Below are 248,195 nucleotides of genomic sequence, written 5' to 3'. Positions count from 1 at the left end.
AGTCCTAATGAGATTATCATTAGTCACTAGTGATAGTTAATGGTATTTTCCTTTGTTGGTAAGTAACAGTGATGACTGGAGCCAGAGGACATGAACTCGAGGGCAGTAGGTCTGAAGACAGTGTATCTTTGTTTTCTAGGAGCCTACAATTAAATTGTACAATGAGCTCTAATAGGAAGACAAAGATATACAAATATGAAAGTATATTTGTCATTCAGTAGAGAAGCAGCTGTCCACTATGTTGGGCAGCCTAATAAAGCAGCTTTAAAAAGGATGTAAACACAGTAAGGTGACTGTGTTCAGACCAATGAAAAGAGAGGTTCAGCCCATTCATGTCACTTCTCTGTACTGTACATGCTCAGAATCTAATGTTTGTGTACAGCACAGAGCAACCAATGCCAAGAAGAGCTGCTAAAACCTTAAGCTGGTTTAATGCAATTTAGATAAAGGTTACTCACTTAAGTAGTGGAAGATTAGACAGTGCTTAATGAATTCTCTGTATTCTAAATGGAAAGTTAAGCTTGGCCATTTAATTGACCTGTATGGCAGGTCATAGTATATGCAATGTAGTATGTCCTCTTCCAATAATTTCCTAATGTTTTAAACCCCTATAGCCAGTATTCATACATAGCAGTCATAATGTATCATGTGTAATGGGTATTAAGTTGGGCATTCCTAGGGCAGCACAGGTTTCTGGTCTAACACATAGTAGTTGTGATTATTTGGGTTATAAAATGGGTTAAATGTTCTGTGTCACATCCCCCTTTAGAGAATCAACATCCCCATGTATCCCCAATGACCATTTATTGGGCTGTATAAGTGACTGAGTGTGCATGATAGAGAGAGAGTAGGTGAGGAGGAGAGAGTGCTAGAAAGAGAGAGGGAGGGTGAGTGAGACAGAGCGAGGAAGAGGAAGTATTTGCATAAGCTGAGTGTTACCTGGCACTACAGACCCCACAGACAGACACAGCAGGTTGTCTCAGAGCCAAAGGAGTCTTTCATGCTGGAGAGGGTGGATATTGAATCACTTCCAAAGTCTGATAAGGGTGTTTTCCTTGGAGTAAGCCACTTGCCTGCCTTTTTGATTTGCTGCTAAGGTTGGCTGACACGCATTGGCAGATGGAGCAATAGATAGGTATGTATATGTGTGATCGATCTTTGAAAATTTCAAAATGTTTGTCCAGATTTACTCATTGTTAATCATTTCTAACATAGGTACGAATAAACATGATCTGGTATCCATAATATGGTATGAGCTTCTGCACAATGTATTTATTATTAACTGATTTTATCGGTTGTTGTGTCTTTGACACTATTTTGAATGGAGAAGATGTTTGGAGACTGTTTCAGTCAGAGAGCTGAGAACCATGTTGGAATCTGTCAGCAAGTAAAGAAAACTGTGTGAGTGTGTTTGAATTATCAGCTCAACCAGTTCTTTACTATGACATGCTCCCAGAGAGGGCTGCCAACTTAGTTGGACTTGGACTGTTTCCTGCTAATTGATATTATGGAAATACTTACCCTTAATTTACAATGTAGGCTACTGTATCTAAGTATTTTTTCTTCAGAGTGTGTGTTCCATATTCTTGGCCATTTTCCCATACATCTCCTTCATTGGTGTCTCTTTTTTGTGTGCAGACAAGGATGACATTTTGAGAACAGGTGTGGTTAACTTCCAGCTAATATTGTCTTTATTTGTATTTATTATGGATCCCCATTAGCTGCTGCTTACTCTTCCTAGGGTACAGCAGAATTAAGGCAGTTGATACAATTTTAAAAACATTACAATACATTTACATATTTCACATTTACAGATGTTTTTTGTGTGTGTGTGTGTGCATGTGCCTGTGCCAATGTGTGTGTTGCTTCACAGTCCCCGCTGTTCCATAAGGTGTTTTTTTAATCTGTTTCTTTTAATCAAATTTACTGCTTGTGTCAGTTACTTGATGTGGAATAGAGTTCCATGTAGTCATGGCTCTATATAGTACTGTGTGCCTCCCATAGTCTGTCCTGGACTTGTGGACTGTGAAGAGACCTCGTGGCATGTCTTGTGGGGTATGCATGGGTGTCCGAGCTGTGTACCAGTAGTTTAGACAGACAGCTCGGTGCATTCAACCTCTCATAAATAAAAGTAGTGATGAAGTCACTCTCCTCCACTTTCAGCTAGAAGAGATTGACATGCATATTATTAATATTAGCTCTCTGTTTACATCCAAGGGCCAGCCGTGCTGCCCTGTTCTGAGCCAATTGAAAAAGCCAAGTCCTTTTTTGTGACAACTGAAAAGTAGTCAAGGTGCGACAAAACTACGGCCTGTAGGACCTGCCTTGTTGATGGTGTTGTTAAGAAGGCAGAGCACCCCTTTATTATAGACAGACTTCTCCCCATCTTAGCTACTACTGCATCAATATGTTTTGACCATGACAGTTTACAGTCTAGAGTCATCTCAACTTGCTCAGTTTACACATAATTTATTACAAGATTTAGTTGAGGTTTAGTGAGTGTTTTGTTCCAAATACAATGCTTTAGTTTTAGAAATATTTAGGGCTAAGTTATTCCTTGCCACACACTCTGAAACTAACTGCAGCTCTTTGTTGCGTGCTGCAGTCATTTCAGTCACTGTAGTAGCTGACGTGTATAGTGTTGAGTCATCTGCATACATAGACACTCTGGCTTTACTCAAAGTCAGTGGCATGTCGTTAGTAAAAATTGAAAAAAGCAAGGGGCCTAAAACAGCTACCCTGGGGAATTCCTGATTCTAACTGGATTATATTTGAGAGGCTTCCATTAAAGAACACCCTTTGTGTTCTGTTAGACAAGTAACTCTTTATCCACATTATAGCAGGGGCTGTAAAGCCATAACACATTTTTTTCCAGCAGCAGACTATGATCGATAATGTCAAAAGCTGCACTGAAGTCTAACAAGACAGCCCCCACAATAATTTTATCACCAATTTCTCTCAGCCAATCATCAGTCATTTGTGTAAGTGCTGTGCTTGTTGAGTGTCCTTCCCTATAAGCATGCTGAAATTTTGTTGTCAATTTGTTTACTGTGAAATAGCATTGCATCTGGTTAAACACAATTTTTTCCAGAAGTTTACTAAGGGTTGGTAAAAGGCTGATTGGTCGGCTATTTGAGCCAGGTAAGGAGGCTTTACTAATCTTGGGTAGCGGAATGACTGTAGCTTCCCTCCAGGCCTGAGGGCACACACTCTCTAGTAGGCTTAAATTGAAGATGTGGCAAAAAGGAGTCGCAATATTGTCTGCTATTATCCTCAGTAATTTTCCATCCAGATTGTCAGACCCCGGTGGCTTGTCATTGTTGATTGGCTTGTCATTGTCATTGTTGAGACAATCATTTTTTCATCTCTTCCACACTGACTTTATGGAAATCAAAAGTACAATTCTTGTCTTTTATAATTTGGTCCGATATACTTGGATGTGTAGTGTCAACATTTGTTTCTGGCATGTCATCCCTAAGTTTGCTTATCTTGCCAATGAAAAAGTAATTAAAGTGCTTTGCAATATCAGTGGGCTTTGTGATGAATGAGCCATCTGATTCAATAAATGAAGGAGCCGAGTTGGCTTTTTTTTCTCAAAATTTCATTTAAGGTGCCCCAAAGCATTTTACTATCATTCTTTATATAATTTATCTTTGTTTCATAGTATAGTTTATTTTTCTTTCTATTTAGTTCAGTCACATGATTTCTTAATTTGCATATTAGTTAGGCCAATCCGTTGGGTTACCGGGCTTAATTGCCATACCTTTTGCCTCATCCCTCTCAACCATACCATTTTTCTATTCCTCATCAATCCAAGAAGATTTAACAGTTTTTATGAGAATGGAGGGATCAAACCATTGGATCTCTCATGCCCAGAGGGGTTAGAGAGGTCAAGGCAGCCACGGCACTGTGATGACAAACAAACAGCCAGGAAGTAAAGTAAGGGAGGACATACCTACCCCACGGACTGACAGCTCCAAGCACAGGTTTAACCCAATGATTTATATATGATAGGGGGCACTGTGTTGAAGCCCCCGTGCCTCCATCTTGGTATCATTTTTTCTAGATGACTAATGTTACTGTCCCCACTACAAAAAAAAATACTTAAATACATGTTATTTTGTCCTTTAAACATTTAATTGAAATACTGTGCAATTCCATCCGTTCCTATAGAGGACGACGCCTACTGGGGAGTGCCAATATGGCCGACCGGGGGCTTCAAAGTCTCTTAGTGGCCAATACATAGCATCAGCAATCCAGGGTTTATATACATAATTGACCCAAGACCCCAGTCCAAATAAACCACCACTGCTCTGTGAGGGAAGGAACATAAACAGCAGCCAGCATGTAAGGTCTTGTCCAAGTAGACTAGCTCCTGAGTGGCACAATGGTCTAAGGCACTGCATCTCAGTGCTGGAGGCATTACAACAGACCCTGGTTCAATTCCAGGGTGTATCACAACTGGCTGTGATTAAGAGTCCCATAGGGCAGTGCACAAATGGCCCAGCTTTGTTCAGGTTAGGGTTTGGCCCGGGGTAGGCAGTCATTGTAAATAAGAATTTGTTCTTAGCCGACTTGCCTAGTTAGTTAAAGGTAAACACAATACACAGTGTCTCAGAGCTGGATTCTGTCATTCAACAACCACAATTTGTTTTGTGGTATATGTGGCTCAAAACCTGTAATGGGCTAATGGGCTCTCAAGGATATGTGACATGGATTTGTCTCAGTGTAAACACGCTACACAACAGTGAAGGACTTTCATCAGTGGTCATCAAGGGGGGTAGTCCCGGAGGGCTACTGTTTTCTCTCTCTATTGCCTCAGGCTCGATACTGCCACCTCCCCATAGTATTGCATCAACTCTGCCCCATACAAACCCCATCTCTCACCAAGGGATTTATGCCATGCAGAGAGAGGGATCAGTTCTCTCTCATCTGTCCTCCATTCAACCCATAGGGAGGGCATCACCCTAAAGAGATTCTAACAATCCATTATGAGACTCCCAAAGCTTCTTTCACTATAGAAACACCATGCATGGGGAAGAAGCATAATCCAAAGGGGATTTGTTGCTTTTTGTGTTCACAGGAGGTTTTCAGCAAAATGAGTTAATTGCAGGTTATATGCGCTGGTGATTCTCTATGGACTTTTGTCTCATAATGTGGACAGTAATCTGGCCCGCTGGCACACACCCAAAGACAGTACACATTTAATGTAGTAGAATACATGAGTAGTCTGTCCTCTACCTTGCAGTAAAGGTGAGCACCTAGCCTGATGTATGTAACTGTTTAGTGTATCAGCATTCACTAACAGCATTACCGGTCATGCGTCCTTGGGAAGAATGCCTCCCAAATGAATTAAATGGATTTGTAAAGCCAAAGTCCTCAATTGGATTATTCTAATGATGTAACCCATAACATGCATCATTTGTGTTTTTTAGACTGTGTAGTCATTGGAACTAGTCTGTCCTGTGAAACACACCTTGACCTAGATTCAATCAGATCAAGCATTAACCGACAATAGCCGACACCTGCATAGCTAATGTTTTAGCGGTGTCGTGACTCAGGAGGTGTAACTGTGTTGGAGCTGTCAAATCGGTGAGCAGCTGCTCTTGATCATTGTCGCAAAGCCAAAACAAGTTACAAGTTCAGAACGAGAAAGTGTAGACTATATAGAAATAATGACACTCAAATTGAAAATCATTAAACAAAATCATGAGGATTTCTAATCAGCCTAAGTATAATGCCTGTCGTGCTCTAGATGGCACGGTAGAATGAACTTGACAATGGAGACTGAAGTATTGTTACTTTTAGCTTTATATCCGAAGCATGGTAACGATTAACACTGTTCACGCAGGTAAACTTCAAACTGCAAGACAGCTAATTTACATATCTCCTTGACCTTCAACCTCAAGTGATACTGATTGTCTGTTAAATACAAGGGAGTTATGGACTATCATTAAAGATGATGGGGTGGCAGGTAGCCTAGTGGTTAGAGCATGGGGCCAGTATCTGAAAGGTTGCCAGATCAAATCCCCGAGCTGACAGGGTAAAAATCTGTTGTTCTGCCCCTGAACAAGGCAGTTAACCCAATGTTCCTAGGCTGTCATTGTAAATAAGAATTTGTTCTTAACTGACTTACCTAGTTAAATGAAGGTTAAAAAATATTACCCCCCCCCCCCCCTTAGCTAGAGCTTGCAAGTAAACATAACTTTTTAAGAAGAATATAGTATTTTTAATACTGCGTCAAAGGTGGTGGTCTAGTTTCACTTACAATACCAGGTTTTACCCCTGACTCACTCAAGGACATAGTCCTGTAGCCTCACTGATAATTTAGTGCACCTGCCTACTCTGGTGCATTGACTGGTGTGATTCTCTATGAGAGGGTTCTGGTGTTCTGTCATTTGTCATGTTCTGTCTGTGTTCATTTGTGTCTTTGTGTTTCCTCTTCGACCTCCTGGTCTGAGTCAGTGATTGTGACTTCTTTGTTAGCCCTATACCTGGCTGTTCTGTCAGGTCTAAGGAGCTTTCTGTTTCAGCTGTAGCGAGCTCCTGCAGGTGTGATGATATCTTATGATCACGGTTCATCTCTGATTCTGACCGCTGTTTCTGGCTGCCATCCTTTTGTACCTCTCCATGCACGCTCTCTCTCCCTCCCGAAACGAAGGAAGTGGTGACGCTGTTTTGTCATAGATTGTCTTCTGCTGCAGCTATCTGCGTTTCAAGCCATGCTGGACATTTATGGCTGAAGGGCTGCTTTACTTGTAGGTTGGTCGGAGCGTAGGACATGTCCCATGAGTAGCTGAGCAGAAGAGTACTGCAGACCCGTGACAGGTGTGTTTCTCAGGTTCAGTAGAGCTGTGTGAGGGTCAACACCTGTCTGTGCTGTCGACGTGAGCATGTTTTTCACTGACTTAATGGTCCTCTCAGCCATTCCCTTTGACTGGGGAAACCCTGGACTAGAATGAATGATTTTGAAACCCCACTCTTTTGCAAACATGATCCATCTCAGCACTTGAAAAGGGTACATGATCTGCAATCAGTTCAGCTGCAATACCATGTCTAGCAAACACAGCTTTAAACTTTGCTATGACAGTACCTGATGTCTTGTCCGACAGCACGTCTGGATATTTGGAGTAGTAGTCCACTATCAGAAGGAATGAGCGCCCTTGGAACTCAAAGATATCAACAGCGATTTTTTGCCATGGAATGTCAGCCACTGTGTGTGGTAGGAGTGGTTCCTTTCGGTTGCTGGGCGTTTTTTTTTTGCCAGGAAGTGCACGATTCAACCGTCATTCGGACATCTTCAGTGAGGCCTGGCCAATACATGAGAGCTCTGGCATGCGCTAAGAAGCGTTGACTGCCCTGATGTGCAATGTGGAGCCTCTTAAGTACCTCAGTTCTAAAAAGTCTTTGGGAATGATAATACCTTTGTTTACCATGAGCAGTACATCTTCAATGTAAAGAGAGTCTCTGATGTGCCAACAGGTTTCCACTTTCAGTGGTGCACTTTTCTTCTTGTGTGGCCATCCATCTCTGTGTAGGTTCCTCAGCAGCTACATCTCACTGTCTGCATCTGTGACTGCTCTCAGCTGTTGCATAACAGCACCCTCCAGTGGCTGATGTGTGGAGACTGCATAAATTACTTTCTCGTCACTGAGGTCACACTTCATGTGTGGCAGTCTGGGGTACATCCCTGGATAGCGTGTCTGCTATTAACATGTCTTTTACCTGGGGTGTAGACGATGTGAATGTCATATTTCTGTATTTGAAGGAGCATCCTTTGAAGACAGGCAGGCGCCTTTCCAATAAGCCTGGTGGTTATAGCCTCAAGCGGTTAGCGGTCAGATTGAACTGACCGGGACACTATAGACATACTGGTGAAACCTCTTCAGTGCGAACACGATTGCCAGGAGTTCTTTTTTTATCTGGGCATAATTTTGTTTTGCCCCAGACAGAGCTCTGGATGCAAAGGCTATAGGCTGTTAACTTTGCATCAGAACAGCTCCAACTCCATCTTTGGATGCATCCGCTTGTATTTCGATCTCTTCCTGTGAATTGGAAGAATTTCAGCAGCGCCATAGTGGAGATGGCTTTTTTCAGTCTCTCCAGTGCTGCTTCTAGTTCTGGGTGCCACTGCCATGCCATGTCCTTCCTGAGGAGCATTCTGAGTGGTGCAATGAGCGTGGCTTCATCTTGGTTAAACTGGGTTAGGAAACGTGTCATTTTCAGTAACCTCTGTAGATATTTTCTGTCTTCTGGTAGGGGAATCTGTGTGATTGCTGTCACCTTGGAGATGTCTGCTTTAACCCTGTCTGCACTGATGATGTACTTCACTTACCATGTAATATATCTTCTCAGCATTTAACTTCACATTCAGACGGATAGCTCTGTCCATCACCTGCTGTAGAATGTGGCCATGCTCTTCTTTGGTGGCTGCTGCAATTATTATGTCATCTGCAATTACATAGACACCATGAATGTCACCATAACTAAGTTAATCTGCTGAAATGCCTTTTTATGCAAAAAAGGTAAGCGATGAAACCGGTATGGTATTGAATGTGCAGAGATCAGCTGATTCCTCATTCAGCTTTATTTGCCATTACCCCTCCTTCTCATCTATGATAGTGAAGATCTTCTTGCATTTGCACATCCTCTGAGGTGGGAATGGAGAAGTGTTGGTGCTGTATGGCCTTGTTCCAGACACACCCTAAGAGAGACATTTTAATTTTCTGTTAGGAATAGGCTGCTACCCCACGCTGATGGTTTGGTTACTTTGCTGACCACACCCCTCTGCTCTTGAATGTCCAATGTCTCTTTCAGCCTGTCAAGCACAGCATATGTGATTTTCCTACATCCATGAACAACAGGAGGGACTTTTGGATCAATGTAAATGTGGTGTTGGCCTGAAAACTCACAAAGTCCTTTAAACACAGATGCAAGGTGGAGCATAGCATGCAACTCTTGCAACTTTTCATATATGGTCAAGCTGCACACATGCCTCTCTGCCTAGCAGTGGTGTGTCAGATGCATCTGTAACATAGAACTGTAGATGGGCTTGTTTGTGCCGCGTGTGCACTTGCAATGTCATGATGCCCTTTGGTTTGATGCGGGTGCCTCCATAGGCTACGAGTACAGTCTCAGTCTCTTTCACTTTGAATTGCTTGGACAATTTTTCTACTATTGCTTGTGCGAACACATTAGCTTCAGCTTCTATGTCTAACTTAAAGTTGACCGTCTGTCCCCCTATACGCAGTTTGTGTGCCAGCCAGCATCTCGTGTGCTTGTGTCACTGCACCTATGAACAACATGTCCACTTCCCTAACCTCTGTTTCAACAAGAGCAACATCTGTCCCTGACCTACACACAGCTGCAAAGTGATTTCTCTTTCCACACCTTTTACACTCAACACTAAATGCAGGGCACCTCTTTGGTTTGTGTGTTTTTCCACAAGTCTTTGTCTGCTGCTGGTTGAGCGAGCGGCCTGTCTTTGTTCTGACTGTGCTCGTGATTGCTTAACATGGAGGCCCTTTTTTTCCATAGCATGCACAAACTGTTCTATGCTATTGCTAGCTGACATAGCTTTAGCCTGAGCTGATGCAACTTATTTTGCATTGGCCCGATGTCTAGTTTAACGGCGATGTGCAAAACCGATGTCAAAGCTACCGTGCATACCTATATAACGTAGGTACATGACGTAATGACGCCACAAAGAATATAGCGTGCAACACAGTGCAACACAGCATTCCTAACCTAGCCCACAATGTCTGCTGTGTGGATCGAGCAGTCATTTGAAAGAGTAAGAACATTTCAGAGAGACAACTCAAAGGTGAAATCCATTAATGCCAAGATAATGGAATTCATGGCCCTTGACAATCAACCGTTCTCCGTCGTGGATGATGTTGGCTTTCGCCGACTGATCGAGCACCGGTACTCACGACCAAGTAGGCGCTATTTTTCAGATGTTGCCCTACCGGAGTTACACAGCATTGTTGAAACTCACATCCATGAGCTACTTGCTATGGGAGTCACTGCTATTAGCTTCACCACGGACAATTGGACCAGCGATATCAGCCCCATGAGCATTATGAGTATGACAGCACAGTGGGTCAATGAGGATTTCGTACTGAGGAAAGCCATATTTCATGCTGAAGAATGTGCTGGTTCTCATATCGCTGCTGCCATTTCAATGGCATTTGAGAACATGTTTGAAACTTGGAAACATGAACACCCTCCTAGCTCCATTCGAACAACTGACTTGAGAAATAAGCTCAACTGCATCTGCATCAGACGTGATACCCTGTCATGAAACGCCTGCTCAACATACAGTGGGGCAAAAAAGTATTTTGTCAGTCACAAATTGTGCAAGTTCTCCCACTTAAAAAGATGAGAGGCCTATCATTTTCATCATAGGTACACTTCAACTATGACAGACAAAATGAGGAAAAAAAATCCAGAAAATCACATTGTAGGATTTTTAATGAATTTATTTGCAAATTATGGTGGAAAATAAGTATTTGGTCACCTACAAACAAGCAAGATTTCTGGCTCTCACAGACCTGTAACTTCTTCTTTAAGAGGCTCCTCTGTCCTTCACTCGTTACCTGTATTAATGGCACCTTTTTGAACTTGTTATCAGTATAAAAGACACCGGTCACAACCTCAAACAGTCACACTCCAAACTCCACTATGGCCAAGACCAAAGAGCTGTCAAAGGACACCAGAGACAAAATTGTAGACCTGCATTGTAGACTGAATCTGCAATAGGTAAGCAGCTTGGTTTGAAGAAATCAACTGTGGGAGCAATTATTAGGAAATGGAAGACATACAAGACCACTGATAATCTCCCTCGATCTGGGGCTCCACGCAAGATCTCACCCCGTGGGGTCAAAATGATCCCAAGAACGATGAGCAAAAATCCCAGAACCACACGGGGGGACCTAGTGAATGACCTGCAGAGAGCTGGGACCAAAGTAACAAAGCCTACCATCAGCAAGGGCATTGAAGATGAAACGTGGCTGGGTCTTTCAGTATGACAATGATCCCAAACACACCTCCCGGGCAATGAAGGAGTGGCTTCGTAAGAAGCATTTCAAGGTCCTGGAGTGGCCTAGCCAGTCTCCAGATCTCAAAGTATTGTGTCTGTCAGTGTAGTGTCCAGAGCATGGAGGCACTACCAGGAGACAGGCCAGTACATCAGGAGACGTGGAGGAGGCCGTAGGAGGGCAACAACCCAGCAGCAGGACCACTACCTCCGCCTTTGTGCAAGGAGGAGCAGGAGGAGCAATGCCAGAGCCCTGCAAAATGACCTCCAGCAGGCCACAAATGTGCATGTGCCTGCTCAAACAATCAGAAACAGACTCCATGAGGGTGGTATGAGGGCCCGACGTCCACAGGTGGGGGTTGTGCTTACAGCCCAACACCGTGCAGGACGTTTGGCATTTGCCAGAGAACACCAAGATTGGCAAGTTCGCCACTGGCGCCCTGTGCTCGTCACAGATGAAAGCAGGTTCACACTGAGCCCATGTGACAGACGTGACAGTCTGGAGACGCCGTGGAGAACGTTCTGCTGCCTGCAACATCCTCCAGCATGACCGGTTTGGCGGTGGGTCAGTCATGGTGTGGGGTGGCATTTCTTTGGGGGGCCGCACAGCCCTCCATGTGCTCGCCAGAGATAGCCTGACTGCCATTAGGTACCGAGATGAGATCCTCAGACCCCTTGTGAGACCATATGCTGGTGCGGTTGGCCCCGGGTTCCTCCTAATGCAAGACAATGCACAATAATTTTGAGTGTAACTCCAAATCCAGACCATGGGTTGATAAATTTGATTTCCATTGATAATTTTTGTGTGATTTTGTTGTCAGCACATTCAACTATGTAAAGAAAAAAGTATTTAATAAGAATATTTCATTCATTCAGATCTAGGATGTGTTATTTTAGTGTTCCCTTTATTTTTTGAGCAGTGTATATATATATATAAACTCAGCAAAAAAAGAAACTTCCTTTTTTCAGGAGCCTGTCTTTCAAAGATAATTTGTAAAAATCCAAATAACTTCACAGATCTTCATTGTAAAGGGTTTAAACACTGTTTCCCATGCATGTTCAATGCACCATGAATAATTAATGAACATGCACCCGTGGAACGGTCATAAAAACACTAACTGCTTACAGACAGAGGCAATTAAGGTCATAGTTATGAAAATGTAGGACTCAAAAGAGGCCTTTCTACTGACTCTGAAAAACACCAAAGGAAAGATGCCCAGGGTCTCTGCTCATCTGTGTGAACCTGCCTTAGGCATGCTGCAAGGAGGAATGAGGACTGCAGATGTGGCCAGGGCAATAAATTGCAATGTCTGTACTGTGAGACGTCTAAGACAGCGCTAGAGGGAGACTGGATGAACAATTGATCATCCTCGCAGTGGCAGACTACGTGTAACAACACCTGCACAGGATCGGTACATCCGAACACCACACCTGCGGGACAGGTACAGGATGGCAACAACAACTGCCTGAGTTACACCAGGAATGCACAATCCCTCCATCAGTGCTCAGACTGTCCACAATAGGCTGAGAACGGCTGGACTGAGGGCTTGTAGGCCTGTTGTAAGTCAGGTCTTCACCAGACATCACCGTCAACAACGTCGCCTACGGGCACAAACCCACCGTCGCTGGACCAGAAAGAACTGTCAAAAAGTGCTCTTCACTGACGAGTCGCGTTTTTTTCTCACCAGGAGTGATGGCCGGATTTGTGTTAATCATCTAAGGAATGAGCGTTACACCGAGGCCTGTACTCTGGAGCGGGATCGATTTGCAGGTGGAGGGTCCGTCATGGTCTGGGGCAGTGTGTCACAGCATCATCGGTATGAGCTTGTTGTCATTGCTGGCCATCTCAAAGCTGCGCGTTACAGGGAAGACTTCCTCCTCCCTCATGTGGTCCCCTTCCTGCAGGCTCATCCTGACACAACCCTCCAGCATGACAATGCCAGCAGCCATACTGCTCATTCTGTGCGTGATTTGCTGCATTACAGGAATGTCAGTGTTCTGCCATGGCCAGCGAAGAGCCCGGATCTCAATCCCATTGAACACGTCTGGGACCTGTTGAATCGGAGGGTGAGGACTAGGGCCATTCCCCCCAGAAATGTCCGGGAACTTGCAGGTGCCTTGGTGGAAGAGTGGGAAAACATCTCACTGCAAGAACTGGCAAATCTGGTGCAGTCCATGAGGAGGAGATGCACTGCAGTGCTTAATGCAGCTGGTGGCCACACCATATACTGACTGTTACTTTTGATCTCCTCTTTGTTCAGGGACACATTATTCAATTTCTGTTAGTCACATGTCTGTGGAACTTGTTCGGTTTATGTCTCAGTTGTTTGCTGAAAATAAACGCAGTTGACAGTGAGAGGACGTTTCTTTTTTTGTTGAGTTTATATATTAGTATTGTCATAACGTTGGCCTGGGGGTAGGTTTATGACCGTCATAAATACCTCTCCCCCCTTTTCCTCTCTCTACCCTACTGATGTGACATTTGAAAATCCTTTGGTTAACAGAGATTCTGGGAACATCAGAAGGTGGGGGGAAATTAACTATATTCTGGTAATCTGACCAATTGAACATATGCGGTGGTACTTAATGAATATGATGTCAGTTCAGTTGTCATCTGAGATATTCTCATCAATAATAGGATGACATAAACTCTACAGTGGAAAGTCTGCACATAGTAGTTATCGGATTCACATGGAATTGTTGTTCAATTTAAATGTTGGAATATAAAATTATTGGTGAAGAGATTAAATGTAATTTTAGCTTCCAAATGAGAGATTTGGGTTTTCATAAGGTTAGGGCTCGGCTCAATCAGTGGCCCGCCCCTGTGAAGAGACACGGGTTATAAAACGTTTCAAACACACCCTTCTCGCACCACTGTATAAAGCCTTGACGAAAATGTAATCTGCTGTTCCGAGGATGTGAGGACGACGGTCCATACGTTAAAAGGACTAACATGTCAACTACAGAACTAAGCCAACCTCAGAATGAGCTTTGGTTGCGAATGGTATGAACTTTGAACTCTTATTCACTACAGAAGTGATACCTCCTAGCCGTTGAGTTAGCAACAGCAGCTACAAACGTGGGCTAGGAAAGAACAGAGAGTATCCCGTCTACCTAACAACGACGTTACTACAACGTATCCAATTTACCACCAGAGACATTCTTCAAAGACAAAGGACTTGGTTGGGCAACACGGCCTTCCATCTCCCACCAACCTACCGAATCACAGCTCAGAGTAAATATGTATTGCATTTTCCTTTTCCAAATGGGCTGTAATTTAGAATGCATAAGATACTGTATTTACGATAGAGACATCGCTTCTCCCTTTGTTCCTCAGTCTTCCCACGCTTTCACTAAAACCCAGCCCCTTTTCTTTGTGTAACTAGCTGTCATATCTGTTCCCTCCGCTAGGGACGTTTTCCTTCATGATATAATTTGTAATCAAGGTATGATTCATTCTGTGTATATGTAATTATGTGTGATTAGTTAGGTATTTAGTAAAGAAATAATTAAACCCAATTTTGTATTGCTGATTCAACTTGTTAGCCAGGGTTCGTGAAGATAACCAAGAATTTACAACTTTCAGATGAGACTGAAATAAGGTGACAATTAATATTGACTGCTATTGATGTAAAATATTACCAGGTCTTTAGGGGGGCGCATTGGGCCATGCAATGAAAAGTTGACAGGCAAGTCTTATTTTTTTAACCGGAAGGCTAGCCAACTAGTCAACTATCTAGTAAACACTTCAGATACGAGGTTGATGTCTCTTTTTTGAACAAAATTAAACAGATATATATCTTGTAATTGAACAAAATAGTAAGGTGGCCAGTAACTGGGGACCGTATGCAGATAATATTTCCACTGAAATGTCAAACATGCTAATTGCTAACTCGTTAGCTAATATTTTTACAACACCAATAATCACAAAATATTGATGGCTTGATCACAAGATAACACTGTTGAAGGTAATATATTTATTAAACGCTGTTGAATATGCCGATAATACTAGGGCTACTAACTTCAAAGAGGGAACTTTAGCTAGTAGCATGAAACCCACATGGAAAACTGAGATTCGGCAAATAACATATAAAGAGTGGCTTATTTGACGCCAAACCAAGAACAATAGTTACTAATAACATAATTGCTAATGTCCGATGCAAAAGGTGGATTTCATACATTTATATCCTGGGACCACTACATTTTCAACTCGCCCACATCAATTCTACATAAATCTGCTGGGGATTACCCAGAATCCCATACTTATATCACTGATCGTATTAGACAATGTAAACACACTAATCTACCAGGAGGTGGCATAATACCCATTTTATGCAATACCCATTTGAACATTTAATTACACTGTTACATAGGCACACTTCAAACTGCAAGACAGGTCATTTACATATCCCCTTGACCTTCAACCTCGAGTGATACTGATTGGCTGTTAAACACAAGGGAGTTATCAGGGACTATCATTAAAAGTGTAGAGCTCCATATATTACATTTTTTTAAAAATACCTTTATTTAACTAGGCATGCCAGTTCAGAACACATTCTTATTTACAAAGACGATATAGGAACAGTGGGTTAAATGCCTTGTTCAGGGGCAGTAGGACATATTTTTATCTTGTCAGCTCTGGGATTTGATCGAGCAACCTTTCCGTTACTGGACCAACTCTCTAACCACTCGGCTACCTCCCACCTGAAAGCAGTCCTCCCTCCTGGTCGGGAAATTGAACCCGTCTCCCGCGTGACAAGCGGGGATACTCACCACTATGCTAATGAGGAGCAGGCGTCACTGGTATATTTGACAGCGCATAATTCTACCTCCGATACAACCAAAACAACTGCTATGCGGATGTCGGTTCAAGCGGATGTGATTGAATAGAGACCCTGGTTTTCAAGCTGTCATCAAGTTCTCTTTGGATGATTTGATATGTTACTATGGAGCTATATATCAAATCAAAGTTTATTGGTCGAGTACACAGATTTGCAGGTGCAGCAAAATGCTTATGTTTCTGCATTGTTGCTAGAAACAAGCTTTTCGCTGCACCTACAATAACATCTGCAAATCTGTGTACACGACCAATAAACTTTGATTTGATATATAGCTCCATAGTAAAACTTTGCACTTGTGCTAGTATCAGGCATGTTGGCTATGTAACTGTTGGGATTTCCTAAATGACTGGGGCTTTTCCTAGAGGGAGGTGGCACATTGTGTAAGTGTAAATGTCACAATGTCTGACATCATTGGGAAGAGATTATCAATTACAATTACAATGTCATGAGTCTGTTTATTTGTCTACACTCTTAGAAAATAAATGGTGCTATCTAGAACCTAAAAGGGTTCTTCAGCTGTCGCCATAGGAGAATCCGTTGAAGAACCCTTTCCACAGAGGGTTCTAAATGAAACCTAAATGGTTCTACCATGAACCAAAACAGTTTAAAATGTATAAGGACTGCCAAAGAAACCTTTTGGAACCCTTTATTATAAGAGTGTATAAATAAACCTATTACACTTCTGCTCCTACCCCACTGCTCTCAGTGAGCGCTTTGCCATCTGCTGCCCAGCAACCGGCGGGTAGTTCCTACTCAGGTACATCTTCACCTGCTTAACTGCTATTCTCCTTATAGAGCCTTTTGATGTGGTCATGTTTACATATATAAGGTAATATCTTCAGACACAATATAGCAGAAATTATTACAGTTACATGGAATGTGTTTGTTATGTCTGCTCTTCCTCTTCAGAGCCCTGTGTGCTGCATCAAGAGGTGAGTTCAGGCTTCTGGCAGGCCGCCCTCAACCTGTCCACGGAGGTCCACCAACACCAGCACACCTCTACCCTCTTCCAACATCAGCCCCCTGGCATACTACCCACACCTGTTCCACCAATGCTGGCGACACCAGACAGAAATGTATGGAGAAGTACTACTGTTTTATCACTGTTTTATATCAATTATATCGATTATGCCTGTTTAAGCCAAGATACAAATTTAATGAACACATTTGTTTTTTACTCTATAGCTGCCCCATCCCCATGTGATGCTGAGGTTGGCCCCTATGGCAGCCACCGTTGTCCCCCTCCTAGGACCCTTCGGCTCCCTCCATGGGGCCTTCCAGCCAAAGACATGCCCTCCCCAGGTACCAGGGGAAAAGGGAGTGATGGGACTAGGAAGTTGGGGCTGAGGAAAAATACATAGTATTTATGTATCATCACATTATGGTATAATCAGTGGTGGCTGGTGCTATTTAAGATGAGGGATGACACTTTGTTTTACCAGCATGGCCTTATTTATATTACAGCATATTGGATGACTGTCATTCATATTCCATTCACCTGGCTCAATGTAACGTCGATAGGTTTAGGCAACTACATGATGATCGAATTTGCCCTATACCCATCATGAGGTTGCTACAACCTAGCCTAAGAATGAAAGTTTACAGCCAGGGTTGGGTAGGTTACTTTCTAATTTGAATCCATTATAGTTACCTGTCCAAAATTGTAATCAGTAACATACATTTTGGATTATCCAAACTCCGTAACGTAATCTGATTACATTCAGTTACTTTGAAATTACTTTCCCCTAGAAGAAGAAGACACAAATGTATGTTACCAATTGAACCATGTCTATTGCAGGATAAATCAATGTTACATTTTACATAGCTGGCCATATATGGATGTTAAATGTTCTTTATGGGTTGGTTATGTAGGCTTCTTCTTGCCCATTGCTTTCTACTACGTATAATAATATGATTACAGAAGAAACAGGAGACAAAGAGCTGTGAGACAGGTTAAATCCCAGACACATGAAAAGTGGGATGTACACGGAGCGTGTGGGGCAGCAGAAGACGAACAGCAGAGGGGCTAAGGATTTTTTAGATGGGGAAAGGGACGATGAAACAGGAGAAAGTTTACGGGACTCCACCCGGAGGGGCAGGTCCTGAGTGGAAAGCCGGACGAACATCTGGAAGAGGGTATGTTGACTTCTTGCTCAGGGAAGAGCGCAGACTGATATCCCAAGGAACACTCGAAGGGCTAGAGACCAGTGGCAGAGCAGGGAAAGGTGAAATGGGTGAATAACAGGGCCTGACGAGCCTGCCTAGAGTTGAGGCGCTTGGCGGTGCAGAGATATTCCAGGTTCTTATGGTCAGTCCACACAAAGAGTGGGTGTTCCACCTCCTCCAACCAGTGCCTTCACTCCTCCAATGCCATCTTTGATGGCGAGGAGTTCTCAATTTCCCACATCATAGTTCCTCTCAGCAGGGGTAAGACGATGGGAGAGAAAGGCTCAGGGGTGACGCTTTTTGTCCTGGGCAGAACGCTGGGACAGGGCAGCCCCCACTCTGACATCCGAGGCTCCACCACAAACTGACGGGACGGGTCGGATGGATTAAGATGGGGGCTGTAGTGAATCAATGTTTGAGATCCGAGAACACCTGGTCAGCTGCTGGAGACCACATGAATGGAACCTTGTTAGAGGTGAGTGCTGAGAGGGGGAAGCCAGGGTGCTGTAACCCCGGATGAAGCAGCGGTAGAAGCTAGCAAAGTTAACCAGGGCCTGGAACACAGCGGGAGCATTAGTCAGTCCAAATGGCATAACCAAGTACTCATGGTGCCCGCTAGCCGAGTTAAAGGCTGCCTTCCACTCGTCTCCTTCCCGTATCCGAAGCAGATGGTAGGCGTTCCGAAGGTCCAACTTTGAGAAGATGAAGAAAAAAAAGCCCCCGATGTGGTGTAGTGCCCAGGAGACGGTCAATGGCACAGTCGTAGGGTCGATGCAGAGGGAGAGATGCCAGGGGGCTGATGTTGGAAGAGGGTAGAGGTGTGCTGGTGTTGGTGGACCTCCGTGGACAGGTAGAGGGCGGCCTGCCAGAAGCCTGAACTCACCTCTTGATGCAGCACACAGGGCTCTGAAGAGGAAGAGCAGACATAACAAACACATTCCATGTAACTGTAATAATTTCTGCTATATTGTGTCTGAAGATATTACCTTATGCAAACAGGACCACATCAAAAGGCTCTATAAGGAGAATAGCAGTTAAGCAGGTGAAGATGTACCTGAGTAGGAACTACCCGCCTGTTTCTGGGCAGCAGATGGCAAAGCGCTCACTGAGAGCAGTGGGGTAGGAGCAGAAGTGTAATAGGTTTATTTATACACTCTTATAATAAAGGGTTCCAAAAGGTTTCTTTGGCAGTCCTTATACATTTTAAACTGTTTTGGTTCATGGTAGAACCATTTAGGTTTCATTTAGAACCCTCTGTGGAAAGGGTTCTTCAACGGATTCTCCTATGGCGACAGCTGAAGAACCCTTTTAGGTTCTAGATAGCACCATTTATTTTCTAAGAGTGTAGACAAATAAACAGACTCATGACATTGTAATTGTAATTGATAATCTCTTCCCAATGATGTCAGACATTGTGACATTTACACTTACACAATGTGCCACCTCCCTCTAGGAAAAGCCCCAGTCATTTAGGAAATCCCAACAGTTACATAGCCAACTTGCCTGATACTAGCACAAGTGCAAAGTTTTACTATGGAGCTATATATCAAATCAAAGTTTATTGGTCGTGTACACAGATTTGCAGATGTTATTGTAGGTGCAGCGAAAAGCTTGTTTCTAGCAACAGGCCTTATTGACGACCTCGTCAAGGTCCGTGTACTCCGCGGGAATGGCGGGGAGATCTGAGGCTTCTCCCAAGCCTGCAGGAAGACGTCCAGGGTCAGGCTGTGCCGACTTAAGACAATGCACATGGAAAAACGGGATCCAACCCAAGATAGAACCAGTAGCCCAGTTGATCAGGGGATTGTGCTTCTGGAGCCATGAATACCCCAAAAACACGGGTACATGGGGAGATTCTATGAGCAGGAACTGCATACACTCACTGTGATTTCCTTGATAGGAACCGTATTGCGGGTGACTCGACCAATAGAGCACCCATCCAGCGCTCTGACGTCCATGGGAAGGGAGAAGGGTTGACTGGAGATAACGAGCTCCGTCGGCCCCATAGTCAATCAGCACTCGGAGAGATTTGCCCTGGTCACCCCACAACAGGTTGACATGAAGAGGGGTACGAGTAATGAAAGATTGGAAAATCCCGTACGGCTCAGAGTCCTCGTACCTACTGATGAGCCTGGTCTTTTTATTGGACAGGTAGAAATATAATGTCCTGTAGTCCTGAAATACAGACAGACAATCTGCATGTTCATCCGGAGGCAATCTAGCACTTCCTAGTAGCTTGGGCTCTGGAGGAGGTGAGTCGACCGCCCTTGGTGATTCTCGTGGGAACTCGGGTGACATTGGAAGTGGGCAAATGTGACCGGGAACAGACCTCTCCCTCCTATGTTCCCATAGCCGCCCATCGATCCGTAAGGTCAAGGCGATGAGGGAGTCAAGGTCCATGGGAAGCTCCTGGGCTGCAAGCTCATCTTTAACCTCCTACAATAATTAGTGAATGAACGTGTCGAAAAGAGATTCCGGGTTCCAGACACTCTCAGCGGCCAATGTACGAAAATATACCACACTACGGGAGTTGACACAGTTGGAGTAGCTTCAGAGCAGCCGCTCTCCCGGACAGAGAGTCAAACACCTTCCTACCCTCTGCCACAACCTCCTCCATACTGAGGCTAATGGTGGATTGTTGCTCACACACTGCTGTCGCACAGGCGAGAACCCTCCCGGTCTTCAGCGTTATAAGATACTCTATCTTTGAGCAATCTGAGGCAAATGAAGAGGGCTGCAGCTCGAAGATGAAGGAGCACTGGGAGAGAAACGCTCTGCAGTTTCCTGGATCTCCAGCATATCGCTCCAGAGGAGGTAAAGCAGGGTTCTCGTAAAGCTTGGATAGGCCGGGGAGAAGCGTCGCTGGTAGGGGGGTTACTGAAAGTCTGGGGGTTACCGTAGAGGCTTGCTGCCGAGTAGAATATCTGCGGAATTTCTCCAGCAATGCATTGAAAGCGCGGTCGTGGTTTTCTGCCAACTTCTGGAGTGGAGTCCTTCCATGAGGTTTTGAAGTAACTCCTTGTGTCTTCCAATGGTGGCTCCTTGGGAGGAGACAGCGTTGCGGAGCTGGTCCGAGTCTGCTGCGTCAGTCAGGGCCAGTTCATACTATCAAGGCTCAGGCTAAGACCCAGATGAAGACAAAGGACGTGGATAGTACGAGTCTCAGAGTTTATTCAAGTACAAGGGACAGGCAAAAGGTAAGTCAAAGCAGGCAAAGAGTCGTAATCCAAATCTGAGTCAGGCAGGTACAGGATGGCAGGCAATTGGTAGGTCGAGGACAGGCAGAGGTTCGTAACCAGGCCAGAGTCAGAAAGGTACAGGACGGCAGGCAGCTTGGGGTCAGGGCAGGCCGAATGGTATGGCAGGCGGGCTCAGGGTCAGGGCAGGCAGAAAAGGTCAGAACCGGGAGGACTAGAAAACAGGGACTAGAGAAAACAGGAGTACGGAAAAACACGCTGGTAGGCTTGATGAGACGAACTGGCAACAGACAAACAGAAAATGTAACCACTCTCAGATTAATATACATCTATGGATGCAAGGACTGACCATCCATGATATCAAAATGATTGTTTTAACCATCGTATGAGGCTATACAGTGTTTGTTTACAAACATGGATAAAAACAAGCTCATATTTTGGGTTCTCATGGAGTTTGACAGTTGAACTAAGCTCATGAGGCATTTATATATTCTTCAAGAATCAATGGATATATATATATATATATATATATATATATATATATATATATATATATATATATATATACACACACACACACTACCGTTCAAAAGTTTGGGGTCACTTAGAAATTTCCTTGTTTTTGAAAGAAAATCCAAATGTTCGTCCATTAAAATAACATCAAATTGATCAGAAATACAGTGTAAACATGGTTAATGTTGTAAATGACTATTGTAGCTGGAAACGGCTGATTTTTAATGGAATATTTACATATGACACCAAAGGCCCATTATCAGCAACCATCACTCCTATGTTCCAATGGCACGTTGTGTTAGCTAATCCAAGTTTATAATTTTAAAAGGATAATTGATCATTAGAAAACCCTTTTGCAATTATGTTAGCACTGCTGAAAACTGTAGTTCTGATTAAAGAAGCAATTAAACTGGCCTTCTTTAGACTAGTTGAGTATCTGGAGCATTAGCATTTGTGGGTTCAATTTCAGGCTCAAAATGGTCAGAAACAAATACCTTTCTTCTGAAACTAGTTTCAGTCTATTCTTGTTCTGAGAAATGAAGGCTATTCCATGCTAGAAATTGCCAAGAAACTGAAGATCTCGTACAACGCTGTGTACTACTCCCTTCACAGAACAGTGCAAACTGGCACTAACCAAAACAAAAAGATGAGTGGGAGGCCTCAGTGCAGAACTGAGCAAGAGGACAAGTACATGTCTAGTTTGAGAAACAGACGCCTCACACATCCTCAACTGGCAGCTTCATAAAATAGCACCTGCAAAACACCAGTCTCAACGTCAACAGTGAAGAGGCAACTCCGGGATGCTGGCCTTCTAGGCAGAGTTGCAAAGAAAAAGCCATATCTCAGACTGGCCAATAAAAATAAAAGATTAAGATGGGCAAAAGAACACAGACACTGGACAGAGGAACTCTGCCTAGAAGGCCAGCATCCTGCAGTCGCCTCTTCAATGTTGACGATGAGACTGGTATTGTGTAATATACAGTTGAAGTCGGAAGTTTATATACACTTAGGTTGGAGTCATTAAAACTCGTTTTTCAACCACTCCACACATTTCTTGTTAACAAACTATAGTTTTGGCAAGTCGTTTAGGACATTTTCTTTGTGCATGACACAAGTAATTTTTCCAACAATTGTTTACAGGCAGATTATTTCACTTATAATTCACTGTTTCACAATCCCAGTGGATCAGAAGTTTACATACACTAAGTTGACTGTGCCTTTAAACAGCTTGGAAAAGTCCAGAAAATGATGTCATGACTTTAGAAGCTTCTGATAGGCTAATTGACATAATTTGAGTCAATTGCAGGTGTACCTGTGGATGTATTTCAAGGAGTACCTTCAAACTCAGTGCCTCTTTGCTTGACATCATGGGAAAATCAAAAGAAATCAGCCAAGACCGCAGAAAAAAATTGTAGACTTCCACAAGTCTGGTTCATCCTTGGGAGCAATTTCCAAAACCCCTGAAGGTACCACATTCATCTGTACAAACAATAGTACGCAAGTATAAACACCATGGGACCACACAGCCATTATACCGCTCAGGAAGGAGACCCGTTCTGTCTCCTAGAGATGAACGTACTTTCATGCGAAAAGTGCAAATCAATCCCAGAACAACAGCAAAGGACCTTGTGAAGATGCTGGAGGAAACAGGTACAAAATTATCTATATCCACAGTAAAATTAGTTCTATATCGACATAACCTGAAAGGCCGCTCAGCAAGGAATAAGCCACTGCTCCAAAACCGCCATAAAATAGCCAGACTACGGTTTGCAACTGCACATGGGGACGAAGATTGTACTTTTTGGAGAAATGTCTTTTGGTCTGATGAAACAAAAATAGTTTGGCCATAATGACCATCATTATGTTTGCTGGAAAAAAGGGGAGGCTTGCAAGCCGAAGAACACCATCCCAACCGTGAAGCACGGGGTTGGCAGCATCATGTTGTGGGGGTGCTTTGCTGCAGGAGTGACTGGTGCACAAAATAGATGGCATCATGGGGGATGAGAATTATGCGTATATATTGAAGCAACATTTCAGTCAAGAAGTTAAAGCTTGGTCACAAATGGCTCTTCCAAATGGACAATGACCCCAAGCATACTTCCAAAGTTGTGGCAAAATGGCTTAAACACAACAAAGCCAAGGTTTTGGAGTGGCCATCACAAAGCCCTGACCTCAATCCCATTGAAAATGTGTGGGCAGAACTGAAAAAGCGTGTGCGAGCAAGGAGGGCTACAAACCTGACTCAGTTACACCAGCTGTGTCAGGAGAAATGGGCCAAAAGTCACCCAACTTATTGTGGGAAGCTTGTGGGAGGCTACCCGAAATTTTCGACCCAAGTTAAACAATTTAAAGGCAATGCTACCAAATACTAATTGAGTGTATGTAAACTTCTGACCCACTGGGAATGTGATGAAAGAAATAAAAGCTGAGATATGTCGTAGCTGAATCATAATTAGTTATGTAACATTGATAAATAAGATGTTTTATTTACTTTCATAATATGCTTATGTGAGATAGTCACTTGGGGCCCAGAGAGGGGAGAGGTCAGGATTGTCTTCATATTTGAATGTGTCTGTAACTGTTCCTAAACCATGTGAAGGGCTCCACCGTCTCTGTATTCCAGTCAATCCCTCCTTTTCCCATTGGGGGGAGGAGTATGGCAGTGTCTGGAACCATTGTATTACCCCTCTGATGTTGCATGAATCTTGACCTAGTATATGACCTAGAGGCTCACTTCCCTCCGTGAGCTTGTCCAGGAGGGGGTGTATTTGAGATGGTAGTATCTAGAATTGATATATGCCATTGGATGAGGTAATGTTTTGGTACTATGAAGTACCAAGAACGAGAAGTAGAACCTCGTCTAAGAAACCAAACTGAACGATAATTTATAGCTAATGCTATCTGGCTATGGGATACTCCTCTCTCAAGTAAAAGGCCCTTTGTGATGTTCCTAAGATCTTTGGTTCATCATGTGAGTAGTTGAAGAGGGGTGTATCTTGGCTATAAAATATACTAAGTATTATTTTGTAAGGACTCTGAGAGAATCCATTTATAGACAGAATTGATCTGAGAGTCACAGGGCTATGGTGAAGCTCATGTTATTAAAATATGAAGTTTAAGTATAACTCTGATTGGTGTGTGGTTTGCAACTCTGATCATTTAGTAATACAGGAAATTACCATGACAGATAATCATTCTATCTACTATTAATCTGACATTTCAAGTAAAGTGGTGATCCTAAGTGACCTAAAACAGGGAATTTTTACTTGGATTAAATGTCAGGAATTGTGAAATTCTGAGTTTAAATGTACTTGGCTAAGGTGTATGTAAACTTCAGACTTCACTGTATATACAGTGGGGCAAAAAAGTATTTAGTCAACCACCAATTGTGCAAGTTCTTCCACTTAAAAAGGTGAGAGAGGCCTGTAATTTTCATCATAGGTACACTTCAACTATGACAGACAAAATGATTTTAAAAAATCCAGAAAATCACATTGTAGGATTTTTAATGAATTTATTTACAAATTATGGTGGAAAATAAGTATTTGGTCAATAACAAAAGGTTATCTCAATACTTTGTTATATATCCTTTGTTGGCAATGACAGAGGTCAAACGTTTTCTGTAAGTCTTCCCAACGTTTTCACACACTGTTGCTGGTATTTTGGCCCATTCCTCCATGCAGATCTCCTCTGGAGCAGTGATGTTTTGGGGCTGTTGCTGGGCAACACGGACTTTCAACTCCCTCCAAAGATTTTCAAGGGGGTCGAGATCTGGAGACTGGCTAGGCCACTCCAGGACCTTGAAATGCTTCTTACGAAGCCACTCCTTCATTGCCCGGGCGGTGTGTTTGGGATCATTGTCATGCTGAAAGACCCAGCCACGTTTCATCTTCAATGCCCTTGCTGATGGAAGGAGGTTTTCACTCAAAATCTCACGATACATGGCCTCATTCATTCTTTCCTTTACACGGATCAGTTGTCCTGGTCCCTTTGCAGAAAAACAGCCCCAAAGCATGATGTTTCCACCCCCATGCTTCACAGTAGGTATGGTGTTCTTTGGATGCAACTCAGCATTCTTTGTCCTCCAAACACGACTAGTTGAGTTTTTACCAAAAAGTTCTATTTTGGTTTCATCTGACCATATGACATTCTCCCAATCTTCTTCTGGATCATCCAAATGCTCTCTAGCAAACTTCAGACGGGCCTGGACATGTACTGGCTTAAGCAGGGGGACACGTCTGGCACTGCAGGATTTGAGTCCCTGGCGGCGTAGTGTGTTACTAATGGTAGGCTTTGTTACTTTGGTCCCAGCTCTCTACAGGTCATTCACTAGGTCCCCCCGTGTGGTTCTGGGATTTTTGCTCACCGTTCTTGTGATCATTTTGACCCCACGGGGTGAGATCTTGCGTGGAGCCCCAGATCGAGGGAGATTATCAGTGGTCTTGTATGTCTTCCATTTCCTAATAATTGCTCCCACAGTTGATTTCTTCAAACCAAGCTGCTTACCTATTGCAGATTCAGTCTTCCCAGCCTGGTGCAGGTCTACAATTTTGTCTCTGGTGTCCTTTGACAGCTCTTTGGTCTTGGCCATAGTGGAGTTTGGAGTGTGACTGTTTGAGGTTGTGGACAGGTGTCTTTTATACTGATAACAAGTTCAAACAGGTGCCATTAATACAGGTAACAAGTGGAGGACAGAGGAGCCTCTTAAAGAAGAAGTTACAGGTCTGTGAGAGCCAGAAATCTTGCTTGTTTGTAGGTGACCAAATACTTATTTTCCACCATAATTTGCAAATAAATTCATTAAAAATCCTACAATGGGATTTTCTGGATTTTTTTCTTCTCATTTTGTCTGTCATAGTTGAAGTGTACCTATGATGAAAATTACAGGCCTCTCTCCTCTTTTTAACTGGGAGAACTTGCACAATTGGTGGCTGACTAAATACTTTTTTGCCCCACTGTATATAATTAATAAGTCCAAAAATGGATGTAGCAACTACATGTTGCGCCTTTAAGTCTATCAAAAGTTTGTGAGTTTAAGCATGTGTCCATTAGGCCTATGGATTTTTTAAATAATTTTTCATCAGCATGAATTAGATTGAGTAATAAAAGCCCCACTTTTATTCCATAGGCTGGGATCCGCACTATGCAGCTGTTGCAAGAGCACATTTTCCACTGGCTGTCCACTGGTTTCAAAAACAATTATTGATAGGCAGTTTAAACTTCTTAAATTCAACCATTATTGGGTTCAAATACACATTTAGATTTGTGAAAAGCCATCTACAACAATTACAATCCGTATGGCGCAAATAGCTAAATGAGAGAGCAGTAGTGGGATTCACATTTTTTATTTATTTTTTATTTCACCTTTATTTAACCAGGAAGGCTAGTTGAGAACAAGTACTCATTTACAACTGCGACCTGGCCAAGATAAAGCAAAGCAGTGTGACACAGACAACAACACAGAGTTAACATGGAAAAAACTATAAACAAGCCAATAACACAATAAACAAGTCAATGACACAGCAGAAAAAAAGGAGTCTATATACAGTGTGTGCAAAAGGCATGGGTAGGTAGCCAATAAATAGGCCATAAAAGCGAAGAATTACAATTTAGCAGATTAACACTGGAGTGATAAATGATGATGTGCAAGTAGAGATACTGGTGTGCAAAAGAGCAGAAAAGTAAATAAAAACAGTATGGGGATGAGGTAGGTAGATTGGATGGGCTATTTAAAAAAAATATATATATTTATTTTTATTTCACCTTTATTTAACCAGGTAGGCTAGTTGAGAACAAGTTCTCATTTGCAACTACGACCTGGCCAAGATAAAGCATAGCAGTGTGAACAGACAACACAGAGTTACACATGGAGTAAACAATTAACAAGTCCAATAACACAGTAGAAAAAAAGGAGAGTCTATATACATTGTGTGCAAAAGGCATGAGGAGGTAGGCGAATATTTACAATTTTGCAGATTAACACTGGAGTGATGAATGATCAGATGGTCATGTACAGGTAGAGATATTGGTGTGCAAAAGAGCAGAAAAGTAAATAAATAAAAACAGTATGGGGATGAGGTAGGTAAAAATGGGTGGGCTATTTACCGATAGACTATGTACAGCTGCAGCGATCGGTTAGCTGCTCAGATAGCAGATGTTTGAAAATGGTGAGGGAGATAAAAGTCTCCAACTTCAGCGATTTTTGCAATTCGTTCCAGTCACAGGCAGCAGCAGAGAACTGGAACGAAAGGCGGCCAAATGAGGTGTTGGCTTTAGGGATGATCAGTGAGATACACCTGCTGGAGCGCGTGTTACGGGTGGGTGTGACCAGTGAACTGAGATAAGGCGGAGCTTTACCTAGCATGGACCTATAGATGACCTGGAGCCAGTGGGTCTGGCAACGAATATGTAGCGAGGGCCAGCCGGAGATGTTTGATATGAGTCTGGAAGGAGAGTTTACAGTCTAGCCAGACACCTAGGTACTTATAGATGTCCACATATTCTAGGTTAGAACCGTCCAGGGTGGTGATGCTAGTCGGGCGGGCGGGTGCGGGCAGCGAACGGTTGAAAAGCATGCATTTGGTTTTACTAGCGTTTAAGAGCAGTTGGAGGCCACGGAAGGAGTGTTGTATGGCATTGAAGCTTGTTTAGAGGTTAGTTAGCACAGTGTCCGAAGAAGGGCCAGAAGTATACAGAATGGTGTCATCTGCGTAGAGGTGGATCAGGGAATCGCCCGCAGCAAGAGCAACATCATTGATATATACAGAGAAAAGAGTCGGCCCGAGAATTGAACCCTGTGGCACCCCCATAGAGACTGCCAGAGGTTCGGACAACAGGCCCTCTGATTTCACACACTGAACTCTGTCTGCAAAGTAGTTGGTGAACCAGGCGAGGCAGTCATTAGAGAAACCAAGGCTATGGAGTCTGCCGATAAGAATACGGTGATTGTCGAAAGCCTTGGCCAGGTCGATGAAGACGGCTGCGCAGTACTGTTTTTATCGATGGCGGTTATGATATCATTTAGTACCATGAGAGTGGCTGAGGTGCACCCGTGACCTGCTCGGAAACTGGATTGCACAGCGGAGAAGGTACGGTGGGATTCGAAATGGTCAGTGATCTGTTTATTAACTTGGCTTTCAAAGACTAGAGAGGCAGGACAGGATAGATATATGTCTACAGCAGTTTGGGTCTAGAGTGTCACCCCCTTTGAAGAGGGGGATGACCACGTCAGCATTCCAATCTTTAGGGATCTCGGACGATACGAAAGAGAGGTTGAACAGGCTGGTAATAGGGGTTGCAACAATGGCAGTGGATAGTTTTAGAAAGAGAGGGTCCAGATGGTCTAACCCAGCTGATTTGTACGGTTCCAGGTTTTGCAGCTCTTTCAGAACATCTGCTATCTGGATTTGGGTGAAGGAGAAGCCGGGGAGCCTCGAGTGAGTAGCTGCGGGGGGGTTGGAGTAGCCAGGAGGAAGGCATGGCCAGCCGTAGAGGAATGCTTATTGAAATGTTTGATTATCATGGATTTATCGGTGGTGACCGTGTTATCTAGCCACAGTGCAGTGGGCAGCTGGGAGGAGGTGCTCTTGTTCTCCATGGACTTTACAGTGTCCCAAAACTTTTTGGAGTTAGAGCTACAGGATGCAAATTTCTGTTTGAAAAAGCTAGCCTTTGCTTTCCTGACTGACTGCGTGTATTGGTTCCTGACTTCCCTGAACAGTTGCATATCGCGGGGACTATTCGATGCTATTGCAGTCCGCCACAGGATGTTTTTGTGCTGGTCAAGGGCAGTCAGGTCTGGAGTGAACCAAGGGCTATATCTGTTCTTAGTTCTGCATTTTTTGAAAGGGGCATGCTTTAAAGAACAACCAGGCATCCTAGACTTATGGGATGAGGTCAATATCCTTCCAGGATACCCAGGCCAGGCTGATTAGAAAGGCCTGCTCGCAGAAGTGTTTTAGGGAGTGTAATGACAGTGATGAGGCGTGGTCGTTTGACCGCGGACCCATAGCGGATACAGGTAATGAGATAATGATCGCTGAGATCCTGATTGAAAACAGCAGAGGTGTATTTGGAGGGCAAGTTAGTCAGGATAATGTCTATGAGGGTGCCCATGTTTACGGATTTAGGGTTGTACCTGGTGGGTTCCTTGATGATTTGTGTGAGATTGAGGGCATCTAGCTTAAATTGTAGGACTGCCGGGGTGTTAAGCATATCCCAGTTTAGGTCACCTAACAGAACGATCTCTGAAGCTAGATGGGGGGCGATCAATTCACGTAGTGCACAGCTGGGATCGGAGGGGGGTCGATAACAGGCGGCAACAGTGAGAGACTTATTTCTGGAGAGATTCATTTTAAAATTAGGTCGGGTGATTGTGGAGGCCAGGTCATCTGATGCAGCACTCCATCACTCTCCTTCTTGGTCAAATATCCCTTACACAGCTTGTGTTTTAGGTAATTTTCCTGTTGAAAAACATGAGTACCAGTAAGCGCAAACCAGATGGGATGGTGTATCGCTGCAGAATGCTGTGGTAGACATGCTGGTTAAGTGTGCCTTGAATTCTAAATAAATCACTGACAGTGTCACCAGCAAAGCACCATCACACCACCTCAATGCTAAACGCTGGGAACCACACATGTGGAGATCATCTGTTCACCTACTCTGTGTCTCACAAAGACACGGCGTTTGGAACGAAAAATCTAAAAATTTGGACAGATCAGACCAAAGGACAGATTTCCACCTGTCTAATGTCCATTGTTCGTGTTTCTTGGCCCAAGCAAGTCTCTTCTCATTGGTGTCCTTCAGTAGTGGTTTCTTTGCAGCAATTTGACCATGAAGGCCTGATACACGCAGTCTCCTCTGAACAGTTGATGTTGAGATTTGTCTGTTACTTGAACTCTGGCACTGCAATCTGAGGTGCAGTTAATTGTCGATTTCTGAGGCTGGTCACAAATGAACTTATCTTCCTCAGCAGAGGTAACTCTGGGTCTTCCTTTCCTGTGGCGGTCCTCATGAGAGCCAGTTTCATCATAGTGCTTGATTGTTTTTGCAACTGCACTTGAAGACACTTTCAAAGTTCTTGACATTTTCCACATTGACTGACCTTCATGTCTTAAAGTAATGATGGACTGTCATTTCTCTTTGCTTATCTGAGTCTTTCTTTCCCTAATATGGATTTGGTATTTTACCAAATAGGGCTATCTTCTGTATACAAACCCTACCTTGTCACAACATAACTGATTGGCTCAAATGCGTTAAGAAGAAAATAAACACCTGTTAATTGAAATGCATTCCAGCCTTCCAGCCTCATGCACCTCATGAAGCTGGTTGAGAGAATGTCAAAGCTGTCATCAAGGCAAAGGGTAATTACTTTGACGAATCTCAAATATAAAATATATTTTGATTTGTTTCACACTTTTTGGGGGGTACTACATGATTCCATATGTGTTATTTCATAGTTTTGACATTTTCACTATAATTCTACAATGTAGAAAATAGTAAAAATAAAGAAAAACCCTTGAATAAGCAGGTGTGCCCAAACTTTTGACTGGTACTGTATATATACTTCAAAATGTTTACTTAACAAAAATATAAACGCAACATGTAAAGTGTTGGTTTCATGAGCTGAAATAAAAGACCCCAGAAATGTTCTACACTCATAAAAAGCTTATTTCACAAAAATTGTGTGCACAAATTTGTTTCATCCATGTTAGTGAGCATTTCTCCTTTGCCAAGATAATCCATCAACCTGACAGGTGAGGCATATGAAGAAGCTGATTAAACAGCATGACCATTACACAGGTGCAACTTGTGCTGGGGACAGTTAAAGGCCACTCTAAAATGTGCAATTGGCATGATGACTGCCACCAGATAATTTAATGTTAATTTCTCTACCATAAGCCACCATCAATGTCATTTTAGAGGAATTGAACAAAACCTTCAACTGGTCTCCCAACCACAGACCACATGTAACCACGCCAGCCCAGGACCTCCACATCCAGCTACTTCACCTACAGGATTGTTTGAGACCAGACACCCTGACAGCTGATGAAAATGATGAGTATTTATGTCTGTAATAAGCCCTTTAGTGGGGAAAAACAAATTCTGGATTGGCTGGGCTTTGCTCCCCAGTGGGTAGGCATGGCTCCTAAGTGGGTGGGCCAAATAAATCAAACACATGGTTTGCAGGTGTTTGATGCCATTCCATTTGCTCCATTCCAGCCATTGTTACGAGCCGTTCTCCCCTCAGCAGCCTCCTGTGGTGTAAGTGTGTGGAAGGTGTGAGAACCATGAGACTCCTAGGTTTGGTATTGTAGTCAATATACCCAGAGGAAGACAGAAGCTAGCTGTCCTCCGGCTACACCACTACAAAGTGCTGCTGAGGCTACTGTAGACCTTCATTGCAAATCAGTGTGTTTTAATCAATTATTTGGTGACTTGAATATATTTTGTAAATCTAAAGGGGATAACTTTTTTCATGTTTCACTTTTTATTTTATTTTAATTCTGAAATTCACTGAGGATTATCCTCCCCTTCCTCCTCTGAGGAGCCTCCACTGTGTGTCATGAGTTACTAGTGTGTAATCAACAGTCTATATTTCCTTGTCTTTGTCAGACATCAAACATTCTAGACATGGCACCTAGACCTAGGACTGGGTCACACAAGCTGCTCCAGAAGGATCCAAGAGTGAGTATCCTTTTGATTATTTGCAATTTAATATCTACATATATTGCCAAAATGTTCTCATTTGGAAAGTGTTTTGAGTTCTGTTTCTATTCTGACCTATTGAATTTGTTGTTCTCTCAGAGACCAGGAAGGTGGAATACAATGCATGTCCGCATTGCATGGCAGATCCACCACCATAAGCTGAGAGTTAAGGTATGAAAACATGTTGAACATCCACTAAAATGTGTATGAAACCCTATAAATATTATTTGTATCCAAACCAAACATTATAACTGAAGCTATTTTTCTGTCTGTCCGTCCTTCCATTTCTCAGCAGAAGATGCAAGTGGACGCAAATGCAATCAACTTCGGTGTCAAACCGGAATTTCTGACTCAGCCTCCTGGTTCTGACCTGATTCAAGCCATCCCCCATCAGCGGGACCTTATTCAGTACTCCACCCCACTCTCTAACCCAGGTGAGGAAAGGGACCAAAGACTAAGCCTTAAAAATATGACTTGTCTTACTATAGTACTGTCTAACATAGAGAAATTACTCAACATAGCATTTTTCCATTATTCTCCTGCTCCAGAGTCACACAGTAGACATCCTTTATTTGGAGGTTTGGGATCACTGAGGGTCACAACCTTTGGTGGACTGCCAAACCTAGCACTAAGTGAGTAGCACCTTCAGTCTCCCTTCAGTGTTGGTTCAGTATTATGTTAAAGACAATATAATCATAAATGTGGGGATTGCGTTTTCAAGCTCACACATTTCTTTGACTTGCTTATTCTTCCTCCTCTTAAAAACAGACTATCCCATGATCTATCACAAAGACAATCTAAATGTACCAAGTGGAGAAGAAGGAGGAACTCCTGAGTGGTGGAGCAGGAAGCAGAAGACACCCCCATCTTCTGTATGTCAACCTGAACGCTCTACAGAACCTGAACAACCAGGAAGAGATTCGATCAGGGAACCTCAGGACAGAGAATGGGGACAGCAGCTACACCTAACCAGAGAGAAGATGGAGGAGAAACAGTACATAGTGGAGAAACACCAAGGCCACAATGCTGCAGGGACTCATGACAGTTCACCTGCTGAAGACAAGTCTGTTCCTCAGACAATAACCTTGGAACATGGTCAGCGGTCCAATGGCAGCTGGAGCTGGGAGTCAGGTGACAGGAAGAGAAGGCTTGAGTGTAAGAACTACATAAAGGTCAAGAAGATTAAGCGGCAAAGAGAGGATGAACAGGAGGATTTCAATGAAGGTCCTCAACCCACAGAGAAACCATCCCTGGTCCCACTCACGCCAACACTCACGCCATCCTCCATGTCGATGCAGCACATGACCATAGGGAACATTATTCCAAGGCTCTACCCAGTAAATAGTGTATGTAATCTGGCCCGGACTCAGGTTGGCACTCCTAATATGGGGCTCATCCCCTACCATGCACTTCCCTGGGACACCCCAAGAGACGCACTGTGGGATGTATACAGGGGTATGGACCTCCCTGTTTCCTCCTGTCAAGAGCTGGTCATGAGGGCTGATCCTCTGCATGGTGTGGTGGGCGCCAGGCTGTTGGAGGCAGCAGACTGTTCATATAGAGACCCTCATCACAGCTTTCCACACCCACCCCATCACTCCCCACTGGTCCTGAAGCAGCAGGAGAGGGCTTACCTCATGGAAAGAGAGCGTCTGCACCTGCGCAGAGAGGAATACTGCGAGCACAGCCTCTATTCTGCCACCATGGGCGACCATCTCCCCCATCCCAGCCTCCTGACCTCCACCTATTCCAGGTCACATATCTCCAGGGTGGGTCTCACCCAGAGTAGCCTCCCGAACAGAACTCTTACCCCTGGGTTCTTAAGCACACTGCCGCCTTTGGTCCCCTTCTCTCTCCCCTTGTCTGGTGCTCCCCACAGAACTACCTCGTAATGACAGAAATCAGAAGACCCTACTCTGTGTGCTTGCTTGCTTGCCTTAGAACTATAACTCAGTACTGCTTCAAGACAAATTCTGCCTGTATGACACAGAGAAAAGACAAACTACTATGTTGAATTACATCCCTTAAAAACACCTGTAAATTGATGAACAATGACATTGCTCAACAACAAAGTGCGATCCAACAAATGTGTTCATAAAATGGACAGACAAAAAATACAAATAACTGACAAAACTTAACAAATGTAAAAATAAAAAAACAAAAACTAGGTCAAATAAAAAGCTATAGCATTAATTAAATCAGAATAAAGGAAAATCTAAGATCTATGACTTCATGGAAAAGAGTTTCAAAAACATCAGAAATATGACCTGACACCACAAAAGTTATTTCAAAACTGCTGTCAGTGGGGTCACATTCTGAGGCTGAACTAAAAGTGCAGACTGTATTAAAGCGCATTCTGTAAAACACTAACAAACAAAAACACACTTTATGAAAATAATACAATCTTGTCACATCTCAACCGGAGATACTAACGTTTAGTAAACTTTAATAAACAGTCCATCCCAGGTTAAGCCCAGCCATCATACATTCAGCACAGCTGTAACACAGAGATTCAGTACTGCCACATTAGTCTCCAACACTGGTACTGAGAAGATGCTGGATCTGATTTTGTTTTTTTTAAAGCTAAGCGCTCATTTCATAAATTAATGACATGGTGCGTTAAATATTAACGGCTGCATTGATCGGCTGAAATATTCCTATTCATTAAGATACAATTCAAGTTGGTATCATTACTTTAGTCAAGGTTGGAGACAACAATGGTGGCAGCGTTAAGAATGAACTTGGACTACTAGAATATTGAGGGTCAGTGTGTGTGATTACACCACATCCATCCCTGGCCACCTCAGTCAGGGCCCTCACAGCACCTGAGGGCCCGCAGGAGTCAGAGCCGTCCCGGGTGGCGTCAGGGTTATCCCCCATATCAGACACATTACTCAGGACGCAGTACACAGGTGAGTCACTGCCCCTGGGGCTGGGCTGGCATCTCCTCCCCTGCAGAGAGCTCTGAGGAAGAGGTGGAGGAGGAAGGGGGAGACCCGTGACTCCTGGCTGCCCTGTTGGCAGCTCTCTTGGCTCGGCTGCTGGACCCGGGGCCCTGATGGAGCGTCCTCTTCTGAGCCATGTTCTTCATGATCTCCTGAGTCACCTCTACCGTCTCGTAACGCACCATGTTCAGCCTCAGGTAGCCATCTACAACCACCTCCTTAAGGTAAAACTGAATAACTCATGTTAACTCATCACATAAGGGAAAGATAAAGTGTTGTTCATACCTGAAGCGAGAGTGTCCAGAGGGCCATTTCAGGTGGTGTTTCTTGCGCAGGTGAAGAGTGAGTGTGTAAAGTTGTCACAGAGATGACACTTGTATTTCGTGACCATTCCACCCTACAGAGGAGAATTATGCAAGTGTCAAGTAGAGCACACTTGATCAAAATTCCAAAAACATTTTTGCAAATTAAAAAGTCTAGCTTTGACACGGATATTGATTCTGTAGTTCTATTGAGCACGGAGTGACTGTTTGGCGCCCCCTGCAGCCAGTCTGAAGTACCTAGTGTACTCTCTTGTAGTGCTGGTTCATGGAGTGTGCCATGTGGTAGTAGTAGCCATAGCCCTCTACAGAGCAGTGGTAGACCGCCCCCTCATTATGGGTCTCCATGTGCTTCCACAGGTCGTGCTGGTTCTTAAAGCTGGGAGACATACATTATAAACAACAGAGTGTAAGCAAAATAATATTTGCGCAATATGTACAGTCCATAAGGGTCAGCAAGTTGTGGGGACTCTGATGAGTCTGTGGGACAACAACCTGCTCTCACAGAAGTTACAGGGAAAGGGTCGCTCGTCACAGTGGCGGAACTTGATGTGGATCTTCAGAGTGGCGAGAGAGGTGCAGGTCATGTCACATAGGGGACACTTGATATGGTTCACTGAAAGGCAGGATAGATCACTCATAAGGTTTACAGTGAAAGAAACTGGACACAGACAACAGCCATCATCAGCTAATCAAAATATCTTATTGATAGCAATACAACTAAAATAAATCTGCTTGACTAATAGAGGTACATGTCGAAGCCAGACTAGAAAAATGAGCTAAATATGAGCTAAATCAAGACAAAAGGAGATGATTGTGGACTACAGGAAAAAGAGGACAGAGCACGCCCCCATTCTCATCGATGGGGCTGCAGTGGAGCAGGTTGAGAGCGTCAAGTTCCTTGGTGTCCACATCACCAACAAACTAACATGGTCCAAGCACACCAAGACAGTCGTGAAGAGGGCACGACAAAACCTGTTCCCCCTGAAGATTTGGCATGGGTCCTCAGATCCTCAAAAGGTTCTACAGCTGCAGCATCGAGAGCATGGTTGCATCACTGCCTGGTATTGCAACTGCTCGGCCTCTGACCGCAAGGCACTACAGAGGATAGTGCGAACGGCCCAGTACATCACTAGGGCCAAGCTTCCTGCCATCCAGGACCTCTATACAAGGCGGTGTCAGAGGAAGGCCCTAAAAATTGTCAAAGACTCCAGCCACCCTAGTCATAGACTGTTCTCTCTGCTACCACACGGCAAGCGGTACCGGAGCGCAGAGTCTAGGTCCAAAAGGCTTCTAAACAGCTTCTACCCCCAAGCCATAAGACTCCTGAACACCTAGTCAAATGGCTACCCAGACTATTCGCATTGCCCCCCCCCCCCGCTCCACTCACCACTGCCACTCTCTGTTGTCATCTATGCAGTCACTTTAATTAACTCTACCTACAGTGCCTTGCGAAAGTATTCGGCCCCCTTGAACTTTGCGACCTTTTGCCACATTTCAGGCTTCAAACATAAAGATATAAAACTGTATTTTTTTGTGAAGAATCAACAACAAGTGGGACACAATCATGAAGTGGAACGACATTTATTGGATATTTCAAACTTTTTTAACAAATCAAAAACTGAAAAATTGGGCGTGCAAAATTATTCAGCCCCCTTAAGTTAATACTTTGTAGCGCCACCTTTTGCTGCGATTACAGCTGTAAGTCACTTGGGGTATGTCTCTATCAGTTTTGCACATCAAGAGACTGAAATTTTTTCCCATTCCTCCTTGCAAAACAGCTCGAGCTCAGTGAGGTTGGATGGAGAGCATTTGTGAACAGCAGTTTTCAGTTCTTTCCACAGATTCTCGATTGGATTCAGGTCTGGACTTTGACTTGGCCATTCTAACACCTGGATATGTTTATTTTTGAACCATTCCATTGTAGATTTTGCTTTATGTTTTGGATCATTGTCTTGTTGGAAGACAAATCTCCGTCCCAGTCTCAGGTCTTTTGCAGACTCCATCAGGTTTTCTTCCAGAATGGTCCTGTATTTGGCTCCATCCATCTTCCCATCAATTTTAACCATCTTCCCTGTCCCTGCTGAAGAAAAGCAGGCCCAAACCATGATGCTGCCACCACCATGTTTGACAGTGGGGATGGTGTGTTCAGCTGTGTTGCTTTTACGCCAAACATAACGTTTTGCATTGTTGCCAAAAAGTTCAATTTTGGTTTCATCTGACCAGAGCAGCTTCTTCCACATGTTTGGTGTGTCTCCCAGGTGGCTTGTGGCAAACTTTAAAATACACTTTTTATGGATATCTTTAAGAAATGGCTTTCTTCTTGCCACTCTTCCATAAAGGCCAGATTTGTGCAATATACTGACTGATTGTTGTCCTATGGACAGAGTCTCCCACCTCAGCTGTAGATTTCTGCAGTTCATCCAGAGTGATCATGGGCCTCTTGGCTGCATCTCTGATCAGTCTTCTCCTTGTATGAGCTGAAAGTTTAGAGGGACAGCCAGGTCTTGGTAGATTTGCAGTGGTCTGATACTCCTTCCATTTCAATATTATCGCTTGCACAGTGCTCCTTGGGATGTTTAAAGCTTGGGAAATATTTTTGTATCCAAATCCGGCTTTAAACTTCTTCACAACAGTATCTCGGACCTGCCTGGTGTGTTCCTTGTTCTTCATGATGCTCTCTGCGCTTTTAACGGACCTCTGAGACTATCACAGTGCAGGTGCATTTATACGGAGACTTGATTACACACAGGTGGATTGTATTTATCATCATTAGTCATTTAGGTCAACATTGGATCATTCAGAGATCCTCACTGAACTTCTGGAGAGAGTTTGCTGCACTGAAAGTAAAGGGGCTGAATAATTTTGCACGCCCAATTTTTCAGTTTTTGATTTGTTAAAAAAGTTTGAAATATCCAATAAATGTCGTTCCACTTCATGATTGTGTCCCACTTGTTGTTGATTCTTCACAAAAAAATACAGTTTTATATCTTTATGTTTGAAGCCTGAAATGTGGAAAAAGGTCACAAAGTTCAAGGGGGCCGAATACTTTCGCAAGGCACTGTACATGTACACACTACCTCAACTAACCGGTGTCCCCGCACATTGACTCTGTACTGGCACCCCCCTGTATATATATTGCTATTTTTTACTGCTGCTCTTTAATAATGACTTCTTGCTTTTATCTCTTATTCTCATCTGTATTTTTTGAAACTGTAAGGTCTCCTCAAACTGTTGTATTCAGCGCATGTGACTAATAAAATTTGATTTGATAATTTGATTTGAATAATACTGAACAGAGAAGTGGTGGAAAACAGCACACTCACCATGCTGTCGTACTTGGTCTCTCAACAGTCTCTCATTGGCAAATCCTTTGTCACAATGCTCACACACCAGGGATTCTGTAAGAATCAGAGGGCATTCAATCAAAATAAAATGTGCATGTCTAAACCAATAACATATCTGCCTGTGCTGTAAAACAGTGACTTCTGGCCAGGCAGAGCTGAGCCCATTCACCCTCTGGCTCGGCCTGTCTGTGGATGTGGTCTAAGAACTTGGTGTTGCTGGAGAACATGCAGCCGCAGGTGGGGCAGGCCACCAGGCGCTCCTGAGTGTGGCTGCGCACATGCTCCCGCAGACGGTACTTGATCTTAAAAAATGCATCACAACCTGAGGAAACATAAAGAGGGTATCAGCTGAAGCAGACCAACAAACATCAGTATATTCAATACAGCACTACAGCAGGAAAGGCTGTGCTGATACAGTGTCATCGGAAAGTATTCAGACCCCTTGACTTTTTCCAAATGTTGTCACATTCGCCTTATTTGAAAATGGATTGAATTGTTTTTTTATCCCTCTCATCAATCTACACACAATTCCCCATAATGACAAAGCATAAACAGGTTTTTAGAAATTGTTGCTAATTGAAGTATCATAGTTACATACTGTTAGGTTCTAGTTTGAAATACTTACTAGACTAGAAGTTAATAGTTACATGTATGAGGAATGTATATGGTGGGGTCAATGGAGGACACAAGAGACAATCGTACAAGAAACAACGCTTCTATTGCGTTTATATTCTATTTCTATAGCTTCTTCAAGGTTTCCAAAATGGCGTAGCCAGACGTCCTTTGTCCTCGTCTTGTCCTGGGTACATATGTTTTGTATCTTTTTGTCTTTTTCTTCGCACATCGTTTTATTTATTTTTTCTAAAAACTCAACCTCAAAACACTCTCCTGCAACCCACCTCACCAAATGTGATAAGGATCTGTTTTTTTCCCAAAAGTATTATTCACCTCGTATCCGAAATCCACAACAGAAGCTAGCCAGAAGTTAGCCAGCTCACTAGCTAACGTTAGTATTCAGCTAACCACGGCTAATGGTCATCAGCTATCCTTTAGCTCGGAAAGCTATCGCCAGTTTTGTACAACGCGACTCAGACCAGAGCATACCGGACCCATTTTCTCTCCATATTCCCGGATTTCTACCGCAAGTTCTGGACATTTACAACTGGATCTTGCAGCTAACTAGCTACTATCCGAGTGACTAGTGGCTAACGTCGATTCCGTAGCAAACACCAATTATCCCGGAGCTAGCCAGCTGAAGAGTTCCATCAGCCACTCCTGGGCTACAATCACCTATCCGGACCCGTTTTACTGCCGATGCGGAGCCCTACTGGGCCTTCATGACTGGAATACCGATGTTATCTGCCCGAGGGAGTTATTCAACTGGAACCTCCATCGGACGTAACCTGAACGCCCATCTGCGAACTGCATCCCGCTAATCGTTAGCAGTCTTGAGCATATCGGCTGCTATCTGAACAGGTCTATTGAACAATCTTCTTGGGCCACTATAACTATAACTATTTTGACAATTGGATTGGTCCCCTCTACCACACGGAACCCACTAATCTACCGACGGAAATGCACAGGGTAGCTAAAAACAGACCTCCATCCTCTGCCAGCTTGCTACCCATGGTTCGGCTAGCTATCTGAATTGCCGTGACCCCAACTAACCTCACTACTCACTGGACCCTTATGATGACTCGGCTAAGCATGCCTCTCCTTAATGTCAATATGCCTTGTCCTTTGCTGTTCTGGTTAGTGTTTATTGGCTTATTTCACTGTAGAGCCGCTAGCCTTGCTCATTATACCTTAGCCAACCCTTCAGTTCCACCACCCACACATGCGATGACATCACCTGGTTTCAATTATGTTTCTAGAGACAATATCTCTTTCATCATCACTCAATGCCTAGGTTTACCTCCACTGTATTCACATCCTACCATTCCTTTGTCTGTACACTATACCTTGAATCTATTTTATCGCCCCCAGAAACCTGCTCCTTTTACTCTTTGTTCCGGACGTCATAGACGTCCAATTCTCATAGCTTTTAGCAGTACCCTTATTCCACTCCTCTGTTCCTCTGGCGATGTAGAGGTGAATCCAGGCCCTGAAGTGCCTAGCTCCACTCCTATTCCCCAGGCGCTCTCTTTTGATGACTTCTGTAACCGGTTTCATGCATGTTAACATTAGAAAACTCTTCCCTAAGTTTGTTGTATTTCCTGGCTTAGGAAGGCCACCAAAAACCCTGAAATTACCATCCCTAACTATAACATTTTCCAACAAGATAGAACTGCCAAAGGGGGCAGAGTTGTAACCTACTGCAGAGATAGCCTGCAGAGTTCTGTCTTACTATCCAGGTCTGTGCCCAAACAATTTGAGCTTCTACTTTTAAAAATCCACCTTTCCAGGAACAAGTCTCACCGTTGCCGCTTGCTATAGACCACCCTCTTCCCCCAGCTGGCCCCCCCCCATCTAACTTCAGAGCTCGTGCTGTTTGGTGACCTAAACTGTGACATGCTTAACACCCCAGCCATCCTACAATCTAAGCTTGATGCCCTCAATCTCACATAAATTATCAATGAACCCACCAGGTACAACCCCAAATCCGTAAACACGGGCACCCTCATAGATATTATCCGAACCAACCTGTCCTCCAAATACACTTCTGCTGTCTTCAACCAGGATCTCAGCGATCACTGCCTCATTGCCTGCGTTCGTAATGGGTCTGTGGTCAAACGACCACCCCCATCACTGTCAAACGCTCCTTAAATCACTTCAGCGAGCAGGCCTTTCGAACTCGACCTGGCCCGGGTGTCCTGGAAGGATATTGACATTCCGTCAGTAGAGGATGCCTGGGTATTCTTTAAAAAGTACATTCCTCACCATCTTAAATAAGCATGGCCCATTCAAAAAAATTAGAACCAGGAACAGATATAGACTTTGGTTCACTCCAGACCTGACTGCCCTTGACCAGCACAAAAACATCATCTGGTGAACTGCATTAGCATCGAATAGCCCCCGTGATATGCAATTTTTCAGAAAAGTTGGGAACCAATATACACAGGCGGTTAGAATGCAAAGGCTAGCTTTTTCAAACAGAAATGTGCATCCTGTAGCACAAACTCCAAAAAGTTCTAGGACACTGTAAAGTCCATGGAGAATAAGAGCACCTCCTCCCAGCTGCCCACTGAACTGAGGCTAGGAAACACTGTCACCACCGATAAATCAAAGATAATTGAGAATTTCAAAAAGCATTTTTCTACCACGGCTGGCCATGCTTTCCACCTGGCTACCCCTACCCTAGTCAACAGCCCTGCACCCCCCACAGCAACTTGCCCAAGCCTCCCCCATTTCTCCTTCACCCAAATCCAGATAGCTGATGTTCTAAAAGAGCTCCAAAATCTGGACCCCTACAAATCAGCCGGGCTAGACCATCTGGACCTTCTCTTTCTAAAATTATCTGCGGGGCTTGTTGCAACCCCTATTACTAGCCTGTTCAACCTCTCTTTCGTGTCGTCTGAGATTCCCAAAGATTGGAAATCTACTGCGGTTATCCCCCTCTTCAAAGGAGAGACACCCTAGACCCAAACTGCTTCAGACCTATATCTATCCTACCCTGCCTTTCTAAGGTCTTCGAAAGACAAGTTAACAAACAGATCACCGACCATTTTGAATCCCACCGTACCTTCTCCGCTATGCAATCTGGTTTCCGAGCTGGTCATGGGTGCACCTCAGCCACACTCAAGGTCCAAAACGATATCATAACCACCATCGATAAGAGGCAATACTGTGCGGCTGTATTCATTGACGTGGCCAAGGCTTTCGACTCTGTCAATCACCACATTCTTATCGGCAGACTCAACAGCCTTGGATTTTAAATGACTGCCTCGCCTGCTTCACCAACTACTTCTCAGATAGAGTTCAGTGTGTCAAATTGGAGGTCCTGTTGTCCAGACCTCTGGCAGTCTTTACGGGGGTGCCACAGGGTTCAATTCTCAGGCGGACTCTTTTCTCTGTATACATCAATGATGTCGCTCTTGCTGCTGGTAATTCTCTGATCCACCGCTATGCAGATGACACCATTCTGTATACCTCTGGCCCTTCTTTGGACACTGAGTCAACTAACCTCCAGAAAAGCTTCAATGCCATACAACTCTCCTTCCCTGGCCTCCAACTGCTCTTAAATGCAAGTAAAACTAAATGCATGCTCTTCAACCGATCGCTGCCCGCACCTGCACGCCACTCCAGCATCCCGACTCTGGACGGTTCTGACTTAGAATATGTGGACAACTACAAATACCTAGGTGCCTGGTAAGACTGTAAACTCTCCCTCCAGACTCAAATAAAGCATCTCCAATCCAAAATTAAATCTAGAATTGGCTTCCAATTTCTCAACAAAGCATCCTTCACTCATGCTGCCAAACATGCCCTCGTAAAACGGACTATCCTGCCGATCCTTGACTTCGGCCATGTCATTTACAAAATAGGCTCCAACATTCTACTCAGCAAATTGGATGCAGTCTATCACAGTGCCATCTATTTTGTCACCAAAACCCCATTTACAACCCACCACTGCGACCTGTATGCTCTCGTTGGATGGCCCTCGCTTCATATTCGTCGCCAGACCCACTGGCTCCAGGTCATCTATAAGTCTTTGCTAGGTAAAGCCCTGCCTTATCTCAGCTCACTGGTCACCATAGCAGCACTCATCTATAGCACGCGTTACAGCAGGTATATTTCACTGGTCACCCCCAAAGCCAATTCCTACTTTGGCCGCCTTTCCTTCCAGTTCTCTGATCACTGGAACGAATGACTGGAACGAATTTCAAAAATTACTGAAGCTGGAGACCCATATCTCCCTCGCTAACTTTAAGCACCAGCTGTCAGAGCAGCTTACAGATCATTGCACCTGTACATAGCCCATCTGTAAATAGCCCATCCAAATACCTCATCCCCATACTGTTATTATTTTTTTGCTTCTTTGCACCCCAGTAGCTCTACTTGCACATTCATCTAATTGCACATCTATCACTTGTGTTTAATTGCTAAATTGTAATTAATTTGCCATTATGGCCTATTTATCTTACATCATTTGCACACACTGTATATAGACTTTTTCCTAGTGTGTTATAGACAACTCTGTTGTTGTTTGTGCCGTACTGCTTTGCTTTATCTTGGCGAGGTCGCAGTTGTAAATGAGAACTTGTTCTCAACTTGCCTACTTGGTTAAATAAAGGTGAAATAAAAAAATAAATTGACATCATTTGAGTGAATTGGAGGTGTACCTGTGGATGCATTTCAAGGCCTACCATCAAACTCAGTGCCTGTTTGCGTGCCATCATAGGAAAATCCAAAGAAATCAGCCAAGACCTCAGAAAACAAATTGGAGAAAAAATTGGAAATTGGTTCATCCTTGGGAGCAATTTCTAAACGCCTGAAGGTACCACGTTTATCTGTACAAACAATAGTACGCAAGTATAAACACCATGGAACCACTCAACCGCCATACCGCTCAGGAAGGAGGCGCGTTCTGTCTCCTAGAGATGAATGTACTTTGGTGTTTAAAGTGCAAATCAGTCCCAGAACAACAGCAAAGGACATTGTGAAAATGCTGGAGGAAACAGGTACAAAATTATCTATATGCACAGTGAAACGAGACCTATATCGACATAACCTGAAAGGCCGCTCAGCAAGGAAGAAGCCACTGCTCCAAACTGCCATAAAAAAGCCAGACTACGGTTTGCAACTGCACATGGGGACAAAGTTCGTACTTTTTGGAGAAATGTCTTTTGGTCTGATGAAACAAAAATAGAACTGTTTGGCCATAATGACCATCGTTATGTTTGGAGGAAAAAGGGGGAGGCTTGCAAGCCGAAGAACACCATTCCAACAATGAAGCACGGGACTGGCAGCATCATGTTATGGGGGTGCTTTGCTGCAGGAGGGACTAGTGCACTTCATGAAATAGATAGCATCATGAGACAGGAAAATTCTGTGGATATATTGAAGCAACATCTCAAGACATCAATCAGGAAGTTAAATCTTGGTCGTAAATGAGTTTTCCAAATAGACAATGACCCCAAGCATACTTCCAAAGTAGTGGCAAAATGGCTTAAGGTCAACAAAGTCAAGGTATTGGAGTGGCCATCACAAAGCTCTGACCTCAATCCTATAGCAAATGTGTGGGCAGAACTGAAAAAGTGTGTGTGAACAAGGAGGCCTACAAACCTGACTCAGTTACACCAGCTGTGTCAGGAGGAAAGGGACAAAATTCACCCAACTTATTGTGAGAAGCTTGTGGAAGGCTACTTGAAACATTTGACCCAAGTTAAACAATTTAAAGGCAATGCTACCAAATACTAATTGAGTGTATGTAAACTTCTGACCAACTGGGAATGTGATGAAAGAAATAAAAGCTGAAATAAATAATAATTATCTTTACTATTATTCTGCCATTTCACATTCTTAAAGTGGTGATCCTAACTTACCTAAGACATGACATTTTTACTCTGATTAAATGTCAGGAATTGTGAAAAACTGAGTTTAAATGTATTTAGCTAAGGGGTTTGTAAACTTCCGACTTCAACTGTAGTTACAGTGTGCCTGTGCCACCTAGCATGGCCGTACAAAGCTAACTAGCTGGCCATTTTTTATAACGTTAGCTAGCTAGCTGGAATTTCCAACCTTGGAAAGAGACGTAAACATTAGCTAGCGAGTAACGTTAACATTAAGTTACTGTAGTTAGTAAATGCTAGCCCTTTATCGTTGTACAAATACTGATACAATTGGAATGCTCTCTAAACATTACTGTAATAAACATTGTTAACTAATTTTCACATTTGAACTATGTTGTCATTTTCCCTCCAATGTTTTGATCCACTTCCGTCTTTGTCTTCTTCTTGAAGATTAGGTTGGTGGATCGCATCCAACATTTAAGATGCATACACAGCCACCTACTGTACTAGAGTGTGATGCCAGTCACTCCGGATATTTTGGAGGCATTTCTGAACATGGCGTCAATGTAAACCGAGATTTGTGGATATAAATATGCATATTATCGAACAAAACATAAATGTATGAGTGTCATCTGATGAAGATTATCAAAGGTTAGTGATTAATTGTATCTCTAATTCTGCTTTTATGACTATCTTTGGCTGGGAAAAATTGCTGTGTGTTTTTGGGGATTTGGTGGTGATCTAACATAAATATATGTTGTGTTTTCTCTGACACAATGGGTAGATTAACAAGATGTTTATCTTTCATTTGCTGTATTGGACTTGTTAATGTGTGAAAGTTAAATATTTCTAAAAAATATTTTTGAATTTCCCATGCTGCCTTTTCAGCGGAATGTTGGGGGAGGGTTCCGTTAGCGGAACGTGTGTCCTAGACAGGTTTTAACCTGTCTGGGATATGTGCTAGCGTCCCACCTGGCCAAAAGCCAGGGAAAATGCAGAGAGCCAAATTCAAATAAATTACTATAAATATCAAAACTTTCATTAAATCACACATGCAAGATAGCAAATTAAAGCTATACTTGTTGTGAATCCAGCCAACATGTCAGATTTCAAAAAGGCTTTTCGGCGAAAGCAAACAATGCTATTATCTGAGGATAGCACCTCCGTAAACAAAGAGAGAAACCATATTTAACCCCGCAGGCGCGACACAAAATGCAGAAATAAAAATATAATTCATGCCTTACCTTTGACGAGCTTCTTTTGTTGGCACTCCAATATGTCCCATAAACATCACAAATGGTCCTTTTGTTTGATTAATTCCATCGATATATCCAAAATGTCCATTCATTTGGCGCGTTTGATCCAGAAAAACACCGGTTCCAACTTGCGCAACGTGACTACAAAATATCTCAAAAGTTACCTGTAAACTTTGCCAAAACATTTCAAACTACTTTTGTAATACAACTTTAGGTATTTTTTAACGTAAATAATCGATAAAATTGAAGAAGGGATGATCTGTGTTCAATACAGGAAGAAAACAGACAGTAGCTGGCTTTCTGGTCATGAGCTTCTATCTAACAGTACACTTCAAGTGACCCTCGTTCAAGATGGCCGTACTTCTTCATTACACAAAGGAATAACCTCAACCAATTTCTAAAGACTTTTGACATCCAGTGGAAGCGATAGGAACTGCAAGAAGGTCCCTTAGAAATCTGGATTCCCAATGAAAAATTATTGAAAATAGAGTGACCTCAAAAGAAATATCTGAATGGTTTGTCCTCGGGGTTTCGCCTGCTAAATAAGTTCTGTTATACTCACAGACATGATTCAAACAGTTTAAGAAACGTCAGAGTGTTTTCTATCCAAATATACTAATAATATGCATATCTTATCTTCTGGGGATGAGTAGCAGGCAGTTGAATTTTGGCATGCATTTCATCCGGATGTGAAAATACTGCCCCTGGTCACCAAGAAGTTAAGTATTGAGTGAATGAGAGCTGTCAGGGGACTAGCTTACATGTGAAAGAGGTGAATGAATGCCACAACCAGTTCTGTGTAAGCTGATCTGTAATGTTATCTAGGGGTCTGTCCAACACCGCTGTTGGTAGAGGATAACAGGTATCAGAAATCTCATACATAACATGTCTTGTTAGTAACGAGGATTAAATGTCTGAGGTTAAGATGACTAGATTATATGAGGATAACATGTCTCATCAGGGAAATTTGATGGTATTACATTATGGAGAGCTATTTCTTAATATTCTGTTAAATAGAGCTAGTGTAAATATTTTCACCCCTATATGAATAGAACACTAGTCTAAAGGAGGAATTTGTAATGTAACAAATGTATAATGGGTTACTACAGTTAAACTAACATAATATTGAGTATAATGAGTTAATATGATGATCTGATGAAGTATGAATAGAAAAATATACAATTTGCACACCCACACTGTTACGGATACAGGTATCCTGTGTGTGTGTGTGTGTATCCTATGTGTATTTCTTTTCTCTCCTTCTCCTCTCACAGGTGGCAATCATCATTCCCCAATCAGTCATCATTCAGAAGACACCTGCTCCTTTTCCATTACCCTATCACATCCCATTTCCCTTGGTTTAAAAACCCATTCAGTTGTTTCCTCTGGAGCTCGATCTCTTTGTGTTTCATTCTCTCTGTGTCTCTCTCTTAATCTCTCTCAATATCTCGCTCTATATCTCTCTCTCTTTGGATTGAGCTCTTTTGTTTTTGCAACTATATGTCACTTTGTCCCCACCTGTGAGTATTGTTTTGGTTATGGTGTTTGACTGTTTGTTTGATGGTGGGAAAAGGAGGTACCAAGACAAGTTGCCCATGGGCATACATTACCTGTAGGAATACTTTGTCTAAATACCCTAGTTAGAACTGGGCGGACCACCCGCTGTATTTTTGGTTAGTTAGTTAGCTGTATAGTAGTAGGCTAGTCTAGCTTAGGGGTGTTTTTGGATATTTGTTTCTTTCCTTGGGTCCAGCTCAGCCCCTTTTCCTGCCCCCCCCCCCCTCCCCTTTACCGTGTGTTTAGAAATAAACCATGAGAGTTTGACAGTAAATTAGTTGTCTGTGGTTTTTGTTCTCACTGTTACTTTTTCACTGTTATATTTTGCATTATGTTACGGGTCTCGATACCATCCCCCCTAGACTGCCGGGTTAGTACAGAATAGTACTAGTACAGAATAGTATGTCAATGCAACAGGTCTAAAAGATTACAAGTGAATTGTTTACTTTAGGTATCCAATTCAGCGTCACAGGACACTGTATCATCTGATTTGTTTGAAGTATAATTCTGTATACGTATGGGTTTATTAAGACTTCCTGCCCAAGATGCTGTAAACTCGATTAATGATTAAGAATTTTTATGACTGATTAAAATGAAGGATAGTGAAAACTAAGTACATGTTTATTTTCTTTCTTCCAGGACTGATGGAATGTCACCCACCATGTTTCTCTTCATGTTTATCAATGACTATCTCTCCCTTTGAAAGGCTTCCTGAGGCAGGTGACTTGGGAGAGTCGTCAACAGCTGGAACAGTATCAGGCTCCGCCTCCGAGGGAAACAGGGGGGGGGGGGGGTGTTGGTAACCAAGTACGCACTGAAATGAAGTAAGGCGGAGGGATGAATGCATGAGTGAGTTCTGGGTGTATTCGGCCCAGGCCATATACTGACTCCAGTTATGTGGCGAGGCAGAATATTGTGGAGGCGGAGGTACTTCCCCCATTTCTTGGTTCAGGCATTCTGTCTGTCCGTTGGTCTGGCGATGGTACCAGGAGGAGAGGCTGAGGGCGACACCCAGTTGGTCACAGAAGGCTCGCCACACCCGGGAGACAAACTGGGGCCCACGGTCAGAGACCACATCCTCCGGAATCCCATACAGCCAGAACACCTGCTGGAACATACACAGCCAATTCCATGGCGTTAGGTAAATGAGGAAGCAGAACCAGACACATTTTTGAAAAATGGTCTACTATGGCAAGGATGGTGGTGTTACCAGAGGATTCAGGAAGGTCTGTGACAAAATCAACAGCTATGTGGGCCCAGGGTCTGTGAGGGACTGGCAAAGGTTGAAGCTTACTGGAAGGGAGATGACGAGGTCTTTTGGTTTGGGTGCAGACTGGACAGGAGAGTAAGTAATCCCTTACGTCGGATGCCAGTGAGGACCACCAGAATTTACGGGCTAGAAGTTCTGTGGTTTGTGTAATGCCCGGATGTCCTGACCCCAAGGACGTGTGACACCATTGCATCAGTTAGGGGTCTAACAGCTGCTGGTATGCAACTCCTCCCAGCTGGTGTCTCAGGAGGAGCCAGGTCTGAGGTTAAGGATTCTTGTATGGCAGAGTGAACTTCCCCCTGTACTGGTCCCCTAATGCAAGAGGAAGGAAGAATGGGTGTAGGGTCTGAGTTACTGGTCGGAAGGTCAAACAGGCAGGAGAGAGCATCAGCTTTTACGTTTTCCTTTCCAGGGATGTAAGGAACATGAAAATGGAAGTGTATGAAGAGCCCAGTGGGCTTGTCTGGAGTTTAACCTCTTGGCCCCTCTGATATTCCAGATTACGATGATCTATTTGGATGAGAAAGGGTTGTTGGGCGCCCTCCAACCAGTGGCGCCACTCAGAGGTCCAGCTTGATGTTGAGGAGTTCTGTTCCCCACATCGTAATTCCTCTCAGCAGAGGATAACTTCCTGGAAAAGAAGGCACAGGGGTGTGACTTTGGAGGTGTTCCCACCAGCTGAGAGAGTATGGCGCCTACTCTTACTTTGGAGGCATCCACCTCCAGGGTAAAAGGAAGGGTTGGATCAGGTTGGAGAAGGACAGGAGCTGTGGCAAAGAGGCGTTTCAAGTTCTTGAAAGCAGTCAGGGCGGTATCAGTCCATTGAAGGGTCCGGGTCTTTTGGTTGGTAAGGGCAGTGAGGGGAGCGGCAGTAGAACTGAAGTTCTGAATGAACCGCCGATAGTAGTTGGAGAACCCAATGAAACGTTTTTTTGAAACGCTCTCAACCATGTCCGTAATTGATTTAGGCTTATCCAAACATTTTTATTTGGGGTAACAGGTAGATTGTGGAAGTCTGCACACTGCAAAATGTATAGTAATTTAGACTAATGCATTGAAATACCAATCTGTCATTACCACAGATTAGGTGAAGTTAATGCTAGAAAAATAAATTCAGTGCCACTCTGGCTGATAAGAGTTCAGCAGCTATGTTTTCTGCTACTCCAGAGGATGGTGACACTAATGAGCTGCCTACTCTGGATGAACTCCCATTTCCACCTGTAGATACGGATAATGGTCATCGAAACCCTTAACCTGTTTACATTATGTGGAACACTGAGCTGATGAGCAAGCACCAACCTGTTCTAATAACCAATTTCTCTGTTCATGCAAGTGGCTGACTGAACAAATCCTCGTGATCAGTAGCTGCAATTTGGTAGTACGCCCAGACCTTGTCCTGAGAACGAAAAATATCTCAGTTTCAAGGTCTCAGCTTATAAGTAGCCTTTTGAGGTACATGTTATGAACCAGTATTGGTCGGTCACATTAATGAAAAAAAACAGTAATGATTCATTAATTATGCAAAATCATGCAAATATGACTTGTCTGTGTACAGTCGTATATAAGACAACTGCTGGGACTGCCCCAAGCAGAGCTCCCCGATTGACTTGTGTACTATAGTGTGTAATGGCGTCTTACATGGCTCTTTGACATAGGACAGTGTTGTTCTCTTTCATGATTTATTCTGTGAATACATACAACACTGTGTAAACTTCAGCACAACTGCTAACCCACCATGCAATCTCCATCAAAGTTTAACAACTCTTTGGCTGGCGGATCTGTAATAATTTCAGAAAAGTTAAATGTATATTTACACTATACATTTTGTACATTATTACATTTATAACATGACTACAGAGGAGCTCTCAACTTATAATGACTCTGTCTGATGGCCTAACAAATCACCACAGCACATGGGCTACACGTGTAAAGTAACATATCATAATTCCAAGTCATTTGGGAGCACATACCTGTGAATACATACACAACACTGTGTAAACTTCAGCACAACTGCAAACCCACCATGCAATCTGAGTGACATGAAACATAAAATAAAAATACATTTACAGTTCGAGGTGACTAGCCTCATTAGCAAAGAAAGTACAAGGCGAATGTTAGTTAGCCTTTAGCATAACGCAACGTGCAAGTTTGATAAATGTCCATAAAATGTTAAATACATGACAGCTCTAACACTATCATGTGTCAACATCGATATCGATTATAAAACAATATGGTTTTCAGCCTAACATGCATTAGATATCATTTTTAAAGTGTGAATACTGAGTGCAGCATGGATCATGATACATACCTCCATCAAAGTTGAACAACTCTTTGGCTGGATGCTGTGTGATCATGCCTACTACATACATTTGTTTTCCCAGAGCTAAGAAACCACTGATCTGGTGGTTCTCCAGCCACACCTTGATTGACCTGGCTGTGTGGCATGGAACATTGTCCTGCTGGAAAAAACTATCCTCAGAATTGGTGAACATTGTCAGAGCAGAAGGAAGCAAGTTTTCTTCCAGGATAACCTTGTACGTGGCTTGATTCAAGCGTCTTTCACAAAGACAAATCTGCCCGATTCCAGCCTTGCTGACGCACCCCCAGATCATCACCGATCCTCCACCAAATTTCACAGTGGGTGCGAGACACTGTGGCTTGTAGGCCTCTCCATGTCTCGCACCCACTGTGAAATTTGGTGGAAGATCGGTGATGATCTGTGGATGCTTCAGCCAGCCCAATCTCCAGACCTGAACCCGATTGAAAACCTCTGGAATGTGATCAAGAGGAAGATGGATGGTCACAAGCCATTAAACAAAGCAGATCTGCTTGAATTTTTGTGCCAGGAGTGGCATAAAGTCAGCCAACATCAATGTGAAAGACTGGTGGAGAGCATGCCAAGACGCATGAAAGCTGTGATTGAACATTTCTGTTCCTAAGTTAAAAGATTAGTATTCGGTTTATAAATGTATATTAACTTATTTTCTTTGCATTATTTGAGATTATTTTCTGACAACACTGCATATTTTTTGTTATTTTAACCCGTTTTAATTTTCTGCAAATAAATGCTCTTAAATTACAAATATTTTTATTTCGGAGAAATGTTGTCAGAAGTTTATAGTATTAAACAAAATGTTTAGTTTTACCCAAACACATACCTATAAATAGTAAAACCAGAGAAACTGATCATTTTGCAGTGTTCTCCTATTTCTTTCCAGTGCTGTATATAGATACTCACGGGAATGCAGTTACTCAAATAATACAGCAGGTGGCTTCACAACTATACATACGTAACCCGACTGCTTAATTGTCTATTTCAACCTTGTCACAGGTGCATTGAGTTGGTTGGAACCTCTCTAGCACGCTGACAAAAACAATTATTCATATTAAGATTGACTTTGAGTGTCTCTGTGTAAGAATTTCCACAACACCACATTGACAATTCTGACAACACCCTGTATGACCCGATCAAACAGGAAGTTCATAATCCAGTTATTCAGACGTCCCCTAATTTCTTCCTTTTCTTTTTGTTAATCGTTCTTCTCGCCATTGCTCTCTTTCTTTGATACTCCGTTTCTGTCAATCCATTCTTAAGTGCCCGTGGAGCTATATCCCTTTCCTGCACCACCTTTGAGCACTCATCTGTCCACCATGGCACCACCCACCATCTTCTTCCCCCTGCACCCACTGGAACAATCACATCTGCAGCTGTTATAATTACAGACGTTACTGCCTCAGCGCACTCATTCACAGACTCCTCCATTGATAACTTTTGTCCCGCCCATCTTCCAGTTAGCTTTCTCAAAGCGCCACCTCATGTTATTGTCTCTATTCTGCATGCACATATCCGTATTGAACTTACATCGAACCGGAAAATGATCACTTAGCTATCTTGGCTATCTGACTGAATGATGGAGATGAGTGTTGGTTCCTGCCAAACTTTGGGGTCTACCATCCACAAAAACCAAGCCAGATCAGGGTGGTTTTTGACTGCAGTACACAGCAGTATAGTCTTTCCCTCAACAATGTGCTGCTCACAGGCCCAGACCTAAACAACAGCCTCCTGGGAGTTCTAAACCGCTTCAGGAAAGAACCTGTAGCAATAACAGCACACATCCAGCAGATGTTAAATTTCTTCATTGTGAGAGAAGATAACAGAAACTACCTGAGATTCCTCTGGTACTGAGAAAACAATGTCACAAAAAGACATCATCGAGTACAGGATGAAGATTCCACGTCTTCGGCAAAAGCCCATCTACTGCCGTCGCCATATACAGGCTCAGGCGAGCTACACAAGAAGGTGAACAGGACCATGGGGCAGGCACCCGACAATTTGTTGAGAGTCTTCTATGTCGAGGATGGGCTCAAGTCTCTGCCCACAGATACAGAGGCCATCGGCTTGTTACAGAGAACACAAACATAACTAGCAGTGTTAAACATACGACTGCGCAAGTTCGCATTGAACAGTGCAACCATGATGGAAGCATTCCCCCCCAGAAGATCATGCCGAGGGCATTAAAGACCTAGGGCTCGGAGGAGAAACCACGCACATGCAACACAGTTTTGAATTATGCTGGAAAATAACCAAGGACCCCTTTACCTTCAGAGCATCAGTCAATGACATAGCATTCACGCGTCGCTGAGGCCTGTCAACAGTAAATAGCCTCTTCGACCCTCTCAGCCTGGTAGCTCCGGGAACCATACAGGGAACTCTCCTCAGACACTTGTGATTGGGATTCACCACTCTCTGAAGAAAAGCTGAAAGAATGGGAAGCATGGAGGGACTCACTACAGGATCTGAAGCAACTTCATATCCCACACACCTACACCACAAACTCCCTCTCAAATAGAAACACACAGAGCTACATATGAGTGTTTTTAGATACTTCCAAGATGTGGGCTTCATTCTAGGGAAAGCCAGGCTAATCCCTCAGTCTGATCCTACTATACCCCGGCTCAAACTATGTGGAGCAGTGTTGGTAGTAGAAATGGCAGCGCTCATGCTAGATGAAACAGACCTCAAACCAGACACCATCAATTTATACTGTTACAGCAAAGTAATCCTCAGGTACATATACAATGAGACTAAATGCTATCTGTATGTGCACAACAGAGTCCAACACATCTGACCATCAACATGGCCGGAACAGTGGCACTACGTACCTACAGAACACAATCCCATTGACCACACCTCAAGGTCAGTTCCCACTTCCCATCTCACCAGTACATCATGGTTCACAGGACCAGTATTCCTGTACAAACCTGATCATGCTCAGCCAAAGACACAAGTGTTCGAGCTGGTCAGTCCAGGCTTGGATGTCGAATTCCGCCCCTGGTAACAAGCCTCATCACGCAAACCAGATACAGAAAACTTACATCAGAACGCTTTGAGCACTTCTCCACATGGAATTCACTACTGAGAGCCGTTTCAGTCCGACTCGATGGGCCAACTGAACAAATGCATAGGCTGGCATCAGCGCAACAAACTCGGACTCCAGAAGAGCTGTCTCAAGCCAAGAAAGTCATCATCAGGTCAGATCAAAAAGAAATCTACTCTGAGGAGTTCACTGCATTTGAAGAGAAAAGAGACCTTCTTAAGAGCAGTTGACTCACAAAGCAGAATCCCATCCTGGACGAAGGTCTCATCAGAATAGGAGGCCGTCTGAAACATGCACAGCTGGACAGTAGTGAGAAAAAGTCCCTTCATCCTATCAAGACACAACCACATATCTACACTGCTAGTACGGCACTACCATGAACAGGTGAAACATCAGGGCCGCCACTTCACAGGAGCAGCAGTCCAAGCAGCAGGCCTGTGGATCGTTGGGGGTAAGAGGCTCATCAGCTCTGCACTACACAAGTGTGTCACATAGTGGAAGCTCTGTAGGAAAATGAACAACAGAGAATGGCAGACCTTCCTCCCGAAAGCCTCAAGACAACCCCTCCCTTCATATACTTGGGGTTGGATGTCTTTGGCTTTTGGACAGTCACCATTCGCCGTACCAGAAGAGGTCAAGTTCAACGCAAAGCTGGGTGATGTTGTTCACCTGCATGAGCACTAGGGCAGTGCACATCAAAGTCATCGAGTCCATGGACACCTCCAGATACATCAATGTTCTCAGGAGTTTCTTTGCCATCTGTAGACCAGAAAAAAGCAAAGATTAGATTGTGGAACAAACTTCATAGGGGACTGTAAGAAGTTGGAACTCGGAAAGGAGAAACATCAGAGGCCTGGTGTCCAGAACTACCTCAGTGAACAAGGCTGTACATGGGAAGTCAACTCTCCTCACTCTTCACACATTGTAGGTGCCTGGGACCACATGATTGGGGTGGCACACAGAATCCTCAACTCCATGCTGCTACAAAACAAGTTGTTTCACTTCTCACACAAAGTCCTGTGCATCCCTATGGCTGAGGTCACAGCTGTAATCAACGCCAGACCTCTCGTTCCTGTCTTCACCAATCCAGACTCCCCATTCATCCTGACTCCTGCTATGCTACTTACCCTAAAGGTTGGTTCACCCACTCCTCCTGGAGATTTATACTGACAGATATCTTCAAGAGCCAGTGAAGACAAGTGCAGAGTCTCACCAGCAAGTTCTGGTCTAGCTGGAGCTGTGAGTACCAACCTACCTTGCTGAGCCGACAAAAGAGGACTGAAGATCATCACATCCTACAAGAGGGAGATCTTGTGTGCTTCTAAGAAGCCAACCTTGCTGATGCACAAACTCGTATCACTCTTTATTGGCCTAGGCCTACTACTCACCCTTGGCCACCCACATAATCCTCTACTCTCTTCACTGTCTCAGCATACGACACATTCTGTTCTACTCTGACCCTGGCAACCTCAACCTCGGTCTCTCTCGCACCGGACACTTCTGATCCCCAGCGAAATTGACGCACACTGTTTATTCCATACTACACATTCATTTGTCCCATGCCCTCCTGCACACTTCTCACATCTCAGAACCTCCCTCCAACACACTGCTGCAACATGACCATAAGCTTGGCATCTGAAACACCTTAGTGCGTTCGGCACAAAAGCTCTCACTGGATAACTGACATATTCTAATATGACTTTATCAGGTAAAGACTCTAAATTCAAAAGGACAGACAGTGTCTTCTCAGTTTCACCATGGTTGCCACTGGGTCTGTGTTGCACCAAACGACCAAGCGTCACACACACAGGGAATTAAACATTTTAGTTGCTCCACCTCAACTCCCAATGGGCCTGAATAATCCTTTGCATGACCATCGGGGCGATGCTCTTCACCACACCTGCCACCCACCTCAAATAATTCAGGTTCAATTTCTGAGCCTTCAGAGACAGCAGAATACACATCCTCAACACACATCTGCCCACTGGACTCAGCTCTTCTCTTTCTTCCTCACTGTCCACAACCATGTCCATCTGTTCACCATGCTTATGCCTCGTCTTCATCTGCTGTACAGCTTCTCCAATACCCACCTTCTGTTCCTTAGCCCAATTTACTAGTCTAGCTATCTCTGGACTTTCCAAGCTTCCAATCTTCCAAGCGCCAAAAACGTGCCACAGTCATCAGCCAGGTCTCCTCCTCATCATCCATCGCAGTTTCTCGATGCCATGGTCACATTAAACTTCTTCTTCTACACTGCAGTAAAATTGATGACATGCGAGTCATGAAATGTAGCCTATACTAAAATATATAGAAAATAACTCAAATGAATACAAACAAATACAAAGCAGGGGAATAATCTGCATAGAAATGTGGACTCAATTAGGAGATTCATGTCAATTCAGTAAAACTATTTCTCTGGCTTTGACTGTACATTTTGTGTGCCAGTGTTAACATTTCCATTAAAACAAACATGCAAATGATTGTGCTGTTGTGTGATCTTAATCTAGTGTCATCACAAACCACAAAACACCAGATGTATTTTTTTTTTCACTGAGCAGTGTGAATTTTACTATGAAGATATTATATTCACATAATTTCTTAACCATGCATTTCTGTGGTTCTCCAGTGGAAGATCCATTATGGGATTTTGGCATTGAAGCCCTTTATCTACTTCCACAGAGTCAGATGAACTCTTGGATAGCCTACCATTTTTATGTCACTGTGTCCTGTATGAAGGAAGTTAGACGCAGTTTCGCGAGCCAATGTTGTTAGCGTTAGCGCAATGACTGAAAGTCTACAAGAAAAATGGGAACTAGATAAAGGGCTTCATTGCCACAAACCCGAAGTATCCATTTAATGCCCCTGTAGGCACAAAGAGTGATGAAAATTACTTTGACTGCCACACTGTGGACTGTGTCCTACATGGGCATAGATGAATGTCTCTGAAAGCTTCCTCAAATTTGCTTCCAACTACATTACCGGTAGCCTATGTGAAAATATGTCTATTGAGAGCCCTTTGCTGACTATATCCAACTAGAAAAATGATTTTGCCTCTTGGTGTTTGATTTCATGTTTCCCGAGTGGCGCAGCAGTGTAAGGCACAGCATCTCAATGTAAGAGGTGTTACTACAGTCTCTGGTTTGAATCTAGGCTGAATATCATCTGGCTGTGATTGGGAGTCCCATAGGGTAGTGCACCATTGGTCTGGGTTAGGCTGTCATTGTAAATAAGAATTTGTTCTTAACTGACTTGCCTGGTTAAATAAAGGTTAAATAAAAAATGCATGATCATTATCATATTGTGATTCTTTTTAAATCAGTATAATTATCACTTTTCCCACTCTCCTATAGTAACACCATCAGGGATATTGTGTTCAGGAGCCTTTTCAAGGTGATCTGTTAAAGGATTTGCTGTGTCGAACAAAACAACAACTTCTCTCTACCAGTTAGCATGATTGCTCCACCAATACCCTTGTTTAATTAGTAATCAGTCATTGAAATAGTTTGGAGCTGGAATAATTGGAACATTAAAATTGATAGTTACACTACAAAATACTTTTACAGTACATGTACACTACCTTACAAAAGTTTGGCATCATTTAGAAATGTCCTTGTTTTTGTCCATTAAAATAACATCAAATAGAACAGAAATACAGTGTAGTAATTGTTCATGTTGTAAATGACTATTGTAGCTGGAAACAACACATTTTTTACATCTACATAGGCGTACAGAGGCCTATTTTCAGCAACTATCACTCCTGTGGTCCAATGGCATGTTGTGTAATCCAAGTTTATCATTTTAAAAGGCTAGTTGATCATTAGAAAACCCTTTTGCAATTATGTTAGCACAGCTGAAAACTGTTCTTCTGATTAAAGAAGCAATACAATTGGCCTTCTTTAGACTAGTTGAGTATCTGGAGCATCAGCATTTGTGGGTTCGATTACAGGTTCAAAATGGCCAGAAACAAAGAACTTTCTTCTGAAACCCGTCAGTCTATTCTTGTTCTTAGAAATTAAGGCTATTCCATGTGAGAAATTGCCAAGAAGCTGAAGATCTCGTACAACGCTGTGTACTAACTACTCCCTTCACAGAACAGCGCAAACTGGCCCTAAACAGAATAGAAAGAGGAGTGGAAGGCCCTGGTGCACAACTGAGCAAGAGGACAAGTACATTAGAGTGTCTAGCTTGGGAAACAGATGCCTTGCAAGTCCTCAACTGGCAGCTTCATTAAATGGTACCCGCAAAACACCAGTCTCAACGTCAACAGTGGAGAGGTGACTCTGGGATGCTGGCACGGTCTACAATATGCAAAGCTGAGGTTGAGTGTTTTTGTAAGCAGCCTGTTTTAATATTTCCATCCATGTTTTTACCAGGAGTTGCATCATGCAAAGTTTCTAATGAATGACCAACTGTGGCTACCATGGTGTTCTACCCTCAGTCCTGCCATAACATATCAAAGGTCTCTTTGTGAATTCAACACTTCCCTGATCCATCCTACAGGTTATACTTGAATGTGAGAGCAAAATGGGTTGTTCCAAACAAAACAGATTGCCATACACACCTTGCTTTTGCATCTCTGCCTCACATCACATAGCAGGCTACCTGGGCTGGGTTAAAAGGAGATGTGCCTGGGAAAGAAAAATATATATTTTTAAAATGCAAGAAAGAATATCCACTTGGCTTATCAAGGTTGCCTTTATGTTATGTAAGTACCACTGATTTAATTATGTCGCATAGTAGCTGGAACCGAAACGTTTTTGTTGTCCATCCTTTCCTTATTACTTGAACTTATTACTGAATAAATCGACAGCATGATGACACGGATTACAAAATAATAAAATAGAGACCTTATGTGTAAAAAATAATAGATCTCTGTTAAATTTTGGTACATGTTTTATTATGTATGGTTTCATGAAGCTTTTAATTAGATAACTGCTAACTTTAACCCAGTTGTTTCCTAGGTGATAAACTTTAAGTAGACTATAGTTTATGACTCAGCTTTCCACTGTCATAAACCACATAACTGACTTAGAGGCACTTCAGTCGTTCCTGTCTGAGGTCAAAGCAGTTTAAAATGAACTAATGCTAAGTATTTGAATGACATTTAAAAAGTAAAGAGCAGTGTGACGTTTTTGTCATGGTTAATATACTACATTGAGTGTACAAAACGTTAAAAACACCTACTCTTTCCATGACATAGACTGACCAGCTGAATCGAGGTGAAAGCAATGATCCCTTATTGATGTCACTTGTTAAATCCACTTCAATCAGTGTAGATGAAGGGGAGAAGACTGGTTAAAGAAGGATTTTTAAGCCTTAAGACATGGATTGTGTATGTGTGCCATTCAGATGGTGAATGGGCAAGACAAAAGATTGAAGTGCCTTTGAACAGGGTTTACTAGTAGGTGCCAGGCGCACCGGTTTGTGTCAAGAACTGCAACGCTGCTGGGTTTTTCATGCTCAACAGATTCCCATGTCTATTGAGAATGGTATACCACCCAAAGGACATTCAGCCAACTTGACACAACTGTGGGAAGCATTGGAGTCAACATGGGCCAGCATTTTGACAACTTGTAGAGTCCATACCCCAACAAATTGAGGCTGTTCTGAGGGCAAAGGGGGGGGGGGGGGGTTGTACTATTGTTTCTATTATTTATCCAGCTTATCAGCGTACACCCAACATGTTCCCCCTGTTGATGATGCTTATTATGCATTATGGCTGAACTAAGAGATTACATGTCACAATAACACTTAATTCATACTAATCAACCTAATAATAATGACACGCCCCTCACTATTGTCATTGGTTGCAATAATTGCACTGTTTGTCTACACAACCTGTTTCAAGCATTCATGAATTACCCTGAAGAAGGCACAGTGATGCCGAAACGTTGTTTTTTTACCCAATTTATATATAGAGTGTGCGACTCTCTTCAAATAGATACATTGTTGTTGTTTTAATTCACAGTTGTCACATACATTACATCCGTGTCAAGTGATGCCACTACTCCCTCAACACCCACTTCAAGTGATGGCACCACTGCCTCAACTACATCAATTGTCACTCCAAGTGATACTACATCAGCAGTCACATCAAGTGATGCCATCACTCCCTCAACTACATCAACAGTCACTTCAAGTGATTCCACCACTCCCTCAACAGTCACTTCAAGTGATGCCACCACCACCTCAACTATATCAACAGTCACTTCAAGTGATTCCACCACTCCTTCAACTACACCAACACCCACTTCAAGTGATGGCACCAATCCCTCAACTACATCAACAGTCACTTCAAGTGATGCCACCACGACCTCAACTATAACAACAGTCACTTCAAGTGATTCCACCACTCCTTCAACTACACCAACACCCACTTCAAGTGATGCCACCACTCCCTCAACTACATCAACAGTCACTTCAAGTAATGCCATTATTCCCTTAACTACATCGACAGTCAATTCTAGTTATGCCACCACTCCCTCAACTACAACAACACCCACTGCAAGTGATTCCACCACCACCTCAACTATATTAATAGACACTTCAAGTGATGCCACCAATCCCTCAACAACATCAACAGTCACTACAAGTAATGCCATTATTCCCTTAACTACATCGACAGTCAATTCTAGTTATGCCACCACTCCCTCAACTACAACAACACCCACTGCAAGTGATTCCACCACTCCCTCAACTACATTAACAGTCACTTCAAGTGATTCCACCACTCCCTCAACAGTCACTTCAAGTGATGCCACCACCACCACGACCTCAACTATATCAATAGTCACTTCAAGTGATAACACCATTCCCTCAATGACATCAACAGTCACTACAAGTGATAGCATCATTCCCTTAACTACATCAACAGTCACTTCAAGTGATGCCACCACTCCCTCAACTGCATCAACAGTCACTTCAAGTGATGCCACCAATCCCTCAACAACATCAACAGTCACTACAAGTAATGCCATTATTCCCTTAACTACATCGACAGTCAATTCTAGTTATGCCACCACTCCCTCAACTACAACAACACCCACTGCAAGTGATTCCACCACTCCCTCAACTACATTAACAGTCACTTCAAGTGATTCCACCACTCCCTCAACAGTCACCTCAAGTGATGCCACCACCACCTCAACTATATCAATAGTCACTTCAAGTGATGGCACCAATCCCTCAACTACATCAACAGTCACTTCTAGTTATGCCACCACTCCCTCAACAGTCACCTCAAGTGATGCCACCACCACCTCAACTATATCAATAGTCACTTCAAGTGACGCTACCAATCCCTCAACTACATCAACAGTCACTTCTAGTTATGCCACCACTCCCTCAACAGTCACCTCAAGTGATGCCACCACCACCTCAACTATATCAATAGTCACTTCAAGTGACGCTACCAATCCCTCAACTACATCAACAGTCACTTCTAGTTATGCCACCACTCCCTCAACTATGACAATAGTCACTAGAAGTGATGCCACCACTCCCTCAACTACATCAACATCCACTTCAAGTGATGCCACCACTCCCTCAACTACATCAACATCCACTTCAAGTGATGCCACCACTCCGACAACTACATCAACAGTCACTTCAAGTGATGCCACCACTCCCTCAACTACATCAACAGTCACTTCCAGTTATCCCACCACTCCCTCAACAGTTACCTCAAGTGATGCCACCACCACCTCAACTATATCTATAGTCACTTCAAGTGATGCCACCACTCCCTCAACTACATCAACATCCACTTCAAGTGATGCCACCACTCCCTCAACTACGTCTACAGTCACTTCAAGTGATGCCACCACTCCCTCAACTACATCAACAGTCACTTCTAGTTATGCCACCACTCCCTCAACAGTCACCTCAAGTGATGCCACCACCACCTCAACTATATCTACAGTCACTTCAAGTGATGCCACCACCACCTCAACTATATCAACAGTCACTTCAAGTGATGCCACCACTCCCTCAACTACTTCTACAGTCACTTCAAGTGATGCCACCACCACCTCAACTACATCAACAGTCACTTCCAGTTATCCCACCACTCCCTCAACAGTCACCTCAAGTGATGCCACCACCACCTCAACTATATCTATAGTCACTTCAAGTGATGCCACCACTCCCTCAACTACATCCACATCTACTTCAAGTGATGCCACCACTCCCTCAACTACTTCTACAGTCACTTCAAGTGATGCCACCACTCCCTCAACTACATCAACAGTCACTTCTAGTTATGCCACCACTCCCTCAACAGTCACCTCAAGTGATGCCACTACCACCTCAACTATATCAATAGTCACTTCAAGTGATGGCACCAATCCCTCAACTACATCAACAGTCACTTCAAGTGATGCCACCACCACCTCAACTATATCAACAGTCACTTCAAGTGATTCCACCACTCCTTCAACTACACCAACACCCACTTCAAGTGATGCCAACACTGCCTCAACTGCATCAACAGTCACTTCAAGTGATTCCACCACCACCTCAACTATATTAATAGTCACTTCAAGTGATTCCACCACTCCCTCAACAGTCACTTCAAGTGATTCCACCACTCCCTCAACAGTCACTTCAAGTGATGCCACCACAACTACCTCAACTATATCAATAGACACTTCAAGTGATGCCACCATTCCCTCAATGACATCAACAGTCACTACAAGTGATAGCATCATTCCCTTAACTACATCAACAGTCACTTCAAGTGATGCCACCACTCCCTCAACTGCATCAACAGTCACTTCAAGTGATGGCACCACTGCCTCAACTACATCAATTGTCACACCATTTGATACTACATCAGCAGTCACATCAGGTGATCCCATCACTCCCTCAACTACACCAACACCCTCTTCAAGTGATTCCACCACTCACTCAACTATATCAACAGTCAGTTCAAGTGATTCCACCACTCCCTCAACAGTCACTTCAAGTGATGCCACCACTCCTTCAACTACACCAACACCCACTTCAAGTGATGCCACCACTCCCTCAACTGCATCAACAGTCACTTCAAGTGATTCCACCACCACCTCAACTATATTAATAGACACTTCAAGTGATTCCACCACTCCTTCAACTACACCAACACCCACTTCAAGTGATGCCACCACTCCCTCAACTGCATCAACAGTCACTTCAAGTGATTCCACCACCACCTCAACTATATTAATAGTCACTTCAAGTGATGCCACCACTCCCTCAACAGTCACTTCAAGTGATGCCACCAATCCCTCAACAACATCAACAGTCACTACAAGTGATGCCATTATTCCCTTAACTACATTGACCGTCAATTCTAGTTATGCCACCACTCCCTCAACTACAACAACACCCACTGCAAGTGATTCCACCACTCCCTCAACTATATTAACAGTCACTTCAAGTGATTCCACCACTCCCTCAACAGTCACTTCAAGTGATGCCACCACCACCACGACCTCAACTATATCAATAGTCACTTCAAGTGATGCCACCATTCCCTCAATGACATCAACAGTCACTACAAGTGATAGCATCATTCCCTTAACTACATCAACAGTCACTTCAAGTGATGCCACCACTCCCTCAACCTCATCAACAGTCACTTCAAGTGATTCCACCACCACCTCAACTATATTAATAGTCACTTCAAGTGATGCCACCAATCCCTCAACAACATCAACAGTCACTAAGAGTGATAGCATCAGTCCCTTAACTCCCTCAACAGTCACTTCAAGTGATGCCACCATTCCCTCAATGACATCAACAGTCACTACAAGTGATAGCATCATTCCCTTAACTACATCAACAGTCACTTCAAGTTATGCCACCACTCCCTCAACTACATCAAAACCCACTTCTAGTGATGCCACCACCACCTCAACTACATCAACATCCACTTCAAGTGATGCCACCACTCCCTCAACTACGTCTACAGTCACTTCAAGTGATGCCACCACTCCCTCAACTACATCAACAGTCACTTCTAGTTATGCCACCACTCCCTCAACAGTCACCTCAAGTGATGCCACCACCACCTCAACTATATCAATAGTCACTTCAAGTGATGGCACCAATCCCTCAACTACATCTACAGTCACTTCAAGTGATGCCACCACTCCCTCAACTACATCAACAGTCACTTCTAGTTATGCCACCACTCCCTCAACAGTCACCTCAAGTGATGCCACCACCACCTCAACTATATCAATAGTCACTTCAAGTGACGCCACCAATCCCTCAACTACATCAACAGTCACTTCTAGTTATGCCACCACTCCCTCAACAGTCACCTCAAGTGATGCCACCACCACCTCAACTATATCAATAGTCACTTCAAGTGACACCACCAATCCCTCAACTACATCAACAGTCACTTCTAGTTATGCCACCACTCCCTCAACTACATCTACAGTCACTTCAAGTGATGCCACCACTCCTTCAACTACATCAACAGTCACTTCAAGTGATGCCACCACTCCCTCAACTACATCTACAGTCACTTCAAGTGATGCCACCACTCCCTCAACAGTCACCTCAAGTGATGCCACCACCACCTCAACTATATCAATAGTCACTTCAAGTGACACCACCAATCCCTCAACTACATCAACAGTCACTTCTAGTTATGCCACCACTCCCTCAACTACATCTACAGTCACTTCAAGTGATGCCACCACTCCTTCAACTACATCAACAGTCACTTCAAGTGATGCCACCACTCCCTCAACTACATCAACAGTCACTTCAAGTGATGCCACCACTCCTTCAACTACATCAACAGTCACTTCAAGTGATGCCACCACTCCTTCAACTACATCAACAGTCACTTCTAGTTATGCCACCACTCCCTCAACTACATCTACAGTCACTTCAAGTGATGCCACCACTCCCTCAACTACATCAACAGTCACTTCTAGTTATGCCACCACTCCCTCAACAGTCACCTCAAGTGATGCCACCACCACCTCAACTATATCAACAGTCACTTCCAGTTATCCCACCACTCCCTCAACAGTCACCTCAAGTGATGCCACCACCACCTCAACTATATCAATAGTCACTTCAAGTGACGCCACCAATCCCTCAACTACATCAACAGTCACTTCAAGTGATGCCACCACTCCCTCAACTACATCAACATCCACTTCAAGTGATGCCACCACTACTTCAACTACGTCTACAGTCACTTCAAGTGATACCACCACTACTTCAACTACGTCTACAGTCACTTCAAGTGATGCCACCACTCCCTCAACTACATCAACATCCACTTCAAGTGATGCCACCACTCCCTCAACTACATCTACAGTCACTTCAAGTGAAGACACCACTCCCTCAACTACATCAACATCCACTTCAAGTGATGCCACCACTCCCTCAACTACATCAACAGTCCCTTCAAGTGATGCCACCACTCCCTCAACTACATCCACAGTCACTTCAAGTGATGCCACAACTCCCACTGCTACATCGACAGTCACAAGTGATGTCACTACTCTAAGACCAATAATGCCATCAACAAGTGGTACTACTACAGTAATAACAAGAACCTCAACATTTGTAGCAGTATCCACTCCCTCAACTCCCTCACAGGGACTAACTTTCAGAGACACTACTTTGGTGACAACAATGAAAACCACTGTTGCAGAATGCGGTAAGATTATATGCACTCATTCTCAAAAACCATCATAAGATAATAACATAATAACATAAAACATATCATTCTTAATAACAAAAGTAGTAGACATAGTATAGAATTATTTATTTTTTAACTTACAAATTGATACCAACGACTATTGAAATGTGTGAAAATATTGCTGTACATACACAGAATTATTTGACCTTTATTTATTGTCATTTGTTTTCAGTGTCAGAAACTCTGGTGAATGTCATCAGGCTGGAGAATATCACCAGTAAGTTAATCAGTGTGAGTTGGACAGGTATTAACCTGGACCAGCAGATGCAGTACAAAGTGAAGCTGGAGTCTGGTTCCAACTCAAGCCAGAGTGAGACCTCAGCCACCAAAGCTGTTTTCTCAGACCTTACTCCTGGAACCATGTACACTCTGATTATTGAGTACTTATCCTGCAGTATCAAGAAATACATTTCAGCAAACATAATCACTGGTATGTCAAAATGTTTTCAAGTAATCTGCTTAAATTCACTAAGAACCTACTTTTGTTTAAAAAAAATACATAGATCAAATTAGTACAATGGGACATTTCTTTTGGTGAATGTTAATTTATCTTTTTTCTCCAAAAGCTGGAAAGGTCTATGAATCTTTCACTCGAATTCCAGGCAGAGATTTTGTGTCTGATTATACAAATCAATCCAGCAAACTTTACAAAGACTTTGTGACAAATTTCACCATGCAGGTCAGTAAGTATTCACTAAGCATTTTTTATAATTGCTTTTTCATTTGAGTCATATAATGTAACCCTGTATGATTTAAATGCACATATTTCTTTAAAGGTTGAAAACAATCTCCCGAAAGAATACCAGGACCTTATCAGAGATAAAGAAATGGTGATTGTTGTGACTGGTGTTCGCAGAGGAAGTGTGATCGTTGACTTTGATCTGGTCACTGCTCTGGAGGTCAACCTGTTAACCTCTGACGTGCAGAACAGCGTCATCAATGCGCTGAAATCATCTGCACTCGGAGTGGATCTGAATATCACCTCTGTAAAAGGTTCAATTCCAATAACTACGTACAATGATATTTTCTATGCTAGTTAATAAAACAAGTGATTTTGGAATAAATATTTAAGAAGTAACAGAAATATTGACGCTTTGGATCAATTGAATGATAGATTTGTATATCTAGGTATAAAACAAGTCTATATTCACACCAGGTGGTTATCATATCGCCATGTGTATTTAGTGGCTTTTAGTAACTTCATTTATTACTTCATTACAGAGGCAGATATCTGTCAAAGAGGCAGTTACACATGCTCAAAAAATGCCAGCTGTGTCAGAGAGGGACCTTCACATACATGTGAATGTAAGGCAGGATTCTACGACGAAAACCCAACCGTACCGGGTACTGACTGCAAGAGTAAGAAAACTTTGTTGCTTGAAATGTGCGCTACACTTTACATTAAATAAGTACTTTGTACAAGAGTAATTACCAGTGGAATAGCATTTGTTATTACCCTGTAATACCCTAGTAAGTACCTCCAGTTAAGCAGTATTTACTCACTATTTTGTAGGAAATATCACTCCAGGTGCAGATCCATGCAAAGGTTTGTGTTCATCACTTGCTCTGTGTGTGGTTGGTCCTGGAGGCAGCCAGCACTGTAGCTGCTATCCTGGTTTGATAGATCAGAATCCTGTTAATCCTGGGAAGCTGTGCATAGGTACACTAACGTCCTCTGCTTCAAAATGGATGTAGACATCTACTTTACAATTTTTTTAAATCCAGGTTGTCCCCAGAATACGGTGTGTTCTGTCAGAGCCATCCTTTGACATGACAGTGGTGGGCTTTCAGAGGGGTAGTGTGGTAGTTAGGATGATGTGTGGTTTTAATGAGAATATTTACACTGATGAAAGAGCTCTCCAGACTGCTCTACAGGACACTATCTGTAAACACCTGGACATAACCGCCATAACTACCTTGAAAAGTATGTTTAAAACATATAATTTTTTTGTGTGAATTGGCATTACATAGCGATGGTGTTTGTTTTGTTCAATTAATGTATGTGACTTAGTTGTGGTTTCACTAATTTCTTCTGTTTTATTTCATGTGGGATGCTGCTTATCTAATATTGTCCTTTCAGTAGTTACTTACAGACATTGACCAAACATTTGTTTTTCCCTGTAGGAGTTTCCCAGATATCAACGGCCCCGGGAAAAGGCTGGAAAGTGGCGACCATAGTCCTGGGAGTTCTGCTGGGCTTGATTTTGTTAGTCGGGGTTGTCGTTCTGATCAGCACCGCAGTGAGGAAAGCAACTAGCAAGCTGACCTCATACAACCTCCAGCACACAGAGCACAACAGACAGGTGGTGTCCAATGACTATTTACAAGGATGTTATTCTTACCAGATCAAAAATATCAAGATATTGAAAATGAATAACATTTGAATGATATATTTTGATAGACAAAAGTATCAGCTATCACACCATGTAAAGGAACAGCATCCTAATTCTTTAATTGTTTTATAAAATGCAACTGGATTGATGTCAACTCCGTCAGACAAATATTTATTATCCAACAAGTGTTAAATAATGGCCTTGATTGTTTAATTCTAACATTAGATTATTCAAATATGATATGATAATGCTCCACGGCTAATTTCGTTAGCATTTTGACATGTTTTTCTAGATTCAGAACATAAAACAACATTTAGAAGCAAACAATAACCCTTAGGTCTAACACAGCAAATAAGTCAGTAGTTTAAGCATATGTTGCAACAATGTTAAAATATTTTTTTCTGAATATTGACATAAAGATCGATATTAAGAGGTTTAGCCATCAGTGAGTTGACAAGCCATTGGCAAGGCTGACAACAAATACTCAAAACAGCCTCTAAAAATAAATGTTCAATACAAACACTTGTAAAAAATATAACCATTCTGTCAGATCTTTCAGCACTCTGACGAAGTAGACTTTAGACAAAAATCTGACGGAGTTGATGTTTTACGGAGTTGACAAAAATAAAATATTTCTTCTTCAATCAAGTAATATGCAAAGTTTATCCTCAGTTTCTTTATGACTCTAAAACCTAATCATATAATGTCCTATCTTAATCTATTCGGCAGATGGAGTTGACAGTTTATGATTGTGACAATGGTGATTTTAATATTGTTTGTTTAAATCTATCAAAAGGAGAGAACTTTACAGACCATGAGTTGTCATGTTGCACTACAGGTAATGAGGACATGAAGAAGGTGTCCTGATGGTGAAGCTGTCCCTGCGGCAGGGGCGGCAGGGTAGCCTAGTGATTAGAGCACTGGACTAGTAAACGGAAGGTTGCAAGTTCAAACCCCCGAGCTGACAAGGTACAAATCTGTTGTTCTGCCCCTGAACAGGCAGTTAACCCACTGTTCCTAGGCTGTCAATTGAAAATAAGAATTTGTTCTTAACTGACTTGCCTAGTTAAATAAATAAAGGTAACATTCATGATTCATTTAGGATTTTAGACAAATCTGCCAATGTTGACCAAATCTCCTAGTTTTGAGAGAAATATTCTTTAAAGTCAGAGAGTGGTATTGGATATTTTTTCAGTCAGTATTCATTATTGCTTGTTTTTAAAAATGTTAAACACTTTTTTGGAGAGTTTGAAATTGGGATCCTTTGTAAGGGCATGTCACGTTCTGACCTTAGTTTATTTTTATGTCTTTGTGTTGGTCAGGTTGGTCAGGGCGTGAGTTGGGGTGGGTAGTCTATGTTCTTTTTTCTATGTTATATTTCTATGTCTTGGCCTGGTATGGTTCTCAATCAAGGACAGCTATCGTTGTCTCTGATTGAGAACTATACTTAGGTACCCTTTTCCCCCACCTGTTTTGTGGGAAGTTAACTTTGTCTTTGTTCAGGGCACATAGCACAAAGCTTCACGGTTTGGTTTTTGTTCTTTGTTTTGTCGGTGTAATTTTTGAATAAAGAGAAAATGTACGCTTACCATGCTGCACCTTGGTCCAGTCCTTCAGCCAGCCGTGACAGGGCATTTCCGGGCATAGAGCCGACATGGAAATGAATAATGTTAAAAATATTTGGACAATTCCAAAATCAAATCTTTGCTCTAATAAAATTCCCCTAAATGTATTTTAAACTCAAATAATGCAAAATATATATATAAAAAATCAAGTATAAAAATCTAGTTTCCATGCCGGACAAGGATTGTCCCGACTTTCAAGAATCCCTGAATTATGATTTGTCACTCATGAAAACAGGAATAATAAGGTTTGGATCTGGAGAAAACATTTACTATTGCAATGGGAATTAAATATATTGTTTTAAAGTGCTATTGTGTAAGTATGCAACTTCACTGAGTGCATAATGGCCTGGATCTTATTGCAGTGGATAAGAGTACTGAAGCAATCCACCAGAAGCCACAGTTGTCTGATAACTGAATATAGTACCATGATATCATCTGTGTCAGAGTGTGAGTGCAATGCCATGAACCCATAAAAAGAACAAAAAACGTTTTGTTATTTAACTATGCAAGCCAGTTAAGAGCAAATTATTATTTACAATAATGGCCTACTAAGGCCAAACCCGGGTGATGCTGGGCCAATTGTGCGTCAGATGTGAAGCAGCCTGGATTCAAACCAGAGACTGCAGTGATGCCTCTTGCACTGAGATGCAGTGCCTTACACCGCTGTGCCACTCGGAGCCCTAAAACTCATAAAGGGCTCATTTTATTTTTTTTGCAGTCTTATTATTGTTCAGTTAGTAACCAGCATGATTGAGGGCTTGGTAAAATCATTTAAATAAACATTTATTTTGTATTTTTATATTATTCATTTTGAATGTGCCTTTAAACGTACCTGTATTCGTCTTGGAGGAAGGTGATTCTATTTTGCAGACAAGCACCTCATTCACTCCTCCAATCTCCTTCACTTAGTACAGACTACATGATATATCAATGTATCAATGATGTCGTTCTTGCTGTGGGTGATTCTTTGATTCACCTCTAGGCAGACGACACCATTCTGTATACATCTGGCCCTTCTTTGGACACTGTGTTAACAAAACTCCAAATGAGCTTCAACGCCATACAACACTCCTTCTGTGGCCTCCAACTGCTCTCCTTCCAGACTCATATTAAACAAAATGCATGCTCTTCAACCGATCGCTGCCCACACTTGCCCGCCCGACAAGCATCACTACTCTGGACGCTTCTGACTTAAAATATGTGGACAACTATAAATACCTAGGTGTCTGGCTAGACTGTAAACTCTCCTTCTAGACTCATATTAAGCCTCTCCAATCCAAAGTTAAATCTAGAATTGGCGTCCTATTTCGCACTCATTTTACCACACCCTGGTAAAACTGACTAAAACTTGACTTCGGCGATGTCATTTACAAAATAGCCTCCAACACTCTACTCAGGATGAAGTCTATTGCAATGCCACCTGTTTTGTCACCAAAGCACCATATTTATTTAACTTGGTAAGTCAGTTAAGAACAAATTCTTATTTTCAATGACTGCCTTGTTCAGGGGCAGAACGACAGATTTTTACCTTGTCAGCTCATGGATTTGATCTTGCAACCTTCCGGTCACTGGTCCAACGCTCTAACCACTAGGCCTTATCTCAGCTCACAGGTTACCATAACAACACCCACCCGTAGCACACACTCCAGCAGGTATATTTCACTGGTCCTTCCCAAAGCCAATACCTCTTTGGCCGCCTTTCCTTCCAGTTCTCTGCTACCATTGACTGGAACGAATGTTAAAAATCACTGAAATTGGAGACTTATAACTCCCTCACTAACTTTACGCATCAGCTGTCAGAGCAGCTTACAGATCGCTGCAGCTGTACACAGCCCATCTGTAAATAGCCCATCCAACCAACTACCTACCTCATCCCCATATTTGTTTTGTTTTTCTGCTCTTTTGCACACCAGTATTTCCACTTGCACATCCTCATCTGCACTTATATCACTCCAGTGTAAATTGCTAAATTGTAATTACTTCACCACTATTGGCCTATTTATTGCCTTACCTCCTTACTTCATTTGCACACACTGTATACAGATGCTTCTATTGTGTTATTGACTGTACGTTTATTTATCCCACGTGTAACTCTGTGTTGTTGTTTTTGCCACACTGCTTTGCTTTATATTGGCCAGGTCGCAGTTGTAAATGAGAACTTGTTCTCAACTGGTCAACCTGGTTAAATAAACAAAAATTATTATACTGGTGGGGTCTTGACTGGTCACATGGCAACAGGGGCAGTCCTGGTAGGCTAGACTTCTCTGGGGCAGACAGACTGACGTTCCCTGGGTATTAACTCCCAGACAGGAGAAGTCTGTCACTCCAGATCAGAGTCCTTTCCTGATTCGCTCATTATTCATTAATAGGTCTCATGTCTCCACTGAGTCCAGTCTCTCAGTTAAATAGCTGCAGAATGTGGGAGTGTCTACATGTGTTGTCTGAATCACCTTGTTCTTTACAGAAGGTAAAGGAAGAAGAAATGTCTGATCATATCCGTTTGAAGACGATGTTTTACTTTTTACCCAATTGGAGATACAAAGTCAGCTAGCGTGGACCTGGTGAATGTAGATTAAAATAATTAAACATCACCTTTATTCTTGTAAAAGGTCTACAGTATGGCAAGCTATGTGCGTGAAGATACTTCTGGCCAAACAGGGGATTCTGCATTAGGCAGTTCCACTGCCATCTTTGCTCCTCCATTAAATATTCAATACAGCTCGCTCTCCAAATAGTGGCCCATAACAACTTAATTATTCAGGAGGTTTTACATTAGGATGACTGAATCACAGACAAACAACAGACACTGCATGTGTTCAGTCCATCATTGGATTGGCTAGGAAAGCAATCAATTACTGTTTCCATTTTATAGCTGCAGTTGTCTGAGGTCACCTTTAGTTTGTGGGAAGCAAAATCATTTGTTGACTTCTTGTTGATGGGGCCATTTATATCTCAGAACTAATTCCTGATGATGGTTTTCTGTTCCTCATTTAGCAATAGTGGGAAGTGTTCCTTGTTTCTTATAGTGGGAAGTGTTTCCTTGTACTTTATGCTTATATGATTAAATAATTGTAATTTGACAGAACGTGAATTCCACTGCCATAACAAACACTTTGTTGTACCACCCAAAGCAACCAAACCATCTTCACTGGACCTTATATAATTTCTCTGAATCTTTAATGTCCACTAAAATAAAAAGAGGCAGTTTTGGTGTCCTCATTTTCCAATAGGTTTTTCAATCTCTCTTTGTCTATGTAGCGTAATAAAAATCACTACCTCTTCTGAAGGAGTCTGAGAGAGTGTCTATGGGCCAGTTCAAGACTTCAAGTGCATTAACTAATACTCTATCATGATAATAAGTCACAACATTCAGATTCTGCTTCAACATTTTTAATTAGTTCATTCAGAGCAAGCTGAGAATACAAGCACACAATCACAACACGTCTGCAGTAAATGACATCATATTGTCTTCATTTCACACGGTTTGAGTACATTCGCATCAAACTGACAGCATATAGATGAGAGAGTAATAGCACCGAGGTGTGGTGTGCTCAGCACGTTAGTTACTGTACTGGGGGGGGCAGGCGCAAGGAGCCGGCGAGTTGCGGAGGTCTAACACACTGAACCCTGACAGGCACTAGAGAGCAGGGTGGTCTGGGGGTACAATAGACAGTAGCAGACACACAGCAGCATATGAGAGGACTGCCACATACTGTAACACACTGGCGGACTGCAGGTGCACAGACATAAGAAAGACAGGGTGAGATGATTTCAGAGTAGCACTCACTGTGAATAGATGTGATATCAATGGTTCCAGACAGACAGCTGCATGTTCCAAAAAGTGGTTTTGATCTTCTTATCCTGGCCCCCTCCTTATCTTTCTACACCTAACTACTGAGCCCATTGAAGAAAGTGGAGGTGATTGAGTAAATACAGTAGGTTTTCCTATGTCCTATATCATACATATGCTCATTTTTTACATTATACATGGTTTTGCACACCAATAGCATCACAGCTTTATAATGGCTACAATAACGACAAATCATTAAATAGGGGTATATTATCAGAAATACATCAGTTTTCATACTGTATCAAATAACTGGAAAGTGGACAGAGTGGTTCTCACATTGAAGAAGGCAGTAGAACCATGTGTGTGAAGGCAGAACTACAAAGCTGGTGGGTTGACATAACAGTTTCAATAGGCACTAGAGTACTAAGTGCTATCTTTTGTACTGTAAGTCAGTGACAGTTTTCTTGTTTGTTTGTGTAGACACTTATGGTATGAGATCAGACTATGACTACACATGCAGTTATTCTGGAAATGGTTTGCCTCCATTTGATTTCTCATTAATGATTTCAATTACAAGCTAGATTGTGACCACAAATAGGGCCTTGCATGCAAGCTGTAGCAATTACAGTTCAATTGGTTTCTTAGCAACCAAATTTATGAAACCAGATATCCTCCCAAATATGATGAAATATTAAATTATATTAAATCTTGGTCGAAAGAGCGCAGTCACTGTAACCAGGAAACGCTACAGTAGTTAAGATTTTATATCTGCAGAGACCACATAGTCAATGCCGTCTAAGAGATGGAAAAGAAGAACCATAGAGAATCCATCATCACTATGATGATAGGTAGTCAGAAAAAAACGCTAAACCTCTCACTGCCTTCAACAGCCGTTTAAGAGCCACACACTGTGTATCAATGTCTCTCTGTTTTAGAATGGTTAATCATTCTTTCTACAAAGGTTTGACAAATGCAACAAAATCATGTGCAAAAAAGGTGCTGAAGTTTAAACAGAGTGAGGAAGAGCACACACACACGCGCACGCAAACACACACACACGCGCACACACGCGCATGCAAACACACACACACGCGCACACACGCGCACACAAACACACGCGCACACACGCACACACACACACACACACGCGCACACACACACACACACACACACACACACACACACACACACACACACACACACACACACACACACACACACACACACACACACGCACACACACACACACACACACACACACACACACACACACACACACACGCACACACACACACACAAAGCATTATAGTTAAAGGAGGGCATGGTGAAGATGTCATACTGTCAACTTAAAAGCTCCACATCTAGTGAGTATACACAGAGATGAGGAACATGAAGGAAAAGACAAAGAGAAAGAGATAGACCAAATGGATGAGAGTTCTCTAATTCTTTAGGCAGCCTTTAATTCCCCAAATGAAGTAGTGCAGAGAGGTTTTGTTTTTACTTTTTTGCCTCAGCCAGTCTATTGCTTATCTCTTTGCTCTTCTTTGAGATAACTCCTCCTGGCTTGGACTCGTCTGGTTTGGTGCTCGTGGAGGTTTTCTTCTTGGTTGACAGTGCACCAGCGATGGTCTTCTCTTTCACCTTTTTCACCATTTTGCTCGTTGTTGTTGGTGTCTTTTTTGGTTTGGTTTTTGTCTTGTCCACCTATAGGGGCAGAGACGAGGGCAGTTTGTACTTGACATCCTCCTAAAACTGGAAGTAAACTATGCAGCCAAAATGTCATCAGTCCAGGTTACAGTATCATCTTTGCAAAGATACTGTATGATACAGTAATACAAAGAGCTCATGAATCTCGAAGGTAATTCATTGCCTGGAGATGTTACAGTAAATGTTTATTATGAGCATGCAATACATACCTTCCTGTTACTAACATCAAATAAAAATAAAATAGCAAATGTCATCATCTTGTTGGTAATATTTGCAATGCGTGGTTAGTGCACTTACAATGAAAGAAAACCACTTGTGTCTATTGTAACAAAATCTCTGCTTAGAAAAAGGAATTTCACAACACAAAGGCTGTGTCTAAAATACAAATTTACAGTATACAATTGGGGTTAGTATGAGAACAACTAACTTAATATGCACAATCGTATTCTATTTCCCTGGGACGAGACTATATTTTTGGTCATTCAACTCATTTCTTCTTTTTTTTAAGAAAATTGTGATGTTTGCCTTTTGTATAAAGTGCCTCTTCAGACACCAATCAAACCAAAGAACTGAGAGTTGAAATGTCATGCAAAACAATACATTCATTTAATGAATCCAAGCTCTCTTGGTGGTCTTGAGAGAGGCATTCCAAACTCTGAAGATGTGGCTGATAGCTTTACAGAAGGGTGGAATTATCTGTCAGTTTGGTGGCTAATGTGACCCTAGTCCTGTTGGTTAAGGTGCATTCATCAAGGCGTGAGTTAATCTGAGGTTAACCTCCATGCCTTCCAGAAGAAATTGACAACACACCTGACTACAGCAGATCTAGAATAGAGCTGCTCTCAGTCTCAGAACAGTCCTACAAGAGTGAGAGAGGGAGGGGCCATATAAACATAGCATGCAGACACATGATACTTTCCTACCACGCACAAACATGCACGTGGAGATTTAATTAACCTTGATTGATTACATTAGTTTTGTGATGTGCTAATGCTTATCTTCATTTTGTAGTTTAGACAGTTCCTCTGGGATTTTATGCTGTACAACTTTGCAAAGTAATTAGGACCATGGAACACGCAACAGTGATGATCTCAATCATTATTATTGTAGCATCTAAATCAAAATAGTATATTGCTTGAAGGAGAACATATACATGAAAACAACCATGTCCAGAATAACTAATGCAGTTGGAAGTGTAATTTGCATTATCTTAATTTTCAATTAGACATAAATACATAAACATGAATTGGCCCGTCACAGCAACAGGTTGGAAAACTCTAAATTGAACATGTATTTTGTGCAATTAGATACACATTTTAACATAAAATAGTCCGTGTTCAGTGTCATATGCATGTTGACGTGGGCTCACCTTGGTGGTCTCCTTGCCGCCCGGCTCGTTGTACAGGCTGCGTATCCTCCTGCGCTCCAGCAGCTTGTTGTCAGTGGGCTGCACCTTGGTCTGCTCCCCCTTGTAGGTGGCGCTGTAACTGGTCTCCAGGCTGGTCTTGTCCTTCTCATCCAGAGGAGGTTTGTACTGAGACTGGGGCTTGGTTAACTTCACTGGCTTCACATCTTTGTATGCCTTGAACTCATTCCTGAAAATCAATGAATCAGCAAACTCAGCATTAGTTCCACTGTTGTTTTGTCTAGATGCCACTGAATTAATTAATCATAAAACAAATCACTCTTATTATGAATCCCAAACAAACATTGCTGTTGCCCAAAATCGGTGGGAGGAAATTGACCAGCCAAAGTGTGGTCTACAGCCAAAGTGTACACCGGGAGTGTAGCATGACTCGTTAGTCTCTTTACTCCCCATTACAGTAACTACAACACAGAGCTTCTGCTTACTTTTACACACAGACGACAGCTGCAAAACTCTCTCCATATTTTACACAAAAACTCATTGACCTTGCAGTCAAAAATGAGGGAAACAAAGGGAGAGCCCCCCCAGAGAGGCCTTAGGGATAGGTTGAGAACAGTAGACATGATTATATCCAGAGCTCCTTTACTGCCTTGGCCCTGACATGATGTGCTTCTGTATTGATCTGGTAATAGAGGAGGATGAAACAGGAGACAATCAATGCTGCAGCAGCTACCTATGACAATATTAGTCCGATCATCATGATCACAGGACACTGAAATGAGAGAACATATGTTATATCAAATATCAAACAAAAAAAAACATGTAAGATTAATCTAGAAAGAAACTGACACGTACAATTCATGATGGATAGGCAGCGTGGGCTTTCTTGAGTAGATTATAAAGCCCAGTAGGGATTATGTGCACTTTATTGTCAATAGACTGAAGGCTACATGCATCTTGGCTTTGCTACTGCTAGTACAGTAACTACCAAAAATGCATGCATCAATTGTTAATCAATTGTATTTAAATGTTGTGCACAATATGTTCTTATCTTACCAACCTGTGCACAATATTTAAATACAATTGATTAACAATTGATGCATGTATTTAGGTAGTTACTGTAATGCTATATTAAGATGTTGTGTAATTAATTGTACATTGAGTATTGGCTAAGCAACACAAAATATTGTGTCATGCCTTGTTACATCATTTTGGGCTCCACAATAAAGTTAATTGTGGCCTACATTCCATGTTTAATTTATGGTTGATATACTGTATTTAAACTGTGAAAAAATATATTTCAGAGGCAGAAAATGTGTACATAAAGTAATTCAATAATAAACATTAAATGAAAATACATAGTCCCACAGTAATCAGATCGTCACCTATAAGAGCTGCCAGTGCCAGTTGAGACGACCTGTTTTATCTGTCTGTTCAGCGCGTCTGCTGCTGCCCTTCCTTTCCCCTCCACAGTGCCACCTGCTGGTGGCTGTCCCTCCGTTTTGGCACTCACTTTCTTCTCTACACTCTTCTCCTTCAATGGTTTCTTTTTCCTCTCTATGGATTCTTTCTCTTGCACCTTTTCTTCAATTTCACTCTTCTCCACACCGCTCTCGGGCTCTGTGGCTGCATGCTCCAATTTGGTCCCAACGCCTCCTTCTTGGGCACCGGAGGAGGCAGTGGGGCTGGGTTTGGGGATCCAGGGGTGGTCTCCCTTTTTCGGGACAGGCCATGGTTTATAATCCTTCTGATACTGGGTTACGTTGTTGAAAGGAGTCGCCGAGGGGTGATATTCATTCTTGGGTTTGTAGCTGGGCTCCGGGCGTATATCTTTCCATTCCCTGAAATCCTGGCGCATCACAGACGCACTACAGCCATGTTTTCCTGATGCGGCACCAGTCGCGGGCGGTGCCTTGGCCGCCACCGCCGCCGGTTCACTGTGAGAAGGTTGGGTTTCTATGGTGATAGGTCCGGTCCTCTTCTGTCTAGATGGAGGCTGAGGATGGAGGTGTTGCACCTCGGCCACATCCGAATATTTCGTGAAAACCAGAGGCACGGCGATGTCCGCTTTGTCTAATTCACTCCAGAAGCGGTTAATGCAGCAAGCCCGTGTGATGCACGGCCATGCCATAATCAACGATGGAGATAGAATAACCTATGTACTTCAAATCTGAATCAAAGTGTTAGGCTACTGATGAGAGTCCTGAAAGAACGTCCTACTCACGGACTGGAGACGGGGAAATGATGCTCCCTGCACCCACTCAAATGCTGTCCAGTCAGGAAAATGTACTTGTCCTATGTCCTATGTCTATGTCTCATTTTTTTCAGAAATCCTACGATGCTTGCTAGATGGTAAGAAATGTAAGAGTCTTATAATACAAATAGGCAAAGACCTTTGTAGGCTACTAGTTCTGCACAGCTAAAATAATTTTAATTGAAATAGACTGGATTTGCTGTGTGGAGCACATTGCATTCGCGGTCTGGATCGGCTTTCTGGTTGCGCATCAGAGCGACCCCACCCCGCTACGTTTTGTAAAACCTCAGAAGATGCCCTGGGTCTGCATTGTGAACTGTCACCTGGGTCGGTCACGTCTAGGCCTTAAAGAGGGAGGAGACACTGCCTGGTTAACCCTTCTTTTCCCGTGGATGATGTACATACACGGCCGACCTCGGTCTAGTGTACAGTATAGTTTAGCTCTGCCCTCACACACTGTAGATTAGAATGTATGATGGGAGATGTACAGGTAACTGCCAAAGTAATGGAAACACTTGAGTATGAGGGATACAAAGTATATTAAAAGCAGGTGCCTTCACACAGGTGTGGTTCCTGTCCTATTTAAGCAATTAACATCCCATCATGCTAAGGGTCATGTATAAAAATGTTTGGCAGAACATTATTTCGGCCATTATTTTGGCTGCCATGGCTATGCCCCCAGATGACAATGCCCCCATCCACAGAGCATGAGTGGTCACTGAATGGTTTGATGAGCATGAACATTATGTAAACTATATGTCATGGCCATCTCAGTCACCAGATCATAACTCAGTTGAACACTTACAGTATGTGAGATTCTGGAGCAGTGCCTGAGGCAGCGTTTTCCACCTCCATCAACAAAACACCAAATTGTGGAATTTCTCTTGGAAGAATAGTGTCGTATCCATCCAATAGTGTTCCAGACACTCTATGCCACCAATGCCCAATTAAGACACTTTATGTTGGTATTTACTTTATTTTGTCTATAGCCTAAAGCTCTATGAGTAGGCTTTAGTTCAATACAGTACATGACAAAAAGTATGTGGACATCGGCTCATCGAACATTTCATTCCAAAATCATGGGCATTAATATGGAGTTGGTCCCCCCTTTGCTGCTATAACAGCCTCCACTCTTCTGAGAAGGCTTTCCACTAGATGTTGGAATATTGCTGCGGGTTCTTGCTGCCATTCAGCCACAAGAGCATTAGTGAGGTCGAGCACTGATGTTGGGCGATTAGGCCTGGCTCACAGTCGGTGTTCCAATTCATCCCAAAGGTGTTTGATGTGGTTGAGGTCAGGACTCTGTACAGGCCAGTCAATTTCTTCCACACTGAACCATTTCTGTATGGACATCGCTTTGTGCACGGGGGCATTGTCATGCTGAAAAAGGAAAGGGCCTTCCACAAACTGCTGCCACAAAGTTGGAAGCACAGAATCATCAAGAATGTCATTGTATGCTGTAGCGTTATGATTTCCCTTCACTGGAACTACGGGGCCTAGCACAAACCTTGAAAAACAGCCCCCTACCATTATTCCTCCTCCACCAAACTTTAAAGTTAGCACTATGCATTGGGGCAGGTAGGGTTCCCAGATCCGTCCGTCAGATTTCCAGATTTCATGAAGCTCCGGTGAACAGTTATTGTGCTGATGTTGCTTCCAGAGGCAGTTTGGAACTCAGTAGTGAGTGTTACAACCGAGGACAGACTTTTTTTAAGCACTACGCAGTCCCCTTCTGTGAACTTGTGCGGCCTTCCACTTTGCTGCTCAGTAGTTGTTGCTCCTCGACGTTTCCTCTTCACAATAACAGCACTTACAGTTGACCGGGGCAGCTCTAGCAGGGCAGAAATTTGACTGACTTGTTGGAAAGGTGGGATCCTATAACGGTGCCACGTTGAAAGTCACTGAGCTCTTCAGTAAGGCAATTCTACTGCGAATGTTTGTCTATGGAGATTGCATAGCTGCTCGATTTTAGACACCTGTCAACATTGGGTGTGGTTGAAATAGCCGAATCCACTCATTTGAAGGGGTGTCCACATACCTTTGTATATATAGTGTAGCATCAATACTGAATAAGTAGACCTATGGTGCTTGAGGCTATTGGGGTGTGATTCAGTGTGAGTAGTCCTACTTTATTGAGTATGTAAAGATCACAAATATCAGTGGCAGAGACACCGTTGGGAACAAACACAGAAACACAGAGGGATAGAAAAAGCTACAAACAGTTGGAACAACCAGGGCATTATTCAAAACATTTACACGTGGCTGAGAGATGCAAAGTATCATCAATTATAATGGAGGGACCTATTAGATAGGCTTTGTGAACGGGTAAATTGCACAATTGTTTAGGTTTCATATCATGTGGGAATGTTATTGAATAAGCCAATATGAGGCTTATAATGCATTTAGGCATTTTGTCTCCATCAATGAGACTAAAAGTGGCATTGATGGATAGCCGACCTGTCTTTGCTCATAGTGATCTGTTTAAATCTATACATTAAGTAAGGAAACGTTGCCAATATAATTGAGGTGGCAATATTTGTTGTATTATACTTGATTCACAGAAGACTCCTTATAAATATGTACAGTATGCAAGATACATTGTCATGTTTATTTTCACCATGATTCGTTCATTGGTTTCAATGTGGGGTCAAGGTTTCCTTTATTAAACAAAAATGTTAAGATTACAGGATCATTGCAAAGCAAAGAAAGGCTGTTAATTGTTACAGTAGCTGTTATGAACCAAGGACAGTCTATGAGACACGTTGTCTCAAAGCGCTGGAATGGAATCTCTCACCCTATGACTACCATTGGATTTTCCCAGCTTGTGTATCTGTTCATTTCGAGTTTGATGCCATGATCCATGGACTGATTGCTTAGGGAAAACACATTTGTTCAATCAAAGAAAAATCCATTTACCTTTCTGTTTTATTTTGCTATCGGACACATTTCCTTTATTAGTTGACAATCATCATTGACACCCAATTCATTCCTTGCTTCTACCTGGTCTCAGAGAATTTTGTATTATTCTGTACGTAAATCCACAACACTTCATCATTTAGTATGATATTACGTTTCATATTAAGCTATGTATTAATATGTGGATGTGCATCACCCCTTTCGTATTATAAATGACAAATTACATGATGAAGTTCAAACTCGCAACCTTTGGGTTGCTAGATGTTCACCCTGACCAACCACCCTACTTTCGTTTCTGGCTTAACTAACCATCTGTTTTATGTAACCATACAACTTAACATACCACACTAATTTGAGTGTCCTGGATTTACATGTACTATGTTACACCTAGTCCATGAGACCAGGATGCTTGCTTATGTAGCTTATAAATGGCATGTAATATGACTAAAGAGAGGCAACATAGCCCAGTTGGGTCATTTTGACATAATGGAATAGATAATATACAAGGACAATGTTCAGATGTCCCCTGCACTAATAAAGAGAGTACACAATGCTCTCTGTGACAATCCCAGCACCCTTCACACTGTCGCCCCTCCCTTGAGGAGTATAAACTTGCTCAACTGAGTGTGAGAGCACTGATGTCATGGGTTGTAATAGAGATCACTAGTTTTATTGCCTGTTAACTGCTAACATTTTTGGCTTTCTATGTTCAATATTGTGGTTTTAAGACAATACTTGTGGCATACACCAGTGTCCTGCGAGGTAAGATCAGTTTTACGGGGTGCAATAAATCCATTCCAGTATCTTCATTATTAATTACATTTGGTTGATTTCTTGAATATTGTTGAATATTGGTTACATATTTCGTGTAGTTTTCAAGGTCATTGCATTTTAAGTAGCAAAGGGTTGACATTTAACTTAATCAATCCTAATGTGATGTGTTTCAGGCACAGGCTCCGTCCTCCTTTCGGCCCTGCAGTCCCTGCTCTCTGTGCACTGGGCCTGGTATCCCAGGCTGGAGAAGCAGGTCCAGGTCTTCTCTGTCATGCAGTCCATCGTCTCCTTCCTTATCATGGGTGAGATTCCCTGATGAGCTCTAAACACTTCACTGTCAAATGGCTGAAGCACTGGATTTGTGGTTTCTATTTATGTTTAGCATATAAATGGCCAGCCTTTTATTGGGTTTCTTGAAAAACTGTTGCGTACTAGAGGGCATAAACATAGCACCATGGTCTTAATGGGTTGCACAACCTCCTACTGGCTATGACACAGCACAAATAGTAATATATGATTCTCTAAACTTGTGTGCTTCTTTGTATTTTAAAGGACAATTTATTTTACCAGGCAAGTCAGTTAAGAACAAATTCTTATTTTCAATGACGGCCTAGGAACAGTAGGTTAACTGCCCGTTCAGGGGCAGAACAACAGATTTGTACCTTGTCAGCTCGGGGTTTGAACTTACAACCTTCCGGTACTAGTCCAACGCTCTAACCACTAGGCTACACTCTTTGTCAATGCAAAATGAATCTGTGTTTCATTCCCTGGCGTCTGTGCTGGACCAGGCCCTATATCCTCTGTGGTGATGCTGTACCTCCTCTGGACTGACCTCTGGTGTGTCACAGCCTCATGTACCATCTGGCTCTTCTATGATTGGAACACACAAACAAGGCAAGCTAATCGCTACATTTACATCGCTACTTCAAAGAATACAGTTGGAGTAGGGCACTGGTTGTTCTTCTTCACATTTCAAGGGCAAATTAACTGTTGTTCAAGCCAATATTTGCTATTTAGTATAATTTCAATGTTGAGTCTCATATTTAACAATCTTGTGATTTCAGCTTATCAAGACTCACAACTTGTTGCCCAATCGAAACTACATCCTTGGCTACCACCCACATGGAATTGGAGCACTTTGTAACTTTGCAACTGAGTCCAATGGTTTTTTAGCCAAGTTCCCTGGAATAACACCATTTGTGGCTACCCTGGCTGGGAACTTCCACATGCCATTAGCCAGAGAGTACCTGATGTCTGCAGGTGAGGACACTGGTCTCTGGTTAATCTCAACCCATACTAAAACAATGAGTGATTGTTCGTAACATGGACATACATTGTAGATGAATTTCCCTCCAAGGACAGTAAAGGTTTAATTTATAGCTATGATTGAGTAGTTCTGTAAATGTTGCTCCTAAAAATAGTGATTCATTATTAATCTTCAGGGGTTTGTCCTGTGAATCGCACCACTCTGGAGTTCATTCTGTCATGTAATGGAACAGGGAATGCAATCATTATTAGTGTTGGAGGGGCAGCTGAATCTCGGTACTGTACTCTAGGAGTTCATTGTATGACCCTAAAGAACCGCAAGGGCTTTGTGAAACTGGCTTTGGTATACACAAACTATCCACACCAGAAAGCTACATTGATTCAAGGAGATACACTTTGAAGAGACTGTCAAACTAATCATCTGGAGGTGAGACTGACTATGTTGTGTTGTGTCTTATTGTGTTATTGTTTACCAGGGCTGACCTGGTGCCTGTGTACTCATTTGGAGAGAATTATGTGTATAAGCATCTGATACTGAATGAGGGATCCAGGTGATCCAGAGGAGGCTACAGAAGATCCTGGGCTTTGCCCCCTGTGTGTTTCAGGGCCGGGGCCTCTTCTCCCCTGACACTTGGGGCCTGGTCCCCTTCTCCAAACCCATCAACTCAGTTGGTAAGCTTACCATGTTCCCTAGAAATAGTAGCAGGATGTGTGAAAAGTTATTTATATGTTATTACTATGTAATTACCAGTTGACCATGTAATTTCTTAGTAATTTCTGTTCCTCTAAAACAAAGTGCAAGCAAACATTTTAATTTGATTTTTTTTTACCCCATTAAGGTATGTATGTGGAGAATTCAAGTACATTTTTATCTATTTTAGGGTGAGTAACGCTGATACATTTATTTTGCCTTTCAGTTGGAAAACCCATGGAGATGCCCAAGATCAGTTCACCCAGCCAAGAAGAATTGAATCATTACCACACCATGTACCATGTAGCTCCCTTACACAGCTCTTTGACAAGCACAAGACCCACTTTTGAGCTGAGGGAGGAGGATGTTCTGGTGATTCACTGAGGAGTGGTCATACCCTGGCCGGGTCAGACGCAAGCAATACTCGTTGGCTGCTCCAGATAAGCCGTGTACATTATGACTGAAGCTGTGACTAAAGGAAACATCACACAGATCAAAGGCTACCTGTCAAGACAGACTGAAACACAATAGATGCTGCTGGTTTTTCTAGCATAATCACTAGGTGAAGTGTCCTGGGGTAAGATTGTTGTGTTCTGTCTGGAACCATAGCCTGCTGTAGCACATTTGATGCATCATTGCTGTCATCAAATTCAATTCAATATAACCCCCAGGGGGCAGAACATTTCTTCAATTTATGGTTCTGCTGATGAAAATAAAACAGATAATGTGTATTTTAAATCCATAACATTTGTTTTTTGAATCAGAACTGGGTTGTTTTCTTGGCACTTTCTAAATATATTTTGCAGCGAGAACATAGTGATGTCAAATCATTTCTGTATTGGTCTTAACAAGTCACTTGCATGGCCACGCGGGGGTGTCTTGACTCTTCACTACAGTGAACGAACCAATGTATCCCAGCTATTCAAGCCATTTGTAAAATATTTTATATCAAGCAGCCATGCAATATCATGTATTATTAGTCGGTTGTATGCTTTAATATAACTATTCAGTGGTTCAGTGTGTATATTTAAAGATATTGTTCAGAGAGACACTATTTATCTAAATTCACTTGTCCTCAAATTGTTCCACATAAGAACAAGTGAGGTCAATAGACACTCAAGATGTAGCTTCCAAATTATCATAATCTGTGACTATCTGTTCACAGAACAGTGATAAGAATAAAGGTTTTAATAAAACATATACACACTATAACATTCCCCCCTTTATTTTAGAAGGGCACAGAACACGAAAAACATTCAACTGTCGTCACACTACATGTTTTATTCCTTCTTTAAAACGATAATAAAGTATGAAGGCCATGACTTCTCATTGGTGCCCTCTGATGTTATTGATCATAGTTTGAATCACTAAGCCCTCACCGAAAGCTCTTATTCTGCCTGTCAGTCAGTGCAGTGGTCCCCAGCCCTTCATCCATCCACATGTGCATCTGTGGAAGGAGTAATGTGTTTGTTACCACAGCTTAACAAGATACAGTATGTCACCATATTGACTTTCAGTTGCTTCTCAAACATTACATATGCCTGTAAAACATTTGATATCTTTGTTTGTTCATTGTAAAGAAATGATGCCTTTGAGCCATTCACCCTGTAATTGTTGTTGTTTAATTTTCTGGATTTTACAGCTAAACAATCAAAACGTGGAAAAAACTAAATACTTTATAGTAGTATCATAAAGTTGGGTTGACACCTAATCTTGAAAGTGAATCAATTAATGAAAGACTACACAACCAGCTGTAGAATATATGATTAGCATGCTATGTATATTGGCATGATTATTTAAAATGTGGCACATACATTTCCAATTTTTACCATTACCTATGCCCTCATGTCTCTTGCCATTTTTTCTATTATGACATGGGTTATCATTTGTACTTACAGTTGAATTCGGAAGTTTACATACACTTAGGTTGGAGTCATTAAAACTAGTTTCTCAACCACTCCACAAATGTATTGTTAACAAACTATAGTTTTGGCAAGTCGGTTAGGACATCTACTTTGTGCATGACACAAGTCATTTTTCCAACAATTGTTTACAGATGTAATGCTCGTTGTGGGTGGAAGAAGAGGAGGACCAATGCGCAGCGTTGTAAGTGTCCATATTGTTTTATTAAGAATACTGAACACTGAACAATAACAATTAAACGAACAGTCCTGAACGGTGAAGCAAAACACAGAACAGAAAATAATCACCCACAAAACCCAGGTCGGAAAAGGCTACCTAAGTATGATTCTCAATCAGAGACAACGAATGACACCTGCCTCTGATTGAGAACCATACCAGGCCAAACACCAAATCACAACATAGAAAAAAGAACATAGACTACCCACCCAACTCACGCCCTAACCATACTAAAACAAAGACATAACAAAAGAACTAAGGTCAGAACGTGACAACAGACAGATTATTTCACTTATAATTCACTGTATAACAATTCCAGTGGGTCAGAAGTTTACATACACTAAGTTGACTGTGCCTTTAAACAGCTTGGACAATTCCAGAAAATGATGATATGGCTATAGAAGCTTCTGATAGACTAATTGACATCAATTGGAGGTGTACCTGTGGATGTATTTCAAGGCCTACCTTCAAACTCAGTGCCTCTTTGCTTGACATCATGGGAAAATCAAAAGAAATCAGCCAAGACCCCAGAAAATAAATTGTAGACCTCCACAAGTCTGGTTCATCCTTCGGAGCAATTTCCAGACGCCTGAAGGTATCACGTTCATCTGTACAAACAATAGTATGCAAGTATAAACACCATGGGACCACGCAGCCGTCATACCGCTCAGGAAGGAGACGCGTTCTGTCTCCTAGAGATCAACGTACTTTGGTGCGAAAAGTGCAAATCAATCCCAGAACAACAGTAAAGGACCTTGTGAAGATGCGAGAGGAAACAGGTACAAAATTATCTACATCCACAGTAAAACGAGTCCTATATCGACATAACCTGAAAGGCCGCTCAGCAAGGAAGAAGCCACTGTTCCAGAACCGCCATAAAAAAGCCAGACTACGGTTTGCAACTGCACATGGGGACAAAGATCGTACTTTTTGGAGAAATGTCCTCTGGTCTGATGAAACAAAAATAGAACTGTTTGGCCATAATGACCATCGTTATGTTTGAAGGAAAAAGAGGGGAGGCTTGCAAGCTGAAGAACACCATCCCAACCGTGAAGCACGGGGGTGGTAGCATCATGTTGTGGGGGTGCTTTGCTGTAGGAGGGACTAGTGCACTTCACAAAATAGATGGCATCATGAGGAAGAACAATTATGTGGATATATTGAAGCAATATCTCAAGACATCAGTCAGGAAGTTAAAGCTTGGTCGCAAATGGGGCGGCAGGGTAGCCTAGTGGTTAGAGCGTTGGACTAGTAACCGGAAGGTTGTGAGTTCAAACCCCCGAGCTGACAAGGTACAAATCTGTCGTTCTGCCCCTGAACAGGCAGTTAACCCACTGTTCCCAGGCCGTCATTGAAAATAAGAATTTGTTCTTAACTGACTTGCCTGGTTAAATAAAGGTTAAAAAAAAAAAAAAAAAAAAAAAAAAAAAATGGGTCTTCCAAATGGACAATGTCCCCAAGCATACTTCCAAAGTTGTGGAAAAATGGCTTAAGGAAAGAAAAGTCAAGGTATTGGAGTGGCCATCACAAAGCTCTGACCTCAATCCTATAGAAAATATGTGGGCAGAACTGAAAACGTGTGTACGAGCAAGGAGGCCTACAAACCTGACTCAGTTACACCAGTTCTGTCAGGAGGAATGGGCCAAAATTCACCCAACTTATTGTGGGAAGCTTGTGGAAGGCTACCCAAAACGTTTGACTCAAGTTAAACAATTGAAAGGCAATGCTACCAAATACTAATTGAGTATACGTAAACTTCTGAACCACTGGGTATGTGATGAAAGAAATAAAAGCTTAAATAAATCACTCTCTACTATTATTCTGACCTTTTACATTCTTAAAATAAAGTGGTGATCCTAACTGACATGGAATTTTTACTCTGATTAAATGTCAGAAATCGTGAAAAACTGAGTTTAAATGTATTTGGCTAAGGTGTTTGTAAACTTCCAACTTCAACTGTACTACATACATTAATGACTTTGACCTCCATATAGATCTTTTAAAGTTTTTCCATAATCTGAGATTGTGTGAGTTCTTTAATAAGAGTGAAACGTACATGACTCCACTTGAAATGTCATCCTCAGTGAGATATACACATAGGTCTACTATGTTAATCAATAGACTTACCTGCCCTACTGTGAGCCAAGCAGGAGATGGAACCATCAACCAAGCTGAGGTACCTGACAACTCTGAGAGAACCACATTTAGAGCAAAAAGTTCATTCATACCTCCCCCAAACGCAATGCATCCGTAGAAACCTTCTGCAGGATTGTTGAAAATGAGGTAGGTGTCAGACTGAAAGACAAACAGAAACACAAATCCTATGATAACCTGAGTAGAGACGAGAGAATGGCTCTTAAGGATCCTTCTATTATCATTTAAAAAAAATATCAAAGGAGGAGGAATTTGCATACAAAACAAATGTGACTATGTAAATGAATGTGGCCCACCACTATCTAAAGGTGACTTCTATCACAAACTGAATCATGACCCTACCCTGGAATTCCAGCATAATATCATATCCGGCAAGCGGTACCGGAGCGCCAAGTATAGGACCAAAAGGCTCCTCAACAGCTTCTACCCCCAAGCCATTAGACTGCTGAACAATTCATAACCCCCCCACCACCACCTGTACACTGCTGCTACTCGCTGTTTGTTTGTTACCTATGCATAGTCACTTCGCCCCCACCTACATATACAGATTACCTCAACTAGCCTGTACCCCTGCACACTGACTCAGTACCGGTACCCCCTGTATATAGCCTCATTATTGTTATTCTTATGTTGTGTTACTTTTTATTGTTTATTTTTTATTTTAGCCTACTTTATTTCAGCCTCATTTACTGCCTTTAAAAAAACATAGCTGACATGGCTGACTTGCTTAAACAAATGTGGATTCTACTAACAATTGAGATGTATAAACTATGGCATAAGGGGACGACAAGCGGATAAGAGGCAATCCGTAATTTCAATTAAGACATTCATGAGCGAGCGACGATGGAGATAATCAATATAACTATTTGTTCAGCAGTTTTGAAATGTACAGCGACAGAATTCAGAACATGGGCTGTTCTTACAGTGTACTCCCTGTACAACAAGTCAGAACTGTAGGATAAATAAAGTGAGCATTTAAACAGACAATGAAAGCTATTACAATATTCGACGATTACATTTCTCTAAAACAGGTTATAGGCTACATGTGCACCACCAAGTTAGAAAAGTAGCTGAAATTAAGAGGCGAAAATAGACCAAATTATTAGGGTGAGGCACATTGAACGGCTTTTGGGTCTTTGTGTGTCAAAAAAAATATATAAAACACTATTTGACGCATTAAATAAGCTTTTAATTTGACACGTCAAATAACACAATTCTATTATAGAATGTTGTGTGTGCTGAAATTGCACCTGCAAGCCAAGCGCCACCCCTACTATCAGTAGCACTGTCACAGCTGTACCAAACAAGCACACAAACACCACGAATGACGTGTGTACAATACCGCTTTGGTGAAAATAGACCAAATTTTTAGGGTGAAACACATGGGCAACTAACAGCTTAGTATACAACATACACTTAGTACTAATTTCTTAGCTACAGTATACATATCTTCCTGACATATTACATAATTTATGTAGCAGCATACAAGACATTATTGGACTCACCTTGTGAAGGTGGTGCGGTGGTCCATTGTGGGCAAATTTTGTCATCAAAGTCTGGTATTCTCTGGATTTATGGTGGGAACTCTGAGAAAAAAACACACAGCCACTCCAATGAATAGCAAGCTAACGTTAGTGATTAGTGAATGCTTGCAGTTAGCTACTGATTCCTTCCAAACGACACATTGTTGAATTTGCGATTTCCAACTTGTGTAATCTTTATGTCCAATGGTCGAAATGTATAATTTATTTTCATTATTTCTCTTCGAATGACAAGGATTAAAAAGGATTTGCCAGTAGATTATCGACTTGATTCATGATGATGACTGCTAGCTAAGACTTTGAAAGTAAGATGTTGACATGATCAGTCCAATCAAAGCCACTGTACATATAACATGATTTCATGTCATTTTATCTTTGGCCAATGACCTTGAGCCTTCTTGGAAGGGCACTCTATGGCAGGCCCCAAAAGGATGAAATTTTGGATGCCTACCCTTACTAAGGATTTATGAGTGAGTAACAGAACACTGAGCCAATCCCGGCAAAATGCTCCTATTTCTGCTGGCTCGCCCCACCCCAGAAAGCACTGAGCTAGGCTGAAACACCTGCATTTTGGAGCTGCCTTATTCAAGAAAATAAAAAAGAGACCATGTGTGTATGCAGCTTTATTAACATTGTTTGCAAACTGATATGTGACATGTATTAATGCCAAAATAACATGCATAACAGGCAAGCCACCCAAAAATGTTTGGCAAGTTGCAAGAAAAGTATGTGAACCCTTTGGAAATAACTGGATTTCTGCATAAATTGGTCATCAAATTTGATTTGATCTTCATCTAGGTCACAACAATAGACACACACAGTCTGCTTAAACTAATAACACACAAACAATTATATGTTTTATACGTTTTCATGTCTTTATTGAACACACTGTGTAAACATTCACAGTGCAGGGTGGTAAAAGTATGCAAACCCTTGGATTTAATAACTGGTTGACCCTCCTTTGGCAGCAATAACCTCAAAATCAAACATTTTCTGTAGTTGCGGTTCAGACCTGCACAATGGTTAGGAGGAATTTTGGACCATTCCTCTTTACAAAACTGTTTCAGTTCAGCAATATTCCTGGGATGTTTGGTGTGAACAACTCTCTTGGGTCATGCCACAACATCTCAATCGGGTTGAGGTCAGGACTCTGACTGGGCCACTCAAAAGGCGTATTTTCTTCTGTTGAAGCCATGATTTACTTATGTGTTTTGGGTCGTTGTCCTATTGCATAACCCAACTTCTGTTGAGCTTCAATCGGCGTAGAGATAGCCTAACATTCTCCTGCAAAATGTCGTGATAAACTTGAGAATTCATTTTTCCGTCGATGATAGCAAGCTGTCCAGGCCCTGTGGCAGCAAAGCAGCCCCAAACCATGATGCTCCCTCCACCATACTTTACAGTTGGGATGAGGTTTTGATGTTGGTGTGCTGTGCCTATTTTTCTCCACATATACTGTTGTGTGTTCCTTCCAAACATTTCAACTGTAGTTTCATCTGTCCACAGAATATTTTGCCAGTAGCGCAGTGGAACATCCAGGTGCACTTTTGTAAACTTCAAACAGTTTTTTTTTGCACAGCAGTGGCTCCTTCTGTGGTGTCCTCCCATGAACACCTTTATTGTTTAACTATTCCCTCTGCAAGGCAATCAAACAAGCTAAGCGTCAGTATAGAGACAAAGTGGAGTCGCAATTCAACGGCTCAGACACGAGAGGTATGTGGCAGGGTCTACAGTCAATCACGGACTCCAAAAGAAAAACCAGCCCCGTCACAGACCTGGATGTCTTGCTCCCAGGCAAACTAAACAACTTTTTTGCTTGCTTTGAGGACAATACAGTGTCACCAACACGGGCCGCTACCAAAACCTGCGGGCTCTGCTTCACTGTAGCCAACGTGAGTAAAACATTTAAACGTGTTAACCCTCGCAAGGCTGCAGGCCCAGACGGCATCCCAGGCCGCGTCCTCAGAGCATGCGCAGACCAGCTGGCTGGTGTGTTTACAGACATATTAAATCAAACCTTATCCCAGTCTGCTGTTCCCACATGCTTCAAGAGGGCCACCATTGTTCCTGTTCCCAAGAAAGCTAAAGTAACTGAGCTAAATGACGACTGCCCTGTAGCACTCACTTCCGCCATCATGAAGTGCTTTGAGAGACTAGTCAAGGACCATATCACCTCCACCCTACCTGACACCCTAGACCCACTCCAATTTGCTTACCACCCCAATAGGTCCACAGACGATGCAATCGCCATCACACTGCACACTGCCCTAACCCATCTGGACAAAAGGAATACCTATGTAAGAATGCTGTTCATCGATTACAGCTCAGCATTTAACACCATAGTACCCTCCAAACTCGTCATTAAGCTCGAGACCCTGGGTTTCGACCCCGCCCTGTGCAGCTGGGTCCTGGACTTCCTAACGTGCCGCCCCCAGGTGGTGAGGGTAGTTAACAACATCTCCACCCCACTGATCCTCAACACTGGGTCCCCACAAGGGTGCTTTCTGAGCCCTCTCCTGTACTCCCTGTTCACCCACGACTGCGTGGCCATGCACGCCTCCAACTCAATCATCAAGTTTGCGACACTACAGTGGTAGACTTGATTACCAACAACGACGAGACGGCCTACAGGGAGGAAGCGATGGCCCTCGGAGTGTGGTGTCAGGAAAATAACCGCACACTCAATATCAACAAAACAAAGGAGATGATCGTGGACTTCAGGAAACAGCAGAGGGAGCACCCCCCCAATCCACATTGACGGGACAATAGTGGTGAGGGTGGAAAGTTTTAAGTTCCTCGGCGTACACATCACGGACAAACTGAAATGGTCCACCCACACAGACAGTGTGGTGAAGAAGGCGCAGCAGCGCCTCTTCAACCTCAGGAGGCTGAAGAAATTTGGCTTGTCACCAAAAACACTCGCAAACTTTTACAGATGCACAATGGAGAGCATCCTGTCGGGCTGTATCACCACCTAGTACGGCAACTGCTCCGCCCATAACCGTAAGGCTCTCCAGGGGGTAGTGAGGTCTGCTCAACGCATCACCGGGGTGCAAACTACCTGCCCTCCAGACACCTACACCACCCGATGAAACAGGAAGGCCAAAAAGATCAACAAGGACAACAACCACCCGAGCCACTGCCTGTTCACCCCACCATCATCCAGAAGGCGAGGTCAGTACAGGTGCATCAAAGTGGGGACCGAGAGACTGAAAATATACTGTACGCTATACCATCTACTGCATCTTGCCATAATGTATCACTAGCCACTTTAAACAATGCCACTTTATATAATGTTTTCATACCCTACATTACTCATCTCATATGTATATACTGTACTCTATACCATCTACTACATCTTGCCTATGCCGTTCGGGCATCACTCATTCATATATATATATATATTTTTTTTTGAATTTTACCCCTTTTTCTCCCCAATTTCGTAGTATCCAATTGTTGTAGTAGCTACTATCTTGTCTCATCGCTACAACTCCCGTACGGGCTCGGGAGAGACGAAGGTTGAAAGTCATGCGTCCTCCGATACACAACCAACCAAGCCGCTGCTTCTTTAACACAGCGCACATCCAACCCGGTAGCCAGCCGCACCAATGCGCCGGAGGAAACACCGTGCACCTGGCCACCTTGGCTAGCGTACACTGCGCCCAGCCCGCCACAGGAGTCGCTGGTGCGCGATGAGACAAGCACACCCCTACCGACCAAGCCCTCCCTAACCCGGGCGACGCTAGGCCAATTGTGCGTCGCCCCACGGACCTCCCGGTCGCGGCCGGTTACGACAGAGCCTGGGCGCGAACCCAGGACTCTGATGGCACAGCTGGCGCTGCATCATTCATATATTTGTATGTACATATTCGTATTCATTCCTTAACACTTGTGTGTATAAGGTAGTTGTTGTGAAATTGTTAGGTTATATTACTTGTTAGATATTGCTGCATGGTCGGAACTAGAAGCACAAGCATTTCGCTACACTCGCATTAATATCTGCTAACCATGTGTATGTGACAAATACATTTGATTTGATTTAGTGTTTTACGTATCGTAGACTTGTCAACAGATATGTTAGCATGTTCCAGAGATTTCTGTAGCTGACACTAGGATTCTTCTTAACCTCATTGAGCATTATGCACTGTGCTCTTGCAGTCATCTTTGCAGGACGGCCACTCCTTGGGAGAGTAGCAACAGTACAGAACTTTCTCCATTTATAGACAATTTGTCTTAGCGTGGACTGATGAACATCATGGCTTTTAGAGTTACTTTTGTAACCCTTTCCAGCTTTATGCAAGTCAACAATTCTTAATCTTGGGTCTTCTGAGATCTCTTTTGTTCGAGGCATGGCAATGCTTCTTGTGAATAGCAAACTCAAACTCAAATGTTGTGAGTGTTTTTAAAGGGCAAGGCAGCTCTAACCAACATCTCCAATCTTGTCTCATTGATTGGACTCCAAGGTTAGCTGACTCCTGACTCCAACTATGTTTTAGGGAAGTCATTAGATTTGGGGTTCACATACTTTTTCCAACCTACACTATGAATGTTAAAATGATATATTCAATATAGACAAGAAAAATACAATAATTTGTGTGTTATTAAACATAGCACATGGCTATGTTTGTCTATTGTTGTGACTAAGATGAAGATAAGGTCAAATTTGATTACCAATTTATGCAGAAATCCAGGTAATTCCAAAGGGTTCACATACTTTTTCTTGCCACTGTATATTATTATTATTAATTTAGCTAAAAATGGGGTCTCTGCCCCACCTGCCCTGAATGACAGGTGGCCACTTGTGACGTCCAACATCTCTACGTTTGTGGACCACCACATTAAACCAATGGTTGAGAATCTCCCATCTTATGTCAAAGACACCGGTCACATGATCTCATTGATAGAAGGCTTAAGAAGGATATCGGAGGGCACCCTGCTAGCAACTTTTGATGTGAGGAGCTTGAACACTAACAGTTTACACACTGGAGGCTTGCAGGCGCTACAACACTTCCTTCAGCAGAGAGACCCTACCCTTGCTCCATCCAATGATTGCATCTTGCAACTCACTGAAATGGTATTATTCAAAAATGGCTTTGTCTTTGTGTCAGACTTTTACTTTCAAATTTGAGGTGTAGCCATGGGCTCCCCTTTTGCCCCTAACTATGGGAACCTGTATGTGGGACAATTTACAAAACAGAGACACACCACCTACTTTCTAAAATCCTCATATGGAAGAGATACATATATTATGTATTTTTGCTCTGGGAAAGAAGTCAGCAGGAACTAAATTAATTCCAAACTCTGTTAAACGAAAGCTCTGAATATCTCAAATTCACCATGCAGACTGATGAGAGAAGAATTAATTACCTGGACTTATGGATCATCAAAGAGAATGATGCATTACATACAGACTTATACACAAAGCCCACAACACCCTGCTACGGGCGGATAGTATGCATCCACTTCCCCTCAAGAATGGTATACCATATAGCCAGTTATGCGGGGTTAAATTAATTTGTGGCCATCTGTCAGATTTTGACAGCAATGCTAAGAAAATGACAGAAATTCTAAATGAGAGGCTACAAGGACAAAACTCTTAATTCTGCAATGATGAAAATATCTTAAAAACCAAGAGAGGAATTGCTAAAAACTAAACCAAAGAAAAACAACGCAAGTGTTTTGCACTAAGTACACCAAGTGTTCAGAGAAAATGAAAGCAATCCTTAAAAAGCACTTCTTTTTTTTACTGTACCGTATAAGGATAATGAAATTGTAAGACTGACATGCTCCTAACCTGTCATTGGATGCAAAATATTTAATAAATTGGGCATGTAAAGTTATAGTCAAATACTGCATGGAAAATTATATTTACCATCTATTATTCAGCACTTCAAAAATAACAGTTTTGAAATGTGTATCTAGAATTTTTTGCTACTGGTCTAAATGTTAGTAAAAATGACTAAATGGTGAGCCTATCATTCATTATCTGATGTATTGGTGACTAAACAAAACACAAAAAAAGTTATACTTTTAAATCATCTGGCCATAGAACATTCTTCCAAGTGTCTTGATGGTCGATTATGCCTGACGAAAACCAAACGGTGCATTCCAGAGTAAGAACCTCATACCAACTGTCAAGCAAGGTGGCGGTAGTGTGATGGTTTGGGGATGCTTTGATGCCTCAGGATCTGGACGACTTACCTTAATAGAAGGAACCATGAAAGCTAGACTTAGATAACAAAGTTTAATGGCAAAATTTGCTCACAAAAAGGACCGCTGCGCCACCTTCCTGTTCAAGCATTCACAACACAACAATTTGAGTCCAAAAATGTATTTTATGCTGCTGCATAAATTATGTAATATGTCAGGGAGATATGTATACTGTAGCTAAGAAAGTAATACTAAGTTTATGTTGTGTACTAAGCTGTTAGTCACCCATGTACTTCACCCTACAAAATTGGTCCCTTTCCCCCTCATAACTTAGCCTACTGTTCTGACTTGGTGGTGCACATGTAGGCTATAACCTGTTTTTAGAGAAATGTCATCATCAAAATTGTAAGGGTTTTCATAGTCTGCTTATATGCCCCCTTTATTTATCCTACGGTTTTAAGCTTGGAAAAGAGACTTAAACACAGACTTGGACCACACACCCTCTCCACCGAATAGCAGGCAGGGGAAGCAAAATAGGGATTGCTTCCAAACCACTCTTTGTTGAATTTGCGATTTCCAACTTGTTGTGTGATGTATGTCCAATGGCCGATGAGCATTGATACATTTTATCTATAATTTCTCTTCATATGACAAGGTATGAAAAGGATTTGTCAGTAGATTGTTGATGTGATTCATGATGATGACTGCTTGTCAAGCTTGCTAGCTCAGATTTTGAAAGTATGATGTTGACATGATCAGTTCAATCAAGGCTATGGTAGATTTAACGTGATTTTACACAATTGTATCTTTGGCCAATGACCTTGAACCTTCTTGGATGGGCACTTCTAATGTAAATCTATGGCAGCACCCAAGGGGGCTTGAACTTTCAAGCTATCCCTGTAGATTTTGCAGTAACGCAGTCCCCATGAGTGACAGAACACTGAGCCAATCACGGCGCAACTAGAGAAGATTACCAACCCCTATGCTCTGTATTTTCCGCTGGCTGACCCTCCATCACAGAAAGCACTGAGCTAGACTGAAACACCTGCATTTTGGAGTTGCATTATTTAAGAAAAGCAAGAAAGACCAAAATATATATATTTTTTGACATTGTTTGTTTGCAAACTGATATGTGACACGTATTAATGCCAAAATAACATGCAAAAGAGCAACACCAACAAAAAAATGAGTGAGGCCTTGTTATGGGCTCTGTGGGATGTCATACATACCAAACAGAAACAGCTATCAAATAGAGCCACATGCACATTCTCCCCCAATTAAGTGATGACATACTAAAGCACCATATTAAGGTTGTTGTTCCCAAGACATATTACAAAGTCTAGTTATTATCAGAATGATTTCCAACAGGTAATTTTGCACCACAATAATGTTTAACTATTTACCATCTGGCCAGCTTGTAGTCCTAAAAACTGGAAATGAGTTACCTCTGGTTTGTTCAGCCATTCCTATGGGGAAAATGTATGGAAAAAATGTTGGTTTTTCAAATAATGTGGAAAATAAGGTCTGAGTTTAACACAGGCTTATGAGATCTTATGTTTTATTATAGGAGATAATATCAATCAGTTAACATGACCATTATCAATTTACCACAGACCTTATTTTCGGTGTAAAAAAAAACTCCATTAATTAACTCATAGGCTTTGTCATTGTTGCATCTGTGGTTTTGTCCAACGAACATTAGCGGAATTAGTGCCTACAAAAGACGCCATTACTAGGTTTATGGCTCTCTTTCGGGATGACGATATCTACTTTGCAATTTTTGAGATTGGACTGCCCTCTTGTGGATTTCAAATAATTTCAAGACAAAACTCGGGCGTCATAGTAATAACGTAGCCTACAGTAAAATTGCAACATTATCCGATTATAGTATCTTGATATCATCTTCCCTCTGTGCGAGGTCATGGGCAGATCACAGTAACTGGTAGACTTGTGCTTGTGGCACAAAGGAGGGACATTGTATAACCTTTTTTGTAAAGGTGTCATAAAACAGACTGGCAAATACTGGTGACAAATACATATTTCCCCTCCAAAATTATAGTGGTAGCCTATAGTTAATTGCCTATAGTCCTAATTCAACATATGACGAATTCCCAAAAAATAAAGAGCTGTATCATTCAAGACACCAAGTGGCATTTAATTAGAACAAAACAAAATATTTAAAAAATGTTTAATGGCAATATTCTTAAGGTACAGAGCAATATTAATGATCAAAATGTTAAACAATTATTCCCAAAAAAACTTGTCTAGAGGTCATATTTTACTCAGATTTTACAGTTACCATTTTCATGAAACTATCAGACTAAAGCTATAATACAACAGCGAGACATCATTTGAATGTAATTTTAATTGGATTTTTGTACCCTTTATACGGAAAAAACTCCACAAGTTCAAACTTAATATGCTATATCACCACAGTGCTGATCTCAGACTCGGGCTCGGGTTCAGGCTCATCCTCGGGGTACAGTCTGCAGTATTTTTCAACCATGACATCCAGGTCATGCTTAACATGAGAGTTTATGTGGAGCACAGCTAGACTCTTGCACCTGTGTTTGATAGGTGTGTCACTGAGATAAGTCTGTAGGCGTTTCCTGGATGTCTCAGAGCTGCCGCTGTCCTCCAGCATCAGAACAGGCAGGGTGGTCAGGACCTTCAGGAAGCAGTTGACGTTGGGGAAGAACTTGACGTCCGACAGCTGAAGTGTCTCGTGGATGGTGGAGGGCAGGCGGACCTCCTTGCTCCGGTGCTTCCATTTGATCTTCCAGCAATGCAGCTCAGCGGGCAGCGTGTCTGGGTTGGGGAGGTCCTTGCGGTACACATCTGCATGGTTCTCCTCTGAGGTGTTGAACTTCATCTGGCCCATGATGGCAGGGACCAGGGACAGGCACTTGAGGGCTTTGAGGTTGCTCTGGGAGAAGATGTCGTCCACTTCATCGATGATGCCGCGGATCACCGGGACCGTCACATACTCCTTGAAGTAAGTCTCTGGCGGGATCTCGCCTGTGTCGGGCGATCGGTGCTTCCGGAGGAACAGACGAGGCACCTTCACCGGGATCTCCATGGTACCTGCCAGATTCACAGCCTCCTCAAACCAAAACTCATGGTAGACCTCGATGTTGTCGAAGACTTCATTCAGAGAGTGCAGGACAGCTGTTAGACTGTTGGCAGCGAAGAACACTTCAAGGGCCTCCCCTTGCAGGTTTTTGCCGAAGGCTCGTGTGAAAGAAAGAGCATTTTTCAGGATGACCAAGGTGACAATAAACTCAAAGTCAGCCAGGGTCTCTGCGATTGAGTAGGCGTCCCCAGTCATAGCGTCAGGAAACTTGACGTTCTCATTGTCCCGAATGCAGTCCATGCACAGCAGGAGGGACTCGAGCAGGTCCACAGTCAGTTCAAACACGTTGTGCTGCACTGTCCAGTTAGAGCTGCAGGCCTCCTTCAGCTCGGTTGCCTTCTCATAATTTCCCTGGTGGTAAACAGAGATGGCCTTCTCCAGCTCAGCCTGCAAGGATGGAGACTGCTTAAAGAAGTTGCCAATCTTTCTCAGGGTTGCCATGACAACCTGAACACTGGGGAAGGGAAGGCTGTTGGCCAGGTGTATATTCAGTGCGCAGGTGGAACAAGGTGTGTGCATTGCCATGGGGTACTTTCCCATCAGTCCGACTGCCACAGCTTTCATCTTAGTGGCAAAGGTGCCGGTGGCTACATGGGCCTGGCCACGGCAGTCCTCCATCCTCAGCCCCCACCCGTCTGTCACTTGGGTCTCTAGCCTCTCCACCAGTGAGGCCTCGTCCCCCTCAAACGGCAGAAAGTCCAAGAACTCCTCCCTGAGAGTGTTGGACTGATCTACAAACCGCAGAAAGAGAGGCAGGTGTCTCTCCCCAGCGAACTCCACCAGGTCCCCTGTGACCAGTGAGAAGAAGCGACTCTCTCTCACCTCCATGAGGACCTCCTCTCTGACAGTGCCCTCACAGACTTCTAGGAGCTGGCTCTGCTGGGCCGTGGAGAGGTACTCCACATTCACTGCTGTGGCCTCAAACCGTCTCCTCAGAGCCTCATCTCCAGCATTAATGCGGTACTCCAGTAAGGCCTGGAAATTACTGGGATCTCTCTCCAGTCCTTCTGGGACATTGGTCTCCAATGGGATGTTCTGCTTTCCTAGCATGAAAACAATCTCAAACAGAGACCTCAGGTAATCTCGGAACTCCTTCTCCTCTGGGGAAAGCTTGATTTCCTCCTCAGCGGCATCTTGACCCTCAGTTGCCTCAATGTCTTTCTTTGAGTGGAGCTGTTCAATGGAGGATGCCACTGCAAGGAAACAAAAAAAAGAAATTCGATATAAGCTTATGTTTAAAAGGTGTATGGATACAACAATACTTTTAAACAAAAACAATGCAACTTACATCTTCTCTCTTTAATTCTCCTTATGTCTTCTTCAGTCTGTTAAAACAATTATTTGAAACATAAGACAATGTAACTATGTTAACTATTACATTGAAAACAGACCTACAGAAATATAGCCAGTAGTAGTTAACAGAAATGTTCCTTTTTGAAGCAACACAAGGATATAAAGTTCTAGTAAAAAAAGAAGCGATATTATACCAATTCTTTGATCCGCTTGCGATGTCTGCTATGAGGATTTTTGAGGTGGCTTGTTAAATCAAATATGGTTGGAATAGCAGTATCCTTCAGTACTGTTCTGTAAGGGCTCTGAAAAACAATAATGAAGACAAAACAAGTTATTCAAATACAAATGTAAGATTATGATAATCTCTAAAAAGACAGATTGTTCAGTGAGTTAGACATGTTTCAAACAAAGACCTTTGTGGTTTGACATGCACTTACTGTTTTACAAACCATAGCCGGGTCAAAGTGTTTGGCACACAGTCTGTAGTGTTTATTGAGTTGGTCTGATGTTTTCGCCTCCAGATCCGCCCGACGACAGTTCTCAACCCAGAGCCTACATCTGAACAAACCAGAATAGGAGGCCTAGTAAACTATTGTAAACTATTCGTTTTAAAGAATCATAGTCCAGACTGATTAATCATGGTCCAGACTGATTCATTTATTATTTAGGTGTGTTAGTGCTGGGGTGATACCTAATGTATATATGTCCCAAAGTTTCAATAGAAGTACGATGGATTTACACCACAAATGCCATGGTGGCTAACTTATCTGTGCAACTCAGCTACAGGCGAATGTCAGCACTGTAAAGCCACACACACACCACTTGGCTCGCTGCAAGTGAGCTGGCTAGCTAGCTAGTTTCCACATACGAAAGTTAGCTATGATGACTAGCGTGCTACTGAACACGACATAGCTACATTTAGCAAGCTATCGTATAACTGGTTACTCCCCGAGAAAGGTAAGGGTTCATATTGTGACGGTCAGACTTTATCATACCTTTCTGGATCTCTTGGAAACCTGAAAAAAGCCAAATCGGATTGAGTGCTCTTCCTGGTACAATTTGGAGCCGCGCAAAAATTGGGCATGGTGCATAAACGTCTATTCAATTTCAAATGAATTTAGTATTCAGACATATGCTTTGCGTTTGAATAATGTATATTACACAAGCTAGCTAGCTACCTGTTACTTTGAAATTAACCTAAAAGGCGCGCAACAGTGCTAAGGGTGGCCTGGAGGATTTGAGGAAGAGGAAACCGAACTGCTTCCGTTCAACAAATAAAGTACGTCACAATGATGTCTTGTCACGTGCTCATTTGTGTTATCTCTATGCACAGATCTAGGATCAGCTCTAACTACCATTACACATTTACATTGTAAGGGTTAAAAGAAAAACGTACCTCGGATCAGTGTAAAATCCCGTGAATAGAGGCTTCTAGATGACTGTGCGTCTTCTACGTTACACTAACGATTTCGTTACACTCGTGTAAGAGCGACCCCAAATTTGCAAAAATATAGCTAGTTTGTCATGGCAATTGGACATATAGGAAATATAGTCAACTTTAAACGGCTACGGTTCGGATTCATGAAAAAAACAAATGTACTTATAAACGAGCGTGAATAAAGACAAAACACATGCTTCATCTGGCTCGTTGGTCTAGGGTGCGAGAGTTCAAATCCCGGACGAGCCCTCTTTTTATGTCTAAAATTAAATATGTCAACGTTGTGGATGGAAACATGGTGAATTTGCTATACATGTGCATGAGTTAAACCCAGCAAAATAGAACTCACTGCGTCATAGAGTTATTGTTCAATCTCTGTTATATTCTATGTAGTTGCACCAAATATACCACTTTTCACTACGTTGTTGCTATGATACAGCATTCAATTACTTGTATCTTAGCATTGCTCTTTAAATTTAAAATGACGGGCTCGTCCGGGATTTGAACCCGGGACCTCTCGCACCCGAAGCGAGAATCATACCCCTAGACCAACGAGCCACAGCGTAAAATACACTGATCTATATGATTATAAAATCAGAAAACCCTCGTGATAATTTGACGATTGATAAAGAGTTCATAAGGTCACTTCAATCATAATACATCTCATCTACACCCATTACATGTAGCTTGCTGTTGTGGAGAGAATCACTCAGGCTTTCTTACAACACTAGTATGATAACGTTGCCGGTTTGTTGTGCTGATCAGTATATTTTGAGTGTGAATCATAATTATAGGCTACACAAAGGAGTTATGGTGTTAAACAATTATTATTATTGAGCAGAAAAGTGTCCACTATCATGATAATTTATTTGGTATTTGTGCAGGTATAAATAGCATTGAGACAATAGACAGTGTATTCCTGGAAGAAATACATATTGGTGTGTGAAGATAAGTTGAGGAACAGAGGCTCACAACAGTTCAATTAACTTCTTTTTATATATCATACATAAGACTGTCTTAATATAATACAAAGGGCATTGTCATATACACAGCAAAGTCTTGACTAGATCTTACAATCTGTGGATACATGGACTTATCCTTTTCCCCATGCTGTTCAGTTTTATAGTGCATGTTACATGTACAAAAATTGATGAAAAAAAAAAAAATGAAGGAAAAGATATTCAAATGAAATCTGAGGACTTGCGCTTCTGTAGGGTGAGGGATATGTCAACAAGTACTCAAATGTGTGAAACCCAAACATAACAGCCTTATTGAAAATGGAACCACTTTTTTTCCACCATGTGCTTCTCATACAACCAAAATGTAAGGTTTGTGGATGTACATGCACTTACAATATACCCTGTGAAAATTAAGGTTTGAAGATATAGCTTTCCCTGTTTGATTCAAACCCTACCTCATAGTGTTGTCCTGATGTAGTCAAGTACCTCTGACCAGAGACCATGATACACCACTGACTAAGAAAACTGAGATCTTGCCACTGAATGGTCACCAAATTGACAAACAATCATCATACCAGCAGGAGCAAGGTAGTGAGTTCTATACTTCCTTTATTAAAAAATATAAATATATACATAAATTCTATTTCAACTATTAAAAAGGGGCTGCATGTCATGACAACTGCTCTAGATCAAAGGTCATTCAGCATGATCTGAAACAGGCTCACACTTAAGAGTCACTCAAGTTTATTATTATTATTTTTAAATATTTTTTTTTAACCTTTATTTTGGAATGTTTAGTACCAGTATGAGTGCCAGCAAAACCACTGTCAATTTCTGAATCTCAAAAATCATGAGGGGTATGAAAAATGATTGTGATTATAATTTTAACATTTAGATAAAATCAAAATATCATTACAGGTAGCTTTGCATTTGTGGTTATACCAAACATGATTTGTCCTTGTGATGGTCTCTCCCCTGAATTATGATGACAATAGAATGGTGTCCTGCGGTCTGTGTGTGTTTAACTAAGAAGGCTGTTATGAGCAGGACTTTGGTCTTGTTATTTTTTCCAGAGATGACCAAAAAAGAAAAGAAAAAAAAAGCACTTCAAAATCCCTGATATAAAATAAACTGAATGAAACATGTATTTGATTTACTGTCGAGTTCTACGGACATGCATGTCTGCCTAAGTTGAGCATCATCCTCAGGACAAGAGGGCTGCTGGCACGCTTTCCATTTGAATAGGACCAGGCTCACAAGGTGCTCTGCCAAATCATTTTGAAACAATTGTCTGTACACTGCCAGGGTAATGAAACTAAAATAGTCTTGAGTTATGGCAGTAGCTAGCATGTCAACCAAATTATGTATGAAAGGCAGCGAAACCCTTAAAAATAGTATACGTGGGGGAAAATGCAGAAATAGAACGCAGTTGTCTCCATTGAACCATGAGCTTTTAATTATGCTACTCTGGAGCCTGCAGAGTAACTACCAATGTCACCAAACATACTAAGGTTAAAAGAGAGACTCCACAAATTAAAATCAACCAAATAATATGGAAACAGGTTTGGTAAAACATTGCAACCTTAACTGTTAAAATATATGGTAGCTAAGTTCAACAACGGGTTCCAGTTTTGCTAGAGCAATATATTGCTGCTGTTTTGTATTGACGTTAAAATAAGATCTTGATAAACGGAGTCAAAAGTGGTGAACTGCTACATTATTGGTTACAGACACCTAATATGCTTTAAAAACAACTGCTTTGGTATAAAAAATATCCAAAGGGAAAATAAATTATTGTAAAATTCACAGCATAATTTGAGGAGGAAAAAAGGCAGTCACTTAACTCGTTTTTCTTTTCAGTTTCCGTTTAAGATGGAGAATTTGTGCAGGCGTTCAGATGAGGAACTACATGCAGATTTGGGGGGGGGGGGGGGGGGTGGTAAGCAAAGGGACTCTGGAAAAGATAGTTCTTTCCACTGTGAAATCCTTAATCTGTGAACAAGATTTGAGGAAGTAATGTTTAGGAGATTGGTGTGTACAAGAAGACCCTGTAATGTGGGGCCCCATTAATAAGAAATCTTTGTAGAGAAAGGCCTCAGAAATTATTCTTAATTACCTTTTTCTATTATGTTTATTCTCCTTAAAGAATTAAGGGCTGTCTAGAGAGAAAAAAAAATAGAGGAAAGCCATGTTAATTCAAATGATAATGTCCAGCTCCGTCCCATTCCAAGTCCATGAGTCGTAAGGCCAAAGGGTTATCTGAGAACCAGCCACTGACTGAACCAGTCTTCCCCGCGCTTCGCCGGATCCTTTTCTTCTCCAGAGCCAATCTCTCGTCTGTGCCAGGCCGGACCCAGCTCACCGGGCCCCTGGACTTAATGGGGGTAGCGCTCCCCTCAGAACCTCCCCACTCAACATCTTCCACCTGCAGGGTAATTCCTCCACTGTCTGGGCCAGCGCACGCTATAGGAACTCCACTGCTATGTGCTCCCCTCTCACAGAGTTACACAATACCGACAGACAACACGAAATATCACTGCAAACACTTTCCTCCTGGTCAAGCTACATGTTTTAAAAGCAGCTCTTTTGTGACAATTCACTTTAAAAAAAGGGTAAAACAATCAACAACTGTGGAACAAAAATGTCAGAAATTCCACAGTTTTAAATAAGAGGTGTTAGCAATTCATTACTGACAGCTACCTGTAAAACTGCTTCCAACTGTATCCCCAATGCTCACCAGAAGATTTTGCCACGTAATACCAGACGGTGGTTATTTGTTACATGAATTTTGTGAAATGGCAGATGGAGGTCTCAATTTTACTATGGTTATTTTGCAACATTACTATGTGTAATGATTGCAAAGGAAAAACGGAAACCACATTCTTTTAACAAAGGATCTTCTCTGTAGTAGCGGTTCAGTGATATCTCCCTTCTGACGTGAGCAGCTTTAGTTCGACACACCTGTAGTAAAAAACACCACCTTAAAAATGACGCACAGGGGGAACACACAGCCAAATGTCAGTGCAGTCACGAGCTGGCCATGGAACTCTGCTGCACACACACTCCAGTCATGGGAGACTCCTCCCGGTCCATGCCCTGCCTCATGCCCAGGTGGCCCTCTGGTAGGTAGTGAGCCGGCCCAGTGTTTGTGCCCATGGGGTACGCAGGGTGGGCGGCCATGCCCGTCTCCTGCCGGGGGTTCGAGAAGGCGCCCAACCCCATGCTCAGCCCGCCGTGATGCCCAAAGGGCAGGTGGCGGAGCTGGTAGGCCTGGTTGCCATGGTTCCCAGTGGAAGAGGAAGATGTGGAGGAAGAGGAGGCAGAGGAAGACAGGGAGGTCATGGACAGATGGCCATGCACCACCTCCATGGAGTCCTGTGTGGAGGCGCTGTGTGTGGGAGAGGTGTAATGCCGTGGCCGGGGCCTTGTGGCCATCACCTGCGCATGGTGATGATGGGGGTGGGAGTGGGGGTGCAGGGCCTTGGGGTGCTGAGGAGGGACATGGAAGGTGGTCTCCTGGACTGGGTGGGTCTCTCCGGCCACTGGCTCAGGTCCAACGCCGCCTCCCCTCACCAATGGGGGAGGGTAAGTCTTTCTTGCCTGTCAGTGGATCACAGAAACAGAAATCAAATCAATTCATCTCTCATACTGGCTCTGACTTTGCTGATAACTACTTTGAGGAAACATGTACTTAATATGACTGATGTGGTTGTCCCACCCAGCTCTTAAGATGAATGCACTAACTCAGTCACTCTGGATAAGAGCATCTGCTAAATGACTAAAATGTCAATTTCAATACTCTTGGCAAATGCTACTTGGAAAATGTCATACCATTACATTCCCAGTGCATTTAAATAATATTGACTACATTAGGACTTACAACAGGTTGTCTATTGATTAATTAGCTTCTTCAAATGAATGACAAAGACATGTCACCTGTGGACAGAGGGTGTCACCATCGATGGCTGGCAGCACTGCCCCAAAGTGCCCTCCACTGTGTAGGTGGTGATGGGTGGGGTCAGACCTTGCCCTGCCACTGGTACTTGTCCCAGATGATCCTCCTGCAAGAGAGAGAGACAAGGGCACAACCTCAGCCCATCACACCACATCTAAAAAATGACAACCTAGCAAAGGTTTAAAATAGTATATATTTTTTAAGCACCATCAACTGTTGGGTTTCCCACCAGTGCACTGAAAAGGCACCACTTTGAGATATGAGCCCGCAACCGCAATATTCCGATGAGAGAAAGAGGGTCAATTGAGCCAGGGAGTGTTACCGGAGCTGGAGGAGGTGCTGGAGGTGGTTCCAGAGGACTGGGACTGCTCCAGCGCTGGGCTGGTAGACACACTGCTGCTCGTGTTGGTCCCCTCGTCTGCCGTCTTCTTGAAGAAGCTGTGCTGTAGGGCGTAGTAGGGCTGTATGCGGCTCTTGGGGTCGTAGTCCAACATCCGCAGGATCAGGTCCTTGAACTTCAAGTAGTCAGCGACGGCGTGGCCAGACTCCCCCGCCCGCCGGCCACCTGGACCCCCGGCCTCCACACCCAGGATGGAGTGGAGCTTTCGAGAGGCTGGAGGCTTATACTGCTCAGAGGAAAGACAAGGGGAAGAGACAGAGGGGGTGTCAGGTACTTGAACTCAAATACACAACACTACCAAAAGCCACTGTTAGGACACCACATTGAGAGAGGAACCGCAGAACACTCACCCTTTTGCCATCTTTGGTCTTCTTAACGCTCCATGTGCCATCTGATAGCTTCTCAAAGAACTTCCTGGCTTTTGGGGCTAGGTCCATAATGTGATTGGGGGGGATACCTAGAACTTCAACTATCTTATTCATCTGGTCCACCTGAGAATTATAGAACAGAACAAAATAATGCCATGGATTAATGTTAATTGCGTGTATCAAATTAATTTACTCAGAGTTGGCTACATTTAAAAAGATCTCCAGCTAGTCAGTCAAGCCTACTGTACCTCGTTGGCGCCACTGAAGAGGGGCTCTCCGGTGTGCATTTCTACCAGGATGCAGCCCAGGGACCACATGTCGATGGCCAGGTCATAGGGCATGCCCAGCAGCACCTCTGGGGAGCGGTAAAAACGACTCTGGATGTACTGGTATATCTAAGGAAGGACAAAAATAATAAATCACAACCCATTCTTAAAGATAACATTACAGATATCAGCATTAAATGCTTGAGAACAGAATATACATCAGAGGTATACAGAACATATGCAAGAAATTAGACTTGTGAAAGACAAGGTTAAACTCTTTTGGACCAAGACAATAAGTAGTAGATTAGCATACCCTCTGTCCCAGTTGGCAGGAGCTGCCAAAGTCCACTATCTTGATGGCGCTCCTTTTGGGGTTGCACAGCAGGATGTTCTCAGGCTTCAGGTCACAGTGGATGATGCTTAGCTCAGGCGTGGCCAGGAACAGTAGCGCAGTGCAAAGCTGCTGGGCAAACTTCCTGGTCAGGTTGAGAGAGACGCCACGGAAGTTGGTGTTCCGCAGCAGGTCATATAGGTTGTACGAGAGCATCTCAAACACCAGGCAGAGGTGGTTCCGGAACATGAAGTGACGTTTCAGGTGAACTACATGATAGGAAAAATAAACATTCTGCCAGTCAAGTTTGGCTGATACACCAATCTCTCCTGTATGTGTAAAACATAACAGTACTCCATAATGGCTTGGACAATAGACAAGCACTAGAGTGCATTACCTATGTAGTATTTCATCTCAGTGTCATGTTTGTTCATGAGCTCTAGGAGACGCACTTCAATCTGAGCTTGATTGAGAAAAGCTTTTTTGTTCTTGATGATCTTGATGGCAACCCACTCCTGCTCTGCACGGTCATACGCTTTTACAACCTACATCAATCACAAGGAGAGAAAAAACACCAACACATGCAGTACCAGCCAAAAGTTTTAGAACACCTACTCATTCAAGGATTTTTCTATATTTTTGCTATTTTCTACAATGTAGAATAATAGTGAAGACATCAAAACTATGAAATAACACATGGAATCATATTTGAGATTCTTCAAAGTAGCCACCCTTTGCCTTGATGACAGCCTTGCACACTCTTGGCATTCTCTCAACGAGCTTCATGAGGTAGTCACCTCGAATGCATTTCTATTAACAGGTGTGCCTTGTTAAAAGTTAATTTGTTGAATTTCTTAATGCATTTGAGCCAATCAGTTGTGTTGTGACAAGACAGGGTGGTATACAGAAGAGTGTCTTTCACCAAATAGGGCTAAATCCATATTATGGCAAGAACAGCTCAAATTAGCAAAGAGAAACAGTCCATCATTACTTGGAAAACATGAAGGTCAGTCAATCCAGAAAATGTCAAGAAATTTGACCGTTTCTTCAAGTGCAGTCGCACACCGGGGCGGCAGGGTAGCCTAGTGGTTAGAGAGTTGGATTCGTAACCGCAAGGTTGCAAGTTCAAACCCCCGAGCTGACAAGGTACAAATCTGTCGTTCTGCCCCTGAACAGGCAGTTAACCCACTGTTCCTAGGCCGTCATTGAAAATAAGAATTTGTTCTTAACTGACTTGCCTAGTTAAATAACGGTAAAATAAAAAATAAATAAACCATCAAGTGCTATGATGAAACTGGCGCTCATGAGGACCACCGCAGGAAAGGAAGACCCTCTGCTGCAGAGGATAAGTTCATTGGAGTTACCAGCCTCAGATTGCAGGTCAAATAAATGCTTCACAGAGTTCAAGTAACAGGCATCTCAACATCAACTGTTCAGAGGAGACTGCGTGAAGCAGGCCTTCATGGTCGAATTGCTGCAAAGAAACCACCACTAAAGAAGAGACTTGCTTGGGCCAAGAAACACGAGCAATAGATATTAGACCGGTGGAAATCTGTCCTTTGGTCTGATGAGTCCAAATGAGCGATTTTTGGTTCCAACCGCCGTGTCTTTGTGAGACGCAGAGTAGGTGAAGGGATGATCTCTGCATGTGTGGTTCCCACCATGAAGTATGGAGGAGGTGTGATGGTGCTTTGCTGGTAACACTGTCAGCGATTTATTTATAATTCAAGGCACACTTAACCAGCATGGCTACTACAGCATTCTGCTGTGATATCCCATCTGCTTTGCATTTAGTGGGACTATCATTTGTTTTTCAACAGGACAATGACCCAACACACCTCCAGGCTGTGTAAGGGCTATTTGACCAATAAGGAGAGTGATGGCGTGCTGCATCAGAAGACCTGGCCTCCACAATCACCCGACGTCAGCCCAATTGAGATGGTTTAGAATGAGTTGGACCACAGAGTGAAGGAAAAGCAGCCAACAAGTGCTCAGCATAGGTGGAAACTCCTTCAAGATTGTAGGAAAAGCATTCCTCGTGAAGATGGTTGAGAGAATGCCAAGAGTGTGCAAAGCTGTCATCGAGGCAAAGGGTGGCTACTTTGAAGAATCTAAAATCTATTTTAATTGGTTTAACCCTTTTTTGGTTACCACATGATTCCATGTGTTATTTCTTAGTTTTGATGTCTTCACTATTATTCTACAATGTGGAAAATAGTAATAAAGAAAAACCCTTGAATGAGTAGGTCTGCCCAAACTTTTGACTGGTACTGTATTTTCTTATGTTTTAATCACACTAGCTACACAAGTGATCACGAGAATAATGTTGAATCATTTACAAAAGTATACCTGTCCAAATGACCCTTTGCCGATCAAGGAGTCAATCTCATAGCGGTCCATCCACTTTTCCCCATTCTTGACAATGTAATCGTAGTTGTCATCGTCATAGCCATCATTGAAGACCTTCCTCTCTTTCTTGTGACTGGAGTCTTCACCCTGACCCGTTTGGTGCCGCCGCTTCTTTTTTGCATAATACACCTAGAGTCCAGGAAAGAACCGCAATACAGACATTAGAATATGTACTTCCTAATCTAACTGACTACATGAAAAATATTCAAAACTATAATTTTTTATGTTGTGGCAATTGCAGTACATTAAACAGCAGAAACCAGTCTCACCTCATTGATCTGTTTATAGGTTTTGATAAGGTCTATGGAGAGCTTCCGCAGGGGAGCCAAAGTAGGGTCACGAAAGCACTGGGGCATGTGCCTCTGTAACAAATCACAAGAAAAGCATTAATATCTCAGACAAAAAAAAAGGTGTATGAACTTTTCTTACAATTTGCAATCAAACTGATAGGCTACTTAAAGTTCTGATTTCTACTGGGCAAGTGTGTGTTTAAAAGTGAATGACAAATTGAGAGGTTTGTGGGTTGCTTGTATACCGGATTGGCAGTGAGCTGTTGCGCCTGGTCGCTGTACGGTAGGACCGCAGCAGTTTGGTCAGTGCTTGGCTGGTGGCGGTCACTGTACTGCTGGTGCGTATGGGGCATTGGAGCAGCCATCTGAAGACCAGCAGCGTGGAAAGAAAAAGAGGGCGCAAGCCGGACGGACGAAGGTTTGCATGCTGAAGTCTCTCCTCCTGAAATAAGTCAAAATTGATATGAGTTAATGCTGATTTTTATATATATATATATAAATAAATAAATTTAAAAAACGTATACAAACTTTCCCTGAAGTAGTGAGAAATCAAGTTGATTTTTCAGACTGATTACTCTATCAATGGCAGGTTTCCTGCAGTGACAAACTGATCTAAAATACCACATCAAGGGGTCTAGAAATGTAGGCACACAGCTTTAACCTTTACTATGTAGTATGAATCTCAATGATTATCAACTGAAAATCCGAAATGGGATGTTGGTCAATTCTAACTAACATGTTACGGTCAGTGTAATTTCTCTCATATAATTGACATGAGTAGGAAGACATAGGCCTAACTCTTACTGTTAAATAGCGATGTTATTCAAATTATATACAGCATGTTTGTTGTATTAGCATCCATGAGAATGTGCCGTCAGAACAGCGGGAGGCTATAGAATATGTACTTTTAGATCAGGAATAAAGATGCAATATTTATACAGCCTGGGTAGTTAATCAACCTTCTCTTTATGTGAAAATAAATTAGAAAAGTATTACGTAGCTTGTTCATCTATCAGCATCTCACCAGACAACACAATTCACTAGCGTTACACAGTAACCACTATTCAGAATCCCAGCAACAGCACCTAATTAGCATAGCCTATCACCACAGAGATACAGCGTGATTTGGCAAGCCCATCAATGCACAGGCCAATCACAACGCAGTATGCAAATAGCCTACTTTTGTTGCCAGGGCAGAGCGGCTCCCATTTTCCAATGAGAAAGCAAGAAATAAACAAGAAATAAAATTGAACTTTGGCACACTTAGAGGCCGCTTTCAGTACACTAGAGCCTGACAGCAAAATAGCAGCACAGCCTAAAGCCTGCACTCCATCTGAGAGCACTAGAAACAGAGCTGACCCAGCTGTGGAGGAACAAATATATCCAGACTGATAGATATTATTAGGAGAACCTTGGAAATAAAGATGTACAGTAGCTACATTCCAGGAGAATCCAGTTTAGAATTATACAATTGTAATATGCCATTTCTGACACATCATACAATAATAACACATGTATGAGGTATAACTGATCATGGGGGTGACCTCAGAATCTGACAAAAATCAAATAAGGTAGCCTAGTCTAACCCCGTTTCTCACTCTAAGTAGTACAGTACTATTCCTTATAAATTGTGATTTATATTACATGTGTAATATTGTACATTTAATATTATATAGGCCTTTATATAATTATATCTGGGGCTGGTCAGTTCACGCTTGTCCTTTGTATAACTGTTCAATAATAATGCTTGCAGTTGTTGAAGCATCCTTCCAAGCTCACTAAATACAAAAGATTCATCTGTAAGGATGACTGGCATTTCTTTCTTCTCCACTTTCTTGGCTGACATCTTGAGGTGCACCATGGTTTATTTTAAACTTCACTCCATTTAATGTAATCCCAATTCCAAATTGTCAGAAGACTGCCTCCTCCCCACCAAAGAGAAAATATTGCAGATATTGCAGCTAACCTGGATGCATCGTCTCCTGTAAAATTTCATATCATCCTGGGAGGAGAGTCCAGCAGCAAACCACAACCCACTATGAAGAACAAAAAGAGATAAGTATCATTGACTGTGCATTTCTGGTGGGATCTACTTTCCAATAGCACAAAAACTTTGGTGGAAAAAAGAGGGAGGAAAAATACCAAAACATTGCAAAGGATGACTCTCACAATGTTTAAAAAAAATATATATATATTGTAAAATTCACATTCTGTAACTCTAGAAAATAGAAAGCTCTAATCAATCCAACAAATCAAATTTTCCCAGTCAGTCTGGTTAATTTCAGTGAACCAATGACTCAAAGATTGTGTTTGGCATGTTGACAATTAACCATATAAATCTAAGAGGTATAAAGCTGTTTACTTTTTGAAAGAACAGTTCAGAAACATGGTTCACACCGAGACAGGCGCCATCCTAGCAGGTCAAATCAGGTTGACCATTGTTTTGGACCTAGTAAAACTAGAGATCTCCTCTCAGAATGTCTATACTCATTGTCAAAGCCATTAACTTGATATGCCTGTGATGAAGATGACCCGAATGCCTCAACAGCAACTAACTAATAAAATAAAATAAAATATTACACTATGTATAGACAGTGAGCAGAAGTATTTTCAGTGTGGGAAGGGTTGCTAAATATGATATACAGTATAAGCCTACATTGCAATGCAAGTGTTTTGAATACAAACTGTATACCATTTAAATTTTTCAGAACAGTGCATATAAAGTAGAAATAACGCATTCAACTGTTCCACTAAGGAAAAACAAGGTAATTACTTGTAAAGCATAAACGATCATAACATTCCCCGTTTTCAGGACCGTCTTCTGAACAGTTCCTTTTCTGGCTATTGAGTCGAGACATGAACACAGGCCTAGTTACACTGATATACCGTTATAATACGAATTGTGTGTATGCATCTTCATATCTAACTATGTCTATCCTAAGACATGTATTATTCCCTCAGTTTTGTTACATACTTGCACTTTCAAATCGGGCTGTCATCAGTTCAAAATAAGGAATTATCAACTGTTAGCCAACTACTCACAGGTGATGGAGTATTTCTCGCCATGGTTGGAATTTGGAAAGGAAATCATCTGTTTAGTTTAGCCTTCTCAAGAGCAGAATTGTCAACGGCAAAGTCTGGCTTCGTCCACAATGACAAACACTACCTAGCTTGGTTGCTCATTAGCTAACGTTACCCTTCTTGCTTTGATACGTTAAGGCAAGCCATCCGTTTCCTCTCGCCAGAGTGATTGCAGTGACGATGTGTTCTGCGAGCGAGCTGTATGGGCCTACTAGCAAGCTACGCGTTAGATGACCAGCTAGCTATGTGGCGAGCTTGCCAACTTATTAGCAAGCCAATAACGCAAGATATGGGGCCTGAATTGTTAACTGGCTACCTTGTTACTGTTACCTTGCCCACACCTTTCTAACAGGTTTGGCACGTTAACGACCATAGCTAGCTAACGAGAAATGCCCATAAACACTTAACGTTAGCTAGCTATTAACTTCCGTTAGCACTCTGACGTAACGTTAGCTACAACTAAAGGTACAATGTTGTTAGCTCACTAGCTAGGTTTAAAACATGTTAGGTGTAGCTAGATCCAGAGCGCTAACGTTAGCTAGCAAATCTGTACTGGCTAATGTTAGCGATATTCTGATGACATCCGCCGGCCAATGCAATGGTTGCTGATCGTTAGCTAGATAATTAGCTAACTAATAAACTACCACCCCATGTAACGTTAGCTACCTTTCTTACACAACACACATAGTCAGCTTCATATACGGGCTCACCTCTGATGGCACGATCTTCATTTAAAGTCAAATAACCTGTATGATAGGGCAACTTATCCAGCTTGAGCTTCTCCGCCCTCAATCGTCGGCTAAGTTAACCGTGGCAGTCAGTCAACTCAATTCCCGTAACGCGAAGGTGAAAAGTATCCCCCACTGGCCAGCCAAGTAAAACTTCTTGACGATCAAATGCGTTCCCAACCAACAAAATTAGTTATCCACCCAACTACGACTAGCATCAGCTGATGACTAGCGCCTACTAGCTCGTATGCTAGCTAGCTAGTTGACAAAACGAACGTGGCTACTGCTGTTGACTAGCTAAGGTTAGCTAACAAGATTCTGTAGCTAGGAATTCAATAGCTAAATAAAAGGTTGCTACATTTAGATTGTTCCGTTTTCTTGCAAGCTCACCACGGGAAACACGGACGTAGGCAATCATAACGAATAATAATCTAAATCCCCCAAAATATGAAACAAATATCATGCCCTAAAATATACGCTTATTTTGGACAATAATTTTTATGTCAATTTTCACAAAATGGCGCGCGTCCCAAACCTGCGCAGTGAACCGGCCCGGTAGACCAAGTGCGGCTCCCCCTAAATATATTTAAACTATGCTACATAATTTGCTTCTGAATTGTCTAAATTCGATCCATTCGACGCATTGTTTTCAACACAAATGTCAATGGTATATCCAGTGATTGCATTATTCCGGCGGGAAGGGAGAACATTTGAAAATAATCCGCAAAAAAACCTTCTGACAAAATGGCGATGGCCTGAGTTGTTACTATGACAACTGTCAATCAAACTATCCAATCCGGGACGAACCAATGACGAGAATAATTCAACCATAGATTCAACGTTGCATGCTGTCATAACTTGTCAATCAACCAGTAATTCTGATGAAGAAATTGTCTCAATTTAACTATAACATTCTAAAGTAGAATAAAATCATCCAGATAGCATTTCTAAATTAAAAATGCATGAATAGGAATTTGCCAAACTTTTTTGCATGCATTTTTGAGGCAGTCATAAAACTGTATGTAGACTGCAAAAAGAAATGAGTAGAAAATGAAATGCAAGACATGCAGACCTAAATAAGAATTTGTTCTTAACCGACTTGCCTAGTTAAATAAAGGTTAAATAAACAATAAAAAACAGTCAGATTGACATGACATGATTCCTGAATATGAACAAGCTGTGTGATATTGTTGCATAGAACACATCTATAAAATACATTCCTTATCAGGACAGAATTAAATTCAGTTTTTCTTTTAGTGGCTGTTGTGCTTTACAGTAGAGACTAGAGGTATAAAGGGCACCCACATGTAGCCTATACTCTATGGCTGTCAGTTTAACGGTTCTCTAAGGTTCCATGAACTCAGTTTAGCAAAACCTGATGCTTGACAATTTACTAGTAACATTTAACATGTGATAAGATATTCACAAATCAGATCCAACTACAGAAAGTAACCCAATTTAAATATCCAAGTGGGATCTTATTTGTAACATTTTTGATCTCTCTGAATGAGGATGAAGCAAATCCACGTACTATGTTCTTTGGCCAATGGATGGCAGCAAACATCCTTTCTATGTGAGGTTCTGGATTTCTGATTATCATGGTCTTGTATGATTCTATATTGATTTATCAGTCATGCTATTAGTGTTGAGGAATGCTCAATAGTGGTCCAATTGTAAAATATGGATTTATGGATGATAGGGATGAATAGAGATTGATTCTCTGGGATTTTGGTGTGTATATGTACCTATTCTCAATGATGACCGAAGGGTGATCATTTTTAGGATGTATTGTGAGAAGAATGACAGAGCAAACAAAACATTCTTTAACAACTTTCTTCAAAATGTAGGCTACACTTTATTTTAAACAAAAGTACAAAAACAAAAGCCAGTATTTACAATACTTGCATGGCAACATTTACCCTCTTTGGTCTTATTTCCAATTTGATGGTTTCAGATTAACTACAATGTAGGAAACAAACAGCCAGCTGACAGTATGAGATATCATGTGGTAAATCTCATAGAAATCCACAGAAGGCTTACATTATAATTATCATTGTCAAATACCTGCAAGAAAGTACTATCAATTGTTCAGTACCTTTAAAACTAAGTGGTGGAATTTGTGAGAATAATTGAATATAACTAACAGAGATGCTAATTGTGTAATCTTGAACAATATAAATAGCAAAAAATAACCTAAACAAATCACAATTACATCCAGATCTGATATATTTACAGGTTCATTAAATGCTCCTCATAACCCTGACCAACTGTTGGACAACCTGTCTCTTTTCACATAAAAAATGACATGAATGCACAGAAATAAACACTATGAACACAACTGAGATAAGACATATTCTGTAATGTAGTGGTTACATTCAAATTAAACATGACCCACTGATACACAAACAAATGGTAAGAGTGTAATGGATGCCTAACAGCATGACTCAATCTCCTGATACTTTTGATGGTAAAAAAATGTTAAAAAATAAACAGGAACCATGAAACATGTCATGAAATAATTTGTACAACAGATCCTCTACTTCCAAGGCAATGCATCTTGGTATAATGCTTAACTCATATTACCTTACAACACCCAAAGCTGTTTATGTAGCCTATACCCTTAGCCCTTTCATTAACATTTCTACAATTTATTTTCCCAATGGAGACTACAAAAAATGGCAGTGTATGTGCCATTAAAAACAGACAAAATGCACTGACTGTGGTTGTGTGGATGGGTGTTTGGTTGTGTTGATGATATGGAACTGAGACGTAACTGCGGTGAAGACTTTCAGCTCTTCGGGATGCATTGAGAGTCAGGGAGGTATAGGCCAATGTACACATCCTTACAGAAAAGGCAACTGGTCCAGTAGTAATTCTACCAGCAATAATGTTAATTCAATCCAAGCCAAACACTCCAATTGTAATTTTTCTCAATTTAACTAAATCCCTCTTAACCAACACTTGAAACAAAAACTATTATAGTAGGAAAGTTAATGCATTTTATCTAGAGTGTAGACAATTTAGGCTTATGTACAACACATATCCGTTCATTTAGCCAGTTTTTTTCATTCAATATTGAGAGGAAACAAAGTTTTGTAAATAAGTCCGAATCCAAATGATCTTCATCCAATTCAATGCCCCCTTTCAAATTTTAACAGAAGTGTGCAAAATCTTCTAGTTGCTGCTTCCACACTGCAGAAAAATAAAAAGTGATGATGTTACCGGCATATTTTAATCTAAAACAAAAGAAGCAAATATTCTAATATACAGTTGTAGATGTGTTTTTCAAAACAAGTTCTTTACCTTTTTTCTCTCATTCTTTAAACATTTATTTTCTTTACACCTCAACTTTCTGGCTGTTCTCCTCCAGCTTTTCTTCTATTTTCTCCTCCAGTTTCTTGCTCTCCTCAGTGGATCCATCCTCCTTCTCACCGGTCTTCCAGCTGCCTTGCCTTTTAACACAAATCAGTTTGTTTAACACTAATCACAGCCCTCCAATAATAATACATATTTCACCATAACATGCTATATACAAATGGCATTTTGAATTGATGCACTTACTTGGATTTCTTCATGTACAGCCAGTATGCTAGACCCACAACTACGGTGGCCAGGAGCAGACCAACAATAACTCCTACCACCAACTTTGTCGTGTCACCCTCATCGGATGAGTCTGTAAAGGCACAAAGAGAGAGGAGAAATCAGAAACTAGGAGAGAGAACATTCTGCAAATGAAGAGACTGCAAAAAATACATTTCCGTACATGTATGCATAAACAGGGTTGAGTAGGCTACTTTCTGAATGTAATCCTTTATTTCAATTTCTTTTGAGTATTTAGTAATTTGTATTTCACCGGTCTTCAACTATTTTATCCAATGTATTTGGTAACAATATACTTTCTGGGCATGTAATTGTTTTCCAAAAATAAATAAAATACTTTCTATACCATTTTTTTAAATAGCGGTCCACAATGTTGTGTCCCCCTTTCACCCTACACTGGTATCAGAAGTCTGCTGGAACAATGGTGTCTGATAAATGACCAAAATGTAAATGTAAAATGAACACTTGCAAAATATTTATATTTGGTCATTTAGCAGACACTCTTATCACAATACCTATGTAAGAATGCTGTTCATTGACTACAGCTCAGCATTCAACACTATAGTACCCTCCAAGCTCATCATAAAGCTGGAGGCCCTGGGTCTCAACCCCGCCCTGTGCAATTGGGTCCTGGACTTTCTGACCGGCCACCCCAGGTGGTGAAGGTAGGAAACAACATCTCCACTTCGCTGACCCTCAACACTGGGGTCCCACAAGGGTGTGTGCTCAGCCCCCTCGTGTACTCCCTGTTCACCCAACGACTGTGTAGGCCATGCACGCCTCCAACTCAATCATCAAGTTTGCAGACGACACAACAGTAGTGGGCTTGATTACCAACAACGACAAGACAGTCTACAGGTAGGAGGTGAGGGCACTTGGGAGTGTGGTGTCAGGAAAACAACCTCTCATTCAAAAAAAAGGAGATGATCATGGTCTTCAGGAAACAGCAGAGGGAGCACCCTATCTACATGGAAGGGACAGCAGCGGAGAAGGTGTAAAGTTAAGTTCCTTGGCATACATATCACAGACAAACTGAAATGGTCCACCCACACAGACAGTAGGAGGCTGAAGTAATTTGTCTTGTCACCCAAAACTCTGACAAACTTTTACAGATGCACAATCGAGAGCATCCTGTCGGGCTTGTATCACAGCCTGGTACGGTAACTGCACCACCTTCAACCACAAGGCTCTCCAGAGGGTGGTGCGGTCTGCACAACGCATCACCGGGGGCAAACTACCTGCCTTCCGTGACACCTACAGCACCCAATGTCAAAGGAAGGCCAAAAAGATCAAGGACAACAACCACCCGAGTCACTGCCTGTTCACACCACTACCATCCAGAAGGCGAGGTCTGTACAGGTGCATCAAAGCTGGGACCGAATTACTGAAAAACAGCTTCTATCTTAAGGTCATCAGACTGCTAAACAGCAATCACTAACTCAAGAGTGGCTGCAGCCTCCACTGAGACCCAATCACTGGCCAATTTAATAAATAGATCACTAGTCACTTTAAACAATGCCACTTTAATAATGTTTACATATCTTACATTACTCTTATCATATGTACTGTATATACTGTATTTTATACCATCTATTGCACCTTGCCTATGCCACTTGGCCATCGCTCATCCATATATTTATATGTACAGTCGTGGCCAAAAGTTTTGAGAATGACACAAATATTAATGTCCACAACGTTTGCTGATTCAGTGTCTTTAGATATTTTTGTCAGATGTTACAAGCATTTCATAAGGCTTTTATTGACAATTACAGGAAGTTGATCCAAAGAGTCAATATTTTCAGTGTTGACCCTTCTTTTTCAAGAACCTCTGCAATCCGCACTGGCATGCTGTCAATTAACTTCTGGGCCACATCCTGACTGATGGCAGCCCATTCTTGCATAATCAATGCTTGGAGTTTGTGGATTTTGTTTGTCCACCCACCTCTTGAGGATTGACCACAAGTTCTCAATGGGATTAAGGTCTGGGGAGTTTCCTGGCCATGGACCCACAATATCAGTGTTTTGTTCCCTGAGCCACATAGTTATCACTTTTGCCTTATGCCAAGGTGCCCCATCATGCTGGAAAAGGCATTGTTCGTCACCAAACTGTTCCTGGATGGTTGGGAGAAGTTGCTCTTGGAGGATGTGTTGGTACCATTCTTTATTCATGGCTGTGTTCTTATGCAAAATTGTGAGTGAGCCCACTCCCTTGGCTGAGAAGCAACCTCACACATGAATGGTCTCAGGATGCTTTACTGTTGGCATGACACAGGACTGATGGTAGCGCTCACCTTGTCTTGTTCAGACAAGCTTTTTTCTGGATGCCCCAAACTATCGGATAGGGGATTCATCAGAGAAAATGACTTTACCCCAGTCCTCAGCAGTCCAATCCCTGTACCTTTTGCAGAATATCAGTCTGTCCCTGATGTTTTTCCTGGAGAGAAGTGGCTTCTTTGCTGCCCTTCTTGACACCAGGCCATCCTCCAAAAGTCTTTGCCTCACTGTGCGTGCAGATGCACTCACACCTGCCTGCTGTCATTCCTGAGCAAGCTCTGTACTGGTGGTGCCCCGATCACGCAGCTGAATCAACTTTAGGAGACGGTCCTGGCGCTTGCTGAACTTTCTTGGGGGCCCTGAAGCCTTCTTCACAACAATTGAACCGCTCCCTTTGAAGTTCTTGATGACCTGATAAATGGTTGATTTAGGTGCAATCTTACAGGCAGGAAAATCCTTGCCTGTGAAGCCCTTTTTGTGCAAAGCAATGATGATGGCATGTGTTTCCTTGCAGGTAACAAAGGTTGACAGAGGAAGAACAATGATTCCAAGCACCATCCTCCTTTTGAAGCGTCCAGTCTGTTATTCGAACTCAATCAGCATGACAGAGTGATCTCCATCCTTGTCCTCGTCAACACTCACACTTGTGTTAACAAGAGAATCACTGACATGATGTCAGCTGGTCCTTTTGTGGCAGGGCTGAAATGCAGTGGAAATGTTTTTGGGGGATTCAGTTCATTTGCATGGCAAAGAGGGACTTTGCAATTAATTGCAATTAATCTGATCACTCTTCATACCATTCTGGAGTGTATGCAAATTGCCATCATACAAACTGAGGCAGCAGACTTTGTGAAAATTTATATTTGTGTCATTCTCAAAAGTTTTGGCCACAACTGTAGAAGCACAAGCATTTTGCGACACTCGCATTAACATCTGCTAACCATGTGTATGTGACCAATACAATTTGATTTGATTGTGCCAGCAGACTTCTGATATCCACAGCGATTTACAGTCAATGCATTCAACTAAGGTTGATAAACAACAACAACATCTCACAGTGATGGCAAGTAAAATGCTCAGGTGGAACAAACTTAACTTGAGTCCCATGGTCACACTGGTGCATTTTGGACTTCTAACCGCTTTTAAACATTGTGTGTTTGAGCTCCAGACTACTGCTGCATTAGATTCTTCTATTTCTTTTGCATCCGCTGATACTATCCATTAGTGTGTGTAATTAACAGGGGCTGTGCTAGAGTGGTGTTTGTGAGACAAGGGCGGATCCCAAAAGTGGTTCAGCTCACAAAAACATCTGTAAAGTCAGAACGGTTTGAGCTACAAACTATTATGACCCATCTATACAGACCACAGGAGAATGGTGGCGGGGAGGACAGGCTTGCGGTAATGGCTGGAGCGGAATGGGTGGAATGGTATCAAATACATCAAGCACATGGTTTACATGTGCTTGATGCCGTTCCATTAGCTCCGATCCAGTCCTTATTATGAGCTGTCCTCCCACTCAGCAGCCTCCACTGGCTGAGACTCTCACTAACACGTTTTGCTCTATGACACTCACAAGCCATTGTTTTGTGTTCAACCTGTAGCCATAGTTGTCAAGAAAAGAAAATGGTAAAACACTTCAATGTGAGGATAAATATGAGAGCAGTGCAAGCAGATTAATGAAAGCAGTGAATTTCAGCTTTTTCACTGTGGGAGTCCTAGGACCAATGGAGTTAAACATGCCTTTTTTCAAGTCTGAATGAAATGTCATTAAGAAAATAGAAAGGTGTCACAATGTATGTTTTCAAAAATATCCTTTCTAAATGTAATCATCTACATTTTTGACAAACACTGTTATCCAGAGTGATGTACAATAGTCAGTACATAGATTTTTATATTTGTTCATACTGGGCCCCCATGGGATTTGAACCAACAACCCTTGTAAACACAAGTGCCATGCTCTACCAACTGAGCCACACAGGACCATATAGGTTTTCCAAAGTATCTGTAATCTGATTACAATTATAGTTTTTTTTTTTTTCTGTAATCAGATTACATGTAACTGTTAAAAGTTACTGCCCGGGCCTCCTGGGTGGCGCAGTGGTCTCGGGCACTGCATCGCAGTGCTAGGTGTGCCACCAGAGACTCTGGGTTCGCGCCCAGGCTCTGTCGCAGCCGGCCGTGACCGGGAGGTCCGTGGGGCGATGCACAATTGGCCTAGCGTCGTCCGGGTTAGGGAGGGTTTGGCCGGTAGGGATATCCTTGTCTCATCAGCGTCTCCCGTGGCGGGCCGGGCGCAGTGCGCACTAACCAAGGTAGCCAGGTGCACAGTGTTTCCTCCGACACATTGGTGCGGCTGGCTTCCAGGTTGGAAGCGCGCTGTGTTAAGAAGCAGTTTGGGTTGTGTTTTGGAGAAAGCATGGCTTTTGACCTTGTAGCGATGAGACAAGATAGTAATTACTAACAATTGGATACCACAAAATCGGGGAGAAAAGAGGGTAAAACATATATTTTTTAAGTTTAAAAAAAAGTTACTGCCCAAACCAGTGTATAAATGTCAATAAATGGCCTCCAGAGTGGTGCAGTGGTCTAAGGCACAGTGCTAGCTGTGCCACTAGAGATCCTGATTTGAGTCCAGGCTCTGTCGCAGCCAGCCGCAACCGGGAGACCCATGGGGCGGCGCACAATCTTTCCAGCGTCGTCCAGGTTAGGGGAGGGTTTGGCCGGCAGGGATGTTCTTGTCCCATCACGCACTAGTGACTCCTGTGGCGGACCAGGTGCAGTGCACGCTGACACGGTCGCCAGGTGTATGGTGTTTTTCTCCGACACATTGGTGCGGCTGACTTCCGGGTTAAGTGGGCATTATGACAAGAAGCAGTACGGTTTGGTTTCGGAGTACGCACGGCTCTCGAACTTCACCTCCCCTGAGTCTGTATGGGAGTTGCAGCGATGGGACAAGACTGTAACTACCAATTGGATACCATGAAATTGGGGTGAAAAAGGGGTTAAAAAAAAACAAACAACTAAATGTGAATTAATACATATGGATGAATTAATAAGGTATACACAAACATGCCACAAAATTAGATGGTTGTTATACAATTTGTAACCTTCTGTATTATGATTTAAATAAATGTGTCACTGACTACATACGAACAGTTTGCAAACCCAGCCCTAAGCCATGTGTGAAAATGTGATCTGTTCCTTGTGAACGGGTAATAAATAAAATTTTGGCAAATGAAAGGATAGATAACATTGAGAGATTTTGTCAGGATGCTGGTGGCTCCACTCCTTCTGATCCTCAGAATTTGTATGTTCATCTTAACAAATATTTCCAACATCCCCAGCACCACATCTTGTTGTTGAACAGATTTTCAGCAGTGGGAAATTTCTGGATGCTGTTAATCTGATATTGCGCTCTGAAGGGTATAATACACAATAGCAGATTCCACTTTCTCTGGGAATCCTATATATTTTATACAGAATCCCTCCTCTCCTCCCTCTTGCTACAGGAAATGATAAAGAAGACCATCACAACTTACCTTGTTTATCCATTCTCACCTCCTCAAATACTGAAATCAGATATAAAGGGATATTAACGTCCAACCCAGAAATCAATTAAGTATACTGTATAATGTCATTGGTCAGACAGTGCTTTATTGGCTATGTTAGACTCTAGCTTGAGTGTAACGCTGTGAGTTGTGTAGATTTTCCGGTCGCATGCAAACTGAGAACGTGACGCAGAGAGGGGAAAGGATAGAGTCCAGCATCCCGACAAACAGACCAAAAGTGACGGAGTCTAATTAAAAAGGGACAAATTCCTTTCAAAACACACAAAGATGAGTGAGATATGGCTGTCTATACTGCTTTATCTATTCAGATACTGCAGAAACCAAAGGGAGATTATTATTGCCAAGGAGCATGCATAGTATGCCCAGTATGCATACTAGCATGTTTTAGGTTGGCTAGAGACAAGAACTAGGCCCCCATGGCCAAGGTTCCCTCCATAAAACAGTCCCATATTATTTGACTAATCATCATGCATACAGACAGTGGGTGAGTTTGTTAGCGTCGGAAGAGGGTGATAGACCAGACCCACGCAAGAATTAGTGAGTTACCCTTTAGAGAGGAAGGAAGGGGATAGGGCAGAGAATTGTAGGCCATACCACCACACTGTACTTACAGGTCGACACGTTAATAGTCCTGGTGTCCTGGCCAAGCTCATTGGACACAGTGCAGACAACGGTCAGGTTGACTGTAGGCACAATGGTCAGCTTGTGTGTGATCTTTCCATTGACATAGGGACTCTCATCAGCCTGAAAATCAAATAGACGTAGTTAGTTAGTGTACAATGGCTTATCTTGTATCTTGTGTATCTGATAGAGATATAACGATGGCAGAACATAGCTGCTTCTTCTTTAGTAATAGCACAAAGATGCATATCATATAAATCTATTGCGAGGGATATATGGAATCTTATATTATTCCATGGCATAATGAACATTGCTAGAATCAAATCAAATATGTGCATTTTATGTACTATCACTAGGAGGTGGTGTTGTATTTTTGTGAGGCTCAACCTACTCCTGATAAGGAGGCATAGAGGGCATAGAGGGAGGTGACTAGAGAAACCCCCAGACACACAGGCAAACAGTGTGCGTCTACTATGAAAAGAGCCTGCACTAAGCTTACATTTGATCTCTTATCCTATTTACTGTTTTAAAGAACTCTTTATCACACAATAAGAGACAAAAGACTAAACTTTGAATGCACTGGTGTGTTTGTCCCCAGATGCGCAGCAATGTGGGCTGTGACTCAATTACTGTGTGTGAGTGACTCAGCCTTAGAATAGTCATTGAAAGAGGTCAGTGCCGCCTTGGATTGGATTAGTCATGCAGACCCAATGTGTGTGTGCGTGGTCATGGACCCACACCCACACAAAAAAATACACACACAGGCGCACGCACGCACGCACGCACGCACGCACGCACGCACGCACACACGCACACACGCACACACACACACACACACACACACACACACACACACACACACACACACACACACACACACACACACACACACTGACAGCTGCACATCATCTCACGCTGGCTCATTGTGTAGCTGTGCTATCAGTGCACACACAGGTACGCCAAGAACAAAAAGCCTTTGTCTTCATGACAGGCTAATGCATAATAAACGTGGTGTGCATCTGAGAGAAGGAAACCTATATACAAAAACACTGAGCCCATCCATTTGGAAAGTGTCAGTCAGAAAAGTTTCGAGAAGACAAGTTACTTAGGAAGTCACAAATAGTAACATAGTGAAAAATATTATGGGGGAAGTTTCTGTTTGTCTGAAATAGAGTGTGGAGAGTAAAAACCCACAAGCACTGATTCACTACAAAGACATCCAAAGGTTAATTGACTGTAAACCTCCCAGATTTAGAGTTCCCTGGCTTCCTGACAGATTACAATAAAAAGAAGCTTAAATGGACTCTTTTTATAAGGTCAGGAGCTGCTTTCATATTGGCAGTAACACATCCGGAAAGATGGCGAGGATTTGTGTGTTCCGTTCCGTTCATGTGGTGACACGCCACACAAAAATGGGTGCATGGCACAAAGTGTTGCTTTGAGAGAATTCCAGATAGACTAATGATTTTGTGAGTCTTTGCTGCAATTCCAAGATAGATAAGGGTGTTGTGCGTTTTACAGTAACTGATGGATAAATACAGTATGTGTGGTCTGTATAATGAATGTCTCAATGGGTGTGAATGTCTAATGGCGCCTCCTGTGTGTCAGTGGACTGTCCTGGCACCTTAGTGAAGATGTCTGTGTTTGTTCATACCGAGGTACCGTTGACGCTCCAGGCCACAGTGGGTTTGGGGGAGCCCTCAGCCTCGCAGGTAAGTACCTTATGCTGGCCGTCCTCGCCGCGTCGCTTGGCCACCCGCCGAATGACTGGAACACCTGCAAGAAGATGCACAGCCTCCTCAGCTACACCAGAACAAACAAGAAAATGATCACACCATGCCATGCCACAACACCAGATAAAGTATGGACAACACAAACAAATATGGAGAAAGCCTCTTCCTCAAGTGAGACTGCCATCCACTGGGAAATCGGGATCTTTGAATAAAAATCTCTGTCATTAGGAACAAGTACAAAAATAAATTTTTGAGAAACAGTGTTGAATGTGCCCAGTAACAACAGAAAAGCCATATCTGAGTAACTGTCACAAAATCTTTACCTTCAACGACCAGCTCAAAAGAGGCTTTCTTGATGAGAGCACCCATGGTGACCACAACCTCATACTTTCCAGAATCAGAGTAGGTCAGCTTGTCAAATGTGGGACGACTGTCCAACTTGCCATTGTCCTGAAATGAATGAACAAAACGGACAATTACCAGACAGAGCAACAAGGGTTAAGTGCCTTGCTCAAGGGAGCATCAACATATTTTTCACGCAGTCGGCTCAGGGAACCATCAATCTGTAGGTTATCAGCCCGTAGGTTATCAGCCCAACACTCTTAACCACTAGGCTACCTTCACCTACATTTAAAAAAAACACGTGAAGTCATCTTATCGCTTTGAGAAGGTTTTATCACCCATTTCCAACCAAAAACATAAATCTTGGCCTTATAATAACTTTAATACTGTTTAGTCTTACCTTAGTCCAAGACACCTTAAGTTCTCCAGATGCATGGGTCTGCAGGGTCAGAGCCAAGGTTTCGCCAAAGCTCTTCATAACCTTCCCTGAGGGGCTCAAACTCATATCCAAGTCTGAAAGGGAGAAAGGGAGGAGGACACACTGTAAACAGGCAGTTTAACAGTCTGGTGGAGAAGGGGCAACAGCACTCCTGTTGAAAACCATATCAGCTCCCTACAGAAGCCCCAGCACCTCCTCATTGATCCAGCTCATTTAACGCATTAAAGGACCTGAGCTCTCCAAGTATTTTCACCTCACAGCGTGAGACGAGATGCTCGGCTTCTATTCTCTATAACAAACCGTATGTCCTTTCCTGCTGAGGGATGAGGTTGCAAACGGAAATATACTCTGACAATGTTCCCCTTTGAGAAAACTAACCCTAATGAGGTTATACAGCCGGACATAAAATTAATTATGAATTAGATGATGAGTATTGCAACCTATAGCAGGAGGAAGTGGGCTATCATTATGGCTGGTATTTCCCATGAATTCATTGCTGGCCTAGCATCGTTAAAGAAATTGCTGGCAGTATCTCAGTTGAAGATAATACCTAACTTAATTGAAGAACGCATAATCAATAACTTAAACCATTGATCAAGATATCTGTAGATAAAGAGTGACTTACAATTGATGGTAATGTTCTTGGAATCTTCCATCTTGGCATTGTCAATAATAGAACACTTGTATTCCCCTGTGCTTTCACGTGTGACATCAGTCACAGTGTAGGAGTCAGAGTTCTCCACCTTCACCACCTTTCCCTTTAGGAACATAGGAATACATTTTGAAACTCTCAGATGGGCTTGAGTCTAGGTTAATGTAGCGCTTTAAAGACAGGGTGGATGGTGTAGGATGTGTAGAGTTTGACCAGGTGTAGGGTTCGACTGGGTTAAAGAGGACAATAGGAGTAGAAGGCAAGTAATTAATGGGATCAGAGTAAGAACTAAGGGCATACAGTATGCCAGGTGGGGTTTCTGGTTGTGTGGGAGGGTAATGGAGTCATATCACTGAGAGCTTGCCAGAATGTGGAAGTTGAAGCTGGTGGGAGGTGGGTTCCCGTCGGCCTTGCACTTCAGAGTCACGTTGGCTCCTTCCATTAGGGGCCCTTTCGAAATGACATGCAGACTGATCCTCTCTGTGGGGTCTGTTGGGAGAGGACAGATAGACAGAACAAGAGAGAGAAAACAGGAGCAAGAGAACAGCAGAGAGTGAACAGCAGAGAGGGAAAGAGCCAGAGAGAGAGAGAGAGAGAGAGAGAGAAAAGGGGTCAGAGAGGAGGAGGACACAGTCAGGCTGAGACCCGGCACACAGTTTTATTTTTTTATTTCACCTTTATTTAACCAGGTAGGCTAGTTGAGAGAACAACTGCGACCTGGCCAAGATAAAGCAAAGCAGTGTGACACAAACAACAACACAGAGTTACACATGGAATAAACAAACATACAGTCAATAATACAATAGAAAAAGTCTATATACAGTGTGTGCAAATGAGGTAGGATAAGGGAGGTAAGGCAATAAATAGGCCATAGTGGTGAAATAATTACAATATAGCAATTAAACACTGGAGTGATAGATGTGCAGAAGATGAGTGTGCAAGTAGGGATACTGTGGTGCAAAGGAGCAAAATAAGTAAAATAAATAACAGTATGGGGATGAGGTAGTTGGATGGGCTATTTACAGATGAGCTATGTACAGGTGCAGAAATCTGTGAGCTGCTTTGACAGCGGGTGCTTAAAGCTAGTGAGGGAGATATGAGTCTCCAGCTTCAGTGATTTTTGCAATTTGTTCCAGTCATTGGCAGCAGAGAATTGGAAGGAAAGGCGGCCAAATTAGGTGTTGGCTTTGGGGGTGACCAGTGAAATATACCTGCTGGAGCACGTGCTACGGGTGGGTGCTGTTATGGTGACCAGTGAGCTGAGATAAGGCAGAGCTTTACCTAGCAATGACTTATAGATGACCTGGAGCCAGTGGGTTTGGCGATGAATATGAAGCGATGGCCAGCCAAGCCAACGAGAGCATACAGGTCACAGTGGTGGGTAGTATATGGGGCTTTGGTGACAAAACGGATGGCACTGTGATATACTGCATCCAATTTGCTGAGCAGAGTGTTGGAGGCTATTTTGTAAATTACATCGCCGAAGTCAAGGATCGGTAGGATAGTCAGTTTTACGAGGGTATGTTTGGCAACATGAGTGAAGGATGCTTTGTTGCGAAATAGGAAGCTAATTATAGATTTAATTTAATTTTGGATTGGAGATGCTTAATGTGAGTCTGGAAGGAGAGTTTACAGTCTAACCAGACACCTAGGTATTTGTAGTTGTCCACATATTCTAAGTCAGAACCGTCCAGAGTAGTGATGCTGGAAGGGCGGGCAGGTGTGGGCAGCGATCGGGTGAAGAGCATACATTTAGATTTCCTTGCATTTAAGGGCAGTTGGAGGCCACGGAAGGAGAGTTGTATTGCATTGAAGCTTGCCTGGAGGTTGGTTAAAACAGTGTCCAAAGAAGGGCCAGAAGTATACAGAATGGTGTTGTCTGCGTAGAGGTGAATCAGAGAATCACCAGCAGCAAGTGCGACATCATTGATGTAGACAGAGAAGAGTCGGCCCGAGGATTGAACCATGTGGCACCCCCATAGAGACTGCCAGAGGTCCGTACAACAGGCCCTCCGATTTGACACACTGAACTCTGTCTGAGAAGTAGTTGGTGAAGCAGAAGAGGCAGTCATTTGAGAAACCAAGGCTGTTGAGTCTGCCGATAAGAATGTGGTGATTGACAGTGACCCTGGACAGACAGGGCTTCTGAGACCATCAGAGGGAGCAGACTAGCCAAGCTAGTGAAGTCCTCAGAGCTGTACACTCCATTTCTGAGTGTGTTCTGTGGCGATGGCTGCTTTTGAATGCAGCGGTGGAGCTGTTCGAATGGCAGTCACACCCCAAGGCTCTAGACAAAAAGCTCCTTTCAAACGTCAATGGTACTGCTCCAGACGAGCCAAATTGCCCACATTTCTTTAAAAACAGGATTCAAACAGCATCTGAGCCCTGTCCTATTTAAAGAGCCATCTATAGCAAATAACATTGACTATGCTATTCCTTGAACGCTATGCTCCAAAACACTCCCACAACAGACTCATGCTCACCTCCTTTTTAAATTAGTGCCATTATGGTGTCATTGTTGTTGTCTGTCTGGGCTGCAAGAAAAAAGCCATAGAGGCACAAACTTTCCAACTATAACTTGAAAATAAAATAGCCATTAATCTGTTTGTCGATACACTAACTGCTGACTGCTGAGGCTGATAGCAGATCAATAGCCTTCCTAGGAAAACCAGCGGTTAGGGAAGTTGTGTCGGATAGTTGAGGCAGTTACGGTAGTTGGGGTAGCTTGGGTAGTTTAGGTAGTAAGGGTAGTTGAGGCAGTTTGAGTTTGGTTTGGTCAGTTTAGGTCTTTGGGGCAGTTGGGCTAGTTTGGGTAGTTGGAGTAGTTTGGTGGCTCTCTGGTTACTTACAGGTGACAGTGAAGGAGACTGGAGAGGACAAGGTATTCAAAGCCCCGCAGGTGAACAGAGCTGCTGTGTCTCCCTTCTCAGCTGTGTACTGCAGAATGGAGGAGGTGGTGGTGAGGCCAGTGACTTCGTCCACCTTTACTTTGGAACTGATTATAATGCCTATAAATCACAACAATACTGATTAGAAATGGTATGGTCACAGAGTAGCCTATAGACACAGAGATAAATAATAATATGATCACCAAGTCACTGACATTTTAGATCCTGTAGAAACAGACACATTTATGAGTATTGAAGAAAATATGTAGCTCTAGAGGTGATATTTTACTGCTCGGTTCTTGTGGAATCTCACACAGAACAAGTGAAATGTGTGAATGTGCAATCTTCATTATTTACCACTTGTAAATAATCCATCAGAATTTCAATAACGTACCTTTCCCATCAGCCACCAGAGGTTTCTTGTTCTTGAACCATGTGATGCTGGCAGCTGGGTTGGCATCAGAGGTGCTGCATTGCCCTAGCTGTGCAGATGATAAAACAAAGTGAAGAAAAAACTGCAAAATCCTCTTTTAGAACAATCCACAAGGGCACACAAAAGGTTGGAAAATCCTTATGTTATGAAAGTAGCCCAGTAAAATTCCAATATTTTTGTTACTAAATTAATCAAATATCTGTGCAAACTAGCTCTCATCTGTGTTGGATTTACTGCATTTGTGAACTCCCCACATGTAGCATGAAATGCCCAAAGCAATTTAAACCCCCTCTTAGATACCATGGTTGTTTTAATTGGAGGAGGGATATTCTGCTGTTTACTAATTCATCAAGATCACTTTAAATCTCTCATCATTCCAGCAGCACCATCCTTCCTTAGTTTGCCTCAAAATACTTAATCTGCAATGAAGGATTTCCCTTGATTTCCTGCTTAACATAATGTAGGCATAAGCAAAGCACATGATGAACCTACCTGGGTTGGTTTGCCAATCTCCAGCTCCGTGGCTAGGGCTGTGATCTCCACTCCGGTTGGAGCCTCTGTAGAACACAGTTCATAACATTAACTAGCTGTAGGCATCTCAGAGAGCACTCACTATCACCAGGGCTAACCATAATAATATCACACAGCACAGCACAGCATTGAATTGTACCTCAAAGACCCATTCCATAGCATGCATTAGTATGGCTGCACTATTGCCCTTATGTACCCACTGTGGATAAGGAGTTTGACTGGGTATTCTGAGATGTCAGCCCCAGCCACCACCATGCAAGTAAAAGTCTTCTCGTCCTTCAGTGTTGCTGCAGCAATCAGCAGGCTGGAGTTTTCGGCCATGCTGACACGGTCCTTGTACTTGTCAGTGGCTATGACAGAGGCGTCCTGGTCTTTAAGCTGGGTCAGCAGGTCTCCATCGTCCTGTAAATATAAAACAGTAAATATAAATATAATATATATAATATATATAAATATTATATAAATATAAAACATATAAAACAGTTTGGGTTTTAAAAACTTAGCTAATGGAGCTGCACTACTTTAAGACTGTCTTGGTATAAAAACCATTGACCAAAACATGCACCCACTAATGGTGCAGGAGCTAAATAGACTTAGTTTGTGACTTATTAATAGCTATTTTAGAATATCAACCATTATTTTTACACTGTTGCTGCTGTGGAAGCGTGAAGGTGTAAAGAGTATATGTATACATATAGTATACAAAATATGAAATCTCCTTGTGGTCTTCACAGTGGAAATACACTTAAAGGTGTATACGTGTCCAGACAGGGTGGGGTTCAGATATGTATTTGTCTCAGTCTCTATCAGTCTCTACAACATTAGCCCAGTGGACTTTAGGCAGGAACACCTGCTCTTTCCATGACATAGACTGACTAGGTGAATTCAGGTGAAAGCTATGATCCCTTATTGATGTCACTTGTTAAATCCACTTCAACAAGTGTCGTTAAAAGGGGGGAAATAGGTTAAAGAAGGATTTTTAAGCCTTGATACAAGTGAGACATTGATTGTGTGTGTGTCATTCAGAGGGTGATTTTGATTTTATTTTATTAGGATCTTTTAGTCTTCATTTGGACTAATCTTCCAAGAGTCCTTAAACATGAAAATACAGTTTATAATACAAACACATTTTCACATATAACACACTGTTACAAACAGATATAAAACACTGACATATTGACCAGATAAATACTCTAACAGTCTGAAAATATAGATTTGTTCCTTCATCTACCATAGTCCTGCACAACCTTCCAATTTATTATATTTAAATGATTCTAAAGTATTGTTTGAATTTATATATTGAAAGGTTTCTGGTTTGTTCAGATAAATGATTTAATTTCTTTATTGCTCTGAATCTAAATGTTATTTAGCCTATTTCTCTTTTCTGTCTGGATAACACATAGACGGTGGACAATCTATTCTTAGTATTGACTGAATGTCTGTCTCTTACTAACTGAATGGAGTTAGGCCGTTTTAAATGGTGTACATTGTGAAATAAAATAAGCATGTTTTTTATTGCTTGATGACCACCCAAGAGCATTGTGCATGACTACAACAGAAGAACCATATCTCCACCAATTCTTGCTGCTTTGTTCTGTCCAATCTGCAGCCTCCTAATCTCACCTGCTGATTATGAGATGATCGTGGACTTGAGAAAACAGCAGAGGGTGCACACCCCTATCTACATCGACGGAACCGCAGTGGAAAAGGTGGAACGCTTCAAGTCCCTTGGCGAACACATCACTGACAAACTGAAATGGACCACCCACACAGACAGTGTGGTGAAGAAGGCAAAACTTTGGCTTGTCAACTAAAACCCTCACAAACTTTTGCAGATTCACAATTGAAAGCATCCTGTCGGGCTGTATCACCACCTGGTATGGCAAGTGCACCGCCCGCAACCACAAGGCTCTCCAGAGGGTGGTGCGGTCTGCCCAATACATTACCAGGGGAAAACTACCTGCCCTCAAATCAAATCCAATTTTATTTGTCACATACACATGGTTAGTAGATGTTAATGCGAGTGTAGCGAAATGCTTGTGCTTCTAGTTCCGACAACGCAGTAATAACGAATGAGTAATCTAACCTAACAATTTCACAACAACTACCTTATACACACAAGTGTAAAGGAATGAATAATATGTACATAAAGACATATGAATGAGTGATGGTACAGAACGGCATAGGCAAGATGCAGTAGATGGTATCAAGTACAGTATATACATATGAGATGAGTAATGTAGGGTATGTAAACATTGTATTAAGTGGCATTGTTTAAAGTGGCTAGTGATACATTTTTTTACATCAATTTTTCCAATATTAAAGTGGTTGGAGTTGAGTCAGTATGTTGGCAGCAGCCTCTCAATGTTAGTGATGGCTGTTTAACAGTCTGATGGCCTTGAGATAGAAGCTGTTTTTCAGTCTCTCGGTCCCTGCTTTGATGCACCTGTACTGACCTCGCCTTCTGGATGATAGCGGGGTGAACAGGCAGTGGCTCGGGTGGTTGTTGTCCTTGATGATCTTTATGGCCTTCCTGTGACATCGGGTGGTGTAGGTGTCCTGGAGGGCAGGTAGTTTGCCCCCGGTGATGCGTTGTGCAGTCCTCACTACACTCTGGAGAGCCTTATGGTTGTGGGCGGAGCAGTTGCTGTACCAGGCGGTGATACAGCCCGACAGGATGCTCTCCATTGTGCATCTGTAAAAGTTTTTGAGTGTTTTTGGTGACAAGCCGAATTTCTTCAGCCTCCTGAGGTTGAAGAGGCGCTGCTGCGCCTTCTTCACCACGCTGTCTGTGTGGATGGACCAATTCAGTTTGTCCGTGATGTGTACGCCGAATAACTTAAAACTTACTACTCTCTCCACTACTGTCCCATCGATGTGGATAGGGGGGTGCTCCCTCTGCTGTTTCCTGAAGTCAACCATCATCTCCTTTGTTTTGTTGACGTTGAGTGTGAGGTTATTTTCCTGACCCCACACTCCGAGGGCCCTCACCTCCTCCCTGTAAGCCGTCTCATCGCTGTTGGGAATCAAGCCTACCACTGTAGTGTCGTCCGCAAACTTGATGATTGAGTTGGAGGTGTGCATGGCCACGCAGTCGTGGTGAACATGGAGTACAGGAGAGGGCTCAGAACGCACCCTTGTTTATTTTTATTTTTTATTTATTTTACCTTTATTTAACCAGGCAAGTCAGTTAAGAACAAATTCTTATTTTCAATGACGGCCTGGGAACAGTGGGTTAACTGCCTGTTCAGGGGCAGAACGACAGATTTGTACCTTGTCAGCTCGGGGGTTTGAACTCGCAACCTTCCGGTTACTAGTCCAACGCTCTAACCACTAGGCTACCCTGCCGCCCTTGTGGGGCCCCAGGGTTGAGGATCAGCGGGCTGGAGATGTTGTTACCTACCCTCACCACCTGGGGGGCGGCACGTCAGGAAGTCCAGGACCCAGTTGCACAGGGCGGGGTCGAGACCCAGGGTCTCGACATTGATGACGAGTTTGGAGGGTACTATGGTGTTAAATGCTGAGCTGTAGTCGATGAACAGCATTCTCACATAGGTATTCCTCTTGTCAGATGGGTTAGGGCAGTGTGCAGTGTGGTTGCGATTGCGTCATCTGTGGACCTATTGGGGCGGTAAGAAAATTGGATTGGGTCTAGGGTGTCAGGCAGGGTGGAGGTGATATGGTCCTTGACTAGTCTCTCAAAGCACTTCATGATGATGGAAGTGAGTGCTACGGGGCGATAGTCATTTAGCTCAGTTACCTTAGCTTTCTTGGGAACAGGAACAAGCCCTCTTGAAGCATGTGGGAACAACAGACTGGGATAAGGATTGATTGAATATGTCCGTAAACACACCAGCCAGCTGGTTTGCGCATGCTGGGCCTGCAGCCTTGCGAGGGTTAACATGTTTAAATGTTTTACTCACGTTGGCTACAGTGAAGGAGAGCCCGCAGGTTTTGGTAGCGGGCCGTTTCAGTGGCACTGTATTGTCCTCAAAGTGAGCAAAGAAGTTGTTTAGTCTGTCTGGGAGCAAGACATCCTAGTCCGCGACGGTGCTGGTTTTCTTTTTGTAATCCGTGATTGACTGTAGACCCTGCCACATACCTCTTGTGTCTGAGCCGTTGAATTGCGACTCTACTTTGTCTCTATACTGACGCTTAGCTTGTTTGATTGCCTTGCGGAGGGAATAGTTACACTATTTGTATTCGGTCATGTTTCCGGTCACCTTGCCCTGGTTAAAAGCAGTGATTCGCGTGAATGCTGCCACCACGGTTTCTGATTTGGGAATGTTTTAATAGTTGCTGTGGGTACAACATCGCCGATGCACTTGCTAATAAACTCGCTCACAGAATCAGTGTATTCATCAATGTTGTTGTTTGACACAAAGCGGAACATATCCCAATCCACGTGATCGAAGCAATCTTGAAGCGTGGAATCAGATTGCTCGGACCAGCGTTGAACAGACCTGAGCACGGGAGCTTCCTGTTTTAGTCTCTGTCTATAGGCTGGGAGCAACAAAATGGAGTCGTGGTCAGCTTTTCCGAAAGGATTGCGGGGAGGGCCTTACATGCGTCACGGAAGTTAGAATAACAATGATCCAGGGTTTTATCAGCCCTGGTAGCACAATCGATTTGCTGATAGAGTTTAGGGAGTCTTGTTTTCAGATTAGCCTTGTTAAAATCCCCAGCTACAATGAATGCAGCCTCAGGATATGTGGTTTCCTACAGCACCCGATGTTACAGGAAGGCCAAAAAGATCATCAAGGACATCAACCACCCAAGCCACTGCTTGTTCACCCCGCTATCATCCAGAAGGCGAGGTCAGTACAGGTGCATCAAAGATGGGACCAAGAGACTGAAAAACAGCCTATATCGCAAGGCTATCAGACTGTTAAACAGCCATCACCAGCACATTAGAGGCTGCTGCCTATAGGCATAGACTAGAAATCACTGGCCACTTTAAGGAATGGGACACTAATCACTTTAATAGTGTTTATAAATCTGGCAAGCGTTCATAGCGACATCACTTTTTGATCCTTCGATGTCGGCTCTTCCTATCATTGTGAAGCAGAAATCACCGAGCGTTGGGATTAATCACCCACTAATAGGGCACGTGAGCTGGGTTTAGACCGTTGTGAGACAGGTTAGTTTTACCCTACTGATGTGTTGTTGCAATTGTTACTGATGATGTGTTGTTGCAATCATGCATCAATTGCTACATCTCATATGTATATAATGTTTTCTATACTATTCTACGGTATCTCATTCACTTAATAATGTTTTTCATGTCTTGCATTACTCATCTCATATGCATATATTGTATTCTATACTATTCTACTGTATCTTAGTCCGTTCCGCTCTGACATCACTCGTCCATATGAATATAGTCTTAATTCATTCCTACTTAGATTTGTGTGTATTGTTGTTTTCTTATTTTATTTTAACCAGGGCGGGAGAGTGTCTGTGGATATTGTGTGTGTGCCACAGTGTGTGTGCATGAGCGTTTGAGTGAAGGAGTGTCTGGATATTGTGTGTGTGCCTCAGTGTGTGTGCATGAGTGTTTGAGTGAAGGAGTGTCTGTGTTTGAAACATGAGCTTTGCATATGTTGTGTAATTTGTTAGATATTACTGCACTGTTGGAGATAGAAGCACAAGCATTTCGTTACATCCGCAATAACATCTGCTAATCACGTGTATGTGACCAATAACATTTGATTTGATTTGATGATGCATTTCCCCAGACCACAGAACAGTAGTTCACTCCCAATTAATGCTTGGGTTGTTAGCTTCAGAAGCTTTCCCGGTAAATATATAGCTATCCTTCTGATCATGCATGGAGTTTTTTATTTATTTGTTTATTTTTTTACATATATTAGTTATATGAGACAACCATAATAAGCAGTTGTTTAGCTGCACACCAAGTAGTTTGGTTTCTGCCACTTCCTCAATTTGTACTCCCCCAAGCTTAATTGCATTCCCATGCTGTGTTGACCTTTTCCTGGTGGAACAGACCAACATAACTTTGGTTTTCTTGGCATTCAAAACAAGTTTGTTTCCCGGAAAACCCACAACCTGATATTTCCAAGATCTACTTGTAGCTTGCTGTAGCGATTGTTTGCTGTTCCCGATTGTCTTGCTGTATAAATTGTAGTATCATCTGCAAATATAGTAGCTTGAGTTTCAGATAAAGCATAAGGAAGGTCGTTGGTATATATTAAGTGAATAAGTGGCCCAAGGCAGCTGCCCTGCTGTATTCCACAGTTTAAAGCATGAGGGGAGGAAAACAACCCACTGATATACTGTAGGTGGACTGTTTCCTGTCAGTTAGATATGACTGTACCCAATTGCCCCCTTAAACCCATAATGCAATATTTTTGTCCCAGTTATTTAGTGATCCACTAAATCAAATGCTGCACTGAAATCTAAAAATAGTACACCCACAAACCTGCCATTACCCATAGCATTCATGTCAACCAATGCAGTGGTAGTGGAATGTTTTTTGCGATAAGCATGCTGATCGGCTGTGATCAGATAATTATTTTCCAGATACTCCCATATTTGTCTACACACAATAGTAGACTGATTGGTTGACTATTGGCAGGAGTAATGGGTTCTTTGCCGTCCTTCGGATTGGGCACAGTTTAGCATTCTTCCAAACATTTGGAAATGTCCCCTTTCTAGTGACCAATTAAATATGTATTTCAGTGGAGCTGCAATCTGGGGAGTAGTATAGTAAAGTAAAAAATTGTCCATAAGATCATCATCTGTAGATTAACCATAGGTAATGACTTTAAAATGTTTAACACCTCCTCTACTGGCACCAATGGTAGACTAAAATAACAGTTTCTTTTGCTATTAATATGATCATCAATCCATTGGCTTGTTTGCAAGAATGGGTGTTTACATTATCTCTCAGTAAATTAGTTTTTTTTGTAAAAAAAAATCAGCAAAATTATTGGCAATATCAGCTGGTTCTGTTATTGTTCTCCCGTCAACCTCCACACTAGATGGGCATGATGAGATATATTTACCAAGTATGCCCATAACTGTATTCCATACCTTTTTTAATCATTTTTACAATCAATAAAAGCATGTTAGTAAAATATATATTTTCTCTTACGATTTAATTTAACTGCATAATTACGTGGTGTTCTAGGGAGTTTTTCCTAGCCACCATGCTTCTACACCTGCATTGCTTGCTGTTTGGGGTTTTAGCCTGGGTTTCTGTACAGCACTTTGAGATATCAGCTGATGTAAGAAGGGCTATATAAATCAATTTGATTTGATTTGTTCTATAATTATGTTCACCAATTTCAAGTTTTTGGGCAAGACAAAAGATTTAAGTGCCTATGAACGGGATATGGTATTGGTTTGAGTGTGTCAAGAACTGCAACACTGCTGGGTTTTTCACGCTCAACAGTTTTCTGTGTGTATCAAGAATGGTCCACCACCCAAAAGGACATCCAGCCAACTTGACAGAACTGTGGGAAGCATTGGAGTCAACATGGGCCAGCATCCCCGTGGAACACTTTCGACACCTTTTAGAGTCCATTCCCCAACAAATTGAGGCTGTTCTAAGGGCAATAGGGGGAGCAACAAAATATTAGGAAGGTGTTCTTAATGTTTTGATACACTCAGTGTATATGAACAACTTACGTATTTCCATTTGGTCATGAACAGGTCCTTTGGTTTGGGGGCTCCATTGTTGCATGGCACCTCAATGGTCTCTCCATACAGGCCGATAACTGTATCCATACCGCTCACTGAGAGAGAGTGAAAAACACATGGTTATTTACTCAGTCAGTGGGAAAATTTGATTAAATATTTAACACAGGCCGAGATCTATTGACATTCAAATGGATTCAGGTCTTACTGATTTTTGTGGGGAATTCCAGCTCATCTTCATAAATATATCTAATCTAACAGGTTGTTAATTGACAGGTGTCTGTCTACCTTATAGCACATTAACGAAATGCACAAGGGTAGCCAACGTTTGAAATTGCTTATTTACAGCCACTTTACTTCACAACCTTTCCCGCCCCCAATATGTTGCTGTGGAGACAAAGTCCAGCATGAGAGAGAGAAAAAACAGGGGACTGAGGGGAGGGATAGTCACACAGGCATAGAGAGGTCCTCAATGGTTCAACTGATTACAAGGTGTTGCTGAGCTAGCCATAAACAGCACTCACATTTCAGCCTTTCCAGAGTTCAGGTCAGGGTTAGGGGGTGTGTAGGAAAGGAAATGACATAGGAGAGCCATGGAACCAATAAAACCCCTTGAACGGAGGCTAAAGGACGGCAATTAACATACTGTACCTGCTAGATTTACTGGTAAAAAGCCTTAACCCCATACGAAAACAATTAACTAAGTACTCAACTGTCCAGATCAATTTTACATGCAAAGCTAAATTGATCACCTCCATTGCAACATCAGGGGATCTAATCTTCTCAACAAAAGCAGCAGCAGCAGGATATGCTATCTGTATAGACGCTCGCTACACTGTTTACACATGCCACTTCAATATAGTGTTGTTTTTTCCCCAATGAAAAACACAGAAATAAAAACATTTTTTTGGCAGAGCTGAAGTTCCTGTCAGCAAGCAGTAAGTAACCATTAGACGTGTTTTCATTTGCTTCCCATGCACCACTGAATTTGAATCACTTTTGAATGTGAGTAAATGCTTTTACCATGGTTACCATGGAGTCCACACAGATCTGTCCAGAGTGACCAGTGTCATCCTGCATCCTGTACTGTATGTGCACACCAGATCTAATAGCCCAACGTGTGACTTTCTATACTCAATACCCATTCTGTTACACGTCAAACTGAACACAGTAATAGAACCTGGTAGACCTGCAAATACTGGACAGTGACAAAGGGAGTTACAAGGCTTTACAAAAAGAACACAACCTTATTCAATATAAATGTTTAACCCAAAAGTCTAAAATCCAAGTTCTAAATATTACACCCCCACAAAACCATACAGTATAATCTCAAACAAAGCAGTTGTGAAGTTATCCTATTTCCATTGGATAAATTCAAATATGTATTTTTGAACAGTCAAATAAAGCCGTGTTCACCCTCTTGAAGAACTTTAAATTAGTTTTGTATTAAAAAAAATACTATCTGTCCAGACTACAATGGACCACAATGGGAATGAATCACAGTGTGCTAAATTACAGGATTACAGAGGATAAAGCTCCTGCTGCCTGTTGAGATAAGGTAATCCTCAGCAACAAGAGTAGGTGACCATCAACATGTGTCACGCCCTGACCTTAAGGATCCTTTTTATTCTCTATGTTTGGTTAGGTCAGGGTGTGACTCGGGTGGGAAAGTCTATGTTTTTTATTTCTTTGTTTTTGGCCGGGTGTGGTTTCCAATCAGAGGCAGCTGTCTATCGTTGTTTGGGGATAATTGATTGGGGATCACATATAAGTTGTAATTTTCCTTTCGGGTTTTGTGGAATCTTGTTTTCTGTTTAGTGTCTGTGCCTGACAGAAATGTTAGTTTTCGCTTTGTTATTTTGTTTGTGTTTTTTTTAATAAAAGGAATCATGAACACGTACCATGCTGCGCTTTGGTCTACTCTTCCTACCATCTACGAGAGTCGTAACAGAAGATCCCACCACCAAAGGACCAAGCAACGTTGCCAGGAGGAGCAGGGATCCTGAGCCCGGGAAAAAAGGGAGTGGAGGACATCCTGGACCTGGGAGGAGGTAATGGCAGGGGACAAGACCCTGCCATGGAAGCAGGCAGAGGCAGCGAGTGAGGAACGGCGATGATAAGAGGAGTTAAGACAACGACGGAAGCCCGAGAGACAGCTCCAAAAAAAAAATGGGGGTGGGGCACATGGGGTGATTGGCGGAGTCCGGGTTTAGACCTGAGCCAACTCCCTGTGCTTACCGTGGGGAGCGTGTGACTGGTCAGAAACCGTGTTATGTGGTGATGCGCATGGTGTCTCCAGTGCGCATTCACAGCCCGGTGCGCTCTGTTCCAGCTCCCCGCAGTTGCCGTGCTAGAGTGGGCATTCAGCCAGGACGGATTGTGCTGGCTCAGCGCTCCTGGTCTCCGGTGCGTCTCTTCGGCCCAGGATGTCCTGCGCCAGCTCTACGCACGGTATCCCCAGGTCGCCAGCACAACCCAGTGTGGCCTGTTCCAGCTCCTCGCACTTGCCGTGCTACAGGGGGTATTCAGCCAGGATGCGTTGTGCCAGCTCTACGCTCCAGACCTCCAGTGCGCCTCCACGGTCCAGTATATCCTGCGCCGGCTCTACGCACTATGCCTCCAGTGCACCTTCATAGCCCAGTGTGTCCTGTGCAACTCTCCACACTCACCGAGCTAGAGTGGGTATCCAGCCAGGACTCGTTGTGGCAGCTCCACGTACCAGGCTTCCAGTACGTCTCCTCAGTCCAGTGAGACCTGTTCCGGCTCCACGTACAAAGCCTCCAGTGATGATCCATGGCATGAAGCCACCAGTGATGATCCATGGCCCGGAGCCTGCAGTGATGATCCATGGCATGAAGCCTGCAGTGATGATGCATGGCACGAAGCCTGCAGTGTTGATCCACGGTCCAGAGCCTGCAGCGACGGTCCCCGGTTCGGAGCCTCCAGCGACGGTCCCCAGTTAAGAGCCTGCAGCGACCATCTACAGTCTGGAGGTCCCGCCGACCATCCCTGCACCAGAGGCGCCACCGAAGTGGGGGGAGCCTCAAGCGGAGCGGGGTCTGCGTCCAGCACCGGAGCCCCCACCGAGAGTAGATGCCCACCCGGACCCTCCCCTATAGGTTCAGGTTTGCGGCCGGAGTCCGCACCTTTGGGGGAGGGGGTACTTAGAGATCCTTTTCATTCTCTATGTTTGGTTAGGTCACGGTGTGACTCGGGTGGGAAAGTCTATGTTTTCTATTTCTTTGTTTTTGGCCGTGTGTGGTTCCCAATCAGAGGCAGCCATCTATCGTTGTCTCTGATTGGGGATCACATATAAGTTGTCATTTTCCTTTTGGGTTTTGTGGGTGCCACGTTCGTCGTACGAATGAGACCAATTATGCGTGGTATGCATACATTCTAATTTATTTAAAGAATGAACACTAAACAAACTAACAAAGCAAACTGTGAAGCTAATATGAATAGTGCAGACAGGCAACTAAACACAGTACACAGTACAAGAACCCACAAACACCAAAGGCTACCTAAATATGATCCCCAAGCAGAGACAACGATAAACAGCTGCCTCTGATAGGGAACCCTATCAGGTCACCATAAACATGCAAATACCTAGACCTACAAAACCCCTAGACAATACAAAAACTAGCGTATTCACCCTAGTCACACACTGACCTAACCAAAATATAAAGAAAACAGAGATATCTCAGGTCAGGGCGTGACAGTGGGATCTTGTTTTCTGTTTAGTGCCTGACAGAACTGTTTGTTTTCGTTTTCGCTTTGTTATTTTGTTTGTGTTTTTTTTAAATAAAAGGAATCATAAACACGTACCATGCTGCGCTTTGGTCCACTCTTCCTACCATCAACGCGAGCCGTAACAACATGACACAATGTTAACCATGAACTGAATAATCAGCCAGTTAAATTACTAGCCTTAAAATCCCACTATGTTTTTATTACAAAGGACATGTACACTCCATTTAATGTTTAGTTTCAAAAACAGAACATTAGTAGTAGAACGGTGTGTAGAACTACTTAAGAAGTAAGGCATAAGAACCCAGGGATTATCGCCTCGGGCCTAAGAACAGCTCTTAGTCTGAAGTTATCACACGATAATCCCCTGGCTCAAGAGCCTTATTGCTTTCATAAAACGGTTTCCAACATATTTGTACAAATATTAAATAAATGTTTTCATTAACATTTTTAACGAGTAAAATCTTTTTCGCATTTTGAAGTTGCTACCCAAATGGGCTGGTCATTAGATATTTTCTCTGTTTTGAACCAGTCCTTAATTCTAATATTTCTATTCATTTGACATTGCTATGCTAAACAAATCATTGGCATATACAGTGCCTTCAGGAAAGATTCATTCCCCTTTACTTACTTCACATTTTGTTGTGTTACAGCCTGAATTCAAAATTGATCAAATATTTTTTTTCTACAAATACTCCATAATGACAATGTGAAAACATTTTGAGCAAATTTACTGAAAAGTACTCACACCCCCGAATCAATACTTTGTAGAAGTACCTTTGATGGAGATTACAACTGTGAGTGTTTCTAGGTAAGTCTTTAAGAGCTTTGCACACCTGGATTGTACAATATTTGTCCATTACTCTTTTCAAAATTCGTCAAGCTCTGTCAAATTGATTGTTGACCATTGCTAGACAACCATTTTCAGGTCTTGCCATACATTTTTAAGCAGATTTAAGTCAAAACTGTAACTCGGCCACTCAGGAACATTCACTGTCTTCTTGGTAAGCAACTCCAGTCTAGATTTTGCCTGCTGAAAGGTAAATGAATCTCCCAATGTCTGGTGGAAAGCAGACTGAACCAAGTTTTTCTCTAGGATTTTGCCTGTGTTTTGCTGTATTCCGTATCTTTTTTTATCCTGAGAAACTCTCCAGTACTTAACAATTACAGACATACCCATAACATGATGCTTGAAAATATGGAAAGTTGTACTCAGTAATGTGTTGTATTGGATTTTCCCCATACATAACACTTTGTATTCAGGACAAAAAAAATGAATTGGTTTGACACATTTTTTGCAGTATTACTTTAGTGCCTTGTTACAAAAATGATGCATGTTTCTGTACCGGCTTCCTTCTTTTCACTCTGTCAATCGGGTAACGATAATGTTGATCTATCCTCAGTTTTCTCCTATCACAGCAATTAAACTCTGTAACTCTTTTTAAAGTCACCTTTGGCCTCATGGTGAAATCCCTGAGTGGTTTCCTTCCTCCCAACAAACTGAATTAGGAAGGACACCTGAATCTTTGTAGTGGCTGGGTATATTGATACACCATCAAACGTGTAATTAAAAACTTCATGCTCAAAGGGATATTCAATGTCTGCTTTTTTTTATTTTGACCCATTTACCCATAGGTGCCCTTCTTTCCGAGGCATTGGAGAACCACCCTGGCTTTGTGGTTAAAAATGAGCGCTCGACTGAGGGACCTTATGGATAACTGTATGTGTGCGGTACAGAGATGAGGTTGTAATTAAAAAATTATGTTAAACACTTTTTCTGCACACAAAGTGAATCCATACAACTTATTATTTGCAGAGTAAAGGAAAAGAAGCCAACAAGTATACATTGTAGAATAATAGTGAAGCCATCAAAACTATTAAATAACACATATGGAATCATGTAGTAACCAAAAAAGTGTTAAAATCCAAATGTATTTTATATTTTAGATTCTTCAAAGTAGCCACCCTTTGCCTTGATGACAGACTAACTAGATAGCTGCTGCAAGTTATGTTTTGAATTGGCTATCTCACCAGTTTTGATTTGTACCCCTTTTTCATGAAATCCAATTGGTAGTAACAGTCTTGTCCCATCGCTGCAACTCTCATACAGACTCAGAAGAGACATGCGTCCTCCAAAAGATGACCCTGCCAAGCCTCATTGCTTCTTAACACACTGCTCGCTTTAACTTCATATGGCTGCAGGGGCAGTATTGAGTAGCTTGGATGAAAAGGTGCCCATTGTAAAGGCCAGCTCCTCAGTCTCAGTTGCTAATATATGCATATTATTATTAGTATTGGATAGAAAACACTCTAAAGTTTCCAAAACTGTCAAAATATTGTCTGTGACTATAACAGAACTGATATTTCAGGCGAAACCCTGAGGAAAATCAAAACAGGAAGTGGCTTCTATTTTGAAAACTCCATGTTCCATAGCCTCCCATTGCTCCATTTAAAGGGATATCAACCAGATTCCTTTTCCTATCGCTTCCTCAAGGTGTCAACAGTCTTCAGACATAGTTTCAGGCTTTTATTTTGAAAAATGAGCCAGAAAGATAACATCGCGTCAGGTGGTCACATGAGTTTTGCTCGCGCAACAGAGTTTTGACAGCTATTGTTTTTCCCTCTCCTACTGTGAAAGACATTTGCGGTTGATATATTATCGATTATATATTTTAAAAACAACCTGAGGATTGATTATAAAAAATGTTTGACATGTTTCTGTGGACATTATGAAGAATTTCCGTCTGCGTTGTCGTGACCAATCTTTCCTGTGGATTTCTGAACATAACGCAACAAACAAAGGTTGGTATTTTGGGTATACAAATAATCTTTATGGAACAAAAGGAACATTTGCTGTGTAACTGGGAGTCTCATGAGTGAAAACATCCGAAGATCATCAAAGGTAAACGGTTAATTTGATTGCTTTTCTGATTTTCGTGACCAAGCTTCCTGATGCTAAGTGTACATAATGCTATGCCAGGCTATCGATAAACTTACACAAACGCTTGAATTTCTTTCGCTGTAAAGCATAATTTCAAAATCTGTGATGACAGGGTGATTAACAAAAGGCTAAGCTGTGTTTCAAAATATTGCACTTGTGATTTCATGAATATGAATATTTTCTAGTAATATTATTTGACTGTTGTGCTATGCTATTCAGCGTTTTTTTTTTACATAGATTAGTTATTTGAGACGACCATTATAAGCAGTTGTCTAGCTGCACTCCCAATAGTTTGGTTTCTGCCACTTCTTCAATTTGTACTCCTCCCATACTTAATTGTATCCCATGCTGTTTTGGCCTTTTCCTAGTTGAACAGATCAACATAACTTTGGTTTTCTTGGTGTTTAAAACAAGTTTGTTTTGGAAAACCCACTTCCTGATATTCTCCAAATCTCCTTGTAAAGCCTGCTATACCTGTTGAACCAATTGTCTTGCTGCATAAATTGTAGTATCATCTGCAAATATAGGAGCTTGAGTTTCAACTAAGGCATAGGGAAGGTCGTTGGTATATATTAAATAAAGAAGTGGCCCAAGGCAGCTGCCCTGCGGTATTCCCCAGTTTGCGGTATTTGCCATTATCCATAGCATTGAGCCACTGGTCAGTCATATCAACCAATGCAGTGGCAGTGGAATGGTTTTTGCGATAAGCATGCTGATTAGCTTTAATCAGATCATTCTTTTCCATGTACTCCCACATGTGTCTACTCACAATACCCTCCAATATCTTACTGAGTGTAGGGAGTAGACTAATTGGTCGACTATTGGCAGAAGTAATGGGTTCTTTGCTCTCTTTCGGAATAGGACACAGTTTTGCATGCTTCCATACATTTGCAAACATCCCCTTTTTCAGTGACCAGTTAAATATGTATCTCAGTGGAACTGCAATCTGGGGAGCAGCACAGCGAAGCAAAAAATTGTCCATAAGACCATTACCTGTAGATTTACCATCAGGTAATGAATTCAATAGGTTTAACACCTCCTCCACTGACACTGTTTGCAGACTAAAAGAGCATAATATGATCATCAATCCACTGAACAATAGCTTGTTTGGAAGAATGTATGTCTACATTGTTGCTCGGTAATTTAATTTTCTGTGCAAAAAAATCTGCAAAATGATTGGCAATATCAACTGGTTTTGTTATTATTCTCCCGTCAACCTCCACAATAGATGGGCATGATGAGATAGATGTACCAAGTAAGCCCTTAACTGTGTTCCATACCTTTTTAGAATCATTTTTACAATCAATAAAAGCATTGTATGTAAAATAACTTTTTTTTCTTTCGATTCAATTTAACTGCATAATTACGTAATGTTCTATAATTCTGTTCATCAATGTATGTATCTATGTATGTATGTTACTGCTCTACGACTGAGTTAGTTAGCATGTTCTAAATGTAATGGTTACATTAGCTCCCTGCTAATTCACAGTTATTTCCATGCTAACAGACAAATCACAAATCTACAGCCATCAACATATTGTTGTTCTGCACATCTAATGTGCTTCCTTGTGTCTATCGGCAGAATAAACACCAATCAACTGGGGCTGCTGGCTGGGCAGTTTTTTCTTTAAAAACACAATGGAAGAGAGTTACGAAGTACGGTCACACTGGTGCCGAGACCAGTCTTCTTGTCTTCGCTGGGCAGCTGTTACATGAGCATAGTGTCACAACCATACTGTAACACATTATCAGGTAACACTTTACTTGACACCCAGCGTCATAACATGGTATGACACGGTCATAACCATGTCATAATATGGTCAAAACACTGTCATGACCCTTATATTTACACCTTATGGTCAAAACACTGTCATGACCCTTATATTTACACCTGAGTTGCATTCAACAAGGGAAATAGTTTGGCTAACATTAGTTAACATATTTAATTTGTTTTGTGTTATCCGCAACCGTTCACAAACATTAGCTAACAGTCTGAGAAGATAGTGTGCGGTGAACATAAGTGTCCGTTTCAGGTCTAAACTGCCACTAAAAATAATCAAGTGGCCATGTAGCCTTTTTACTATATTTAGTAGGAATAGCTAAGTCATTTTCAGTTTGAATATTGTCGCTAAAAAGCCACAGTAACACTTACAAAAAGTAGCTGTTCATTTCAAATCGTTCAACTGAAATTGTTACTCTGGCAACATGTTCGCTGCAAAGAGAAGCCTTGTTGAACTCGCCTGTGTTGTGACATATTTAAGCAATAAGGCCCAAGGGGTGTGGTATATGGCCAATATATCACAGCTAAGGCTGCTATTACGCACGATGCAACGCGGAGTGCCTGGATACAGTCCTTAGCCGTGGTATATTGGCCATATACCACGAACCCTGAGGTGCCTTATTGCTATTATAAACTGGTTACCAACGTAATTAGAGCAGTAAAAATAAATGTTTTGTCATACCCATGGTATACGATCTGATATACCACGGCTGTCAGTCAATCAACATTCAGGGCTCGAACCACCCAGTTTATAAATTGTATTATTTATGGCTAGGTACGACACCTACATAAAACAGTGTTTTTTCCCTGCCAAGAAGTTTCCTTTCATTTGAAAGTTTGTTTTATAAGTCTTTTGTTGTAATGAATTCTTTACAGTCATATTTTGTTCAGCTTATTTGAAATAACTTGTAGAAAATACAATTTATAACACTGTCATAAAGCATTATGACCATCCTCTGTTACTTTACTTGGACTAAGAAAAGGCACTTTATGACACTGTCATAAAGCATTATGACCATCCTCTGTTACTTTACTTGGACTAAGAAAAGGCACTTTATGACACTGTCATAAAGCATTATGACCATCCTCTGTTACTTTACTTGGACTAAGAAAAGGCACTTTATGACACTGTCAAGAAGTATTATGACCATCATTAGCCAGATTGGCCTATCACATACGTGCTAGAGGTCGAAAGATTAGGATTTTTCAACGCCGATACCAATACCGATTAATGGGGGACCAAAATAAGCCGATACCGATTATTCAGCCGATTTTTAGATATATATTTGTAATAAATGACAATTACCACAATACTGAATGAACAATGAACACTTATTTTAACTTAATATAATACATCAATAAAATCAATGTAGTTTCAAATAAGTAATGAAACATGTTCAATTTGGTTTAAATAATGCAAAAACACAGTGTTGGAGAATAAAGTAAAAGTGCAATATGTGCCATGTAAAAAAGCTAACGTTTAAGTTGCTTGCTCAGAACATGAGAACATATGAAAGCTGGTGGATCCTTTTAACATGAGTCTTCAATATTCCCAGCTTCTTAGGGATTGGCGTCCCGTCAACGGGACAGTTGTAAATCATGCAGCGCCTTGTGTCACCATCGCAGATTTTAGAAAAACAACAAATGTCGGTACATATAAGTGTCTTACATCGGCTGAAAGTTAAAATTCTTGTTAATATAACTGCACTGTCCAATTTACAGTAGCTATTATTGTGAAAAAAATGCCATGCTATTGTTTGAGGAGAGCTCCAAACAAGAAAACACCTTTTTCACCGCGATAGGTTTGATAAATTCACCTCTGAAGGTGAAATGTGTACTTACATTCTGAAATCTTGCTCTGAATAATCATCCAAAGGGTCCCAGAGAACATGAAGTGTCGTTTAGTTAGATAAAAATCCCTTTTCATATCCTAAAAAGGTCCATATAGCATACACGACTGATTTTGTATTTCCACTCGTTCAATTTGCAAAGAAAGGAATCTGTGAAAATCTAACCCTAAAAGTTGCTTCAACCGGTCAAATCACATTCATATGTATTCCTCAGAGATCATAGAACATAACTAGACTTCACTATATCATTAGGGGTGTAGTATTTCCTATAGGACACCATTTCGGTCAGAGAGCAACGCCTTCATGGCACGCCGATGAGGTGGGCAGTCTTCACTTAAACGACTCTAACTTTGTCAAATAAGCACTAATCGGGGTCAACAAAGCTAGCTAGATAGCCAATGAGCTGGGCCTTACGGGAGTATCTGGAAACCCTGTATATGTAAAAAAAAAAATGTAGCTACTAACCTTGTATGACAGCATGCCTTTTCCTTTTGGACAAAAATTATAAGAATATTCAGAGTTATGAAGTTATGAAAACTGGTTGTTTTGCAAATGTTGAACCTATAATATGGCTACCAATACTTGAAAAGCTAAATCAAAGTCAAAGTATACAGATTTGACGATATTCTTGCAGAAAAATGTAACATGAATGCAAATGTATCCTTCACGATTTGCCCAAATGTACCTGGGTGACTTCACACTAAATGTCATGTAGTTCGCTCATTCTTCAAGTTATCCGTCTGAAACTTTGCACATACACTACTGCCATCTTGTGGACACCCTCGGAATTACAACCAGTGTGAACTGTCGAATGGGTGGCAACCCTAAGTCTAAATATTACTGTTACATTGCACAACCTTCAATGGTATGTCATAATTATGTAAAATTCTGGCAAATTAATGACGGTCTTTGTTAGGAATAAATGGCCTTTCAACAGTTTGCAATGAGCCAGAGGCCCAAACTGCTGCATATACACTGACTCTGCTTGCACTGAACGCAAGAGAAGTGACACAATTTCCCTAGTTTCTTTTAACTACATATGCAGGTTTAAAAAAATATACTTGTGTATTGATTTTAAGAAAGGCATTGATATTTATAGTTCGGTACATTATTGCAACGATTGTTCTTTTTTCGCGAATCATCAAGTTGAAGTAAGCTGTGATTCAATGATAAATTAACAGGCACCACATTGATTATATGTAACGCAGAACAAGCTAGTTAACCTAGTAATATCATCAACCATGTGTAGTTTACAAGTGATTATGTGAAGATTGATTGTTTTTTATAAGATACGTTTAATGCTAGCTCGCAACTTACCTTGGCTCCTTGCAGCCACAAGGTATTTTTGATGCTGCACTCGCGTAACAGGTGGTCAGCCTGCCATGCTGTCTCCTCATGGAGTGCAATGTAATCGGCCATAACCGGCATCCAAAAAGGCTGATTACCGATTGTTATGAAAACTTGAAATCGGCCCTAATTAATCGGCCATGCCAATTACAATGATAATTTAACATGGTCAATCTCAGAAAATGTTAAAATAACATAAACATACTGTTGACAAGTAGGCTATGGTGTAATGGAATGTTTTGCCTTGTGTGGTAGGTTTTGTGGTATCTGACACTCTTATGAAGGTGTAATAACCAGTCATAAAATAACACAATATGTCACAACAGGTCTAGATATATGTGTCATGACAGTGTTATGACCATATTATGACAAGTTATGTCACGTTAAGTCAGCTGTTATGACATATTATGACATGGTTATGTCCTCTGAAGATTGAAATGCCCATTGCAGTCAAACATTTGATTTCCTGTGTTTTATATATATTTCCACACTATGAGGTTGGAATAATACTATGAAATTGTAAGAACTGTTTGAAAAGACCGGCTGAAATTTCAGCCTGTTTTGGTGAGATAGAGTTTTGGCCTGCCTGGTGACATCACCATGAGGTAAATTAGTTAATAGACCTATAACAAAGAGCGTTCCAAACCTCTCTGCCAATAACAGCTCATTTTCAGTTTTTCCCTCCCACTCAGACCACTCCCAGACAGTCCTAGCTAAATTATTGCAAGAGAAATGGCTATTTTTGTTTCTTTTGATCATTTTAATTGAAAACATTCACAGTATGTTACTTAATTGTTAACCAGAAATGATTTGATATTAAAATAAAAAGGGCTGCATTGGACTTTTAATAAGTTCAGATCGCCAGTTCTGATGTGAAATCCTCAAAGTCAAATCCTCAGGTTCAAATGAGTTAATACGGCATACAGTGGAAATGAGTTGATACTGCATAGAGTGGAAATGAGTTGATACTGCATACGGTGGAAATGAGTTGATACTGCATAGAGTGGAAATGAGTTGATACTGCATAGAGTGGAAATGAGTTGATACTGCATACGGTGGAAATGAGTTGATACTGCATAGAGTGGAAATGAGTTGATACTGCATAGAGTGGAAATGAGTTGATACTGCATAGAGTGGAAATGAGTTGATACTGCATACGGTGGAAATGAGTTGATACTGCATACGGTGGAAATGAGTTGATACTGCATAGAGTGGAAATGAGTTGATACTGCATAGAGTGGAAATGAGTTGATACTGCATACGGTGGAAATGAGTTGATACTGCATAGAGTGGAAATGAGTTGATACTGCATAGAGTGGAAATGAGTTGATACTGCATACGGTGGAAATGAGTTGATACTGCATAGAGTGGAAATGAGTTGATACTGCATAGAGTGGAAATGAGTTGATACTGCATAGAGTGGAAATGAGTTGATACTGCATAGAGTGGAAATTAGTTGATACTGCATAGAGTGGAAATTAGTTGATACTGCATACGGTGGAAATGAGTTGATACTGCATAGAGTGGAAATGAGTTGATACTGCATAGAGTGGAAATGAGTTGATACTGCATACGGTGGAAATGAGTTGATACTGCATAGAGTGGAAATGAGTTGATATTGCATAGAGTGGAAATGAGTTGATACTGCATAGAGTGGAAATGAGTTGATACTGCATACGGTGGAAATGAGTTGATACTGCATACGGTGGAAATGAGTTGATACTGCATAGAGTGGAAATGAGTTGATACTGCATAGAGTGGAAATGAGTTGATACTGCATACGGTGGAAATGAGTTGATACTGCATACGGTGGAAATGAGTTGATACTGCATAGAGTGGAAATGAGTTGATACTGCATACAGTGGAAATGAGTTGATACTGCATAGAGTGGAAATGAGTTGATACTGCATACGGTGGAAATGAGTTGATACTGCATACGGTGGAAATGAGTTGATACTGCATAGAGTGGAAATGAGTTGATACTGCATACGGTGGAAATGAGTTGATACTGCATACGGTGGAAATGAGTTGATACTGCATACGGTGGAAATGAGTTGATACTGCATACGGTGGAAATGAGTTGATACTGCATAGAGTGGAAATGAGTTGATACTGCATAGAGTGGAAATGAGTTGATACTGCATACGGTGGAAATGAGTTGATACTGCATACGGTGGAAATGAGTTGATACTGCATAGAGTGGAAATGAGTTGATACTGCATAGAGTGGAAATGAGTTGATACTGCATACGGTGGAAATGAGTTGATACTGCATAGAGTGGAAATGAGTTGATACTGCATAGAGTGGAAATGAGTTGATACTGCATACGGTGGAAATTAGTTGATACTGCATACGGTGGAAATTAGTTGATACTGCATAGAGTGGAAATGAGTTGATATTGCATAGAGTGGAAATGAGTTGATACTGCATAGAGTGGAAATGAGTTGATACTGCATAGAGTGGAAATGAGTTGATACTGCATACGGTGGAAATTAGTTGATACTGCATACGGTGGAAATTAGTTGATACTGCATAGAGTGGAAATGAGTTGATACTGCATAGAGTGGAAATGGGAAATCAAATAAAAGAGAGAGAGAGAGAGAGAGAGAGAGAGAGAGAGAGAGCGAGAGAGAGAGACAGACAGACAGACAGACAGACAGCGGCACCACAGGACGGGAGATACTTTCATGTTCCTGATTAAGGTGGCTCTGTCCCTGAGGAGAGACAGCTGAAGACAGCTCCGATACGCGCTCACTGGGGAAATCAGCTCCCCCCCACCACACCCCACCTGCATTCCTCTCCTTTGCCTCTCTCTGTTGTTCCTCTTCCTCTCTATCTCTCTCTCTTTCTGTGCCACACACCTCTTCGGAGAGAGACACAAAAAATAAGCCCACACTTATTAAGTGGTGAAACTGACGGGCTGTGCAATGAATGGTGATCCCGTGGCGCATGTCCACAAAGGCACCATGGCAAATAGCTGGGAATGCAGGGGTTAGAGAGCAGCTAGGAGAACCACTCTAACTAGATCAATACTGGTTGCAGAAAGGCCAGACTCCTACAGTGAACACTACTTGTATAGGCAGCAGAAATAAAAGGAAACTTAACTCTGCATGACAGTTTTCTTTTCCTTCCATGTATTCGTGAATTATTAAGCAAGCACCACGGAATTTTGAATCCCATATCCCTGGAGTCTCTTGAGAGAGCACAGAGAACAGTAATTTAACAAACTCTTTCATCTAGAATCTGAAGAAACAAAACAATACAGAGCAGTTTAGCCTAGCCTACCATTTCCTCACAGCTGTTCAGTACTATGAGCTAACTAATGTAACTAGATTGGAATGTGAGGCTGAGGATGAAAGCTGAGTTACTGTATGTTTGTCTTGTCCATACTGTATCAATGGGGTTCAGTCACCGATTCATCAAGCTCATTGTAAGTCAGTTACAATGGCAGGGTTTCATATGCTAATTTGCACAATGATTCCAAGTCAATGTTATTCAACTGATTCCTGTTCTTAGGAAACATTTTTGACATGCATAGAGCAACCAGTTGAACAGGTTTGTGACACACAGCTGCACATCTCACTCTTTCTTTCTATCTCCCTCTCTGTCTCACTCTCTGAGGAAGGGGTGTAATCATCTCGTTGATGGATGACTGACAGCACACTTGCACAACAACCTTATCGCACGGGTTCCTTTTTGTTCAACGCACCATGCCGCTATATCATGGGAGCACCCGGCCATCTGTGTTGTGCTCTTAGTGTCCATTCTTCTTGCATGATGCTGTCCCCTGACAAGCTACATGTTGTTCTGTCTGATGCTGTCCCCTGACAAGCTACATGTTGTTCTGCCTGATGCTGTCCCCTGACAAACTACAAGTTGTTCTGTCTGATGCTGTCCCCTGAAAGCTACATGTTGTTCTGTCTGATGCTGTCCCCTGACAAGCTACATGTTGTTCTGCCTGATGCTGTCCCCTGACAAACTACATGTTGTTCTGTCTGATGCTGTCCCCTGACAAGCTACATGTTGTTCTGTCTGATGTTGTCCCCTGACAAGCTACATGTTGTTCTGCCTGATGCTGTCCCCTGACAAACTACAAGTTGTTCTGTCTGATGCTGTCCCCTGAAAGCTACATGTTGTTCTGTCTGATGCTGTCCCCTGACAAGCTACATGTTGTTCTGCCTGATGCTGTCCCCTGACAAACTACATGTTGTTCTGTCTGATGCTGTCCCCTGACAAGCTACATGTTGTTCTGTCTGATGCTGTCCCCTGACAAGCTACATGTTGTTCTGTCTGATGCTGTCCCCTGACAAGCTACATGTTGTTCTGCCTGATGCTGTCCCCTGACAAACTACAAGTTGTTCTGTCTGATGCTGTCCCCTGAAAGCTACATGTCGTTCTGCCTGATGCTGTCCCCTGACAAGCTACATGTTGTTCTGTCTGATGCTGTCCCCTGACAAGCTACATGTTGTTCTGTCTGATGCTGTCCCCTGACAAACTACAAGTTGTTCTGCCTGATGCTGTCCCCTGACAAACTACATGTTGTTCTGTCTGATGCTGTCCCCTGACAAGCTACATGTTGTTCTGCCTGATGCTGTCCCCTGACAAACTACATGTTGTTCTGTCTGATGCTGTCCCCTGACAAGTTACATGTTGTTCAGCAGACTTTATCCAGCCCAACTAGGTTAATGATTAGACACGACAGGGTAAAGGCAACTGAATCATAGCGGCCGTCGACGGCCTTTCTTTAAATTACTATAGCGGCCGTGAACAGCCTTGTTTTTCTAACAATAATATCTGTCACTATCGCAAAATCTACTTGCTAGCAACCTGTTGTCGTATTCGCGTGGCTGTTGTCACCAACCAGAAACTGGATACAGGGTATTCTGTCATTGGACGTTTGAAAGTTTTTAAAACTTCATTACTCAAAATGACGGCGCAGAAGCGGACACGAATGTTCACTGTAAAATAAGCTGCATCTATGTTGGTGATGTGTGTCTCAGTTGGTAGAGCATGGTGCTTGCATCACCAGGGTTGTGGGTTTGATTCGCATGGGGGACCAGTAAAGAGAGAAAAAATGTATGAAATGTCTACACCCCCTACAGTAAATTGATCTGGACATGTCTTTGCACTTTGAAAAGTGATGAGGTGAGGGAAGTAAGTAAACAGCAGATATATGTTTGGTGTTGTCGATGTTTGATGCTGTGAAACTTGGGCAATAACACTCCGATTAGCAAATCCTGTCATTTTAACTTGGTTGGTACAGGTGAGCACATTAGCGGCAGAGCTCGAATGATTGCTCTCTGTCTCATGGAAGTAGTTGCAGTGTTTAGCTGTATATAGTCAGCGAACTAGTTGGTTGTTTTGTCTTGTTTCTACTGATGTAATTCATTTGGAAACAGCCCAAGTTAGTCTTTATTTATTTTTTATTTTACCTTTATTTAACCAGGTAGGCAAGTTGAGAACAAGTTCTCATTTACAATTGCGACCTGGCCAAGATAAAGCAAAGCAGTTCGACAGATACAACAACACAGAGTTACACATGGAGTAAAACAAACATACAGTCAATAATAAAGTATAAACAAGTCTATATACAATGTGAGCAAATGAGGTGAGAAGGGAGGTAAAGGCAAAAAAAGGCCTTGGTGGCAAGGTAAATACAATATAGCAAGTAAAACACTGGAATGGTAGTTTTGCAATGGAAGAATGTGCAAAGTAGAAATAAAAATAATGGGGTGCAAAGGAGCAAAATAAATAAATAAATTAAATACAGTTGGGAAAGAGGTAGTTGATAGGGCTAAATTATATGTGGGCTATGTACAGGTGCAGTAATCTGTGAGCTGCTCTGACAGTTGGTGCTTAAAGCTAGTGAGGGAGATAAGTGTTTCCAGTTTCAGAGATTTTTGTAGTTCGTTCCAGTCATTGGCAGCAGAGAACTGGAAAGAGAGGCGGCCAAAGAAAGAATTGGTTTTGGGGGTGACTAGAGAGATATACCTGCTGGAGCGTGTGCTACAGGTGGGAGATGCTATGGTGACCAGCGAGCTGAGATAAGGGGGGACTTTACCTAGCAGGGTCTTGTAGATGACATGGAGCCAGTGGGTTTGGCGACGAGTATGAAGCGAGGGCCAGCCAACGAGAGCGTACAGGTCGCAATGGTGGGTAGTGTATGGGGCTTTGGTGACAAAACGGATTGCACTGTGATAGACTGCATCCAGTTTGTTGAGTAGGGTATTGGAGGCTATTTTGTAAATTACATCGCCAAAGTCGAGGATTGGTAGGATGGTCAGTTTTACAAGGGTATGTTTGGCAGCATGAGTGAAGGATGCTTTGTTGCGAAATAGGAAGCCAATTCTAGATTTAACTTTGGATTGGAGATGTTTGATATGGGTCTGGAAGGAGAGTTTACAGTCTAACCAGACACCTAAGTATTTGTAGTTGTCCACGTATTCTAAGTCAGAGCCGTCCAGAGTAGTGATGTTGGACAGGCGGGTAGGTGCAGGTAGTGATCGGTTGAAGAGCATGCATTTAGTTTTACTTGTATTTAAGAGCAGTTGGAGGCCACGGAAGGAGAGTTGTATGGCATTGAAGCTTGCCTGGAGGGTTGTTAACACAGTGTCCAAAGAAGGGCCGGAAGTATACAGAATGGTGTCGTCTGCGTAGAGGTGGATCAGAGACTCACCAGCAGCAAGAGCGACCTCATTGATGTATACAGAGAAGAGAGTCGGTCCAAGAATTGAACCCTGTGGCACCCCCATAGAGACTGCCAGAGGTCCGGACAACAGACCCTCAGATTTGACACACTGAACTCTATCAGAGAAGTAGTTGGTGAACCAGGCGAGGCAATCATTTGAGAAACCAAGGCTGTTGAGTCTGCCGATGAGGATGTGGTGATTGACAGAGTCGAAAGCCTTGGCCAGATCAATGAATACGGCTGCACAGTAATGTTTCTTATCGATGGCGGTTAAGATATCGTTTAGGACCTTGAGCGTGGCTGAGGTGCACCCATGACCAGCTCTGAAACCAGATTGCATAGCAGAGAAGGTATGGTGAGATTCAAAATGGTCGGTAATCTGTTTGTTGACTTGGCTTTCGAAGACCTTAGAAAGGCATGGTAGGATAGATATAGGTCTGTAGCAGTTTGGGTCAAGAGTGTCCCCCCCTTTGAAGAGGGGGATGACCGCAGCTGCTTTCCAATCTTTGGGAATCTCAGACGACACGAAAGAGAGGTTGAACAGGCTAGTAATAGGGGTGGCAACAATTTCGGCAGATAATTTTAGAAAGAAAGGGTCCAGATTGTCTAGCCCGGCTGATTTGTAGGGGTCCAGATTTTGCAGCTCTTTCAGAACATCAGCTGAATGGATTTGGGAGAAGGAGAAATGGGGAAGGCTTGGGCGAGTTGCTGTTGGGGGTGCAGTGCTGTTGACAGGGGTAGGAGTAGCCAGGTGGAAAGCATGGCCAGCAGTAGAAAAATGCTTATTGAAATTTTCAATTATGGTGGATTTATCAGTGGTGACAGTGTTTCCTATCTTCAGTGCAGTGGGCAGCTGGGAGGAGGTGTTCTTATTCTCCATGGACTTTACAGTGTCCCAGAACTTTTTTGAGTTAGTGTTGCAAGAAGCAAATTTCTGCTTGAAAAAGCTAGCCTTGGCTTTTCTAACTGCCTGTGTATAATGGTTTCTAGCTTCCCTGAACAGCTGCATATCACGGGGGCTGTTCGATGCTAATGCAGAACGCCATAGGACGTTTTTGTGTTGATTAAGGGCAGTCAGGTCTGGGGAGAACCAAGGGCTATATCTGTTCCTGGTTCTAAATTTCTTGAATGGGGCATGTTTATTTAAGATGGTTAGGAAGGCATTTTTAAAAAATATCCAGACATCCTCTACTGACGGGATGAGGTCAATATCCTTCCAGGATACCCCGGCCAGGTCGATTAGAAAGGCCTGCTCGCTGAAGTGTTTCAGGGAGCGTTTTACAGTGATGAGAGGAGGTCGTTTGACCGCTGACCCATTACGGATGCAGGCAATGAGGCAGTGATCGCTGAGATCTTGGTTGAAGACAGCAGAGGTGTATTTAGAGGGGAAGTTGGTTAGGATGATATCTATGAGGGTGCCCGTGTTTAAGGCTTTGGGGAGGTACCTGGTAGGTTCATTGATAATTTGTGTGAGATTGAGGGCATCAAGTTTAGATTGTAGGATGGCTGGGGTGTTAAGCATGTTCCAGTTTAGGTCGCCTAGCAGCACGAGCTCTGAAGATAGATGGGGGGCAATCAGTTCACATATGGTGTCCAGAGCACAGCTGGGGGCAGAGGGTGGTCTATAGCAGGCGGCAACGGTGAGAGACTTGTTTTTAGAAAGGTGGATTTTTAAAAGTAGAAGTTCAAATTGTTTGGGTACAGACCTGGATAGTAGGACAGAACTCTGCAGGCTATCTTTGCAGTAAATTGCAACACCGCCCCCTTTGGCAGTTCTATCTTGTCTGAAAATGTTGTAGTTTGGAATTAAAATGTCTGAATTTTTGGTGGTCTTCCTAAGCCAGGATTCAGACACAGCTAGAACATCAGGGTTGGCAGAGTGTGCTAAAGCAGTGAATAGAACAAACTTAGGGAGGAGGCTTCTAATGTTAACATGCATGAAACCAAGGCTATTACGGTTACAGAAGTCGTCAAAAGAGAGCGCCTGGGGAATAGGAGTGGAGCTAGGCACTGCAGGGCCTGGATTCACCTCTACATCGCCAGAGGAACATAGGAGGAGTAGGATAAGGGTGCGACTAAAAGCAATAAGAATTGGTCGTCTAGAACGTCTGGAACAGAGAGTAAAAGGAGGTTTCTGGGGGCGATAAAATAGCATCAAGGTATAATGTACAGACAAAGGTAAGGTAGGATGTGAATACAGTGGAGGTAAACCTAGGTATTGAGTGATGAAGAGAGAGATATTGTCTCTAGAAACATCATTGAAACCAGGAGATGTCATTGCATGTGTGGGTGGTGGAACTAATAGGTTGGATAAGGTATAGTGAGCAGGACTAGAGGCTCTACAGTGAAATAAGCCAATAAACACTAACCAGAACAGCAATGGACAAGACATATTGACATTAAGGAGAGGCATGCTTAGTCGAGTGATCAAAAGGGTCCAGTGAGTGGAGAGGTTGGTTTAGGGTCACGGCGATTTAGACAGCTAGCCAAGCCAACCGGTAGCAAGCTAGCATAGGATGGAGTCTGTTGTTAGCCACCTCTTGCGTTCGGTCAGTAGATTAGTGGGGTTCCGTGTGGTAGAGGGGATTAATCCAAATCACACAACAACAAAAATAAGAACAATAGATATAGTTATAGAGGCCCGAGAAGAAAACATAATAATTCAAATAAATAAATTGTCCGATTGTCTATTCAGATAGCAGCCGGAAAGACAGCTAACGGTTAGCGGGCCGCAGATGGGCGTTCCGGTAACGTCGCGACAGAGGAGCCAGCCGGATCTCCTTCAGGTAGATAACGTCGGCAGTCCGGTTGTGAAGGCCCGGTGGGGCTCCGCGTAGGCAGTGAAACGGGTCCGGATAGGTGACTGCAGCCCAGGAGTGAATGATGGGACTCAGGCGTGATTGACGGAGCTGGCTAGCACCGGAACAATCGATGTTTGCTCCGGAATCGACGAAAGCCGACTGTCACACGGATAGCAGCTAGCTAGCTGTGAGATCCGGGTATGAATGTCCAGAGAGCAGTTGAAATCCAGGGACATGGAGAGAAAAATTGGTCCGGTATGTTCCGTTCCGAGCCGCGCTGCGCCGTACAAAACTGGCGATAGATTTTCGAACTAAAGGACAGCCGATGACCACAAACCGTGGTTAGCTTCTGATTAGCTTCTGGGCTAGCTCCTGGCTAGCTTCTGGCTAGTTTCTGGCCAGCCTCCTGGAGTTTCTGGCTAGCTTCCTGAAGGATTGCAGATCTGAGGTAAATAATACTTTTTTATAAATATAAATTGGTGAGGCTGGTTGCAGGAGAGTGTTTAGAAGATGAGTTGATGGAAAATAAAAATAAAATGTATGTGAAAAAAGTTGTAAATATATATATATACAGGACACGACAAGACGAGGACAAAAGACGTCTGAACTGCTATGCGATCTTGGAAATTCTGTCAGGCAAGAAAAGTTGTGTGTTGCGGTAAATTAGGGCTGCGCTCACAAAGTGTCAAACTCTGTTGTCACTTTCAATAGCTAGCCATAAAGACATCCAGCTAACTAGCCACCGGAATGAAGACTAGAGTAATTTGTTTTTATCTGTTGGGCTTGGGTTATGGTTTGTCATGTTTGCTAGGTGCAGATATTCATAGGCTATACATTGCTTTGTTTACCTATGATTTGACAGCTTAGCTGTCGTGTTAGGGTAGTAGATGCCTGTGCAGAGCTCATATTATGAGTTGGATATTTGTTTATAGCTAACAAGTTGCTTGTTTAGTCCAGTTTCTACCGATGCAATTAATTTGGAAACTGTCCCAATTTAGTAACTAATCAGCAAACTCTGGCAAACTCTGTAGTTAGTCTGTCAGACAAAAAAGGAAGTTGATTGGAGGGAAGAGAGTGAGAGAGAGAGAGAGCGCGTGTGTGGGGGTGGGGGGGAGGTGAGTAACTGTATCACACAATTTATTATGGAAAGACCTTTTTAGGAAGATAGTATGTGTATGGTTGTGAAAAAGAAAGAGGAAGGAAGAGAGAAATAGTGTGAGAGGGAGAGAGAGATTTTGTTCCTGACCACAAATATCCTATTTGTTGCTCCTCTCCTCTCCCTCTGTTACTCTGTTCCTCTCCCTCTGTTCCTCTGTTCCTCTAGGTCAGTGAAAGTGGGGGAATTGATGTGTAAAGTCAGGGCTCAGCAGCAAAAGGCACGGAGGAAGAGGAGTTAGAGATGATTGGAGGGATAGTGATGTGTAAAGTCCGGGCTCAGCAGCAAAAGGCAGGGAGGAAGAGGAGTTAGAGATGATTGGAGGGATAGTGATGCCACAAGGAGGAAGGAGTAGAGCGAGAGGAGAGTGAAGGGAGAGAGGAAGAGGAGAATAAAGAGGAGGGAGAGGAGACTGGAGGGCGACAAACATGGAGAGGAGGAGGGAGAGTATGAAGCAGAGGTAGAGTAAGTACAGAGCAGAGGGAGAGGGGAAAGCAGAGGGAGAGGAGGAAGAAGAGGGAGAGGGAGAGTACACCTGAGAGGGGAGCCTACGTTTCCATGGAGTGTGTCTCACCCTTGTACCACACCGCCTGGGCCATAAGTGATAGTGGCAGGGGTTTTGGAGTTGTTTTTAAAAGTGGTAGGAACTTATATCTGTTCCAGAGCTTGTAATGGATTACAACAAGAAAATGGGAGGGGGTTGACCATCTTGACCAACTGAGGAGCTATTACAATGTTGGACACACAGGCAGAAAATGATGGAAGTATGTGTTTTGGGGGATGCTCAACATTGCCATCATAAATGCATACATTGTGTCGGGGACCCTGCAAAGCCCCTTCCCAGAAACTGCATGCTTTGGTCACTGAAGGCATTCAAAATGCAGCTTGTACATCCACTTTGTGATACGGCTACAGTGGCAGGAAGAGGGGAGCCAAGCTTGTGGCACTAGGGTGTGTAGACTGAGTTGTAACTCATTTGAAAGCAGGTGAAGTTTGAAGGGCAATAGAGAGGGTGTGTGGTCTGCATCCGAAGTGGACGCAGGGCAAAGAGATGGAGATGTGTAGTAGAAACATCCTTTGTGTGCTCTACGTGTTCTGTGCCACTTTGCAGGATGGGGCAGTACTTCCAGAAGTTCCATGACATGTTTAAGGCTAAACACTAAAGTGACAGTGTGAAATATTTTGTCATACAAATATTTTATTGTTTCTGAACTGTTGTGTTTTGTGTCTTCTCTCTTTATCTGCCTCTATCTAATACTTGTTGCATTCACTGAATTGTTATCACAGTAGGCTGCTATTTCTATATTTTGTGTCAGGCCTGGTCTGTACTGAATCTTATAGAGAGAGGTTACTTACATTCTGAAATAGTTGTTCACATTTTTACAGAATTAAGAATCATTGTCAATCATATCGTCTACTTTGTGTGGGTTTTCAAATAATTTCTGAAAATTGGTCACATTTTGGATAATTGTATTTATTTATATGTAAATAATATTTATAAGTATAATATATTATACTTGGTACATGTTGAGTGAGCCATTTAATCAAATGTACCACAATGAAATTCTCTAGGGTTTTTCGTTGTGTTGAGTGTTAATCATTTTTAGATAGTGAGTGTCTTCAGACAATGGAAGACAAAATGTATGTTATTGCTATTGCCATGAATGTGGTGTCAGGTTGTGCTCTTTAAAAGTAAGTTAACTTGTAATTGTCATTTGTTCTTTGTTTTTGAGCTATGTCTGTTTATTTGAAATGTGTGAGAAAATGAGCTTTATCTTGTAAATTCTCAGTAATCTACAGCAGTATTCTAGAATTCTAATGGGGACTAAATTAAGCTGGGGTTTTATCAATTCAGGTCATCAATTCTATGGCTGAGGGGACTGAAAAATTTCGTACTGAGATTCTGAGACGCAGAAAAATGAGGAGGAACCCAAGGTTTCTTTCTCACTATCAAAGCTAGGCTATATATTTTGCAATCAATTATTTATTTAATAGGGTACATTTGAATGTTCATGTAGTTGCTTTAACACTGAGACCAAAACAAGTGTTTCCCCGGGCTCTGTTGAACTGTGCAATGATGAATCTGTCCTCTATAGGAGATGTGACTTACTGTAGATTCCCCAGATATTAGAGTCAATCATATACAGTATGGTGACAAAACCTCCAGATGGAACATTGGCTTTATTTTCTACACAGAGCTAGTGTAGCAACACTTAGGCCTACAGCCCCATTTTCAAAACAACTGACAGAACTGCCAAATTTGCAGCCTCTATGACGAGTAGTAAAGAATATGTTGTTGATGATGCAAGAAGGGCATTGTAAGAAACACATTCCTTGTGAGTTCCTGTGTACCAGAAGAAGGAAATACCAGAAAGGAAAGATGCAGCTATAGTGAATACTCTATTTACTGGCCACACCAAAAAAATGGTTGTGTTACAGTGACAGTCACTCCAGAAAAGTACAAAATATATTTAACATGCAGCTCTTAGAGGAGAAGGGGCATATAAACTGAGTTCTCTACCTCAGCTGAAAAGGGACTTGTCCTGAGCTGCTGTGCCTGTTTGAGATGACTGGTGAGATCTTGGTGTAAATAAGTAAACACTGAGGATAATAGCGAATGATATTGCCACTCCTATTTTCCATATTTTTAATTTAAGCCTGCTAGAAAGTGCGTGACCTCAGGCCTGGCAGGAAGCAAAAGTTATTCCCCTACCAAATAATAGTAAAGCCCCCTTACCTGGCTCAAATAGCCAACCAATCAGCTTGTTACCAACCCTTAGTAAATTTTTGGGAAAAAACGTGTTTGAGATAAAATGCTATTTTACAGACTTTCAGCACGCTTATTGGGGAGGACATTCAACAAGCACAGCACTGACTGATGATTGGCCGAGATAAATTGATGATAAAAAGATTGTGGGGGCTGTTTTGTTAGACTTCAGTGCAGCTTTTGACATTATCGATCATAGTCTGTTGCTGAAAAAAACGTATGTGTTATGGCTTTACTCCCCTTGCTATATTGTGGACAAAGAGTTATCTGTCTAACAGAACACAGAGGGTGTTCTTTAATGGAAGCCTCTCCAACAAAATCCAGGTATAACCAGAAATTCCCCAGGGCAGCTGTCTAGGCCCCTTACTTTTTAAAATCTTTACTAACGACATGCCACTGGCTTTGAGTAAAGCTAGTGTGTCTATGTATGAGGATGACTCAGCACTATATACGTCAGCTACCACAGCGACTGAAATGACAGCAACACTTAACAAAGAGCATAAGTTATTCCTAAATATTTCAAAAGCATTGTATTTGGGACAAATCATTCACTAAACCCTAAACCTTAACTAAATATTGTAATGAATAAAGTGGAAATAAGAGAGAGTTGAGGAGACTAAACTGCTTGGAGTAACCCTGGATTGTAAACTGTCATGGTGTCACACACTGATCTGTTTCACCTGTCTTTGTGCTTGTCTCCACCCCCTCCAGGTGTTGCCCATCTTCCTCATATCCCCAGTGTATTTACACATGTGTTCTCTGTTTGTCTGTTGCCAGATCGTCTTGTCTTGTCAGGTCTTACCAGCGTGTTTCCCGTTTCCCTACTTTCTCAAGTTCTGTTTCCTAGTTTCCCTGGTTCTGACCATTTCTGCCTGCCCTAACCACGAGCCTGCCTGCCGTTCTGTACCTGCCTGACTCTAACCCGTTTACAACCCGTCTTTTGCCTCCCCCGGCTTGGGCCAATAAACATCTGTGACTCTAGCTGTCTGCTTCTGAGTCTTATCCTGAGTTCTGATACATGGTCAAAATATGTTGACACAACAGTAGCTAGGATGGGGAGAAGGCTGTCTATAATAAAGTGCTGCTCTGCATTCTTAACAGCACTATCAACAAGGCAGGTCCTACAGGTGCTAGTTTTGTCGCACCTGGACTACTGTTCAGTCATGTGGTCAGGTGCAACAAAGAGGGACTTAGGAAAATTGCAAATGGCTCAGAACAGGGCAGCACGGCTGGCCTTTGGTTTTACACAGAGAGCTAACATGAATAATATGCATGTCAATCTCTCCTGGCTGAAAGTGGAGATATTGACTTCATCACTACCTGTATTTGTGAGAGGTATTGACATGTTGAATGCACCAAGCTGTCTGTTTGAACTACTGGCACACAGCTTGGACACCCATGCATACCCCACAAGACATGCCACCAGAGGTCTCTTCACAGTCCCCAAGTCCAGAACAGACTATGGGAGGCGCACAGTACTACATAGAGCCATGACTACATGGAACTCTATTCCACATCAAGTAACTCATGCTAGCAGTAAAATTTGATTAAAAAAACCAGATAAAAATACACCTTATTGAACAGCGGGGACTGTGAAGCAACACAGACACATGCATACAAACACACAATAACATACGCACTATACACACATGTACACATGGATTTTGTGTTGTAGATATGTGCCTAGGCTGCAGCTAATGGGGATCCATAATAAATACAAATACAAGCACCTTACGTCTTAAGGGCTCATACCATACCTAGCCTGCAGTCCCACCTGTCCCGCATCCATTGTCATCTAATGACTGAAATTCTATCTCCTGTCATCTCTGTCCAAGACAGATCCTGAGGAGACCTCAGTCAGTACATGTGCAGACTTGCCACTAGACAGGATCAAGTCCCCCATTTTCCCTCTCTTTGTGGTAGCAGGTAATACTCAGGAAACAAAGGAGAAGAAAGACATAAAAACATGAAGGACTAGAAACTAGACGTCTTTCAACTGCTCAATGCCAATAAATAAAGTTGGTACATGATACACAGTTACCTATGTTTTGTTTGATCGGTGCATAATGATACTATTCTAATACTATCCAGGATGTGGCCCTGAAAAGACACCCAACAGGTTAAAGGGCAATTCCGCCACTTTTCAACCACATGCATTATAGCCAGCACCAAACCAGTGTCTACATACACTGCATAGCCAAAAGTATGTGGACACCTGCTCATCGAACATCTCATTCCAAAATCACAGACATTAATATGGAGTTGGTACCCTCTTCACTGCTATAACAGCCTCCACTCTTCTGGGAAAGCTTTCCACTAGATGTTGGAACATTGCTGCAGGGACTTGCTTACATTCAGCCACAAAGGTCACTGAGGTCGGGCACTGATGTTGGGCGATTAGGCCTGGCTCACAGTCGGCGTTCCAATTAATCCCAAAGGTGTTTGATGAGGTTGAGGTCAGAGCTCTGTGCAGGCCAGTCAAGTTCTTCCACACCGATGTCAAAAAACAATTTTGGTATGGACCCCGGTTTGTGCACGGAGGCATTGTCATGCTAAAACAGGGAACTGTTGCCACAAAGTTTGAAGCACAGAATCATCTAGAAAGTCATTGTATGCTGTAGCATTAAGATTTCCCTTCACTGGAACTAAGGGCCCTTGCCTGCCCCATGAAAAACAGTCCCATATCATTCATTATTCCTCCACCACCAAACTGTAGAGTTGGCACTATACATTCGTGCAGGTAGCACTCATCCGTCGGACTGGTAGATGGAGAAGCATGATTCACCACCTCAGAGAACGCATTTCCACCTCCCCAGAGTCCAATAGCGGCGAGCTTTACACCACTTTAGCTGACATTCGGCATTGCGCATGGTGATCTTAGGCTACGCACTTCAGAACTTGGCGGTCCCGTTCTGTGTGCTTGTGTTGCCTACCACTTTGTGGTTGAGCCGTTGTTGCCCCTAGATGTTACCACTTCACAATAACATCACTTACAGTTGACCGGGACAGCTCTAGCAGGGCAGAAATTTGACAGTGCCTGTGACGGTGCCACATTAAAAGTCACTGAGCTCTTCAGTATGGGCCATTCTACTGACAATGTTGTCTTTTGAGATTGCATGGCTGTATGCTCGATTTCATTCAACTGTCAGCAACAGGTGTGGCCGAAATAGCCAAATCCACTAATTTGAAGTGGTGTCCACAGAGTGTATGTGAAAACAGCGCGTTTCTATGAACTGTGGTTAAAACAATAACAAGAAAGGTCCTAAAAAATGTTTGTCTGTGACATCAAAAGGTAGGATTAAAAGTAAAAAATAAAACGGTCATTTTCAAAACCTGCAACGAGTTTCTAGCCAGAGGGAGGGTGTTTTCTTGCTCTCCACATCACTGCGAATCTCACAATGTTTGAAAATGACTGTTTTTAAAATGTTTGAACTTTTTATGATGTCATCGGGTAAAACTTTTTAACTTCATATTATTTTCTATAAAGCGTGGAAATGCGCCGTTTTCACATATGTAGACAGGGACACTGGTATTGTACTGATAATGAAAATGATGTTGAAAAGTGGTGGAATTGGCCTTTTAACACGTTTATTTTATCACCCTACAACACAGGCACCAGCAACACCTGCTGAAAAGTCTATTCTAGATTCTCCATCACCAGAGTTTATTTTGAAGAGTAAACACAAAGAGGCAGACAATATGAAGCCTCTCTCTGTCTCTTGTCTCCTCTGAGCCCTAAGCCATCGCTAGGTGATGCAAACAAATTACCCAGCAGTCTTTGCATTGTTTGTGAACAGGTGCCTCATTTTCCTCCACCTGTCCTCCCATGAGAGAAGCCTTCCACATCCCAGTGTCACAGAGAAGAAAACAGGCCTTGATATTCACACAGGTTCCAGCTCAATAGCATTCAAGCTCAGGAGTCACTGAACATAAAAAATGTATGTTACTGATCTTTATTGCCAACAGTAAATGCCTAAAATAGCTCCGTTGATTTTACAGTGATGAAACGAGGAAATCATTGGCAGATAATTTCAGTAAATGATTAATACTTAAATTTTCCATTTTCAACCTGCAATCTATCCTATGCTCATTTAAAGAAGGCTTTGAATCTTGCTGACAGCGCAATCGAGAGAGAAAATCTTGTATCTCTAACTTCCAATTAACTGAAATGGTTTAATTAAAAATGTTCACATGCTTGAGCAGAGCACTCACTTAGAAAGAGGAATATCTGGGGATGCTGTTTACCTTGGAGCTTAGAGAAATTAGGAATAAATGCTTACCATAAAGCTGAATAAAAAACATTTTAATTTTTTTTTAATAGTTTAGTTTGATAATTGTTTTTTATATGGGAAAGTTCACTCCCAAATGAAATTTGGCAGCTACCTATATTAGTATAGCTGTATTTATGTAAGAATACAGACAGAGTTCAATTTTGGGACACTACAAAGCTATATCTGTGCTGTGCTATGCCATTATGTCTAAGGACTGATGTGCCATACTGCAGTACAAAAAAGAGGACAAATGCTCTCCATCCAACCTCACTGAGCTCGAGCTGTTTTGCAAGGAGGAATGGGAAAAAATGTCAGTCTCTCGATGTGCAAAACTGATAGAGACATACCCCAAGCGACTTACAGCTGTAATCGCAGCAAAAGATGGCGCTACAAAGTATTAACTTAAGGGGGCTGAATAATTTTGCCCGCCCAATTTTTAAGTTTTTGATTTGTTAAAAAAGTTTGAAATATCCAATAAATGTCGTTCCACTTCATGATTGTGTCCCACTTGTTGTTGATTCTTCACAAAAAAAATACAGTTTTATATCTTTATGTTTGAAGCCTGAAATGTGGCAAAAGGTCGCAAAGTTCAAGGGGGCCGAATACTTTCGCAAGGCACTGTATGTATGTACAGAGGAGGACAGAGGAGCCTCTTAAAGAAGAAGTTACAGGTCTGTGAGAGCCAGAAATCTTGCTTGCTTGTAGGTGACCAAATACTTATTTTCCACCATAATTTGCAAATAAATTCATTGAAAATCCTACATTGTGATTTTCTGGATTTTTTTTCTCATTTTGTCTGTCATAGTTGAAGTGTACCTATGATGAAAATTACAGGCCTCTCTCATCTTTTTAAGTGGGAGAACTTGCACAATTGGTGGCTGACTAAATACTTTTTTGCCCCACTGTATGTATGTATGTATGTATTTATGTTTGCATGTACGTGGACGAGACAGACAGGAAGAGACAAAGCACATTATAAGAAAAAAGAAAAGCCACCAAATTAGAAAGACCAGCATGGTTGGCCTGAAATTGATTTTGTGGGAATCATTAACCTTTCAAATGTCCTCTTCTATGCACTCAAACCCAACGCAAGCTCCAGTAAAGCCTCTTAAAAAACCTAATAAATTATCTCTGTGGATGAGCAGGGAGGGTACAGGAACTGCTTTCTGTTGGGTTACGGGATAAGTGCACTCTGAAATCACATCCATTATGTTGTGAATGATGTATTTGAAGGGGGCGGCCGGGGAGGGGACCCCAGGGAAGGGGTGGTTAAGGGACGTCTCTCCAGACAAGGGAGGGCCAGATCATGGGAGGTGTAGGGGATGGGTCCCAAAGACCCTCCACATTATTGATTAAGGGGACCTTAAGATTCATATGTTTTGCTGCAGGCCTTATAATAAGATACTGTTGCTATGTGTCTAAAAACTCTGCCACTATACGTTGCACAAGCTATCTATATTAGTCTTTGTGGTTAAGCCCTGGCTGTTGTGAGAGTGTGCTTGCAGGCTAGGCCTGAGTCAGACCGAAACTAGATAAAGAGATGTAACCACTGTCTGGTTTTGATATTTTGATCTTGTGAGACAGTGGACAATTCTAATAAATTCAGAGAAACTACTGTACTAGTTTGCCTTATAAGGTAACCTCAGCTTATTGATACACACATACATTGACGTAGGTGATCATACCACTAGGGAGTGATCACATGTATAAAATCAGCTGTGCCCTTAGGTGGGGTGCAGAACTTACTCAGAAACATGTGTGCTATGTTCCTGTTGTCAACTTCTGTCTGCAATTGTCTGAATGCTAATTTCACCAATGAGCCAATGATTGACAAGGAACAAGGAACAAACCCCAACAGAGGCTCACAGTACTGACCCCAAAGATCCACCAACATCTCCCATTAACGGCGTGCCATTAAAGCCACATCAGGACATTAACAAAGCACAGCCACACCGCTTCCCCTGTGGTCCATTAACTCCTAATCTAATTCACTGCATCCAGATTTGTAGCAATGATGTCATTCTGCTGCTTCTGCAGAAACGGAGACTACCTCAGTCTAGTGGTCTATGGGTTACGTACTGTATGTTACGGAAGCACTTAATGTAACTTTGAACTAGTCAGACTACAGAGTGAAAGAACAGTGTGGGAGGGCTAATGGAGCTTCTTGATTACCAAGTCAGAACCACATTTTGGAGTCTGACTTTGAATGAACTTGATGACAAATCAGACATTCTTACCTCAGTGTTATTTCTTTCCAGCTTATTCACTAAACATCTGCTCAACAGCTGTGTCGACATGTGACCTTTGAAGAACATGTTTCTTCTAATTGCTGCAGAAATTGAATTGATTCCGCCATGTCTATGGAAAAGACAAAGCGGGGGAATTGGGAGCATAAACAGTGTGAGGGTCTTTCTATTCTTTACAAAGACATTAGCCTCCTCACAGATAAATCATTACATAGCACACTGGTCCATTCTGACAGGCTTGATATGACAAAAGGGTTATTAAGGTAACTTCAAAATGGTCTTGGCACTTGAAGACAACATTCTTGACATCAAAGTGTTCCTACTCTCAACACACCTCTTCAACAGGTATTGCATCAGACAGCACATGTTCGTTTTTTTTTGCATATGGCCAGCCATAAAATTCTTATCCTATCCTTCCCTGCCTGAGGCAAAGCTAGCACACAAGCAGCAGAGCATGAGCACAATTTCTAGGCCCAGTCCTCTCTCAGACTGGGTTCGTTTGACATTCAATTTACCATTCAGTTCAATTTCATTAGTAGCCCTGGGGGTTTCTAACAATGTCCCTGTAACAAACCACTTCACAAGCAAGCCTGGACACCCAAAACCCTTGTGGCTAGCCTATTATATCAACAATGACAAGGAAAGGCACTTTGGAGTAGTCAGATTAAAACAGAGAGGAATCAAAGCTATAGGCTGCTCTTAACCCATTGCCCTTCGTGTAAGAATGACTGTAGTTTAACCTGCATTCAAACATCTAGTATGTTTCAGTTACAGGCACTCGTCTCCGCCTAAAGCATCCCCTGCAGGGCTCATTACTACCCCCTTCCTCCCTCTCTCTCTCTCTCTCTCTCTCTCTTTCTCTCTCTCTCTCTCCCTTTTCTATAGCCTCAATCATGCTAGCAGCCCCACTCCTGCCCTGGCTGTTTGGATGGGGGTGTGTGTGGAGGGAGTTAGGTGATACGACCCCAAGGCTGATCACTTATATTTATGTGTAAACAAAACACCATCCAGCTATTGATCTGAAAGTGCTTCATTAGATGGTGTAAGAAGCAGGAGTTGACATTTCCCCGATGCAAAATGAATGATTAATGGGTGTATACACTCAACAGAACCTACAGTTTCATTGTTTGTTTGTACTTTGCACTATCAATAATGTATGTCTTATTATGTTGTAAAAAAGCTAATACAAACATGTCCATTTGTTCAACTGACTGCCGGCAATGGCTTTCATCTTGTGTAATTGCCATAGCGGTGCTTGATGCTTCCTCTTGATCCCAGTAAGTAGTGCACTGTGTTGTGGAACATCTAATGACAGAACTGACCTTTCAACCCTTCACTGTGAAACAGACCAGGCCTGTCTTCCATTCCAATAAGGTCCACAGCCTGGTTGGTATTAAGAGGGCATTAGCTGTGAATTCGGAGAGTTTGTGTTCTGCTTGACATTCTAAACACTGGGGGTTTGAGGTCACTCAGAAGGCAACACAGATAACATGAATGAACACATGGAATGCAGATAATACACACAGGTGATTAAATACCTGCATGGGCATCCTGTCTGTGTATTTTAAAATGTTATGCCCACCAACCAACGTCACATGTTTTGGAGGACTGCAGTGACAGGTTGAAAATGTCTAAGGCTATGTCAGAGACTCCAGCCACCCAAGTCATAGGCTGTTCTCTCTGCTACTGCACTGCAAGTAGTACCAGAGTGCCAAGTCTGGGACCAAAAAGCTCCTAAACAACCTCTACCCCAAAGCCATAAGACTGCTGAACAGTTCATCCAATGGATACCTACACACACACACATATTGACCCCCCCCCCCCCCCCCACACACACACACACACACACATTCAGACTCTTCACATACACTGCTGCTACATTGTTTATTATATATCCTGTTTATGATATATCCTGATTGCCTGGTCACTCTACCCCTACCTATATGTACATACTGACTTGCCTCAATTACCTCAACTACCTCGTACCCCTGCACATTGACTCAGTACTGGTACTCCTTGTATATAGTCTCTATATAGTTACGATTTCCTTTTTTATTTAGCAAATATTTCTCTTACTTTTTAACTCTGCATTGTTGGAAAAGGCCTCGTAAGTAAGCATTTCACTGTAAAGTCTACACCTGTTGTATTCAGTGCATGTGACCAATAATATTTGATTTGATTTATGAGGGGGATATCACGCTCCTAGTTACAGTTTCTATCAATTCCAAAAGGACGATGTCGTTTCTCGTCTTCCTTGCAGAAATAATATTGTTTACTCTGATTTAGTAAATGTATAACAAGGGAGGTCACACTTTATTTATATCATGCAGATTTAGCATCTTTAGATGCTCTACAGATAGATGCTCTACAGATAATAGATAAAACAGTCATAATATCAACAAACTATCTGCTGATAAGCATCTGCTTGCTAATATTACGGTTAGGGTTAGAATAAGGGTTAGGGTAAGGGTTAAGGTTAGGGTTCAGTTTAGAGTTAGAATAAGGGTCAAGGTTAGGGTTAGAGCTAGAGCTAGAGTTAGTAGATAGTTAGTACAAATGTTACTGATATTCTGTGGACAGTCGGTAGAGCATCTACAGATATACTATCTAAATAAAGTGGACCGGGAAGTAACATTCAATGTGCAGAACAAAACAGAGAAAGCTTTTGTGTGTGACTTGGCACACTCTTTGGCACCCCCCATTCTGGGGTTCTGGGCTAGGCTGCCAAAGGTTCTGCCTGTTGACCCTGAGGTCAATAATGAGCCATGTATCTAGAATAGAGTGTAGTGATCTCCCCCCTCCACTCCCTCAGAGAGATTAACACAGAGATTTAGGAGAAATGGAGAGAGGGAACGCTGTGCTGGTCCAATAACAGACTGAGCACAAAGTCCAGTGACTAACATGGATGCCTCCAGGACAGCATGAGTTGAAAACCCAATGTCCTTCTGAACTCAACTATTACTACAACTATTACTACACTGTTATCACTGTCTCCACGCCTGGCCTCGCTGGCAAAGAGCGACACTTACAATTATACAACTTTTTTTTAAATTAAAAAGTATTTTTCAAACTGGTTGAGCAGGATGCAGCCTGTAAAGCTCGGGAGGCAGTAGGTTTTAATACCTGTCGTTTTCTAACCACCACACTGCAGTGCTTGAGCGCTCTCCCAACATAATCATAATATGCAGATGTATTTTTCAATTTAAGTAGGCTTTCAGTCAATTAAAGTGTGCAATGCAAAGCTGTTCCCCAACAGACAACTGTACAGAAAAGATAATGAATTTACTATCAACCTTCATAAGATGTGATTAAATCCTCAAGAGGCTGTATTCCACTAAGTATGTAATAAGCATTTCTGTGCAGGGATTTTGGCGAGATTACAGTTAGCATAAAATACGTAAGTGTACTACATACAGTAAATATGCAAATGTGGGCACGTGAAAAATGATAATATAAGTATGCTTTTGACCCATTATTATAAAACGTGGCATTGTCACAAAAATCCATGGGAGAAATTGCATACATTCAAATGTCATTCAAGCACTTTGTGAAAATTGCATACTTCAGCCACTCTTCCCCTCACAATTACAAGACAAAATTGCTTATTTAAGTTCACTGCCTACTGCTGACAAATGTTCCATTTTTTTTAAAGGCTTGAAAACACAGGGAGTATTATAAAACTAAAATTAATACATTTTATACACAGAGTGGGGTAGAGAACATGACTTGTTTAAAAAGGTTATGTTCTGGTAAGATTATTACGTTCTTCAGAAACAAAGGAGAGAAGTTGAACACTTGTATTTACTTTTCAAATCAATCAATTGTTAGAACTGTCACCTCACATCGAGTATTACCATTCACTTAAGTGTCCCTCGTTTATGAGCATTCATTCTCAGGTGTAACATATTTTCATTAGTTTTACTACAAATGACTCAATGGCCATTGCTTTTTCTCCTTCCATCATCACACGAGAGCAGCCATATATCAACATAAGTGCTTTAAACCATTTAGCCTGGCGCCATGCGTCTTTCACTAGTATCCCCTCCTGTCTGTCTGTACAGAACATATTCCAACATTGGTGCTTTTGAACAGGAGGTTTGCCGATTCCCCTGATAATGAGCTGATTTGCCTTCACTATCACCAGCAGCAGAAAGACACGATAACTTCACAGGAGCCTGTCGATAAGCAACATTTCAGCTGTATGACTCATATCATTCCAACAGAATGAATCCACGCAGCAAACATCTCCTGATTAAAGAGTCCGTTGGCTTGGAGAGCTCTTGGGCTGGATCCTCACACTTTGAATAGTCAAATGTAAAACCTGCCCTAGAACATTCCGTACGTACAGAACAACAGCCTCTCAACAGTCCACACGGACAAAAGAACAAGCAACAGCAACATTCTGTGTGGGGATCACAATATGAGACAACACTCTATGAAGCATGGACATCAATAACAAATGTATATGAGAACCCGGAAAAGTACTGTCTGGTGCCAAAGGGTGACAAAGCGATCCAATTACTGGCGAGGCCATCTGGAGACATTACTGTCTGGGTAAATGTGCATGTAATGGCAGACAGGGGTAGTGATGCTCTCCACTGTGATGCATTGCCTGTGTCAGATCTGTTTATAGGCAAACACACAATGGCAAGGTCTAGAGCATGGGACAGGTAATCCAGAGAATTCCTCAGAGAGAGAGGGGGAATGCCATACCCATTCATCCATACAACACATAAACTAATATGACTAGCCAATTGTTATGCATTTTCCATTGTGAGAATCTCTTATTGCATAACCCGGAGAATTTAAATGAAATCACTATCATTACATTAGGAAAAGAGAAATCCTCTCCTCGTTGTATCTACTGCAGGTGAGAATGCAAACACATTCATAATGGGTTATGGCACCTCCATTACTCAAAATGAAACACCTGGAAGTTTATTTTACAACTGCTTCGCTCTCATATACTGGGGCTGGCACTTCGAATAATGCAGCATTTATTTGACACGGAACTATGCAGCTGAATTTGTTTGTGATTCCTTTAGAAAACACAATTCCTTCTCTCTGACATGAAAGGTGTTTCTAAAGCAAAAGACTCATCATTGTAGAACAGATTCTAGTGTTTCATTGCAAATTCCTGTGATCCGTCTTAAGCTGTCTCACTGCTTAACACAGCGTTTCCCAAACTCGGTCCTGGGGACCCCAAAGAGTGCACATTTTGTTTTTGCCCTAACACTACAAAGCTAATTCAAATTATCAAAGCTTTTCATATCAAATCAAATTGATGCTTACAGGTGCTTACTTACAAACCCTTAACCAAGAATGCAGTTCAAGAAAAAGAGTTAAGAAAATATTTAATAAATAAACTAAATATAAAAATGTTAATAAAAAGTAACACAATAAAATAACAATAACGAGGCTATATACAGGGGGTACCGGTACCAAGTCAATGTGCGGGGGTACGGGTTAGTCGAGGTAATTTGTACATGTAGGTAGGGGTGGAGTGACAATGCATAGATAAGCTTGATGATTAGTTTGATAATTAGGTGATTATTTGAATCAGCTATGTAGAGCTATGGCAAAAACCAAAAAGTACACCCCTTGGGGTCCCAAGGACCGAGTTTGGGAAACCCTGGTTTAACAGCTCCGATGGGAGTTAAAGTACTTTTCAGAATTCTCTGCAGGAACATGGGGCTACTTGACCTCTCAAGATGAGTCCCATTAGATAATTAGGTTCTCCATCTAAATGGTGCACAAGAGGCTTTTCACCTACCCACTAATGTCTGACAATGGAAGGGTTAGAATACAGCTACTGCACAGTAGCAACTAGCTAATGAAACACCTCACAGTTTTACATGGCATTCATTATCAACGGCATCCACACTGTGACACATTTACTAGAGCATCATTTTACTTCATTGAAAGTGAAGTGGTTCAACATCTAAGATAATAGAGCTGGTGTGAAGAATTCTGAGTACTTAGATTTAATAAAAATAATACACTGTACTGTATATACACCTTCTATATAAACAGTAAATTGCAGTGGTCGTTCACAATGCAGTTTTATGAGGATCACGCCATTAAGGCCAGAATCAACCAGTGACTGACCAGCAATTATCACGTTCGCTGGAATAATTATCGGACCAAGCTGCAGCGCGATATGGTTTCCACATATTATTTATTAGAAACGCACAAAACAACAAAGAAAGAATGAAACAAACAACGAACCGTAACTAAGAGGTGTAACATACACTAACTCAAAACAATATCCCATAAAACACAGGTGGAAAAAATGCTACTTAAATATGATCCCCAATTAGAGACAACGATAGCCAGCTGCCTCTAATTGGGAATCATACCAAACACCAACATAGAAAAACTAAACTAGAACCCCACATAGAAAATAACAACTAGAAAACCCCCCAGTCACGCCCAGTCATGACCTACTCTACCATAGAAAATAAGGGCTCTCTATGGTCAGGAAGTGACAAGTAAATATGTCTAGATCTCAACCTCACCAGACACCTTTTAACATACTTTTATCATATGGTAAAAATAATCATTCAGATTTATGTTTAGAATATATAAAAGATGAACTAAAATGTATTGTTTCAAATGATCACAAAAGCCTTGGTTCTGGATTTTTCATGTACGCATCAGGTGAAGGAACTCCATACACCCAAGGCTAATACAAGGCTTTGAATTCCAGGCAGCGAGAGCTCCACAGCCAGATAAGTATCAGCATAAATACCACTCTCTTACAAAGTCCTTTACCACCTGGGATTTAGAGCCAGGAATCCAACGCATGAGAGGAAGCATGCAATTGAAACTGCCTGAGCAACATGTTTAGGACCTTGAAGAATACTTCAAAGCAACTAAGGAAGAGTACACCCTGCACTCTTGACATGTGAGTGGGCTGAAGAAAAAGGGTTGAATATGATATTCTGTATTTTTACGAGTTTATATACCCTGGCATGCAAAAATGACAGGCGTTTTAATCTCCAGAAAGCAGAGATATGCAGTGACTGAGTGTTGTCCCTTGTTGAAAGTGAGGCGCTCTCTGGGTTTGAATGAGAACTCCTGCAAGTTCATCTGAAGCAGCATGTAATCATAGATAGCTCCAGGCTCCGTAGTGTGCCGCCTTCTCAGAAGGATAGATGAGGGACATCAACAGTGCACAAAGAACTAGCTTTTATAAAGGCTAGAATGGGGGACTACTGAGGTCAAATGCAGACACAAAACACTTATGTTTGGATCCCTGGGGCAGGATACTTCATGGAGCTACACTAAATATGACATTGTGTTTTCATGGCTGAAAATTGCAAAATAAAGTTTGAATGAATAGAGACCAGTCACTATTGATGGACTGTTTCTGACCAATAAGCGATTTAAAAGTGAATGGGAAAGTGAAAATTGCATGACATTTTATTGCCCAATGCTTCTTATTTCTGCTTCATCTTTTGGACAATGACATTGTCATCTCAATAGACCGCTCTGGATTGCAGAGAGATTCAAAAATAGGTGTGATACAATAGTACCACCAGCTTCAGCCCTGACTCCATGTAAATAGGTGGCAATATAATCACTTTATGGGTGTGTACATTTTGGCAGTTTCCCCACTGACCTTTAGTGGGTCTGGTTGAGTTCCTAGTGCTTAGGAGCTCTCTTATTGAGAGCGATTTCTGCTTTTTCTCTTTTCAGATTCCATCAGGCAATGTGAGGAAAAGAAGACAAGATACATTTTCTTCTATGAGTTCTGAGAACAAAGAGTTTGGGAACACCTCCCCTTCCTCTTCATGCACACAGCTAATGGTATAGCTAATGAACTATTCTAATTAAATGACACCTAGTAAAAAGCTTTCCAAGGAATATTTCAACTAAGATTGTTGTGTCATTCATTATGGGCCATGTCATTAGCTTTCATATGGACCAGACCTACTTTCCCCCAGTAGGCTTGGATTGCCTTGCGCATATGAGAGGTGGGAGAACAGGGGGAAGATACTCAATGCCCTCCCAGGGGGGGTGGGCTGTTCCATCTTTTCATGACAAAGAGAGGAGACGGCAGGAGAAGTCAGCATCAATACTGTCGGGGGGAGTCCGCAGGAACCCAGAGAAAGCAGGGGGGATAATGTGAATAACAAAACAGAGAAACAACCTCACTTTTTTGTCCCAAAACAGGGGCCGAGCCATTTCCAGTGCGCTGTAGACTTTCCCCAAATCCAAAGATACCCTCATACATTTCAATGGGTGCATTTCAGCATAAGGGACTAGGTAGGGAGAGAGTGCTGTTGCACAGTCATCTCACTCCTGTTATTAAAGGCTTTCTCTAAAATGTATTTACTCCCTCCATATAACAAATAAATATATTTTTTTGTGTGTGAATAGCAGGAGTGCTATGATGAAGAAAGATAGAATACATATGCGGACTCGAAGGCTGGCATCTCCATTCAATGAAATACCAGGGTGTTCTGTGCCATTCTCCAACATTTTCACATTATAGCTTTCACGCAGGAATGTGTGACTGGAAATGTAATCTATATGTAAAACATGTCATATATCTTAAGCTGTCTAATAAAAACCCACCCAGGCCTTTACAACCTGTCTAACCAGTGACAATACAAGCAGAGTTGTGAGTTTTCTGGATAAGGGGAGGATTAAGGGGAAATCTCAATCATGACTGTTGAAACCGAACGTATCTCCCGCTCCTTTCTAAAACTGGGATGAGCTAATCATACTAGCTAGTGTAATTGAGACTCCATTGGCTGTTTTACTGACACCCTCGTGTGTAAAACTGTCACAGGCAGACCAAATGTTTTTTTCACCAGTGAGTCATTGTTTGAGACTGATTACAATGGCCACACAAGCCCTTTCATTTTCCTTAAGCAAAGCTGTACATCTTACAGCTGTGTGTGTCCAGTCACTGTGAATACTCTTTTTTTGCGGAAATACACTGTTTTCTGTGTTGGCTTAAATGTTCTCATTGCTGCCTGACTATAGCTCTGTAGTGCTGAAACATTTTCTCACTACAGATAATGTCGGAGAATCCTGAGCTCTTAACAGAAAGTGGCGATACTTTTCTCTAAACTAAGTGAATACTGAGAATTGAACATTTCAAGGAAGAAATCAGAGATTGAACCAGAGTGAATGAATCTAGTATGCTAGATGTGTGCATATCACAGCCCATTCTCACTCATGTACACTCCTAGAAAAAAAGGTGCTATCTACAACCTAAAAGGGTTCTTCGGCTGCCCCCCCCCATAAGAGATCACTTTGAAGAAACCTTTTTGGTTCGAGGAAGAATCATTTTAGGTTCAATATAGAACCCTCTCCACAGAACCAAAAAGGGTTCTCCTATGAGGACAAAAGAACCCTTTTGGAACCCCTTTTCCTAAAGTGTAGGGATGCGTTTTCATTCATAGAGCTGTATGCTCTCCCTCTCACCTGTGATATTAGCTGTATCGGGAAAGCTCCACTTCAAATAGCTAGGTAAATATTGTCCAGTTCACCAGCAGTTATCGTAATGATATGTAGACACAAAGACACTGAATTTTGGTCCTACTAACGACTGAGAACACACAGAGAGCAGGGCCATTGCAACCACTACAGGTCCCTCAGTAGGATCCTGGACCCTCCACCTAATCAACTGTCTCTGTACACATTGTCCTCCCAATTAAATAAAAACCACCTGCGGGCCAAATTCGGCCCACGGGCGGCCAGTTGGGGAACCCTGACCTATTGGCTAGCTCACCCTCATCCACAGCATTTGGGTAAAAGGATAGGTTCCATCTTTCACTCACCCCTTTTCTCGAGAGGCCTCAAAGTGGATTAAAACTAAATTAGTCTCTATGACCCTAATCTGGATTAAATTATAAAGAGGCAGAGCCACAATAGCGCAGTAGGTTTACTAGAATTAATATGTCCTCCCACTCCCAGATTGCCCAAAATATGATGCCCCTTATCGAAATATACAAGTTCTTTTCTTTTTTCACCAGTTGTTTTCTAGCACTTCAATGATATAGTGGAAAGACTGAGAAAAGCAAGAGATACCCTCAAAGAATGAGACCATTTAACGTTGCTCATTGCAATTTCCTATGACATACATAAACTGTCAGTTCAAACACAACACTGACTGTCCCACAGTGGCTTTGAAGGAAATGAAGAGCTGTCAGTGCGAGTTGAACATTTGCAAAGCTGGATAAAAGTGGTATGTTTATTGGGTATGATGTGTGATTAAGGCCATTTTCAGTAATTCATATCTAAATGAGGGGTAGGAAATGAATTCAGAAAAGGAGAGAAAGACACTCATAGGAATAAATATATAGTCCTGTATACCAAACTGTTGATGCTGTCCTGCAATGCACAAATAACTAATTAAAAACATCCATATTTGCAGTATTATGATGTAGGATGGTGACATTTTCTGTAAAGATACTACAGGAATGATTTACAGATTGAAGATCTGTAAATGCAAGTGTAGAGCACACAAAATGATGATGTCATCCTGAGTGACACCCACTCTCCTCAGAGCTAAAGTGTGGCATTTTCAGCATGGCAGTGGTACTTTATTTATTTTCTAACATGTCACCTCCCTGTAACACTGTGATGGAACTTGTCATCAGCATTTACATTTTTATTATTTAACCTTTATTTAACTGTAGGACATCAAGTTAACAATGATATTACAATTGCATTATCTGATATCACTGTCTTGCCCCACCCACATACACTCTCCTTTGAAAATAGGATCTGGATCATAAACATCTACGATTAAGGATGAAGAGTTTCATGTTATTGTGCTTTCCATCCATGAAACTACATTTTGCATGAAGGGCTGGCTACATTGTATAAGGAGTCAATGGGAGATAGAACAACCACAAACATCTAGACAAACCCGCCTCTAAACAAGACGTGACGTGCACAGTCACACAAATTAACATGCGCAAAATCCCAAGTGCAAACTGAGAATGCAAATCGCTCCAGTCTTTCTCTACACCAATCAACTGAACATGTATCTATCATGTCAGGACAAAAACTGGTTACGGAGAGTGAGAAAGTGGATGAATATATTTCAATGAGGTTTCACTCAGACAATGAAACCTTGTGGTCCCCACGCGAACAGGGGCCAGATTAGTCCATTAGCAAATGAAGAGCCCTACTTGCTTGACGAGTAATACCAGGTGTGACTGAGTGTTGTCTATTCCAGGGGGGGTAGGGTGAGGATGGGGGAGGGGTGGCGGGAAAGCAGGGAACAAAAAAACAAATGCACCTATGCAGACTATTTGTTCTAAAAGTCTTTCAGGGCCCTGTTTTTCCAGCACTATCTGGTCTAGGCTGAGGGTCACAGCAATGGAATCCGAATCACCTTTATTCACCAAGTACGTTTACACATACTCAGAATGTGACTTGGTGATATGGTGCTGCTAGTCATAGACAACCTTTAGAGCCAGAATACCGACAGTGGAGTTTAAACAAAGTTGACATATGGTACATTATATACAACTAGATAGACTGAGGATAAACATTTAAGAGAATGTGCAGTCAGTAAACAAATATATGATGGGTATACAGTTGATATACAGTATCAGTATGAATATATCTAAATACAGAGAGATGAACAGAGTGCAATGCAGTATAGTGCAGTTATTTTGTGTACAGTTCAGAGATGGCTTGATCCCGTGTGCAGCATAGAGTGCATAGTCCTTTAGTCTCTATGGACCCAATGGCCGGTTGGTGAGGGCCACAGCCAGGGGAAAGAAACTGTTCAGGTTGCGGGAGGTTTTGGTCATGATTGGCCTGAACAGCTTGCCAGAGGAGAATTTTTGGAATAAAATATCAACAGTGTATCTAATTACTGACTGATGGTGTCTATTCTGAAAACTACCTTCACAAACTGAGCACTTAGTTTAAAACCTCCAATTCAACATTTACAAGGTGGCATGAGTGATAGATGAAATATGTGGTGTTTAGACTAAGGAATTTTGTGATTTGATGAAGATGAATAACTAGATGGTTTCCTAGTGCTTCTTAAAATGACACTGCATATGAAGTTGTAATGAGTAACCAGCACATTGAAAAGTCATCATAAATCCTCCATAGAACAAGCAAACAGACACATGGTTTCACCATTTATGGAGGACTGACGGCCAAACTGCCAGCATCATGTTAACTCATCAAATGTTGATGTGGGGGGCTATAAACCTAAATTACAGCCCCACCCTAAAGGCCTTCAAATTCCACTATTTTAAAACCAGCGGCAATTGGCAACAGAACGACAACACACAGTCCAACGAGAAAAACTGTTAACACGCGACATGCTATTATTATAGGGGAGGCTCTTTTTTCCAACCAGTTCAAGTAAAAACGCCTGAGAGCGGGTGACAGTGACAAGTGAGGCTCACTGTAATTTACAATGACAGGCATGTCAAGTGACAGTGTCAGACAGAGGAGGACCTAAGTCAGATCACCCACCTCCCTTCCCAGCCTGGTCGCAGAGCATTTCATATTATTCTGTATGTAATTCCAAGACACGCCATTTAGTATGATATGTTATGTTTGGTATGGTTACATAAGACAGATGGTTGCTTAAGACAAAAACAAAGGGCAGTTGGTTGGTCGGGCATATAACGCAAACGTCTAGCAACCCAAAGGTTGTGCGTTCGAATCTCATCACGGACAACTTACATTTTTTTTGCTAATTAGCAACTTTTCAACTACTTACTACTTTTAAGCTACTTTGCTACAGCGTAGCATGTTAATTAACCCTTCCCCTAACCTTAACCCTTTTAGCTAATTATTCCCCTAAACCTAACCCCTCGGCGCATGTGACAAATAACATTTGATTTGATTTTGATTTAACCTAACTCCTAATCTTAAACCTAACCCCTAGCCTAGCTAGCGCCACCTAGCTGGAATTCGTAACAAATCACGCATTTAGCAAATTCGTAACATATTGAAAGTTTGAAAATTCGTAACATATTATACTAATTGTATTTCGTAACATATCATATGAAATGGGTGATGGACATCCATAAATTAATACATACCATACGAAACATAAGATATCATACTAAATGGAGTGTCTCTGATTTACGTAAAAAATAATACGAAATGCTCTGAGAACAGGTTTTTCCCTCTCCCAAAGGACTATTCAGAGCTCCACTGCAGATTGGTTAAATGTTGCGTCTGAATGCTTAAACACATGGTGCATACTTGTTGGATTGGAAAAAAAGCTTTCTTTAACGACATTTACAGAATGTAAAAAAGCCCAACTTTAATCTGCAAGGCGTTCCTGCCTCGTGGGAAAACACTGGTAAGTGTGCGCGTTTGAGTGCGTAATGTATATGTTTCGGAATGAACGTTTACCACACAAATTATTGTGAAAAGTCGATTTACTGTTGTAATTATTTAAATAAAATGAGAGGACAGCGCTCCCAAATTGAGAGCGCATGACTATCACCTGGCAAAACCTGCTCAACACTCCCACGAAGTGTGGCCAGTGGTTGTGCGCTATACAACTTGTAGTTACGCAGTAGTTATGCTATGAGCAATAATGGTAGAGCGGCAAAATAACGTTCTAACCATGACTATAACTAGCTATAACTCTGTATTCACAAACCTCAGTGTAAATCAAGATTGCTAATCGAATGACATGTATTTTCACGTCAGATGTATCGTCTACAAACTCATCATCACCATGCAATTCCCATGATGTGTTTATTAAAAATGTTGACAAAATGTATCAGTTTTCTTTTAAACAATGTAAGATATGATGCATGATAGGATATGATGCATGATAGGCTACATACAGTACCTTGGTAGACAAGCGCGACGAGGAGGGCACACAGACAGCCGGAAAAATGCATCCTGGCGAATGCCAGATATCCTTGCCCTGCTGTTCCTAAAGTTCGATAATATGTTTGTTATTATCGATCAGTTAACTTCTTTCCGTAAACTTCAGGGTTAAATATTCACTAACTGTATGCAGTTACTGCTGTATAACATGTGCTCTCTCACTTGCCTTGGCAAACAAATGTGGGAGCGCATCGAGTGAGCGACGACGGGAAGCTCTGTAGGGTAGGATTTTACAGCAACTCCGCCCAGGATCTACCACAATCTTGTGGATCCCACTCCACACTGCATTACACGCGCACACGCACACACGCACACACACACACACACGCACACACACACACACACACACACACACACACACACACACACACACACACACACACACACAGACTAGCGGTTAGAGTGTTGGGCCAGTAACGAAAAAGTTGCTAGTTAGAATCTCTGAGCCAACAATTTGAAAAATCTGTTGATGTGCCCTTGAGCAAGGCACTTAACCCAAATTGCTTCAGGTTCGCTGTTGATAATGTCAGTCCCTGTCCGTGACCCCACGCTCAGAGGTTCTCAGGGAGACTGGGATATGCAAAAAACACATTTTGAAATTAATACACACTTGTCCGTGTGTGACATAAGACAAATATATGCATACACAGTTGCCAGATGTCATTTCAACGTCTAGTTTTGATTTACATTTGGTTGAGTTGTCAACTAATGTGAATTCAATGTGAAATCACCATGTCATTGGATTTAGGTTAAAAAACAAGAATTTCCCTTATCAATAAGTTTTCCACGTTGATTCAACATCATCACATTGAACGTTGATTTAGCAGTTTTTTGCCCAGTGGGAAGGCTCAAGGTGGCTCTTCATAGTTTAAATTCATAACTGCAGCGCACTGTTATTTTACATTGCCTCTTTGCATTGCAAGAGATAGTTTGAATAAAATACCAGTGGAATTTGCAACCTTTGGATTGCTAGACTATCGGTGGATTACACCCAAGTATAGTATGTTTCGTGTGGCTCTGAGGCCAGGCTGGATGTGAAAAGGGTTGGGTGTGGGCTAGCACTAAAGTCTCCACTGCAGCCAGTTTCTATTGTGACTCCTCATAGCTAAGGTGCTGTTTTATGTGCCACCCAAGTTTCTAATGCTAATGACTGAAATAAAATGCATGATGAGGGTGGCAGGTAGTCTAGAAGTTAAGAGCGCTGGGCCAGTAACCGAAAGGTTGCTGGTTGAAATCCCAGAGCCCGCTATGTGAAAAATCTGCAAATGTCTGCTCTATGTCGCTCTGGATAAGAGTGTCTGCTAAATTACAAAAATGTAAAATGCATGATGTCTAGATTACATTGCTCCTCCCATACTGAATCCTGATTTCAGTTGCTGATGGCAGAGAGAGACAGTAGGTGTTCAAACTAGCGCCTCACTAACGTCCTGATTAGAGGCTCAGCATTGTGCAACGTCAGGTGTTAAACTTTAATCCTGTGTGGATTGAAATGAGGACAGCGGTATCTTAAAAGGTTGGAGAATATGTGAGCTGTCAGTACTTATGTTTGGGTAGACTCCCACTAGACTCAGACTCTGCTGCTGCTGGCTTTACTTGTTTTCAAATCAAGTTGTATTTGTCACATGTGCCAACAACCTTACTGTGAAACGCTTACTTACAAGCCCTTAACCAACAGTGCAGTTCAAGAAATAGAGTTAAGAAAATATTTGCTAAATAAACTCAAGAAAAAAAGAAAAGAAAAATTAATACAAATTACATAACAATAACGAGGCTATATACAGGAGGTACCGACCGAGTCAATGTGCGGGGTTAGTCGAGGTAATTTGTACAAGGCTGAGGTGTGCTGCTGCTGCAGTTAACTGAGATGGCCGTGGGTTTTAGATGGTTTCTGTGACTCAGAGTTTATTTCTGTGTCTGTTGAGCTTCATATCTTACCTTGAAGCCTCTGCCAGTGACTCCACCAAAGCACCAATTTCAGGAGGTGGTGCTCTGATCAGACGAGCAGAGCATCATTTCTAATGCTGCTAGACATTCAGAGGTGGGACTGAGAATCAGAAGTGAGTGAGATTATGGAGTTTGCATTTGACAAAACCAGACACTGTGAACTTAGCTCTCACTGTGCTATGAACTGAGTGGTCAAGCTTGGGTAAAAAGCCGATTTGTGGGGGTGAAAATGTATCTAACCGGGGAAGGATTTCAAGTACAATGGTTTTGTAAGGATGTACTGCGTGCACTGGTTGTGTAAAACTAAATGCAATTTGATTAGGAGTGAACCACAAAGCAATATTCTGTGAGAGTGATATGCCTGGCTGCACAGGAAGAAAAATATAACTTTTTTTATTTTTTTTACACACGGGTGAGAATGATTAGGTCAGAATGGTAACAAAGCCTTAGACTTCGGCATTCAATTACCAAACAAAAACAGGTTGGTATAATTGGCACTTGAGCTAGGTTCTCAGGAGACCCATAAACTAGCTAGGGTAGACAAGGCTAAAGCAAATAACTCCAATACTCAACATCTGAAAGAGGTGATGGCCAACATATATAGTTGAGATAGTTGAACAAGAACATTAAAAACTTTATCTCTAACTCCTCATACTATACAAGATTGCAAGAAAATGCTGTTTTTTTATTGTGTTATAGATTACAAATGACATATTATGCAAATCCTAGCAAATTTAGCTAAAAGATGCACACAAAATAGTACAATACTAAAATCAATCAAAAATATTTATAAAGCCCTTTTTAGACCATCAATTGTCACAAAGTGCTCATACAGATACTCCACCTAAAACCACAAAGAGCAAGCAATGCAGATGTAGAAGTACAATGGCTAGGAATTAATACAATTGTTTAGGAGGGAAAGAATGATAATGAGTCATTTAGTAGTACTATTTAGTATGCACTGGAAAGTATTTGCTATCCACAGAGCTAAATAATAAGGTTTCACAGAGAATAATGAATTACAGCATATCATGTCATATCTGAGCCACTGTACTGATGCTCACTTCTTTTATTTGATGAAAGAGAATGTTCTCGCCTTGACATCTTTTGAGACATCTTGTGACATTGCCCTTGCTATCAGGGTGAATAAAAACAACCTTGCGTTTCTATGGATTCGTAGAATAAAACTAGTTATATCTAGGGGCAGTCAACAAACCGACACAGTGAATCTTTCATGGGTTGAAATCATTACATTGCTGGTGAGTTTTTATTACTTATTTTGAGGGTCTTAAGTGACTGTAACATAATGATATATTGATTACCTAAGTGCATTTTATCATCTCATGCTCTGAATAGGCTATATAAAGCATTGAGCAGGACAGCAGTGTGACATTTTAATGAAACATGGTGCATTAATTACACCATCATAGCCTTGATACTAATCCTGCTTCTGTCTCTGTGTTCCGTTGTGGAGAAGCAGCATGTATGATATGACACAGTGCATGCTGTCCCCTGACTGGGCCTTGGGGACATGATATTGCAAGTCCCATGAAGCAGGAGGCCTAGGTCACATCTCCTCCAGGGGCCAGTGGTGGAGTGATTAGTCTCCCAGTGAATAGGCTCTGTGACAAGGCCGTGGAACAGAGCTGACGGAGAACACAGTGACCCTGACATTCTCTCTGTGCTGTGTCCATGGGAGATGAGGATCCACTTAATGGCCGGCCCTCTGTCAGCCAGCCGCAGAGCCTCCAATCGATGATTGCTTCACTAGTTAATCTGATTGAGTGTGCGAGCGCCCAGTGGTCGATGGCAGGTTAGCTCTGCCTCTGCGAAGAGTCAGTGTCGGAATCGATGTTATTGTTCTTTGTAGAGTTCAACTTTTTTTGATCCCCTTCAAGTCCTCCATCATTATATTAAGGTAATCAATAAAAATGGGTTATTGATGCTATCTATTAAAGCAACAAGGCAGGTTGCATCTTTATTGTAGTTAGGCCCATCATATTGTTTCTCTTGGGCTAATTACTCACAGTCTCTATTACTCAGTCTGTGGCATTCACTGTGTAGTCTGCCATGCATGCTGCTGTGTTGTGCTGTGTTGTGCTGTTTGTTTGGTACCTGTTATATCCCTAAATGTTACTCGCTGGTAGCTAGAGAGGTGAAGAATTTATTCATAAAGACATCGGCCTGTCTGCTAGGATTCAGGCAGCTGTCAGGCATCACTAATGTTTATGCTCACCCAAACCTGCAATTATTTGTTGGTTTGTCAGCTAATGATGCCTCTGGAATCAACCGTACTTATGTTTTCTCCGCCTGCAGGCTTACAATCAGAAAGCAAACAAATGATAACTTTTGAAATTGTGTGTTTAATGAGGTGAGATTTATAGACATAGCCGCGGGAAAGTAGGGGTTCTGAGGGTGCTGCTGCACCCACTGAAAAATCAGAATAAAACATGTTTTTTTCTTTACAAAAGTAGTGCACTGGGCCATTACTAGTCCTGTATTAGCGGACCATCATAGCCGTCTGTAGCACTGGCAAAAAAATGTATCTGGTCCCCCCCCCTAGAGAAAATATTGACTGCAAAACATCTTCCCGGCAATGTTAATAGATACCTAATTACTCTTTTCTCCCAATGTGCAACGTGCACAATGGTCTGAAGCGTTTCATTAATCCAACTGTTTGTATAACATTACAAGCTAATGCAATGAATGCAGACAATGATACAGGTTAATTATGGATTGTGTTTAAATTTATATGTTATTGTTTTTTTTTACAGGAAAACTGGAAAATCATTTGTTGAACTTCGCCCTCTTTAATGTGAGGCCAGATCAAATCCCACATTAATTTTGGAGTCTAGTCCAATTCATAGTTATTGCACTGGAACACTACAGTATCTTGATTATTGGATTTTGATACGTAATTATAAACATTGTGTCTATCATGGGGATGGTTTGGGCTTGCTCACAGACCTGCAATAACCTATGCATCTGCCAAGCTGCCAAAGAGTATGGATCTCCAACATTGCAATGTTGTCTTGCCTCGAACAAGTCTGGGACTGTGGACCCTTTTGCTGATTCATTTTTACTCATTCTCCAAAGACAGCGGACTTTCCAAAAATGTAGTGAAAGATGTTTACAACCAATAATAGTTTATTACTTTAATACTACTTTACTTACTACACTTTAGGTATCAAGATATTAATTACTTCATCATCAGTTTTATATGCTTATTATTCACTGTAGTGTGGCTTTATAACAATTGAAAGTATTGGAAAACCTTAGCCTGCTAATCCTCTGACCCAGCAGTGTTTGACTTTAGAGGTAAAGATGTTGTAATAGTCCTCTTTCTGTTCACCAGCATTTGCTACAGATCCAAATTCAAACAAAACAGAAATCTTTGTGAGAAAGAAAGCAGGTTGATATTATATTAGCCATTTAATCTTTAAAGCAAAAGCTGGAGATATATAGCAGAAAAAGCTAGATAAAACCTGATAGATGAGTGAAAAGGGCATGTCAAGAATATCAAAGAGATGACACAGAAATTCAACATTAAAGACACTATTTAAAGCAGCTGGATCTACGGATACCATTTTTGGGCTAGGGGTTGAAAGAGCTGTCATTACATCAAAAAGTATTTTCTCTGGAGTAGTTTTTGAACCACTTTGTTTTGGCCTGTACTTTCCCATATTTCCAGGCTTTAAATAAATTATATTAATCCCTTTCAAATTCCAAAGTACTGGATTCTGAAGAAAGGGAATCGATACATACAATGTTAGGTAAGGGTAGCTAGCCTATTATCTTTTGCCTCAAAGCAAGAAATTAGTTTTTTTTATTGCTTTGGTGCAATTTTCACAAGTATGTGGTAACATTTTCACCACTCATAGTACAAAACTCAAAACAGATAATCAAAAAGGCAGATGTTTCAAAACTCTAAGCACATTTTCAATTGACTAAGCACAACACACAAAATCACACAGTCACTTCTTCACCAAACTTAATCAGTGTTTCATCTAGAAATATACAGTTGAAGTTGGAAGTTTACATACACTTAGTTTGGAGTCATTAAAACTCGTTTTTCAACCACTCCACAAATTTCTTGTTAACAAACTATAGTTTTGGCAAGTCCGTTAGCACATCTTTGTGCATGACACAAGTAATTTTTCCAACAATTGTTTACAGATTATTTTACTTATAATTCACTGTACCACAATTCCAGTGGGTCAGAAGTTTACATACACTAAGTTGACTGTGCCTTTAAACAGCTTGGAAAATTCCAGAAAATTATGTCATGGCTTTAGAAGCTTCTGATAGGCTAATTGACATAATTTGAGTCAATTGGAGGTGTACCTGTGGATGTATTTCAAGGCCTACCTTCAAACTCAGTGCCTGACATCATGGGAAAATCTAAAGAAATCAGCCAAGACCTATAAAAAAATTATAGACCTCCACAAGTCTGGTTCATCTTTGGGAGCAATTTTCAAATGCCTGAAGGTACCTGAAGGTAAATGAAGGTAAATTGAATACATTGTACTAACGTCGTTGTGTGGTAGACGGGATACTCTGTCTGTTCCTTCCTAACCCTCGTTTGCAGCAGCTGTTGCTAACTCAACGGCTAGGAGGTATCACTTCTGTAGTGAATAAGAGTTCAAAGTTCATACCATTCGCAACCATAGCTCACTCTGATGTTGGCTTCGTTCTGTAGTTATCTGAACCATTCTGACATAGGACCGTCGTCTTCACGTCCTCGGAACAGGAGGTTATATTGTCGTCAAGGCTTTATATAGGAAGGGAGAGGAGGGCGTGTTTGAAAAGTTTTATAGCCCATGTCCCTTCACAGGGGCGGGCCACTGATTGAGCAGAAAACCCAAATCTCACATTTTAGAAGCTAAAATCACATTTCATCCTATCACGAATAATTTCATATTCAAACATTTAAATTGAACAACAATTCCATGTGAATCCGATAACTCTGATGTGTAGACTTTACACCGTAGAGTTTGTCATCTTATCATTGAGAATGTCACAGATGACAACCGAACTGGCATCATATTCATTAAGTACCACCGCATGTGTTCAATTGGTCGGATTACCAGAATATAGTTCATTTTCCCCCACCTTCTGATGTTCCCAGAATCTATGTTAACCAAGGGTTTTGCAAATGTAACATCAGTAGGGTAGAGAGAGGAAAAAGGGGGGGGGGGGGGGAAGAGGTATTTATGACTGTCATAAACCTACCCCCAGGCCAACGTCATGACATTGCTAAGGACAAAGTCAAGGTATTGGACCTCAATCCTAAACATTTGTGGGCAGAACTGAAAGCGTGTGAGCGTGTGAGCTCTGCCATGAGGAATGGGCCAAAATTCACGCAACTTATTGTGGGAAGCTTGTGGAAGGCTACCCAAAATGTTTGATCCAATTTAAAGGGAATGCTACCAAATACTAATACCATTCTCTCTACTACTATTCTGATATTTCATATTCTTAAAATAAAGTGGTGATCCTAACTGACCTAAGACACTGTCACGATCTTCAAAATGAGCAGACAAAGGCGCAGCGTGCATTGAGTTCCACATCTTTTTAATACAAAGTGAAACTGGAAACAAAAATACAAAACTTAAAGAACGTGAAGTAGTAGTGCCCAAACACACTAAAACAATATCCCACAAACACAGGTGGGAAAAATGGCTACCTAATTTGATCCCCAATTAGATGCAACGATTACCAGCTGGATCTGATTGGGAACCATACCAGGCCAACAGAGATATAAATACACTAGATCACCCACCCTAGTCACACCTCGACCTTACCAAAATAGAGAATAAAAAGGCTGGGAACCATACAAAACACCAACATAGAAATATTGAACTAGAACACCCCCTAGTCATGCCCTGACCTACTACACCATAGAGAACCAAGGGCTCTCTATGGTCAGGGCGTGACAGCATCCCCCCCCCCAAAGGTGCGGACTCCGGTCGCAAAACCTGAAACCAAATGGGGAGGGTAGGGGGGGGTGACTAGTGTCGGTGGCGGCTCCGGTGCAGGTTGTAGCCCCCGTCCAGACCACTGATCCGGCAATGGCACCGGGCTGAACGCCGTGCCTGGACTGGGCTTTGGCGCAAAGGAGGACACTGGCCCTAGAGCTGGACGGGACACCATACCTGGACTGGGCACCTGCACAGAAGGCTCCGGCCATGGAGCGGGACTGGACATCGTGCCTGGACTGGGCACCGGCACAGAAGAAGGCTCCGGCCATGGAGCGGGACTGGACACCGTGCCTGGACTGGGCACCGGCACAGAAGAAGGCTCCGGCCATGGAGCGGGACTGGACACCGTGCCTGGACTGGGCACCGGCACAGAAGAAGGCTCCGGCCATGGAGCGGGACTGGACACCGTGCGGGGAGCTGGCACAGGACGTGCCGGATTAGGTAGACGCACTGGAGGCCTGGTGCGTGGAGCGGGCACAGGTGGCACCGGACTGGTGACCGGACCGGACTCCCATGATTTCCTGCTTGGTCCTTGCATAGTGGGATATTCTGTCACGATCTTCAAAATGAGCAGACCAAGGCGCAGCGTGCAATGAGTTCCACATCTTTTCAATACATCTTTTCAATGAAACTGGGAACATAACAACAAAACTTACACAGACCGTGACGTAGTAGTGCCCAAACACACTAACACAAACAATATCCCACAAACACAGGTGGTGGAAAATGGCTACCTAAATATGATCCCCAATTAGAGGCAACGATTACCAGCTGCCTCTAATTGGGAACCATACAAACACCAATATAGAAATTTTGAACTAGAACACCCCCTAGTCATGCCCTGACCTACTACACCATAGAGAACCAAGGGCTCTCTATGATCAGGGCGTGACAGAAAGGGAATTTTTACTAGGATTAAATGTCAGGAATTGTGAAACTGAGTTTAAATGTATTTGGCTAATGAAATGCTCACTTAACTTTTGATATGATTCTCTTATCAATGGTTAAAATACATTTTACTATTACTTAATCCGACTGTTCTTAATTGTTCATCAAATAACTGTTTGGTAAACCTATAGATTTTAAACTGGCTTGTCTACTACAAATTTTGAGAACTAATAATAATAATAATAATAATAATAATGATGAAATAATAATAATTAATAATAATGAACTAATAATTAAAATGTATGTTTGTAAAGTATAAACATATAAAGTATGATATATACTGCAATGTACTATTATAATGATGACTATTCTGATTTTATTTCAAAGTAAGTTTTAGAAAATCTGATATTGTCAAAATCAGAGATGTACTGTATGTAACAGCCTTATTCTAAAATGGATTAAATGAAAAATGTTCCTCATCAATCTACACACAATACCCCATAATGACAAAGTGAAAACAGGTTTGACATTTTTTTAAATAAAAAATAATAAACAGAAATACCTTGTTTATATCCAGTACCTGTCAAAAGTTTGGACACATCTACTCATTCCAGGGTTTTTCTTTATTTGTACTATTTTCTACATTGTAGAATAATAGTGAAGACATCAAAACTATGAAATAACACATATGGAATCATGTAGTAACCAAACATGTCTTAAAAGACTCTAAATATATTTTATATTTGAGATTCTTCAAAGTAGCCACCCTTTACCTTGACAGCTTTGCACACTCTTGGCATTCTCTCAACCAGCTTCATGAGGTAGTCACCTGAAATGTATTTCAATTAACAGGTGTGCCTTCTTAAAAGTTAATTTGTGGAATTTATTTCCTTCTTAATTAATGCATTTGAGCCAATCAGTTGTGTTGTGACAAGGTATAGTAAGGGTGGTATACAGAAGATAGCCCTATTTGGTAAATGACCAAGTCCATATTATATAAAGAGCAGCTCAAATAAGCAAAGAGAAATGACAGTCCATCATTAATTCAAGATAAGAAGGTCAGTCATTCCAGAAAACTTCAAGAATTTTGAAAGTTTCTTCAAGTGCAGTCGCAAAAACCTTCAAGCGCTATGATGAAACTGGCTATCATGAGGAACCCCACAGGAATGGAAGACCCAGAGTTGCCTCTGCTGCAGAGAATAAGTTCATTAGAGTTAACTGTGCCCAAATAAATGCTTCACGGAGTTCAAGTAACAGACACATCTCAACATCAACTGTTCAGAGGAAACTGTGTGAATCAGAAATTCATGGTCGAATTTCTGCAAAGAAACCATTACCAACCACTATTGGACACCAATAAGAAGAAGATACTTGCTTTGGCCAAGAAACACAAGCAATGGACATTAGACCGGTGGAAATCTGTCCTTTGGTCTGATGAGTCCAAATTTGAGATTTTGGGTTCCAACCACGCTGTCTTTGTGAGACGCAGAGTAGGTGAACGGAGGATCTTCGCATGTGTGGTTCCCACCGTGAAGCATGGAGGAGGAGGTGTGATGTTGTAGGGTTGCTTTGCTGGTGACACTGTTAGAGATGTATTTAGAATTCAAAGCATACTTAACCAGTATGGCTACTACAGCATTCTGCAGCGATATGCCCTCCCATCTGGTCTGTGCTTAGTGAGACTATCATTTGTTTTTCAACTGGCCAATGACCCAACACATCTCCAGGTTGTGTATGGGCTATTTGACCAAGAAGGAGAGTGATGGAGTGCTGCATCAGATGACCTAGCCTCCACAATCACCCAACCTCAGCCCAATTGAGATGGTTTGTGATGAGTTGGACCGCAGAGTGAAGGAAAAGCAGCCAACAAGTGCTCAGCTTGTAGGCCGTCATTGTAAATAAGAATTTGTTCTTAACTGACTTTCCTAGTTAAATAAAGGTAAAATAAAGTGTAAATAAAAAAGCATATGTGGGAACTCCTTCAAGACTGTTGGAAAAGCATTCCAGGTGAAACTGGTTGAGAGAATTCCATGAGTGTGCAAAGCTGTCATCAAGGCAGGTACCCTAGTGGTTAGAGTTTTGGGCCAGTAACCGAAAGGTTGCTAGATCGAATCCCCCTGCTGACAAGGTACAAATCTGTCATTCTGCTCCTGAACAGGGCAGTTAACCCACTGTTCCTAGGCCTTTACTGTAAATAAGAATTTGTTCTTAACTGACTTGCCTGGTTAAATATAGAGGCGAAGGGTGGCAACTTTGAAGAATATAAAATATATAAAACACTTTTTTGGTTACTACATGATTCAATATGTGTTATTTCATAGTTTTGATGTCTTCACTATTATTCTACAATGTAGAAAATAGTAAAAATGAAGAAAAACCCTTGAATGAGTAAGTGTGTCCAAAATTTTGACTGGTACTGTACATGTACAAATTACCTCGCACATTGACTCGGTACCGCTACCCCCTGTAAATAGCCTCGTTATTGTTGTTTTATTGTGTTACTTTAAAAAACAGTTTTTCGTTTATTTAGTAAATATTGTCTTAACTATATTTTCTTAAAAATGCATTGTTGGTTAAGTTCTTGTAAGTAAGCATTTCACCTGTTGTATTCGGCACGAGACAAATAAAATGTGATTTGATTTGATTGTTCAAATAACTAAATTGAGAAGATATCATTATGTTGTTTTTTGGCAATTAAATCAATGTTCTCATGGTATTTCACAGTAAACTTAGATTTTGTATCAATGGTTGTGTATTGAAAGATGTCTTCAAGCAAAATTAATTTTAAACGTTTAAATATGAGACATTGCAAGTGTTACCAGTTTGGATTTTTGTACTGAGTTTTTAAAATTCACCACATACTTATGAAAATAGAACCAAAACGATAAAAACAACTGTATTTATATGATTGAGTTGATTAACATTCTTGCCATATAAGAGATCCTTCCCTTGATAACTGAGGTGTACTATGGTACCTTGATGGTATGGGCAAGAAAAGGAACGTGAAAGGCAATTTACATTCAACATTTTAGCTTATTAAGCATTTTAGCTCTCATGGCTCTAGCCCTCATGGAACAACTGAAGTTATGTAATGGTTTAGGTAACCGCAATTCCAAAGTTGCAAAGTCAAAACAAAAAAGACAGGCAAAAGTAATTTGTTACTGTCATGACAAGAGTGGTGACAAGAACCCGTGTAGAGCATGTTGTCCAGCGCCAGAGGGATGACTGTACAGAACCCCTGTCCTTCATTTACAGCCAGGTAACACCTGATCCAGTTCAACTTTCTGTCAACGGCTCAATCATCAAACATAACTGATTTAATAGATTGGTTCAACCGAGGTAGTTCACTCTAAAGTTGGCCTAGGGGGCAAAGCAGGACAGCCGAGAAGGTAAGTCCCGTGACATTTGAATCTGGGGGATTTGGGGGGAGGTGTCAATGTAAATAGTCCGGGTGGCTATTTGATTAATTGTTCAGCAGTCTTATGGCTTGGGGGTAGAAGCTGTTAATGAGCCTTTTGGTCCTAGACTTGGAGCTCAAGTACAGTTTTGATTATTATTATAATATTTTTTTAAACCTATATTTAACTAGGCAAGTCAGTTAAGAACAAATTCTTATTTACAATGACAGCCTACCGTCTTGGATGGCAGAAAGCTTTGTCCCACTACCCCGTATGCACTACCCTCTGGAGCGCCTTATGGTCAGATGCCGAGCAGTTGCCATACCAGACGGTGATGCAACCGCTGTAAAACTTTTTGAGGATCTGGGGACCCATGCAAAATCTTTTCAATCTCCTGAGGGGGAAAAGGTGTTGTTGTACCCCCCTCATGACTGTCTTGGTGTGTTTACTTTGAAGCTCATTGCTTGAGTTATTTTAGAAAACCTGGGAATTTATTAGAGTGCAGTGCCTCCTAGCTCAAACACATTTTGAGATCCTGAGACACATATGTTGGCAACCCCCCTTATTTGGGAGATCAAGATGGAATTAATCTTGTTAAGGGCTTGCTGCAGATTTTAATTACCTTTGGTAGAAAAGGTTTCAGTGCACCAACACATGGGGGGGGGGGGGGGGGGGTAAGTTCAGCACTTGACTGAGCAAGCCCCCGTGTCCCTGCTCTGGTGCCTTCTCACTCCTCACAACCTCAACTGCCTCCCCCAATGGCCTATTTGAAAAAATGTAACTTTGGGCCTAATTGTTATCCTTTGTTGCATTTATTTCATATGGAGATTATCTAATTGTGCCATTCAATTGTGCCATTCTAATCTGTTCTAGTGAAACACAATCTTTATGAAATGGATTACCTGTTTCAAGAGGAGATGATTTGTCTGAGAAAGTAGCAGCTAACAGTAAAGCCCATCTTGGCAATATTTTTCTCCCTATAGCAATGCCTTTGATAAGCCTTTGGATGGTACGGTGGATTTGAAGCAGGATATGTAAATGTTTGATGACTAGGTCTATTGTAAGAATCCAGACAGTATAAGACATCTGAAAAGAATCAATTCATTTCTATGTAGCCTGTAGTCACATAAATTATTGTCTGTAAGTATTCTACATGGGGGGTACACGATTTCTGTTGTTTGATGTTCTTATTCAACTGTTGTTTTGTGCAATTTTGTTTCATCTCACACCGGGTACTTTCATTCATAGGGAAATATGTTCTGATATTAAAATAGCTGACAAAGAAGTGGAATCCAATATTTTCTCCCGATTATGGTTGAGGATTGTTTGCTGCATGAAAACAACCTGTGATGTTTTTCTCAAAAGGAACCAAATCAATTTGAGCCCTCTTTAATTCTTTGACTCAGGTCTTGGTAAAGGTGTTGGTACTTGTACCAATGGGGATCTGATTCCTACTCTATACAACACCAAAGTATCATGACACAAGGCAAGACCCAGATGCAGACAAAGGAGGCAGATGGTCAGGCAGGCGGGTACAGAGTCCAGAAACAGGCAAGGGTCAAAACCAGGAGGACTAGAAAAAGGAGAATAGCAAAAAACAGGAGAACGGGAAAAACGCTGGTTGACTTGGAAAACATACAAGACGAACTGGCACAGAGAGAGACAGGAAAAACAAGGATAAATACACTTATAAAATAAGCGACACTTGGAGGGGGTGGAGACAATCACAGGGACAGGTGAAGCAGATAAGGGTGTGACACAAAGAGGCCCATGGCCAGCCTCATGGTAAAATGCACAAACTGATGCATTTTGTGCCTGCCACCCAATACTTTACATCAATGTATTCACAAATCAAGTCTTCTCTTGAGTTGGGCTCAGGGATGGAACAATTGGTGAACATCTGAGCTTGTGACTGTTTGTGGGGAACGGTGGGGATTGTGTGTGTGTGTGTGGTTAATGTAACTCATATCTGTTGCTATTGGGTAATGATGTGTTATAATAAATATCTGAGATTCTAACTATTCGCCTCCTGTGTCCTGTGTCTGCATTTTGGTCTTATCCTGAGCCATGATACTAGGTTTACTATGAATAACTTTAACCTATTGTATAAGAGATTCTCTAAAATATTCCAGGCATTTATATATAAATTCCAGTCGTACTTTATCTGAATCCTGCCTTAGGAAGGCCACCAAAAATTCTGAGATTTCCATACCCAACTACAACATTTTCCATCAAGATAGAACTGCCAAAAGGGGAGGAGTTGCATTCTACTCCAGAGATAGCCTGCAAAGTTCTGTCATACTTTCCAGGTCTATGTCCAAACAGTTCGAGCTTCTAATTTAAAAATGATTCTCTCCAGAAATAAGTCTCTCACTGTTGCCGCCTGTTATAGGCCGCCTGTTATAGACCCCCCTCAGCTCCCAGCTGTGCCCTGTGTGAATGTGAATTGATTGCCCCCGATCTATCTTCAGAGTTCGTTCTGTTAGGTGACCTAAATTGGGATATGCTTAACACCCCGTCCTACAATCTAAGCAAGATGCCCTCAATCTCACACAAATGATCAAGGAACCCACCAGGTACAACCCTACATCTGTAAACAAGGGCACCCTCATAGATATTATCCTGACCAATTTGCCCTCCAAATACACCTCTGCTGTTTTCAATCAGGAACTCAGCGATCACTGCCTTATTGCCTGCATCCGCTATGGGTCCGCAGTCAAACAACCACCCCTCATCACTGTCAAACGCTCCCTAAAACACTTCTGCGAGCATGCCTTTGTAATCGACCTGGCCCGGGTATCCTGGAAGGATATTGACCTCATCCCGTCAGTCGAGGATGCCTTAAATAAGCATGACCCTTTCCATAAATGTAAAACTAAGAACAGATATAGCCCTTGGTTCACTCCAGACCTGACTGCCCTTAACCAGCACAAAAACTTCCTGTGGCAACTGGGATAAAATGTTATCAGGATAAAATTGTAGACCTGCACAAGGCTGGGATGGGCTACAGTACAATAGGCAAGCTGCTTGGTGAGAAGGCAACAACTGTTGGCACAATTATTAGAAAATGGAATAAGTTCCAGATGACGGTCAATCACCCTCAGTCTGGGGCTCCATGCAAGATCTCACCTCGTGGGGCATCAATGATCATGAGGAAGGTGAAGGATCAGCCCAGATCTACACAGCAGGACCTGGTCAATGACCTGAAGAGAGCTGGGACCACAGTCTCAAAGAGAACCATTAGTAACACACTACTCCGTCATGGATTAAAATCCTGCAGCGCACGCAAGGTCCCCTTGCTCAAGCCAGCGCATGTCCAGGCCCGTCTGAAATTTGACAATGACCATCTGGATGATCCAGAGGAGGAATGGGAGAAGGTCATGTGGTCTGATGAGACAAAAATATAGCATTTTGGTCTAAACTCCACTCGCCGTGTTTGGAGGAGTACAACCCCAAGAACACCATCCCAACCGTGAAGCATAGAGGTGGAAACATCATTCTTTGGGGATGCTTTTCTGCAAAGGGGACAGGACGACTGCACCGTATTGAGGGGAGGATGGATGGGGCCATGTATCGCGAGATCTTGGCCAACAACCTCCTTCCCTCAGTAAGAGCATTGAAGATGGATCGTGGCTGGTTCTTCCAGCATGACAACGACCCGAAACACACAGCCAGGGCAACTAAGGAGTGGTTCCGTAAGAAGCATCTCAAGGTCCTGGAGTGGCCTAGCCAGTCTCCAGACCTGAACCCAATAAAAAATCTTTGGAGGGAGCTGAAAGTCCGTATTGCCCAGCGACAGCCCCAAAACCTGAAGGATTGGGAGAAGGTCTGTATGGAGGAGTGGGCCAAAATCCCTGCTGCAGTGTGTGCAAACCTGGTCAAGAACTACAGGAAACGTATGATCTCTGTAATTGCAAACAAAGGTTTCTGTACTAAATATTAAGTTCTGCTTTTCTGATGTATCAAATACTTATGTCATGCAATAAAATGCAAATTAATTACTTAAAAATCATACAATGTGATTTTCTGGATTCTTGTCTCTCACAGTTGAAGTGTACCTATGATAAAAAATTACAGACCTCTACAATCTTTGTGAGTAGGAAAACATGCAAAATCGGCAGTGTATCAAATACTTGCTCTCCCCACTGTATGTACATACACATACCTATATAGACATACATACTTTTTTAAAGAATATACCTTTTATTATTCCCTGCAAACCCTACCACCGATCCCCCAATTGGAGTAAACTAATAAACACTTCGGCTTTTACCTTCAATTTCTACATCTTATACACATTTTACAGACACAGTCTACTTTACAATAGTTATTTTTTGTTTGTTTTTACTCCTTCCTCTATTTCTGATGTCCATCCAGTTTGATTTCTATTTGTAACTGTGCTATTTCACAAAAGTTCTGAACCTATATACATTTTACAGACCACGTATGTTTTACATGTTTTATCTTGCTATTAGTCCCACCCTCCAGCTCCATTCAACCTCTCCCATCTATCTCTCAGCATCATCCATTTTGGATTTCTATTTGCCATTTATTTTTCAACTGTGTTGTGAGGCTTCACAAACAAATTGAACCTTTCTATTCTCATAGCTTCTATGGATTGTAAATTAAAAATAAAATGTTTTGCTAAAATAATTATTATATTGTTGATTGATTGACTATGGCTTTTCAAATCACCCAGTATTGCTATCTGCAACGTTAGTTCGAGGCAAATGTTGCAATTCTTCAGCCATTCCTGGACCTGTGACCAAAAACGAGCTACATATGGACAATACCAAAATAAAGGATCTAATGAGACTGCCTCACAGCAGAATCTGCAGAGCTAGGAAGATTGTATCCCCCATATATATAACATTCTATTAGATGCAAGAATTTTGTATAGTAATTTAAATTGAAAAATGTGAAGTTTTGCATCTGCCGTTGTTTTGCGTATCAATTCATAAACCATGTGCCATGGAATGGGTACATCGAAAATCTCTTCCCAACTATTTTGCAGTTTATATGGCACAGCTGTCAGTTTTTTGGTCCATAAATGAAATTGGTATATGTTTTTATTTATCACACTTTTCTTTAACCATTTATGTTCTTTAATACAGGGACGACGTACAAGTTCCTTACTTTTTCCCCTTCTACTTGCCTCTTCCATTTTTGTGGTAATGCTGCAATTAATTGGTTGTAATTTTGGGTAGAGCAGACATTTCTGTATGTCTGTGTTAGCTGCAGGTGTGACATACTGTAACTCCACCAGTCCTATTTATGATAATATTCACAAAATTGATACGTTTTTTTTTTCCCGAAAAATACCGTTTTTTTTAAAAATCAACAAGTATATTTGATTTTAACCACAATATTTGTTGTATTATTTGTTCTGTCTTTTCAGCTACTTGCCCAAGCCTCGCCAGCTTTTCCCTCAACCAAATCCAGACAGCAGATGTTCTGAAAGAGCTGCAAAACCTGGACCAGTACAAATCAGCTGGGCTAGACAATCTCGACCCTCTCTTTCTAAAATTATCCGCTGCCAATGTTGCAACTCCTATTACCAGTCTGTTCAACCTCTCTTTCATATCGTTCGAGATCCCTACAGATTGGAAAGCTGCCGCAGTCATCCCCCTCTTCAAAGGGGGGGACACTCTAGACCCAAACAGTTATAGATATATATCCATCCTGCCATGCCTTTCTAAAGTCTTCGAAAGCCAAATTAATAAACAGATCACTGACCATTTTGAATCCCACCGTACCTTTTCCACTGTGCAATCCGGTTTCTGAGCTGGTCACGGGTACACCTCAGCCACGCTCAAGGTACTAAACGATATCATAACCACCATCGATAAAAGACAGTACTGTGCAGCTGTCTTCATTGACCTGGCCAAGGCTTTCAACTCTGTCAATCATCGCATTCTTATCGGCAGACTCAACTGCCATGGTTTCTCAAATGACTGCCTCGCCTGGTTCAACAACTACTTCTCAGACAGAGAACAGTGTGTCAAATCGCAGGGCCTATTGTCTGGACCTCTGGCAGTCTCTATGGGGGTACCACAGGGTTCAACTTTCGGGCCGACTATTTTCTCTGTATATATCAACGATGTCCCTCTTGCTGTGGGTGATACCCTGATCCACCTCTACGCAGACAACACCGTTCTGTGTACATCTGGCCCTTCTTTGGACACTGTGTTAACTAATCTCCAAACGAGCTTCAATGCCATACAACTCTCCTTCCGTGGCCTCCAACTGCTCTTAAATGCTAGTAAAACTAAATGCATGCTTTTCAACAATTCGCTGCCCGCACCCGCCCCCCGACCAACATCACTACTCTGGACGGTTCGGACTTAGAATATGTGGACAACTACAAATACCTAGGTGCCTGGCTAGACTGTAAACTCTCCTTCCAGACTCATATTAAACATCTCCATTCCAAAATTACATCTAGAATTGGCTTCACTCATGCCGCCAAACATATCTTCGTAAAACTGACTATCCTACCAATCCTCGATTTCGGCAATGTCATTTACAACATAGCTTCCAATACTCTACTCAGCAAACTGGATGCAGTCTATCACAGTGCCATCCGTTTTGTCACCAAAGCACCATGTACCACCCAACACTGTGATCTGTATGCTCTTGTCGGCTGGCCCTCGTTACATATTTGTCGCCAGACCCACTGGCTCCAGGTCATCTATAAGTCTATGCTAGGTAAAGCTCCGCCTTATCTCAGCTCACTGGTCACGATAACAACACCCACCCGTAGCACTCCAGCTCTCACTGGTCATCCCCAAAGCCAACACCTCTTTTGGCTGCCTTTCCTTCCTGCCAATGACTGGAACGAATTGCATAAATCGCTGAAGCTGGAGACTTATATTTCCCTCACTAACTTTAAACATCAGCTATCAGAGCAGCTAACCGATCGCTGCAGCTGTACATAGCCCATCTGTAAATAGCCCATCCAATCTACAGTGCCTTGCGAAAGTATTCGGCCCCCTTGAACTTTGCGACCTTTTGTCACATTTCAGGCTTCAAACATAAAGATATAAAACTGTATTTTTTTGTGAAGAATCAACAACAAGTGGGACACAATCATGAAGTGGAACAACATTTATTGGATATTTCAAACTTTTTTAACAAATAAAAAACTGAAAAATTGGGCGTGCAAAATTATTCAGCCCCTTTACTTTCAGTGCAGCAAACTCTCTCCAGAAGTTCCGTGAGGATCTCTGAATGATCCAATGTTGACCTAAATGACCAATGATGATAAATACAATCCACCTGTGTGTAATCAAGTCTCTGTATAAATGCACCTGCACTGTGATAGTCTCAGAGGTCCGTTAAAAGTGCAGAGAGCATCATAAAGAACAAGGAACACACCAGGCAGTTCTGAGATACTGTTGTGCAGAGGTTTAAAGCCGGATTTGGATACAAAAAGATTTCCCAAGCTTTAAACATCCCAAGGAGCACTGTGCAAGCGATAATATTGAAATGGAAGGAGAATCAGACCACTGCAAATCTACCAAGACCTGGCCGTCCCTCTAAACGTTCAGCTCATACAAGGAGAAGACTGGTCAGAGATGCAGCCAAGAGGCCCATGATCACTCTGGATGAACTGCAGAGCTCTACAGCTGAGGTGGGAGACTCTGTCCATAGGACAACAATCAGTCGTATATTGCACAAATCTGGCCTTTATGGAAGAGTGGCAAGAAGAAAGCCATTTCTTAAAGATATCCATAAAAAGTGTCGTTTAAAGTTTGCCACAAGCCACCTGGGAGACACACCAAACTTTTTGGCAACAATGCAAAACGTTATGTTTGGCGTAAAAGCAACACAGCTCATCACCCTGAACACACCCTATCCCCACTGTCAAACATGGTGGTGGCAGCATCATGGTTTGGGCCTGCTTTTCTTCAGTAGGGACAGGGAAGATGGTTAAAATTGATGGGAAGATGGATGGAGCCAAATACAGGACCATTCTGGAAGAATGGTCCCCAACAAGACAATGATCCAAAACATAAAGCAAAATCTACAATGGAATGGTTCAAAAATAAACATATCCAGGTGTTAGAATGGCCAAGTCAAAGTCCAGACCTGAATCCAATCGAGAATCTGTGGAAAGAACTGAAAACTGCTGTTCACAAATGCTCTCCATCCAACCTCACTGAGCTCGAGCTGTTTTGCAAGGAGGAATGGGAAAAAATTTCAGTCTCTCGATGTGCAAAACTGATAGAGACATACCCCAAGCGACTTACAGCTGTAATCGCAGCAAAAGGTGGCGCTACAAAGTATTAACTTAAGGGGGCTGAATAATTTTGCACGCCCAATTTTTCAGTTTTTGATTTGTTAAAAAGTTTGAAATATCCAATAAATGTCGTTCCACTTCATGATTGTGTCCCACTTGTTGTTGATTCTTCACAAAAAAATACAGTTTTATATCTTTATGTTTGAAGCCTGAAATGTGGCAAAAGGTCGCAAAGTTCAAGGGGGCCGAATACTTTCACAAGGCACTGTACCTACCTCATCCCCATATTGTTTTTATTTACTTTTCTGCTCTTTTGCACACCAGTATTCCTACTTGCACATCATCATTTGCTCATCTATCACTCCAGTGTTAATTTGCTAAATTGTAATTACTTCGCTTCTATGGCCTATTTATTGCCTTACCTCCTCACGCCATTTGCACACACTGTATATAGACTTTATTTGTTTCTATTGCGTTATACGCTTGTTTGGTCCATGTGTAACTCTGTGTTGTTGTTTGTTTCACTGCTTTGCTTTATTATGGCCAGGTCGCAGTTGTAAATGAGAACTTGTTCTCAACTAGCCTGCCTGGTTAAATAAAGGTGAATTAAAAATAAATAAATAATAATAAGTATTTTCAAAGTCAGCTATAAATACCAGGCCTTTTTTCCCCATTTTTTCCCCATTTTCATAGTGTTCTATTGTTTCCAGTACTTGTCTTATATTATCTCCAATGTATCATCCATGTAAATAACCTGTCTGATCAGGATGAATAATGTGCTCTCTCTCCGGCGCTCTAGGTCGCCCGGTCCGCTCCTGATCCCCGGGATCGTAATATTGGTTGGCGTCCTGCGGCTGGGGCCGTGCATCAGGGACGGGGTACTGTCATGTGTGCTCCCTCCCCAGCCTCTAGGTCAACAGGCTGCTGATTATTGTGCACACCTGTCACCCGCATCAGCGCCTAATGACACTCACCTGGACTCCATCACCTCCTTGATTACCTGCCCTATTTATGTCACTCCCTTTGGTTCCTTCCCCAGGCATTATTGTTTCTGTTTCAGTTTCATGTCTGCACATTGTTCATGTTTCTTGTTTTGTATTATGTTTTGTTCATTCATTAAATGTATTCACTCCCTGAACTTGCTTTCTGACTCCCAGCAGACACGTTACTGGGACCTCCACATTTTTTTTGTGGACTGGGTCTTTATATTTACCACTTGCATCCTGTTTCAGTAATAATGAAATCAGACCTTCTTGTTGACTATCTGATAATCTATCATTTTTTATAGGAGTGGTTAAAACGTGCTAATAACCGGCCTTTGAATACATCAAAGGAATATCTCAACTGGTATGCCATCCAGCCCTGGAGTTTTCTCTGACTTTAAGGCTTTAAGTTTCTCCTCTGTAATTTGGCATTCACATGAGTCTTTCTGTACAGCTGTCAATTTTACATTATTAATAGGAAACAAATCCTTACAATTAACTTTGTTTAGTGGAGATGGAGACTGAAACAAAAATATATGCTTAAAGTACTTTGCTTCATCTTTAAATTTATTGTTTGGTGAATCATGGGTGACTCCGTCATTTGTAAGTTTGTCATTTCTTTTTGGTAGCATTTCTATGCTGAAGATGAAGAGAAATTTAGCATTTTTCACCATATTCCATCCAGTCCACTTTTAAATAATATATTACACTTGTTCTTTCTTGAATAAGTTCCTCCACTTTTAGTTTTTCCTCTAATGTATTCTGTGCCTCTATGGTACTGTTTTTATTGCTATCTATCTGTACTGTTAGTCACTCTTTTTCCTTTCTTAATATGAATTATTTTGACTTAAATTGCTTTTGTTTTAAAGATGGGTATTGAATTGCATGGCCTCTAAAGTCACATTTAAAAGTGTCCCATACAACAAGGGGACCTGCTGTACCAATATTATGTAGGAAGAAGTCAGTTATAAATGATTCTGTCCTGGTTAAAAACAAGTTGACATCCAATAAATAGGCTTTGTTTACATTTCCAATACCCTCTCCCACATGGACATTCTGTAAGAGTAATTAATGTATATGCCAATTGTTTGATGGTCCGACTGAATTCGGTCCCCTATCAACACTTTTAAAACATTTGGTGCCAGTGAGAATGACATAAGAAAGTAGTCAAGACGACTAGCTTGATTGAGCCTCCGCCATATATATCTCACTAGGTCAGGATATTTAAGAGTCTGTCGTGTCTTTGGCTATGCCGGATTAAGTGATATGACATGCTATTCTATAAAATAATTTATTCGTAATTAATATCACCTGATTGAGCTAATCATGTAAATGTAATTAACTAGAGAGTCGGGCACCACAAAATAATATTTATAGAGCTGTTATCTTCCGAATAAACTCTTAAAGACCTAGTAATATTTTACATCAATAGCAGTCAACATTAATCTTCATATTACTTCAGTCTCATAATCTGAAAGTTGTAAATTCTTGGGTATCTGCAAGAACCCTGGCTAACAATTTGAATCAAATTACAAATTACGTCATAAAGAAAAACGTCCCTAGCGGGCGGAACAGATATGACAGCTTGTTACACAAAAGAAAAGGGGCTGGGTTTGAGTGAAGGAGCGGGAAGACTGAGGAACAAAGGGAAGAAGCTGCGCTATCGTAAATACAGTATTTTATGCATTCTAAATTACCGGCCATTTGGAAAAGGAAAATACACTAAATATTTACTCTGAGCTGCGCTTCAGTAGGTTGGTGGTAGATGGAAGACCGTGTTACCAAACCGAGTTCTCTGTCCTTTGAAGAATGTTTCTGGTGGTCACTTGGATAAGTTGTAGTAACGTCGTTGTGTGGTAGATGGGATACTCTGTCTGTTCCTTCCTAACCTGCGTTTGCAGCTGCGGTCGCTAACTCAACGGCTAGGAGGTATCACTTCTGTCGTGAATAAGAGTTCAAAGTTCATACCATTCGCAACCAACGCTCATGCCGATGTTGGCTTCGTTCTGTAGTTATTACCTGAACCATTCTGACATAGGACCGTCATCCTACCTCATCGGAACAGGAAGTTCTATTGTCATCAAGGCTTTATATATGAAGGGAGAAAAGGGGTGTGTGTCATAGTTTACAACCTCTGTCTCTTCACGTGGGCGGGCCACTGAGTGAGCAGCAATATCTTATGAAAACCCACATCTCACATTTTAGAAGCTAAAATCACATTTCATCCCATCACAAATAATTTAATATTCAAACATTTATCCTCTCTAGGGTATGTGGGACACTAGCGTCCCATCTGGCCAACATCCAGTGAGGTTTCAGAGCACCAAATTCAATTACAGAAATGCTCATTATTACAATTCAGAAAACAAAACATATTTTAGAAAGGTTTAAAGATTAACTTCTTGTTAAACCAACGACAGTGTCATATTTATAAAATGCTTTCGGTGAAAGCATACCTAGCCCAGAACATAGCCCAGTTGACAAATTATTACAAACAGTAACCAGCCAAGCAGAAGCGTTACAAAACTCAGAAATAGAGATAAAATGAATCCCTTTCCTTTGATGATCTTCATATGGTGGCAATCAGTAGACATTCATTTACTCAATAAATGTTCCTTTTGTTCGATAAAGTCTCTTTATATCCAAAAACCTCAGTTTTCTTCAGTAATCCACAGGCTCAAAGTCAGTCTAAACAATCAGACAAAAAAATTATAATTGTATCTGTAAAGTTCATAGAAACATGTCAAACGATGTTTATATTCAATCCTCAGGTTGTTTTTTAGCCTAAATGATCTATAATATTTCAACCGGACAATCACATCGTCAATATAAAAGGTAAACAAGAAATGCACATGCGCCTGAAAAACTCTGCGTCACATTAGGGTCCACTCGTTCAGACTGGTCTTACTCCCTCATTTATAAGAATACAAGCCTGAAACGATTTCTAAAGACTGTTGACATCTAGTGGAAGGCATAGGAACTGCAAATGGAATCCTAAGTCAATGGATACTGTAATGGCATTGAATAGAAAACTTTTTTTTATTTTTTTAAACTACTTCCTGAATGGATTTTTCTCAGGTTTTCGCCTGCTAAATCAGTCCTGTTATACTCACAGACACTATTTTAACAGTTTTGGAAACTTTAGAGTGTTTTCTATCCAAATCTACCAGTTATATGCATATCATATCTTCTGGGCCCGAGCAGCAGGCCGTTTAATTTGGGCATGCTTTTCATCCAAAATTCCGAATGCTGCCCCCTACCCTAGAGAGGTTAAATTGAACAACAATTCCATGTGAATCCGATAACTCTGATGTGTAGACTTTCCACTGTAGAGTTTATGTCATCTTATCATTGATGGGAATATCTCAGATGACCATTGAACTGACATCATATTCATTAAGTACCACCACATATGTTCAATTGTTAGGATTACCAGAATATAGTTCATTTCCCCTACATTCTAACTTTCCCAGAATCTCTATGTTAACCAAGGGTTTTGCAAATGTAACCTCAGTAGGCTACAGAGGAAAAAGGGGGGAAGAGGTATTTATGACTGTCATAAACCTATCCCCCAGACCAACGTCACGACAAGTCCATATATCCACTAGTTCCATTATATCCATGAAATTTGTAATTTTCTTAAGTGCATACAGGTGATAGTTGTAGTGGGATTTCCTTTACAGTCCATTGAGGTATTTAATTAAAACCGTATCATAATCTTCCACCATAATAATAGTCTGTATGCTTGTATTGCTTGTAGGCTTGATCAAGTATTATATATATTTTGAAAGGAGCTTAGATCATCATTATTTGGACCATATAGATTCATGAGTCAAATCTCTTTATGATCCAATAAAATATTTAAAATAATCCATCTACCCAGATCTGTCTGAACAATTTGCACATTCGGATAAAAAATACTGATCGTCTTTTCTTATAATCTGCTAAGCTTTTACATTTATAACTGGCAATAATTATTTCACTGTTTACCATAATGAGACACAAGTTTAAATTATATTTATCGTAAGAACTGTTTGTAAACTTACCATAAAATATTACCATAATGATTGAGTGTCCATACAGCTATTCCATGGTATTTGCACTGCTACTGTGTAAACCTCCAATTTTCTCCACTATTCCACCCGCTAAAACCTCCCCCCATCCCAAGTTGGATTGTCGTCCCAGTGACTGGCAGACCACACCTGTCCACCTGTATCCTAGGGCCACTGTTCCCCGGGTGCGGAAGACGTGGATGTCGATTATGGCAGCCCCCTGCACTTCTCTGATTCAGAGGGGTTGGGTTAATGCGGAAGACACATTTCAGTTGAAGGCATTCAGTTGAACAACTGACTAGGTATCCCCTTTTCCCTTTCCCTTTGAGAGATTGGGCCCAATCCTTTAAAAAGATCACACTTTGCCACATACAGAACAGAAGCAGATTAACTGCCAAAAGCATTTCCAATGCACTCACCTCGATTGTATTGTATACAGTTAGTAAAAAAATACACAGTACCAGTCAAAAGTTTGGACACACCTACTCATTCAAGGGTTTTTCTTAATTTGTACTGTGTTCTACACTGTATAATAATAGTGAAGACATCAAAAATAAAGAAAAACCCTTGAAAGAGTAGGTGTGTCCAAATTTTTGACTGGTACTGTATATAGAGTTGAAGTCAGAAGTGTACATACACCTTAGCCAAATACATTTAAACTCAGTTTTTCACAATTCCTTACATTTAATCCAATTAATAATTCCCTGTCTTAGGTAATTTAGGATCACCACTTTATTTTAAGAATGTGAAATATCAGAATAATAGTAGAGAGAACGATTTATTTCAGCTTTTATTTCTTTCATCACATTCCCAGTGGGTCAGAAGTTTACATACACTCAATTAGTATTTGGTAGTGTTGCCTTTAAATTGTTTAACTTGGGTCAAACATTTCGGGTAGCCTTCCACAAGCTTCCCACAATAAGTTGGGTGAATTTTGGCCCATTCCCCCTGGCAGAGCTGGTGTAACTGAGTCAGGTTTGTAGGCCTCCTTGCTCGCACATGCTTTTTTTTTGCCACTCCAATACCTTGACTTTGTTGTCCTTATGCCATTTTCCACAACTTTGGAAGTATGCTTGGGGTCATTGTCCATTTGAGGACCCATTTGCGACCAAGCTTTAAATTATGTCAATTAGCCTATCAGAAGCATCATTTTCTGGAATTTTTCAAGCTGTTTAAAGGCACAGTATACTTAGTGTATGTGAACTTCTGACCCACTGGAATTGTGATACAGTGAATTGTAAGTGAAATAATCTGTCTGTAAACAATTGTTGGAAAAATTACTTGTGTCATGCACAAAGAAGATGTCCTAACTGACTTGCCAAAACTATAGTTTGTTAATAAGACATTTGTGGAGTCGTTAAAAAACTTGTTTTAATGACTCCAACCCTAGTGTATGTAAACTTCCGACTTCAATTTATTACTGGGTGGCGGGTGGCAGGTAGTCTAGTGGTTAGAGTGGTGGACTTGCAACCAAAAGGTTCCAAGGTCAAATCCATGAGCTGTCAAGGTAAACAGCTGTCATTCTGGCCCTGAACAAGGCAGTTAACCCACTGTTAGGCTGACATTGAAAATACAATTTTGTTCTTATTAACCCACTGTTCCTAGGCCATCATTGAAAATAAGAATTTGTTCTTAACTGACTTGCCTAGTTAAATGAACGTATAAAATAAAATAAAAAGTAGGGAAGGGATGGCAGGGTTAGGGGAAATAATAAAGGACAATACATAAAAAAATATATATATTGTATATAATTTATATATATTTACCAAAAATATATGGGGGATTGGAAATTATGCAGACCATTACATTGATGGAAGCCACAATGTATCTGAAATATTAAAGCTGATCTACCATCTACATTAAAAAAACATGTTTTAATAAAATATTAAAAATACGACTTTATATCAATATAATGGAAGATCAGGTGTAGTCTTCAAAGGCCTCCATGTTCTCTACACATCAGCATCACACCAATGGCACGACAGACTACAGTAACAAAACAGTCTTGTGTTAGTGGATGCCTACACATGAATGTATGATGAATTATGTACAATGATGTCTGTACTGGGAGACAATTGCCGTTTTATCGGCAATTTATTCAGATTCCAAATAGTGGTTTGACTTTTTACTCCTCAATAAATGAAAATATTACGGATTGACTTAGCATAACCAAACTGATGTGTGTCAATTAAAACATTTCGGGGGAAATTCAGAGGAAGATTCATTTCACCAAGCTTCAGAGGCCAATTTATTCTGTGCATAATAAATGGCTTCATCCAATCGTCTTGTGTATTTTGCCTGTGTTTTTGTTTTGCCACATAACGATATGCGGCCTGCAGCAAGGAACTCATGATTTCACCTTCTGAGAATGCTAAGGTAAAGAAGGGAAATGACAAACCTATCTGTAACACAACTTGAAGGGGGTTTGCACTTGCATTCATAACACATTAACAATTCATGACACCATAATATTCAATTTTTATTACGGAATTCTAATCGTATAATTGTTTTATTATCATAGATCACTGCAAATTACCCCATATTACACCGTTTCCATCTTGCTAATGAACAAACACAAAGAATATCATTCAGGTCTGTGTGCAAACTGGAATGAACAGTTAATGGATCCACCATGCGCCCAAAAAGCATGCCAACTGCTTCCTATTGCAATGTTTAATCTTTACTTGAGGAACAACTGTTTTTGAGGATCATTTCCATGGCCACATTCAACTTGAGGGCAACAAACACAGAAACACCAAGATTTAACATAAAAGCGAGAGGTACTGGAAATATAAACATTTTGAATTGGAGAGAAGGGAATTGAAAAAGTTGGAAATTAAAGCTTGTAAGAGCTTTCATAGAGGCATTTTCAGTGCCCACAGACCAGCAGCATTGCTTGTGTCCATGGAAATATAGGTCAGGATTTCAAGGTGTGTCTGTTACATTGAGGCATGCTTGCTTTCCAAACTGTCTTCTCTTCAGGGAAAATAGACAAGAGGCTTATTGTCTGTCCGCACCGCAGCACAATGCTGCTTCAGAGGTGAAGGTTAATGCCATTATTCAGTGATGCCATCCACTATTCTCACCCAGAGAATCTGCCTGGACTGATAATGAGTGGGTTGGCCCATCTCTGATGACAAAAAAACAAACAATTAGAAGAAGGCTCTTTTCCGTCTCTCCTCAGAAGCATCCTGTTGCCTGGCCCACAGAAAGCCACTCCTCATTCATCTTTCTGCCCACCATGGCAACTGTCACAAGGACAACAAACCATTCATCTGAGCCATACGTGGACAGCATAACATCCCTGTCACATTCCCAAGACCACCTTCCAATGCCTTTGCTGAGGGTGATTTTGAATGCTTGACATTCACAGAAATACCACAGAAGCTAATGCACTCAGTTGCTCTGTCTCGTTTCCCTTGTCCATATAGTAAGACATCACAGTGGAGGTGAAAAATACATAGCAGGCTATGTTTAGCTATATCATAGCACTCTCATATAACAATAATTCTCTCTCAGTTTTAATGATTACACATGTTAATAGCGTATTTACTAATCGCTACAATGTGCCTTCCTTGCCCAAGGCCACAACAGTAGTGCTAGCTCATGAAATTATCCCCAGTAAATCTCTTGTTACTGGTTAATTTTCCTTGTTGGTACTGCAGCTTCCTGCGATGACAAACCCACTGTGTTCTAGTATTACTCAGACTGTGTCTGGCTCCTACTCCTGACTCCATGAAGCCTTCTGGCACTTTCTCTCCATCTAAACAGAACAGGGCTCTAATCCCGTCAGCACTGGCCATATTTCACGACAAGGTCAGAGGTCAGGCCTTCAGCCTTCCCAGAATCCCACCAGCCGGTACCCGCTTTCTATTCAAAGATGAGAACCCATGTCCAGAGGTCTGTCTTTGACAATGAGGCTTTTGTAAGTCAGTCCATCATGCCTCTACAGCCATGATCTATGCACTACAATCAAACACGTGCATGCACACACATATATGCACAAACCCACTCACACATACCAAAATACGCATGCACACACCCACATACCCCAACCTTGTAAACAAAATGAAATATAAAGCTGAAGATATACACCTAAAATTCTCCAAAACACTTGACTGCAGAGTATAAAACATTTAAATAGTACACTGAGGTTCATTAGATCTTCTGAACCTAAACTCACGCTGCTTACTTAATCCACCTGAGTTTGAAAGGATCTGCCTGCCTTTTCACTCTCCTTAAATACAACATTGATGAACTAATTAAAGAACAGATTATTTCTCTCTGCACCTTCTCTCTTTGTGCTTCATCAAAGGATTAGCCAAACCCATTTCATGTTTAATGTGGAATTTTCGGGAACACACCTTCATCCCATTATTCATTCATTTTAATTTCATGACCAATTTTCTACTCCCACCACCACAGCTCAGTGTAGAATGAAAAGGCTGAAACGATCTTGATGTTTCCACTCTCAGAGAGACAGAGACACCAAATTGAAGTCATTGACGGCTGTTGTCTGAGGCTTCAGGGCAAAGACTGACTGACACCTACCGAAGGTAACAGCACAGTCATGCTCTGTTTATGCTGGCCTTTGAATCCTTCATAACCCATGTAACCAAATGAGCCACGCTGAATATTTTCATGACTACCTCTGTTGTTTAGAACCCCAGCCACAAATACACAACCACAACAACAGCCACAGCAAAACGAATGAGACAGGGCCACACCCCTCTCTTAATCTACATCGCCCAGCAGACCTTCTCAGATAAGGCCCTTAGAAAATGAGAGAAATCATGTCTGAAAGGGTATAAATCTTTAATCAAACGGTGGTGATGTGCCTTGCCTCTAGCACTCACACCCGAATCCGGATGATGCAGAGAGCTCAGATGTTTCTCCCCAACCAGCATGATGATGAATCCCCTATTTTCAGGGATGTGTCATGGGAAAGGTGTATCTGTGTTTTGGGATTCCAGCTCCTCAGTTCCCACAGGGATCTCATCTTCCCATTGTTTTCAAATCAGGGTGGAGCACAGTTGGTAGACAAGCTCATTTTTCATTATTTTACTCCTCAGTTAACAATTTGAAACCTCAATCTCCCTGATGGTTTTCATGAACATCTTTAAAGAGAGTAGTTTTAGTCAGTTCTCTGCAGGTTGTTTTTGTGGTTTTACCGTGGGATTTGAAGGATATCATCATCTAAAAATGTCTCTCTCTGAACCTAGACTCTTTTTGAAAATGCTAAAAAGGAAACACCATACCTCACAAGCAGTATTCCCTTTAATTTTTTTCAGCACTGAGACAATTTCAGGTTTGCTGAGTGCAAACTTGAACGTTGTGAAAATTCTGTGCAACTTCCAGCATGCGTTCACTGTGAGCACTGAGGCTGTACCCACTTTAAGTGACAGTTTTAACAGTGGCCACATAGGCTAATGTGGCTATTTGATCATAATGTTGGTCTACCAGAGTGGACTACCATCAAAAACAATGGAGAAAATACATCCCATAACATTTTAACATGGAAATAGCTGTTCTATCATTCAGCCTACAGTAGCATCCAATGTGTGGTGTTCAATGTAGGCCTACATGCCATGAGACTTTTGATTGACATTAACCTGTTCATCTCCTTCAGATAAGAAGGTGACTGAAAATGTTGTTGTGTTGTTATTACAGAGAATCAGACAAATTATGCAACCCTTTGCTTGTTGGCTTCTTAGCTTATTCAAGCCTGTCTCAAAATATGACCCTGCCCATTTAAGACGAAAAAAGCTATTTACCTGACTTGCTTTTTAAAGATGTATAGAAATGTACACATTTTATACTCTTGTAGGAAGCAGTGACTCCACTATTGCTGACTACAAATGATCTATAACTGGGCTAATGACGCTCTAACTAGCAAAGGATATGAACAAAATATGCACACATGGCTACATGCACCTCTAAAAAGAAGCACATCTACTTATGACCACAGCTGTAAACACAGTCCAGTTCAAAGTAAACTGCACAGATCTACATATGGCAATGGTTTATTTGCATATAGGCCTACTGCAGCTCTGATTGGTTATGCCACACTGGTCTGTGTAGAGGAATAGAATCCTACTCCAATACCTTCTGCCTACAACAAAATCTCTTGCATAGTTTGTTTTGTTTCGGTATGTTGCATTGAAAGTGGCTAATATTCGATCACAAATGCCACATTGAATGGAAATGTTGATAGTGTTAACTAACAGGGAAAACTCTAGAAAGTTGAGTGAAGTTCAATCTCGTGCTTCCCTCCATGGGCTGATATTCTTCTGCACTCTGCGCAGCAGTCCCAGGGAAGCTGCTCAGCAGTCTCGCAGCTTAGAGGGAACATTGCTCACAAGAGAAGAGAGAATCTGAGTTTACTCCCAACATGCACCACTACAATATGTCATTTAGCCACTTCATAGATATCTCTGGCTAATCCAAGAGGTCTGCAGAAGCGTCACATAAGGATACGAGATCTCTGGGGCTTAATGCCTTATCTACTTTAGCTCACTTTAAATTAAAGGAAAAAAAGGATTCCTCGGCTGTCTCCATAGGAAGACCCTTTGAAAAACCCTTCTTGGTTCTTGGTAAAACCCTTTTGGTTCCAGGTTGAATGCTTTTGTCTTCCATGTATTTCTTTGGTTATTTCCCTGGAAATAACCAAAAAGGGTTCTCCTAAGGGGACAGCCAAAGAACCCTTTTTTCACCAATGAAAACCATGCTGTACAGATGTCTAATTTATTGTCTTGCAGATGGATGTGTTAAGTAAAATTATGCTTAAGCTCTCATTTATTTATAGAAATACTTTGTTAGATGAACTTATCAAAGGTTGAAAGAAAGAGTGTGGGTGGGTGGGAGAGAGAGTGTGGGTGGGTGGGTGGGTATGTGAATAATAAATAAGAAAGAGTTAGTGAGGGGGGCAACTCACCCCCGCGGGCTGAAGAATGATTGCGAAGAAAATAAGTAATAGCACATGCATTAATTTTTTCACCTGAAATGAGGAGTCAGAAATGAGGTACGGCACATTAAGCACTCTTTCACATTCTATCAGAAGGAGGAACGGGAGTAGGTCTGGGAAAACATTTCAAAGGCTGCACAGGGCATTGAAAACTAACAGAGCATTGAAAACTTACATTCTTTTTTTTTTTATTTTTATTTTTTTTTACCCCTTTTTCTCCCCAATTTTGTGGTATCCAATTGTTGTAGTAGCTACTATCTTGTCTCATTGCTACAACTCTCGTACGGGCTCGGGAGAGACGAAGGCTGAATGTCATGCGTCCTCCGATACACAACCCAACCAGCCGTACTGCTTCTTAACACAGAGCGCATCCAACCCGGAAGCCAGCCGCACCAATGTGTCGGAGGCTACACCGTGCTGGCGCTACAACCTTGGCTGGCGCGCACTGCGCCCGGCCCGCCACAGGAGTCGCTGGTGCGCGATGAGACAAGGAGATCCCTACCGACCAATCCCTCCCTAACCCGGACGACGCTAGGCCAATTGTGCATCGCCCCACGGACCTCCCGGTCGCGGCCGGTTACGACAGAGCCTGGGCGCGAACCCAGGGACTCTGATGGCACAGCTGGCACAGTACAGCGCCCTTAACCACTGCGCCACCCGGGAGGCCAAACAGACATTATTTTGATAGTCCATCTGTAGATGCTCTACAGCAGGGCTCTCTAACCCTATTTCTGGAGAGCTCCCGTCCTGTAGGTTTTTATTCCAATCCTAACCTAGCGCACCAGATTCTAATAATTAGCTGATTGATAAAGTGAATCAGGTTAGTTACAACTGGGGTTGGAGTGAAAACCTACAGGAGGGTATCTCTCCAGGAACAGGGTTGGAGAGCACTGCTCTACAAACTATCTATCAGTAACATGTCAACTAACTATCTAACTAACTAACTAACTATCTAGTAACCCTAACCCTAGCTCTAACCCTAACCTTCATTCTTCTCCTAACCTCAAACTTAACCCTTACCCTTATCAATAACCCTTATTCTAACCCTAACCCTAACCTTAGCAAGCAGCTGCTTATCAACAGATAGTTTGTAAAATAGTATGAACATCCGGACTATCAATTAAAGTGTGACCGACGGTATTAACAAATACATTAAAACTAAAACAGCACAAGGAAAACAATGAAACTCAATTAAATGTTTAGCTAATGTCTGAGACTGAGTGAATAGGCCCATATATCATGAATTGCATTGAAACCAGGGACCAGGCAGCTATTCTTACATTTTATCCAAAATCCTTTCCAGCCAAAGCTGGCAGCCTGACTCAATCGTAATATGGCAATTACTCTAAATGACAGTTCTGACATTTCAGGACAACCTGAGACCAATCTCAAGAGTCGAGACCATCATTTGAGAAAACCAAAGGATACATTTTTGCAGGGGTTTCTGCCTGTACCATTAGAATATATATTTTTTATTTAACTAGGCTAAAAACAAATTCTTATTTACAATGACGGCCTAGGAACAGTGGGTTAACTTCCTTATTCAGGGACTGAACGAAAGATTTTTACATTGTCAGCTTGGGGATTTGATCTAGCAACCTTTTGATTACTGGCCCAACACTCTAATCATTAGGCTACCTGCCACCCCATATCACCACAGCTTCACCACCATAAGCTTCAACAGCCATAAGACTGCTGAACAATTAATCAAATCAAATCAAATCAAATGGTATTGGTCACATACACATGGTTAGCAGATGTTAATGCGAGTGTAGCGAAATGCTTGTGCTTATAGGTCCGACAATGCAGTAATATCTAACAAGTAATCTAACAAATTCACAACAAATACCTTGTACACACAAATGTAAGGGATGAATAAGAATATGTACATAAACATGTATGGATGAGCGTGCAGCATAGGCAAGATGCAGTAGATGGTATAGAGCAGGATATACATATGAGATGAGTGATGTAGGATATGTAAACATTATTAAAGTGGCATTATTTAAAGTGACTAATGACAGGCATAGGCAAGATGCAGTAGATGGTATAGAACAGTATATACATATGAGATGAGTAATGTAGGATATGTAAACATTATTAAAGTGATGTTATTTAAGGTGACTAGTGATACCTTTACTAAGTCAATTTATTAAAGTGGCCAGAGATTTGAGTCTGTATGTTGACAGCAGCCTCTCTATGTTAGTGATGGCTGTTTAACAGTCTGATGGCCTTGAGATAGAAGCTGTTTTTCAGTCTCTCAGTCCCAGCTTTGATGCACCTGTACTGACCTCGCCTTGGATGATAGCGGGGAGAACAGGCTGTGGTTGTTGTCTTTGTTGATCTTTTTGGCCTCCTGTGACATCGGATGGTGTAGGTGTCCTGGAGGGCAGGTAGTTTGCCCCCGATGATGTGTTGTGCAGACCGCACCACCCTCTGGAGAGCCTTGCGGTTGAGGGCTGTGCAGTTGCCGTACCAAGCGGTGATACAGCCCGACAGGATGCTGTCGATTGTGCATCTGTAAAGGTTTTTGAGTGTTTTAGGTGACAAGCCAAATTTCTTCAGCCTCCTGAGGTTGAAGAGGCACTGTTGCGCCTTCTTCACCACGCTGTCTGTGTGGGTGGACCATTTCAGTTTGTCCGTGATGTGTACGCCGAGGAACTTAAAACTTTCCACCTTCTCCACTACTATCCCGTCAATGTGGATTGGGGGGTGCTCCCTCTGCTGTTTCCTGAAGTCCACGATCATCTCCTTTGTTTTGTTGACGTTGAGTAAGAGGTTATTTTCCAGATATCACACTCCGAGGGTCATCACCTCTTCCCCGTAGGCCGTCTCGTCGTTGTTGGTAATCAAGCCTACCACTGTAGTGTCGTCTGCAAACTTGATGATTGAGTTGGAGGCGTGCATGGCCACGCAGTCATGGCTGAACAGGGAGTACAGGAGAGGGCTGAGAACGCACCCTTGTGTCCCCAGTGTTGAGGATCAGTGGGGTGGAGATGTTTTTTCCTACCTTCACCACCTGGGGGCGGCCCATCAGAAAGTCCAGCACCCAGTTGCACGGGGCGGGGTCGAGACCCAGGGTCTCGAGCTTAATGACAAGTTTGGAGGGTACTATGTTTGACAAGTTTGGAGGGTACTATGCTATTAAATGCTGAGTTGTAGTCAATGAACAGCATTCTTACATAGGTATTCCTCTAGTCCAGATGGGTTAGGGCAGTGTGCAGTATGATGATGATTGTTTCGTCAGTGGACCTATTGGAGCGGTATGAGTAGCAATGATACAGAATGCAAGCAGCCCGTGTCGCGCATTCGATATGCTGATAGAATTTAGGAAATCTCGTTTTCAAGTTAGCTTTGTTAAAATACCCGGATACGAGATATGGGGGGATAGGAGGGACGCCATGTGAGACTGACGTGTTTTCCTTTTGCTCCCGTAGTATTCTTAAAGTTTATGTGAATTTTGCAGCAGAACCGTATTTATTTTCAAATATTAATTTGGTGATCCCTTTCCGTAAAAACCAAGACTACTTTGCTTCCGAATGTCAGCATGTCGACCAAACATAAGGCCAAAAGCATGACTTTGAGAAAACCCGGCCTACAAGACCCGCTCTCATCACCGCCCTCTCCTGAGTCTGAGGGCCCGGGGACGCACATTTTACACGGGGTGCGGCTTGGCCTGGCGGCGCTGAAATGAACATTCTCAAGGCCATCAAACTACTACGCCCTGAGATAGTTGAAATGAAAACAGAGGTGGTTGCTACGATTGAGGCCAGAATACAGGAGGTTTCTGATACTTTAAAAGCAGATTTAACCACCCTGTGGAACGAGACTGTGACAGCAATCACATCACTCAAAACAACAACTGCGTCACACACTACAACGATTGCAGCACTGGAGACCTCCGCTACTAATGTCTCCGACTTAACTACATCCCTGGAGGCTGAAGTTAAACGCCTAGCTGCGGATTTGAAAAAGGTGAAGGAGAGCTGTGTGAGTTTAGAGGGATTCTCTCGCCGCAATAATCTGAGACCTGTATCGGTCCCAGAGTCAGCGGAAATGCATCGCGCCACGGATTTCGTTTCAGGGCTGCTGAAGGATGTTCTTGCCTTAGATGAAAAGCCCCTGATTGATTGAGCCCACCGGTCGCTGCGCCCAAAGCCCCGGGATGGGGAGAGGCTCCGTGACATAATTCTTCGAGTGCACTTTTTTCATGAGAAGATGGAGATCCTCGGACGAGCCCGCAATACCACTCCGAGCTTTCAAGGACAGAGCTTTTACATCTACCAGGACTACTCCCCCACTGTTTCCAGGCAGCGCGCAGCTTTCGGACAGGCCAAACGAGTACTTCGGGACCATCCAAGTGTGAAGTATGGACTGCGATTCCCTGCCTGTTTATGGCTATCTCATGAGGGTAAAGACTACACATTTGAATCTCCGGAGGAGGCTATGGCTCACATTCAACGTCACATCAAGAAGTCTTGAACATGCTCACATTTCAGCAACTGTTGCTTGCGAACTGTGGATAGTAAATAACTCACCTGTGGTACAATTATGTTTAGATATAACAGGCTAGTCTTGTATAGTTGGCGAACCCATTCAGGCTTATTTGATGTGATCTAATGTTTTGATCATCTAGTGTGCGTGCCTTACAAGCATTCAGTCATTTTAATTTAATTGTATTAGGGTTTTACTTAACTCCTGTGTTTCTAGACTGTCTCGCTCACCTATTCAGTTTGTTTACAAAGTGTCTCAGTGACTCAAAATATTTTTGGTTATTTGTTTACTGCATCCGTTTGCATTGACCCAGTAAACAGTAAATGTCTCCCGAGGCTACACGGTTTTTGGGGTCTCACTTCAATTTTAAAAGTTTTGAGCGTCATTTATGCCCAGCAAACGTTCAATGTTGCGCACACGTAGTTTTTTGGTATTGGTTGTAAGCTATCTCAGCGTCAACTAGACTGCTATTATAATTACTATTATTTTTGATTGTCTTAACTACGATTTCCTTACTTCAAATTAGATTTTTGGCTGAGAGCCTTTGTACATTTTATTTATTTTCTCTCTCAATGCCTGTTATAACACTGGGAATGGGAGGTTGAATTGTTCAGTTCTAATGTTGTCATTCTGTCTTTTTAGTTTTTTTCTGTACTTTTTCCAAACATCTACCACCGTACATTATTACTCTGAGACAAGTTATTCTGGGGGATTTGGGCGCTCATTGCTTTTCCATTTTCCATATGCTCTAATGACAGGGTTGAATACGGGAATGCCCAGAGGGGCCGAAATAATGCGATCAAGTAAATTTCATGGAACACCAAAGGGGTTAATAACCCGGTGAAGCGTAAGAGGATGTTGACACACTTAAAGGGTTTGAATGCAAATATTGCATTTCTACAAGAGACTCACTTGAGGACTGGTGAGCATTTTAGGATGCATAAGGACTGGGTTGGTCAAGTGTTCCACTCTAACTTTCATAGTAAATCAAGAGGTGCTGCTATTCTGGTTGATAAAGCTACTTCCTTTGTAGCTTCTGAGGTTATTGCTGATCCTAAGGGATGATACGTCATAGTAACCGGTGAACTGTTTTCTACCCCTCTTGTTTTGGCAAGTGTTTATGCTCCCAATTGGGATGACACAAGTTTAATTTCTTCCTTTCTGTCTGCTATTCCCAATTTAGATTCTCATTTGTTGATTTTAGGGGGGATTTCAACTGTAAAATGTCCCCAGTTCTTGACAAGTCCTCACAAACAAATACAGGCCCATCTAAATGTGCCCGACTTATTCAATCCTTTCTTCAGAAATATGCTATGTTTGAGGCCTGGCGTTTCCTACATCCTACAGATAGACAGTATTCCTTTTATTCTCATGTTCATCAAACATACTTATTTTTGGACAAAAAACTTCTGCCTAACCTTCGGCAGTGTACAGTGGGGCAAAAAAGTATTTAGTCAGCCACCAATTGTGCAAGTTCTCCCACTTAAAAAGATGAGAGAGGCCTGTAATTTTCATCATATGTACACTTCAACTATGACAGAGAAATGAGAAAGATGAGAAAAAAAATCCAGAAAATCACATTGTAGGATTTGTAATGAATTTATTTGCAAATTATGGTGGAAAATAAGTATTTGGTCATCTACAAACAAGCAAGATTTCTGGCTCTCACAGACCTGTAACTTCTTCTTTAAGAGGCTCCTATGTCCTCCACTCGTTACCTGTATTAATGGCACCTGTTTGAACTTGTTATCAATATAAAAGACACCTGCCCACAACCTCAAACAGTCACACTCCAAACTCCACTATGGCCAAGACCAAAGAGCTGTCAAAGGACACCAGAAACAAAATTGTAGACCTGCACCAGGCTGGGAAGACTGAATCTGCAATAGGTAAGCAGCTTGGTTTGAAGAAATCAACTGTGGGAAAAATTATTAGGAAATGGAAGACATACAAGACCACTGATAATCCCCCTGCTTAAGCCAGTACATGTCCAGGCCCGTCTGAAGTTTGCTAGAGAACATTTGGATGATCCAGAAGAAGATTGGGAGAATGTCATATGGTCAGATGAAACCAAAATATAACTTTTTGGTAAACACTCAACTCGTCGTGTTTGGAGGACAAAGAATGCTGAGTTGCATCCAAAGAACACCATACCTACTGTGAAGCATGGGGGTGTAAATATCATGCTTTGGGGCTGTTTTTCTGCAAAGGGACCAGGACGACTGATAAAGGAAATAGGAATGGGGCCATGTATCGTGAGATTTTGAGTGAAAACCTCCTTCCATCAGAAAGGGCATTGAACATGAAACATGGCTGGGTCTTTCAGCATGACAATGATCCCAAACACACCGCCCAGGCAACGAAGGAGTGGCTTCGTAAGAAGCATTTCAAAGTCCTGGAGTGGCCTAGCCAGTCTCCAGATCTCAACCCCATAGAAAATCTTTGGAAGGAGTTGAAAGTCCGTGTTGCCCAGCAACAGCCCCAAAATATCACTGCTCTAGAGGAGATCTGCATGGAGGAATGGGCCAAAATACCAGCAACAGTGTGTGAAAACCTTGTGAAGACTTGCAGAAAACGTTTGACCTCTGTCATTGCCAACAAAGGGTATATAACAAAGTATTGAGATAAACTTTTGTTATTGACCAAATACTTATTTTCCACCATAATTTGCAAATAAATTCATAAAAAATCCTACAATGTGATTTTCTGGATTTTTTTTCTCATTTTGTCTGTATAGTTGAAGTGTACCTATGATGAAAATTACAGGCCTCTCATCTTTTTAATTAAGTAGGAGAACTTGCACAATTGGTGGCTGACTAAATACCTTTTTGCCCCACTGTACTTACGAGAGTATTGTTATTTCTGACCATTCACCATTAGTGCTTGAACTAGAGTTTCCCCAGCGACCTCCTATGTGTTATCAATGGCGTCTCATCCCCATTTTACTCTCAGATAAGGAGTTTGTCAATTTAATTTCTTCTGAAATCACCTTATTCCTAGAAACTAATCCAACACCAGGTACAGTGCCTTGCGAAAGTATTCGGCCCCCTTGAGCTTTGCGACCTTTTGCCACATTTCAGGCTTCAAACATAAAGATATAAAACTGTATTTTTTTTGTGAAGAATCAACAACAAGTGGGACACAATCATGAAGTGGAACGACATTTATTGGATATTTCAAACTTTTTTAACAAATCAAAAACTGAAAAATTGGGCGTGCAAAATTATTCAGCCCCTTTACTTTCAGTGCAGCAAACTCTCTCCAGAAGTTCAGTGAGGATCTCTGAATGATCCAATGTTTACCTAAATTACTAATGATGATAAATACAATCCACCTGTGTGTAATCAAGTCTCCGTATAAATGCACCTGCACTGTGATAGTCTCAGAGGTCCGTTAAAAGCGCAGAGAGCATCATGAAGAACAAGGAACACACCAGGCAGGTCCGAGATACTGTTGTGAAGAAGTTTAAAGCTGGATTTGGATACAAAAAGATTTCCCAAGCTTTAAACATCCCAAGGAGCACTGTGCAAGCGATAATATCGAAATGGAAGGAGTATCAGACCACTGCAAATCTACCAAGACCTGGCCGCCCCTCTAAACTTTCAGCTCATACAGGGAGAAGACTGATCAGAGATGCAGCCAAGAGGCCCATGATCACTCTGGATGAACTGCAGAGATCTACAGCTGAGGTGGGAGACTCTGTCCATAGGACAACAATCAGTCGTATATTGCACAAATCTGGCCTTTATGGAAGAGTGGCAAGAAGAAAGCCATTTCTTAAAGATATCCATAAAAAGTGTTGTTTAAAGTTTGCCACAAGCCACCTGGGAGACACACCAAACATGTGGAAGAAGGTGCTCTGGTCAGATGAAACCAAAATTGAACTTTTTGGCAACAATGCAAAACGTTATGTTTGGCGTAAAAGCAACACAGCTGAACACACCATCCCCACTGTCAAACATGGTGGTGGCAGCATCATGGTTTGGGCCTGCTTTTCTTCAGCAGGGACAGGGAAGATGGTTAAAATTGTTGGGAAGATGGATGAAGCCAAATACAGGACCATTCTGGAAGAAAACCTGATGGAGTCTGCAAAAGACCTGAGACTGGGACGGAGATTTGTCTTCCAACAAGACAATGATCCAAAAAATAAAGCAAAATCTACAATGGAATGGTTCAAAAATAAACATGTCCAGGTGTTAGAATGGCCAAGTCAAAGTCCAGACCTGAATCCAATCGAGAATCTGTGGAAAGAACTGAAAACTGCTGTTCACAAATGCTCTCCATCCAACCTCACTGAGCTCAAGCTGTTTTGCAAGGAGGAATGGGAAAAAATGTCAGTCTCTCGATGTGCAAAACTGATAGAGACATACCCCAAGCGACTTACAGCTGTAATCGCAGCAAAAGGTGGCGCTACAAAGTATTAACTTAAGGGGGCTGAATAATTTTGCACGCCCAATTTTTCATTTTTTGATTTGTTAAAAAAGTTTGAAATATCCAATAAATGTCGTTCCACTTCATGATTGTGTCCCACTTGTTGTTGATTCTTCACAAAAAAATACAGTTTTATATCTTTATGTTTGAAGCCTGAAATGTGGCAAAAGGTTGCAAAGTTCAAGGGGGCCGAATACTTTCTCAAGGCACTGTATGTCCTGCTCTACCATATGGGAGTCTCTCAAAGCATACCTACGTGGCCAAATTATTTCTTATACAGCCAACCAAAACAGAGTTCGCTCTCAGCGACTTCGGGACCTGAGCGAGTCCATAGCCACATTGGATGAGAAGTATGCTACGGATCCTTCCTCTGATCTGCATAAAGAGCGCCAACTACTCCAATCTGAATTTGATGAGCTTTCTACCAGGCAAGCTGAACAGTTACTCTTGCGAGCTCGATACAAAGTCTATGAACAAGGCGACAAGACCAGTAAACTCCTTGCACATCAGATCTGTAAATCTGAGGCCTCACGTTTAATCCCACAAATAAGGACCCTGTCTGGTGCCACCACAGTTATACATAAAGAGATCAATGATCATTTCAAACAATTTTACTCTGCGCTATACACCTCTGAATCCCCTCAAGACCCTTTGCTGATTGATTCCTTCTTTAATGGCTTGAATATGCCTTCAATTGATACAGACTCCCATGACTGTCTAGAAGATGAATTTACGCTTGAGGAGATTGCAACAGCAGTGTCCGCAATGAAAAGTGGTAAATCACCGGGTCCGGACGGTTTTCCAACCGAATTTTACAGGACGTTTTCTGTTCTGCTTTGCCCATTCTTGTCTCGACTATTTGCAGAGTGCCTTAATAATTCAAAGCTACCGCCTCGTCTTTATCAGGCTTCAATTTCATTACTATTAAAGAAAAACAAAGACCCCCTGGAATGTGGATCCTATCACCCAATCTCGCTTTTAAACTGTGATTACAAAGTCCTAGCTAAGCTTTTAACCATCCACATGGAAGCCTTGCTGCACCAAGCAATACACTCTGACCAGACTGGCTTTGTGAGAAATAGGCATTTATTTCACCACCTCCGGAGGACCCGGAGGTGGTGGTCTCACTTGATGCCGAAAAAGCGTTTGAACGCGTTGAGTGGGATTACCTAACAGCTGCCCTTTATAGATTTGGCTTTGGCCCCAAATTCATTGCGTGGTTAAAGATTCTTTATTTTCCCCCCATGGCTTCGGTACGGACTAATAACTTGTCCTCTGACTATTTTCCCTTGCACCACGGATCCAGACAGGGTTGTCCACTCTCCCCCTTGTTGTTTGCTTTGGCAATCGAGCCTCTCGCCATTGCACTACGCTCTAATGATGCCATTCAAGGTATAATCAGAGCGGGCTGGGAGCAGAAAGTCTCGCTATATGCTGACGACCTCCTTTTGTTTATCTCCAACCCTGATACCTCATTGCCACGTGCCCTATCTGTTCTTAGTTGGATCAATCTCAGGGTACAAGCTGAATCTAGGCAAGAGTGAGCTTTTTCCGGTAAACAAGGCTGCTTTAAAGTGCTCTTTTACAAGTTCTCAGTTTAGGATTGTCCGGGATCAATTCACCTACTTGGGAGTTAAAGTGACAAGGAAATATTCAAATTTGTTTCAGGAAAACTTTGTTGCTCTAGCAGACAGTTTGAAACAATCTTTTACTTTTTGGAATTCGCTACCCCTTTCTCTTATCGGAAGGATTAATGTCATTAGAATGAATGTGTTGCCCAAATGTTTATATTTACTTCAATGTTTACCCATTTTTATTCCAAAATCTTTTTTTATGTCACTGGATCAAACATTCATGCATTTTATTTGGGATGGCAAGTACCACTGATTGGTAGAAAACATTTACAGAAGCCTAGGTCATTGGGGGGTTTAGCTCTACCAAATTTTCAGACATACTACTGGGCTGCAAATTTCAGTGCCCTTCTGTACTGGCTGCAGACTGATCCTACTGGCCCTAGACCACTCTGGGTCCAGATGGAGTCTGAATCGTGTAAACCTGCAGCACTTTCCTCTGTGTTGTGCTCGTCTCTCCCAGTGTCCCTAGGCAAAAGGTGTGTCAACCCAATTCTAAAGCAGTCTCTTAAAATGTTGAATCAGTTCCGTTTAGCCTTTAGCCTCCGAGGCTTTTCTCTATCAGGCCCAATCAATCAGAACATTTTATTTCCTCCATCTTTGAATGATGGGGCTTTTGGCATTTGGCACTCACTAGGCCTCTCCTCGCTAGCCCAATTATTCTTTGATGATACATTTGCCTCTTTTTCTCAGCTGCAGGAAAAGTTCAATCTCCCCCAATCCCACTTTTTCCGCTATCTCCAGACTAGAAACTTTGTCAGAGCTAACACACCTGGATTTCCCCATAGGCCTGCGAATACAGCTATAGAGAGCATCTTGGAGTTGAACAAGCTTCCTAGGGGTGGAATTTCAGATGTATATGCAATGATTCATGACTTACAGAACCCTTCTTTGGTGCCTTTAAAGACTCGATGGGAAAAGGATTTGGGGGAGGAACTTGGGGAAGACGCCTGGGAATCTATGCTGCACAGGGTGCAATCGTCCTCTTTTAGCACTAGACACAGCCTCATTCAATTCAAGGTGGTTCACCGTATACACTGGTCGGTCGGGGGCCAAACTTGTAAGAATATTCTCTGATTTTGATCCTACCTGTGTCAGATGTAAAGTGGAATCAGCCACACTGTTGCATATGTTTTGGGGCTGTCATAAACTGTCAAGTTTCTGGGAATTAATATTGAAATGTTTCTCTGATATATATGACACTATTATAGATCCGTCTCCCCTTGCAGCCCTTTTTGGAGTACTGCCCATGGGTACCCCCCTATCAAGAATCCAGTCAGACACTGTTGCTTATACAACTCTTTTAGCTAGACGGCTAATACTACAGAACTGGAAGATGGCAGCTCCCCATCTTATAAATATTGGGTGAGAGATGTGTTGTGCTCTCTGAAACTAGAAAAAATTCAATTCAATTCACGTGGGAACCCCAAACCGTTTAATGAGGCTTGGGCTCCATTCCGGTCTTACTTTAAACAGTCCATCCTCTGATGGCATTCTAATTAAAACTAAATTAAGTCTGTATTTGACCCCCCTGTGACTTAAGGGTTGGAGGAGCTTCTCTCTGTGTTTTTGCTGGGGGGGCATTAAGGTCCATGTGCTTATTGATTGTGACCCGCGGATGCCTTTTTCATCTTGCCCGGGCAGAGACTGAAGTGTGAGCTTGTTTTTCCCAGTTATTTTTACATTTTGTTCACGCCTACATGAATAATCATTATATATATATATATTTTTAAAGCATTGTCAACTTTATTTTTGGTCCAGTGGATGCTCGGTCTGTGGCCATGACTGTCTGTGAGTGGTTGCATTTCTCCACCCTTATCCCTTGACTGTTTACAGGAACAATGGTGAGGTGTTTGCTCTGTCCCTGTACTATAGATTGCCCTTTAACCTCTGTAGCCTTCTGCCTGGTGTGTTTAACTTGTCTAAAGTATGGTATCTTTAAAGCAATTTTTTTATTTGTATTTTTATTTGTATTTTTTTTCTAGTTGAGTATATTATTTATATTGCTTTGTGTTGTCTTGTCTGTGTGTGTGTGTGTGTGTGTGTGTGTGTGTGTGTGTGTGTGTGTGTGTGTGTGTGTGTGTGTGTGTGTAACTCTTAATAAACAGAGTTTAAAAAATAAATAATAATACCCGGATACAATAAATGCAGCCTCAGGATGTATGGTTTCCAGTTTACATAGAGTCCAGTGAAGTTCTTTCAGGGCCGACGAGGTATCTGCTTGGAGGGGGATGTATACGGATGTGACTATAATTGAAGAGAATTCTCTTGAAAGATAATGCGGTCGGCATTTAATTGTAACAAATTCTAAGTCAGGTGAACAAAATGACTTAAGTTCCTGTATGTTGTTGTGATTACACCATGAGTCGTTAATCATAAGGCATATACCCCCGCCCTTCTTCTTACCAGAGAGATGTTTGTTTCTGTTGGCGCGATGCATGAAGAAACTGGGTGGCTGTACCGACTCTGACAACAATCCCAAGTGAGCCATGTTTCTGTGAAACAGAGACAGTTACAATCTCTGATGTCTCTCTGGAAGGCAACTCGTGCCCTATTTTCATCCACCTTGTTATCTAGAGATTGAACATTGGTGAGTAATATGCTCGGGAGCGGTGGATGGTGTGCTCGCCTCCTGAGTCTGACCAGTAGGCCACTCCGTCTGCCTCTCCTGCGGCGACCGCGTTGTTTTGGGTCGGCTTCTGGGATAAGATCCCATGTCTAGGGTGGAGCTCCGAACAAAGGATCCGCTTAGAGAAAGACATATTCCTGGTCGTAATGTTGGTAAGTTGTCATCACTTTTATATCCAATAGTTTTTCCCGGCTGTATGTAATAACACTTGAGATTTCCTGGGCTAACAATGTAAGAAATAATACAGAAAATAATACAGAAAAAACTAATAACTGCATAGTTTCCTAAGGACCAGAAGCGAGGTGATCATCTCTGTTGGCGCCAATCAAATGGCCCCCTGGACTATTTACATTGAGACCCCCCCCTTTGTTTTTACACTGCTGCTACTCACTGTTTATTATCTATGCATAGTCACTTTATACCTACCTACATGTGCCTTGACTAACCTGTACCTCAGGACTTTGAATCGGTACCGGTACCCCCTGTATATAGCCTCGTTATTGTTATTTATTGTGTTATTTTATTTATTAAATATTTTCTTAACTCTATTTCTTGAACTGCATTGTTGGTTAAGGGCTTGTAAGTAAGCATTTCACGGTACTGTCTACACCTGTTGTAGTCTGTGCATGTGACAAATAACATTTGATTTGATTTGCACTTAACTCATTACAATTTACTCTGCAGGTCCTCGCCTTGAGAGTTGACACTTGACTGCACTGAGGGGGGATTTCTACCAATGCTGTTTGCCAGCACTTTATGCGTGATCAGCTCGCCAGTTCCCCTTTCATGCCTAATCACTCAAAAGACCTGAGTGAGATGAGAGGGGGGTCTTCTCCACTATTTGCCATGGAGGGCATGCAATTACATGGACCCCATCAACTTGGTAGCTGTGGCTGGAAGGTTAAAGTGCCAATGTACAAGTATGAGGGTCTGTCTGTCTGTCTGTCTGTCTGTCTGTCTGTCTGTCTGTCTGTCTGACTGTCTGTCTGTCTGTCTGTGAGTTTGGGTCACAGTATGCTATGTACCATATGCATAATGAAACAGGTTGGTTTAGCTTAGCAGGCCCACACCCCAGGCAGTCTGCCCCCAGTTTGGGGACGTCTGGCTCCCTCCATGAATTATGAAAGGTGATCCTGCCCCTCAGGTCTCCCAGCGGCTCACACGGGGACTTGTGCACCGTCACCCATCTCTGAGTGTCAGAGGGCATTTGTGTTGTGTGAGTGCACCAAGGGTGTCTCTGATAACGCCATGTGGGGGTGGCTGGCCTACCTCCCCCTACGCCTCCCTGTAGACTGCATTAGTGTTGGGTCAGCAGGGCTAAGTGGGCATGCGTTCCTCCAGTAGAGTAGAGTAGGTGTGGTTGCAGGGAGACAGCCAGCCACAAACTCCACACTAATGGTCCCACTCTCTACTCTCTGCTGATTGCACCACACAACATTTCCTTTCAACCACTCCCCCTCCCATCCTCCCTACTCCACTCTCTGCCCCCAAGTCTGTTGACTACTAACTCTGTGATTGCAAAATCAGGGGTCTGCCATAATATATGTGCTGGCTTGACAATGTCAGCACTGTATCTGTTCTACATACTTCCCTTTTGCTGACAATATGACCACTTAGGAGGTTGTAAGGGATGCACCAGAATCTTTTAAAAGGAAACACATGTTTTTGTAAAAGCCATGAGCCGTGAGTGTTGATAAAGCAAAAGCTAAGACATTACTGTGTGCATATCTGACAAATACATTCTTAAGAAAATGTTGCTTCTATCAAATTAAGGTTGGTGCTCTTCAGTGCTCCCCCACTCCCTCAGCCCCCTCTCTGCCTTAGCCCCTCCCTGCTTTCTGTCTGCCTGGCTGTGCATTATTGATGGAGTTTAAATTAAATGTGCCTTTGTTCCATGAGAGACAGACACAAGGCGTGTTCCCTTCACTTACACTCACAGAGTAGACAGGAGGAGCCTTCTGCCCCCTATCCCGGCATGCAGCGGGGGCTTCATCCATCACATTAAGAGGTCCGCATCAATCATTAACAAGGGCCCAATGTTGAGAGAATGGTGTCTTGCTTGACAAATATGTTAAGATGAAGCAGGTCAGGGTGATGTTGATCTTACCCATTTCAGAAGATGTATTTAAGACTAAATGGGATATCAAGATGGGAACAGGGGAATGAATTTCATAGAGAGAGAGAGAGAGGAAGAGATCAACGCTGTTCAAGTTTATTCTGAAATAAGTAAAAGTCTCAAACCAGAGTCAATAGATGAGCTTCACCATGCTTTAACGGGGGTTTGGTGGACTCCTGATGAGTTGTGAATCGGACACTCAAATCCTGTTTCTTGGGTGGCCACCACTTCACCTAGAAATTCCACAGGGGTTTTCTTTACTCTACTCTTCTGTAGGTACCTATAGTTTTATAATAGTCTAGTAAAATATGTGTAATACGTTTGTGTAGCGGTCAAGAAGACAAGCAGGGCTATTCCTCGAAAGTAGTATTACCCCTCCTTTTGGGGGGATTTGACATACTTTTGTCTTTCTTTGTCTGCTGTACTGTTTGCATAAAGACAGAGACAGACCCAACCCTCTTGTTGTCTCATATCCACATACCTGCGGAAAATAGGGAGACAATTTGAGAAATTCCAAATCTAAACCAGGTGCTTGGATCATAAGATTAGAAATCACCTTTGCATGACCATAAACTTTCTGCCTTTATCTTCTAACACTTCTCCTGGTTAAAACATGTATTTGTGGGTCTAGGCTCTGTATCTAAAGAGATGCCCACGGTGACCTGCAGAGCAACTGGTCAGGTTTCTCTTTGAAAGAGAATGTGTGACATGTGAGCACATATGCACAAATACACATATACATGCATGATTGTGCACACACCCAATCCTCTTTCAAACATCTAAATCTGGTGTACTAGTGTCTCTGGGGCCACATCTAATGTGTCATCTAATGCATCTTCAGCTGGTCATATCTGTTCTAAGGGCCATGCAGTTTACCTGCCTGGTATCCATGCCAACATTAACACTATTTTCAATTCTGTCAGAATACAGAGCTCTATGACAGACAGAGCGATGTGTCTGTAAAGAAAGAAAGAGAAGGCTTTGTTGATTTAGTACGTGAAATTGATAGACTCTCACTCTTCATATGGCTGACCTGAATTACAGTAGGCCAGGTCTATCAATCCTTCATACTTGTCCTGTCTGACCAATTCTAGCACAGTGCCATGCAAACAGTTGCTCAGCAATAGAATCCCCAAAATAATGTACAGCTGAATCAGTGTAATATTACCCTTAATGTCACACCCTGATCAGTTTCACCTGTCTTGGTGATTGTCTCCACCCACCTCCAGGTGTCTCCTCTTTTCTCCATTAGTCCCAAGTGTATTTATCCCTGTGTTTCCTGTATCTCTGTGCCAGTTCATCTTGATTTGCCAGGTAAACCAGCATTTCTCCTATCTTCTATTTTTCCCAGTCTCTGTTTTTTCCTAGCCCTCCTGGTTTTGATGCTTGCCTGTCCTGACACTGAATCCGCCTGCCTGACCACTCTAACTGTCCTGACCTCGAGCCTGCCTATCCCCTAGTACTGTTTGGACTCTGACCTGTTCACTGAACCCCTGCCTGTCCTGACCTCGAGCCTGCCTATCCCCTAGTACTGTTTGGACTCTGACCTGGTTTATGAACTCTCGCCTGTACCCGATCTGCCTTTTGCCTACCTCTTTTGTTGTAATAAATATCGGAGCTCAACCATCTGCCTCCTGTGTCTGCATTTGGGTCTCGCCTTGTGCTCTTATACTTAAAGACGGATCAATAGATTCATTAGTCTCACCCCACTGGGCACACATTGGTTGAATCAACATGGTTTCCACGTCATTTCAATGAAATGACGTGGAACAGATGTGAAATAGATGTTGAATTGAAGTCTGTGCCCAGTGAGACAGCTCTTGAGATAGTGATTGTTTCTTGTTTCTGTCATTCTGTGGTGAGTGTGGCTCAAAAAAGGTGTATACTCTAAAACCACATAAGATTTTCTCCCACATTGGCAAAATTCAATCTCAACTGAATGCATGATTTATTTCTATTCTGTACTGTATATAAAGCAACACGAATCTGTGGAAGGCAAGGCACTGGTTGCAGGCAGCTGTTTTCCCCAACAATACTAACAGGCACTTACCTAAAACAAATCACATCATGAGCATGCATTATTGTGTTACTGTAATGGTCATGTGTTCCATCTGGCCTGTCAAGTTAGGCCCAGATAAATACAGTAGCAACAGAAGCAGAGCAACCAAACAGAACACAGAGTTCCAAACCAACCACTCCCCAGACTAGATCCAGAGTATTAACATTTTAGAGAACCATCTGTAGCTAAAGGTTAATATCCACACTATTAGAGAAGCACACACCTGTCCTTGTTATTTTAATTCACCTATAAAGAAGCCCTTATAAAGAGAGGGGATATTTATGCCTAACACACAATTACACTAATCATTATGGCGATTACTTACACAACTGATTTATCTTCTGCTGTTTCAAAATAGGTCATCCTGTCACAGAGTTTGTTATATGGCCCACTTAAAAGGCTAAGGACAGTGCCTCGACCTTTCCCCCCTATTTCAGGCAGATCACTTTTCATAAGGTCACACAACATATTCACCTTGTATTTTTTAGGACACCATTATCAAACAAAGCCAGACCACTCACTTTACCTGTCAAGAATATGGTGCTAAGATTACTTTGAAGAGACATCATGATATACAGTGCCTTCGGAAAGTATTCAGACCGCTTGACTTTTTCCATATTCTGTTAGGTTACAGCCTTATTCTAAAATGTATTAAATTGTTTTTCCCCTCCTCAATCTTTTCACAATACCCTGTAATGACAAAGAAAAAAAAGATTTTTAGAAATGTTTGCTAAATTATTAATAAAAAAAAACCTGAAATATCACATTTTTATAAGTATTCAGATCCTTTACTGAAGCACCTTTGGCAGCAATTACAGCATTGAGTCTTCTTGGGCATGACGCTACAAGCTTGGCACACCTGTAGTTGGGGAGTTTCTCCCATTCATCTCTGCAGATCCTCTCAAATTCTGTCAGGTTGGATGGGGAGCGTTGCTTCACAGCCATTTTCAGGTCTCTCCAGAGATGTTCGATCTGGTTCAAGTCCTGGCTCTGGCTGGGCCACTCAAGGACATTCAGAGACTTGTTCCAAAGCCACTCCTGCATTGTTTTGGCTGTGTGCTTAGGGTCGTTGTCCTGTTGGAAGGTGAAACTTCGCCCCAGTCTGAGGTCCTGAGCACTCTGGAGCAGGTTTTCATCAAGGATCTCTCTGTACTTTGCTCCTTTCAACTTTGCCTCGATCCTGACTAGTCTCCCAGTCCGTACCACTGAAAAACATCCCCACAACATGATGCTGCCACCCCCACGCACCGTAGGAATGGTGCCAGGTTTCCTCCAGACGTGAAGCTTGGCATTCAGGCCAAAGAAATCAATCTTGGTTTCATCAGAACAGAGCATCTTGCTACTCATGGTCTGAGAGTCTTTAGGTGCCTTTTGGCAAACTCCAAGCGGGCTGTCATGTGCCATTTACTGAGGAGAGGCTTCAGTCTGGCCACTCTACCATAAAGGCCTGATTGGTGGAGTGATGCAGAGATGGTTGTCCTTCTGGAAGTTTCTCCCATCTCCACAGAGGAACTCTGGAGCTCTGTCAGATTGACCATCGGGTTCTTGGTCACCTCCCTGACCAAGTCCCTCCCCCCTTTTTTCGCAATTGTCATTATGAGGTATTGTGTGTAGATTGCTGAGGATTTGTTTTTATTTAATCCATTATAGAATAAGGCACGTAACAAAATGTGGAAAAAGTCAAAGGGGTCTGAAGACTTTCCAAAGGCACTGTAAGTGCTCTAATTTACTGGAAGGCCAGTTAAACAATAAAGGCACTCCCTACCACTGCATTGCAGACAGCACAATCTTTGAAGATTCCTCTCTATCACTATATCATTCGTTTGTTAGAGTAGTAGTAAATCATAGACTCACCAACATTAACACTATGCTGAAAAACTGAAAATGGTGGTTAGATACCCTCTAGTGGGAAGATGCTGGAAGAGCAGCATGTACTGTACTGGACTTAGAAGGAAAATCATCCTATGACAGATGAACAAATCTACCAAATGTTTATTGTATGGTAATGAAAAGGCAGTCTGTGTTTACATTCCATCAAATAGGCTCTTTAATTTCTCAATTTATTTTGTCGCCCTACATTTTTCAATTACAAATTGGATTAGGGTCAGTTCCATTTCAACCCAGTCGGAGGAGGTCCGTTTATTATTGGCAATCATTTTGAGTGAGTTTTGAACATTTCAATAAACAGAATTTTCATTTGTTTTCTGATATTCACATGAAATAGAACTGGCCACAACTCTGCAACAAGAGAAGCATCTCTGGCTTCAAGTAGAGTAGCCTAGCCTGTTCCAATTTATCCCAAAGGTGTTTGATGGGGTTGAGGCCAGGGCTCTGTGCAGGCCAGTCAAGTTCTTCCACACCAATCTCGTCAAACCATCTCTGTATGGACATTGCTTTGTGCACAGGGGCATTGTCATGCTGAAACAGGAAAGGGCCTTCCACAAACTGTTGCCACAAAGTTGGAAGCACAGAATCGCCTAGAATGTCATTGTATGCTGTAGCATTAAGATTTCCCTTTACTTGAACATAAGGGGCCTAGCCTGGAACATGAAAAACATCCCCAGACCATTATTCCTCCACCACCAAACTCTACAGTTGGCACTATGCATTGGGGCAGGTAGCATTCTTCTGGCATCCGCCAAACCCAGATTCATCCGTCTGGCAGATGGTGAAGCGTGATTCACCACTCCAGAGAACGCGTTTCCATAGCTCCAGAGTCCAATGGAGGCGAGCTTTACACCACTCCAGCCGATGCTTGGATTGCGCATGATGATCTTAGGCTTGTGTGCGGCTGATTGGCCATGGAAACCCATTTCATGAAGCTCCAGACGAACGGTTATTGTGCTGATGTTGCTTCCAGAGGCTGTTTTGAACTCGGTAGTGAGAACGGCACTCCACGGTACTGTTCTGTGAGCTTGTGTGGCCTACCACTTCGTGGCTGAGATGTAATTGCTCCTAGACCTTCCACTTCATAATAACATCGCTTACAGTTGACCGGGGCAGCCCTAGCAGGGTAGAAATTTGACAAACTGACTTGTTGGAAAGATGGCATCCTATGACGGTGCCATGTTGTTTCGCTATGGAGATTGCATGGCTGTAAGCTCAATTTAATACACCTGTCAAGAACAGATGTGGCTTAAATAGCTGAATCCACTAATTTGAAGGTCTACATACTTTCATGTGTCTACATACTTTTGGCGGTGTATATACACAACTAAAACCATTCACTTCTTGGAAATATACAAAGGTTTCAGATAACAGTTTCCACAACATAGAGTTTAACTTCTTATGGCTGGGGGCAGTATTGAGTATCTTGGATTAATAAGGTGCCCAGAGTAAACTGCCTGGTACTCAGGCCCAGTTGCTAATATATGCATATCATTAGTAGATTTGGATATATAACACTCTGAAGTTTCTAAAAATGTTTGAATGATGTCTGTGAGTATAACAGAACTCATATGGCAGGCAGAAACCTGAGAAAAAAATCCAACCAGGAAGTGGGAAATCTGAGGTTTGTAGTTTTTCAAGTCATTGCCTATCGAATATACAGTGTCTATGTGGTTTATATAGCACTTCCTAATGCATCCAATAGATGTCAACAGTCTTTAGAACCTTGTTTGATGCTTCTACTGTGTCGGAGGGGGGAATGAGAACTGATTGAGTCAGGGCTCTGCCAGAGTGCCATGAGCTGATCACGCACGCTCATGTGAGAGTTCTGTTCCATTGCATTTCTACAGACAAAGGAATTCTCCGGTTGAAACATTATCGAAGATTTATGCTAAAAACATCTTAAAGATTGATTCTATACTTCGTTTGACACGTTTCTACGAACTGCAATATGACTTTTTGTCTGAAATTTCGCCTGGACTTGCCCGTGCCTCATGAGTTTGGATTTTGTACTAAACGCCCAAACAAAAAGAGGTATTTGAACATAAATGATGGACTATATCGAACAAATCAAACATTTATTGTGGAACTGGAATTCCTGGAATTGCATTCTGATGAAGATCATCAAAGGTAAGTGAATATTTATAATGCTATTTCTGACTTCTGCTGACTCCACAAGATGGCGGATATCTGTATGGCTTGTTTTGTTGTCTGAGCACTGTACTCAGATTATTGCATGGTGTGCTTTTTCGGTAAAGCTTTTTTGAAGTCTGACACAGCGGTTCCATTAAGGAGAAGTTTATCTGAAGTTCCATGCATAACACTTGTATTTTCATCAACATTTATGATGAGTATTTCTGTAAATTGATGTGGCTCTCTGCAAAATCACCGGATGTTTTGGAAGCAAAACATTACTGAACGTAACGCGCCAATGTAAACTGAGATTTTTGAATATAAATATGAACTTTATCGAACAAAACATACATGTATTGTGTAACATGAAGTCCTATGAATGTCATCTGATGAAGATCATCAAAGGTTAGGGATTCATTTTAGCTCTATTTCTGCTTTTTGTGACTCCTCTCTGGCTGGAAAAATGGCTGTGTTTTTGTGACTAGGTGCAGACCTAACATAATCGTTTGGTGTGCTTTCGTCGTAAAGCCTTTTTGAAATTTGACACTGTGGTAGGATTAACAACAAGTTTATCTTTAAAATGGTGTAAAATAGTTGTATGTTTGAGGAATTTTAATAATAAGATTTCTGTTGTTTTGAATTTGGCGCCCTGCACTTTCACTGGCTGTTGTCATATCGATCCCGTTAGCGGGATCTAAGCCATTGTCATGTCCTGACCTTAGTTCCTTTTTTACATCTCTGTTTTAGTGTGGTCAGGGCGTGAGTTGGGGTGGGCATTTGATGTGTTTTGTATTTCTGCTTTTGGCCTGGTATGGTTCCCAATCAGAGGCAGCTGTCAATCGTTGTCTCTGATTGAGAACCATACTTAGGTAGCCTGTGTTCCCACTATGATTTGTGGGTAGTTGTTTTCTGTTTTGTGTATTCACCTGACAGAACTGTTTAGTTTCTTACTTTCACTTTGTTATTTTGGTTTTGTGTGTTCAGTCTAATAAATTAACATGGACACTTACCATGCTGCATATTGGTCGGATCCTTCCTACTCCTCCTCAGACAACAAAGAGATTCGTTACAAGTTTTTAAGCATCAATCCAAAAGTAAAGCAACAGAAACCGACCTGAGTATCCATGATACAAGAATTATAGGTCGTCAGAAAATTATAGGTCGTCATATTATTATTATTATATATTATTTGAAAAAGTCCTATTTTAGACAGGAAAAGTTGGCAGTCCTTAGTCTCACTTCCTTTGGATATAAAGGTCATGACTTAATTAAATAAGAAATTAATCTTAACATGAACTTTTAGTAATCTTTCTGGAATACAGATTTTTTTTAAAGTATACATCATTTTCACTCATCCTTATGGCATCTGAGATCACTTGATTGCAAGGTACAGTCATTTGCAACTAATCTTTAATTCTATATAACATGCAACAACAATCAAGATTACAATAATATTAAGTTTTGAATTCAACTTTAAAATGCAGCTCTGGATTGTACATACACATTACACTGTCCATGTTGCCTATCCAACTAAAGATTAGGTTTTCTTACAGGGTCAGTAGTCAACTATCTGTGTTTACCATAGTCACGGTTCATCCTACTTGTTAAATCAAATCAAATGTATTTATATAGCCCTTCTTAAATCAGCTGATATATCAAAGTGCTGTACAGAAACCCAGCCTAAAACCCCAAACAGCAAGCAGGAAAAACTCCCTAGAAAGGCCAAAACCTAGGAAGAAACCTAGAGAGGAACCAGGCTGGCTGTGCCGGGTGGAGATTATAACAGAATATGGACAAGATGTTTAAATGTTCAAAAATGACCAGCATGGTCAAATAATAATAATCACAGTAGTTGTCGAAGGTGCAACAAGTCAGCACCTCAGGAGTAAATGTCAGTTGGCTTTTCATAGCAAATCATTGAGAGCATCTCTACCGCTCCTGCTGTCTCTAGAGAGTTGAAAACATAAGGTCTGGGACAGGTAGCACGTCTGGTGAACAGGTCAGGGTTCCGTAGCCGCAGACAGAACAGTTGAAACTGGAGCAGCAGCACGGCCAGGTGGACTGGGGACAACAAGGAGTCAATATGCCAGGTAGTCCTGAGGCATGGTCCTAGGGCTCAGGTCCTCCAAGAGAGAGAACGAAAGAAAGAAAGAAAGAAAGAAAGAAAGAAAGAAAGAAAGAAAGAAAGAAAGAAAGAAAGAAAGAAAGAAAGAAAGAAAGAGAGAAAGAGAGCATTAGAGAGAGCATACTTAAATTCACACAGGACACCGGATAAGACAGGAGTACTCCAGATATAATAGACTGACCCTAGCCCCCCGACACAAACTACTGCAGCATAAATACTGGAGGCTGAGACAGGAGGGATCAGGAGACACTCTGGCCCCATCCGATGATACCCCCAGGACAGGGCCAAACAGGCAGGATATAACCCCACCCACTTTGCTAAAGCACAGCCCCCACACCACTAGAACGATATCTTTTCAACCACCAACTTTCCATTCTGAGACAAGGCCCACAAAGATCTCTGCCACGGCACAACCCAAGGGGGGGAGCCAACCCAGACAGGAAGAATGCGTCAGCGACTCAACCCACTCAAGTGACGCACCCCTCCTAGGGACGGCATGGTTAGAGGCAGAGAATCCCAGTGGCTAGAGGGGAACCGGCCAGGCAGAGACAGCAAGCACGGTTCGTTGATCCAGAGCCTTTCCGGTCACCTTCCCACTCCTGGGCCAGACTACACTCAATCATATGACCTACTGAAGAGATGAGTCTTCAGTAAAGACTTAAAGGTTGAGACTGAGTCTGCGTCTCTCACATGGGTAGGCAGACCATTCCATAAAAATGGAGCTCTATAGGAGAAAGCCCTGCTTCCAGCTGTTTGCTTAGAAATTCTAGGGAAAATTAGGAGGCCTGCGTCTTGTGACCGTAGCGTATGTGTAGGTATGTACGGCAGGACCAAATCGGAAAGATAGGTAGGAGTAAGCCCATGTAATGCTTTGTAGGTTATCAGTCTAACCTTGAAATCAGCCCTTGCCTTAACAGGAAGCCAGTGTAGGGAGGCTAGCACTGGAGTAATATGATCAGATTTTTTGGGTTCTTGTCAGGATTCTAGCAGCTGTATTTAGCACTAACTGAAGTTTATTTAGTGCTTTATCCGGGTATAACACAGTTATTTACTAGGAGAGCCATAAGGCTTTAAACCAATGAGAATATTCATGTTACCACCCCCGAAACAGTTTCTCAAGTGATCCAAAGAAATGTAAACAACGCCAAAACGATAGTCACGGTTGAGTGAGTAGAAGAGAACACTACTTTCACACCTCCACCAGTATTGAAATGCTACTCTGTCAATCTCATGTCATGTCTCTATCTCCTGATGACCAAAGGGCTTTGGCATGGTAGTCTTAGACACTGGCATTAGCTTAACCGGTTGCAGCCATCAGTGGAGCAGCCACACCAACCACAATGAGAACTGATACAGCAATCCCCAGGCCAACAGACGTACCCAAGCTGCTCCCTCGGCCACCAGAAAGCGCTGTGCACAAAGGGGAGAGGGAGCAACATGACACATTACACCAACAGCCAGTGGAAAAGCTTCTTCCCATCTGAGCAACTCTGACCTTCCTGTTAGAATGATGTCAACAACTTTAAAAGCGAAGGATTTGCTGCCACTAATTTGTCATATGATAGTAGAGTTAACTTGATAAAGAAAAACGTACCCTCTTCTTTGGAAGTAAGAGAGACTGAAAAAACCCCAGAAAAACAGTATTCATAAGATTATTCCAAACAAATTGGCATTACATGTTAGTATTGGAAATGGAATTGGAAAACAATAGGTAGGCCTACTGAACATAATGATGGTGAAATTATCATTACATTAACAAATGTCTTTTAGGAAAGATATAACGTCCTATTATGAGCATATTGCTATATAGAATATACTGAAGGTACATAGAGAGTGAACATACAGCTCTCTGCCATGGTCTTGATGGGTCCTGAGGTGAGGGTAGAGGTAACATAGAAAACAAAAATCCGGAACACTGAAATTAGTATCAAATATTACGTTTGGTATGGATTGTATTATTTTGGATGTCCATCATCCATTTCGTATGATATGTTACGAATTATAATTCCTATGATATGTTACAAAAATAGGACTCTTTGGGTTGCTAGACATTTGCATTGTATGCCTACCTATCCACCTCGACCAACCAGACTCCTTTCGTTTTTTGCCTTTACCTTCCCTCTCATAAAACCATACCAAACAGTGTCCCTCGTTTACTATGTTATGTTTAGTGTATGAGACCGGGCTGTAAATTTAGACAGGCCAAATGTGACTTCTGGAGGATACCCTTCGTTTTCTAACTTTTTTACTTTAATTTGTAAATCTGACAACAACTACAGCTGTGACATCTGTTGTGGATGGATTGGGCCTAACGTTGTGTGGTCAGATCAATAGTACTGTACCTGGAAGTTGCTGCAAGTGGTGCAATCACAGAGTAGAAACAGGCCTTCTGGCTGTCTCCATTCTCCAGCATGGTGGTCATCTGATCAATGGAGCAGCTTTACAAAAAAGGTGAACCTCACCTCACAATTGCCCATTTGCACACAGGCAGGACAACAGACTGCTAGATACAGAAAGATTATTAATGATTGAACATGGCCCCTTGGTGCCTAGACAAAGTAGCTACTCCTCCATTTTGCATTGAGCTTACTAGATAAAGAGGAACCTGGATGGAGATAGTTAAATTATCTAGTGAGCAGGTGCACTGTGTCTGAATGCAAAGGAGGCAAAATGTTTAATCAAGCCCAGTATTACAATATATAGACTTAAATATAGACTTTCTTTTTTTTCTATTGTGTTATTGACTGTACGCTTGTTAATTCGCAGGTCGCAGATGCAAATAAAAACTTGTTCTCAACTAGCTTACCTGGTTAAAGAAAGGTGATATAAAAATAAAAATAAAAAACAATGAATACTCATTTGATATGAACCGGGCAACTAACCACTTTTTCAATATTTGATTGAAGATGTTTTTTTCTTTATTGACTTACGATACAAAGAGATGAAAGAATGTTGAGATGGAGAGCAGTGGGGAGACGGACACATACCATCAGTCCAGAAGCACATGGTATCTGTAGAGAAAGAGTGAGGTCATCAGAACTGAGTCAGACAATTCAGATCACAACTAGTACCCTTTATACACATTCTAAAACTGTTCGATTATTAATTATTACCTAGGCTAAGAGGGAACACAACAAGAAGGTTCTTACTGGCAAGTCAGGTTGGCAGCTAAAACCTGAATGTAGACATTAGTGCTCAATAAGAGAAGGGATAACCAGGGGTGTGGTATAGTTTGCATCCTGGTGATGTAAGAAAGGAAGATGGCACCATTATAAAAGCACACTTACATAAGATCAGACATATGATCAGGCATGTTTACACATGTTGGTAGAGGTTTAGAGTTATTTTATAAGGTGGCAGCACATTGGCAAATTGCCACTTTGCCATGTCGCAGCCGTGTGTACATGAATGGGGGTGTTACGTAGGTGCTGGTTGTGTTGTCCTAACCTTAACAGGGCATTGCTCAGATGATAAACTCACTGATGAAGCTACCATTGTTGTTCTTCACAGTAACGGAGGAGGCTGACCTGAAGAGGGGAAAAGAGAAAGGTCAGACAGAGTACCTAGATCCAGTGTAGCTGACTGATTACTACAGCAGGACCCAGGCTAACACTCTCCCCACAGAAAGATCAACTGCTTTGAACTGTGTTTGAACTGTGTAATATCATGCTGCAAACAAAACAACTGTTTGGGTGCCCAGTTTCAATTGCAGAGCAGTGTCTGATTTTCAAATGTAAGCGATATATCCAGTAAATATTTTCACTTACATGTCCACTAGGGTGTTCTTGACGAGGCACTCCAGAGGGTAAGCACAGGAGTAAAAGTACTTGAGCTCAGAATTATAGGTGACCGTTCCAATGTTGGGGTCGTATGATCGGACCACGGCGCTCACATTGAACGTCTGGAGGCTGAAGAAGTCTGAGAATATTCCTGTTCCTGGAACACATGTTGACTATGTGGCTTTGAAGGTTGCTGTGTACAATAGTGTGTACAAAATAGCATTTTTCTCTGTCAGAAGGACACCTCTTCAGCACACAAGCAAACCAGAAAACGAGATCTCTCATTCCCTTGAAGTTTCTTTTAGACTGAAAGCCATCACCTGTTCTTTAGCGTAAATGGGCGTTCAATTTAGTGTTACTTTCTAGCTCGTGATAAGGTAAGTTTCAAATGTTTTAAAAGTTTCACAGGAGTCAAAACCTCTGACAGAAACATACATTCTCTGCTCCCTCATTCCCCTCAGTCAAGGTCAGTGGTGCTGCGAGCCTTCCCTCTATCACAACACTCCTCCAGGGCAGAGGAGAGCATACATAAACATTATCCTATTAATAATCACCAAGAAGACACTCCCGCAGGCGTCCCCTTGGCAAAGGGGAAAGCTGAATCTGAGGACAGGAGGAATCACTCTGGTGTTCAGAGTTCCCTTACAGACTGTGTTATCCATGATGTGGTTCAGGATCAACAGACTAGATGGCAGGGCAGATTTGAATAGCGAGGTCAATGGAGGAGGTCCCCCAGACCACAGAGATGTCTGTGTATTCTGATAGATGCAGGAAGACACTGAGTAAGATTAAAAACATTCAAATGTATTCTGAGCTAATGTATACAGATAAACCACTATAGTTTAAGTGTCCCTGCTCTGAAGCAATATAGCTGTTTCAGATATGATTCAAATAACAAGACTATAATCCTATCCACCTCAAACCCTTTTTTTGTGTATTTTACCCCCTTTTTGCAATCCAATTATGATCCTATTACGATCTTGTTTCATCGCTGCAACTCCCCAAAGGGCTCGGGAGAGGCGAAGGTCGAGTAATGCATCCTCCGAAACAAAACTCGCCAAACCGCGCTTCTTAACACCCGCCCGCTTAACCAGCTGCACCAATGCGTTGGAGGAAACACCGTTCAACTGATGACCGAAGTCAGCCTGAAGGCGCCTGGCCCTCCACAAGGAGTCGCTAGAGCGCGATGAGCCAATTAAAGCCCCCACGGCCAAACCCTCCCCTAACACGGCCGGTTGTGACACAGCCTGGGATCGAATTTGGGTCTGTAATGACGCCTCAAGCACTGCGATGCAGTGCCTTAGACCGCCGTGCCACTCGGGAGGCCCACCTCAAATCCTTTATCATAAACACTGTCTTGGATGAAGCTGAGATGGTTAGGATTAGCTACAGTAAACAAGAGGTGAAATGTAGAAGTGATGTAGTTACTATACCTGGTTGTCTGGCGTAAGCCCCACATTCAGCAGGGGTGATGGTCTGATCATGGCCCACAATCCACAGGGAAGTCAGTATGAGGAAGCTCCATAAATCCATCTCACCAATCTGTCCTCGCTGAAGATCTGCAGCAAAACACACAGATGTCAATGTCAAGCACAAAATGTGCAAATCCAAAATCCAATTTATAGACTAGCATGAAATGCTAAGGGATGACTCCATATTCCTAGATGTGTGCAATCTGTAGTACATTTACTGTCGACAGGTTGTATATATAGGGACCAGGACTAGTTATATAGTTCTCATACTTTCTTGGGATTGGTTGGAAACAGGGTCATTGCCATCTTGGTGGGGTTGTCTAAGGTAGTGGGAACCATTCACTTTTGGGGATAAAGCACCAGGTCTTACTTATCCTGGAGGCAAATTCATGAAACCCTACACAGTCCCTTTCAAAGTTATATGGTAAACATAGGGCAGGTGGCTTTATGACTTTGTGTGTGATCCTGCTCCCCTTTGTATGCTTATATGAAACATAATAATCAGGTAAGTATATGGTTCATGGTCTTTAGGGACCACACACACAATGTGAGGGGCGTCTTGTTGTTTCCTTTAAGTTCTAATACGATTTAGGTGACCCACACCTAGTTTTCAACCACTTTTAAGGGAGGGGGCTTCAGCACTGTAGTATATGAGCATTAAAATGTTATATTTTTTTTATGTTGGGTGAGTAATTAACATAACATTAAAAATGTCATCTTTAAAGCCCTATATACTAATCA

The 248,195-nt window shown here is 42.0% G+C and overlaps 7 protein-coding genes, 1 long non-coding RNA gene, 1 other non-coding gene and 1 pseudogene across 17 annotated transcripts; 3 read left to right on the top strand and 7 right to left on the bottom strand.

Annotated features, from left to right (window-relative positions):
* The first annotated feature begins 31,895 nt into the window (after positions 1-31,895).
* On the top strand, positions 31,896-34,642 carry LOC149972399 (autism susceptibility gene 2 protein homolog). The gene is made up of 6 exons (XM_090218073.1): positions 31,896-31,910; positions 32,370-32,441; positions 32,562-32,633; positions 32,758-32,896; positions 33,011-33,094; positions 33,231-34,642. The coding sequence occupies exons 1-6, from the start codon at positions 31,896-31,898 to the stop codon at positions 34,352-34,354; spliced, it is 1,506 nt and encodes a 501-aa protein (XP_090074199.1). The 3' UTR covers positions 34,355-34,642.
* A 483-nt stretch (positions 34,643-35,125) lies between these two features.
* On the bottom strand, positions 35,126-50,560 carry LOC110503367 (uncharacterized; annotated as a pseudogene).
* Positions 50,561-59,573: 9,013 nt separating this feature from the next.
* On the top strand, positions 59,574-70,621 carry LOC110503987 (uncharacterized). Its single transcript, XM_021582701.3, has 7 exons — positions 59,574-59,692; positions 60,956-66,658; positions 66,873-67,130; positions 67,267-67,379; positions 67,477-67,693; positions 67,922-68,059; positions 68,825-70,621. The coding sequence occupies exons 1-7, from the start codon at positions 59,644-59,646 to the stop codon at positions 69,082-69,084; spliced, it is 6,738 nt and encodes a 2,245-aa protein (XP_021438376.3). The 5' UTR covers positions 59,574-59,643; the 3' UTR covers positions 69,085-70,621.
* A 3,411-nt stretch (positions 70,622-74,032) lies between these two features.
* Positions 74,033-82,769, bottom strand: LOC110503984 (microtubule-associated protein 6 homolog). Of its 2 annotated transcripts, XM_021582697.3 has the most exons (4): positions 78,907-82,769; positions 77,525-77,750; positions 76,966-77,014; positions 74,033-76,152 (listed from the first exon to the last, which is right to left on the bottom strand). In XM_021582697.3, the coding sequence occupies exons 1-3, from the start codon at positions 79,650-79,652 to the stop codon at positions 76,970-76,972; spliced, it is 1,017 nt and encodes a 338-aa protein (XP_021438372.3). In that variant the 5' UTR covers positions 79,653-82,769; the 3' UTR covers positions 74,033-76,152; positions 76,966-76,969. The 2 variants fall into 2 exon arrangements, with proteins under 2 accessions (XP_021438372.3, XP_021438371.3); XM_021582696.3 differs by lacking the exon at positions 76,966-77,014.
* Positions 80,244-86,751, top strand: LOC110503985 (diacylglycerol O-acyltransferase 2). Its single transcript, XM_090218072.1, is given in 7 exon segments — positions 80,244-80,265; positions 83,639-83,767; positions 84,522-84,725; positions 84,908-85,076; positions 85,205-85,278; positions 85,281-85,403; positions 85,649-86,751. Coding segments are annotated over 7 exon segments (879 nt in total). The 3' UTR covers positions 85,807-86,751.
* A 12,829-nt stretch (positions 86,752-99,580) lies between these two features.
* Positions 99,581-103,611, bottom strand: LOC110503981 (52 kDa repressor of the inhibitor of the protein kinase). The gene is made up of 5 exons (XM_021582694.3): positions 102,828-103,611; positions 102,270-102,390; positions 102,027-102,134; positions 101,828-101,864; positions 99,581-101,732 (listed from the first exon to the last, which is right to left on the bottom strand). The coding sequence occupies exons 1-5, from the start codon at positions 102,914-102,916 to the stop codon at positions 99,829-99,831; spliced, it is 2,259 nt and encodes a 752-aa protein (XP_021438369.1). The 5' UTR covers positions 102,917-103,611; the 3' UTR covers positions 99,581-99,828.
* Positions 103,612-103,756: 145 nt separating this feature from the next.
* Positions 103,757-103,828, bottom strand: trnap-cgg (transfer RNA proline (anticodon CGG)). The gene has a single exon. It is a non-coding gene; the product is annotated as a tRNA-Pro (tRNA).
* Positions 103,829-104,247: 419 nt separating this feature from the next.
* Positions 104,248-116,597, bottom strand: LOC110503980 (dual specificity tyrosine-phosphorylation-regulated kinase 1A). Of its 4 annotated transcripts, none has more exons than XM_036961464.2 (12): positions 115,291-116,597; positions 114,215-114,284; positions 112,494-112,690; positions 112,228-112,320; positions 111,899-112,087; positions 109,947-110,094; positions 109,532-109,818; positions 109,201-109,347; positions 108,935-109,075; positions 108,507-108,810; positions 108,166-108,290; positions 104,248-107,829 (listed from the first exon to the last, which is right to left on the bottom strand). In XM_036961464.2, the coding sequence occupies exons 2-12, from the start codon at positions 114,222-114,224 to the stop codon at positions 107,257-107,259; spliced, it is 2,214 nt and encodes a 737-aa protein (XP_036817359.1). In that variant the 5' UTR covers positions 114,225-114,284; positions 115,291-116,597; the 3' UTR covers positions 104,248-107,256. The 4 variants fall into 4 exon arrangements, with proteins under 4 accessions (XP_036817359.1, XP_036817360.1, XP_036817362.1 ...); XM_036961465.2 differs by having other exon boundaries at positions 116,040-116,597; XM_036961467.2 differs by lacking the exon at positions 114,215-114,284.
* Positions 116,598-117,888: 1,291 nt separating this feature from the next.
* LOC110503979 (CD166 antigen homolog A) lies at positions 117,889-186,504 on the bottom strand. 2 transcript variants are annotated; one of them, XM_021582691.3, is made up of 16 exons: positions 186,206-186,504; positions 140,793-140,899; positions 133,340-133,541; positions 133,101-133,165; positions 132,570-132,657; positions 132,137-132,295; positions 129,652-129,776; positions 129,261-129,393; positions 128,597-128,709; positions 128,178-128,304; positions 127,776-127,897; positions 126,112-126,244; positions 125,471-125,500; positions 119,619-119,730; positions 119,361-119,509; positions 117,889-119,249 (listed from the first exon to the last, which is right to left on the bottom strand). In XM_021582691.3, exons 1-15 carry the CDS (start codon positions 186,255-186,257, stop codon positions 119,395-119,397), a joined length of 1,683 nt encoding a protein of 560 aa, XP_021438366.1. In that variant the 5' UTR covers positions 186,258-186,504; the 3' UTR covers positions 117,889-119,249; positions 119,361-119,394. The 2 variants fall into 2 exon arrangements, with proteins under 2 accessions (XP_021438366.1, XP_021438367.1); XM_021582692.3 differs by lacking the exon at positions 125,471-125,500 and having other exon boundaries at positions 186,206-186,494.
* Positions 186,505-243,988: 57,484 nt separating this feature from the next.
* LOC110503978 (uncharacterized) lies at positions 243,989-246,645 on the bottom strand. 4 transcript variants are annotated; one of them, XR_005039416.2, is made up of 6 exons: positions 245,971-246,496; positions 245,651-245,730; positions 245,353-245,442; positions 245,134-245,214; positions 244,546-244,703; positions 243,989-244,073 (listed from the first exon to the last, which is right to left on the bottom strand). It is a non-coding gene; the product is annotated as an uncharacterized LOC110503978 (long non-coding RNA). The 4 variants fall into 4 exon arrangements; XR_016491383.1 differs by lacking the exon at positions 245,353-245,442 and having other exon boundaries at positions 245,971-246,645; XR_016491384.1 differs by lacking the exon at positions 245,353-245,442 and having other exon boundaries at positions 244,546-244,706; positions 245,971-246,640.
* Between the last annotated feature and the right edge of the window lie 1,550 nt (positions 246,646-248,195).

Source organism: Oncorhynchus mykiss, chromosome 24 (genome assembly GCF_057628025.1).
Source record: "Oncorhynchus mykiss isolate SJ-2025 chromosome 24, ASM5762802v1, whole genome shotgun sequence".
NCBI lineage: Eukaryota > Metazoa > Chordata > Actinopteri > Salmoniformes > Salmonidae > Oncorhynchus > Oncorhynchus mykiss.
Note: the sequence above shows the minus strand (reverse complement) of the source record. Positions and strands in the feature narration are given on the sequence as shown.

Bases quoted from the DNA above. Each gene is read 5' to 3' on its own strand.
- LOC149972399 (XM_090218073.1), top strand. The intron at 32,634-32,757 runs GTATGAAAACAT...ATTTCTCAGCAG, and splicing joins ACCATAAGCTGAGAGTTAAG to AAGATGCAAGTGGACGCAAA. The intron at 32,897-33,010 runs GTGAGGAAAGGG...CTCCTGCTCCAG, and splicing joins CACCCCACTCTCTAACCCAG to AGTCACACAGTAGACATCCT.
- LOC110503987 (XM_021582701.3), top strand. From the start codon at position 59,644: ATGCAAGAAAGAATATCCACTTGGCTTATCAAGGTTGCCTTTATGTTA. The intron at 66,659-66,872 runs GTAAGATTATAT...ATTTGTTTTCAG, and splicing joins AACCACTGTTGCAGAATGCG to TGTCAGAAACTCTGGTGAAT. The intron at 67,131-67,266 runs GTATGTCAAAAT...TTTCTCCAAAAG, and splicing joins TTCAGCAAACATAATCACTG to CTGGAAAGGTCTATGAATCT.
- LOC110503984 (XM_021582696.3), bottom strand. From the start codon at position 79,652: ATGGCATGGCCGTGCATCACACGGGCTTGCTGCATTAACCGCTTCTGG. The intron at 77,751-78,906 runs GTGACGATCTGA...ATTGATTTTCAG, and splicing joins GGCACTGGCAGCTCTTATAG to GAATGAGTTCAAGGCATACA. The intron at 76,153-77,524 runs GTGAGCCCACGT...CTGCCCCTATAG, and splicing joins GCGGCAAGGAGACCACCAAG to GTGGACAAGACAAAAACCAA.
- LOC110503981 (XM_021582694.3), bottom strand. From the start codon at position 102,916: ATGCCCAATTTTTGCGCGGCTCCAAATTGTACCAGGAAGAGCACTCAA. The intron at 102,135-102,269 runs GTAAGTGCATGT...ATTGTTTTTCAG, and splicing joins CGGCTATGGTTTGTAAAACA to AGCCCTTACAGAACAGTACT. The intron at 101,865-102,026 runs GTATAATATCGC...TTGTTTTAACAG, and splicing joins GCAAGCGGATCAAAGAATTG to ACTGAAGAAGACATAAGGAG.
- LOC110503980 (XM_036961464.2), bottom strand. The intron at 110,095-111,898 runs GTATACTTTTGT...TGATTGATGTAG, and splicing joins GCAAAGGGTCATTTGGACAG to GTTGTAAAAGCGTATGACCG. The intron at 108,291-108,506 runs GTAACACTCCCT...TCTCTCTTGCAG, and splicing joins CAGCACCTCCTCCAGCTCCG to GAGGATCATCTGGGACAAGT.
- LOC110503979 (XM_021582691.3), bottom strand. From the start codon at position 186,257: ATGCATTTTTCCGGCTGTCTGTGTGCCCTCCTCGTCGCGCTTGTCTAC. The intron at 127,898-128,177 runs GTAAAGATTTTG...ATCTTCTTGCAG, and splicing joins TTTTGAGCTGGTCGTTGAAG to GTGTTCCAGTCATTCGGCGG. The intron at 126,245-127,775 runs GTATGAACAAAC...TTTGATTTTCAG, and splicing joins GGAGCGTCAACGGTACCTCG to GCTGATGAGAGTCCCTATGT.